Source organism: Ranitomeya variabilis, chromosome 1 (genome assembly GCF_051348905.1).
Source record: "Ranitomeya variabilis isolate aRanVar5 chromosome 1, aRanVar5.hap1, whole genome shotgun sequence".
Taxonomy (NCBI): Eukaryota; Metazoa; Chordata; class Amphibia; order Anura; family Dendrobatidae; genus Ranitomeya; species Ranitomeya variabilis.
Window position 1 is genome coordinate 677,896,803 of NC_135232.1, and position 288,358 is coordinate 678,185,160.

Sequence of the window (288,358 nt, forward strand, 5' to 3'; positions counted from 1 at the left end):
AACACCATTGGAGCTACTACAACCCTCGACCTACTGTCTCCTTCCCCACAATCCTGTAGAATGTAAGCCCGCAAGGGCAGGGTCCTCGCCCCTCTGTATCAGTCTGTCATTGTTAGTTTTGTTTACTGTAAGTGATATTTGTATTTTGATGTAACCCCTTCTCATGTAAAGCACCATGGAATTAATGGTGCTCTATATATAAATAATAATAATAATAATAAAATATTGTAGGTAAAAAAGCCACCACAAAACAGAAGAATAGGGTGTGTGCGTTATGCAGGGAAACCCTCCCTAAAACATATGAAAAAAGGATCTGTCGGCCGTGTATTGATAGAACAGTAGCCGAAGAGTCACCATCCCTGCTCCAAAGCATTAAAACCATCATTAGGGATGAGATGAAGACATCAGTAAAAGAGCAGTTAAAAGAACAAGCGATGCTCAACTCTGAAAAAAACACCCCTTCCTATACTTCTAAAAAAAAACAAAGCTCTGATATAGATTCAGAGGAAGAGCTGGGAGAATTAACCCCCTCGGAAATGTCAGAACTAGACTCATCAGATGAGGAGTGTGCCCACCCTTATTTTTTATCCGAGAATATTGGGGAATTGCTAAAATTGGTTAGGTCCACTATGGGAGTTGAAACGCCCAAAGAACAATGCGCAGTACAAGATTCCATGTTTAGCAATTTAGAGGGAAAAAACGTAAGGTTTTTCCTTTTCATGAACGCCTCCAAAATTTAATAAAAAGAGAATGGAAAAAAACTAACAAAAAGATGTCGGTACCGCAGACACTAAAACGTAAATACCCGTTTGGCCATCGCCAGCACCTCTAGAGGAACAGCCCTACCATTTGAAGATATGGGTGCCTTAAAGGACCCCCTTGACAAAAAGGCTGCTGCTTTCTTAAAATCCGCTTGGGAGGCGTCAGCATGGTCATTCAAGCCTGGGGTTGCCGCCACTTGCACAGCTCGTGCTATGGTTAAGTAGTTGGAAGAATTAACTAAGCAAATTAAAAACAAATGCCCGAGAGAAAGACTGTTAGAGGCAATACCCTCAATACAGAAAGAGGCAGGTGTCCTAGTGGACTTGTCGGTAGACTCCGTTCAATGTGCCGCCCGTTTGTGCGCCCTATCAAACTCAGGGCGTAGGGCGTTATGACTAAAAAACTGGAACGCAGATTTCCATTCAAAAGTAAAACTTTGTGCAGTTCCTTGTGAGGGTCAGTACCTTTTTGGGAAAGGCTCTGGAAAAATCAAATTACCGGTAAGTAATTATCATTTTTCTCTTAGGATTTCCTGATACTTGATAAAATCCATTAGGGCCACCATCAGTGCATTACTGCTCTGACTGGCGTATGGGGCACGGTAAGCAGAGAGGGCCCGCTTACCGGGCCCCAGCGGCAGGATTCTGCTGGTGCAGAGACGCAGGTTCAGTTAAAATCTATTGCTGTGCGGACCCGCACGGCAATAGTTAAAAGCCGCCAGCCAATTGGAGGCTGGCAGCTGATGTCAGCGTACACGTCATTGTCATTCGCCGACGAGTCCACGCTTGAAATGGATGGAGGCGACGTCGCCACTGGACCGCGGCCAGGTAAGGAGAAAGAAACTTTTTTTTATAATTTTTACTGAAAGCGGCAAGCCGCAGTATGTTTTGATGATAGGATGGAGACACATGGTCCAGGTGTCTCCATCCAGCCAAATGATCCTGCACCATGTGACATAGGGCAGGATGGAGACACATGGTGCAGGATCATGGGGCAGAATGGAGACAGGTGGGGGAAAGGATGGAGACACTTGGGGGAGAAAGATGGAGACACGTGGGGCGGGATGGAGACTAGAGGTGAGCAAATATTTCAATGTTCGGTTCGGATTACATTAGCTGAATTTGCAATGTTGGCCGATTAATTCGTCAAATATTCGACGAACATTACCAAACGCCATTCACGTCAATGGGAGGCAAAAACAAAAGCATGCACAACACCTTATAACGGCCCCAAATGCTGCCAAAACACATAAAATGAGGGACAGACACCAGGAAAGTGGCCTCAGTTCACCCACAGTACAGATTTTAGCATGGCACTGCAGCAATCAGCCAGGCATGAGTTATTGGGGTCTGGGACAGCATTTACAGCTTTCAATTGAACGTCACAGTAAGACGAGGTGGGTGAGGGATTCGTGTAGGGCCCCTTTGATGGGAGCCCTGATACCACATGCAACACCTCTACCTGCTTTCATGCTGAGCCACACTCAGGTGGCACAAATATCAGTTTTCTATACTACCATTGTCAGAAAAATGTAAGGATAGTAACACGGGTAGTTGAGTCTAAGGGAGTGGAGGCCTGTCAGTCTCGGAGGCTTACTGCAACAAGCAACCCGCATGAAGGAAACCCAACCAGTGTTCACGTTTTCAAAAATTATTGGCAGACACCACCAAAGAGGCATCAGTTTCACCACAGTAGAAATAGTATAAAAGGGACTGACAGTTCTTCCACTACACGCAATGCAGCAGATGGACACCCAAGAAGGAGTGTTCACAGTTTAAAAAATGAGGGCCTTACACCACAGAAGTGGCATCAATTTCACTACAGTATAAATAGTATAATAGGGACTGACAGTTCTTCCACTGCACCCAATCCAGCAGATGGACACCCAACCAGAAGTGTTCAAATTTAAAAAAAAAAATAAGGGCCTGACACCACCGAAATGGAATAGCTGTCCCGAGAATAGAAATAGTAAAATTAGGACCGAAATGTCTTCCACTACAGCTAACACAGCAGATGTAGACCAACCATGACTGTTCACATTTCCACAAATTTGTTTTAACATCAGAAGCAACAGCCACAGAAGCCACGCTAAAGATATCACAGAGTGCAGTTACGTGACATTAATGCATCACACTAAAAAATGCAGTATCACCTAGTCTGTACAGTCTGCGATTAGGGTGAAAAAGTCCTTGGTGATCCATGACTTGTGCATCTTGATGAAAGTTAGGCGGTCTACACTTTCAGGGGACAGCCAGCTGCGCTTATCCGTCAGGACACCACCAGCAGCGCTGAAGACATGTTCTGTCTTATAATTATGTGGGTGTTCAGACCGTTCATGGCCGTTTTGGCCTGTGGGCTAATAGTGCAAAGGAGGTCTATATGACATAGGGGTACTTATAGCTTATTCCCTAAGAGGTCACTCTGGGCAGTTAATATTTTTTACCTGGCAGTATGCAGAGGCCTATTATGTGAAGCCAGTGTGGTATATATATGGTCTAACGGCATTCTCTAGCATATTGAGTCCAGGTCATGATTCTATGTTATTAAGTGTACTTTACCCCTACATGAAGCACTTTCACTCGGTAGTTGTACTCCCCATACATACATCTGATATATTTGGGAGCTAGTTGTTCCTAGTCTGCATGTGTTTTTGCACAGTAGCAGCTTTGTGCGGGATCTTGCACCATTTTTTCCACCATATAACATTATTGTCTGGTCATTGTCATGATTTTAACATTCCTTTTATACTTCTAATAAAGATTACTTTTGTACTTTATGTATCCAGTTTTGGTCGTCTTTTGTGGTTTCCACATCCCCTTTGTATTAGTTTACAACGACTTGGCTTTGATATAGTCCGGTATATGCGCAATAAATCTAGTTTCCACCAACCGTATTTACGTGATGTTGCTATTTAATACCTGCATTGTTTTACTGTGTTGTGCTGGTGCACGAGTTGGTCTAAAAATGTGTCAAAGGACTCACAGAAAATGCTTCTTCCACTTACACCACTGCTGCTGCTACTGTTTTGGTGTTGACGAATTGACGTGCCGGAGGTTGAAAGTTTACAACTGTGATGCGAACTGTGCGCTTCACTACTGAAAGCTGTGGATAAGCCCCTAATGGCGGTGGCCGCATCTTATATGTGAAAAATTAGGTGACAGATTCCCTTTAATATTGTGTAAAAGCGTGTTTCGATACTCCAGCATTCGCGGGTCCCTTTCTAGGGCGGGAATCATCAGGCAAAATTTGATTTTATTACGTGGATCTAACAAAGTGGCAAATCAGTAGTCAGCATTATTCCTAATTATAACTATAAGGGGATTATGTTGCAGATAGTGCAGCCAGAAGGCACTCAAATGTCGGGCCCTACCATGAGGTCCAAGCCCATGCTGTGATCGTGGCTGGGTAACAAAGAGGCTCATTTCCTCTGTCCCCTCCCGCCAACCACGAACAAAGGGGAGGATTATCCTCTTCATCTAACAGTTGCTCGCCCATCACCTCTTCCTCCTCCATTTGTTCCTCGGATCTTGCACCTCCGATAACAGTTTGTCTGTTATCACCAGCCCCACTCGATCGTAGTAATCCACCCTCCCTTGGCACCTGCCTGTGTGATGACAGTCATGAATTTAGAGACAATGTTATCCCTTCCGCATCCTCCTCTGCTTCCTCCTTGTCTTCTGGGACCACCATCTCCTCCCACAGGCTATTCAAAGTCTGCTCCAGCATATACTGTAGATGACCAGAATAGTGATGCTGATGACGGCATTGTCAGCGCTAACCATCTTAGCAGCCATTTTGAAATTGTGCAGAAGGGTGCAGAGGTCCTTAATCTGTGCCCACTCTGTAAACGTGATGTGCGCCACGTCCGTACTGCGTTGGCCCAGGCTATACATGACATACTGCGTCAGAGCTCGTTGCTGCTGCCACAGTCGCTGCAACATGTGCAGAGTGGAATTCAACAGTGTCAGCACATCGCATATCAACCTGTTATCACTGTTTATTAGACATGGCCTTCCCTGGATGCAGGTTCAGCGGAGACAGCCATTGATCAAACTCAGCCTGGAGAGCTTTCCACAACTCTTCAACTGTATGACTGCGATCTCCAAGGCATATCAATTTTAAGACTGCCTGACTGCTGTGAGCCCTGGCTGCACAGTACGGAGGTGGTTGGGGTTCACTCTGCACTGTTGGAACACATGTCTCATTAAGGCAAAGGTTGAGGATGCAGGTGGAGGCCATAGAGGAGGCAGAAGCAGTGGAGGAAGTGCTAAATGTAGAGGTTTGTCCTGCAAGCCTTGGGGATTCCAAGACTTGTGGAGCAGCACCTGTCCCCACAGCCACCAGAGTCACCCTGTGCCCAGGGTAACGCCCTGAGCAATACTTACTCATCCAAGTGTCTGTGGTGAAATTCACCCTGGCAGACAGAGATTTGGTCAAGGGACAGGTGATGTTGCCTGTGACATTCTGGAGTAGCGCAGGCAGAGCTTTCTTAGAAAAGTAATGGCAACTGGGTAATTGGTACTGGGGGACTGCGACAGCTATCAGATTTTGGAAACCGTATGTATCTACTAGGCAGAAAGGCAGCAATTCCATGGCCAACAAATTGGAGATGGTGGAGTTCAACCTCTTAGTTTTGTCATGTATGGGAGGAAACAATCTTTTACGTAACCGTGGGCTGGCTGCAATGCTGAGAGAGGGCGGAGTACAGTGAACCGGACAAACTGCTGGACCGTGAGAGAGGTGCAGGCTGAGATGTTACTGTGGATTGCGAAACTTGTGGTGTGCTTGTTCTCTAAGATCAATCAAAAGCAGCAGGCATGTCTGCTTCCATTACAGCTGAAGGCGGCCTCTCTGTCAGCGTGACTGGAGCGGGTAAGGAACTCAAGGTTCTGCGGTCGAAGACCTGCATCTCAATAGTTGGCACGGTAACAGAGGAGGATGAAGAAGCAGCAGATGCGATTGATCGGGCGGCTGATGGTTGTTGAGGTCAGCTTTTTTGCGCAGTGGAATTTCCACAGTAAAGCATGTTGATTGCACATGCGAAGGTTTCCTACATGTAGTAGTCAAATTATTGCACTTTTTACCTCGACTCAGTTTTTTTTTTGCAAAGTTGGCAGATTAGGTGAGTTGGCTCATCCTTTGCAGTGTCAAAAAAGGCCCAGGCTAGGCAACTCTTGCCACCCCTGCAAGCTGCAGACCCGCCGACGCTGCTGGTCAGAGCACAGTTGTGGCTGAGGAAGCATCGCTTGTCGTGGCTGCATCACTACGAGTCTGCGACGTAAGGCGCAACATAACCTCGTCTTCCTCCTCAGATGACCTACTCAGCTGTGTGCCTCTATGTTCACGCCAACTGGGATCTAACACCTCGTCATCATCAATGGTGAGGATATGTGTTATGATCTGGTGGCCTAGGAGCAGCATGAGACGTACTCTGGAGAAGGTGGTACCTGTACTGACCACAGACCCTGAACTTAACACCGCAACTAGAAGTAGCCGTGGAATGTACCTAACACTCCCTAGAAATCTCGACACAGCCGGAGGACTAAATACCCCTAGAGATAGAAAAGGGAACACTATCTTGCCTCAGAGAAAATTCCCAAAGGATAGGCAGCCCCCCACAAATATTGACTGTGAGAGGAGGGAAATAACATACGCAGACTGAAATCAGGATTTAGCAAAGGAGGCCGCTTCTAGCTTAATAGAAAGGATAGGACAGAGTACTATGCGGTCAGTATTAAAACACTTGAAAATATCCACCACAGAAAATACAAAATCTCCACATCTAACTAAAGATATGGAGGGTATATCTGCATCTCCAGAGATACCAGCTTGGCTGAACAAATCCTTAAACAGACCAAGCTGGACAAGACAAAACATAGAAAAGAACTGAACAATAAGGCCCACAGCATGTGGGCTGCAAAAAACAAGCCAGAACTTATCTTTGTTGAAATGAACAGCAAGCAAGAGAGACCAGGAAGAGATGTGAATCCTCCAGGAACAATGGACAACTGCCACTGACTAAAGGGTCAAGCCAGACTAAATAGCCCAGTCAGAATTGCACTAAATGGAAACACCTGAAGAATGCTGCGATCCAAAGACAGCAGCGCTACCACTTATAACCACCGGAGGGAGCCCAAGAGCAGAATTCACAACAGTAACCCCCCCCCTTGAGGAGGGGTCACCGAACCCTCACCAGAGCCCCCAGGCCGATCAGGACGAGCCAAATGAAAGGCACGAACCAAATCGTCAGCATGAACATCGGAGGCAACAACCCAAGAATTATCCTCCTGGCCATAACCCTTCCATTTGACAAGATACTGAAGCTTCCGCCTCGAAAAACGAGAATCCAAAATCTTCTCAACCACATACTCCAACTCCCCATCAATCAACACCGGGGCAGGAGGATCAACAGAGGGAACAACGGGCACCACATATTTCCGCAACAAAGATCTATGAAAAACATTATGGATGGAAAAAGAGGCTGGAAGGGCCAAACAAAAAGACACTGGATTGATAATCTCAGAAATCCTATAAGGACCAATAAACCGAGGCTTGAACTTAGGGGAAGAAACCTTCATAGGAACATGACGGGAAGACAACCAGACCAAATCCCCAACCCGAAGCCGGGAACCCACACGCCGACGACGGTTAGCAAAACGCTGAGCCTCCTCCTGAGACAACACCAAATTGTCCACAACATGAGCCCAAATTTGCTGCAACCTGTCAACCACAGAGTCCACCCCAGGACAATCAGAAGGCTCAACCTGCCCTGAAGAAAAACGAGGATGAAACCCAGAATTACAAAAGAAGGGTGAAACCAAGGTAGCAGAACTAGCCCGATTATTAAGGGCAAACTCGGCCAATGGCAAGAAAGCCACCCAATCATCCTGATCAGCAGACACAAAGCATGTCAAATAAGTTTCCAAAGTCTGGTTAGTTCGCTCGGTTTGGCCATTTGTCTGAGGATGAAATGCGGAAGAAAAAGACAAATCAATGCCCAGCCTAGCACAAAAGGCCCGCCAAAACCTAGAAACAAACTGGGAACCTCTATCGGACACAATATTCTCCGGAATGCCATGCAAACGAACCACATGCTGAAAAAACAACGGAACCAAATCAGAAGAGGAAGGCAATTTAGGCAAAGGTACCAAATGAACCATCTTAGAAAACCGGTCACAAACCACCCAGATAACCGACATCCTCTGGAAAACGGAAGATCTGAAATAAAATCCATAGAAATATGCGTCCAAGGCCTCTCAGGGACCGGCAAAGGCAAAAGCAACCCACTAGCGCGGGAACAGCAAGGCTTGGCCCGCGCACAAGTCCCACAGGACTGCACAAAAGAAAGCACATCCAGCGACAAAGAAGGCCACCAAAAAGACCTACCAACCAAATCTCTGGTGTTGTGAATTCCGTTCTGGAGCTCCCTGCTGTGGTTGCTAATGGTATTTTTGTGAGTTCTGCCCTTGGGCTCCCTCTGGTGGTTTCGAGTGGAACTGCTTTTTTAGGTAGCTGCTTGAGCCTTCTGACTGTCCTGGTGTGGATTCTGTGGTGGACAGGTTGCAGCAAATTTGGACTCATGTGGTGGACAATTTGACGTTGTCTCAGGAAAAGGCTCAACGTTTTGCTAACCGTCGTCGGTGTGTTGGTCCCCGGCTTCGTGTTGGGGATTTGGTCTGGTTTTCTTCTCGTCATGTTCCTATGAAGGTTTCTTCCCCTAAGTTCAAGCCTCGCTTTATTGGGCCTTATAAGATTTCTGAAATTATCAATCCGGTGTCTTTTCGTTTGGCCCTTCCAGCTTCTTTTTCCATTCATAATGTGTTCCATAGATCCTTGTTGCGGAGATATGTGGTACCTATGGTTCCCTCCGTTGATCCTCCTGCTCCGGTGTTGGTTGAGGGGGAATTGGAATATGTGGTGGAGAAGATTTTGGATTCTCGTTTTTCGAGGCGGAAGCTTCAGTATCTGGTCAAGTGGAAGGGTTATGACCATGAGGATAATTCTTGGGTTGTTGCCTCTGATGTTCATGCTGCCGATTTGGTTCGTGCTTTCCATTTGGCTCGTCCTGATCGGCCTGGGAACTCTGGTGAGGGTTCGGTGTTGTGAAATTGGATTCTGGGCTCCCCCGGTGGCCACTTGTGGAATTGTACTTGTGTGCATCATCCCCTCTGTTCACCTGCTCCTATCAGGATGTGGGAGTCGCTATATAACCTTGCTCCTCTGTCAGTTTCATGCCGGTCATCAATGTAATCAGAAGCCTTTCTGTGCATGTTCCTGCTACTAGACAACTCCCAGCTAAGTTGGACTTTTGTCCTTGTGTGTTTTTGCATTTTGTTCCTGTTCACAGCTGCTGTTTCGTTACTGTGTCTGGAAAGCTCTTGTGAGCGGAAATTGCCACTCTGGTGTTATGAGTTAATGCTAGAGTCTTAAAGTAATTTCTGGATGGTGTTTTGATAGGGTTTTCTGCTGACCATGAAAGTGCCCTTTCTGTCTTCTTGCTATCTAGTAAGCGGACCTCGATTTTTGCTAAACCTATTTTCATACTATGTTTGTCATTTCATCTAAAATCGCCGCCAATATATGTGGGGGCCTCTGTCTGCCTTTTGGGAAAATTTCTCTAGAGGTGAGCCAGGACTGTCTTTTCCTCTGCTAGGATTAGGTAGTTCTCCGGCTGGCGCTGGGCATCTAGGGATAAAAAAACGTAGGCATGCTACCCGGCCACTTCTAGTTGTGCGGCAGGTTTAGTTCATGGTCAGTATAGTTTCCATCTTCCAAGAGCTAGTTCTCATATATGCTGGGCTATGTTCTCTCGCCATTGAGAATCATGACAGTTTGACCGGCCAAAAAAAAGGGTTAAATTACTGGCTGAGAAAGGAGAGAAAAAAGAAGTCTGCTACAATTTTTTTTTTTTTTTTTTTCCCTCTAGTTCTGAGTGTGCTCTTAATTGAATCACTTGCTAGTCTGCCTATACTGCAGCCTTCCTCTCTTTCTCTCCTTCTAATCCTTGAATGGCTCTGTGTTCACCTGTTTCAAATGGATCTTCAGAGTGTAGCTACAGGTTTGAATAATCTCGCCACAAAGGTACAAAATTTGCAAGATTTTGTTGTTCATGCACCTATGTCTGAGCCTAGAATTCCTTTGCCTGAATTCTTCTCGGGGAATAGATCTCACTTTCAAAATTTTAAAAATAATTGCAAATTGTTTTTGTCCCTGAAGTCTCGCTCTGCCGGAGACCCTGCACAGCAGGTCAGGATTGTAATTTCCTTGCTCCGGGGCGACCCTCAAGACTGGGCTTTTGCATTGGCACCAGGGGATCCTGCGTTGCTCAATGTGGATGCGTTTTTTCTGGCCTTGGGGTTGCTTTATGAGGAACCTCATTTAGAGCTTCAGGCGGAAAAGGCCTTGATGTCCTTGTCTCAGGGGCAAGATGAAGCTGAAATATACTGCCAAAAATTCCGCAAATGGTCTGTGCTTACTCAGTGGAATGAGTGCGCCCTGGCGGCGATTTTCAGAGAAGGTCTCTCTGATGCCATTAAGGATGTTATGGTGGGGTTCCCTGTGCCTGCGAGTCTGAATGAGTCCATGACGATGGCTATTCAGATCGATAGGCGTCTGCGGGAGCGCAAACCTGTGCACCATTTGGCGGTGTCTACTGAGAAAACGCCAGAAAATATGCAATGTGATAGAATTCTGTCCAGAAGCGAGCGGCAGAATTTTAGACGAAAAAATGGGTTGTGCTTCTATTGTGGTGATTCAACTCATGTTATATCAGCATGCTTTAAGCGTACTAAGAAGCCTGACAAGTCTGTTTCAATTAGCACTTTACAGTCTAAGTTTATTCTATCTGTGACCCTGATTTGTTCTTTGTCATCTATTACCGCGGACGCCTATGTCGACTCTGGCGCTGCTTTGAGTCTTATGGATTGGTCCTTTGCCAAACGCTGTGGGTATGATTTGGAGCCATTGGAGGCTCCGATACCTCTGAAAGGGATTGACTCCACCCCATTGGCTAGTAATAAACCACAATACTGGACACAAGTGACTATGCGTGTTAATCCGGATCACCAGGAGGTTATTCGCTTTCTGGTGCTGTATAATCTACATGATGTTTTGGTGCTGGGATTGCCATGGCTGCAATCTCATAACCCAGTCCTCGACTGGAGAGCTATGTCTGTGTTAAGCTGGGGATGTAAAGGAACTCATGGGGACGTACCTTTGGTTTCCATTTCATCATCTATTCCCTCTGAGATTCCTGAATTCTTGTCTGACTTTCGTGACGTTTTTGAAGAACCCAAGGTTGGTTCACTACCTCCGCACCGGGAGTGCGATTGTGCCATAGACTTGATCCCGGGTAGTAAATACCCTAAGGGTCGTTTATTTAATCTGTCTGTGCCTGAACACGCGGCTATGCGAGAATATATAAAGGAGTCCTTGGAAAAGGGACATATTCGTCCTTCGTCATCTCCCTTAGGAGCCGGTTTTTTCTTTGTGTCTAAGAAAGACGGCTCTTTGAGGCCGTGTATTGATTATCGACTTTTGAATAAAATCACGGTTAAATATCAATATCCGTTACCACTGCTTACTGATTTGTTTGCTCGTATAAAGGGGGCCAAGTGGTTCTCTAAGATTGATCTCCGTGGGGCGTATAATTTGGTGCGAATCAAGCAGGGGGATGAGTGGAAAACCGCATTTAATACGCCCGAGGGCCATTTTGAGTATTTGGTGATGCCTTTTGGTCTTTCTAATGCCCCTTCAGTCTTCCAGTCCTTTATGCATGACATTTTCCGCGATTATTTGGATAAATTTATGATTGTGTATCTGGATGATATTCTGATTTTTTCGGATGACTGGGACTCTCATGTCCAGCAGGTCAGGAGGGTTTTTCAGGTTTTGCGGTCTAATTCCTTGTGTGTGAAGGGTTCTAAGTGTGTTTTTGGGGTTCAAAAGATTTCCTTCTTGGGATATTTTTTCCCCCTCTTCCATCGAGATGGATCCTGTCAAGGTTCAGGCTATTGGTGATTGGACGCAACCCTCTTCTCTTAAGAGTCTTCAGAAATTTTTGGGCTTTGCTAACTTTTATCGTCGATTTATTGCTGGTTTTTCTGATGTTGTAAAACCATTGACTGATTTGACTAAGAAGGGTGCTGATGTTGCTGATTGGTCCCCTGATGCTGTGGAGGCCTTTCGGGAGCTCAAGCGCCGCTTTTCTTCCGCCCCAGTGTTGCGTCAGCCTGATGTTGCTCTTCCTTTTCAGGTTGAGGTCGACGCTTCTGAAATCGGAGCTGGGGCGGTGTTGTCGCAGAGAAGTTCCGACTGCTCCGTGATGAGACCTTGTGCTTTTTTTACCCGTAAATTTTCGCCCGCCGAGCGGAATTATGATATTGGGAATCGGGAGCTTTTGGCCATGAAGTGGGCTTTTGAGGAGTGGCGTCACTGGCTTGAGGGGGCCAGACATCAGGTGGTGGTATTGACTGACCACAAAAATTTAATTTACCTTGAGTCTGCCAGGCGCCTGAATCCTAGACAGGCGCGCTGGTCGTTGTTTTTCTCTCGGTTTAATTTTGTGGTGTCTTACCTACCGGGTTCTAAGAATGTTAAGGCGGATGCCCTTTCTAGGAGTTTTGAGCCTGACTCCCCTGGTAATTCTGAGCCCACAGGTATCCTTAAAGATGGAGTGATATTGTCTGCCGTTTCTCCAGACCTGCGGCGGGCCTTGCAGGAGTTTCAGGCGGATAGACCTGATCGTTGCCCACCTGGTAGACTGTTTGTTCCTGATGATTGGACCAGTAGAGTCATCTCTGAGGTTCATTCTTCTGCGTTGGCAGGTCATCCTGGAATCTTTGGTACCAGGGATTTGGTGGCAAGGTCCTTCTGGTGGCCTTCCCTGTCACGAGATGTGCGAGGCTTTGTGCAGTCTTGTGACGTTTGTGCTCGGGCCAAGCCTTGTTGTTCTCGGGCTAGTGGATTGTTGTTACCCTTGCCTATCCCGAAGAGGCCTTGGACGCACATCTCGATGGATTTTATTTCGGATCTGCCTGTTTCTCATAAGATTCTGTCATCTGGGTGGTGTGTGACCGTTTCTCTAAGATGGTCCATCTGGTTCCCTTGCCTAAGTTGCCTTCTTCTTCCGAGTTGGTTCCTCTGTTTTTTCAAAATGTTGTTCGTTTGCATGGTAATCCGGAGAATATCATTTCTGACAGAGGGACCCAATTCGTGTCTAGATTTTGGCGGGCATTCTGTGCTAGGATGGGCATAGATTTGTCTTTTTCGTCTGCTTTCCATCCTCAGACTAATGGCCAGACCGAGCGGACTAATCAGACCTTGGAGACATATTTGAGGTGTTTTGTGTCTGCGGATCAGGATGATTGGGTTGCTTTTTTGCCTTTGGCGGAGTTCGCCCTCAATAATCGGGCCAGCTCTGCCACCTTGGTGTCCCCGTTTTTCTGTAATTCGGGGTTTCATCCTCGATTTTCCTCCGGTCAAGTGGAATCTTCGGATTGTCCTGGAGTGGATGCTGTGGTGGAGAGGTTGCATCAGATTTGGGGGCAGGTGGTGGACAATTTGAAGTTGTCCCAGGAGAAGACTCAGCTTTTTGCCAACCGCCGTCGTCGTGTTGGTCCTCGGCTTTGTGTTGGGGACTTGGTGTGGTTGTCTTCTCGTTTTGTCCCTATGAGGGTTTCTTCTCCTAAGTTTAAGCCTCGGTTCATCGGCCCGTACAAGATATTGGAGATTCTTAACCCTGTGTCCTTCCGTTTGGACCTCCCTGCATCCTTTTCGATTCATAATGTTTTTCATCGGTCATTGTTGCGCAGGTATGAGGTACCGGCTGTGCCTTCCGTTGAGCCTCCTGCTCCGGTGTTGGTTGAGGGTGAGTTGGAGTACGTTGTGGAAAAGATCTTGGACTCTCGTGTTTCCAGACGGAAACTCCAGTATCTGGTCAAATGGAAGGGATACGGTCAGGAGGATAATTCTTGGGTCACTGCCTCTGATGTTCATGCCTCCGATCTTGTCCGTGCCTTTCATAGGGCTCATCCTGATCGCCCTGGTGGTTCTGGTGAGGGTTCGGTGCCCCCTCCTTGAGGGGGGGGTACTGTTGTGAAATTGGATTCTGGGCTCCCCCGGTGGCCACTTGTGGAATTGTACTTGTGTGCATCATCCCCTCTGTTCACCTGCTCCTATCAGGATGTGGGAGTCGCTATATAACCTTGCTCCTCTGTCAGTTTCATGCCGGTCATCAATGTAATCAGAAGCCTTTCTGTGCATGTTCCTGCTACTAGACAACTCCCAGCTAAGTTGGACTTTTGTCCTTGTGTGTTTTTGCATTTTGTTCCTGTTCACAGCTGCTGTTTCGTTACTGTGTCTGGAAAGCTCTTGTGAGCGGAAATTGCCACTCTGGTGTTATGAGTTAATGCTAGAGTCTTAAAGTAATTTCTGGATGGTGTTTTGATAGGGTTTTCTGCTGACCATGAAAGTGCCCTTTCTGTCTTCTTGCTATCTAGTAAGCGGACCTCGATTTTTGCTAAACCTATTTTCATACTACGTTTGTCATTTCATCTAAAATCGCCGCCAATATATGTGGGGGCCTCTGTCTGCCTTTTGGGAAAATTTCTCTAGAGGTGAGCCAGGACTGTCTTTTCCTCTGCTAGGATTAGGTAGTTCTCCGGCTGGCGCTGGGCATCTAGGGATAAAAAAACGTAGGCATGCTACCCGGCCACTTCTAGTTGTGCGGCAGGTTTAGTTCATGGTCAGTATAGTTTCCATCTTCCAAGAGCTAGTTCTCATATATGCTGGGCTATGTTCTCTCGCCATTGAGAATCATGACAGTTCGGTGGCCCCTCCTCAAGGGGGGGGTACTGTTGTGAATTCCGTTCTGGAGCTCCCTCCTGTGGTTGCTAATGGTATTTTTGTGAGTTCTGCCCTTGGGCTCCCTCTGGTGGTTTCGAGTGGAACTGCTGCTTTTTTAGGTAGCTGTAGCAGCTGCCTTCACTGATCGCCTTGCCTGGGTTTGTTATTTAAACCTGCTCTGGGCTTTAGTTCATGCCAGCTGCCAATGTTCTTGGTTGGATTTGGTTCTCTCCTTGGATTTCTCATATGGCCTGTCCTTGTCAGCAAAAGATAAGTTTTTGCTAGTTTTTGTTTGTCCATTTGCTTTGGACTCTATTGCTCTGCAAATATGTCTCTTTTTGTCCAGCTTGTCACTATGTCATATTCAGGCTAGCTGGAAGCTCTGGGGAAGCAGATTTGCCCCTCCACACCGTGAGTCGGTATGGAGTTTATTTTTGTAAACTCTGCGTGGATTTTGTAGTTTTTAATACTGACCGCACAGTATCCTTTTCTCTCTGTCTATCAAGTTTAGTATTGGCCTCCTTTGCTGAAATCTGATTTCATTTCTGTGTAAGTCATTTCCCTCTCCACTCACAGTCAATATTTGTGGGGGGCTATCTTTCCTTTTGGGGTTTTCTCTGAGGCCAGATAGCTTTCTATTTCCTACTTTAGGGGTAGTTAGTTCTTAGGCTGTGACGAGGTGACTAGGGAGAGTCAGGAACATCCCACGGCTATTACTAGTGTTGTTGTTAGGATTAGGAACTGCGGTCAGTAGAGATACCACCTCCTCAGAGCTTGTCCCATGTTGCGTTTTAGCCACCAGGTCATATCAGTGTGGCTTCTTAACCACCAGGTCATAACAGTACAGCTGGCCCACAATGTGTTAAATGCATCTCAAAAGAGGGAAAAGAAAGTTCTGAGTCATTTTTTTTTCCTTTGTAGCTTGTTTTGTCTTTTTTTTCCCCTTAATCTCTGGGTGGTTCAGGATTTTGGTGCTGATATGGAGGTTCAGGGTCTGTCCTTGCGTGTGGATCAACTCGCTGCAAGGGTACAGAGTATCCAAGATTATGTTGTCCAGACTCCGGTATTAGAGCCTAGAATTCCTATTCCTGATTTGTTTTCTGGGGATAGATTTAAATTTTTGAACTTTAAAAATAACTGCAGATTGTTTTTTGCTCTGAGACCCCGTTCCTCTGGTGACCCCATTCAGCAGGTGAAGATTGTTATTTCTTTGCTGCGTGGCGACCCGCAGGACTGGGCATTCTCCCTTGAGCCAGAAAATCCTGCATTGCTCAATATTGACGCATTTTTTCAAGCGCTCGGATTGCTGTATGACGAGCCTAATTCTGTGGATCAGGCAGAAAAAACTTTGCTGGCTCTGTGTCAGGGTCAGGAAGCAGCAGAAGTATACTGCCAGAAATTTAGAAAGTGGTCTGTGCTCACAAAATGGAATGAGTATGCCCTGGCAGCGATTTTCAGAAAGGGTCTTTCTGAAGCCCTTAAAGATGTCATGGTAGGGTTTCCCACGCCTGCTGGTCTGAATGAGTCAATGTCTTTGGCCATTCAGATTGATCGGCGCCTGCGCGAGCGCAAGGTGGTGCACCATATGGCAGTGTCCTCTGAGCAGAGTCCTGCGCCTATGCAATGTGATAGGATTTTGACTAGAGCAGAAAGGCAGAAATTCAGACGTCAGAATGGCCTGTGTTTTTACTGTGGTGATTCTGCTCATGCTATTTCTGATTGCCCTAAGCGTACTAAGAGGGTCCCTAGGTCTGTTACCATTAGTACTGTACAGCCTAAATTTCTCTTGTCTGTTACCCTGATTTGCTCATTGTCGTCCTTTTCTGTTATGGCATTTGTGGATTCTGGCGCTGCCCTGAACTTAATGGACTTAGAATTTGCCAGGCGCTGTGGTTTTTCCTTGGAGCCTTTGCAGAGCCCCATTCCCTTAAGGGGGATTGATGTTACGCCATTGGCCAAGAATAAACCTCAGTACTGGACACAGTTAACCATGTACATGGCTCCAGCACATCAGGAAAATATTCGCTTTTTGGTGTTGCATAATGTTGTTGTGCTGGGTTTTCCATGGTTACAGGTACATAATCCAGTGCTGTATTGGAGATCTATGTCTGTAACTGGTTGGGGTTGTCAGGGGATACATAGTGATATTCCTTTGATGTCAATTTCCTCGTCCCCTTCTTCTGAAGTTTCTGAGTTTTTGTCGGATTTCCAGGATATATTTGATGAGCCCAAGTCCAGTTCCCTGCCTCCTCATAGGGACTGCGATTGTGCCATTAATTTGATTCCTGGCTGTAAGTTCCCTAAGGGCCGACTTTTCAATCTGTCTGTGCCAGAGCATGCCGCTATGCGGAGTTATGTGTCATGATTCTCAATGGCGAGAGAACATAGCCCAGCATATATGAGAACTAGCTCTTGGAAGATGGAAACTATACTGACCATGAACTAAACCTGCCGCACAACTAGAAGTGGCCGGGTAGCATGCCTACGTTTTTTTATCCCTAGATGCCCAGCGCCAGCCGGAGAACTACCTAATCCTAGCAGAGGAAAAGACAGTCCTGGCTCACCTCTAGAGAAATTTTCCCAAAAGGCAGACAGAGGCCCCCACATATATTGGCGGTGATTTTAGATGAAATGACAAACGTAGTATGAAAATAGGTTTAGCAAAAATCGAGGTCCGCTTACTAGATAGAAAGAAGACAGAAAGGGCACTTTCATGGTCAGCAGAAAACCCTATCAAAACACCATCCAGAAATTACTTTAAGACTCTAGCATTAACTCATAACACCAGAGTGGCAATTTCCGCTCACAAGAGCTTTCCAGACACAGTAACGAAACAGCAGCTGTGAACAGGAACAAAATGCAAAAACACACAAGGACAAAAGTCCAACTTAGCTGGGAGTTGTCTAGTAGCAGGAACATGCACAGAAAGGCTTCTGATTACATTGTTGACCGGCATGAAACTGACAGAGGAGCAAGGTTATATAGCGACTCCCACATCCTGATAGGAGCAGGTGAACAGAGGGGATGATGCACACAAGTACAATTCCACAAGTGGCCACCGGGGGAGCCTAGAATCCAATTTCACAACAGTTATGTAAAGGAGTCCTTGGAGAAGGGGCATATTCGCCCGTCTTCGCCACCGTTGGGAGCGGGATTTTTTTTTGTTGCCAAGAAGGATGGCTCCTTGAGACCCTGTATAGATTATCGCCTCCTCAATAAGATCACGGTCAAATTCCAGTACCCTTTACCTTTACGTTCTGATTTGTTTGCTCGGATTAAGGGTGCCAGTTGGTTTACTAAAATCAACCTTCGAGGGGAATATAATCTCGTGCGTATTAAACAAGGTGATGAATGGAAAACAGCATTTAATACGCCCGAAGGCCATTTTGAATATCTTGTGATGCCATTCGGGCTCTCTAATGCTCCATCGGTATTTCAGTCCTTTATGTATGATATCTTCCGGAATTATCTGGATAAATTCATGATTGTGTATTTGGATGATATTTAGTTTTTTTCCGATGATTGGGAGTCTCATGTGAAGCAGGTTAGGATGGTATTTCAGGTCCTTCATGCTAATGCATTGTTTGTGAAGGGGTCTAAGTGCCTCTTTGGAGTTCAGAAGGTTTCTTTTTTGGGTTTCATTTTTTCTCCCTCGGCTATTGAAATGGACCCTGTTAAAAGTCCAGGCCATTCATGATTGGACTCAACCCACATCTGTAAAGAGCCTTCAGAAATTTTTGGGCTTTGCTAATTTTTATCGCCGCTTTATTGCTAATTTTTCTAGTGTGGTGAAGCCTCTGACTGATTTGACGAAGAAAGGCGCTGATGTGATGAATTGGTCCTCTGCGGCTGTTGAGGCCTTTCAGGAGCTTAAACGTCGTTTTACTTCTGCCCCTGTGTTGCGTCAGCCAGATGTTTCTCTCCCTTTTCAGGTTGAGGTTGATGCTTCTGAGATTGGGGCAGGGGCCGTTTTGTCTCAGAGAAATTCTGATGGCTCTTTGATGAAACCATGTGCTTTCTTCTCCAGAAAGTTTTCGCCTGCTGAGCGTAATTATGATGTCGGCAATCGGGAGTTGTTGGCTATGAAGTGGGCATTTGAGGAGTGGCGACATTGGCTTGAGGGAGCCAAGCATCGCGTGGTGGTCTTGACTGATCATAAGAATCTGATTTACCTCGAGTCTGCTAAGCGGTTGAATCCTAGACAAGCTCGGTGGTCTCTGTTTTTCTCCCGTTTTGATTTTGTGGTCTCGTATATTCCGGGATCTAAGAATGTGAAGGCTGATGCCCTTTCTAGGAGTTTTTTGCCTGATTCTCCGGGAGTTCTTGAGCCGGCTGGGATCCTCAAGGAGGGGGTGATTCTTTCTGCCATCTCCCCTGATTTGCGGCGGGTACTTCAGGAGTTTCAGGCTGATAAACCTGACCGCTGTCCAGTGGGGAAACTGTTTGTTCCTGATAGATGGACTAGCAGGGTAATTTCTGAGGTTCATTGTTCGGTGTTGGCTGGTCACCCTGGGATTTTCGGTACCAGAGATTTGGTGGCTAGGTCCTTTTGGTGGCCTTCCTTGTCGCGGGATGTGCATTCGTTTGTGCAGTCCTGTGGGACCTGTGCTTGGGCTAAGCCTTGCTGTTCCCGTGCCAGTGGGTTGCTTTTGCCTTTGCCTATTCCTGAGAGGCCCTGGACGCATATTTCCATGGATTTTATTTCTGATCTTCCTGTTTCTCAGAAGATGTCTGTCATCTGGGTGGTTTGTGACCGGTTTTCTAAGATGGTCCATTTGGTACCGTTGCCTAAGTTGCCTTCCTCCTCTGATTTGGTTCCATTATTTTTTCAGCATGTGGTTCGTTTGCATGGTATTCCGGAGAATATTGTGTCTGACAGAGGTTCCCAGTTCGTTTCTAGGTTTTGGCGGTTTCTTTTGTGCTAGAATGGGCATTGATTTGTCTTTTTCTTCAGCATTCCATCCTCAGACAAATGGCCAAACGGAGCGAACCAATCAGACCTTGGAAACCTATTTGAGATGCTTCATGTCTGCTGATCAGGATGATTGGGTGACCTTTTTGCCGTTGGCCGAGTTTGCCCTTAATAATCGGGCTAGTTCGGCTACCTTGGTTTCGCCTTTCTTTTGTAACTTTGGTTTTCATCCTCGTTTTTCTTCGGGGCAGCTTGAGCCTTCTGACTGTCCTGGTGTGGATTCTGTGGTGGACAGGTTGCAGCAAATTTGGACTCATGTGGTGGACAATTTGACGTTGTCTCAGGAAAAGGCTCAACGTTTTGCTAACCGTCGTCGGTGTGTTGGTCCCCGGCTTCGTGTTGGGGATTTGGTCTGGTTTTCTTCTCGTCATGTTCCTATGAAGGTTTCTTCCCCTAAGTTCAAGCCTCGCTTTATTGGGCCTTATAAGATTTCTGAAATTATCAATCCGGTGTCTTTTCGTTTGGCCCTTCCAGCTTCTTTTTCCATTCATAATGTGTTCCATAGATCCTTGTTGCGGAGATATGTGGTACCTATGGTTCCCTCCGTTGATCCTCCTGCTCCGGTGTTGGTTGAGGGGGAATTGGAATATGTGGTGGAGAAGATTTTGGATTCTCGTTTTTCGAGGCGGAAGCTTCAGTATCTGGTCAAGTGGAAGGGTTATGACCATGAGGATAATTCTTGGGTTGTTGCCTCCGATGTTCATGCTGCCGATTTGGTTCGTGCTTTCCATTTGGCTCGTCCTGATCGGCCTGGGAACTCTGGTGAGGGTTCGGTGGCCCCTCCTCAAGGGGGGGGTACTGTTGTGAATTCCGTTCTGGAGCTCCCTCCTGTGGTTGCTAATGGTATTTTTGTGAGTTCTGCCCTTGGGCTCCCTCTGGTGGTTTCGAGTGGAACTGCTGCTTTTTTAGGTAGCTGTAGCAGCTGCCTTCACTGATCGCCTTGCCTGGGTTTGTTATTTAAACCTGCTCTGGGCTTTAGTTCATGCCAGCTGCCAATGTTCTTGGTTGGATTTGGTTCTCTCCTTGGATTTCTCATATGGCCTGTCCTCGTCAGCAAAAGATAAGTTTTTGCTAGTTTTTGTTTGTCCATTTGCTTTGGACTCTATTGCTCTGCAAATATGTCTCTTTTTGTCCAGCTTGTCACTATGTCATATTCAGGCTAGCTGGAAGCTCTGGGGAAGCAGATTTGCCCCTCCACACCGTGAGTCGGTGTGGAGTTCATTTTTGTAAACTCTGCGTGGATTTTGTAGTTTTTAATACTGACCGCACAGTATCCTTTTCTCTCTGTCTATCAAGTTTAGTATTGGCCTCCTTTGCTGAAATCTGATTTCATTTCTGTGTACATCATTTCCCTCTCCACTCACAGTCAATATTTGTGGGGGGCTATCTTTCCTTTTGGGGTTTTCTCTGAGGCAAGATAGCTTTCTATTTCCTACTTTAGGGGTAGTTAGTTCTTAGGCTGTGATGAGGTGTCTAGGGAGAGTCAGGAACATCCCACGGCTATTACTAGTGTTGTTGTTAGGATTAGGAACTGCGGTCAGTAGAGATACCACCTCAGAGCTTGTCCCATGTTGTGTTTTAGCCACCAGGTCATATCAGTGTGGCTTCTTAACCACCAGGTCATAACAGTCTAGTACCAAAAATCCCAGGATGACCAGCCAACACAGAACAATGAACCTCAGAAATCACTTTACTAGTCCATCTGTCAGGAACAAACAGTTTCCCCACTGGACAGTGGTCAGGTTTATCAGCCTGAAATTCCTGAAGAACCCGTCGAAAATCAGGGGAGATGGCAGAAAGAATCACCCGTTCCTTCAGAATGCCGGCCGGCTCAAGGACCCCAGGGGAATCAGGCAAAAAACTCCTAGAGAGGGCATCAGCCTTAACATTCTTAGAACCCGGAAGATACGAGACCACAAAATCAAAACGGGAGAAAAACAGGGACCATCGGGCCTGTCTAGGATTCAACCGTTTGGCAGACTCGAGGTAAATCAGATTCTTATGATCGGTCAAGACCACAATACGGTGCTTGGCCCCCTCAAGCCAATGTCGCCACTCCTCAAATGCCCACTTCATAGCCAACAACTCCTGATTGCCGACACCATAATTGCGTTCCGCAGGCGAAAACTTTAGAGAAAAGAAGGCACACGGTTTCATCAAGGAACCATAAGAATTCCTCTGAGACAAAACGGCCCCTGCCCCAATCTCAGAAGCGTCAACCTCAACCTGAAAAGAGAAACATCTGGCTGACGCAACACAGGGGCAGAAGTAAATCAGCGTTTAAGCTCCTGAAAGGCAGAAACAGCCGCAGAGGACCAATTCGTCACATCAGCGCCTTTCTTCGTCAAATCGGTCAGCGGTTTAATCACACTGGAGAAGTTGGCAATGAAACGGCGATAAAAATTAGCAAAGCCCAAAAATTTCTGAAGGTTCTTCACGGATGTGGGCTGGATCCAATCATGAATGGCCTGAACCTTAACCGGATCCATTTCTATAGATGAGGGAGAAAAAATGAAGCCCAAAAAAGAAACCTTCTGTACTCCAAAGAGGCACTTAGACCCCTTCACAAACAAGGCATTATCACGAAGGATCTGAAATACCATCCTGACTAGTTTCACATGAGACTCCCAATCATCTGAAAAAAATCAAACTATCATCCAAATATACAATCATGAATTTATCAAGATAATTCCGAAATATATCATGCATGAAGGACTGAAACACAGATGGAGCATTAGAGAGTCCGAATGGCATCACAAGGTATTCAAAATGGCCTTCGGGCGTATTAAACGCAGTTTTCCATTCGTCACCCTGTTTAATACGAACAAGATTATATGCCCCTCGAAGGTCAATCTTAGTAAACCAACTAGCCCCCTTAATCCTGGCAAACAAATCAGAAAGCAAAGGCAAAGGGTATTGGAATTTGACCGGGATCTTATTCAAGAGGCGATAATCAATACAGGGTCTCAAGGAGCCATCCTTCTTGGCAACAAAAAAAAAAAACCTGCTCCCGATGGAGAAGAAGATGGCCGAATATGCCCTTTCTCCAAAGACTCCTTAACATAAGTCCGCATGGTGGCATGTTCTGGCACAGACAGGTTGAAAAGTCGGCCCTTAGGGAACTTACAGCCTGGAATCAAGTCAATAGCACAATCACAGTCCCTATGCGGTGGAAGGGAACTGGATTTGGGCTCATCGAATACATCCTGGAAATCTGACAAAAACTCAGGAATTTCAGAAGAGGGGGAGGAGGAAATTGACATCAAAGGAACGTCACCATGAACCCCCCCTGACAACCCCAACTAGTCACAGACATAGATTTCCAATCCAACACCGGATTATGCACCTGTAACCATGGAAAACCCAGCACAATAGCATCATGCAAATTATGCAACACCAGAAAACGACAATCTTCCTGATGGGCTGGCGCCATGCACATTGTCAGCTGTGTCCAAAACTGAGGTTTATTTTTAGCCAACGGTGTAGCATCAATGCCCCTCAAAGGAATAGGAATCTGCAAAGGCTGCAAGGGGAAACCACAACGTCTGGCAAATTCTAAGTCCATTAAGTTTAAAGTGGCGCCTGAATCCACAAATGCCATGACAGAAAATGACGATGAGCAGATCAGGGTCACAGATAACAGAAATTTAGGTTGTACAGTACTGATGGTAACAGAACTAGCGATTCTCTTGACACGCTTAGGGCAATCAGAAATAACATGAGCAGAATCGCCGCAGTAAAAACACAACCTATTCTGACGTCTGAATCCTTGTCGTTCAGCTCTAGACACAATCCCACCACACTGCATAGGCTCAGGACTCCGCTCGGCAGACAACGCCATAGTGTGCACAACTCTGCGCTCACGCAAGCGCCGATCAATCTGAATGGCCAGAGACATAGAATCACTATCTGGTGTGGTGGCTGCGCTCCCCCCCACAAGACCCCTCGGTCCCAGTGGTGGCGGCTTCAGAGCACCACACCAGCTGCAGCAGGGACCTCCTCACTGCCTGTACCGGACTGGCCAGACCTGGACCATCTTCATCCGGATCTTCATTCCAGGTACCGCCGAACTGAAGGTTTCCTGTCCCTGACTGGGAACCAACTAGTGAAAGGTGTCGCCTTTTTATCTGTAGGTTTCCTGTCCTTGAAGGGCGGATCCCCTCTCACCGTGGTGCTGTCATGGGGGAAGGAGAAATAAAGGTTATATAATTAAACATTAGTGATGAACAGAAAAGAGAAGTCTAGAAACTAATTTGAGTTTATATTGTAAATATTCCAGTTTGTAAATGAAGACACTTGATATTTTTTTTAGCTGCTTATTCCCTTTTTTCTCATTCTCAGTTTAAAAATGGATATTTTGTTCATGTTTCTTCTTGGATCTGAATGTGCAGCACTCAGCACCTTTGTGTATATGGTAATAAATTCTATTATGAGGACTGAGCTGTTTCGCAGTTGGTTTTAAACACACTGCTATTATCTTGTGCATAACTGCTAACTTGCTGATCAGTGGGAGACCCATAGATACCAATAACAAGGCTCTCATATGCTTGGCTAGCCCTGGCCGTCACACAGACAATGTAGTAGAGGTGTGCATATAGATGGATAACTTGCCAAGTTACAGATCTGGTATTACAACTCCTCCCAGTTGAAGGTAAACTAATCAAATTTGCAGATGTGTGAAAAAGACCTGGGTATACTAGTAGATCACAGACTATACGAGTCAACTGTGTGATGCAGCAGCAAAAAAGGCAAACAGTTCTAGAATGTATTAAGAGAAGCATAGAGTCTAGATCACGTAAAGTAATTATCCCCTTCTACTCCTCCTTGGTCAGGCCTCATCTGGAATACTGTGTCCAGTTCTGGGCATCATATTTTAAAAATTACATTGAAAAACTGGAGAGAGTTCAGAGAAGAGCTACCAGGATAGTGTGCAAACTGCAGAGTATGTCCTACAAGTAACGGTTAAAGGATCTGGGAATGCTTAGCTTGCATAAAAGAAGGCTAAGAGGAGACTTAATAGCTGTCTACAAATATCTGAAGGGCTGTCACAGTGTAGAGAAGTCATCCTTATTCTCTTTTGCACAAGAAAACACAAGAAGCAATGGAATGAAACAAAGGGAGAAGATACAGACTATACATTAGAAAAAACTTTTGACAGTGAGGGTGATCAATGAGTGGAACAGGCTGCCACGGCAGGTGGCGAGTTCTCCTTCAACAGAAGTCTTCAAACATAGGCTGGACAGACATCTGTGAGATGGTTTAGTGAATCCTGCATTGATCAGGGGGTTGGACACGATGACCCTGGAGGTCCCTTCCAACTGTAACATTCTATGATTCTAAGTAAATGGAGCTGCAATACTACACCCTACCAACAATCAGGGGTGGCGCTATGTCTAAAATCCTTATTTTGTTTATAAGTAGCAAAATACAAATACATTCAGCAATTCATCTCTACAATCAAGTTTATTTCACTGGACCATTACGGCTTCAGATTGTAGATTATGGAACATCGTCTTAAAGAAAAAGACTAACAAGTAATCTGTTTTTCCATCATCATAATGATAGCTGATTCTTATTAGAAAAGTGTTCAGAATATCTAAGGCTACGTTCACATTTGCGGTCAGCGCCGCAGCGTCGGGCGCCGCAGCGGCGCCGCATGCGTCATGCGCCCCTATATTTAACATGGGGGCGCATGGACATGCGTTGTGCTGCGTTTTGCGCCGCATGGCCGCAAGCGTTGGACGCAAGAAACGCATCAAGTTGCATTTTTTTTGCGTCCAACTTTCGGCCAAAAACGACGCATGCGGCGCAAAACGCAGCGTTTTAGCGTGCGTTTTGCCGCGTTTTTGTTTGCGTTGTGCGCTGCGGCGCCGACGCTGCGGCGCACAACGCAAATGTGAACGTAGCCTTATAGAGGACACAAGTTAGGAAGCACAATCCAGGATTGCCTCCCATGACTAGTCTTCTTCTGATGTTAGCCATTCTTCAGCAGATGGGGCTCTGCTAATAGACAGGAACAACCTGTCTTCAGAGCTTTCTTTTTTGGCCAGCACAGCATGTTGTTGGCTGGACTGATAGGACCTCTATGTGCGATCTCAACTCTTATCGTGGCTGACCAATGAGTCCTGCTTTTGCGGCCAAGGCCTCGTTCTGTTGTATGTGATACTCCTGAAATCTCATGGATATCCTCTGTGTCATTTTCAGATACTTCTGTAGACAGTGCTCTGAGCAAGTAACCTAACAGTAGAAAGAAGAGCGTAAGTTAGTAATGGCACAAGTTGTGAAGCGTCAATATTGGCGAAACTTAAGGGGTAAGGACTACTTTACTTTCCACAAGCATGTGGTATTCTTTTTATAATGAAGCAGCTGCGCAAACATGGACAAGTTGTGGGTAAAATGGTTGCAGTTTCAACAATTAAAAGTACCAGTAATTATAGGAAAATTTGTAGTATGTCACAATAACTCGCCGCCATATTCATTCTGCAGATGGCGTTTAACGGAGGAAACATCGTGACCTGAAGCTCTGGGCAGTGCAGGTTCTGTCCAGCCACTATGATTAGGGTGGTTGGGACCTGTAATGCTGTCCAGTCTGGTAAGTATGTAATAAACAGCTCCCTGCTTTGGCCAAATGGACAGCACCACACCCTACTAAAGCTACCAGCTTACTGCTGGGAGCTGCCAGGTATAGCCTTGTTCTCTGGTTTGCTGAAGGTTCTCAGCTACTCTTGACTATTGGCTTCCTGTTCTGACCTTGGCCTGTTTACGGACTACTCTTGCATCTTCTAATTTGATACCTTGTCTACCCGCAGGGTTTTGACCAAGCAACCCAACCCCTCCTGAAAACCTGAACCATCGAACAACTGACAGCGTGGCCCCCCCATGTAGGAGCAGATACCTGTACAGAGGTAAAAGGGTGAAGGCCAAGATAACTCTAGGGATCCGGCAAGCCTGTCCTTGGTAGCCATTCTTAGAGCTGCCAGATGACCACTGACAGAGCCTCATTACAATATCTATAGCAGACCCATGCAGCTTTCCTGTTTGTGTTCTATCTCATTCCAGTACTGAAAGCACAGCTACACTTCTTGCTGAATATGTGCTATGTACAGGTAAGAGGGCAGGAATTCCTCATGTCTGTGCACGCCGTGTATGGGATACATCACAGCAGCTAGTCTCCACCAGCTCAGGGGCAACTGAAGATTGAAAAAGTAAACTGCAGGATACAAGTCACTATAGATGCTCCAAAAGATCCCGTCTATTGCTTCTATGACATATATAAGTACTGAACAGCCTACATCATCTATGTGAAGGATGCAGACCTACCTCTTCAGGCTTAACCTCCCGTGTAGTAAAATCCTTCACACAGTCCAGGAAGCAGTTTTCTGTCAGTTTATTATAAGTCCCAAGAAATTCTTTAAACTGCGAAGAAAAAGAAAAAAGTGTCAAAGTTTGACTTCAACCAGTCATATGCACATAAAGTGAAATAAAGAACCCTTCCCAAATGTTCTTGAGGAGATAGTAACATCGGGGGCTTTCCTGAGGTCATTCCCATGTAGTACAGTGACAGAAGCGAGCAGGGTACAGCTCATCTGGGAGAACCCAGCTTGTAAATGAATTCCTATAGGCACCGTCTAATCCTCTATTTCCCCTTTGGCAGTGTAGCAAGGGAACTGCCCACAATGGGCGTAAATTTGTCAAGACTGGCGTTTTATATACCCGCCTTCATCAAAAGTCCACAGGAGTATGATACAGCTAACTTATGAAGGGGTGCACGTGTCTTAAGAAGTTTGGCGCATCTTTCAAGTTATCCAAACAACAGATCAGAACCGTACTAATCAGGAGAGCATTTCTGCCAGAATTGACACAACATGACCATAAATTATGAGATGAATGTTCCAGACTCCTCCGGTAAAATCTCATCCACGTTTGCAAAAGACTAAGGACTTTTGCAAACGTGGAGCTCTGGGTGCCAGCAGCTGCGATCCACATAATTTTTAGTTGACTTATACCAGTCTGGAATGGAGGCCATGTACAGACTTATACAACAATAAGGGGAGGCTAAATAAAAAGACAATCCTGTTTAAAGGGACGGTCGGTCTCCGATGCTCAATTCATCGATACCACCGGCTGGATATAAACTGTGTAAGGAGAACAGCACACCCCAGTACAGTGTTTAGTGGCTGCTGCGTATCAGCTACTATTCTCTCATCAGCTGTACCCAGCAATGGCCAATACACATTGTGAAGGAGTGGTGCTCGTCTAATCCTCACACTTCACATCCGGCCATAGCTTGTACCAGCTGATCCATGAAGGTGCCGGGTGTTAGGTCAGGAGTATGACTGGTGAGGGTCCATCTAAGTAGTGGACATCCCCTTTAATCAGATGGAAGGTGTTTAATGAGCAGATTTACCTGTTTGATTTGATCCGATTCTGAGATTTGAGCTGCCATGTCTCTTAGATTTTATAAATCAGTCGCCTGGAAATACAAGACAAGAAATCAGATATCCCCAGACTAAATGTTGCAAGCAACAAAAATGCATCTAAAGGTCCCGTCACATTTAGCGACGCTGCAGTGATCTAGACAACGATGCCGATTGCTGCAGCGTCGCTGTGTGGTCGCTGGAGAGCTGTCACACAGACAGCTCTCCAGCGACCAACGATGCCGAAGTCCCCGGATAACCAGGGTAAACATCGGGTTACTAAGCGCAGGGCCGCGCTTAGTAACCCGATGTTTACCCTGGTTACCAGTGTAAATGTAAAAAAAAAAAAAAAAACACTACATACTTACATTCCGGTGTCTGTCGGGTCCCCCGGCGTCCGCTTCCCTGCACTGTGTAAGCGCCGGCCGCAAAGCAGAGCGGTGACGTCACCGCCGTGCCCTGCTTTACGGCCGGCACTGACAGTGCAGGGAAGCGGACGTCGGGGGACCCGACAGACACCGGAATGTAAGTATGTAGTGTTTTTTTTTTTTTTTACATTTACACTGGTAACCAGGGTAAATATCGGGTTACTAAGTGCAGCCCTGCGCTTAGTAACCCGATGTTTACCCTGGTTACCAGTGAAGACATCGCTGAATCGGCGTCACACACGCCGACTCAGCGATGTCAGCGGGTGATCCAGCGACGAAATAAGGTGCTGGCCTTCTAGCTCCGACCAACGATGTCACAGCAGGATCCTGATCGCTGCTGCGTGTCAAACACAACGATATCGCTATCCGGGACGCTGCAACGTCACGGATCGCTAGCGATATCGTTGTTAAGTTGTTCAGTGTGAAGGTACCTTAAGGGTTAAATGCAAAATATGAGGGGGGTGAGAAAACCCTCCTGGATGGATAAATGTCACTGGTGTGTGGTTAAAGGGCTGGTCTCCCACGCCGGTCATTTACATGTGTGACCCTGAATGTGACACCAAGGTCATTCCTAGCTAAAGGTACCTTCACACGAAACGACAATGATCCGTGACGTTGCAGCGCCCTGGATAGCGATATCGTTGTGTTTGACAAGCAGCAGCGATCTGGATCCTGCTGTGATATCGCTGGTCGTTGATTAAAGTCCAGAACTTTATTTGGTCGTCAGGTCGGCGTGTATCATTGTGTTTGAAAGCAAAAGCAACGATGCCAGCGATGTTAAACATGGAGCGAACAACCAGCGAGAACAATAAGTGCGTCACCGCTACATCACAGGATCGCTCCTGCGTCGTTCTGGAGCTGCTGTGTTTGACATCTCTACAGCGATGTAAACAGCGACGCTGCAGCGATCGGATCGTTGTCGTTCTCGTTGTAAAGTCGTTTCGTGTGAAGGTACCTTTAGATGCTCATAGGCAAGATAACGAGCGACCCCTACCACCATGAAGGGACACTGTGACCCTTTGATAAGATTTGGAGGCGTGAATAGTGCCATAGAGTTATACAATGTTTGCATCTTACTACAAGTCAACACCTACATTAAAGGGGTGTTCCCATCACAAACATGTATGGGAACTCTGCAGGATATGTCCTAAATGTCTGACTGGAGTGGAGCTGCGCCTGCGGAGATAGAGCAGGAGCCCCTCCACTTCATTCAAGACTGCACTCAGCAGATCCCAGGATCCAGAGCCCCTTTTCTCAGTGACAACCCCTCAGCGATCAGTATGGAATAGCCCTTTAAAAAGGAACCTGCAGACAACTCCTTATGGTTAGGCTATTAATCATTAATCAGTGTGGTCCGACTCCTGCAGATCAGACAAGGTAGCCGCCATGATCCAGCAAGCACCACCTAACTACTGACCAGTACACAGCGCCACACACAGTGGTGGCCCTTACTGGTACTGCAGCTCATCAATTGATGGAGCCCACCGAGAAGAGGTCACACTGCCGGCTATGAATGGTCCTGCAGTGCACGGCACAGGCTGATAGAGCCAGGGACCACGTGACCTATAAGCCACATGCGACAAGGACACAGCACTCAGACTATGGGGGCATCACAGCGCGGCCCGCACCCCCCAATATTACCGAGCAGTGATATACCTCCCCGGCAATCACTGACCTCCTCCCTCCCTGAGTGCAGTGATCTCCTCTCCGCTTCTCAGCCTCACAGGAGGAGCACGTGGGCGGGGCGACAGTGATTTCTCCGCAGCTGATTCGTCACTTATAAAGACGTCGGCTCAGTATAACGCGAGATAAAACAGCAAGTCTCCATGTAACGTCACTCGTGCTATCGCTTCGATCCACTTTCCTTGTTACAATTCTTTAATCACTTTCATGTTCCCGTAGAATGTTCTACCATGAAACGTCACACACATTTACCACCGGTTCCCAGGACGCCTTAGTGCATCACCATTAACCTTCCGGCAGGAACAAACACGTTGATCTTTAAGTTCCTAGTGATCTATATTCTTCTCTTCCATGAGCTATCCTTAGAGGCTGCTGTACCAGGACTTGAGTTTTTGTGGTACCAGTTGTAGTGTTTATCGGTACAATTTTTGGGTCCATATGACGTTCTGATCTTTTTATTCAATTGTTTGAGAGGCAATATCAAATATGTTAGAATCTAAAACATTTTTTTAAAACTATGTGTCGAGAAAAGGGGACAGGCGGGGGTGATATGAACCTTTTTTATAATGTATACTTTTTTTTTTTTATTAATTGCCCTAAGGGACCTGTTACTGGTACAATACTATACTGGATGTATATTACCTGTCCAGTCACAAGCTAGACCAAACAGGTATAGGGGTCTTTAGGAGGTCCTTCGGCACCATGACAATGCCTTTGGCACCGCACTATGTTTGCAGAGGATCGGGAGAAGGTTGAGGCCGATGAGCATTGCAACGGACACCTTCCCCAATTCCCAACTGCGGTCATAAGGGACATTGACACCTAAGAGGTTAAACTGCTGCATTCAGAACTAGCTCTGATCACAGCAGCAAGACCACGGTCACGCTATCAGTGTTTTACATCAGTATGTGTAAGCCGAAACCAGGAGTGGGACAATCGGAGGAAAAGTATACGACACCTCCTGTGGCGGGAGCAACATTCACGGAAACTGGTTTCAAAATGATTATGTCAATGTAAAATGAAGTGTCTGTATCCATTCTTTTAGGGTCCGTTCAGTCCTGCCATGTATTACACGGTCACCCATTGTTTGCATTGCTATCTTTTCTACCAAAAAATGCTGGTGTCATAAGAAAATAAATAAAATGCGTACTTCTTTAGGGGGTTCAAGGTAGTTAGGGACTAACCGCTCTCTGACATCCGACATACTATCCCGTCCATGTGACCTGGACTTGTTTGACCATGGACGGGTTAGTACGTCATAACGATTGGCCGCACACATGGGGGGGGGGGGTGTACGGCCTATCGCGGCCAGGTGTCAGCTGATTCTCACAGCTGACACCCAGCACTAGGTGCCAGGAGTGGTCACTGACTGCTCCAGGCACTTTAACCCCCAGAATGCTGCGATCGAACACGATCGCAGCATTCCGCGAGCAGGCAGAGGGCTGACAGCCCCTCTGCCTTCGGATCGGCGTGGGGACCCCTCTATTCTTGATATCCAACCTTGCTGAAGCTGACAGCTGAGGGTTGCAGCCCCCAGTTGTGAGTCTTGTCTGGCTGGTTATCAAAAATAGGGAGGAAACCACAATCACCGGCAGAGCAGGGAAGAATGAGGAGAGTCATGTTCAGCACCCGGCGCCGGGGAACAGCGGGGAATCTCCCAGTTGGTCATGGCACCTGCAAACCATAACAGTAAAATCTGGCGCTCCTTCCCTTCCGAGCTCTGCCATGTGCCCAAACAGAGGTTTACCCCCACATATGGGGTATCGGCGTACTCAGGACAAATTGCACAACAACTTTTGGGGTCCAATTTCTCCTGTTACCCTTGGTAAAATATAAAAAAAATTGTGTGAATTAAATATTTTGGTGAAAAAAAGTTAAATGTTCATTTTTTTTTTAAACATTCCAAAAATTCCTGTGAAGCACCTGAAGGGTTAATAAACTTCTTGAATGTGGTTTTGAGCACCTTGAGGGGTGCAGTTTTTAGTATTGTGTCACTTTTGGGCATTTTCTATCATATAGACCCCTCAAAGTGACTTCAAATGTGAGGTGATCCCTAAAAACAAATGGTGTTGTAAAAATGAGAAATCGCTGTTTAACTTTTAACTCTTACAACTTCCTAACAAAAACATTTTTTGGTTCCAAAGTTGTGCTGATGTAAAGTAGACATGTGGGAAATGTTACATATTAAGTATTTTGTGTGACATATCTCTGTGATTTAAGGGCATGAAAATTTAAAGTTGGAAAATTGCGAAACGTTCAAAATTTTCGCCAAATTTCCGTTTTTTTCACAAATAATCACACGTCATATCAAAGAAATGTTACGACTAAGATGAAGCACAATATGTCACGAGAAAACAGTGTCAGAATCACTGGGATCTATGGAAGCGTTCCAGAGTTATTACCTCAGAAACGGACAGTGGTCAGAATTGTAAAAATTGGCCTGGTCATTAACATGCAAACCACCCTTGGGCGTAAAGGGGTTAAAGAGGTTTTTCAGTTTGAGACAATCCGGCTGCACTCACCTTCCCCGAGTCCAGTACTCATTTTCCACTGCTGCTCCCGTTGTCTGTTATTGTCTGCACTGCTGATTGGCTGCAGTGCTGTTGACAGGCTATCACTGAGTTCCGCCGCTCTCCATGGGTTCACGGTATGAGCCTCTCAGCTCATTGACTATCTGCAGACAATAACATACATCAGGATCTGTATTGGAGCTCTGCGCTGGACCTCAGGAAGGTGAGTTAGCCATTTTGTTTTTAAAACAAACTAGGGTGGGGAAGAGGGGTCTTCTGAAAATGGAAAATCCCTTAAAGGGCATGGAGAGATGTTACTGTAAAAAGGTGAGATGACTTGTGAAGCAACCATCCACTGCCCAGCTGGTCTTATCTACTTAATAAGTGGTCCCATTAGTAGGGCAAGGTTGTCAGATGAATGCCTCTGCAACTGTCCCACTCGCTCACAGCAACATCTTCCTACGACCAATATTGGATCAGGTGGTAGAGAGAGGCGTCAGAACACCCCTCTAGTAACTAACACTCTTGGGCAGTTTAACATGCTACGTTCTGCTCTCCTGTAAGTCAATATTGAAGAAAACAACCGCACTAAGAATATGAATTTGCGTCATAAGCATGAAATTTTTAATAGGGAACACCACAGCGATTTAATCAATTGTTGAGGTAACGTTTCGACCCCTTGATGGGCCTTTATCAAACCTCACTTTCAAGTGGAGGGCAATGGAAGGAGAGGAGAACAATGTCCAGGATGGACACAGCGGCTCCACTGGAGAAAAGAAGAAAATATGAGGATCCGGAATGGAACGGACTGGGAGTGAGATCCCTACAAGCACTGTGGGTCCAGAGGCAGGAAGGTTGGCGGTGGTGTAAGTCAATGGCACCGTTCTTGGCGATCTAGGACCCTTCAAGGGAACCTGTGAGCAGACTTTTACAAGTAGTGGTATGGCTGTATAGATGCTTGTCCCTCAAATCAAGTGTGGTAGATAGATGCTACACTTTCTGCTGTTACCCTGTTAAATTCCGCTGTCAATCACTGACAGCAGGATACCACGCCTGCCGGGAGCACCCCTGTCACATGATCACAAGGCGCTGATGGGTTGTCATAGCAGCCAGGGATCTGCAAAAGACCATCGTGCCTGTCATTGTAAATCTCCTGTGAATACCGGCTCCAGGCCGGCGTTCATAGATCATTATTTTTGCTATATGTAGCAGTGCTGATGAACAGGTGATTGGACTATCACAGCTTCAAGTCTCCTAAGGAGACAATTGAAGTCAATCAAAAGTGTGAAAAAAAAAAAAAACACGTTCAAATCGCCTCCCTTTTGCCGCATAGAAAATAAAACAATTCTAAAAAATACACATATTTGGTTTTGCCATGTTCAGAATCGCCCGATGTATCAATATAAAAAGAATTAATCTGATCAGCAAATGGCGTAACGAGAAAAAAATGAAAATGCCAGAGTAAATTTTTTTTGGCTGCAATATTGAAATAAAATGCAATAACAGTTGATCAAAACATGATATCTGCACCAAAATGGTATCAATAAAACGTCAGCTCGGAAAATGGCGACATAAGCAACATTTTTTTTTCTTACAAAATTTGGATTTCTTTTTACCACTTAAATATACAGAACCTAGGCATGTTTGGTGTCTGCAAACTCGTAATGACCTGGAGAATAATGGCTGGTCAGATTTACCATATATTGAACACAGTAAATAAAGAAAAATAATTGCAAAATTTCACTTTTTTTTGCGATTTCACCACACTTGGATTTTTTCCCCATTTTTCCAGTACAGTATATAGTAATATCAATCATGTCATTCAAAAGTAAATCTCGTCCCGCAAAAAACAAGCCATCATACAGCCATATTGACGAAAAAATACAAAAGTTATGGCTCTGGGAAGAAGGGGATCAAGAAACAATAGATCAAAAATGGAAAATCGCAAGGTCATGACGGGGTTAATACTTGGGTGACTGTAAGCAATCCAGCATATGGTGCTTCCATTCAGAAACCTTTTATGCTATAAAATCATTGCTCCGGAACTATAAGCAGAGTGCTCCTGTTTCCGCACGGGACACTGTATCGCGCGGACATTCCAACCGTTACTAGACATAGGAACCTAGCAACAGGCTAGAGGCCGCGCTGCAAAACCCTTTTGTCTCTTTTTGTGGAAGCCATTTTGTCAGAGATATTTTGCGCACTTCCAATTATAAGTCGGGCTTTGAAAAGATGGCCGCCGGCAATAGTGTTCTTTACAGCACCGGCGACACTTTCCGCGATAAAGCAGAATGCTCTGCCCGCTCTCATTTGATTCCTCCTGTTATGCTTTGTGCAGCCTAGTGACCGGGTAACGGCCTGAGAGGAATGGGGGAAGAAGCCTCGGATAATATCAGCCTGGATTCTGCAGCGAGCAGCACTGCCAGTGAGGTCCTCATTCGCTCCACCAGCCTCCATATGTCCTCCTCACAGAGGAAGGTGGGCAGCAGGCTGGCAGCAGGTGACATCAGTCCCCTGCACCCAGGCTCCCATTATTCAGGGGTGTCTATGATGGAGCACAGTCAGGTGGCATCTGGTAATGCCATTATATGCCAGGACAGCAATGGCAGGAGGGTGCAAGACGCCCCAGCTCTTATCCTCCCAGATTTTGCCTTTAAGAAGCGAGACCCTTCTCGTGTCCCCCCGGCTCTACCTGCTAACAAGTATCCCGCCGTCACCTTCACCCTGATGGATGGTAAGTTGGCGCCTGGCACAGGTAACGTTTCTGCACGGGTTATCACCTGCAGCCGCCATAGTACTACGGGTCCATGCAGAAATCGGGGTGACAAACCCAATGGCTCTTCCTAGAACTCCGCAGCTCGTGCTGTGTAGCGTAGCAGAGTTCAGTGATTGGCTGCAGCGGTGAGGATCGGGGAGAGTGAGTACTATCTAATTTAGTCATTTTTTTTGTTCACATTTCTTAAAGTGGAAAACTTTGTCAGATTCCCTCTAAAGGGATATCGTCAACATTTAACGCCATCGCCTATCTACTAGAATAAGCCGCGCCGTGCGGATCGGTGGAGGGTCCGACCTCCTGGGCTGCCGCCAGTCCCTCCTTTCCCATGGCCAACTGATGAGGTTGGAACCCCGACCGATCTAATATTTTGGGAATAACCCTAGAGCACATGTAGTCACTACACCCTGGTGTTTTCCATGCTGAGAAATGATGTACTAGATATATATATGCGTCTTTAGAAAGTACACCCCCACCCACCACAGCTACAGTCCGCGAGATCGGTCTTTAGGAATCTGATCTCTGCATTCATTTATATGATGTATAAAACTAAGACAACCATATGTAATAGCCACAAATGTGGGGGTCTCATCTCTTCAACTCCATCTTGGAAAAAGATGTCCCCATGGGCTCCTCACTAATAGACAACTCATTTGAGGAGCCCCCTGACTGCTGTGTTCAGCAGTTTTGTGATTATAGGGGTTGTTTCAGCCACAGAGTCTATAGCTGGTCTGTTTATGACAGAATAATGGTGCCACCTTGTGGCTAAATTGTGAATGACACGATTCTCGTTACTTATCTGTGTACTGTGTGTGCATGGAAATGGATCCACATAGAGAAAAGAAGATAAAGGCTTTCGTGCTTGATTTATCAAAAATAACAAATAAAAAGTGAATTTTTACTTTACCCCCCCCCAAGATTTCAAAATTGTTAGAGGGACCACCCAGCGCATTGGACTCGCAGTGCCTTCATGTCATCTTACATCACAGCGTTTTAGACGTTTTCTTTTTGTTCATTTTTTTTGGGGGGGGGCATTTTGGTTGAAATTTGGACCTTAGAAGAGCTTTCTTACACATGAAAGTTCAGAATATGCAGAGTTTATACACATAACTTATATCTGCATCTGAATGCAAATATTGCGGCAAAAAAAATCTAAATGTAACCCTCTCTGCTTCACATCTGTAAGGAGTTTGTATGTTCTCCCTGTGTTTCCGTGGGTTTCCTCCAGGTTCTCCGGTTTCCTCCCACACCCCAAAGACAAACTGATAGGGAGTGCAGATTGTGAGCCCCATCGGGCACAGCGATGATAATGTCTGTAAAGCGCTGTGGAATATGATGGTGCTATATAAGTAAACATGACAATAATAAATATATGCCGTGGATAGAATAGAGTTAAATATTCATTTGTTTCACTTTCTAGATACGATTAATGGTTCCGCAGTACAGAAAACTGATTGTACGGCACAAAAGGTAAGAAGGAACAGTCACTTGTATAGTTATGGATGAAAATGCATTTAGTTTTTCATGTTGTTTTTCATGCTGATTATATTTATTATTACTTTTGCAAACTGAGTTTTGTACGTAAATGATACATCTCTCGGGTACTAGATGTGGGCTGACAGCTCTTGTAGCGCTCAGTAACGTAGTCTTAGGGTATGTGCACATGTTGCATAAAATATCTGCATCTCTTAGCAAGAAAAACGCAGCTTAAAAAAGTGCCTTTTTTATTCACTTTTGGTGCATTTTTTTGACTGATTTGAGTGAGGTCAGTGGTGAAAAACGCAGGGCAAAAACACAGAGAAATGACGTCTTACAGATTATTTTGTGAACCAAGTCTGCAAGTCAAAAATACTTAAAGGGAACCTGTCTCACTAAAAGAGCCACCTTGTCAGAATGCAGCATTACTGCTGCACAAGCTGGCTCTTTTAGTTAAAAATGCCTGGGGGGGGTGGGGGGGGGGGACAGGTTCCCTTTAACGTGTGCATGATGCTTCAGGTTTCTCATTCACTTTGCTGGCATCAGGTTTTGCTTGAGGTTTATCTAGAAAATCTGCACCAAATCTGCGTTGTGTGCACACAGCCTTAGTGTGCATTTTTATTACTCGTTAAACCACTGGCTGCATGTCTGTTCATTAGTGGACGTTTCATAGCCTTACACTTATCCTGCGCTCGTAAAATAACATGTTATCAGCAGCACATCTCCTGTTTAAACCAAACAATGTTCTGCAAAAAATTATGAGATTATTGTTTTTTTGTTTTTTTTGTAACGCAACCTTCGAAATAACCTTACCCCAGTTTGCTTCTTCCCCTGGTGATCGGTTCTCCATTTCCCAATAATCGTCCTGTGTAAATGCAGCCTTAGGCCTTGTACAACGCTGACTTGATTTACTAAGATGCATTAAGAGAAGCGGCTGAACCTGCTGCAGCCTCGTGACAACTGTTAGAACCCGGAAAATCAAGCCCAATCTCAACCTTGCACAACAGAAGGATTTGGCAAGCTGCACAGCTTGCTGATTATTTCCTTAGGGGGTAGACAGTTCCTTTAAGGACCGATTTGGTCAATTTTATCCTTCTGAATCAATAAGAGAGAAACCATTTTAAAAATGATTCATTTTAGTAGCTAAGCCAAATGTCTCTCTCTATGCATCCGCCGTGACAGAGGAGGGGGCTGGCTTAGCTATTAAAGATAATCTGTAAGATCAACCTCCCCAAACTGCACATATGGATATACAGATCTCTGAAATATAAGTTCATCCACACATTTACGTCATCTAAGACCTACATGCCCATATATGCGGTTGGGGGGATTGGGCAGCACATGGCTTAGCTGTGGCGGCGATGGTGTGACAAAAGGATTGAACAAAGAGGTGAGACTGCTAGTTAGTGGCAGCATCAGTATTCCTGAGTCTGCAGATGGTTTGGTGCATGTGTTGTGTTCATTTTGTAACCTCGAGCCAGAGTATGGTGCTACGTTTCCATGCTAGGTATACATAGTACAGAACTCTGCAAAGACAGATGTGGAAAATTCTACAGAGTAAGAAGCTTTCCTAAAACGAAGTGTCACTGGTTTATTTTTAGCATTTAACAAAATACAAAGTAAATGAGCAATATTAGTGTGACGCCCCTTGCCTTCATCAGTTCTTCTAGGTACTCTCGCATACTTTTTGGAAGCTCTCGGCAGGCAGGGAGGTTGTTCCAAACATCTTGGAGAAGTAACCACAGGTCTTCTGTGGATGTCACTTGTGCAAATCGTTCATGTATTCCCAGATAGACTGGATGGAGATGATGAAACCAGGGCTGTGTGGGGGCCATGTCATCACTTCCAGGATTCCTTGTTCTTCTTTACACTGAAGATAGTTCTGAACGTTTGGGGTCGTTGTACTGCTGCAGAATAAATGTGGAGCCAATCAGACGTTTCCCTGATGTTATTGTATGATGGATAAATATCTGACTGTATTTTTCAGCATTGAGGACAGCATTAATCCTAAGTAAATTCCCAACTGCATTTGCTGAAAAGCAGCCCCAAACTTGCAGGACCCTCCATTATGGCTCACTGTTGCCTGCAGACCCTCATTATTGTGCCTCACTCCAGCCCTTTGGACAGCCAAATATTTCACATTTTTACTAATCAATCCACAGCACCAGCTGGCATTTTTCTGCACTCCATTTTTATGCTTTTGTACATAGTTGAGTACTTTTGTATAGACCTCCATCTCCTAAATATGGCCTTTTGGCCAGAATTTTTTCCATGAAGGCAACTTCTGGCCACACTTCTATGAATTGTAGATGGATGTAGCTGGGTGTTACTGTTCCTGTCAGTTATGAGATGATGGCACTGCTGGACATCTTCCTATTTAGAAGCAAAATAACATGATGTGTCTTTCCCTGGTGCACTAAGTTTCCTTGTCGACCACTACATCAGTGGTCCTCAGCATTGTCCATTTTTTTGCTGCTGCTTCTAAAGAGCCTGAACAGCGCATCTGCAAACCCCAGTCTTCTCTAAATGTTTGTCTGGGAGAGACCTTGCTGATGCAGTATAACTACCCTGTGTGCACTCCGTCTGTGACATAACTGTCTTCCACAGCCTGAAGTTTGAAGCGGAGTTTGGCTGTTCCACACCCAGTTCTAAGCCTCCTACACATCTGATTGTTTCTGTTAACGATCAGTCTTTCAATCTACGTATGAAAATGATGATCATTATAACCTGCTTGGTATAGTTACTCATACACCTGACAATCCTCCAAAATCCCAGATTTTGCACAAGTGTACCTTAAAAGAACTGATCGGTCATAGCAAATATTACAGTAATTTGATTTAGATTTCTCTTTCTTTCATTCGCTTTGCATTTTGTTAATACAAATTAACAATTACCCCTTCTATTTTGGAAATCCTTCTTACTTTGCAACATTTTTTTGGCCACACCTGCCTAATACTTTTGCACAGTACCATATATGATATAATACATTTCTTATTTATGGTACCGGCCCCGTGTGACGTTTTTGCTTTTATTGCTGAAAAGGTTCTGGTGACGAAACATTTTCAGGACCCTGCAGAGGAGAAGAACACAATGAGGAAGCCACTAGAGGGCAGCATACAGAAAAGTAAGTGGCCAGCTGCGACCACTGCTGGATGCCTGTATAACGCCTGCATATTTGTGATATCAGGTGATCGTTTCTATTGGTCTCCTGGGTGACCCTTCCTTTCTCAAGTTATTAATACATTTTCGGTCATCTGTCACTCACCTATGTAACCATTGTTCCTTTCTTTGAAATGCAGGTAAGGATGTGCAGATTTCACACTTCACTACAGGTCAAAAGGAGAATTTATTGGCAGCATTAAATAAAAGGTAGGTGCTCAGTGCAGTGTATGTGTGCAGAGCCCGGGCAGAGTACAGGTGACTACTTTTTCTGTAAGTTCTGTTACTCCTATTCTCCTGGGCAGCTCATCCTTTCTCCAGCATTGATTACTGAGATCTGGCTTCACAATTAGTATTCGGTGCCGTGATCAGCGCTCCATGGGCTTGCAGTGCTGACCCTCAGCGATCCCCAGAATGAGGCTTTAAAGGGCATCTGCCAGTGGGATCGACCCTCCTAACCCGTCTATATGGGCATGTATGTCATAGCAAGCTGAATAAAATGATACCTTGATATCTGTGATCCGATGTCTTCATCCCGAGAAGGTATAATTTTATTCAGCTTTCTAAATGTTTTATTTGGCTTCCACTGACCACAAAGTTGTCACCTATCCTGTGAATAGGTGAAACTTTTTAATGTTTAAAGGTATTGTCCTCACCATCTGACAAGTGGCTGACACCCCACAGATCCGCTGATGTGAACGTCCTCCAGATCACAAACCTCTCTTTACAGTCGCTGTCCTCTCTTTCTAATAGGACTAGGCCTAAAGAGCCTCAGACCCCTTTGCTTTATAAATCCTGATTGTCCATAAAGAAAGGGATAGTCTTGATAGGAAAGCCCCAATAAATAATATTGGACAGTTACTACATATTTAATCTCACTCGTACTTATTACTGCGTTGATAAGTGATATCGTGATATCGTGCCCATTAGTTAATGAAGCTTTTACATGGTGTTACCTCGGGGTGTAAGGCAGCTGTTCTGACTTCCGCAGAGCACAGAGCGGCCCAGTGACCAAACAAGTTCCGGTCCAGTTGCTTCATGATATTGCTGGCAAAAGTCAAAAGATTGAGACTAATCGGGAGACCAGTGACATCCAGACTGCATCCATTGCTGCTGCTACTGCTGCCGCCATCGCTGCCACTGCTCCTGTGCTAAAGGTGAGTGATTGTCACTATACAAATGTCTCATCTTTCATACAAGTGTGAGAAATGTTACCATATTGGGATTGACCAATAAAGGCCTCCATACACAATATGATAAAGTCATTTGAAACAGCTGATGGTCTAATGCAGGGGTGTCAAACTCACTTTTACCAAGGGCCACATCCATATTGGGGTTGCCTTCAATAGCTCGTTTGTAATTATAAAGGCTCATGGAGCCGTTCGTGTAACGTGGTACAAGCATGGACTGCAATGCCTGGACTGGCCAGGGGCTGTAAGACAGCTGTCCCTGTGTAATAGAGCTAGTAGAGAGCTTTCCCTAGGTAGTAGGGCTAAGAGAGCTGTCCTTGAATAGTAGGGATATAAGAGCGCTGTCCCCGGGTAGTATATTTAAGACGACTGTTCCCTGGTAGTATGGCTAACGGGCTGTCCCTGGGTAGTAGGGCTAAGACGGCTGTCCCGGGTACTATGGCTAAGGGTGTTGTCCCCGAGTACTATGGCTAAGGGGGCTGTCCCCAGGTAGTACGGTTAAGTTGTCTGTCCCTGGGTAGTAGGGCTAAGGGGAATGTCCCCGGGTAGTAGGGCTAAGGGGGATGTCCCCGGGTAGTAGGGCTAAGGGGGATGTCCCCGGGTAGTAGGGCTAAGGGGGATGTCCCCGGGTTGTACGGCTAAGGGGGATGTCCCCGGGTTGTACGGCTAAGGGGGATGTCCCCGGGTAGTACGGCTAAGGGGGATGTCCCCGGGTAGTACGGCTAAAGGGGGCTGTCCCTGGGTAGTAGGGCCGAGGGGGATGTCCCCGGGTAGTAGGGCCGAGGGGGCTGTCCCCTGGTAATAGGGCCGAGGGGGCTGTCCCCTGGTAATAGGGCCGAGGGGGCTGTCCCTGGGTGGTAGAGCCGAGGGGGCTGTTCTCAGGTGGTAGGGCCAAGGGGGCTGTCCCCGGGTGGTAGGACCAATGGGGCTGTCCCAGACCTTAGAGTCCAAGATGGACTGCTCGTTATGCTAAGTACTGGCTGCGTCAGCTCTGATTCAAAGATGGAGTCACTCAAAAGTGCTATCTGACTGTTTTCACTCGGTTTCAAACCTGTCTCCTGCTTATTAGGGTGGCTTCACCCCTTCTGCTAAGCACTGGTTGTGTCGTCGCAGAACGCTGCCAATACTTAGTAGAGGGGGTGGCGTGACCACATGGGATGGGTGCCATCTTAGATTTTCAACTCCGGCTAACGCTTCCACAATGCACGGACCAAAGAAAAAGTGAAACAGCGCTCCAAGTGTGTTACTATTAACATAAGACACAGTGAGCAAAGGTTTGTATGTGCTCACCTGCCTGTGTTGTGACCTGACACAACACCTTACTTGTAAAAATGAAAGGCTGCTGCTTCGACCACTGACCCACACACCAATAGGAAGAACGCAAAAAGGAAAAAGAGCGGTGATTCTTGGGCGTTTTGTTTTTCTACACTGTGTGCAAAATTATTAGGCAAGTTGTATTTTGATCACATGATACTTTGTATACATGTTGTCCTATTCCAAGCTGTTCAGGCTTGAGAGCCAACTACCAATTAAGTAAATCAGGTGATGTGCATTTCTGTAATGAGGAGGGGTGTTGTCTAATGACATCAAAACCCTGTATAAGGTGTGCTTAATTATAGGCAACTTCCTTTCCTTTGGCAAAATAGGTCAGAAGAGAGATTTGACGGGCTCTGAAATGTCCAAAATTGTGAGATGTCTTGCAAAGGGATGCAGCAGTCTTGAAATTGCCAAACTTTTGAAGCGTGATCACCGAACAATCAAGCATTTGATGGCAAATAGCCAACAGGGTCGAAGCGTGTTGGGCAAAAAAGGCGCAAAATAACTGCCCATGAATTGAGGAAAATCAAGCGTCAAGCTGCCAAGATGCCATTTGCCACCAGTTTTGCCATATTTCAGAGCTGCCAAGTTACTGGAGTAACAAAAAGCACAAGATGTGCGATACTCAGGGACATGGCCAAGGTAAGGAAGGCTGAAAAACGACCACCTTTCAACAAGAAACATAAGATAAAATGTCAAGACTGGGCCAAGAAATATCTTAAGACTGACTTTTAAAAGGTTTTATGGACTGATGAAATGAGAGTGACTTGATGGGCCAGATGGATGAGCCAGATGGATGGATCAGTAAAGGGCAGAGACCTCCACTCCGACTCAGACGCCAGCAAGGTGGAGGTGGGGGACTGGTATGGGCTGGTATCAGCAAAGATGAACCTGTGGGACCTTTTCGGGTTGAGGATGGAGTGAAGCTCAACTCCCAGACCTACTGCCAGTTTCTGGAAGACAACTTATTCAAGCAGTGGTACAGGAAGAAGTCGGTATCGTTCAAGAAAAACATGATTTTCATTCAGGACAATGCTCCATCACATGCCTCCAACTACTCCGCAGCGTGGATGGCCAGAAAAGGTCTCCAAGAAGAAAAAGTAATGACGCCCCCTTGTTCACCTGATCTGAACCCCATAGAGAACCTGTGGTCCCTCATAAAATGTGAGATCTACAGGGAGGGAAAACAGTCCACCTCTCGGAACAGTGTCTGGGAGGCTGTGGTGGCAGCTGCACCCAATGTTGATCGTAAACAGATCAAGCAACTGACAGAATCTATGGATGGAAGGCTGTTGAATGTCATCATAAAGAAAGGTGGCTATATTGGTCACTAATTTTTTGGGGGTTTGTTTTTGCATGTCAGAAATGTTTATTTCTAAATTTTGTGCAGTAATATTGGTTTACCTGGTGAAAATAAACAAGTGAGATGGGAATATATTAGGTTTTTATTAAGTTGCCTAATAATTCTGCACAGTAATAGTTACCTGCACAAACAGATATCCTCCTAAGATAGCCAAATCTAAAAAAAAAAAAAAAACCCACTCCAACTTCCAAAAATATTAAGCTTTGATATTTATGAGTCTTTTGGGGTGATTGAGAACATAGTTGTTGATCAATAATAAAAATAATCCTCTAAAATACAACTTGCGTAATAATTCTGCACACAGTGTATTTGGTTTGAATACACTGCTCTTATGGGCTCTCAGTCCGGGGGACAGGGGAGAGCTGATCCTTCTGTGTCCTGATTTCATGGGCCACGTAAAATGACATGGCGGGCCTTGAGTTTGACAGCTATGGTAATTTGTTGGGGCCCCTCTGAACTCTTCCCCTCGACAGATGATGATGTGAGAAAGAAGGGTCCGAAATGTTGAATTTCATCGGCCGATCCCTTGGTTCTCCCTAGATATAAGCCATTGCCAGATAAGTCTGGCAACAGCTCTCTCATAGAGTAAACATGAGTGCACGGCCGGGCATTCCTGTGAACCAGAGAATCAGTGTAGATCAGACACTTATCTAATGTGTATGGAGGCCTTAACGGGTTGTCTGATACCTATAATGTTTTTCAGAAATATCTCTGTAAGCCTTAACCGCTTTTGTAATTTGTTTTGTTATGAAACTCCCTACCATTCTCCGTATGCAGCTACTCCCTATCGCTGTCATTTTTTACAATTTTCTGTGATGTTTTGTTTGCGGGGAGTCTCAAATGGGACATCACAGGAGGATGGCCCTGTAGTCACTTCTCTGCAGCTTCAATCATCCCCCTGAAACAGGACGTCATCAGGAGGTGACTCTGCGTTCATTTATCACAGCTTCTGTCACTGCCATTCCTTGATGATGTCCTGGTGTAGGAGGGGTGATAAACAAGTGATGTCAACTACACTTTTTCCTCTGTGCCCGCTGCCTACATCTTCAGTGGTACCGCCACAGTCTCTGCTTTTGTACTCGCCCCTCAAATTTGTAGTCACCGCCACCACTGTCCCTTTTTTTTTCACCACGTCTCCTTTTTTGAAATGAGACATCATCAGGGAGTGGAGATAGAAGCAAGGTAAGTGGCTGTAATGCTGCCCCACAGCTTCTGTCATCATAATCAGTGGGTGTCACTCTGTTTCTGTCGCCGCCCCCTGGTGGCATCTTGTTTCAGGGAAATAGACGATGGGGACATTGGCGGTGGCCACTGAAGATGCGGGTTGTGAGCACAGAAGTGGGGTGTCTCTTGAAGCTGCAGTCACTTCTCCATGGTGATGTCAGGGTTGGGGTCATTTGTCCTCTATGTTCCCCTAGGTTCAGAGTAATCTTGAGGCCCAAGTGAACTCTGTGTCTCAGCTACTTAACAAACTCCAGGAGGCCGATAAGCAGCTGCAAATGCTCACCGAACAGCACAGCAAGATCCAAAGTCAGCCGGTGGAAAGATTATATCAGGGGAGAGTCAGTGAGCTGGAAAGGCAGCTCAACCTACTGACCGAGCAGAGGCTCCAGCATCTGGAAAAGCTCCAGCAGCAGCAACTTGAGATGCAGGTAGACTCACTTTCCATCAAGTAATGACTGTCCTGTGGCTTTCTGTATTCTGCACTCTACTAGGAAAGCTTTAATTTGTTTCCTAAAATTTGATCATTGATAATTATATGTAATTTGTAGCACAATTGCTCCTGAGTCTTCATGATTGCAGTTATTTTATACGTGGAGCATTATGGTGACACGTTGGTTATAAAATATTTTTATTGGAGAAGATACATTAGAGGTTTTTTTTTCTAAACGTTAATGTGTGGGAGCAGTCCGACAATCCCCTGATATCTTATGTAGGGAATGAAGGATTAAGGTGCATTTACACTGCACATTCCTTGTGACTGATTGAGCAGACGGCTGATCACTCGACAAAATAGCAAAACACTCATTCGCCTAGGGAAATACCGTAGTATTTTGGTTGGCTTAAAAGATGATCATTCTCGGCAGCACATCAACCTGTGTGAATCGGACCTGTGCTGCTGAGAACAATGGCGGCCTATGCACACGACTTACTACTAAGTGTTCTGGGTGGATCTGCAGTGCAGTCGACCTTTTGTGAACAGGCTAATTAATGACCGGTAAATGTAAACGGACCCTTAGGGTACACACATTGAAATTTTCATCGCTGCGACGGCACGATTCGTGACGTCGCAGCGTCGTATAATCATCGCTCCAGCGTCGTAGACTGCGGTCACACGTTGCAATCACGGCGCTGGAGCGATGCCGAAGTCCCCGGGTAACCAGGGTAAACATCGGGTAACTAAGCGCAGGGCCGCGCTTAGTAACCCGATGTTTACCCTGGTTACCAGCGTAAACGTAAAAAAACAAACCGTACATACTCACCCGTCGGTGTCCTTCAGGTCCCTTGCCGTCTGCTTCCTGCTCTGAGTGCAGCCGTACAGTGAGAGGAGATCGCAGCACCGCTGCGCTCTGCTCTCACTTTCCGGCCGGCACTCAGAGCAGGAAGCAGACGGCAAGGGACCTGAAGGACACCGACGGGTGAGTATGTACGGTTTGTTTTTTTACGTTTACGCTTGTAACCAGGGTAAACATCGGGTTACTAAGCGCGGCCCTGCGCTTAGTTACCCGATGTTTACCCTGGTTACAAGCGAAGACATCGCTGGATCGCTGTCACACACAACGATCCAGCGATGTCAGCGGGTGATCAAGCGACGAAAGAAAGTTCCAAACGATCTGCTACGACGTACGATTCTCAGCAGGGTGTCTGATCGCAGTAGCGTGTCAGACACAGCGATATCGTAACGATATCGCTAGAACGTCACGAATCGTAACGTCGTAGCGATGGAAATTTCAATGTGTGACGGTACCCTTAGTCATGTAACATTTTAATCTTTGGGATACTTATAGAGATAAGAGGCAGCAGATGTACAGTACCAGTCAAAACTTTGGACACACCTGTTTATACAATGGCTTTCTTTGTTCTTATTTGAACATGAGCAATGTAGATTTAGACTCAAGTCCGCAAAACTATGAAGGAACACCTATGGAGTCAAGGAGTAAAGAAACACACATGAATAAGTCCAGAATATGTGTTCATTCTTAGGTTCCTCAAAGTACCCATTTTTCTCCTTCACCTCATTGGGGGACACAGACCATGGGTGTTATGCTGCTGCCACTAGGAGGCTGACACTAAGTTAACACTTGCTTAGTTCTTGCTTAGTGTCCTTAGGAGGCACATGGGCGGGTCTGAATAGCAGAAAACTCTTTATTATTTTATTTTTACATTTTTACCTTTTACATTTTTGATTTTACTTTTTACAACGGACGAAGAGGCGACGGATACTTTCAAGGCTTCGATCTCCCCGAACAATCAACAGGCGAGCACGGGGAATGTCACCTCCACGTAGTCACTCCTGCGACGTGGGATGCCACGCCTGAGCTGATTCTTAGGGGCGACGGGTCCCTTCAAGGGCACCGATCTCCCCACACCTATGTGCTTAATTCTAAAACTCTGGGCAAAACCGTCAATGAAAAAGACCTGGGTGTATGGGTGGATGACAAACTCATATTCAGTGGCCAGTGTCAGGCAGCTGCTACAAAGGCAAATAAAATAATGGGATGCATTAAAAGAGGCATAGATGCTCATGAGGAGAACATAATTTTACCTCTATACAAGTCACTAGTGCGACCACACTTAGAATACTGTGCACAGTTCTGGTCTCCGGTGTATAAGAAAGACGTAGCTGAACTGGAGCGGGTGCAGAGAAGAGCAACCAAGGTTATTAGAGGACTGGGGGGTCTGCAATACCAAGATAGGTTATTACACTTGGGGCTATTTAGTTTGGAAAAACGAAGACTAAGGGGTGATCTTATGTTAATGTATAAATATATGAGGGGACAGTACAAAGACCTTTCTGCTGATCTTTTTAATCATAGACCGGTGACAGGGACAAGGGGGCATCCTCTACGTCTGGAGGAAAAAAGGTTTAAGCATAATAACAGATGCGGATTCTTTACTGTAAGAGCAGTGAGACTATGGAACTCTCTGCCGTATGATGTTGTAATGAGTGACTCATTGCTTCAATTTAAGAGGGGACTGGATGCCTTTCTGGAAAAGTATAATATTACAGGGTATATATATTAGATTCCTTGATAAGGCGTTGATCCAGGGAACTAGTCTGATTGCCGTATGTGGGGTCGGGAAGGAATTTTTTTCCCCATGATGGAGCTTACTCTTACCACATGGGTTTTTTTTGCCTTCCCCTAGATCAACATGTTAGGGCATGCTAGGCTATGGGTTGAACTAGATGGACTTAAAAGTCTTCCTTCAACCTTAATAACTATGTAACCTTTAACGGACGAGCACATGGAGTGTCGCCTCTACGTATCCTCTTCCGCAGCCATGGCCTATTGCCGGACATTTAGCCCTGTCCCATCCTAGGTGTTTAACCCTTTGGATGTACAGAGGCCCACCTCGTGGCGTGGGAGCAGCCCCCACTTCACCACCACTGTTAAAGCGGATGGTGCAAGGAGGCAGACGGTCCCTCTCCACCTCCCTTCTAAAGGGATAATGGATTGAGGGTTTTCCCCCTTATCGCTGCACCGTCCAAACCAGCAGCACAGGAGGACCTGCAGCAAGCTGCCTTACCTGCCACCCGGCAGCTTCTCCGGGTAAGTGTCGGGGCTTGAGGGCTCCTTTCAGACGGTTTGGGGAAGCGCTGGTTAAGGGGGACCCATTTTGACTGTGGGGACGCACATTCGGCCCCTTCCTGCATCGGCGCCGCAAATTTAGTCCCCGGCTTCGGCCCTGTACTAGGCTGCACCCCCTATCTCCGCCCATGCGATGATGCGATGTGGAGGCCCTGCCCACTAGTCCTGGCGCTTCTCGCACAGCACTAGAAGCGCCTCTGAGATCTCGGGGGCCATCTTTCTCCCCCCAGACCGCCTCTGGACACACTAGCTGACATCAGGACCGGTAGCAAGTGTTCTCCGTGCAGGGGCCACACAGTTGGAAGAAACGCAGGTGCGGGGACACAGACCTGGGTAAGGGAGCACTGCATTATACATCATCCTCCCTGCTATAACCCCTTTTCTCAGCAGTATCCTTTCTCTGCCATCCCTAATATTATAGGGCCACGCAGAAGGGTACATCATGTCCCAGCCTAAGGCATCCAAAAAGTCTAACAAGACTATGGCTATATTCTTTACTTCATGCTCCTCCTGCCAATCTGCGTTTCCTAAGGCTCAGAGTTCACCGCTCTGCAATGCCTGTGACTCGAACTGCACTCAGGAGCCCTCCACCGCCACCGAGCCCAGTGTACCTAGTCCCCCTGAGTGGGCTTCGTCACCGTTTCAATCCATGGCTTCGCTGGCCAAAGCAATTGAATCCCTCCGTGATCCTTTGGGGGACCGGAGCGTTTGCAGGACTGATGTAGTCGAACCCTCCTCAAGCCGGGAGCAGTTGGTTAGCAGGGGCCGAAAGCACTCTAGAAGCCGTCAGACACCTAGAAAATGGATCCATAGCACGTCTCCTGAGCAGACGCATGCCTTGTCGCCTCACGGCTCCGTTTCTCGCTCTCTCTCTTCAGAGTTCAGTAGCGAACACGAATCTGACTGCGAATCTGATGGCTCTTTAGATCCGGATTCTCCAGACTTTCAGAAGACAGTGGATTCGCTTATTGAGGCAGTCAACCAAGCTTAAAAGGTTGAGGAAGATTCCGGCTCTGCTCCAGATCAGACCTTGTCCTTTAAGAGAACTAAACGCTCTCATAAGGCATTTGCTATTCATCTGGAATTTAGTGCCATAGTTAATAGGCATAGAGAACGCCCGGATAAACTCTTCACAGGACAAAGTCCTCTTGAAGCCAAGTATCCTTTTTCAGCTGATCTGAAAAAGGATTGGGCGGAATCTCCAGTGGTAGACCCCCCAGTATCCCGCCTAGCATCCAAATCTCTCCTGTCCATGCAGGATGGCTCATCCATCAGAAATCCCACAGACCGTCAGATAGAAGGCTTGGCCCGCTCTGCTTTTGAGGCCTCAGGCTCGTCCCTCTATCCATACTTTGCCGCAGCATGGGTAGCTAAAGCAATGGTTTTCTGGTCAGAGACCTTAGCTAATTCTCTTCGGAACAGTAACCTTCCTCCAGAGGCGACGTACCTTGCCAACCAACTTTCCCGGGCAGGCGATTACCTGGTACACGCAACCTTAGATGCAGCCGGTTGTGCGGCTCAGTCAGCAGCCAATGCCATCTCTCTCAGAAGGTCATTATGGCTCAGAGTGGAAGGCAGACTCTGCATCAAAAAAGTCTCTCACCTCCCTTCCTTATCAAACCGGTCGCTTATTCGGAGAAAAGCTGGATCAGGCCATTTCTGATACTACGGAAGGAAAGAGTAAATTCTTTCCCCAACAGAGACTTAGGCGTCCCTTTCAGAGACAGCAACAAATCCGTTTCCGTTCCTTTCGCTCTACTCCAAGCTGGGCCAGTACCACTACTTCGTCCGGTTCAGGACGTTCTCCACGAAGAGATGGAGGAACTCAGGTCTTGTACAGGCCTAACCAGCATTGGAAGTCCCGACCCAAACAGTCGAGGCCTAAATGACTTTAGTCCCAGAGATTTTCCTCATGCTGACCATCAGCGCTATCCGGTCGACACCGGCAGGGTAGGCAGCCACCTACTTCTCTTTCGTCAGGTCTGTTTTTCCATCATCTCCGACGAGTGGGTCAGAGATCTGGTGTCGTCCAGATACAAAATCGACTTTGCTACGCGCCCCCCTTCACGTTTCTTTCCCTCCAGTCCTCCCTCTTCAGAGGCAAGGTTAAACGCGTTCTCCCGGGCCATAGACACATTGCGTCACGATGGCGTCCTTGTCCCTGTCCCAGAAAGTGAAAGGTTTCAGGGTTTCTATTCAAACCTTTTCGTCATCCCGAAGAAGGACGGAAAGGTGAGACCCATACTAGACCTCAAACTTCTAAACAAGTTTGTCAAGGTCTGTCATTTCCTCATGGAATTTGTGTTAAGTTATCACGTCCCTGGAAGAAGGGGAATTCTTGGCCTCAATCGATATCCGAGATGCTTACTTGCACATTCCAATCTTTCCCCCTCACCAGAGAATCCTGCACTTCGCCATTCGCGAACAGCACTTCCAATTCACGGCCCTGCCCTTCGGCCTTGCTACTGCCCCCAGAGTGTTCACAAAGGTCATGGCGGCCGTCATGTCCATCCTGCACTCTCGGGGCGTTATCGTTCTGCCCTATCTGGACGACCTGTTGATCAAAGGTCCGTCCTTCCACAACTGCGCGTAGTCCGTTCACATTACATGCAATACCCTTTCTCACCTGGGCTGGCTGATAAACTTAAGCAAATCCTCTCCGGTCCCATCCCAGCAGATCTCCTTTCTAGGAATGTACCTGGACTCATCTCGGGGGTTGGTAATTCTCTCTCCAGACAGTCTTAGCCCTTCAGCAAGGAGCCAAAGCGCTTCATCAGTCTACCCCTCACTCCATCCGGTTTGCAATGAGGGTACTAGGAAAGATGGTGGCCGCAATGGAAGCGGTCCCCTTTGCGTAACTGCACCTTCGTCCCCTTCAACATGCCCTTCCGGCAGCTTGGAACAGAAACCCTTTCTCCCTCGACCGAAGGTTCCGCTTATCCCTGCAGGTCAGACAGACACTCGGGTGGTGGACATTGAAGTCTTCCCTCAACGGGAGAAGTCCTTTCTACCCGTTCAATGGCTAGTGGTGACTACCGATGCCAGTCTTTCGGGCTGGGGAGCAGTCTTCCGCCACCACACTGCTCAGGGCCTCTGGTCAGTTCAGGAATCGAAGCTATCGATCAACGTTCGGGAGATCCATGCTATTCGTCTGGCCCTGCAGCACTTCCATCATCTTCTGGCGGGTCGCCCCATCCATATCCAATCAGACAATGCCACGGCTGTGGCATACATCAATCATCAGGGGGGTACCCGCAGCAGGACGGCAATGTTCGAGGTAATTCACATCCTTTGATGGGCAGAGAACAACCACTCTGGTGATCTCAGCGGTACACATTCCAGGAGTGGAAATCTGGAAGACGGACTTCCTCAGCCGTCAGGATCTCACTTCGGGGAAGTGGGAGCTCCATCTGGAAGTCTTCTCCCAGATCTGTTTTCGCTGGGGGATCCCAGACGTGGACCTCATGGCATCCAGACTGAATGCCAAGGTTCCCCAGTTTATAGCGAGGTCTCGAGATCCAAGAGCCATCAGTGTCGACCCTCTGGTTCTTTCATGGTGCCAATTCAGCCTTTCATACATGTTTCCTCCTCTACCCTGGAGACTGCCGGATCGGCCAGATCTGCTCTCCCAGGGCCCCGTCTACCACCAGAACTCAGGGGCCCTGTGTTTAACAGCGTGGCAATTGAATCCTGGGTCTTAACCCAGACAGGGTTTTCTCAACCGGTCATTTCCACCATGGTTATTGCCCGTAAACCCTCATCGGTACTCATTTACAATTGTACTTGGAAGACATTTTTTGCTTGGTGCAAGGATCGTGGTCTTTCTCCTCTCGTCTTCTCAGTTCCCACCATTTTAGAGTTTCTACAGGTCAGTCTGGACTCCCGGCTGGCATTCAGATCTCTCAGGGGCCAAATCTCCGCTCTATCTGTCTTATTTGAGAGACGCATCGCATCAAGACTCCAGGTTAAGACTTTTCTTCAGGGGGTGTAACATGTCGCTCCTCCCTATCGTATGCCTTTAGAGCCATGGGACCTCAACTTGGTTCTAAGTGCCCTTCAAGAATCGCCCTTTGAACCGCTTCAGGTCATTTTGCTAGTCTTTCTGTCCTGGAAGGTTGCCTTCCTTGTGGCGATCACATTGATCAGATGGGTTTCGGAATTAGCCGCCTTATCCTGCCGGGCGCCTTTCCTTAACTTCCATCAGGACAAGGTTGTCCTCAAGCCATCGCCATCCTTTTGCCAAAGGGCGTTTCGTCCTTCCATCTTAACGAGGACATTGTTCTTCCTTCCTTTTGTCCAGCTCCTAATCACAGAATTGAAAGAGCTCTCCACACTCTGGACCTAGTCAGAGCTCTGCGAAGGTACGTCTTAAGGACGGCATCTTTCAGAAGAACAGATGCCCTGTTCGTTCTCCTGGAAGGTCACAGGAAGGGTGTTGCCGCTTCTGAGGCCATGATAGCCAGGTGGACTCGTTCCACCATTTAGGAGTCATACAGAGTCAGAAGTAAGCCCATCCCATCGGGGATCAGAGCATACTCCACTCGAGCGGTGGGGTCTTCTTGGGCCATTCGGCATCAGGCGACGGCGGAGCAGGTCTGTAAAGCTGTGATTTGGTCCAGTTTACATACCTTCGCAAAGCACTATAATATTCACTCTCAGGCTTCAGCGGATGTGAGTCTGGGCAGAAGAATTCTGCAGGCAGCGGTGGCGCACATCTAGGACGTTGTTGCATTAAGCCTAATCCGTTCTGTTGTTTTCCCACCCAGGGACTGCTTTGGGACGTCCCATGGTCTGTGTCCCCCAATGAGGCGAAGGAGAAACAGGGATTTGTGTACTCACCATAAAATCCTTTTCTCCAAGCCATTCATTGGGGGACACAGCACCCACACTGTTAGCCTAATGGTTTATGTTGCTTTTGCCTGTTCTTTTAAGTTGACATGTTGTACTCTTCTATGTCGTTACTTTTGTTCCTACTGCTTTTGCACCTAACTGGTTCTCTGGGAGCCAGCATGAGGGTGTATACTGCGGAGGATCTTTCTCTTTTTGTGTTAACTTAGTGTCAGCCTCCTAGTGGCAAGCAGCATACAACCCATGGTCTGTATCCCCCAATGAGTGGCTCGTAGAAAAGGATTTTATGGTGAGTACACAAAAATCCCTGTGTTTCCCCTTTCCCTCCCAAAAAAGAATACTACTCCTAGGGAACAACGGGAATAAAATAAGAGCTAAACCTGCCCACTTTCGACTTGTCACAGGTCCTCTTTAACAAGAAAGACATGGAGGGAGTCAAAAGTTTTTCTGTTGCCCCATATTTACACCATAATGCCGGTGTCACAACCTCAGTGGTAAACGGCAGTTCTGTTTTGTTGTTAAAGAGGGTTAATAATCAATTCCTAATTAATTGTCATGTCTTGTACTTTTCAGTCACAGTTTATAACCTCTGCAATCAAGGCCAGTGTAAGTCACCGTGAAGCTGCAGATCCGGTCCGTTCTGATTTGCCAGCGACACTTCTTCTGCCCAAATCTACTGCACCTCCAAAGATCAGCGAGAAAGGTTAGATAGTCCGGTTGCACAATTGCTTGCTGGCTTAAAACATCATCATTCTCGGCAGCACTTTGCAATGTGTAAACAGGACATTTGCTGGTTAGAACAATGACCATATACACCCACAGAAAGATCCATTACTGATTGTTCTGTGCACATCGTGAGTGTGGTTGGCCGGTCTTAACAGACTTTTATAAGACATGTAGCTGATCAGCGATTGTTTAACGCCGCAGATCGTGAGAACTCCCATACTGCTAATATTAGGACATAGATTGATACAAGATGTAGTGATTCCTTACTCATTTATTTGTCTGTTCCTTTTCAGTACGTGTTGTATTAGAAAAAGCCAATGGTACCTTTGGGTTTCCATATTTAAAGTTCTCAAAAACTTTTCTCTTTATAATTTCTGCTCCAACCGTGTCAGAAAGTAAGAGTGATACAGGAAAATCTCCATTGGAAACTCCAGCTCCTCGCAGATTTGCCCCTGTACCAATATCTATGGATGTGCAAGAGCCATCAAAGTCATCCCTAGGAAAAGAAAACATGGAGGAACTCGGACCATCAACCTCTGGTGAGAAAGTTGAGCTCTCTTACCTCTTTCCAAAAATGCCAAACGCTAGAATTAAAAAGTGACCTTCAACTGTTTATGATTTTCCTTCCCATTGGTTGAATACATGTAATTTATTTTTGGTAGGGAGGTAAGATTTATTGACATAAGATTTAGTCGAAGCAAATTTGTCAAATCTGAATATTCTCTCCATTTTGCAGAATGCTATTGAGTTGTTAGTTTGGATCAGGAGCCCCCATGGTCAGTACTGGCATGGTGATCCATACACGGACAGTGAAACACTGCCTTATACTAACTATAGTCCCACAGCATTGGCTTTTTGGTAGTTACTAGTACCATCTTTTGGGGGACAGAGGACCATGGGCTATAGCTGCTGCCACAAGGAGGCATGAAGTGTTTGTGTTTCCCACCAGCTATACCCCACCATCCCCTGCAGGTACCGAGCTAATCAGTTTGTTGGCTAACAGAAAGGGAAGTAATAATTAAAGAAACGTGTGTTACATGCAATAAATAGTCATCATAACCGCTTGAGGATCAAGGAAACTTTCTTTAACACCTGCACGAATGTAGGAAAAATAGAATACCATTGAATGGGTGGTGTGCCCATAAATTGATGGCATGAACTAAGGCTTTTACAGTTAAGTAGTAGAAGGCTAGTTTTCTCATTCTTTTGCATTGGGGGACACAGGACCTCTTGATGTTGCAAAGCTGACCCTAGAGATGGTACAGCAATAGAGAAGGCAGCTGTGTCTGTTTTTAGGCTTTAAACATGATCTGGATGTCCAGTTTTGAGAACCTGTCACTCGTAATATCAATTCTTCAATAGTAATGGCGTTAAATGAAGCTAATTTCAGCTGGAAAAGAGGAACCTGAAAGAGTAGATCTTGTTGAAAATAGGGATTTTTGTGTACTCACCGTAAAATCCTTTTCTCCGAGCCATTCATTGGGGGACACAGACCGTGGGTGTATGCTGCTGCCACTAGGAGGCTGACATTAAATGATACAAAAAAAGTTAGCCCCTCCCCTGCAGTATACACTTTCCTGCTGGCTCTCAGCTAACCAGTTCGGTGCAAAAGCAGTAGGAGATCAATAACAACATATGGGCCTATAGCATGTCATATTATATATATGAGAGTATAGCATGTCAAATTATAAAAACAAGCACAAGCTAATAATAGGGTGGGAGCTGTGTCTCCCAATGAATGGCTCGGAGAAAAGGATTTTACGGTGAGTACACAGAAATCCCTATTTCTCCTTCGCCTCATTGGGGGACACAGACTGTGGGACATCCCAAAGCAGTCCCTGGGTGGGGACAACAATAGATCAGGCCCTGTGTAACCGCTACTTACAAGTGCGCCACCACGGCCTGCAGAGTCTGCCTGCCCAGACTCACATCTGTGGAAGTGTGGGAATTATAGTGCTTCAAGAATGCATGCGGACTGGATCAATCCGCAAGCTTGCAGCCGTGCTTGCCGACGTCTGGTGCCTAGAGCCCTCAGACAGGGAGATAGGCTGACATGTAGCACGGAAGGACTCCTGGATGGTGAAACAAATTCACCAGGCTATCATGGCTGATGAAACGGCTAAACCCTTCCTGTGGCCGTCAGGAAGCCGCCTTCTTACCGTCGGGAAGCCCGAATGAAGTGTCCAACCTTCGGAAGTACGCCATCCTCAATATGTACCTACTCGGAGCACTCACTTCATCCAGATTATGGAGAACCCATTCTGTTTTGTGGACTGGAGCCGAAAGAGATGAGGGAAGAACGATGCCCTCATAACTGTGGGAACACAATACCACATTGGTAACAAGGGAAGGGGATGGCCTGAGGACAACCTTGCCTTGATGGTAATAAGGAAAAAAGTCTGAAAGAACAGAGCGGCAAGCTCTGAAGACACATCAGGATGACAAGGACACAGAGAAAAAAGGGAGTGACCTTCCCAGATCAAAAAAGGAGTCTACTGTAAGACCCACAGGACCATTAAGGTCCCAAAGATCTAACGGTATGCGATAGGGAAGAACCACAGGTGAAGACTCCCCACAAGGGAGTCCATATTTGCAGTTTTGTTGCAATAAGACGGAAAAATACTTGTACCGCAAGTGAGAAATCCTGACATGGTCAGTGCGGGTCTCCCAGGATCACTGGGGCCCTTTCTGCTTCCAAAAAGATCTCGGAAGTAGTGGAAGAGGGGTTATGGAAATTGGTACCATGGAAGAACGGAGAATGTACTGTGATGCTCTTGGATCTCGAGGCCGAACGATGAATTTGAGTATATTGGCGTTCAGTTTGGACACCATCCGACCTACATCTGGAGTATCCAGTGAAGGCAGATCTGATGGAAGACTTCCGGGTGAAGTTCCCACTCACTTGAGGAGAAACCCTGACGGCTGGATATGTCTGCCGCCCAGTGTTCTACTCCAGGGATATGTACTGCCGAGATCACCGAATGATAGATCTCGGCCCATCAGAGAATGTGTGGTACCTCAGCCATGGCGCTTGACTGTGAGTACCTGCTAGATGATTGACGTATGGCACAGCCATGGCATTATCCAATTGAAGTCGGATGGGTTGACCCGCCTGAAGGCAGTGGACCTGCTGTAGGATTAGCCGTTTCTTTTGGATCCCAAGAGCAATGATCGGGAGAAGAAGACTGGCATTGGTATTGACCAATAACCATTGGACCAGGAGAAGGCCCTGGATGAGGAAGGAGCTCGGAGACTACCCTTTGAAAGCCTGATTGACTTGCTGAAAACAAGCGGAGCGAAGGAAACTGCTTCCATTGTCGTCACCATTTTTCCTCAGAACCCTCCTAGCGAATCGAATGAACTGAGGGGATGAGTGATCAAGTGCGCGAGCTTCCTGTTGAAGGGCCACGACCTTGACTCGAGAGAGAATTACCATCCTTCTTGTGCAGAATCATCCTCAAAAAGGATCTGCTGGGCTGGAAATGAGGAAAACTTGTCTAAGTTTAGGTGCCAGCCCAGGAGAGAGGGTATCGCAAGTGATATAGATGACTCAGCGTAGTCCTGGAAGAGCGGCTAGAAAGTCGACCAAATAGGGCAGAACAACTATGCTACTCGGATGCCAGAGGAACCTGACAACCGCCATGACCCTTGCGAACATTCTGGGTGCGGTAGCCAGGTCGAAGGGCAAGGTCGTGACTTGAAAATGCTGTTCGCGAATGGAAAGGCGAAGGGATTTTTGTAGAGGGGGAAAAATAGGAATGTGAGGGTAAGAAACCCGAATGTCGATGGATGCCAGAAACTCCACCTTTTTCTGTTGAAGTAACGGCTGAGCGGAGGAACTCCATCCGAAAAAGGAGGACCTTGTCAAAGGTTGTTAGAAGTTTGAGGTCCGGGATTGGTGTTACTTTTCCTTCCCCTTTTTTGGAACCAAGATCCCTTAGATCTAGACTGTCCTGGACAACCCTTCCACTGCTGGTTGGGTCTGTAGAAAAAATATGATCCCTTGTTAGTCTCCCGCTCAGAAGATTTGATTGGCCAGCTGTACTTTCTTCTGGGAAAGGTTACATGTGTGAATCGAAGTAGTTAAGGTCTCCGACCAGGAGACTATTGCTCAAGCAACCCATGTGGCGGCTAAGGAAGGGTAGAGCGCTGAACCCGAAGCCACAAGACGGAACGAACCAGATTTGCTATCCGACAGTCCGTGGTATTTTTAATTGATGATACATCGGGCAGGGATACTGGTAGGTATACCACAAGAAATTCTACCCGGTTAGTCTGCCAAGTGGCAGAATGCGGGGCTGCATCCAGCAGGTCAGGAAAAAAACGTCTCTTGCCATCGTCGCTCTCTTTTGACGGTGCAGAGTAGAAAATTAGGAATCCTGGATCCACCATCCTCTTAACAGGGAAGTGGAGAGGAATCGTCCGCCTTTTTGCATCATCCGCTAAATAGTGGTGATGCAAAGGGGAGTGCTCTGCCAAAAAGTGGTGCCTCTGTACATCCCCAGAGTTGAGGTCCCCGGGTGGACAGGGCAGGTTGTCTGGAGTTAGGCATGGATGCAGAAGAGAATACATGGAGGCAACACTCCATGTGCTCGTCTGTTGATGGTGTGGGGAGATCGGTGCCCTTTAAGGGACTCGTCGCCCTTTAAAAATCAGACCAGGTATGGCATCCCACGTAGAGGCTTCTGTCCAGTGAATCGCTCGTCAATTTGGTTGATGATATAAATAGGCGAGTCCATCCTTTTTCTGAAGCTCTGGCAACCCAAGGCAATATCCGATCCATATTCAGAGCCTTGTTCTCAGCAAATCATTGGGAAGAGAGCTCAGGAAATGAAAATTCCGCTTTCTAGATGCCTGTACGTTTCTAGACGGACGCCTCCTGAGCTCATTTAGGGTGACCGGCTTCGGATTGATCATGTGCCCTTAAGACCAGTGAATACTGGTTGTGCGCCATTAAGACCAGGGAATATTGGTCTTGTGCTTTTAAGAGGAGGGAATACTGTTCATGTGCCTTTTAAGAGCAGCGCATACTGGTCATGTGTCTTTAAAGGGACTCTGTCATCTGAATTTGGAGGAAACAATTTTCAGCCATAGGGGCGGGGTTTTCGGCTGTTTGATTCACCCTTTCCTTACCCACTGGCTGCATGCTGGCTGCAATATTGGATTGAAGTTCATTCTCTGTCCTCCGTAGTACATGCCTGCACAAGGCAATCTTGCCTTGCGCAGGTGTGTACTATGGAGGACAGAGAATGAACTTCAATCCAATATTGCAGCCAGCATGCAGCCAGCGGGTAAGGAAAGGGTGAATCAAACAGCCGAAAACCCCGCCTCTATGGCTGAAAATTGTTCCCTCCAAATTCAGGTGACAGAGTCCCTTTAAGAACCAGGGCATACTAATCATGTGCCTTTAAGACCAGGGCATGCTGGTCATGTTCCTTTTAGACCAGGGCATACCGGTCATGTGCCTTTAAGACCAGGGCATATTGGTCATGTGCCTTTAAGACCAGGGCATATTGGTCATGTGCCTTTAAGACCGGGGCATATTGGTCATGTGCCTTTAAGACCGGGGCATATTGGTCATGTGCCTTTAAGACTGGGGCATATTGGTCATGTGCCTTTAACCCCTTCCCGACCCATGACGCCACGTAGGCGTCATGAAAACCCGTGCCAATCCGACCCATGACGCCTATGTGGCGTCATGGAATGATCGCGTCCCTGCAGATCGGGTGAAAGGGTTAACTCCAATTTCACCCGATCTGCATGGACAGGGGGAGTGGTACTTCAGCCCAGGGGGGTGGCTTCACCCCCCCGTGGCTACGATCGCTCTGATTGGCTGTTGAAAGTGAAACAGCCAATCAGAGCGATTTGTAATATTTCACCTAAAAAACTGGTGAAATATTACAATCCAGCCATGGCCGATGCTGCAATATCATCAGCCATGGCTGGAAACCCTGATGTGAGCCCCCCCCACCCCACCGATCGCCCCCCACCCCACCGATCGCCCCCCCAAGCCACCGATCTGTCCTGTAGTCCCCTCCGTCCTGTGCTCCGCTCCCCCGTCCTCCTGTCTGCTCCCCCCGTGCTCCTATGCCACCCCCCTGTGCTCCCACGCCCCCCCCGTGCCCCGATCTCCCCCCCCTTATACTTACCGAGGCTCCCGGTGCCCGTCCGTCTTCTCCATGGGCGCCGCCATCTTCCAAGATGGCGGGCGCATGCGCAGTGCGCCCGCCGAATCTGCCGGCCGGCAGATTCATTACAAGTACATTTTGATCGCTGTGATAGGTTCCATCACAGCGATCAAAATAAAAAAATAATAAATATCTTTATCACCCCCATAGGTAGGGACAATAATAAAAAAAGAAAATATTTTTTTTTCTTTTTCCACTAGGGTTAGGGTTAGAACTAGGGGTAGGGGTAGGGATAGGGGTAGGGTTAGGGTTAGAGTTAGGGCATGTGCACACAGTGCGGATTTGGCTGCGGATCCGCAGCAGATTGGCCACGGATGCGCAGCGGATTGGCAGCGGATCCGCAGCGGATTGGCCGGTGCGAATTCGTAGCAGTTTTCCATGAGGTTTACAGTACCATGTAAACCTATGGAAAACCAAATCCGCTGTGCCCATGGTGCGGAAAATTCCGTGCGGAAACGCTGCGTTGTATTTTCCGCAGCATGTCAATTCTTTGAGCGAATTCCGCAGCGTTTTACACCTGTTCCTCAATAGGAATCCGCAGGTGAAATCCGCACAAAAAAACACTGGAAATCCGCTGTAAATCCGCAGGTAAAACGCAGTGCCTTTTACCTGCAGATTTTTCAAAAATCGTGCGGAAAAATCTCACACGAATCCGCAACGTGGGCACATAGCCTTAGGGTTAGGGTTGGAATTAGAGTTAGGGTTGGAATTAGGGCTAGGGTTGGAAATAGGGTTAAGATTAGGCTTGTGGTTAGGGTTACGGATAGGGTTAGGGGTGTGTTGGGGTTACAGTTGTGGTTAGGGTTGGGATTAGGGTTAGGGTTGGGATTAGGGTTACGGCTGTGTTGGGGTTATGGTTCTGGTTAGGGGTGTGTTGGGGTTAGGGTTGTGATTAGGGTTATGGCTACAGTTGGGATTAGGGTTAGGGGTGTGTTGGGGTTAGCGTTGAAGTTAGAATTGAGGGGTTTCCACTGTTTAGGCACATCAGGGGTCTACAAACGTAACATGGCGCCACCATTGATTCCAGCCAATCTTGTGTTCAAAAAGTCAAATGGTGCTCCCTCCCTTCCAAGCCCCGACGTGCGCCAAACAGTGGTTTACCCCCACATATGGGGTACCAGTGTACTCAGGACAAACTGGGCAACAACTATTGGGGTCCAATTTCTCCTGTTACCCTTGCAAAAATAAAAAATTACTTGCTAAAACATAATTTTTGAGGAAAGAACAATTATTTTTTATTTTCACGGCTCTGCGTTATAAACTTCTGTGAAACACTTGGGGGTTGAAAGTGCTCACCACACATCTAGATAAATTCCTTGGGGGGTCTAGTTTCCAAAATGGGGTCACTTTTGGGGTGTTTCTACTGTTTAGGCACATCAGGGGCTCTGCAAATGCAACATGACGCCCGCAGACCATTCCATCAAAGTCTGCATTTCAAATGTCACTACTTCCCTTGCGAGCCCTGACGTGCGCCCAAACAGTGGTTTACCCCCACATATGGGGTACCAGCGTACTCAGGAGAAACTGGACAACAACTTTTGGGGTCCAATTTCTCCTGTTACCCTTGGGAAAATAAAAAATTGTGGGCTAAAAAATCATTTTTGAGAAAAGAAAAATTATTTTTTATTTTCATGGCTCTGCGTGTTAAACTTCTGTGAAGCACTTGGGGGTTCAAAGTGCTCACCACACATCTAGATTAGTTTGTTGGGAGGTCTAGTTTCCAAAATGGGGTCACTTGTGCGGGAGCTCCAATGTTTAGGCACACAGGGGCTCTTCAAACGCGACATGGTGTCCGCTAATGATTGGAGCTAATTTTCCATTCAAAAAGCCAAATGGCATGCCTTCCCTTCCGAGCCCTGCCGTGCGCCCAAACAGTGGTTTACCCCCACATATGGGGTATCATCGTACTCAGGACAAACTGGACGACAACATTTGGGGTCCAATTTCTCCTATTACCCTTGGGGAAATAAAAAATTCTGGGCTAAAAATCATTTTTGAGGATTGAAAAATTATTTTTTACTTTCACAGCTCTGCGTTATAAACTTCTGTGAAGCACCTGGGGGTTATAAGTGCTCACTATGCTTCTAGATAAGTTCCTTGGGGGGTCTAGTTTCCAAAATGGGGTCACTTGTGGGGGAGCTCCAATGTTTAGGCACACAGGGGCTCTCCAAACGTGACATGGTGTCCGCTAGCGATGGAGATAATTTTTCATTCAAAAAGTCAAATGGCGCTCCTTCCCTTCCGAGCCTTACCATGTGCCCAAACAGTGGTTTACTCCCACATGTGAGGTATCGGTGTACTCAGGAGAAATTGTCCAACAAATTTTAGGATCCATTTTATCCTGTTGCCCATGTGAAAATTAAAAAATTGAGGCTAAAATAATTTTTTTGTGAAAAAAAAAAGTACTGTTTCATTTTTACGGATCAATTTGTGAAGCACCTGGGGGTTTAAAGTGCTCACTATGCTTCCTTGATAAGTTCCTTGGGGGGTCTAGTTTCCAAAATGGGGTCACTTGTGGGGGAGCTCCAATGTTTAGGCACAAGGGGGCTCTCCAAACGCGACATGGTGTCCGCTAAAGAGTGGAGCCAATTTTTCATTCAAAAAGTCAAATGGCGCTCCTTCCCTTCCGAGCCCTGCCGTGCGCCCAAACAGTGGTTTACCCCCACATATGAGGTATCAGCCTACTCAGGACAAATTGGACAACAACGTTCGTGGCCCAGTTTCTCCTTTTACCCTTGGGAAAATAAAAAAATTGTTGCTAAAAGATCATTTTTGTGACTAAAAAGTTAAATGTTCATTTTTTACTTCCATGTTGCTTCTGCTGCTGTGAAACACCTGAAGGGTCAATAAACTTCTTGAATGTGGTTTTGAGCACCTTGAGGGGTGCAGTTTTTAGAATGGTGTCACTTTTGGGTATTTTCAGCCATATAGAACCCTCAAACTGACTTCAAATGTGAGGTGGTCCCTAAAAAAAATGGTTTTGTAAATTTTGTTGTAAAAATGAGAAATCACTGGTCAAATTTTAACCCTTATAACTTCCTAGCAAAAAAAAAATTTGCTTCCAAAATTGTGCTGATGTAAAGTAGACATGTGTGAAATGTTATTTATTAACTATTTTGTGTCACATAACTCTCTGGTTTAACAGAATAAAAATTCAAAATGTGAAAATTGCAAAATTTTCAAAATTTTCGCCAAATTTCCATTTTTTTCACAAATAAACTCAGAAATTATCGATCTAAATTTACCACTAACATGAAGCCCAATATGTCACGAAAAAACAATCTCAGAATCGCTAGGATCCGTTGAAGCGTTCCTGAGTTATTACCTCATAAAGGGACACTGGTCAGAATTGCAAAAAACGGCAAGGTCATTAAGGCCAAAATAGGCTGGGTCATGAAGGGGTTAAGACCAGGGCATACTGGTCATGTGCCTTTTAGACCAGGGCATACTGGTCATGTGCCTTTTAGATCAGGGCATACTGGTCATGTGCCTTTTAGACCAGGGCATACTGGTCATGTGCCTTTTAGACCAGGGCATACTGGTCATGTGCCTTTTAGACCAGGGCATACTGGTCATGTGCCTTTAAGACCAGGGCATACTGGTCAGGTACTTCCTTACCCGGGTACTGATGTAGAGTCGTTGTGCCCTTTTAATGCAAAAACCATCGCCCCTGTGTGAGCTGGCCGGGTGGACCAAGATGGCCACCGGGAGCTGCAGAGGTGGTAAAATCTCGCAGAGAGCGAGAAGCGCCAATTCGGGGGGCGGGGCCACAGACACGATGTGGGTGGAGCCTCGAGACTTTCATGAATAGGCCCAAGCCAGGGCCTAAATTTCTGCAGCCGGCGGGGGCGATACCAGTGGTGGAAGTGAGGCGAGAAAATTGAGCGTTCCAGTGGCAGGCGAGAAGTGCCAGAGAAGCAGGCAGAGCCGCCTTAGCGTGCCATAGTGCGGGCGCGGCTTCCTGGAGAGATCGGTGCCCTTGAAGGAACCCGTCGCCCCTAAGAATCAGCCCAGGCCTGGCATCCCACGTCGCAGTAGAGGGTACGGAGTACACTCTCCGTGCTCGTCTGTTGATGGTTCGGGGAGATCGGAACCTTGAAAGGATCCGTCACCCCATTCGTCTGCGGCCTACACATCGGCCGAAGCCGGGGGCTAAATTTTTGCAGCTGGCCGGAGCGTTACCTCAGGGAGGTGGGCCACAGGGAAGCTGAGGCTGCCTTTCAGCATGTGAATATCCCACTGCATAGGCCCATCGCTGACTGGATCCACTCGTCATCGGTGTGCGTCCAGGCATGGAGCCGATCGCGGATGACTGGGTTACAGCGCTGAGGAAAGTGCATGCACTCTATTGTTCAGCTGCAGGTCAGGTTTTGCAGCATGGACGGTGCAGGGATAAAGGTGTAAACCGCAATCGACCATCCCTTTGTTAGGGAGGTGTAGAGGAACCGTCCGCCTCCTTGTGCCATCCGCTTTCACAGTGGTGGGACAGTGGGGGCTGCTCGGACGCCATAGAGAGGGGCCTCTGTACATCCACGGAGTTCCCGGGTGGACAGGGCCAGTTGTCCGGCATTAGGCCTGGCTCCAGGAGAGGACACATGGAGGCGACACTCCATGTGCTCGCCTGTTGCTGGTGTGGGGAGATCGGGACCATGAAGGAACCGTCGCCCCTGTATGGGGAGGTATACTCGGCGTGCTCGCCTGTTGATGATTCGGGGGAGATCGGAACCTTGAAAGGATCCGTCGCCCACTTCACTCCGTTGATTAAAAAATAAAAATATACAGAAAAGTAAAAAAATAAAATAAAAACGTTGGGGTCTGAACCAGACCCAAGTGCCTCCTACAGACACTAAGCAAGAACTGGTTAGCTGAGAGCCAGCAGGAGGGTGTATACTGCAGGGGAGGAGATCACTTTTTTGTATCACTTAGTGTCAGCCTCCTAGTGGCTGCAGCATACACCACGGTCTGTGTCCCCCAATGAGGCGAAGGAGAAGGAAGGCTGTAGTTGGCTTGTAACAACTGTCTGGGCCAGTTTGGAGCATTGAGGAGTATTGTGACGCCTTCTGCTTTCACCATCGTTAGGACTCGGGAAGTGGAGAATAGATGTAAAGTAGTTCAAACTGTTTCCAAGGGACGGCTAGAGCTTTCATATCCTGAGTTTGGGGTCTTGCAATCTGGACATGAACCATTGGAACAAAGGCCATTAGGTCAACAACTGAAGATCTCAATCAGAAGACAAACACCTCTGTGTATAGCAACTAATCTCCTTGGTAGAAACTTTGAGTAGTCAGCCTTCCAACAGTCCACTCCTTAAAGGGAACCTATCACCCCGTTTTTTTCGGTATGAGATAAAAATACTGTTAAATATGGCCTGAGCTGTGCATTACAATAGTGTAGTTTGTGGACCCCGATTCCCCACCTATGCTGCCGAAATACGTTACCAAAGTAGTCATTTTCGCCTGTCAATCAGGCTGGTCAGGTCGGATGGGCGTGGCTTCTTCCCCCAGATATTGCGTAGTTTTCCGTTGGTGGCGTAGTGGTGTGCGCATGTCCAAGGTCCCCAATCCTGCACGGGGGGGTGAAAATAGCAGCGATGTCCGTTATTCCATTGGTGGTCGGTGGGCGCGGCCATCTTCCTTTGGCCGCGCGTGCGCAGAAGCGGCGCTCTGCTGGCCGCGGCTTCAGGAAAATGGCCGCGGGATGCCGCGCGTGCGCAGATGGAGATCGCGGCGGCCATTTTCCTGAAGCCGCGAACAGCAGAGCGCCGCTTCTGCGCACGCGCGGCCAAAGGAAGATGGCCGCGCCCACCGACCACCAATGGAATAACGGACATCGCTGCTATTTTCACCCCCCCGTGCAGGATTGGGGACCTTGGACATGCGCACACCACTACGCCACCAACGGAAAACTACGCAATATCTGGGGGAAGAAGCCACGCCCATCCGACCTGACCAGCCTGATTGACAGGCGAAAATGACTACTTTGGTAACGTATTTCGGCAGCATAGGTGGGGAATCGGGGTCCACAAACTACACTATTGTAATGCACAGCTCAGGCCCTATTTAACAGTATTTTTATCTCATACCGAAAAAAACGGGGTGATAGGTTCCCTTTAAGTGTGGTCTGCTGAGAGGGCTGGAACATGTGCTCTGCTTACGGCAGGATTTTAACTGACTCTGATATAACTGCTGTGCTTCAGGACCCACCTTAGGACTGTGGTTGCGTTGTCCTTCTGGGCTCTCACTGGGTGTGAGTCTACTGCCTCAGAGAGAGGAGGATGGCATGGAGGTCCACAGAACGATGACAGACCGCACAGCCTCCTGAGGGAGGGGACCACACTCCCTGATCTGTCCTATCTTGTAGTACCCCTCCCCAGCCATGTAGACTGGCATCCGCGCCTATAAAAGAAGTTCCTGAAAAATGTGTCTTCATCTAACAAATTCTAAGCTAAAACTAATTAGCTCAGTGCCTGGTATGGATATGCCTGGTATGGATATACCTGGTGCAAGGAGCTAACACTTAACTACTCAGTGAGTGCCCTCCTCCTAGTGGTAGCAGCTGTATCCTAAGGTATCCCCCAATGGGGACGAGAGATGAAATATTATTCTGCACCGCTCCTCTTGCTCTATATCCTACAGATCGAATAGTATGACCATTATGGTAGTCTTGAGTGGGTGACTTTGCCTCCTTTAACGTCCTTGAGCTTTAATTGGTTTCCTAGACATAGTTTGTCTATTGGAATAGGCCCATTAAAGCAGTTTTGTTTCAAAGGCTGTCTGTCCGCACAACTGACAGCATACACTAAAGGTACCTTCACACGAAGCGACGCTGCAGCGATAGCGACAACGATGTCGATCGCTGCAGCGTCGCTGTTTGGTCGCTGGAGAGCTGTCACACAGACCGCTCTCCAGCGATCAACTATGCCGAGGTCCCCTGGTAACCAGGGTAAACATCGGGTAACTAAGCGCAGGGCCGCGCTTAGTAACCCGATGTTTACCCTGGTTACCAGCGTAAAATCTAAAAAAAACAAACAGCACATACTTACATTCACGTCCCCCTGCGTCCACTTCCTGACTGACTGAGCGCCGTACAGTGAGAGCAGAGCGGTGACGTCACCGCTGTGCTGCTTTCACTTTCACTTTGCGGCGCTGAGTCAGAGGAGGAAGCAGACTGCAGGGGACGCAATGTGAGTATGTGCTGTTTGTTTTTTTTACATTTTACGCTAGTAACCAGGGTAAACATCGGGTAACTAAGCGCGGCCCTGCGCTTAGTAACCCGATGTTTACCCTGGTTACCAGTGTAAAATATCGCTGGTATCGTTGCTTTTGCTTTCAAACACAACGATACACAGCGATCGGACGACCAAATAAAGTTCTGGACTTTATTCAGCGACCAGCGACATCACAGCAGGATCCTGATCGCTGCTGCGTGTCAAACGAAACGATATCGCTAGCGAGGACGCTGCAACGTCACGGATTGCTAGCGATATCGTTATAATGTCGTTTCGTGTGAAGGTACCTTAAGCATATAGCCGCTATACAAATTGCTCCTTGATGGCTTGTTCTCACAATACAGTTGCAATGCATTTTCCATAAAATGCTCTATAAACACAGCAGTTTTTCTACATTTTTGGCAAAAAACGTATTGTGTGAAGACCAGTTTCTGCCTAACAGAAAACCTTTAATCCATGATATGCAAGGTGCTTTGTGCACCCTGGATGTGGCCAAGAGGCTCCGTGCAACGTTCTATGGCTGGGGGCCACATGGCAGGAAAAAATGATGAAGGGGATACATTGCTACACCAACGCTGCATTTTTTTCATTCATAATAGTGGTGGGGGTCCCAGAATGATGTGTCATAAGTATGTTCGGTCTCTCTCTCTCTCTCTCTCTCTCTCTCTCTCTCTCTCTCTCTCTCTCTCTCTATATCTATATGTATATATATATATATATATATATATATATATATATATATATATATATATATATATATATATATATACTGAATGTCCATAGTGAAATAGATTGCCCAATAAAGACTCTATTTAAACTAATCAACAATATCCATCCAGGTGCAATTGCCCATGGATAATAAGTGGTGTAGGCAGGAAAGTATTTTAAAAACGTATGTTTAATTACAAAAAATCTATTAAAAAAGACCTATTCAATAAACAGGGCTAAAAATACCTCCATAGGGAGGGACAATTAATACAGACACAAAGAATATATATATATGTATACATATGTGAATAACAACCAATAATTACTCCTACTCCGCTGGAATGTAACAATTAATTGTAAGGAGAACAGGTAAATATATTTATCATATATATATTAAAGTATATTGCAGCTCTATAGACCAAATCCCCACTATATTAGGGGTAAATGCGTTTTACCAATGAAGGACCATCATTATACCGTATAAAAATCAATGTGCAAATACAAGGTGCCGGTAATGACAGTCTCCTATAGTAGAATGCTAGCCACAAAATAATATAAATAACAAGTGTTAATGCTAGTTGGCAGGCCTAATATGGTAGAGAGCTTACCAACAAATAGTATCCTGTGTCTGGTGTCCTTCCCTCCCGCCCAACGGGCGCCGTTTCGCTGCTCGCTTCTTCCGGGGCATGTACGGTGAGGGGTGCCGACGCTGCCTAAATAGGCCGTGCAAGAATGTGATAGGATGCGCCTCCATTTTTTTCATTCATAATAGTGGTGGGGGTCCCAGAATGATATGCCATAAGTATGTTCAGTCTTTCTGTATATATATGTATATAATAGGTTTTTTTTTTTGTTTTTTTTTTTATAGGTAAAGTGCCTTTTTTACATGAGATCCTTGGACATGACAATGCATCAGTCTCTAGAGCTACGTATAAAACCCACAGTCCTTTAAACCTGACCACCTCCGAGAGTCAGCCCTTCAGGGACAGGTAACCTAAGCTGCACAGCGTTTCACATTATCGCTTGTTGTAAATTACTTCCCCATAATTATCTGGTACTGAAGGGTCCCAGCGGCAGGGAAATCTTACTGTGCACTGCCAGCTTTGTGTGCCAGGTCCTTGTAGCTAAATATACTGTTACCATAACTGTTATAGCCTCCGATGAAACAGGAGCGTCCTCAGCTTATTCAGCATGCACAAGTCACAACTGATCTCATTCCCATCATTCCCTTGCTGATCACTGGAGGTCCGACGGCTGGGATCCCCAGTGTTCCGTGATCTGAGCTTTGCAGAACCCTGTGTTGAACAGATCAGAAGTTCACATGCTCAACTTTTGCTCCATTCATTGTCAATAAGACTGCCGAAAGTAGTCGAGCACAGTACTCTGCTTCTTCCAACAGTCCCTTAGGTAATGACAGAGGCGGAGGTCGAGCATGCGACCCTCTTCTCCATTTAAGGCTGGGCTCTGCTCTTGAGGTGCTAGCCATCGGACCCCAGTGATCAGCAACTTATCCTCTATTCTATTGATAAGGGATAACTTGCAGTTTTTAGTGCATTCAGCTAGAATAGAAACCACCCATATTTAGTGTCTCTCTAAGAGATCGGCCCCTTTAACAACGATCATCACATTTATGGGATCCTTACGACATTTAAAAAATTAAAGGTAAAATGGTTCTTTATTAAGGGGAAATGTAATGTTATCTATTTTTTCGAGAGCTATGAACAGTGTTGAAACATTTTTCATCTGTGCATTAGCATACACTCTACACATGTAAACCCATCCGATAATTATTTCTTGTAAATAGTGACATCCACCTACTCGCACAATATCAGGATCCTCCATGAACACACAGATTATGTCATGAATACATATCCGGACTAAATGATCATTCCGCAGCGTCGTGTTATCCCTGATTTCTGAGCTGGGCGCTGCTCCACCTGACTCTTATGAATCTCAAATAACTACACTTATCTCATTAAGAGAAAAAAGGGCCTGAAGAAGTCTGCGCTGCGTTATCTGTCAGTATAGCACCCATGATGACCCGTGGTGTTGTCGATTCATCTTGAGCGCGCTAATGGAGAAGCGAGCAGCCTCCCCGAGCATGCCGGTACAGGAAAAGCCATGGACTGCGCTGCGGGCACGTACTGGAAGTTGTCAGGACTTTGTAGTGGATATAGTCTTGTGCTGGATTCCAGCTAGAGCGTGGCCAAATTCTGGGATAGAGGAGATTGGCATAACGATGGAACCACAGTAGAGGCGATCCTACACGCCGTGTGTGACATAAAGCGTGCAAAACAAACAAGAGTTGCTAGGGATTCCTGCAGGTTGGAGGCAATTTGCTTTGCCCCTGTCTGGCATCCACCGGTCACCGATGTGGTTGCTGGGCCAGGATCCTGCAAATCTTTAATTGTAACATGTTCAGTAGTCCTGGCGCATTGTCATGCTTGGAGCTTGACTCATGCCGGGATTCCTACTGGTAGGAGAGGGTTCACAGGGCTTCCTTCTGACAGCCATGGACCACTGGGCCTGCAGATCAGTCTCTAGTCACAATGTCGCTTTGTGTTTGCTTTATTCCAGCTACCTCCAGAATAAGCAGGCCTGCTCCGCTCATTCATCGAGCACTGCTGTGCAGAAAGCCAATGACGTATTGCAGGATTTGGGCACTTTAAAACAGGAGATGCAAAGTATGATGAAGGTGAGAATCTTAGGCGCTTACTTGGTTTGGTCACACTCCTAGTTTTTATTCTCCATGTAGCTCCATACATTGGCAAATGCTGGTGTGACACTTTGCAGAGGGAAAACTAAACAGGCTTAGAGTGTCCTTCAGTCTCTGTTTTGGTTGAATCACAGAGGTCAAATCTTCATCAGTCAAATAATCATGACATAACCTAGTAATATGCCGTCACTTTATAAGTGGGAATATCCCTTTAATATTTGCATGCAGTGATTTAGAATTATGTGGAAAGTTTGAGATTGGATGAGTATGGAGTTGTTTCAGAAAGACAATATCTTTTCAGAGAGAAGCAGAGTCCTCAGGGTTTATGAATATCCCAATCTAGTGTTAGTGCCTGCTGCAAAATCACATGTTGGTCAGACATTTCCTCTGCTGCTAGCCTTACAGAGGAAACTTAGCATTACATTCTGACTATTTAGGGAAAGGCTACGTTCACCTTTTGAAATGAAAATAATGTTTGTTAGTGGTCACCTTTTTGTTAATAAAATGTTCTTAAGTTTCATGCTGCAATCTTCAGTCTTTCATTCATTTAAACATCCTCTGATATGCAGTTTACAACCTGTTTAAAGGGAACCTGTCACCACGTTTTTGGAAGATGGGATAAAAATAGCGTTAAATAGGGGCAGAGGTGGGCGTTACATTAGTGTGTGTGTTATGCGTTTATTACCCACCTAAGTTGCCGAAATAACTTTGCAAAGTCTCCGTTTTCGCCTGTCAATCAGGCTGGTCAGGTCGCATGGGCGTTGTCTTCCCCCAGATTTGGCGTAGTTTTCCGTTGGTGGCGTAGTGGTGTGCGCATGCCCAAAGTCCGGAATCCTCTTCCAGGGGATTTAAAATAGCGCGGTGTTCGTTATTGCATTGGTGATCGGTGGGCGCGGCCATCTTCCTTTGGCCGCGCGTGCGCAGAAGCGGCGCTCTGCTGGCCGCGGCTTCAGGAAAATGGCCGCGGGATGCCGCGCGTGCGCAGATGGATATCGCGGCGGCCATTTTCCTGAAGCCGCGGCCAGCAGAGCGCCGCTTCTGCGCACGCGCGGCTAAAGGAAGATGGCCGCGCCCACCGATCACCAATGCAATAACGAACACCGCGCTATTTTAAATCCCCTGGAAGAGGATTCCGGACTTTGGGCATGCGCACACCACTACGCCACCAACGGAAAACTACGCCAAATCTGGGTGAAGACACCACGCCCATGTGACCTGACCAGCCTGATTGACAGGCGAAAACGGAGACTTTGCAAAGTTATTTCGGCAACTTAGGTGGGTAATAAACGCATAACACACACACTAATGTAACGCCCACCTCTGCCCCTATTTAACGCTATTTTTATCCCATCTTCCAAAAACGTGGTGACAGGTTCCCTTTAAAGTTTCTGAGTTTTCACTTGTGGGAGCGTCCCTCTCAGTAATATAGGCTGGATATGAGGTCTGTGTGTGTATGCCCTAATTGGTGATGTCTTGACTAGCTGAATAAGGTCCTGAGGGTAATAACTGTTAACATTTTTTTAGCATGCAGTAAATTGCAAAATTGCTTGTACTCACAAGAACTATCCAACAGTATTCCTTTTATGACAATAATAACCTTTTAAATTCAAGAAGGCCAAGGTAAGCGTACAATCCATGAAAATGCTGATTGCGCAAGTCCGACATATTCACATATTATTTGTAAAGAGTTTTAAGGAAAACTGAACAATATTTGTTTTGCATTTTGTCATAGTAATATTTAGGACCTGGACTGGCTTCAGAGCTGAAATCTCTTAGCGCTGTCTGTTAAGTATTTGCACCGAGCTTCCTAAAGCGTAAAAAGTGATGGTTACACCAAAAAAATATTCAGTATTTGCATCAGATTTTTCTGCTGCAGAACCAGAATTTTGGCAGGAAAAACGCTGCTTAGAATGAGCGCATTTTTTTTATGTTTTTTTTTTTTTCCCATTCATTTGAACTGGTAAAAACACTGTAATATGTTGAAAGCATTGACATTCTGCAAATTTGAAGCTACTTCAAATTTAGTTTTTTTAAATTTGTTTATTAAGCAACAAAAAAGACATATTTTGCATATAACCAGATCAGCATATATGCACTCATCATAACAACTATGAAAAGAGAACATGTATACAATGAGTTTCCATTAATACAAATCTCAATACATAGACTTGGTCATATAAAACTTGAAATATTATAGTATGCCTAAAGTACCTACATTAAAACCCTAAAACTATCTTACTGCCAAAACAATCTCCATCTCATTAATAATTTAATGTTGAAGCGTAGTGGGAGCCAATGCATATTTTACCTCTAACTCTACCATATTGGAGCTAGGCTATCAACCACGTCTCTTAACTGTCAACAAAGCAGAAGTGCCGCCCACAGATAACATATATGTATATAATGCGGAGATAAGACCACGAGGTCCCTGTGATTTAAGGATCCCTATTAGTGGGAAGGATGATATTATTTGCGCTATATTTACGTTGCGTATATGTGATTGAATTGCTCATCTGAGCTGCAGATAGCGAAAGAACTGGGTTATCGGGATATTATACTTAATTTGTAGTTGTTCAAAAGACATTAGAATGCCCTGCTCATATAGATCATTAATCAAAAAGACATCATGTGAAGTCCAGAGCTGAGCGGATGGGTGATTCAGTAGCCCCGGGAAGTACATATTATTCCATAATGGCATTTCGGCTATAATGCCCTCAAAGTGGATTACTGTTTCCAAATCAGCCTTGCTAATCGGAGTAATGGTAGTAGTCTAGGGGTATTGGGTCTATCTACTTCTAAGAAACCCAACAGGCAAACAATCTTTGTGGCATGGGTCAGATGGCTCTCTAAATTTGGTAAATAACCTCCAGGCATCCATTTACCCAAAGCTCTGAGTTGTCCGGTCAAATAATACAGAAAAAAATCTGGTAGTGCCGCTCCTCCCATTTGTTTAGATCTATGTATGGTAATAATAATTATAATAATAATTTTTATTTATACAGCGCCAACATATTCCGCAGCACTTTACAATTAATCGGGGACATCATGTACAGACAATAAATTCACTGCAAGTTAAGACAATTTAAACAGTGACATTAGGAGTGAGGTCCCTGCTCGCACGCCTACAATCTACAAGGAAATGGGGGGACGCAATAGGTGAAAAGTGCTTGTTATTTCAGGTCTGGCAATTATAATAAATAGGGATTTTCATACAAAGCTGCATGATCCGGTCATCAGCCCATGTGTTTAAGTGCAATAGTCAAGTATCAAGTGCAGTTATTGTGTGCATGGAGGGTGTGGAGACAGATGGATAGTAGGGTGCAGATTCAGGGTAGATAATTTAAGTTTAGGTCTAGCTTTCCCCCATGTAAAGGACAAAGTTAGTGAGTTTAAACTCAAGAAAAAATGTCTAGGAACCGGTACTGCACTATGTTGAAGGGAGTAATTAAGCTTCGGAAGTAGTATCATTTTAATCAAATTTATACGTCCAGATACAGTCAATGGTAATTTACTCCACACAGTGAATTTGTGTTTGACTAAGTCCAGCAGTGGGAGAATATTAAATTGTAGATCAAGTCTACTGCATTTTGGTACAATTATTCCTAAGTATTTAAAATTGGATACGATCGGTAATGGGGATAACGTTTCAAGGTGATCTGTTGAGACATGCTAAAGAGGCATTAAAGCGGATTTATCCCAATTAATATAGAATCCCTAGTGCTTACTAAATCCATCTATAGTGGAAATCACATGCGGCAGTGTCTCCTGTACTTCATCCATAAATATTACCATATCATCCACATTTAAGCCAATAATGTTCGTGTGGTCTGCTATTTTAATCCCTTTAATGGCAGGAGTGGATCTCATGCGTATCGCTAATGTTTCAAGAGCAAAGAGGGACGGAGGCTGAGGGCATCCTTGACGTGTTCTCCTTTCCAAGGAGAGCGTCTCGGATATGGAATTATTAATAATTATCCAGACTTTTGGTCTCATATATATTGCACAAATCCAGTTTTGAAATTTAGGACCAAATCGATATCTCTGGAGACATTCAAGTAGGAAGGGCCATTCAAGAGAATCAAATGCCTTGGCCGCGTCTAGCGAGGCCATAGCCCACTTATCCTCCAGTGCCAATGAACTATATTGGGCTATTGACTGGACTCTCCTGATATTAATAGAAGTACTCTTACCCAGCATAAATCCAGTCTGGTCTGGGTATATTATTTCCAGTATTACCATATTTAATCTAGTGGCCAGAATTTTAGTAAAAATCTTATAGTCCACGTTTACTAATGAGATAGGACGATACGATCCACATTCTAGGGGGTCCTTCCCCTTTTTTTTTGTAATTATAATATTTGCTTTATAATAAGAGTCTGGAGGAGAGCCCCCTTTCCAAATCCCCTGAAATACTTTCAAAAGAATTGGCACCAGAATGTCCAGATATTTCCTATACATTTCTATGGGGAAATCATCCGGGCTGGGTGCCTTTCCAGAAGCCATATCCGCTATGGCCACATTTATCTCTTCAAGAGTGAAATCTGCGTCTAGAAAAGCTTGTTGTGTGGGAAACTCTGTCTGATAAACAGTCTAGGCAATCCAAAGTATCAAAATCCCCCTTGGAGCGATATAACCGTTTATAGTAATCATGGAAGCATTGAAGTATGTCTTCTGTCGAAGTCACTATTGAACCGTCTGATTTCCGAATTTTAAAGTATAGTGTTGGATGTATTATGTTGGTGTACCATAAATGCTAAACGCTTACTAGATTGGTTTCCTAATTCAAAATACACCTGCCGAGTGAAAAACAATTTATGCTTAGATTTGGTATCTGCATATTGATTATATAATCTATAAGAATGTAACCACTCAGCTCTGTTCTCACTTGTTTGACTAGCTATGTAAGCTGCTTCTGAGTCTCTCAGACGTCTCTCCATGTCACCATCTTCATGTGAAGTCACACGTTTAACCCCTTCAAGTCGCGGCCCTTTTGCGTTTTTGCGTTTTCGTTTTTCACTTCCCTCCTTCCCAGAGCCATAACTTTTTTTATTTTTCCATCAATATGGTCATGTGAGGGCTTATTTTTTGCGGGACGAGTTGTACTTTTGAATGACACCATTGGTTTTACCATGTCTTTTACTAGAAAACAGGAAAAAAATTCCAAGTGCGGTGAAATTGCAAAAAAAGTGCAATCCCACACTTGTTTTTTGTTTGGCTTTTTTGCTAGGTTCACTAAATGCTAAAACTAACTTGCCATTGTGATTCTCTAGGTCATTACGAGTTCATAGACACCTAACATGACTAGGTTATTTTTTATCCAAGTGGTGAAAAAAAATTCAAAACTTTGCTTAAAAAAAAAAAAAGTGCCATTTTCCGATACCCGAAGCGTCTCCATTTTTCGTGATCTGGGGTCGGTTGAGGGCTTATTTTTTGCGTGCCAAGCTGACGTTTTTAATAATATCACTTTTGTGCAGATACGTTCTTTTGATCGCCCGTTATTGCATTTTAATGCAATGTCGCGGCGACCAAAAAAACGTAATTCTGGCGTTTCGATTTTTTTTTTGCTACGCTGTTTAGCGATCAGGTTAATGCTTTTTTTTATTGATAGATCGGGCGATTCTGAACGCGGCGATACCAAATACGTGTAGGTTTGATTTTTTTTTTAATTGTTTTATTTAGGATGGGGCGAAAGGGGGGTGATTTAAACTTTTATATTTTTTATATTTTTTTCATATTTTTAAAAACATTTTTTTTTTACTTGTGCCATGCTTCAATAGCCTCCATGGGAGGCTAGAAGCTGGCACCACTCGATTGGCTCAGCTACATAGCAGCGATCATCAGATCGCTGCTATGTAGCTGAATTGCAGGTGTGCTGTGAGCACCGACCACAGGGGGGCGCTCACAGCAGGCCTGCATCAGTAACCATAGAGGTCTCAAGGACCTCTATGTTTACCATCCTGATGCATCGCCGACCCCCGATCATGTGACAGGGGTCAGCGATGACGTCAATTCCGGCCGCCCGGTCAGAAGCGCCGGTTAAATGCCGCTGTCTGCGTTTGACAGTGGCATTTAACAGGTTAATAGCGGCGGGTGAATAGCGATTTCACCCGCCGCTATTGCGCGCACATGTCAGCTGTACAAAACAGCTGACATGTCGCGACTTTGATGTGGGCTCACCGCCGGAGCCCACATCAAAGGGGGAGACACGACATGCGCAGTACATGTACGGCGCATGTCGTGAAAGGGTTAATATAAGCGATTGTAGAGGATAAACATCCTCTCAAATATGCCTTGAAAGCATCCCAAAAAACATTAATATTTTGCGGTTCTGCATGGGACGAGACACAACAGTCCAGTTGATCTATAGTCCTGTTATTGAGGCTTATCCACTTCAGCCAAAATGGATTTAGTTTCCAAACTACATTATGTCTTGCCTGACCGAACCTAAGTTTAAAGCGAACCTGTCACCCACAAAATCGATGGTGAGGTAAGCTCACCGTCATCAGGGACTTATCTACAGCATTCTGTAATGCTGTAGATAAGCCGCCGATGTTACCTGAAAGAGAAGAAAAAGACGTTAGATTATACTCACCCAGGGGCGGTCCCGCTCCGATGGGCGTCTCAGGTCCGGTATAGCGCCTCCCATCTTCATTCCATGACGTCCTCTTCTGGTCTTCGCGCCGCTGCTCCGGCGCAGGCGTACTTTGTCTGCCCTGTTGAGGGCAGAGCAAAGTACTGCAGTGCGCAGGCGCCGGTAAGGTCAGAGAGGCCCGGCGCCTGCGCACTGCAGTACTTTGCTCTGCCCTCAACAGGGCAGACAAAGTACGCCTGCGCCGAAGCCGCGACGCGGAGACCACAAGAGGACGTCATGGAATGAAGATGGGAGGCACCGGAGCGGACCTGAGACGCCCATTTGACCACGAACCAGCAGCGGGACCGCCCAGGTGAGTATATTATAACCTTTCTCCTCCTTCAGGTAACATCGGCGGCTTATCTACAGCATTACAGAATGCTGTAGATAAGCCCCTGATGACGGTGAGCTTACCTCACCATCGATTTTGGGGGTGACAGGTTCCCTTTAAGTATTACCAGACTATGATCCGAGATGCCCCTACTCCCATGCTTCACCTCCCCCACCCACACCGCCAAATTACTAGATCCAAATATGTAATCCAATCGGGACAAAGTGCTTCTAACGGATGAATGACAAGTGAATTCTCTTATATCCGGATGGTGCATTCCCCACAAATCTAACCAACCACTATCTTCCATAAATATTGATAATGGAGACATTATCCCCAAAGCCTCACCATCCAATCTGAGCCTATCAAGGCTATCATCCATGACTAAATTGAAATCTCCCATGCACATAATATGTGCATCTGGATAATTTAAAGCAAAGCTCACAGCGTTTTTTATAATTGACATATTAGCTGGGGGGGGGATTATATATACACATTATAACGTAGTCTTTCAAGTTCACCAATTCATCTACAAAGACAAAACGCCCCTCAGGATCCCTCCGTATCTCTCTAACCTCCCAGCTAACATCTTTGTGCATTAATAAAGAAACCCCTCTAGAGTAACTACCGTAGTTTGAAATGTATGTACAGACCATTTCACCCAAGGCTTCTGCACAATAACGTGCCGAGTCTCTGGTCAGGTGCGTTTCAACCAGAGCTTTAATATGAGGATGATAACGTCGTATTTGAGAAATTACTTTTAAACTCTTTCGGGGTGATCCGAGGCCTCTCACATTCCAGGTCATACATGTAATATCAGATGCCATGCCCTCTCATCCAAATATGATATACATTGTCACACCATTCACATTTCTTATATATAATGGAAAATATTGTGGCAGCAATTTCTATATAAACAACAATTAACAAAACTAAAACAAGAAAGAACAAAATATGCTTCAAAAGGGAGAAAAATGTCATGCTCCTATCACGGTCCAGAAAAGAGGGTACCATCTCTGAACACCGAGTCCGGTATGGTTGTCTTGGACGTCGGCGGAAAGAGCTCCTATTATTAAAAGAAAAAAAACCATAATAAGAGAGTTCTATTTCCTATGCACCTACATATAGAGACGACAAACAGTTTAGGATTTTTTCCCACTCGCTCCCACGTGGGACCGTATCCATTCCTCGGCTTCCGCTGGGGTCACAAAAAAAGCAGAAGAGCCCTCGTAAACAACTCAAAGTCGAGCAGGATAGACCATTGAATAAAGAATGTTCTTTTCTCTGAGCTGCTTCTTTATCTCCATGAATTGAACCCGTTACTTTTGAAGTTCCATAGAATAATCCGGGTATATTGAAATAGTAGCATTATTAAATTTGATGGGGCTCTTCTGCCTCGCCATACGAAGTATAGCATCCCTGGCTCTGCAGTTTAAGATGCGCGCCAAAAAAGGTCGCGGTGGGGCGCCCGGAGGGAGAGGCATTGTAGGAACCCTATGGGCCCTCTCCACAGAGAATGTTGAGAATTCATCCCCTAGAGTATCTTTGAGCCAGCTCTCCAAGAATTGTTCAGGTCTCTGACCTTCTGAGTGTTCTGGTAGCCCAATAATGCGGATATTATTCCAGCGTAGCCTGTTCTCTAGGTCATCCGCCTTCTGCTTCCAAGCATTTATGGATCCAGACACTTTTGTCAGTTTAGTCTCCATAGGTATAGCATTATCTTCCAAGCGAGACACCCGCAATTCCACTTCCATAATTCGACCACTCATGGATTGCATATCTTGACGGAGGCGCCCCACTTCAGAATGTACCTCCTCTATTTTCCCAGTCAAGGATGTCCCAGTTAGAGATATAGCTTGCATCAACTGTTCAGATGCCTGTTTCAAGGTTAGATCCTCCTGATCCTCAACCTCCTCACTATCAGAAGTATAGTTTTTCCTCTGGCCTGCGGTCTTGACCTCAGATGAGTTGTCTTTGTGTGGTCGTGAGTTATCAGGGGGGTCACATTGTACATATTTTTTTAACTTTTCGGCTGCACTCGAAGTTCTTGAGCGGTGCATAATTAATGTTTTAAGATTGTGACAGACAGCACTTTTGTAGCGTGCAGGTGTTACTTGCCTGATGCACCAATATGTAACAGTGCAAAAAAAAAAAAATTATATATTGCAGTGTCAGTAATTTGTTGCAACACTTATAATTATGGCCTCAGGGGAGGGGAAGGCCAGGGAAGCAAAATTTAAGAGCAAAGAGAGCTCAGCATATAATGTGGCATGCACAACTCCTTATTTATCTATGTCAATTACAGTCTCTTCCCTTAAGCAGTGTAATAAAAAGTTTACAGCAATCCCAGCGTGGTGGGCAATAAGCGGGACCCCCAGTTAATTCAGTCTTAGTCTGGGCAGTGGGATCAGAGAGAGAAGCATTAATGCTAGTGCAGATGCTGGGGCCGGCTGGCATTTTATGTTATTAATGAGGGGGGAGCACGGGGCCCATCTCTCAGGGCTCACACCGCGCAATCCCCCTCTCATACCTCTGGGAGATCCACACACTGTCCAGCCAGCTCCTCCTGAGCCGAATGTCCTCGCTCCGTGTCCTCCACTGCCGAAGCGTGCGGCAAAGAAAATGGCCGCCGTCTCCTGCAAACGCTGTCCTCCACCTGGGCCTCCCTGATCCTCATCTGACCGGAGCTGCAATTCGCACCTCCTCGGAAGCCGGACACCTCTAGGTTCCCAGGGGAACACAGCGATGCCCAGGGAAATCCTCTTGGGTAAAATAATAGCGAGTTTTAAATTAGGATTATGGGAGCTCCGGACAGACACGTCCTTCCTGCTCCACTACATCGCCATGCCCCCAAGCTACTTCAAATTTGCAAGAATAAAATAAGCAGCATGAGATTTCAGAAATCTCATCCAATTTTTTTTCTGATGTTAAAATGCGCAGGGGGAAAAAAAGAAAACATGGCAAAAACGCAACGTGTGAACATAGCCTTAGAGATATATTTGATAACAAATTTGTTGACTGTTTCAAATGAGAATTCAGTGTGAATGCAGCTCTGGGCTATAACACAGGTGGTAACAGGGACCTGTACGGGATAATTAATCCATTGCATTCAAAGCTAATCGCTCCATCGGCACCCTAAATTTGTAATGATTTTATTACGATTTCATTGTACATTCACAATTTTACAAAATGTTTCATCTGTCCTCTTTTTCTTCAAGGATGCAAAGCAGTGGAAAACTGAAGACATGGATCTGCAGGTGCATACTTCTTTTTTTCGTGCTGTATATTTCATATGGGGCAACTATTCAGAGATTTTTGGCTGTACAGGAGGACTCAACCTACAGCAATCTCTCCTGACTTCCATCCTGGCCCGTACACATGAAAGTTCTGCCTGACTTACCCTGTGTTCTCTGGAAGATAAGCCGCCACCAGAAAAGTCTGGCATCGAGAGATTTCTGTTAAAAACTGGATTTTCCTGTTAAAAACTGGATCCGGTTGCCAGATTCGGCCATTTCTACCTGCTTTTCATACGTTTTTTGCCGGATCAGTCATGCGGTTTTCCGCCGGACAGAAAAAAACGTTGCTCTGGACGTTTTCTCCGTCCGCCAGAAAACTAATTTTTGACGGATACGGCAAAAAAACGGATGAAATGTTGAGACATGAGGCGCAATCCGGCGCTAATACAACTCTATGAGAGAAAAACAGATCCGGCAGAAAAAAAAAACAGATCCGTTTTTTTTTTCATTTGCCGGATTGTGCCTGATGCAAAAAACATGATGTGTGAAAGTAGCCTTACATAAAAAAAATTACATGCAGCAAGCAGGCGGCGCCTGTGCTGCAGCATGATCGCATGTGTACTGTGCAGTTCATTCTTTTATATAATGCTATAAATTCATTAGAAAAAAAAAATGTGTCTGAAAATGGCATCTGCAGTCCGAATAGCTGCTACTGCACAGGCATCGGCGGTGCCATTGTAACACAGGTGCTAGGATGCAGTGACACAGAGCAAAGGGGTAACGGGAAAACAATTACTGGTTTAATAGGTACAGTGATAACCTCCTCGCAGGGAGCAATAGGGGATAAATGAGGTGAAGGCAAAGGGGTACAAATGAAGAATCACTCAAGACGGCAGTTTATAATGTCAAGTTCACTTAGCATAACTCAGATGTCCTTCTTTATTCCTGGGTCGGATGGCTGGCTGCCGGCTGAGGCCGGTGCAGAGTTCTTCCGGCTTCCCCGCCTAATAAGTTGGTCCCTATTCTAGCGGCAGCGGCAGTCACCGGTCTGACCCGCTGAGCCCCTAGTCTGTTATTCTGCAGCGCAGCAAAGAGTAACCTGCTGTGATCCTCTACTCAGCCTACATTCCTCAGCACACCCGATGAGGTTTGAGAGTCTTTGCTGCACCCGACCGTAATCGCTGCTGTGCGGCCTATCTCTGCCCGTGGCCTAGCGCCGGTCCTCCCTGACTTTTCTCTCTTGCGGGAACCCCCTCTCTTTTCCCATGCAAACCCTCTTAAACTTCTCTGGCTTCCCACTCTCCCTCTACACAGGTCAAGGGTCTGCTCCGTCCTCAATCTCCTTCCCCCCCCTGCAACAGTAGGCCCGGCCCCAGCAGTTCCGGACCCGGTGCCCTGTCAGCACCCACAGCCCGGCCCTTTCCTCTACACCATCTTAGAAGAGGAAATTTTTTTTTTCTGTAGCAAGATGGCACCACCTGCGCAGTAGCAGCTATCGAATCGCCGATAGCTGCTACTGTGCAGACGCCTTTGGCACCATTTTCAGACACTTTTTTTCTGATGAATTTATAGCATATAAAAGCTTGAACTGCACATTTCACATGCAATCATGATGCAACAGAAAATGTGAGGCAGGTCAGTGAGGGATCAGTGACTTGTCAGAAGCCATACACATGAATACCTAATCAGAGCACCACATGAAGACCCCCCCCCCCCCCCACAGGCCGCCCCGAAGCATGATCATATCATAAACTCAGAACTGAAAATAAAGATTAAACAACAACCACAAGACGGATTTAATCACCAGGTATCATTGTAATCAGTGTAATGGCGCCAACCTGACAGTGTCTGTAGGTTAGTATATGCCTCTATTTACACCCAGCTATTTTTCATTCATTGACAGAACCTGTTCATCATGCAAAAAAATGTCGCAAACCAGGATTATGTACTAGGCATTTATCTGCACTGATAATATTGTGATTTATCAACATGAGAAGGGGTTACATACAGAGTTAGATATCGTTTACAGTAATTGAATTTACAATGACAGACTGGTACAGAGGGGAGAGGACCCTGTCTTTGTGGACTTACATTCTACAGGATAATGGGAAAGAGACTGAAGGTCAGGGTACAGCAGCTCAGGTGGTGGTGATGCGGCAGCTCGGGGGGTGGTGGTGGTGAGGCGGCAGAATGGTTATTGCAGGCTGTAGGCTTTCCTGAAGATATGGGTTTTCTGGTTCCGGCTGAAGGATCCGAGGGTGGTGGATAATCGGACGTGATGAAGCGTGGAATTCCAGAGGATGAGGGATATTCGGGAGAAATCTTGGAGGCGGTTGTGTGAGGAACGAATATGTGTGGAGGAGAGTAGGAGGTCTTGGGAGGATCGAAGATTACGTGAGGGAAGATACTGGGAGATTAGTTCAGAGATAAAGGGAGGGGACAGGTTGTGGATGGCTTTGTAGATCAGTGTTAGTAGTAGTTTGAACTGGATTCGTTGGGGAATTGGATGCCAGTGGAGGGATTTGCGGAGGGGAGAAACGGGAGGAGAGAGGTGGATTAGCCGGGCAGCAGAGTTGATGACAGACTGGAGTGGTGCAAGAGAGTTCGTGGGGAGGCGACAGAGAAGGGTGTTGCAGTAATCAAGGTGGGAGATAATGAGGGCATGCACAAGAGTCTTAGTAGATTGAGGGCTGAGGAAGGGACAGATTCTGGCAATAATTTTGAGTTGGAGGTGGCAAGAGTTTGGATGTGTGGTTTGAAGGACAGGGCAGAGTCGAGAGTTACTCCAAGGCAGTGGATTTCAGGTGCAGGAGAGAGCGTGATGCCGTTTACCATAATAGATAGATCAGGTAGGGGGGATACACAAGATGGGGAAAGATGATGAGTTCAGTTTTGTCTACATTGAGTTTTAGGAAGCGAAAGTTGTAGAAGTAGGATATGGCTGATAGACACTCTGGGATTCTGGACAGCAGAGAGGTGACATCTGGGCCAGAGAGGTAGATCTGAGTGTCGTCCACATACAGGTGGTACTGGAATCCATGAGACTATGACTTGTCCTAGGCCAAGGGTATAGATGGAAAAAGGGGGGGGGGCCTAGAACAGAGTCTTGAGATACACCAACAGAGAGAGGGCGGGATGAGGAGGTAATGTGGGAAAAGCTAAATGTGCGGTCGGAAAGGTATGAGGCAATCCAGGACAGGGCAAGGTTTTTGATGCCAAGGGAAGAAAGAATCTGTAGCAGTAGGCAGTGGTCGACTGTGTCGAAGGCAGAGGACAGGTCGAGAAGGAGGAGGTTGGAGAACTGTATGTTAGCTTTGTCTGTGAGTATATCTGGATTATTTCAAATTATGCTCCAGAGATGAACAACACTCTTGAAATAAGAGATCCTGTTGCTATATACATATTGCAGGCTGGCTTTTTTAACCAGCTGGGGTATGGGTATGGGGAATTGTGTGAGAGGCGCCCTAACATGCCCCTGATGACGCGGAGTGTGTCATCTCGCATACGATGGTTGCTATTGGCTGGGAATGGTACTCCTCTCCATCCCAGCACTGAAGCGCTGACATCACACGCCGACCTTTAAAACTAGACAATGTGCCTGAGACTGCGTGACACGCAGATCAGAGGTCATCGGTCATTTTTTTTGCCCATACCTCTACCTACCCCAAGCATTACATACTGATGAGGCCACGGAAATAGGGCTGAAATGTGTAGGGAGAAGATTGTGGGAGTTGACACGAGCAAGGTGTCACTTGGGTACTGCCCTTGTCAGAGTGGGAGTCTTGTATAATATGTAATATGTATTGTCTGTTGGTTTTTATCTTTATCTGATACCCATTTTTTTTTCTGTATGTATATATATATATATATATATATATAGATAGATAGATAGATAGATAGATAGATAGATAGATAGATAGATAGATAGATAGATAGAGATATATATATATATATATATATAGATAGATAGATAGATAGATAGATAGATATAGATATATCCAGTACAGACCAAAGGTTTCAATACACATTCTCATTTAAAGATTTTACTGTATTTTCATGACTATGAAAATTGTAAATTCACACTGAAGGCATCAAAACTATGAATTAACACGTGGAATTATATACTTAACAAAAAAGTGTGAAACAACTGAAAATATGTCTTATATTCTAGGTTCTTCAATGTAGCCACCTTTTGCTTTGATGACTGCTTTGCACACTCTTGGCATTCTGTTGATGAGCTTCAAGAGGTAGTCACCGGAAATAGTCTTCCAACAATCTTGAAGGAGTTCCCAGAGATGCTTAGCACTTGTTGGCCCTTTTGCCTTGACGCTGCGGTCCAGCTCACCCCAAACCATCTCGATTGGGTTCAGGTCTGGTGACTGTGGAGGCCAGGTCATCTGGCGTAGCACCCCATCACTCTCCTTCTTGGTCAAATAGCCCTTACACAGCCTGGAGGTGTGTTTGGGTTCATTGTTGAAAAATAAATGATGGTCCAACTAAACTCAAACCGGATGGAATAGCATGCCGCTGCAAGATGCTGTGGTAGCCATGATGGTTCAGTATGCCTCCAATTTTGAATAAGTCCCCAACAGTGTCACCAGCAAAGCACCGCAAAACCATCACTCCTCCTACTCCATGCTTCACAGTTGGAACCAGAGTCCATCCGTTCATCTTTTCTGCGTCGCACAAAGACAGGGTGGTTGGAATCAAAGATCTCAAATTTGGACTCATCAGACCAAAGCACAGATTTCCACTGGTCGAATGTCCATTGCTTGTGTTCTTTAGCCCAAACAAGTCTCTTCTGGTTGTTGCCTGTCCTTAGAAGTGGTTTCCTAGCAGCTATTTTACCATGAAGGCCTGCTGCACAAAGTCTCCTCTTAACAGTTATTATAGAGATGTGTCTGCTGCTAGAACTCTGTGTGGCATTGACCTGGTCTCTAATCTGAGCTGCTGTTAACCTGCGATTTCTGAGGCTGGTGACTCGGATAAACTTATCCTCAGAAGCAGAGGTGACTCTTGGTCTTCCTTTCCTGGGGCGGTCCGCATGTGAGCCAGTTTCTTTGTAGCACTTGATGGTTTTTGCAACTGCACTTGGGGACACTTTCAAAGTTTTCCCAATTTTTCGGACTGACTGACCTTCATTTCTTAAAGTAATGATGGCCACTCGTTTTTCTTTACTTTCCTGCTTTTTTCTTGCCATAATACAAATTCTAACAGTCTATTCAGTAGGACTATCAGCTGTGTATCCACAAGACTTCTGCACAACACAACTGATGGTCCCAACCCCATTTATAAGGCAAGAAATCCCACTTATTAAACCTGACAGGGCACACCTGTGAAGTGAAAACCATTTCCGGTGACTACCTCTTGAAGCTCATCAAGAGAATGCCAAGAGTGTGCAAAGCAGTCATCAAAGCAAAAGGTGGCTACTTTGAAGAACCTAGAATATAAGACATATTTTCAGTTGTTTCACACTTTTTTGTTAATTATATAATTCCACATGTGTTAATTCATAGTTTTGATGCCTTCAGTGTGAATTTACAATTTTCATAGACCTAAAAATACAGAAAAATCTTTAAATGAGAAGGTGTGTCCAAACTTTTGGTCTGTACTGTGTATATATATATCTAATCTGTAAAGCTGAATGTGTGTGTATATGTGTGTATGTCCGGGATTGGCATCTGCACCGTCGCAGCTACAGCCACAAAATTTTGCACAGTCACACGTCTGGACCCCGAGAGCGTCATAGGCTATGTTGTGAGGCGAAATTTTAACCCCGCGTGTTCCAATTCACCAAAAATTTTGCCCCTATCTACATAATGGGGAAAAAGTGAAAGGAAAGGTGTTGGAGGCAAATTGACAGCTGCCAGATGTGAACAAGGGGGACTTAAAGAATGAGAGCGATGGCGCCAAAGAGTATATACCATACAGTTGCTAAGGTTGGGCCCCGACATGGGATACTCACCACACACGGGAATATGAACACACACACAAAATGCGCCACACACTACCACGTGCTTGAACACATATACCACCCTCAGCATACATTTCACCACAAATACACCAACCTCGCCACATAAAAGTCGGAACACAAAAGTCACCGCTCAAAACTCGCTATGTGCAAAATTCGCCACATGCAAAACTAGGCTCACGCAAAACTCGCCACATGTGCAAAACTCACCTCATGGAAAGCTTGCCACATGCAAAACTTGCACATGCGGAAAAATAGCCACATGCACAAAAGTTGCCTTGCACAAAAGTTGCCTCACACAAAACTTGAACATACTCAAAAAGTACCACACATAAAACTCGCCACGCGCAAAACTCGCCATGCGCAAAACTTGCTGCACACAACTTGCTACACTAACCTGTCACATGCAACTCGACACACAAACAGTTGCAACCAATCACAGCTCAGCTTCTATTTTGCTACAGTTAATTAATCTGAGCTCTGATTGGTTAATATAGGCAACAAAGGACATTCTCAGTATAACAAAGCTTGTGTGAGGTAATAGCATGTCTGTTAGGGTGTGTTGGTGGAAAGGCTGATGTCAATCACATTACCTCTATGTGAGAGGATATAGAAACTGCCGGTTGCAGACTGTTTTTACCACAATAATGCCTCATAAGAAAATGAATTCCATGGCACGAATGTCAGCTGATGCGAAAAGAAAAGCTGCATTACGGGCCAATGAAAAATGTGAAGACCGAGAAACAAGGCTGACACACATGAGAACAGCAGCTGCTTCCTCAAGGGCCAATTAACTTTCTGTGGAGAGGGAAGCAAGGCTTGCAGACATGAAAACAAGAGCTGCTTCCACAAGAGCCAATGAACTTTCTGAGGAGAAGAAAGCGAGGCTTGCAGACATGAAAACAAGAGCTGCTTCCTTAAGAGCCAATGAACTTTCTGAGGAGAGGAAAGCGAGGCTTGCAGACATGAAAACAAGAGCTGCTTCCTCAAGGGCCAATGAACTTTCTGAGGAGAGGGAAGTGAGGCTTGCAGATAAGAGAAGAAGAGCTGTGTCCTGAAGGGCCAATGAGTCATCTGCTTCTATTAGCTTAGTTGTTGCCTTTTAATAATTACATTTTTATTTGTTTTGTGGCTTTTGTGTGCAGAATAAATTTTTGTTGACACATTCTATTTTGCTAACAGCAGTTATTAACCCGGGCCGGGTAGCACAGTATATATATATATATCAGCACAAAAAAAAATGAAAGAAAGTGGACTTTATTGCCCAAACGGCGTGGCAACGTTTCGGATGTGAAATCCTTTCTCCAGCAGTGAATACATAGGAGTGTCTTACTTTTATACAAAACACATACATATCTCATTAACCAAATCATTAAAAAGAATATTACATAATACTCAACAGTGTATCTGTGACAAGTGATACATAAAGTGCACAAGTGCAACATCTGAAAAATCCTTTTACATTTTTGTTTAAATATATAAATCATTATAAACAATGTGTAAAAAATATAAAAATCCACTAAATACTTAATCAGATTAATTCCTTTAACCAGGTGTCCTCTTTCATGAAACATCATTAGATCACACTCACAGATATATTTCTTATATGCGCCATGTCCTCGGCGTTCTCGTGTATCTACTGCGCATGTCCGTGACGATTATGTCCAGGATCCATAGCGCTTACATCCGTAACTGCGCAGAACCCTTTCAGAATACAAGACGCCATCTTGGTTATGGTATTCCAGTATATTCCAACTATTACTGCGCATGTCCGTGACAATAGTGTCCAGGACACAAATTGCATATATCCGTAGTTGCGCAGAGCACTTACAGAGCACATAGTGCCATCTTAGTAACGCAAAACCGTTTGGGCAATAAAGTCCACTTTTTTTCTTTTTTTTTCGTGCTGTTTTCCTTTTTTTATCTTTATATTTAAGAGCCATTCGAACAGTGGTTGGGGAAGCTTTGCACGTTTTCAAGGTAGTATTTGATGCTGTTTCAAATTTTTTCACTATATATATATATATATATATATATATATATATATATATATATATATATATATATATATATATATATATATATATATATATATATATATATATATATATATGAGAGAGAGTGTATATATATATATGTGTATATATATATATATGTATATATATAATATATATATATATATATATATATATATATATATATATATATATATATATATATATATATATACACAAGTTCAATTAAAGGTTAAGATTTAGGGTACTCTTTGCATTATACACAGAGTGATTACCAAGAGTCTATTGGGTGACTACCACTACTGTTGTAAGCCTATGCTGATATACGAGTGTTGGGTCCAGGCAAAATTGACGACCTTGGCCAAATTAAATCTCATATGTATGGCCGTCTGTAGCCTACTCTTTTGCAAAATAATAGTAATAATCCACCTCTAGAATAACAAAATTTTGCCTGTAGCCTAGGAAGAAGCCTACATATTCAGCATCACTATCTAAATCGCCCGTCATCTGGAGAAAAGCCATTAATCCCCCCAAATCAATGTGTGAAGATGCAGAGTGCATCCTAAGAGAAGTGCAGAATAAAAGGAAAGTGCTTGAAGACAATTTAGAGGCAGTTGCCCGCGCCAATGATTGGGCACGCAGATACACCCTGATCAGCACTTTGGCAACAGACAGGTAACATCCCGATTGTAATTGTACTGATTCTGTCTTTCAGCAGTTGTAATATTGAGTCTTAGCTCTATTGACCTAATCAGTGCTATTCTATACTGACACCTCATTTTTATTTTCCACATAAAAGGTGTATATCAATGAGTAATATATTTCTATATAGTGGGGAAAATACCGTAAGTATTGGATACACTGCCGATTTTGCAAGTTTTCCCACCTACAAAGAATGGAGAGATCTGTAATTTTTATCCTAGGTACACTTCAACTGTGCGATAGAATCTAAAAATAAAAAACAGAAAATCCCATTGTATGATTTTTACATAATTTATTTGCTTTTTATTGCATGAAATAAGTATTTGATCACCAACCAACCAGCAAGAATTTTGGCTCTCACAGACCTGTTAGTTTGTCTTTATGAAACCCTCCTACTCTCCACTCATTACCTGTATTAATTGCACTCGTTTGAACTCATTACCTGTATTAACGACAGCTGTCCACACACTCAATTCAATCACACTCCAACCTCTCCACCATGGCCAAGACCAAAGAGCTGGCTAAGGACACCAGGGACAAATTGTAGACCTGTACAAGGCTGGGAAGGGCTACAGGACAATAGGCAAGCAGCTTCGTAAGAAGGCAACAGGTGTTGGCAAAATTATTCGAAAATGGAAGAAGCACAAGATGACTGCCGATCTTCCTCAATCTGAGGCTCCATGCAAGGTCTCACCATCTGGGTGAAGCGTGATTCTGAGAAAGGTCTGGAGTCAGCCCAGAACTACATTTGAGGACCTGGTCAATGACTTGAAGAGAGCTGGGATCACAATCTCAAACATTACCGTTAGTAACAAACTGTGCCGTCATGGATTAAAATCCTGCATGGCACGCAAGGTCACACTGCTCACTTCAGCACATGTTCAGACCTGTTTGAAGTTCTCCAATGACCATCTTTATGATCCAGAGGAGGCATAGGAGAAGGTCATGTGGTCAGATGAGACCAAAATAGAACTTTTTGGTATCAGTATTTGGAGTAAGAAGAAGGATGAGTACAACCCCAAGAACACCGCACCAATCATGAAGCATGGTAAGGAAAACATCATTCTTTGGGGGGTGCTTTTCTGCAAAGGGAACAGCGTCCTTGCCTGCACCATATTGAAGTGAGGATGGATGGGGTCATTGCAGGATTTTGGCCAACAACCTCCTTCCCTCAAGAAGAGCATTGAAGATGGGTTGTGGCTGGGTTTTCCAGGATGACAGTGACCCGAAATGGGATTTGGATGTTTCGCCCCCAGCAGTTCGCCCCCGGGTATATTTCACCCTTGTACCCTGTTTTGCCCCCAGAATTTTGTTTGGATGTTTTGCCAGTTTGTCCTTGTGGTTCATGAATTCCCATCCGTCATCAATCCACATGTCACAAAAGTACTGTACAGAGTGCTGCACTTTTGTGACATGATAAATCAACTGTTTCTATCTGACGTCACGGGGAAACCAAACCGCTAGACTGCAGTCCGTGACCCAAGGAGTCCTTGAAAAAGCCACGGTGGCGAAACGTACGTTGGAGCTGGAGTCCTTGGGAACTACAGATCATCTCTACACTGGTACCAGTATTTTCTTAGAGACTTTCCATGCACTTTATTTATTCTTTTTAGATCGTTCCTGATACACTTTTGCACTTATAGGTCTGTCCCTTTGGAGATTAGTCTCCAGCATGTATATTTGATCTGTACCCTACATGATGCATTTTTGCACTATGATATTTATTGTGAATTACTCTGTCAGTTTCTCCATTTTTAAATCATATGTAATAAACTATTTGAACAATGTTTCTTGATATTTCGGTTTAAAGTTCACTTTTGGGAGGTTTTGAGATTGTTTAGTGGACATTATGTATTAGGGTGAGTTTTTCTCACTGAGTTGTGTATTTGTATGAATACTTATTTAATGCAATAAAATGCTAATTATGTAAAAATCATACAATGTGATTTTCTGATTATTTTTTTAATAATCTCTCTCACAGGTGAAGTGTACCGATGATAAAAATTACAGATCTCTCCATTCTTTGTAGGTGGGAAAACTTGCAAAATCGGCCGTGTATCCAATACTTATTCTCCCCACTATAGTTTGGATTTCTTTAATTTTACTTATTCGTTTTTTTTTTCTCAGAGATGTAACTGAGAAAATTCGACTTCAGAAACTTGTGGACTCAATGATTACTGAAATCACTGCTGAAGTTCAGGTTAGTCATACGCCGGCATATCCGAGACATTTTTATTGGTTGGTAACTCACAGTTGGTTTATTTGGTTGAAGACCATTCCCTTCTTTTCTGTAAGCCACTAAGTTTGTGGAGACTCCTGACAAATAAGTATCTTTCAGCATTGAATTGCTTTAGTCAACTAACTGTGTGCAGTGGATGAGTGACGGTCATACTAGAGGGACGCAGAGATCTGGGAAGAATCTAAATCTGGCATCATAGTTAGATAGATGCTGGTGAACTCCCAGCCTATCCGTGTCATAACTCATTAAGAAGTCTGTGTACCGTTCAGTGATGGTGACTGTATAAACCATAGACTTACTATTGAGCCCGTACACCGCCCTATGATGGGGGATGTACAGACCATAGGCTTACTATTGAGCCCGTACACCGCCCTGTAATGGGGGATGTACGGACCATAGACTTACTATTGAGCCTGTACACCACTCTGTGATGGGGGATGTACAGATCATAGACTTACTATTCAGCTCGTACACTGCCCTGTCATGGGGGATGTACTGATCATATACTTACTATTGAGCCCGTACACTGCCTTGTCATGGGGGATGTACTGACCATATACTTACTGTTGAGCCCGTACACTGCCCTGTGATGTGAGCCTGACCTCCCAAGAGACTGTATATCTCTATATGAGTCATTTCCCTGATATTTTAGTATGTGATTGTATTATTTCCAGGATGAAATGGCGAAAGAAGACTCAAGGAAAAAGAAGGCAGATGAGCGCTGTAAAGAGTCTGCTGTGAGGAAAAATGCGGGAAGCGCCAAAGACATAAAAGATAATAGATATCGGGACATCAAAGCTGCAGCGAGCAGCGTGATGAAGAGTACAAAGCCTTCATCTGGGGCCCCTACCAAACCTCACTGTAAGAAGAGTGGAGAGAAGCTTCCAGGGCCAAGCGGAAGAGTCTTGTCAAAGAAAGATGGAAGTTCAAAGGTGAGATCCAGCGAGACCTAACCATGCAAAGGTTCTTCTACACACGTGTTCTCCTCGCCTCTTTTCTTGGTTGTTTCTCACAATGCTTCTTAGAGTGCAAACACATTACATGTACATTTTTTTTCCTCCATGAGACAAGCTGCTGCCCAAGGCATTAAGCTACAATGTACTTCCTGTTCATACTTCGATCATGTGCGTGTTCACTTATAGAAGTTAGAAGTTTTCCAGTTTTGGAAAACCCCTCTTTTTAAAAAAAACAAACAAACAAACATATTCTTTACTCACCCCACCCTCCTCAGGTCCATCTCTGAGTCGACACCAATGTTCCCAGTGTCCATTATTGTCTGCAGTGCTGACGGGACATCAACCGCGCTGCAGCCAGTCAGTGTGCTCTGCAGCTAGTGTCATCAACTAGGTCAGATCCGCTGAGCTTCAATTAATGGCTGCCGCGCCAATAGCTTAATGTCAATAGCAGAGATGAGAGCAGCAGTGAAAACTCTGCACTGGACCTGGGGAGGATGAATCAAGCTCTACAAAAAAAAATACATACAAACTTAGGCCGTGTGTGAGGGATTATCCGGTAGTGGCGGCCATTACACAGTTAGCCACCGGTATGCTTTTTCCATACTCTGGTTATGTCCAGTCGGGGGTTGGAGGATGTTGGCCGCCCACAGATCTTATGTTGATGACTGATCCTTAGGAGCAATCAATGTCTTTTCTTTATAATGTTTATTTCTCGGCTTCCTGTATGTGAAGGTTTCTGCAGAACTACTATATTACATAGAAAAAATATAACAGGCATTTAAGGATTGAGCGAGAGAGGTCGCCAGTAGAAGATGATTTTGGAAAATGGTTTCAACTTTTGTTTAGATTTGTCTCCTCCACTTAGGGATTCTGTCTTGACCGGGAAATACATTAGATATTCATAAATGTTTCCCCAGTGTGACATAGAAGTAATCCATCATCATTAATCCATCCAACACTTCCATACAGATGACCCCCCCTCCGTGCTGAAAATGTTTACATAGCCCCAGCGTGTGGGAGAACTACAGCAGGTAGCCACTAAATCAATGTCAGGCGTCTTATGCTGGCGAATGTTCAGGGGCCCCCGGACCTCTGTGTCACAATCGGAGACTTCGAACCACATTTTATCAGACAATTTGCTCCAGTTTTTGGCTTAAACTAAACCCTAAAAAGCAACGACTCCCAAAAAGACACAATTTTTTTTATTTAACCAATAGTTGAAAAATTGTACATGAAGTTCCAGAAGGGAGTATGGGCAGTCACATTCGGGCGGATTTATTTAGGCTTCATTCCAGAAAATGTGGCACGTTTTTGCTGAACTCCGTATCTGCTTATTTGTCGTGTAGATATAGTTTTCTGAGTTAAAGTCAGTCTCAAACTGTGCAACATCTATTAAGTGGTTTTCCCCTCATTAATAACTTTGGCGTCATTTACTCAAATGATTTTATGAGCCTATAAAATGCAAATGGAGAAAAATTTGCAGACAGGTAAAAAAAAGTTACAAATTCACTGACGGATTCTCAGATAACTCATTCTACAGCGAGCAATAGACCGTGAATGAGAGCGGCTAGAGGAAGCAAACATTTAAGGAAGAAAACAATGTGTCCCCCAAAGGTGGACAACCCCTGAGGTGGTCAATACATCATTGACTATTGCATGCCTCTCTGAAGACTTTCTAGGACCTTTGTAGCATCGTTTGCTATATTGCTACTAGAGTTCTCCCTCTTATCCAGGGGCCTGAGAAGGTCGACTTGTCCTCTGTGATGGATGAAGAAATGCTGAACCGAGTGTACGGGACACCTGTCTATCAAGGACACCGCGGCACTCTGAAAAAGGGTCCGTATCTCCGCTTTGGCTCTCCACCTGCTAAGATCAAACCGCAGAGGCCTAAAATTGTGGAGACTGTGAGGGGTAAGTGATTTTAAGCCTTTAAATGGAAACTGAAGACAATCTTTAGAGATGAATAATTCTCAGATATTGACCCCCAAAATCGCAAAATGTTAAAATATTTAACGAATGCACTGATGTCCCAAAGATGGGGCGTGTTCATGGGGCGTTTTTTCACAGGTTTTGGTGTGAAAAACTCTAGCAAAACTAGCACCTTTATTCAATAAGGAAACGACATTGCCCTTCACACGGCTGCAGACTCAGTCTGAAAATAGTGCAAATGTGCGCCATTAAATGGGCCTTGAGGTTTTCTCATCTTCATTCTTCAGGAGCGTATCGCTCCCCTGCCTCACAGTTTACTTCTTCATGGTGGTGGGGCTCTCCTGACTGGTTGAGACAGTTGTACTACCCAAAATGTGTGTTCCCTGATATTGCCATCAGGGGTAGCTATGTCTCTGCAGCATCGGAGAGTGTATGGGTATGGGAAGCTAGTTGGATCCCAGTGATCTGGCCAGCTTCTGAGTGCAAGCTGAATAGCAAAGAGCTACACTCCTTGCTTAGGAGACCAGCCTCCTCTGGACGACTGCAGGGGTAACCAAGATAATGAGCTGTAAACAACTCACTTAAAGATCACACTGTTCTTGAGAACAGAGAAGATTTGTAATAACAAGTAAAATGCAACGTTACTTGTTTTTACAAGAACTTTTCAATTTTACTAATATAATGAGAATAATAACTTTTCAGTTACTCTGTGAACCCACAGCAGTTTAAACTGCATATCCGTGTCATCAAATATTATTTGCTTTTTCAATGCATATTTGTTACATGTGAGCATTCCCTTCGACCAGAGATTGGCAATTATTAATTTTCCCGCGGGCCACATGAGACACCATGACTGTTGTGTTTATAAAAAAAGCAAACCAGTTAATCATACAGCTCCTGTAATCCAGCCCTTGTACCTTGATAAACAGCTCCCAACACAATATCATGTCCCCGTAGTATGATCGTTCCACACAGTATGATGTCCCCACACAGTATGATATCCACATACAGCTCCCCACACAGTATGATGTCCCCACACAGTATGATGTCCACATACAGCTCCCCACACAGTATGATGTCCACATACAGCTCCCCACACAGTATGTTTCCACATAGTATGAAGTCCCAACAGTCCCTCAACACAGCTCCCCACTCAGTATGATGTCATCACAGTCCCTCAACACAGCTACAGACAGTCCCTCCACACAATATGATGTCCCCACACAGTATGAAATCCCACACACTTCTCACACAGTGTGATGCCTTCACAGTCCCTCCACACAGAATATGCCTACACACACCATATGATGTCCCCACAGTTCCTCCACACATAACATCACCACACAACCCCTCCCATGAAGTATGATATTTCCAAAAAGCCCCTCATGCAGTATGATCTCTGTTCCATCATTGTATTCACCTATATCTGCATCCCAAGGTGACTGCAGACGTGAGCCCCAAGGCTGGACAACCCCTTTAATGTCCTCTAAGCTTGCATACAGACCTTTCAGTAGCACAGTTCCAGCCTGTGTCTGCTGGTAACTTGCATGGAGTCTCCTGTCTGCAGTACATTGTAAAAACACATGACTTTTGGATTTTGCAGGTGTCAAGCTCAAATCAGCTAAAATACAGACCGCTTCCCCTGATATGGAGAGAGTCATTGTAAAATCCCGATCACCTGAGTCTTCTGTATCAAAGCGTTACGAGCCGCAGTATGCATTTGTTCCGTCAGGCGAAACGCAGGCATCCGACACCCCAATGCGGGGGCACCTCATCGAAATGGCTATTCCACTGGGTAAGAGCTGTGCAGGATGGTTTATTACAGGGGACGTCCACAGGACTTTCCTCATAGGTCTGATAGATGATCGCGTGCCCGGCTGTATTTGGCGCTCCCATAGCCGGAGCGTGTGATGCTAGGTCTCATGTCACTGTGAATGGGGGATCATATACTCCATTCTGATCATCTATTAGACATGTGGATGTGCCATAAATGTCTGTCGTGAGACAAACCCTTTACATTTCATACTGTTCTCTGACAGCTGATTGATTGCTATGGCCAGCTTCCAGATTTTCTTAAGGATATGTATAATTTATCCTGAAATAGTTATTCCTTATTGCCTTAGTGTAGATATTTCAGGCTAAAACCTCTGACTATGAAGCAAGATGGAGAATGAGTCCCTGTGAGGTTATGGAGGCGGCGTATTGTACACGAGAACTGTAGATGCTTTCATATAGCTCTGAACTTGGGTGACCCTTTCAAGTTTTCACTTATTTTTTTTCCCATATGGATTTTGACAGCCCTTTAATCTTCAAACGATAGAATATTTCCATCTTCAAAGAGCGACTTGTTTTGAAAATGGCCGTGCTCCTTGGTACGAGCCCTCCTCATGGGTCCGGAGTACTGACATCAGACAAAAGACAGAGTCCTGGGATCTCCGAGATCCACCCCACCCTCGCTGATTTATCCACAAATCCCTCACTGTTTGTATAGCTGCTCTCCTCCATGTGCAGTCATCCTACAGGGATTACCGCTCAGTATTGGCTGCATTTAATATCATTTCAGCTGGGGTTATTTATGGAGTGTGTTAGCCAAGCTTAAAGGGATTGTCCAGGACGATGGATTCTATGAACCCTGTAGGTCATCAATATGTTAGTCCTGGACAACGCCTTTAATCCTTGGAGATACTGTACATCCACAACTAAGGGGGTTATCTTCCTAAAATAACTGTTCATTAGTAGCTTGCTATATATTAATGATGAGCGAAAGTGCTGGGATAAGGTGTTATCTGACCATACTTGGGGGCTAACCGAGTGTCTTCGGCATGCTCTAAAAATGTGTTCCAAGTCCCTGCGCCTGCATGTCTCGCTGCTGTTCGATATCCGCAACACATACAGGGATTTCCTGTTTGGTAGGCAATCCCTGCATGTGTTATGACTAGCGAACAGCTGCAGGGCATGCAACCGTGAGGACTCGAACATATTATTCGAGCATGCCGAAGACACTCAGTTAGGACCTGAGCATGCTCAGATAACACCTTATCCCAGCACGTTCACTCATCACTACTGTATATATCAGTGGTAGAAGTCTGCAGTCTCCCTTTAAAGTGAATGTCCCCCTTTGAATACTTATAAATAGGAGAACTTTTGCGCGGTGTAATACATTTTTACATCAGTCAGAACTTATTTTTTTTAATCAAAGCTCCAAATCTCCTCTTGGATATATAATTAAACACTATGTGTACCTCTTTGGAAGCTATTTTTTGGTTCATTAAAATGCATTCGTTTTGTCAAAAAAATATTTTTTGTAGTAGGGTTCCATTAAAAATGTACAACCGTTTGGCTTCTACATCCTCTATGTATAACTGTACAAAACAGAGGAGTTACCAGTGTTCTAAAGATTTAATTTTGATCTTTATTTTTCAAAACTTCTCCTTATCTAAGTGGATTTACGACAACCTCATTTTTCAGCTCATCTTTGATGTGGTCATATATATCGGCTTAGAGTTTATTAGGATCAGAAAACAAACATTAGAAACCCTGCAGTCAGATAGAGTTCTGGGACGGATTCACTGTTAACTCTTTCTGCAGTTTATGTTCAGTGAATCACAGAGGCTGTAGCAGGCAAATGGACAAAAGGAAGGAGGGGTCTTATTTTCTTTCTTCAGCAGGGCACCCCTCTTCTGCTTCCGGGAAGGAGGGGGGTGGGGGGATAAAAGGGTGTACTCTTAAAGATTGACAGTCTGGACTAGCGTCATGGTTGTGTCGTTCGTCCGAACTGTGTGCTCTCTGATGCTGCCATCATCGACGGCTTTGCACCTCAACCTTCAGAGGAGCGCAGGAACAGGCAACCAGCTGCAGAGGTGCACTCATTATTTATATTGCTTTACTGCAGGGAGACCGCGGTTTGGGACAGCTGCTCCATTACCATCTGCTGTCATCCTTGCCCATCCGCAGCCTGTAGTGAACATTTCCATTCCACCAATGCGACCGAAGCCTGGGGTGGAGGTTGTGAAACCCAACATCGCTGTGGTTGAGATAAAGTCTGAGAAGAAGGATCCCCCACAGCTTAGTGTGCAGGTACGGGTCACATACCACATGGTTTTGTAGCATGCGTGTTTTTTTTTTTTATATCTCCGATGATGACTACATGTGATGATTGTGAGCAGCGGTCAAATGAACACTGTGCTGGTAATGGCAGCCATGATTCAGAGGTCCTGTAGTGGTGTCCGTCATCTGGATGACGTTAATTACAATCTATCCGCTTGGGAGTAATGGTCCATATAACATAAATGACGCTTCTCATAGCACTTTTTTTTTCTTCCAGGTGTTACCTTGCGTTGATATAGACAGCATTTCCAGTGACAGCCCGGTGACGTCCCATAGGACCCCAAGTCCGGATCCACCACCTTGTACACCCAGTCCTGTCACAACTGATATACAGGTACAGCTGTCTGAAACATACAGCCCTTATCCCTTCAGCAATGTTACACACATCCAACATTCATGGTCCGGATACTGACCACAAAATTTGGACTGGCGGCAGGTCTCCTGACCCGAGTTCAACATCATTATGAGGCTGTAGCGTTCGGATCACAAGGGTTGTTATATAATTATAGAACAAAGGGTTGTTCTATGATTTTCTTTTTCGGATCTCACCGCTCCGCTACCTTCCAGCTTTCCTCTTTGGCAAGTGGAGATTGACCGTTCAGACCAATGACCTGAGCGCACTCCCATTCTGCAAACAGTGGCAACTTAGTCTCTTCAGGATGGGGGCCCAAGGCAGGTTGGGTTCAGTAATCTGGCTGGCTGAAGAGCGTCACCAGCAGGTTATAAAGCATGAAGCCTGCAAGCGGCATGTGCTCCTTTCCTCCAAAACCAGCCATTCTGAGACTGCAAGGTGGCCACAACCTTCACAACAAGCTGTAAAGTACAGAATTAAAAATCTCCTGTTTTCTCTTCACCCATGACAGCACACCTGAGAGAGGGATCCACCCAGCCAGTGCAGGAAACCTACTGAAATAAATGGCGGTACCTCTCCCTTGCTTCATTTGGGTTTCCTGTCCTGACGGGGACCCTCGTGCTGAAACCCGGGGCGGGTTGAAGGATTATCCAGTTACTCACCCACGCCTGTCCTGGCACTGGAAGAACAGGCAGAGCGCCTGAATCCCGGCCTTCAGGTGCTGAAAGCGATGTCCGCGGGTCCTGTGGGGCCTCGACGTACGTGCGGCGTGGGGCGGCGCTGTCATGGGCCAAGCGACTCTTCTGTGGCCGCAGCACCGCTCTCCCTGCTCTGCCTCCTGACCGCCGCTCCATAATAGGAACGCTGGGAATGGTGCCTGCCCGGGTGACATCAGGTGGTGTGCGCCGGGGGCCAAGATGGCGGCGCCCATGGCGAAGAAAGCCATGGATACTTGGCGTGTTCCGGTGGGGCGGCCGGAGGGTCATTGATTGGGCACTGGAGGAGGCTGGAAGCGTAGTGGATCCCTCTTATAAGGAGGGATGACCACAGAAGAGGTTCTCGTGTCCGAAGCTCCCCATCATGGAGGATCACAGTGGACAGCAGCAGCCCAATCAGCAGGAGCATTCACCGGCTGTGCCTGGTCACCAGCTTGGGTGCACTAAGAGGTGCAGCCGCTCCAGTGGCAGCCGTCCCGACCAGAGATCACGGGACTCCTCGGGATCCAGGAGGGACGTGGTTCATACCCCTGATCCGCCTCCGAATCCGGTACCCTTGGTTTGACCGCGGGTGGTGAGTGATCTGCGATAATGTCACCTTTGTTGTTAATAGGGGCTATTTTCTGTTTAATCACTAGGGGCCTAGGAAGGCTAGCGCTAAGCCAAAGAATAAAGAGTGTGCCCTTTGTAAAACTCCGCTGGCAGTTCAGTGGCAGAAGGATCTCTGCGCTGACTGCATACAGAAAACAATACGGGAAGAGACTCCCAGCTTCGCCACAAGCCTTGGGGCCATAATCAGGGCGGAGGTGAAAGGTTCTCTAAAATCAGCATTAAAGAAGGGAAGCAAGAGTGCTTGGGGGCTTGTCGAGGATTCAGAGGCCTCGCAATCCGGTGGGGAATATCATGTGGAATCCCTGTCCCCCTCCTCCTCAAACTCCCACCACCCGTCCTCCTCCTCCTTGGACAGTGATGTAGGCGGCCGACCCTGCTTTCCGGCCGAGGATATCGATAGACTGGTTAGGGCAGTCAAGTCAACAATGGGCCTAAAGGAGGAAAGAGCACCAAAATCCTTAGAGGATGTTATGTTTGGTGGTCTGGAGGAAAAAAGGAAGCGCACCTGTCCAGTTAACACTAGGATAAAGGCGCTCATAGATAAGGAGTGGAAGAAGCCGGAGATGTCTGGTAGCCTGCCCTCATCTTCTAAAAGGAGGTACCCCTTTGAGGAGAAGGACTCGGAGGGTTGGGATAAAATCCCTAAGATCGGCAGGGCAGTGACAAAGTTCTCTAAAAGATCGTCTCTGCCCTTGGAGGACTCCGGCACGCTTAGAGACCCATTAGATAAGACAGCAGATGGTTTCCTGAGGCACACCTGGGAGGCATCCGCAGGGAGTATGAAGCCGGCAATAGTTGGCACGTGTACTGCCCGCTCCCTCATAGTCTGGCTGCAACAGATGGAGGAACAACTGAAGACTAAGGTTCCAAGAGATGAAATCTTAGCCAATATGACTCTGTTGCGAGGAGCAGCTGCCTTTCTAGCAGACTCTGTGAGGTTGGCGGCTAGGGTGGCATGCCTATCCAACGTGGCTAGAAGGGCCTTGTGGCTAAAAGGGTCTCCAGGAGACCTGCCTTCGAAAAATAGACTCTGATCCATCCCATGTGACAGTTACTTTCTCTTTGGTCAAAAACTAGAGGACAAGGAAAGTGAGGAACTTCTGCTCATTAAACCCAAGGAGAATCCATTCGCGGTAGATGCCCTTCAGATACCTTGGCAGTTCTGTATGGCCTACGGTTTTCCCCCGATAGCGATGATTCCAGCGGTCGTCAGATCAGAGAGCTTCAGACGAGAGTGATTCTCATTGCTCCATTTTGGCTGAGGAGACCATGGTTCTCCCTTTTAAGGTGGATGTCTGTTACCGATCCATGGATTCTACCAGAGATCCCGGACATGCTTACCCAGGGACCAGTGTACCACTCTCAGTGAAGGGCTTTAATCTGGCAGCATGGAATTTGAGAGGGCATTACTGAGTCAACAGGGATTCTCACCAGGGCTTGTCTCCACCCTGTTAAAAAGTAGAAAGCCAATTACATCAAGGATCATCATCATAGAACATGGAAGAAATTCCATGAGTTTAGGACAGTCCTTGGGGGATGAAGCTTCCTGTAGGGGCTATTCTACAATTTCTACAGTCGGCATTGCAACTAGGGTTAGCAACTAATACTGTCAAGGTACAGGTGTCGGCCTATGGTGCCATGTATAATTGCAACCTAGCATCCAATAGATGGGTGTCCCGATTTATTAAATCCTGTAGTAGATCTATTAAATCCTGTAGTTATAATTCCGAAAATTCCTCCATGTGACCTGAACTTAGTTTTAGAGATGCTAACTAGCGAACCATTTGAGCCCTTACAGGAGTTATCTGTGAAATTCCTCACGCTTAAAATGGTGTTGCTAGTGGCCTTAACAACAGCCCGTAGGTTAAGTGACATACAAGCCCTGTCTATATCCCCCCCCTACACCCAAGTGTATGGGGACAGGGTTGCTCTAAGACCGGATCCGGCTTATCTCCCCAAAGGAAGTTCTTAAATTTCATAGGAGCCAGAAAATCACCTTATCCTCCTTCTGTGATAACCCTAAAAATCCAGGAGAGGAAAAATTCCATACTTTAGACGTGAGGAGGTCCATGTTCGAATACATGTCTATGACTAGTCTGTGGAGGAAAGATCAGTTCCTATTCATAGCCTTCCAGGGTAACAGAAAAGGTTATGGGGTATCTAAAGGTACCATTGCCAGATGAATCAGGGAGGCCATTAGTTTATCCTACTCTGTGAGTGGCGCTCCGGTTCTTGAAGGCATCAAGGCTCCCTTCACCAGAGCCGTGGCTACGTCCTGGGCAGAAAAGGCGGAGGTATGGATTGATCAGATCTGTAAGGCTGCTACCTGGTCCTCACCATCTACCTTCTTTAAGCACTACAGACTGAATCTATCCTCCTCTGCTGACTTAACCTTTGGTAGAAGGGTGCTGCAAGCGGTTGTACCTCCCTAAAGTGTTTTTATTTCACCGAAAATCTCTCAGGTGTGCTGTCATGGGTGACGGGAAAACATCAAGTTTACTTACCGGTAGCCGGTTTTTCCAGAACCCATGACAGCGCCCGTATATTTCCCCCCCCCCCCCCCCTTTCTCACCTCTTGGGTGAGCTCTTCTATAGTTTAGGTGTCTTTTTTTATATAATGTGGTATTGGTTATCCGTGTAAATTAACCGGAGGTCCTCTCATGCTCTGTAACCCAACTGAAGCAGGGGAGAGGTACCGCCTTTTTATTTCAGTAGGTTTCCTGTCCTAGCTGGGCAGATCCCTCTCTCAGGTGTGCTGTCATGGGTTCCGGAAAAAACGGCTACCGGTAAGTAACCTTAGAGTTTTCAGTGCTTCAGACATAAGCCCCAATGAAGCCACTGACAAGTAAAGATGGGCGAACCTGAACAGTAAAGCTCGGTATCCGTACCGAACACCTACAGTTCGAGCATGGTCACCAAACACAGACTAAGAAGTCTGTGTTGCTGTTTGGGTTCGGCCCCCAACACCAGATGTTTTTCTTACTGTCATGTGCATGACCGTGTGGCAAACACTGCTTATAATTGGCGTTAAAATCATCACCGCCAATCAGCCGCGGTTCCCACGCTGTCAAATAACAGCGTGAGCGTGCAGCTGTGATTGTAAATATGAAGTTTACCTCTGGTCATTGGCGTCAGGTGATGGGACTACTGCTCCCATCAGCCGACACCTGCTGCCGCTAATAACAGTGAGTGCAGGTGCGGCTGATGGGAGTATTCATCAAACGGCGCCTGCGCTGTAAATAAAAATAATTAAAAAAAAAAAACGGCATGAGTTCCCCTGTAATTTTGGAGCATTGTACGGCAAATAAGCCTCCTTACCTTGACAAGCCAGAGATGGTATGTCACTCTCCATAAGGAGAAACGATACCCCTTAGACCCCATGTCCAGAGCCTCTCACCTAGCCAAATCAGTTCTCATGCTTCGCGCTGATGAGGGCCAACAGCCCGAAACACCGTGTCTGCGAATTGAGATACTGATTTGGCTTTTATCCTAAGTCATATTGCACGACTCGTTAAAGGGTTGATTGTGACTTGTAGGATCACTACTTCCAACAGGTGGCGCTGTAGAGTTAAGTCCTCTTTTTCTCAGAAGAGGCAATTTGCATATTTAAATTCCCAGAGGAGCATCGTACGGCAAATAAGCCTCCTTACCTTGACAAGCCAGAGATGGTATGTCACTCTCCATAAGGAGAAACGATACCCCTTAGACCCCCTGTCATTTTGATAATTTTTTAATTATTTAAATAAAAAAATTGTCATGGGGTCCCCCCCATTTTTGACATTACCGCCAGCCTTGAGCTCACTGTAATTAGCGACAGCAGGTGTCGGCTGATGGGAGCAGTTGCCAAGTGTCTGGTCTGCGAAAAACGGAATGCACGTGTAAGTGGCCCCATTGAATATAATGCATCTGTGCTGTTTGTCATCTGTGCACTGTAAGTGTAGCCAACGAACACAGATGTCTAAACACGGCCGTGTATCAAGTGACATATAACAAATCTGCTGACTGTAACGTGTGCAGTTCTGGAAAACTAATGGGTTAATACCCATGCAATTCATTCGGGCTCCCATTACAAGCCGCAATGATGAATTATTCATACATTAATTACTCATAGTACATGACAGTCGCCTGTCTGCGAGCACTCCCTGATTTAAGAGGTAATTTATTCATTCTTCATTTGGTTCTGGCAACTTTTCAATAATGTCACCAAACCATATATGCATCCGTAATGGAAAACATCTGTGCGGATTGTGATGAAACACGCTGTTTCCATAACATTAGACCACACATTCAACTACAGAGCGAGGTTGTCGCTGATTAAACCCCTGGCAGGCGAGAGACACATCTACATTCCTGTCTTCCTAGTTGCCGCACCTCGTCCTAACATTCGCTTTACACGGACGCTGTTTTTGTGCCTTTTTTTAACGTTTTAAGAGCCCAAGAGATCGGGAATATACATGGTCTAACGTGTTCTCTGCAAAACCAGTAGTTAACTTGGAGTTTACAGATGTTTTTGCCTTCAGTGTCATATTTCCGCCTTTGTCTTAGGCCGGCCGGCAGCAATCTGACTCGTTAACATTCATGTCTTGCTCAGCCAAAAAAAAGTGATTTGAACACAAGGGGGATAAGCAGCTGCCAGATTCTTCTGATTCCACTGATCTCCGGGGAAAACAAAGGCTCAAGCAAGGAGGAAGAAAGAATAAATCCAGCCTTGTTGGAACTTTTTTTTTTTTTTACTTCCATCCATGATTAGATTGATCTAGAAGATCTAGTCTGTGCCCACAATTATCTATGGGCGTAAAGGCTACATACACATTAGGGAAAATGTTTTTCAGCAGGACAGGCCGACTAGATAAAGTATTGGGGCCTCCCGACTCTTCCCAACAGGTGGAAATGGAAGGGACAGGTTTAACTTTGACCGCAATATCCCTTTAAATTATCACTTCTCTATAACTGGTAACTTATAGATTGGGGGTTTGACTTCTGGGAACCCTACATTCAGCAGAATGGGACACTTTAATCCCCATGTAACTGAAGCCGCAGTGTGCTTACTCTATCCCCACTCCATTCCCTATGGGAGTACCGAGCGCACTGCTCGATCGTTCCCATAGAGAATGAATAACATGGTGTCCCCCCAGCAGTCAGACCCTCATCGATCTATAAGTCATCACCTCTCATGTGGTTAGAGGTGATAACTTTCACCGTGCAACCCCTTTAAGGAAGACCTTTAAGTGGACTTTAATTTAATCCTCCAATTTGTTTGGCTCCACTAATCCTGGAACAGTTTTTCTTTCTCTTCTCCGCCCTTCCAAACTGCATCCCTAGTGATAAACATGCAAATTTTCCCTTCGGCCAATTGGGCTTTTACCACAGATCTTTTCTATGGGTGTGGCCATATTTTAATTGGCCAGCAGTGTCAGAGGAGAAAAAGGAAATGCCCACAGAGACGTTCTCTGCTACTCGCCCAGTTGTTTGAAGGCAAATTTCGCCGTTCATTACCTGGGGGGGGGGGGGGGGGGGGTCATAACTTTAGAGCAGAGGGGCACACATTAATTTTTTTGATTGCAGTAATGTTGGACTCAGTACACAGCACCAGTGCAGACTGGATAATTGCCTGGGTACTGGGATTTGTAGTTGGGATGAATGGGGAGAGGGAGTGTATGGTATATTACTACGACAAGCATGATGAGCGGCCGTGGCAACTATCCTCCAGAGGAATTATAGGATTCAATGAAAAAATGGTTAATAAATTCCTATAGAATTTACACCGCTTACATCATAGTTACCAATTATTACAATAAATGTAATTTTCCCCTTCGCCTCATTGGGGGACACAGACCGTGGGTGTATGCTGCTGCCACTAGGAGGCTGACACTAAGGGTACCGTCACACAGTGCCATTTTCATCGCTACGACGGCACGATCCGTGACGTCGCAGCGTCGTATGATTATCGCTCCAGCGTCGTAGACTGCGGTCACACTTTGCAATCACGGCGCTGGAGCGATGCCGAAGTCCCCGGGTAACCAGGGTAAACATCGGGTTACTAAGCGCAGGGCCGCGCTTAGTAACCCGATGTTTACCCTGGTTACCAGCGTAAACGTAAAAAAAACAAACAGTACATACTTACATTCCGGTGTCTGTCCCCCGGCGTTCTGCTTCTCTGCACTGTGTAAGCACCATAGCCGGAAAGCAGAGCGGTGACGTCACCGCTGTGCTCGCTTTCCGGCCAGCAGGCGCTCACAGTGCAGAGAAGCTGAGACGCCGGGGGACAGACACCGGAATGTGAGTATGTACTGTTTGTTTTTTTTACGTTTACGCTGGTAACCAGGGTAAACATCGGGTTACTAAGCGCGGCCCTGCGCTTAGTTACCCGATGTTTACCCTGGTTACAAGCGAACACATCGCTGGATCGGTGTCACACACAACGATCCAGCGATGTCAGCGGGTGATCAAGCGACGAAAGAAAGTTCCAAACGATCTGCTACGACGTACGATTCTCAGCAGGATCCCTGATCGCTGCTGCGTGTCAGACACAGCGATATCGTAACGATATCACTAGAACGTCACAAATCGTGCCGTCGTAGCGATGAAAATTTCACTGTGTGACGGTACCCTAAGTGATACAAAAAAAGTTAGCTGCTCCCCAGCAGTATACACCCTCCTGCTGGCTCTCAGCTAACCAGTTCTTGCTTAGTGTCCGTAGGAGGCACACGGACGGGTCTGCTATTCAGACCCAAAACTCTTATTATTTTACTTTTTACATTTCACATTTTTGATTTTACTTTCTACAACGAAGGGGCGACGGATCCTTTCAAGGCTCCGATCTCCCCGGACCATCAACAGGTGAGCACAGAGAGTGTCGCCTCTCCATATCCTCTCCTGCGACGTGCCATGCCTGAGCTGATTCCTAGGGGCGACAGGTCCCTTCAAGGGCACCGATCTCCCCACACCCTGAACGGACGAGCACATGGAGTGTCGCCTCCACGTACCCTCTTCTGCAGCCAGGCCTAATGCCGGACAACTGGCCCTGTCCACCCGGGGGCTGAACTCCGTGGATGTACAGAGGGCCCCTCTCTATGGCGTCCGTGCAGCCCCCACTGTCCCACCACTGTGAAAGCGGATGGCACAAGGAGGCGGACGGTTCCTCTCCACCTCCCTAACAAAGGGATGGTGGATTGAGGTTTATCTCTGCACCGTCAACGCTGCAATACCCGACCTGCAGTCATCGGTGGCGGCTCCATGCCAGGACGCGCACCGATGGTGAGTGGATCCAGTCAGCGATGGGCCTCTGCAGCGGGATATTCACATGCTGACAGGCAGCCTCCGCTTCCCTGTTGCCCACCTCCCTGAGGTAATGCTCCGGCCGGCTGCAAAAATTTAGCCCCCGGCTTCGGCCGATGTGTAGGCCGCATCCCGGAAGCCGCGCCCGCACTATGGCGCGGTAAGGCGGCTACGCCCTCCTTTTCTGGCGCTTCTCACCTAGCACGGGAATGCTCACTTCTCAGCAACGCCCCTCTATTCTACCCCTGGTATTGCTCCCGCCGCCTGCAGAAATCTAGGCCCCGGCTTGGGCCTATTCATGGAAGTCACTAGGCTCCGCCCACATAACGTTTGTGGCTCCGCCCCCAAATTGCCACCTCTCACTCTCTGGGAGACTTTACCACCTCTGCAACTACAGGTGGCCATCTTGGTCCACCCTGCCAACACACACACACACACACACACACACACGCTATGGTTTTGCATTAAAGGGGCACAACGACTCTGCAACCGGGTAAGGAAGTACTGCTTTCTTCCCGTGCATCTTCCCCCTGTGCTTAAACACACATGTCCAGTATCTCCTGCCTGGTCTTAAAAGTACACGACCAATATTCCCTAGTCTTAAAGGTACATGACCAGTATTCCCTGGTCTTAAAGGCACATGACCCATATTCCCTCATCTGGTCTTAAAGGCACATGACCAGTATTCCTTCGTCTTAAAGGCACATGACCAGTATTCCCTGGTCTTAAGGGCACATGACCAGCATTCCCTGGTCTTAAGGGCACAGAACCAGTATTCCCTGGTCTTAAAGGCTCATGACCAGTCCAAAGCCGGTCACTCTAAATGAGCTCAAGAGCCCTCCGCCGCCGATCTCAGCTTATCCCAGAGTACCTAGTTCCCTGAGTGGGCTTCGTCACTGCCGCAACCCATGCATTCTCTGACCAAGAGATTGAATCCCACCGTGAACCCTCTGTGGCTCGGAGTGCTCACAGGACCAATATAGATGGTCCCTTTCCTTCATGTGAGCCGTTGGCTAGCAGGAGTTTTCTAGAAACGTACAGGCGTCTAGAAACGTACACGCGCCTAGAAAATGGAAGTTTCATTTCCTGATTCCTCGCCAATGATTTGCTGAGAACAAGCCTCTGAATATGGATCGGATATTGCCTTGGTTCTGGACTCCAGAACTTAAGAAAAGGATGGATTTGCCTATTGATATCGTCAACCAATCTCTGTAGATTGACGAGGACTTCGGTTCTACTCTAGATCACGCAGTGTCCCTCATAAGGAGACTAAACTCCCAGCAGAGCATTTGCCATTCACCCGGACAGGGAGCTTCCGGATAAGCGATCCACTGGACAGAAACCTCTGCAAGCGCGGAATCCTTTTTCAGCCAATATGCAAACACGTGGGGTGTCCCTCCACGTATACCCACCTAAGACGTGATATGCCATGCCTGGTCTGATTCTTAGGGGTGACGGGTCCTTTTAAAGGGCACCGGTCTCCCCACACCATCAATAGACGAGCACATGGAGTGTCGCCTCCATGTATCCTCTTCTACAGCCAGGCCTAATGCCGGACAACCAGCCCTGTCCACCCGGGGACCTTAACTCTATGGATGTACAGAGGCTCCCTTTTTGGCATCCGAACACCCACTCTGCATCTCCACTATTTAGCAGATGATGCAAGAAGGCGGACGATCCCTCTCCACTTCCCTGTTAAGAGGATGGTGGATTGAGGGTTCATCATTTTAACTCCGCACCATCAAAAGAGAGCGGCGATAGCAAGAGACAGCTTTTCCTGACCTTCTGCATGCAGCCGTGCATTCTGTCACTTGGCATATTAACCGGGTAGAATCTCCTGTGGTATACCTACCAGTATCCCTGCCTGATGGGTCATCAATTAAAAATACAAGGACTGTCAGATAGCAAATTTGGTTTGTTCCGTCTTGCGACCTCCAGTTCAGCGCTCTACCCTTAGCCGCCGCATGTGTTGCTAGAGCAATGGTCTCCTGGTCAGAGACCTTAACTACTTTGATTTCCAACCGTAACCTTCTCCTGAAGACGGTACAGCTGGTCAATCAAATTTCTTGAGCAAGGAGACTAGCTGCTTCACGCCTCTCGGATGCGTCTACTTCCGCGGCGCTGTCAGCAGCAAATGCCATTACACTCAGAAGGACATTATGGCTCAGAGAATGGAAGCGTACTCTGCTTTCAAAAGGCCTCTGACATCACTCCCTTACTAGAGTGATCGGTTATTCGGTGAGAAGTTGGGAGTGTTCCCTGTTATGATCCTGGTGGTAGGATCTCAAACTGACCTGACACATATACCCTGAATATATAGGACAAGTTCTGGGGATGTGGAAGCTATACTGACCGCAATCCTGATCCTATCCAAACACACTAAAGGCAGCTGTGGAACGTTACCTGAAAACCTAGACGAATCGTCACAGCCTGAGAAACTGACTACCCCTAGAGAGAAAACAAAGACCTCACTTGCCTCAGAGAAATATCCCCAAAGTTTTAGATAGCCCCCCACAAATAATAACGGTGAGTTAAGGGGAAAACGTAGAGATGAAACAGGTTTAGCAAATGAGGCCCGCTAATACTAGATAGGCAGAAAATAGATAGGTGTCTGTGCGGTCAGTACAAAAATTATCAAAAGTAAACCACGCAGAGAATACAAGAACCCCCACACCGACTCACGATGTGAGGGGTGCACTCTGCACCCCAGAACTAACCAGCAAGCAAAAAATCACATAAAAGCAAGCTGGGCTGAACTCATAATACAATGAGAAACGTTTTCAAGGAAATAATGAGAAACTGAACAAGCAAACTTAGCTTCTCATAGCAGGAGACTGGTCACAAGGAATATTCAGGAGAGCACAGGATCAGGACTGAACACACCGACAGCAGGCGACATCTAAAGGTCCAGGTGAGTTAAATAGGCCCAGCCTAGCAGGAGATGAAACAGCTGAGCCCAGCCAAGACCAGTCATATCGCTAAAGGCCACCAGAGGGAGCCCAAGAACAAACTCACACAATACCACTCATGACCACAGGAGGGAGCCCGAGAACGGAATTCACAACAGTTCCCCACGCAGGAATAAAGGATCGCATGTTTCCTATAGACCCAACCAGCAGTGGATCAGTGACCGAAAAGTAAGACCGACCCTGAATCTCAAACTTCTACCAAGCTTGACTAGGTCCCCCTTCTGGAAAAAATAAAACAAGAAAAAAGGTATTCACACTATTGGGATCAACCTTAAATATTGAATTTTATTAACATAACTATACAAAAAGGCAAGGCAAGTCACACAATTTAAAACATTTAAAAGCCAACATGGCTAAGTAGCCCATACATGGTCACCCCAAACGGACAAGAAAGCAAACTGACAGTGCACAAATATAAGATACACGGAATTATCTGGTCAGATGCAGAAAAATACTTATACATCCTGTTAGCTAAATATTAAACACACTATACAATATGCTGCCAGCTGACCCAATACATACCATAAACCAATATAGATTATGATATCCCACAGTTTTGATGCAAGGACACGAGGAGTACAACAATAAATATCCTATTCAGGTATAGTATAGCATTCATGCACCCTGCCAACCATAAGTTGTGTCGAATTCCAATGCGCTACCAAGTAAACCACCTGGTGCCTGATCACACAAGTCCTATTAACCCCAGCCACCATACAAATAGTATCCAAACAAGGAAAGATATAGTGGATAATACCACTAGATGTTTACAAGCGGCCGGCGCCCATTATCCATGAGGGTGGTCAGATTGCAAATGCAATAGCGTGTTACCAGGTGCTGTCCATGGGGGAATTAGAGTGATCGGTTATTCGGTGAGAAGTTGGGAGTGTTCCCCACGCAGGAACAAAGGATCGCATGTTTCCTATAGACCCAACCAGCAGTGGATCAGTGACCGTAAAGTAAGACCGACCCTGAACCTCAAACTTCTACCAAGTGACAAGGTCCCCCTTCTTCAGATGGAGTTCCTCCGCTCAGCCATTACTTCAATGGAAAAAGGTGGAGTTTCTGGCATCCACCGACATTTGGGATGCTTACCTTCACATTCCTATGTTTTCCCCTCTTCAAAAATTCCTTTGCTTTCCCTTCGCGAACAGCATTTTCAAATCACGACCTTGTCCTTCGGCCTTGCTACCGCACCCAGAGTGTTAGCAAGGGTTATGGCAGCTGTCATGTTCCTCTTGCACCCTAGAGGCGTGATCGTCCTGCCCTATCTGCTCGACTTTCTAGCCGCTCTTCCAGCCCTCCGCTGAATCATCTATATCTCTTGTGATACCCTCTCTCTCCTGGGCTGGCAGCTAAACTTAGACAAGTTTTTCCTCATCTCCAGCCCAGCAGATATCCTTTTTGAGGATGATCCTGGAATCTTCCAGAAGGTTGGTGATTCTCCCTTGAGACAAGGCCGTGTCCCTACATCAGGGAGCTTGCGCACTTGTTCACTCATCCCCTCATTCCATTCGATTTGGTAGGAGGGTTCTGAGGAAAAATGATGACGACAATGGAAGCGGTTTCCTTTGCTCCTCTCGTTTTCTGCGGGTCAAACAGTCTTTCTGGAGATCTAGTTCTACAGCAGGTCCACTGCCTTCTGGCGGGTCACCCCATCCGATTCAGTCGGACAATCCCACGTCTGTGCCATACGTCAATCATCTAGCAGGTACCCACGATCAGGCGTCATGGCAGAGGTACCTCACATTCTCTGTTGGACCACGATCTATCATTCGGTGATCTCTGCACTACACATCTCAGGAGTAGAACTCTGGGCGGCAGACGCCGTCAGGGTCCCGCCTCATGTGAGTGGGAACTTCACCCGGAAGTCTTCCATCAGATCTGTCTTCTCTGGAGCACTCCAGATGTAGGTCGGATGGTGTCCAGACTGAACGCCAATGTACTCTAGTTCATGGTTCGGCCTCCAGATCCAAAAGCCATCGCAGTGCATGCTCTGGTTCTTCCAAGGTACCAGTTTCCATAACCCCTCTTCCAATACTTCCAAGATCTTTTCGGAAGCAGGAAGGGCCCCAGTGATCCTGGGAGATCCGCACTAACCATGTCAGGTTTTCTTGTTTGCGGAACTAGTATTTTTCCGTCTTATTGCAACAAAACTGCAAATATGGACTTCCTCGAAGTGAGTCTTGACATGTGGTTCTTCCCTATCGCATACCGTTAGATCTTTGGGACCTTAATGGTCCTGGGAGTCTTACAGTAGACTCCTTTTGATCCGGACAGACTTTACTATCAGGGAAGGTCGCTTTATTTTCTCTGCGATCTCCTCATCCTGACGAGTTTTTGGAGCTAGCCGCTCCGTTCTTTCAAAAAAAAATTTTTCTTATTACCATCAAGGCAAGGTTGTCCTCAGGCCATCCCCGTCCCTTGTTACCAAGGTGGTATTGTATTCCCACAGTTATGAGGGCATCATTCTTCCCTCATCTCTTTCAGCACCAGTCCACAAAACGGAATGGGTTCCCTATATTCTGGACGAAGTGAGTGCTCTGAGTAGGTACGTCTCGAGGACGGCGTCCTTCCGAATGTTGGACACTTTATTTGGACTACTTCACGGTAAGAGGACGGCTTCCTGACGGTTACAGGAAGGGTTTAGTCGTTTCATCGGCCAAGTTAGCCTGGTGGATTCGTTACACCATCCTGGAGTCCTTCCGTGTTAGATGTCATCCTATCTCCCTGTCTATCAAGGTTTCTTGGGTTCTAGGCACCAGGCGTCCGCAAAGCACGCCTGCAAGCTTGCGTGTTCGTCCAGTCCGCATGCATTCTTGAAGCGCTATAATTCCCAGACTTCCACAGATGTGAGTCTGGGCAGGCGGACTCTGCAGGCCGCAGTGGTGCACTTGTAAGTAGTGGATACACAGGGCATGATCTGATCTTGTCCCCACCCAGGGACTGCTTTGGGACGTCCCACGGTCTGTGTCCCCCAATGAGGCGAAGGAGAAATAGGGATTTTTGAGTACTCACTGTAAAATCCTTTTCTCCGAGCCATTCATTGGGGGCACAGCTCCCACCCTATTATTAGATTGTGCTTGTTTTATAATTTGACATGCTATACTGTCATATATAATGTGACATGCTATACGCTCATATATTATTGATCTCCTACTGCTTTTGCACCGAACTGGTTAGCTGAGAGCCAGCAGGAGGGTGAATACTGCAGAGGAGGAGCTAACTTTCTTTATATCACTTAGTGTCAGCCTCCTAGTGGCAGCAGCATACACCCACGGTCTGTGTCCCCCAATGAATGGCTCGGAGAAAAGGATTTTACGGTGAGTACACAAAAATCCCTATATTATTATTTTTTTTAAGATGCCAGAATATGTTGAAACAGAAGAAGAAATCCTCGCCCTTCCGGGTAGCTCTATACAAGAAGCGGACGTCACTCCGGTAAAAGTTCACTTATGTGTTGTACTGATCCCTGAGCATGTAATGGCAGCACTCTGAATAATGTGCTTTACTGGAGCTATATTATAGCTTTTTGCAGTGTAGCTTTACATTAAAGACAATCATGTCCTTCATCGTGCTCTTATTCCTATCAAGCTGAAGATGGGGTAGCTAGAGAACCCGTAGTGACCGTATAGATTAGCGTCCCTGTGTATGTCACCTTAGCTGATTACACCCCGCACTCCAGAAATACCCCAAAATCTACCGTACTCTTCTCACTTGCTGAGCACTAGGGATCATTGTATTAAAATGATGGATTTTTTGTCTAGGACGATCAGGTCGAGAACGTCCCAGAGCCTTTATTGGAGCTTGATGGCTTCGGGGATACAAATCCACCGCAGTATGGTGGAATTCCCTTTCCTCCTCCAGCTCCTGCTCTACAGACAGACTCTGATGTTCTGGATGGGATCACTCTAAGGAGAGAGACAATGGTCAACAGATTGGCCAGCAGGTAAGAGCTACATTACATCAATTCTTTCACTTTTTTCTATCATGTCTGAATGCGTTGGGAAACGTGGACAGGAAATTAACTCATTTCATCAAGGTTTTTCGCCACTTTCGTAAACTAGTTTCTACTTGGAGTTGTTTAAGAAGACTCATGAGACTAGCGCACTTGATGGACATCGTCCTACTAATATAAAACCTCCTCTAGTGTTTTGCTTTCTCCCTTAATGAAACATTACCTGTCCCAAAGGGGCTTATGTATGGACTTGGTGCCAAAACGTCACGTTTTCATCTCTTGTGATACTGGAAGAGTAGAAGTTACAGGAATTTTTTTTCATATCTTTCAGGTTGGAGCAGGAAATCTTTGACCGAGTCATCAGTGAAATGCATTCAAAGCGACAGGACATAATTCCTCACGTCGCCCCGTCCAGCAGCGACAGCAGTGAATCCATGTCTTCTGATATCTGTAAGTTGATTGTTGTGTCATTGATTCTTGCGGCTTTTGGACTGCACAGTTTTGACACTTTTATGTTGTGGAGCATATTAGTGTCAAAAAACCACCGCAGCCACTGTAAGTGCCAAGATATATGTTTGAAGCATAAATTACATTACTACCATATAGAATATACTTATACAATGGAGGTACTTGGCGAATAACTTTGCCATATTGTGCGCCCAATAGCCACGGCAGAGTACCTTTCTTTGATGGGACCCTCGTGATTTTTTTTTTTTTTTTCATAATCAGACTTTTGTCTTCCAAGCCAAAAATGTAAAGAGGACCTTTCACCAGTCTGTGGCTGCCTTTTTTATTTAATAAAATAATGCGCACCCCTCAGACTGGTGATTATTTCTAAATGTAAGTTATTGTAAGACGTGACCCCCTTATCTTCTAAAAGGGCTTGACTTTTGCTAGGACATCCGTGTTGTGGGATCCTGGTATGCAGTACGGGATCCCATAACCCTAGTAGCTGTTTTCACAGTGGAAAAAAAGATCTTGCAATTTGGACTAATCCAGTGTTCCTGCGTACCTTTCTAAATGTTCGGTAACCGCTTAGTAAAGGACACAGCAGTGGTGAATTCGTGTACAGAGTGAGATCTCTTTCACTGCGTGAAGGTTTCTGCGATCCGCTCTCCATGCTGGGATCCCACAACCCGGAAGTTCATGTTCCCGAGAGCCTAGGGGCTACCATATCTATTAGTTGGCCATCCAGTCCCATAAAAATGGTAGACTCATCTGATCACACCTAATGTATATGGTCAGCATTAGGCTCAGTGTCACAGTACATCTACACGGAGGGCTGTCCCTGAGACTACACCAGGCTATATTCTACTCTGAGACCCCTTAATTTCTGTGATCAGATTTGTCGACTTTATAATTGCTTGGCACAATTGCTCATCATTGATTACAGTACAATAATATCTAGATGCACAAACAATAATTAGTTATCCTCGTAGATACCCCTGGTGTTCCTATAGAGTCCGGCCTGATCCGGCAATATGTCGAAGAGTTCATGGCAGAGAAAGTTGCCATGATACTGGCTGAAAGAAAGACTCAACATGCTCCTTCTCCACCAGAGCAGACCATTGTCCAGGTATATAAAATGTGGCTGGAAAGGAAGCGCTTTTTTTTGCCATCATTTGTTCGCCCCTCACTGATGCCCCATCCATATTTCATGATCGGGGAGGTGGCGGTTGTGTGGGTTATCAGATTCATCAACTACGAGGGCAGAGTTCTTGGCATTTTTGGTGTGATGGTCAGGGAAGATGTGTTTGTTAATCTCCTGTTGGCAGTGATGTAATATTTTCCTCTCTGCAGCCTGTCGAGATTACTGCAGTTCCCACTCCTCAGTGCACGCCACCATCATCTCCTGTTCCTCCTCCAAGAGAGATGATAGTGAGAACACCTGAACTCTCTCCACAGACATCACTGGATGGACCTGAACTTCAGCAAGAACCAGGTTAGCTTTAGGTTAGGTTCAGACCAGCACTCATGTTATCGGACCAGTTACTAATGCATCCTGTACTGGTCCATGTGCAAAATTGCTCATATAGTAGTCATTGTGCAGTCTGTCGTGTGACTTTTGCCTTAGGGAACTAACCATTAAATCTAATTTAAAGGACAGATGTATTGGACTTCCCAGAAACTGGTATACTTAAAGAAGTTGTCTCAGGAGAGCGCTAAGTAAACACAAAAAGATTAGTTCCTCCTCTGCAGTATACACCTGCCTTTGGCTCCAGCCGAACGAGTTCAAGCTTAGTGTCAGTAGGAGGCACGTGTCCTTCAGAACACATCTATTTTTATTTTTTTTCATTTTTTTCAAGGATTACAGGGGCGACTGATCCCTTAAGGGCTCCGCTCTCCCCAAACCTACAACAGACCGGAACGTGGAGTGTCACCTCCACGTACCCCCTCATGCATTGTTTACCACGGTATGCCTGAGATGTCTTTTTTAGGGGCGATGGGTCCCTTCAGGGCACCGCTCTCCCCACACCAACAACAGATGGGAAGTGGAGTGGAGTCCATGGAGTGTCGTCTCTATGTAACCCCCTCTGCATCCAGGCTTATTACAGCCGGTCCAATGACCTTGTCCCATCCTGAGGAAGTTAACCCCTAGGATGTCCAGAGGCACTTATGGAGTCGGTGCGGCCCCCACTGCATCGCCACTGATAAGCATCGGAGCTGGAAGGAGGCGGACGGTCCCTCTCCACCTCTCTGACAAAGGGATGATGGATGGATGGTTCCTGCACCGTTCGTTCACAGCAGCTGACCTGTCAGAGCAGCCCGGGTCCTGCACGTCATTCATCGTCTCCTGCTGCGGTTCCATACCGGGACGCACGCCACAGGTAAGTGTGGGCCCAGGACATTCAGGCTCCGGAAAGGCTCAGCAACCCCGGCAGAGGGCTCCTGTATGCGCACTTTAGGCGCCATCCCCCACGCTCCCTGGCACGGTCCATCCGGCGTCGGAAATTTAGGCCCCGGTTTCGGCCTATGCTCGGCTGCAACCCGGAAGCTCCGCCCACTTTACGATGGCACGGCGAAATTCTCTCTGGCAATTCCCGGCGGCCATCTTTTTTCTACTGGCCACCTCTCTACATGTGCAGCTGGCTTCCACTGCACACGGTGAGCTTCTCTCGCATCCCAGCTCCATTGGAAGAGAGTGGTCACTTCTTCTCAAGCGCAGCCTGGTCAGAGGAGCGCAGTACACCGGGAGGACTAATCTCACAGGGCCACAGGACCTGGGTAAGTTCTCTGAGCTGCGACACTCATTAGCCCCTCTCTGCAGTAGTCTCTGGAGCTTACTAGCCACGATCCTATTGGAGCTTATCAGCAGAATTAGGGACATTTTGGGGTACATCATGTCACTCTCTAAGACATCCAAGAAGGCTAACAAAACACATAGTGTTTTTCACCTCATATCCCACCTGCCCGACTTCATTGTCATGGGGACAGACTACGCCTCTCTGCAAAGCCTGTGATCCCAAATGCGTTCAGGAGCTCTCTGCCACTACCAAACCCAGTGTACCTAGTTCCCCCCGAGTGGGCTTTGTCACTGTCGCAGTCCATGGCTTCACTAGCTAAAGCAATTGAGTCCCTCCAAGATCCCTCCACGGGTTGGGGCATTCGTCTGCCTGTCTTAGAGAGTTCCTCTACCTCTCGGGAACCGTCAGCCAGCAGGGCCCGTTCTCAGTTAAAAACTCCACAGACATCTAGGAAACAGATCCATAGCACGTCTCCCGGGCCCTCTCGCACCTCGGCATCTGTGAGCTCCGTTTCCCGCTCCCCCTCACCCGGGGTTCGCAGTGACCAGGACTCTGAGTCCAATTCTGACATGCCCCTCACCCTGACTCACCGGATTATCAGGCGATGGTGGATAGTCTCATTGTCATCCAAACTTTGAAGGCTGACGAGGACTCTATCTCTGCCCCGTATCACTCTGTGTCCTTCAAGAGGACCAAACGCCTGCACAGGGTTTTCTCCAACCATCCCGAGTTTCAGGACATAGTTCTGCGGCATAGGGAGCGACCGGACAAACGCTTCATAGGTCAGAAGCCTCTGGAGGCGAGATACCCTTTTTCTTTGGCTCTGCGGAAGGAATCGGCTGAATCCCCTCCAGTTGATCCACCTGTATTTCGCCTGGCTACCAAGACCCTCTTATGCTTACCAGATGGATCCTCTGTTAAAGACCCCATGGACCGTCAGAAAATCTTGCCCGCTCAGTTTTTGAAGAATCTGGCTTGGCACTCTTTCCCTCCTTTGCCACTGTGTGGGCAGCTAAAGCAATGGTCTCTTGGGCAGATACCCTGACCAGATCCATTCAGGATAGTAGCCTTCCCCCGGAAGCAGTAGATCTGGCCAATCAGATCTCCCTGGCTGGGGAATACTTGGTACACGCTTCCCTGGACCCGGCTAACTGTGCTTCACTTGCAGCCTCTACCGCCATCACCATCAGGCGAGCACTGTGGCTCAGGGAATGGCGAGCGAACTCTGCGTCCAAAAAGTCCCTAACGTTTCTGCCTTACCAGAGTGGTCTATTTGGAGAGAAGCTGGATCAGCTTATCTCTGATGCCACATGAGGAAAAAGTAAATTCCTGCTCCAGCAGAAGACTAGGTGACCCTTCCGCCGTCAGCAACAGGTGCATTTCCAGTCCTTTCGCAGCAATCCCGGCTGGTCCAATGCGACCACCTCTTCCTTATCGGGGCTTTCCCCTCGTGGGGACAAGGGTCCCCGGGTCTCGTATAAGACCAACCCTTCATGGAAGGGCTGACCCTAGCAATATACACCTAAAGTAACCAGGTTCCATAGATTCTCGGCTCAATGACTCCCGGCATTATCCGGTCTACACCAGCAGAGTAGGCGGTCGTTTTCTCCTGTTTCGTCATACCTGGCTATCTGTCGTTCACGACGAATGAGTCAGGAACCTGGTGTCCTCCACATACAAGATAGAATTTTCCTCCCGCCCTCCGGCACGGTTCTTCCCTTCTCGTCCCCGCAAAACAGAGGCGAGGGCACGGCCTTTCTACTGAGCCATCGATACGCTACGCCAAATTGAGGTCATTATTCCAGTCCCAGAAAACGAGAAATTTGAAGGGTTCTACTCTTACTTATTCGTGGTTCCAAAGAAGGACGGAACGGTGCGGCCCATTCTGGACCTCAAACTCCTAAACAAGTTTGTCAGGGTCCGGCGCTTCAGGATGGAGTCCCTCCGTTCCGTCATCACTTCAATAGAGAAGGGGGAGTTCTTAGCATCCATCGACATCCGGGATGCTTTCCTTCCCATTCCTAATTTTTCCCCCTCACCAGAAGTTCCTACGCTTCGCCATGCTCAAGGAACATTTCCAGTTCACAGCCTTGCCCTTCAGCCTCGCCACCGCTCCCAGAGTATTCACAACGGTCATGGTGGTCATCATGTCCATTCTGCTCTCTCGGGGCGTGGTAGTTCTGCCATACCTAGACGACCTTCTGATCAAAGGCCGTCTTTCCAATCCTACGCTGAGTGCGTCTGTATCATCTTGGATGCACTTTCTCGCCTGGGCTGGCTATTAAATCTAAACAAATCTTTCCCCATCCCAGCTCAGCAGATATCCTTTTTAGGAATGATCCTGGACACCACCCAAGGGTTGGTGATTCTACCTTCAGACAAGGTCTTAGCCCTTCAACAGGGAGCCCGGGCGCTTTTTTCGCCCATATCCTCACTCCATCCGATTCAGCATGGGGGTCCTTGGCAAGTTGGTGGCAGGGATGGAAGCTGTTCCCTTCACCCAGTTACACCTCCATCCTCTGCAGCATGCCCTTCTAGCAGCCTGGAACAGGAACCCTTTCTCCCTTCACCGGCTGTGTCGCTTGTCCCCGCGGGTGAAGCAGGCCGTCAGGTGGTGGACTTTGTTTTTTTGCTCACCCATCACCCAAATCTTTCTCCTGGTTCAATGGCTGGTGGTTACCACCGACGCCAGTCTTCTTCGCTGGTGGGCCGTCTTTCGTCATCACACTGCTTAAGGGCGCTGGTCACCTCAGGAGTCGCTTCAGACGATCAACGTCCTGGAAATCTGGGCAATTCGGTTGACCCTGCGGTGGTTCCATCACCTCCTGGCACGTTGTTCCATCTGGATACAATCGGACATTGTCACGGCTGTGGAATATATCAACCATCAAGGGGGCCTCCACAGCAGGGCGGCAATGCGCGAGGTGGAACACATTCTCAGCTGGGCTGAGTTGAACCACTCAGTCATCTCAGCAGTTCACATCCCGGGCGTGAAAAACTGGGCGGCAGACGTTCTCAGCCGTCAGGGTCTCGCCTTGGGAGAGTGGTCACTTCGTCCGGAGGTTTCCAACAGATCTGTTATCGCTGGGTGACTCCGGACGTAGATTAGATTGCATCAAGACTAAACACCAAGAACATAAGGGTGAATGACCTTTCCTAATGGGAAATGGGATGGGGGCAGTGTTCTGGATCACTGCGTTGAGAAACACGTGATGGTGTCTCCGCGGCTTTTCTACATGCATTTGCATATTTCCCATTAGGGATGGGGGCAGTGTTCTGGATCACTGCGTTGAGAAACACGTGATGGTGTCGCCGCGGTGTTGGATGTTTTGATCTCCCCGAGGTCATTCACCCTTATGTTCATAGTCTTTTCACTAGGCACTGCTCCTAATAGCCAGTTTCCTACTCCACACTGATGAGGGGCAAATACCCCGAAACAGCTGTCTGTGGATGGATACCATGTTTTGGCATAGGTGGTTTTCCTTTATTGGATGCTGCCCTTCCCGTGGTTGTTCCTTCCCGGTGAAAGACCTGGCTATTCATTGCTTGCGTTGAGAAACACATGATGGTGTCTCCGCGGCTTTTCTACAAGACTAAACACCAAGGCGCCCGAGTTCATAGCTCGGTCCAGGGATCCAGAGGCCATTGGGTCGGATGCGCACTGGTCCTTCCGTGGCTTCGGTTTCATCTTCCGTATTTGTTTCCCCCTCTTCCATTACTTCCAACAGTCATCAGGAAGATCAAGGCGGAAGTGGTTCCAGTGATCCTAGTCTCTCCGGACTGGCCGCGCCGGGCGTGGTGTGCTGAGTTGGTGAAGCTTGTCGTCGACGTTCCGATCAACCAGATTTGCTCTCCCAGGGCCCGATTTGCCACCAGAACTCGGGGGCCCTGTGTTTAACAGCCCGGCCGTTGAATCCTTGGTTCTAACCCAAGCGGGGTTCTCCCAAGAGGTGGTTTCCACAATGATTAGCGCTCGGAAACCAGTATTGGGGCGCATTTATCACCACACCTGGAAAACATTTTTAGCATTGTGCAGGGACTGTGGTTGAGCTGCTCTCCTTTTCTCCATCCCCACCATTTTGGAGTTCCTTCAAACTGGTCTGGATTCGGGCCTAGTGCTTAGTTCCCTCAAAGGTCAGATCTCTGCCTTATCCATTTTGTTCCAGTGCAGGATCGCTTCCAAGTTGCAAGTGAAGACTTTCATTCAGGGGGTCTCATGTGGTTCCCCCTATAGAACGCCCTTGGATGTCTGGGACCTTAACTTGGTCCTGAGTGCTCTACAAGAATCTCCCTTCAAATCGCTGCAGGACATCTCTCTGACCTTCCTTTCATGGAAAGTTGCTTTTCTTGTCGCGAGGCTGTCAGTCAGGTGGGTATCGGAGCTAGCCGCCCTGTCATGTCGAGCTCCTTTCCTAATTTTTCACCAGGGCAAGGTTGTTCTCAGACCGTCCCCCATCCTTCTTGCCAGAGTTGGTCTCTTCTTTTCACCTTATCGAGGTCCTTGTCCTGCCCTCGTTTTGTCCGGCACCAGTACACCGTTTTGAGAGGGCTTTTCACACTCTCTGGATCTGGTGAGGGCTCTCAGAAGGTACGTCTCACAGACTGTGTCCTTGCTTTAGATGGACTCCCTATTCGTTCTTCTTGAGGGCCACAGGAGAGGATTCCCCACTTCAAAGTCCCCAATAGCCAGGTGGACACTCTCTGTTATTCAGGAGTCTTACTGTGTCAGAGACGAGCCTATCCCGGTGGGGATTAAGGCACACTCCACTTGGTCAGTGGGTGCCTCTTGTGCCATTCGGCACCAGGCGTCGGCGCAACAGGTTTACAAGGCTGCAACTTGGTCCAGTCTGCATACGTTCTCGAAGCACTACAACATTCACACTCAGGCTTCCGCAGATGCGGGCCTGGGCGGAGGGATCTTGCAGGTGGCTGTAGTGCATCTCTAGACAGTTGGTGCGTGGGGTCTGATCTGTTATGTTGGTTACCCACCCAGGGACTGCTTTAGGACGTCCCATGAGCCTTTGTCCCCTAATGAGGCGAAGGAGAACAGGGATTTTTGTGTACTCACTGTAAAATCCTTTTCTCCGAGCCACTCACTGGGGGACACAGCACCCTCCCTGTTTGCCTGAAGGCTTGAGTATGTTCTGTGGTGTGATGTTTGTATACTCTCATGTAATGTTTCTTGATTTCCTACTGCTTTGTCACAGAACTGGTTCCGGCTGGAGCCAGTGTCTGGGTGTATACTGCAGAGGAGGAGATAATCTTTTTTGTGTTTACCTAGTGTCATGCTCCTAGTGGCAGCAGCATAACACCCATGGTCCTGTGTCCCTAATGAGTGGCTCGGGGAAACGGATTTTATGGTGAGTTTTATTTATTTATTTATTTATTTATTTTTTAGGAAAAATTGTTCCTCTAACCTCGGTGGTTACACCTACAATGACACCAGTGGATTCTCCTGTCAGAGCAAATACTCCCATATCTCTTATATCAGAAGATCATGAAGAACAGTCTTCCATAAAGAGTCCTCATCCCAATGCTTGGAGCAATACTGAGCTGCCGTTAGAAGAAGAAAACCCACACTCCCTAAAAGAGGCCGTGCTATACAAAGATGCCGTGTAAGTAGTATATTAATTGTCCCCTTTCTGAAATTCTTGGGGCAATAGGTTCACCGTTGAGTCTCCGCCGCTGCTCCTGATGTCTGTCATTGTCTGCTTTTATTTTTTTTATTTTCAATTTAATAAAATTTATGTTTTATTTATTTTGGCCATTTTCTTGGCCCTGCACGGAATTTAGTTTTGGATTTTGATTTGCGCTTTAGGGCCTCTAACTTTGTTTCTGATCACAGTCGTAGGTTCATCGTCATTCTCATGTTCTATTGAAATGGGAGTTTTCAATTTTAATACATTTTCAAGAGGAATAACATTGCAGGATTTGAAGGCTTGTGCTACAACTTTATTTCCTGGTGACAAACTGTGTACTAAAACAGACATGGGAATAGTGCTGATGAGTCCTCTTTAACTACTTCTGAACTGCCCACAGACTCTGGACAGTCTGCATTTTAATCTCCAGTGATGTTCTAAAATGTCACTGCATAGTATGGTAGTTGCAAGAGTGAGGATCCTTCTGTCAGACACAGACAGACTCCCCAAAGAGAAGTCAGAGATGGTTTAGCACCATCTCTGCCTTCCTGGTTGTTGTATACTAAATACTGAACAAGTGCTTGTTTATACAGTATAGAAGGCGCTGACCGCACTTCCTTCTCCAGCCACAGTTGTCGTGTGATCACCGGGTGCTGTGAGAGCAGGAGCTGCTTGGTCCTAGGAGAACAAGTCAGGCCTGCTATGCAGCCAGGAGACGGAATATTGTATGTTATAGAGGCGACATTGTACTCATCTTATGTAGTAGTGTATTAGGGAAGGCTAATATAGTGTGATATTCTCAGGATGATAGTGAACATAACAAATATGCAGCACACAAATACACACATTCTCTCTTTTATTCATGTTTTCTTTACATATGCTCCTTAGTGTAATGACGGTGGCTGAGGAAGAAGAACCAAAGAGCCTAATCTCCGTTACTTCTCCTGAAACACAGAAGCCAATTGTTCCTTCTAAACGAGAATTGACACCTCCTCATTCTTCATCCAGCTCCTCAACATCCACCGAGGAGAGCAGCACTGTCACAGAGTCCGACACCCCGGACAAACCGCTGTCAGAAGGAGAGGTCCTGTACAGCGATGGACAGATAATTGTCCCGAGAGGTAAAGGCTGCAAGAGACAAAATGATTGAAATGCACAGTGGTTATTAAATGCTTTTTGCACGTGATCACTCCCATCATATCTTAGATCGATAAATGGTTCTTTTTTTGTGACCGCAGTATATACTGCTCAAGAGCGATCTGTATATTCCATCGTCACATACAGTGGGTACGGAAAGTATTCAGACCCCTTTTACATTTTTCACTCTTTGTTTCATTGCAGCCATTTGGTAAATTCAAAAAAGTTCATTTTTTCTCCTTCGCCTCATTGGGGGACACAGGACTGTGGGTGTATGCTTCTGCCGCCAGGAGGCTGACACTAAGTAAACGTGAAAAAAAGTTAGCTCCTCCTCCGTAGTATACACCCTGACACTGGCTACCGAGGAATCCAGTTTATGCTTAGTGTCTCAAGGAGGCACATCTCTGGGTCCTGATCTTTTGGACTCTGTTTTCAACGTCTATGGATTGAAGGGGCGACGGATCCTTTTGAGGGTCCGATCTCCCCAAACCGGCAACGGGCGAGCACGTGGGATCTCCCCATGTATCCTTCCCCGCTATGTGGGATCTTTCACCGGACTTGGCCCTGACCACCCTAAGGTATTTAGACCCTAGGCTGTATAGGCGCCCGTATGATGTCCGTGTGACCCCCTGATTTCTACACCCTGCTGCTGCTGCGGTGATAGATGGGGTGGTGGACGGTCCCTCTCCTTATCCTCGTAGATAACGGAGCTAGGGTTCCTGCACCGTCTTTTGCCTCCCCCTCGCTGTATTTTCTCTGGGAGAGGGGAGCGCCGGACAAGGCGCACTATGCATTTACCTGGAGGTGCTCTGTGGTGTGTTTCATGTGTCGGACGGAGGTCGTGCTGCGGTGCGGTACCTCCGGCGCCGTTTTTTCTATTTTTTGGCCGCGGCTGTGGTTATACTGCGGCACTGCAGTGAGGCGAGGGCTATACCGCCAGCACCGTTTTTCGGCGGGCAGCTTTGCATTGTACGGCGGCACCACTCTCCTTCCCAGGCTCTGCCTGGTCTCCAGCAGGCGTGGGATAGGCCCCGGCTTCATTTCCGGGTAGCTCTAGGCCTGGACTTCCTCCCAGCAGACCGCGCTGTTAGGCTCCACCCCCTCTGGCACGTTCACTTCCGGTCCTTCAGAGAGGGCAGAAATTGAGGCCCCGGCTTCAGGCCTGCTACAAGCCGCATCGCAGCATGGCGGTTCCGCCCCCTGAAGTCGTCTGGGGATAAAAGCTGCATCATGTCACTCCGCATCGTGCTCGGGTCCATCGCTGTAATCGTGGGGACACAGGACTGGGGTAAGTGCTTCTCCCTCCTGCTGACAGAAGCACTATTTTTTTCCCAGTCTCAGGCCCTGGATATAGCCTTACGGATCACTATGTCTAGAAGGGTTAAAGCTCACACGGTGCTATATACCGCTTGTGCAGCCTGTCGTGTCCCTTTCCCGCGTGCCCAGAGTAACCCTCTTTGCGAGGCCTGCGATTCTGAACGCACCTAGGAGCCTCCCCCTGCCAGCTCCCCAGCAATCCCTGAGGCTGGGGCGGTTCCGCCGGAATGGGGTATGTCTTTGACGCAATCGATGGCGTCCCTTACTGAAGCGATCAAATCCCTTCAGACCCCGGCTGTTAGGGCCAGCAGTCCATCCGCCTCAGAGAGGGCCTCGGGATCTCAGGAGCCTTCGGCCTGCAGGGGCCGCGCTCGCACTAGGCAGACTCATAGAAAGCGGATTCGCACAGCGTCGCCCAGGCCCTCAGGTGCTTCTGCATCCTGGAGCTCTGTGTCACGTTCTCCTTCCCCAGCTGAGAGTGGGGAAGTTGAGACAGATTATGAGTCAGAGGGGTCCCTCAATTTTGAAAATCCTGGTTTTCAAGAGTCGGTAGATAGTCTGAATGAGGCTGTCAATCAGTCCCTGGGGATAGAGGACGAGCTCGCCTCTTCCTCAGATCATAAGGTCTCATTTAAGCGGGCCAAACGGGCCCATATGGTGTTTTCTTCTCACCCTGAATTTGAGGACATGATCCAACGTAACCGGGAGCACCCGGATAAGCGTTTTTCGGGGCAAAGGGCTCTGAAGGCGAGGTATCCCTTTGCTACTGAGCTTTGTGGGCCGAAAATCCTGCTGTGGATCCTCCGGTGTCCCGTTTAGCCTCTAACACGTTGCTATCTCTCCCTAATGGATCGGCTATTAAAGATCCTACGGATCGTCTTATAGAGAGTTTAGCGCGTTCAGTTTTTGAGGCTTCAAGTTCGGCACTTTTCCCTTCTTTCGCAGCAACTTGGGTTGCTAAGGCTATGATATCTTGGTCAGAGTCCTTAACAAAGGCTCTTCAAGAAAGGGATTTGTCAGCGGAATTGGCGGAAATGTCTTCTCAGATTGCACTCGCTGGTAGTTTTCTGATTAATGCATCCTTAGATGCTGCAGATTGTGCCTCTTCGGCTGCTGCTAACGCTGTTGCTATTAGAAGGGCTCTCTGGTTAAGAACATGGCGGGATGACTCTACCTCTAAAAAGTCGCTTACAACCCTACCGTATCTGGGAGGTCGTTTGTTCGGGGAAAAACTGGACCAGCTGATTTCGGACTCCACTGGAGGGAAAAGTAGGTTTCTTCCTCAGCAGAGGATCAAACAGCCTTTTCGCTGCCAATTTCTGGCCCGTTTCAGACCCTTTCGCAATGCTAGATGGGCTCCAACATCGGGCTCTGCTGTGCAGGGTCGACCCAATCAAGACCGAGACGTTCGGTTCTCTTATACGGCCAACCAGAGAGGTAGAATGCATTCCCAGTCTACTAGATCCAGAGGATCTAGGACTCAAAGGTTCTCGGCTAAGTGACTGGAGGCCTCCACGGAGTGCCTCCAACAGAGTAGGCAGACGTTTACTTTTGTTTCACCAAGTCTGGCTTCAGGCGGTCCACGACCGGTGGGTGCGAGAGCTCGTATCTTTAGGTTACAAGATAGAGCTTGTCCGTCTGCCTCCTCCCCGGTTCTTCCCATCCCGTCTTCCCAGGTCCGAGTCCCTCCGACTAGACCTGTACAATTCCATAGAGTCCCTTCGTATCAGCGGAGTCATTTCTCCTGTCCCAAGGGAGGAAAGGTTTCAGGGCTTTTTTTCCAATCTTTTTGTAGTCCCCAAAAAGGACGGAACAGTCAGACCTATCCTAGATCTAAAACTCTAAAATAGGTTTGTCCGCGTTCGTCACTTTCGGATGGAATCGCTCCGGTCAGTCATCGCCTCACTGGAAAGGGGAGAGTTCTTGGCCTCAATAGACATTCAGGATGCCTACCTGCATATTCCCATTTTTCCTCCTCATCAAAAATTTCTCCGGTGTGCCCTGAACAATCTGCACTTCCAGTTCACGGCTTTACCCTTCGGGCTAGCCTCCGCTCCCAGGGTGTTCACAAAGGTCATGTCTACGGTGGTATCCATTCTACACTCCCGAGGCATAGTTGTCTTGCCTTACCTAGACGATCTTTTGATCAAAGGGCCGACTTTTCAATCCTGCAGGGAAAATGTCGGCATCACTCTAGACACCCTTGCTCATCTAGTTTGGCTAGTAAATTTAAGGAAGACATCCCTTCAACCATCTCGGAGGATCTCATTTCTTGGAATGATCTTCGACACTTCTCAAGCCCTATCAATTCTTCCTCAGGACAAGGTCCTTGCCCTTCAGCAGGAAGTGAAGTTTCTTCAGCAACCATGCTCTCATACGATCCGGTACTGTATGAGGGTGTTAGGAAAGATGGTTGCAACTATAGAGGCAGTACCATTTGCACAGCTCCATCTTCGGCCTCTCCAACAGGCGATCCTAGCAGTGTGGAACAGAAATCCACTCTCCCTCATCCGCCGTGTTCAGTTGTCTCTCCAGGTCAGGCAGAGCCTCTCTTGGTGGTTGAACAGCTCATCCCTACTCAGGGGGAAGCCCTTTCCCCCAACCAATTGGCTAGTGGTTACAACAGATGCCAGTGTCCTGGGTTGGGGAGCGGTGTTCTTTCACCACACAGCTCAGGGGCGCTGGTCTCCTCAGGAATCAGATCTCCCCATCAATCTCTTAGAGATTCAGGCAGTTCGGCTTGCCTTGCAACATTTCCACCATCTTCTGGCGGGTCGCCCTGTCCGAATTCAATCGGACCACGCCACAGCTGTGGTCTACATAAATCACCAGGGGGGCACCCGCAGCAGGGCAGCCATGCAGGAAGTAAGACAGATTCTGTTCTGGACAGAGAGAAATCACTCTGTGATTTCGGCGGTCCACATTCCGGGCGAAGAAAACTGGGCAGCAGATTTCCTAAGCCGTCAGGGTCTAGCGTCCGGGGAATGGTCCCTCCATCCCGAGGTTTTCCTGCAGATCTGCCACCTTTGGGGGACTCCGGACGTGGATCTAATGGCGTCCAAGGGCAATGCCAAGGTACCCAGGTTTGTCTCTCGGTACCGGGATCCACAGGCTATAGGCGTGGATGCGCTCGTACTGTCTTGGAACCAATTTCATCTCCCTTATCTGTTCCCTCCTCTGGCTCTACTCCCGAGGGTAATCAAGAAAATCAAACCGGAGAGAGTACCTGCTATTCTGATCGCCCTGGATTGGCCACGACGGACCTGGTATGCAGATCTAGTACAGCTTCTCGCCGGAGTGCCATGGCAGCTCCCCGATCGTCCAGACCTCCTATCTCAGGGGCCGATTTACCACCAGAACTCAGGGGTCCTATGTTTGACGGCCTGGCCGTTGAATCTTGGGTGTTGACTCAGGCAGGGTTCTCCCAAGAGGTGGCAAATACCATGATTAGTGCACGTAAAACTGTTTCAGCCAGGATCTACCATCACACTTGGAAAGTTTTCCTTTCTTGGTGTAGAGAACGCGACCTGCCTCCTCTGCGTTTTTCCGTTCCAAACATTCTGGCTTTTCTTCAAGCAGGCCTGGATTCAGGGCTTGCTCCAAGTACTCTTAAAGGGAAGGTGCCATCCAAAAAAATTTTTTTGCAGCAATTGTAAAAATGTAAAGAATTAATGTTTACATTTTCTTAAAAAATATTATCATTTGTTTATAATTTAGTAAAATATGAAAAATAATTTGAAAAGTTTTGGAATTTCCACTTTTAAACACTAGGGGGAGCAGCTGCTGAAATTTCAGAAAAACCTAGTGTACAACTAGCTCACATTACAGCACTGCAGTAATTATGGGCGGAGTCTGCTGACGTGTGTGATGTCTCCTCTCCTTCCCTTCTGGGTGTCTGCTAAGGGATAAGGGAGGATGATATTCAGGAACCCAGTGAGCAGCCATTTTGTTGGTGACTGCAGAGTAAGGCTGCCGTCACACTAGCAGTATTTGGTCAGTATTTTACCTCAGTATTTGTAAGCTAAAACCAGTAGTGGAACAATTAGAGGAAAAGTATAACAGAAACATATGCACCACTTCTGTATTTATCACCCACTCCTGGTTTTGGCTTACAAATACTGAGGTAAAATACTGACCAAATACTGCTAGTGTGACCGCAGCCTTAGGCTACTTTCACACTAGCGTTGTTTGCAATACGTCGCAATGCGTCATTCAGGAGAAAAAAACCGCATTCTGCAAAGACGGTTGCGTCGTGTTTTGGCGGACCGCCGCCACAAAAAAATGTTACATGTAACTTTTTTTGTGCGTCGAGTCCAACATTTTCGACCGCGCATGTGTGGCCGAAACTCCGCCCCCTCCTCCCCGGACCTTACAATGGGGCAGCGGAAGCGTCGTTAGACTGCTTCCACTGCCCACGTCGGGCATTTCTTTCACAGCATGGGTCGGTACGTCGGGCCGACGCACTGCGACGGGCCTGTACCGACGCTAGTGTGAAAGCAGCCTTATACTGACAAGTAGACAGTCACCGAGGATGGCAGGCAGCAAGGATTCTGGGAGATATGTGGTGGAGGGAGCAGGGTGACAGCAGCACAGAGTATTTCAGGAGAGCAGTGTGCTGGTCTATGGGGGGCACCCTGTTTAGTGCGCGGAGCAGCCAGGGATTGTACACAGAGCACTGTCTTTTATACACGTGGATGGACCGTCTCCTCAGAAATCCAGGAAACATTTCTGTGGATTGATGGCCTGTTCTGATCCAGACTTTGCATGCAGACCCCATTCCCCTCCTCAGATCCTGACTTCTCCATCCTGTCCTGGCGATGTGTGAAAGCGAGGCGACAGGCGCAGTCTGGGGTGACGCTGGGAAGGAAATGTAGCCATATAGTAACGATAAAAATGAGACTCCTCTTCAGCTGCCTCACCAGCCTTCCCCTGACTGCACCTAACTGGAGGTCATGCTGCCCCCTCTATTACCCCAGACCTGCGTGCAGGTGCTCAGCCAGAACCACCCTATAATGGGTCCGCTTTCTGAAGATAATACTGCCATAGTGTTCTCACATAATACCGCCATATAGATCACACATAATACCGCCATATAGATCACACATAATGCTGTCCTATAGTTCTCACATAATACCATCATATAGATCGCAAATAACGACGCCATAGTGTTCTCACATAATACCGCCATATAGATCACACATAATACCGCCATATAGATCACACACAATACCATCAAATAGATCACACAATACTGTCATACAGTTCTCACATAATACCACCATATAGATCACACATAATACCGCCAGTGTTCTCACATACCGCCATATAGATCACACATAATACCTCCATAGTGTTCTCACATAATACCGCCATATAGATCACACAATACCGCCACATACTTGTCACAATGCCGCCATATAGATCTCACATAATACCGCCATATAGATCACACACAATACCACCATATAATTCTCACAATACTGATAAAGCATATTACCACCATACAGATCACATAATACCGTCATATAGATCTCACATAATGCCATAATACAGCATGACCCCTGCAGCTCCTGTTATCGCACGCATTGAGTTGTGTGTGCAATGGGGAAAGACATGCAGGGGGGAGAGGAGTGCATAGGAGAGGATTAGATACACTGTTCACCAGACAGTATCACACAGGATAGGATTAGATACATGGCTCAGCAGACAGTATCACACAGGAGCGGATTAGATACACGGCTCAGGCTACTTTCACACTTTCGTCTTTAGGGATACGTCACAATGCTTCGTTTTGGAGAAAAAACGCATCCTGCAAAGTTGCCTGCAGGATGTGCTTTTTCCCCATAGACTTACATTAGCGACACATTGCGACGTATGGCCACACGTCGCATCCATCGTGCGACGGATGCGTTGTGTTTCGGCGGCCGCGACGCGCAAAAAAAAGTTCCATGTAACTTTTTTTTGTCCGTCGGTTCCGCTTTTTCTGCCCGCTCATGCGCGGCCGGAACTCCGCACCCTCCTCCCCGCTCATCACACTGGGTAGCGGATGCGTCGTAAGACTGCATCCGCTGCCCACGTTGTGCTAAATTTAGCACAACATCCGTCGGTACGTCGGGCCAACGGTTTGCGACGGCCCCGTACTGACGGAAGTGTGAAAGTAGCCTCAGCAGACAGTATCACACAGGAGCAGATTAGATACACAGGTCAGCACAGTATAGGATTAGATACACAGGTCAGCATACAGTATCACACAGTATAGGTTTAGATACACGGTTCAGCATAGTATCACACAGTATAGGATTAGATACACGGCGCAGCAGACAGTATCACACAGGATAGGATTAGATACACGGCTTAGCAGACAGTATCATACAGGATAGGATTAGATACACGGCTCAGCATAGTATCACACAGGATAGGATTAGATACACGGCTTAGCAGACAGTATCATACAGGATAGGATTAGATACACGGCTCAGCATAGTATCACACAGGATAGGATTAGATACACGGCGCAGCAGACAGTATCATACAGGATAGGATTAGATACACGGCTCAGCATAGTATCACACAGGATAGGATTAGATACACGGCGCAGCAGACAGTATCATACAGGATAGGATTAGATACACGGCTCAGCAGACAGTATGACACAGGAGAGGATTAGATACACGGCTCAACATAGTATCACACAGGAGAGGATTAGATACACGCGCAGCAGAAAGTATCACACAGGATAGGATTAGATACTCGCGCAGCAGAAAGTATCACACAGGATAGGATTAGATACACGGCTCAGCATAGTATCACACAGTATAGGATTAGATGCATGGCTCAGCACACAGTATCACACAGGATAGGATTAGGTACACGGCTCAGCAGACAGTATCACACAGGATAGGATTAGGTACACGGCTCAGCAGACAGTATCACACAGGATAGGATTAGATACACGGCGCAGCAGACAGTATCATACAGGATAGGATTAGATACACGGCTCAGCAGACAGTATGACACAGGAGAGGATTAGATACACGGCTCAACATAGTATCACACAGGAGAGGATTAGATACACGGCTCAGCATAGTATCACACAGTATAGGATTAGATGCATGGCTCAGCACACAGTATCACACAGGATAGGATTAGGTACACGGCTCAGCAGACAGTATCACACAGGATAGGATTAGGTACACTGCTCAGCAGACAGTATCACACAGGATAGGATTAGATACACGGCGCAGCAGACAGTATCATACAGGATAGGATTAGATACATGGCTCAGCAGATAGTATGACACAGGAGAGGATTAGATACACGGCTCAACATAGTATCACACAGGAGAGGATTAGATACACGGCTCAGCATAGTATCACACAGTATAGGATTAGATGCATGGCTCAGCACACAGTATCACACAGGAGAGGATTAGATACACAGCTCAGTTAGTATGACACAGGAGAGGATTAGATACATGGCTCAGCACACAGTATCACACAGGAGAGGATTAGATACACAGCTGAGTTAGTATCACACAGGAGATGATTAGATGCATGGCTAAGCAAACAGTATCACACAGGAGAGGAGTAGATACACAGCACAGTAACACACATGGGAGGAGATAACTGCTCAGTCAGCACCACAAAGGAGAGGATTAGATTCCCTCTCCCCCCTCCCCACTGATACTTACTTCACGGCTCCCGGCTGAGTCCTTCTCCCTCCCGTCCTTGGTCTCCTCCTCCTCCTATGACTGCAGGGCTCCTGTGATTATCCTGGTAAGCTGGAGCTCACAGCTGCAGTGTGAGCTCCAGGAAGATGGCGCTGGTCTCCTGCCTCTGCCGTGCTGTGGACGGCTCAGGGGGCGTGGCCAGACACAGAAGAAAGCAGCTTATAATGGTAGGTATAGAGTCGGCTCCCGACCGCAGCCTCCTATGCCCTGGGCTGCCGTAAATGCAGAGTGTAAGTGACGTGCAGCTTCACTTACACTCCTGCAAAGCAAAATGGCGGCGCCCAGTGGCTGAAAAAAAAATTAATAATAAAAAAAATGTTAAAGTTAAAAAATGTAAATTTGTATTAAAAATAATTGTTTATATAAACAATCATTTTTAATACAAAAAATAAAATGCGGCACCTTTCCTTTAAGAGGCAGATTTCGGCCTTATCGGTCCTTTTTCAGCGCAGGATTGCTACTAACCGTCAGGTCAAGAACTTTTTTCAGGGAGTCGCTCATAAGGTCCCTCCTTATAGGATTCCTTTGGAAGCTTGGGACCTTAATTTGGTCTTAAGGGCATTGCAGGAAGCCCCTTTTGAGCCTCTTCAGGATATTTCCTTAACTTTCCTTTCTTGGAATGTCGTATTTTTAGTGGCCATAACTTCCATAAGGCGAGTGTCAGAGCTGGCAGCCCTCTCCTGTCGTTCCCCCTTTCTACGTTTTCATCAGGACAAAGTAGTGCTCAGACCAGCACCCTCTTTTTTGCCGAAGGGTGTTCCCTCTTTTCACATTAATGAGGATATTGTTCTTCCTTCTTTTTGCCCGGCGCCTACGCACCGTGTAGAAAAAGCTCTCCATATGTTGGACCTGGTGAGAGCGCTGAGAAGATACATTTCCCGAATGGCTCCTTTTCGCCAGACGGATGCTCTGTTTGTCCTTCCAAAAGGCCGCAGGAAGGGTTGCGCGGCCTCGAAATCCACCCTGGCCAGGTGGATACGAGCAACTATTCAGGAGGCCTATAGCGCCAAGGGCGTGATGGTTCCTGCCGGAATCAAAGCTCATTCCACTAGAGCAGTGGGGGCTTCCTGGGCGATTCGGCACCAGGCCTCAGCAGAACAGGTTTGCAAAGCTGCGACCTGGTCTAGTCTGCATACTTTTGTCAAACATTATAATGTCCACTCTCAGATCTCTGCACATGCAAGTCTGGGAAGAAGGATTCTTCAAGCGGCAGTGGCTCACATATATAAAAAAAAAAAAAAAAAATCGTTATCTGGATGAATTATTACTGGTGAGTTAATTTCCCACCCAGGGACTGCTTTAGGACATCCCACAGTCCTGTGTCCCCCCAATTCTCCCGAAGGAGAAATAGGGATTTTTGTGTTACTCACCGTAAAATCCTTTTCTCCGAGACGCTCATTGGGGGACACAGGACCGTGGGTGTATGCTTCTGCCGCCAGGAGGCTGACACTAAGTAAACGTGAAAAAAAGTTAGCTCCTCCTCCATAGTATACACCCTGACACTGGCTACCGAGGAATCCAGTTTGGTGCAAAAAGCAGTAGGAGAACAAAACACAAGAAATAATGCAACAGCATAAATACAGAAAACTTATGTCTAGAAAAGGTCCTACTGACTAAATAGAATCCGAAATAACCAAAGCGGCTAAAAAGGCTACCAGGGAGGGAGCTGTGTCCCCCAAAGAGCGTCTCGGAGAAAAGGATTTTACGGTGAGTAACACAAAAATCCCTATTTTTCTCATTAATGTACACTCTGCATCCCATCTTGACTGAAAAAAAAGAAATGTAGAAATTTTTGCAAATTTATTAAAAAAGAAAAACTGAAATATCACATGGTCATAAGTATTCAGACCCTTTGCTCAGACGCTCATATTTAAGTCACATGCAGTCCATTTCCATGTGATCCTCCTTGAGATGGTTCTACTCCTTCATTGAAGTCCAGCTGTGTTTAATTAAACTGATAGGACTTGATTTGGAAAGGCACACACCTGTCTATATAAGACCTCACAGTGCATGTCAGACCAAATGAGAATCATGAGGTCAAAGGAACTGGCCAAGGAGCTCAGAGACAGATCTAGCCAAGGTTACAAAAGAATTTCTGCAGTACTCAAGGTTCCTAAGAGCACAGTGGCCTCCATAAACCTTAATGGAAGAAGTTTGGGACCACCAGAAGTCTTCCTGGACCTGGTCGTTCAGCCAAACTGAGCAATCGTGGGAGAAGAGCCTTGGTGAGAGAGGTAAATGAGAACCCCAAAATCACTGTGGCTGAGCTCCAGAGATGCAGTAGGGAGATGGGAGAAGGTTCCACAAAGTCAACTATCACTGCAGCCCTCCACCAGTTGGGCCTTTATGGCAGAGTGGCCCGGCGGAAGCCTCTCCTCAGTGCAAGACATATGAAAGCCCACATAGAGTTTGCTAAAAAACACACAAAGGACTCCCAGACTATGAGAAATAAGATTCTCTGGTCTGATGAGACGAAGATCGACTTTTTTGGTGATAATTCTAAGCGGTATGTGTGGAGAAAACCAGGCACTGCTCATCACATGCCCAATACAATCCCAATAGTGAAACGTGGTGGCAGCATCATGATATGGGGTGTTTTTCAGCTGCAGGGACAGGACGATTGGTTGCCACTGAAGGAAACATGAAAGCAGCCAAGTACAGAGATATCCTGGAAGAAAACCTCTACCAGAAAGCTGTGGACCTCAGACTTGGCTGAAGGTTCACCTTCCAACAAGACAATGACCCTAAGCACACAGCTAAAATAACAAAGCAGTGGCTTCAGAACAACTCTGTGACCATTCTTGACTGGCCCAGCCAGAGCCCAATTGAGCATCTCTGGAGAGACCTGAAAATGGCTGTCTACCAACGTTCACCATCCAACCTGACGGAACTGGAGAGGATCTTCAAGGAAGAATGGCAGAGGATCCCCAGATCCAGGTGTGAAAAACTTGTTGCATCATTCCCAAGAAGACTCATGGCTGTACTAGCTCAGAAGGGTGCTTTTACTCAACACTGAGCAAAGGGTCTGAATACTTATGACCACGTGATATTTCAGTTTTTCTTTTTTAATAAATTTGCAAAAATGTCTACATTTCTTTTTTTTTTTTTCAGTCAAGATGGGGTGCAGAGCGTACATTAATGAGAAAAAATGAACTTTTTTGAATTTACCAAATAGCTGTAATGAAACAGAGTGAAAAATTTAAAGGGGTCTGAATACTTTCCGTACCCACTGTATGTCTGAGTGTCTCACAGTTTGCAATAATTTGCCGTTAGTGAAGGAGGACACCATTTCCTTGCAGGGACCTCAGATGTATACGTATATATCATCACAATGCTCTGACTGTTTGCTGCAATGTACCAGGCTTGAGTCCAGGCTCTTTAGCTTGGGGAGGATTGACTAGACTCGGATATGAGTGTAGCCGCTCTCGTGTAGTTACCGTTCAGTAATCGCATAATAATGGATTCAGCAGTGCTGGGTTAGTGCGAAGAGCGGGATCTTACTTCTTCACTACGAGGCTTGTTGGGTTCTGCTCTCCATGCCGGGATCCCACAACCCAAAATTTTCTAGAAAAAACTGACACTTCTGGGGGGCATTAGGGACCCCTCTGATTGCATTTGTTAATACATAATATATAGAAATATCACAAGTCTGAGATTGCCCACACCATTATTTAAAGGGGTATTCACATTTCCAAGATCCTATCCCGATATGTAGTAAATGTAATTATAATATTAGCAAGTACCCCCAATTAGAAATGTAGTATAGTTTTTCTGATTCGCTATGTCTCTTTCTTCATGTGCAGGTACTTGCAGGACCTTAGGTATCTATGGTTGCATCCACTAGAAACTAGTTAACTCACTATATCAATGGTGGTAACCATGGATATCTAAGGTCCTGCTATGCCTGCACATGAGGAAAGAGACATAGCTAATCAGAAAAACTATACTACATTTCTAATAGGAGGAATTTGATAATATTATACTACATATTGAGATAGGATCTTGAAGGTGGAAATACCCCTTTAAAAAAACATGCAGCCCCAGTGTGATGATCAGTGTTTTTATGGATATATTAACACGTGACAGATTTATTGCAGAAATTACCGTGACAAAATGCATAGATTGTAATAGGATTATTTCTGAAGCATGTGCGTGGATTTTTGCATGCCGCATTCAGATAAAAGTAAATATACATGTAAATCTTATCCAAGGGTCTTCTTACCACTATTTTTTTTCCTCTCTAGCTGAAGGTAAACCAACTGGTCTCTCTAGGGCAGGCCCATATGTAGGAACTAGTCTTGTAGATGATGGCAATGTAGAATGAACTCTTCAGCATTGCCGCACTCCTAGTCCCCTACATCTGGGTTTATGCCAGTGAGACCAGTCAGTTTCCATTTGACAATACAGGAATGAATGTCTGCATGTTGACTACATTCTGCAATATTCATGCAGTTTGTTTCTCAGTTTCATAGTTTTAAACAGAACCTGCCAGATCTGATACCGAGAGTAACCGGCAGATATGGGGTTAATCTGCAGGCTAACAGCGATGGGAAGGTGCCCGGCCAGTAAGTGCATCACCCAGGAGAAAATTAACTTTTATTTCTCCTGGGAGCCACTGGCTTTCAGTAACGCAGGCATGCCCGGAGCAATTACAGCACTGAGAGCACTGGATGTAGGCACGCCCGGCACTGACTGACACCTCGCCCAGCAATGCATCAGTCCAGATCCAGCTGTTTGCACTGGATGCAAATACAACCCGGAGGTGACTATCAGTTTTGTGAGCGGTGACTGTAATTGCTCTGGCACACCTGCGTGACTGAAAGCTGGCGGCTTCCGGAAGAAATAAAGTTCATTTTCTTCCAGGTGCTGCACATTCAGTACTATAGACAATCACTAGTGATGAGTGAACGTGCTGGGATGAGGTGTTATCTGAGCATGCTTGTGAGCTAACAGAGTGTCTTCGGCGTGCTCGATATCTATATTTCAGTCCCCGTGGCTGCATGTCTCCTGGATGTTTGACAGCTCTAGCACATGTAGGAATTACCTGTTCGTTCGGCAAATTGCCGTTGTCTAACAGCCACGAGACATGCAGCCCGGAAGACTAACATATTTTTAGAGCATGCCAAAGTCACTCGTGTTATCCAAGCATGCTCAGGTGCTAACTAACTGGGACCTTCTTATTGCTATTAACCTGCAGATTAACCCAATATCTGCAGGTTAATAGCGTTATTGTGGCAATACACATTCGGCAGACTAGTATCTCCCTGCTCACCCATACACATAAATTCTCAGCTCGGCCAGGCATTCATGCATTTTGAACAGGGAGCAAAAAGCCGCTGCCAGAGGTATGTTTGCCTGATAACAAAAATTGGGGCGATGTAATTCTAAAGGTACCTTCACACGAAGCGACGCTGCAGCGATAGCGACAACGATGCCGATCGCTGCAGCGTCGCTGTTTGATCGTTGGGGAGCTGTCACACAGACCGCTCTCCAGCGACCAACGATGCCGAGGTCCCCGGGTAACCAGGGTAAACATCGGGTTGCTAAGCGCAGGGCCGCGCTTAGTAACCCGATGTTTACCCTGGTTACCAGCGTAAAAGTAAAAAAAACAAACAGTACATACTCACCTGCGCGTCCCCCAGCGTCTGCTTCCTGACACTGACTGAGCTCCGGCCCTAACAGCACAGCGGTGACGTCACCGCTGTGCTTTGACTTTCTCTTTAGGGCCGGCGCTCAGTAAGTGTCAGGAAGCAGACGCTGGGGGACGCGCAGGTGAGCATGTACTGTTTGTTTTTTTTACTTTTATGCTGGTAACCAGGGTAAACATCGGGTTACTAAGCACGGCCCTGCGCTTGGTAACCCGATGTTTACCCTGGTTACTAGTGTAAAACATCGCTGGTATCGTTGCTTTTGCTGTCAAACACAACGATACACGGCGATCGGACGACCAAATAAAGTTCTGGACTTTATTCAGCGACATCACAGCAGGATCCTGATCGCTGCTGCGTGTCAAACTAAACGATATCGCTAGCGAGGACGCTGCAACGTCACGGATCGCTAGCGATATCGTTACAAAGTCGTTTCGTGTGAAGGTACCTTAACTGACCAAACCTTCTCTCTGCGAACATTATCTGTCAGGGTAGAGTCTGGAGCCCCCCATACACATCAGATGGTTGTATATGGGATCGATGCTGCTGGCTGACAGCTGTCTTGATTCTTCTAGAGAAGAAGAGCCATCCTACGTAGTGGTTTGTACCGAGTCACACTTTTCATTAATCATTCATTATTGTGCAGTTATACTTAGTTGCTGTAATGTTTTCCAGAACTGCCTATGATTTTAATTAAATGATCTTTATTTTAAACTTTTAGCTTGAAACATTATGCTAGATTTTTCTTTTTCATTCCAGACTTGGCTGCAGGTGGATTGGTCTTTCCAAACTTGATGGAAAGTTTTACCAGCACTCTTAAGGACGCTAATGATATGGTAATAAGTCATGCGATTACATCATTCAGTGATAGCTAAACAACTGATACAAAGAATGACAACAATCAGAAATGTCTCCTGTTTGGAGCTTATAAATATAAATGTTCCCTTATAATGACCGGCGGACTATACTGGGGGATGCTACATGTGCGGAAATGTTCTTCCCCTATTCTCCTGCAGAGAAAATTAATAGAAATGTGCTTTACTACATGTTACTGCTTTTCTTAAAAAAAACAAACATTGGGGTTGATTTAAGAAGGGAAGGTAAAGTAGTGGCTCATAATAACCAACTATGTTCCAAATTGCCCAAATCCAATTTTCTTTATCGCTTCATTGGGGGACACAGGTAACCATGGGTGTATGCTGCTGTCACTAGTAGGCTGACACTATGCACAAAAAAAGTTTGCTCCTCCTCAGTAGAGTGTGCCCACCGACTGGCACAAAGCTTGTCTGTTTTTAGTTTAGTGTCAGCAGGAGGCAGACCTGGATCTTATCCCAGATCTGTCTTTTTGTCCTTATGTCACTTTGTTGTGTTATTAACCTTTTCCCTTTCTTTTTCAGATTCTTCTCTTTAGGGTAACAGAGTAACGTCTCACCCTGTTTTCCCAAATTTGCGATCGAGAGAACAGTGTGGTGCCTCTCTGGTCTGTGGGACAGGACCTTATCCCCTGACATTTCAAGTGTGTCTCAGGGTGGTTCGTGGTGGCCGGTCCTTTGCCTTTTCCCCACCCCTGCCCTCTCCTTTGAGTGGGATATAAGGAAGATGGTGGTCACTCCTCCATCCACTGGGTCAAGACCGTCTTCTGTACCGTCTGGGACCACGACAGTGCGGGAAGGAGGACGCCTGTTCCCAGTAACCTCCCCCTCACCTGGGGGCTACTAATGCTGCCCTCTGGATAGAGAAGAGAAGGAGGAGTCAGGACCCCTTGAACGTTTACCTAACCTTTTAGCCACCTTCAGTTCTCCAATCGTTTCTCAGAACGAATCACAGGCACCCACCCCTCAGCATGGCAGTCCAAGAAGGGGGCACACTGCAGTTCCTTGCCTGATTCCCTTTCTCCTTCCACTTCCTCGAGGATGCCTTCAGTATCCCACTGCTGCTCCCGTGAGGTGGCCCTGGGGTTTGATCTAGATTCCTAATCAGAATCTGGTTCCGACACGGACCAAACTCCAGGATATGGTAGACAGCCTTATATAGGCTGTTAATCAGACCCTCAATATTAAAGGGAATCTGTCACCCCAAAAATCGTACATGAGATAAGGCCACCGGCATCAGGGGCTTATCTACAGCATTCTGTAATGCTGTAGATAAGCCCCCGATGTAACCTGAAAGGTAAGAAAAACTGGTTATATTATACTCACCCAGGGGCGGTCCCGTTGCGGTACGGTCCAAAGGGCGTCGCAGTCCGGGTCTGGCGCTTCTTCATACGATGACGTCCTCTTCTTGTCTTCCTGCCGTGGCTCCGGCGCAGGCGTACTTTGTCTGCCTTGTTGAGGGCAGAGCAAAGTACTGCAGTGCGCAGGCGCCGGGCCTCTCTGACCTTTCCCAGCGCCTACCCACTGCAGTACTTTGCTCTGCCCTCAACAAGGCAGAAAAAGTACGCCTGCGCCAGAGCCGCAGCGTGAAGACAAGAAGAGGACGTCATCGTGTGAAGATAGGAGGCGCCGGACCCGGACTGCGACGCCCATCGGACCCGGACCGCAGTGGGACCGCCCCTGGGTGAGTATAATATAACCTGTTTTTCTTACCTTTCAGGTTACATCGGGGGCTTATCTCATATACGGTTTTTGGTGTGACAGATTCCCTTTAAGGAAGAGGAGTGTCCTACCCTGGATCACTCTGTCTCATTCAAAAAGGCAAAACGTCCTCCTCGGGTATTTTCCAAGGAATTTGAGGGAATCTTTGCCAAACAGTGAGAACACCTGGAAAAGCGCTTCCCAGGTAGAAGGCAATTGGATATCTTATATCCTTTTGGCCCTGATCTCCTCAGCAAATTTGCAGAATCCCCAGCTGTGGGCCCGCCAGTCTCTCACCTATCTTCTAAAACTGTCCTACCACTTCCTAATGGTTCCTCCCTCAAGGACTCTGACAAATTGAAGGCATAGCCAAGTCCGCCTTTGAGCCTGCTTGTGCTTCTCTGTCCCACCTTTAATTCCTGATGGGTAGCCAAGTCTGTTTCCGCCTGAGCGCATCTTATTAGTGGCCTCACTGGATGAACTGACGGTCTTGCAGATCAGATTGCCTATGCAGGTAAAAATGTGGTCGTCGTGTCTCTGAAGGCCGCCAGCTCTTCCGCCAGCTTTATTTGCAATATTGTTAAAAATACGCAGAATTCTTTGTCTCAAAGCCTGGATTACTGCTCTGGCCTCCAAAAAGTCTCTTACCAATCTCTCTTTTCAAGGATCACAGCTCTTTGGGTCTAAGCTAGGTCAGCTAAACTCTGACGCCACTGGCGATAAGAGTATATCTCTTCCCTAGTCTAAGCCAAAATATTAATTCACCAGGAGACGTTCTCCTCAGTTTCGCCCCTTTCATCATTTCTCATCCACTGGGACCTCTGCTCAGCGAGAGAGAAGAAAGCCGTCCTACAAATCCACCCCAGCATGGTGCCCAGATAGTCACCCTTCCAATTCCTCAGGGTCTCTATCCAATAGATTCTCTTCTGCATGATGGGTCCCCCCCAGCTAGGAATCCTCTCAAGGTGGGTGGCTGCCTTCTTTACCATGATGCATGGCTCTCCGTAGTAGACAACGCCTGGGTCAGGGAGATTGTTACCACAGGATAAAAATAGAATTTTCTTCTCTTCCATGCAGACGTTTCTTCATGTCCCGCCCTCCAAAGGTTCCAACCCAAGTTCCAAGTTTCTTTCAAGCCATCGACTCTCTGCTCCAGGCAGGAGTCAACATATCCGTTCCCTCTCATCAACGCTTCTCGGTTTTTATTCCAATCTCTTCGTGGTTCCAAAGAACGACGGCTTACTCCATCCGATCCTGGATCCCAAGCCACTAAACCAGCGGCGGGTGCAAATCCGTCATTTCAGAATGAAATCTCTCTGCTCCGTGATTGCCTTTATGGAGCCTGAGGAGTTCCTGTGCTCGGTGAACATCCAGGATGTCTATCTCCACATTCCGATTTGTGTGGTGCATCAGAGGTTTCTCTGCTTTGTTGTCCAAGGTGTCCACTACCAGTTCACAGCTCTCCCCTTCTGACTGGCCTCTGCCCCCAGGGTGTTTACAAAAGTAGCAGCCATCATGGCCATTTTTTGTTCCAAGGGCATAGTAATCATCCCTTATCTGGGCAACCTCCTGATCAAGGAGACTGTTGCAAAAGTCTTCAGATCACGCTGGACACTCTTAAGGTACCTTCAAACTCAGCAACTTTACAACGAGAACGACTACGATCCGTGACGTTGCAGCGTTCTGGATAGCGATCTCGCTGTGTTTGACACGCAGCAGCGATCTGGATCCCGCTGTGATATCGCTGGTCGGAGCTAGAAGTCCAGAACTTTATTTGGTCGTCAAGTCGGCGTGTATCGTCATGTTTGACAGCAAAAGCAACGATGTCTGCAATGTTTTACATGGAGCTAACGACCTGTGAGAACGATAAGTGAGTCGCCGTTACGTCACAGGATCGCTCCTGCATCGTTGTGGAGCTGCTGTGTTTGACGTCTCTACAGCGACCTAAACAGCGACGCTGCAGCGATCGGCTCGTTGTCTATATCGCTGCAGCGTCGCTGAGTGTGACGGTACCTTTACCCATCTAGGCTGGATCGTTAACATGGCAAAATAGTCTCTGATCTCGGGCCAATGCCTAGTTTTCTTAGGCATGCTATTCTATACCACTCACGCAAGAGTTCTTCCAGAGGAAAAGATTTCCACTCTCCGCCTGGCGATTTTTTTTTCCCCTTATACACCCTTCTCCGCGCTCTCTTCGACTCTGCATTTGAGTTCTAGGGAAGATGATTCCCGTGATGGAAGATGTCCCTTTCACACAGTTCTATGCCCGTCCCCTCCATCTAGCCTTCCTGTCAGCCTGAGACAAGAGGATCTCATCTCTATTTCGCCCCCCATACTGCAGCCTCTCCGAGTGAAGCAGTCATTAGCATGGTGGCGTCTCCCCTCCATTAGGCATGGGAGGTCATTACTCCCTTTCCACTGGCAAGTTGTCACAACAGATGCCAGTCTCCTCGGATGGGGGTAGTCTTCCTTCGAGATACAGTCCAGGGTCACTGGAACTTTAGGGAACCTTTTCTTCAATCAACCTTTTGGAAATCGGAGCCATCTACCTCTCTCTCTTCCACTGGCAGAACCTTCTAGTGGGCCATCCAGTTCACTTTCAATCAAAGTCATGGCATACATAAATCACCAGGGCGGGACACGCAGCGAGTCCGTCGTGTTAGAGATTTCACGGATTCTGGCTTGGGCCAAACGGCACGTGCCTGCATTATCAGTGGTGCACATTCCAGGCGTGGACAACTGGGCCGCCCGACTTCTAAAGAAAAAGTTGGGAAGATCAAGGCGGAAGGAGTTCCAGTCATCCTAGTGACCCCAGACTGGCCCAAGAGAGCCTGGTATGCAGTGTTAGTCAACCTGCTCAGAGATATACCCTGGAAACTCCCAAGCTGTCCAAACATATGTTCTCATGGTCCCCCTCTTCCACGAGAATTCTCGGTCTTTTAATTTAATGACATGGCTGTTGAAGACGCGGTCCTGAGGGAAGCAGGCTTCTTGTCCCTCTTGTCCCATGATCAAGGCAAGGAAACACTTTTTCTCACGTATTTATCATCTGACTTGGAAGACCTGATTTTCCCTTCCTTCCATTCTGGCGATCTTACAATTGGGGCTAGAGTCCGGTTTGTCTCTTATTACCCTCAAAGGTCAGGTGTCAGTGCTTTCAATTCTGTTACAATAGAACTTGGCTTCCTGTCCCCAGGTCAAGAACTTCCTTCAAGGAGTTGCTCGCCTAACACCACAATATCGTCGTCCTGTGGATCAATGGGACCTTATTCTATTTTTAAGAGTTCTTCAAGGACCCCCCTTCTAACCCGTTCAGGATATTGCACCTTCTCTTCTCTCCTGGAAGGTGGCCTTTTTAGTTGTGATCACTTCCATCAGACCGGTCTCTGATTTGGCAGCTCTCTTGCCACTCTCCTTTCCTCGTCATCCACCAGGCCAAAGTGGTATTACGACCAGTTCCTTAATTCCTTCCTAAGGTATTCTCCCCATTCCATATCAATGAGGATAGTGTCCTTCCTTTTCCCCGTTTCCAGTCCATCCCTTGGAAAAGTCTCTCCACAAGTCTCGTGTTAGAGACGTCCATCTCTATTTTTTCAAGGACAGCTTCCTTCAGACGTTCGGATGCCTTGTTTGTCATCCCTGAGGGTCGTCGTAAGGGACTCCCTGCCTCCAATTCTACTATCACCCTCTGGATTTGCTTGACTATACTGGAGGCATACCGAGTTAATAATAGACCACCACCTTCGGGAGTGAGGGCTCATTCCACCCATGCAGTGGGGTTGCCATCAGGCCTCTGCAACTCAGATTTGCAAGGCCACTACATGGTCATCTTTTCATACATTCGCAATATTCTACAGGGTACATACCTAATCCTCGGCTGATACTGGACTAGGTAGAAAGGTGCTGCAAGCGGCGGTCGGCCGTCACAAGACATGATTTGAGCACGATGATCTGTTCCCTCCCTTGGGACTGCTTTAGGACTTCCCATGGTTACCTGCGTCTCCCAATGAAGTGATAAAGAAAGAAGCATTTTTGGTACTTGTCGTAAAATCTCTTTCTTGGAACCTTCATTGGGGGACACAGCACCGTCCCAGATTTGTTACCGAATGCCTTATTGAGCTTGTACATAGTTCGTTTTTGTCACTTCTCCTACTGCTTTTTTACTAACTGGCGAGCTTTGTGGCAGTCGGTGGGTATACCCTGATGAGGAGGATAGGACTTTTTTTTTTTTTTTTGCCTAGTGGCAGCAACATACACCCATGGTTAGCTGTGTCCCCCAATGAAGGCTCCAAGAAAGATTTTACGGTAAGTGACAAAAATCCTTCTGTTTGACATGGGCATTGCTCCAGTTTTCACTTCCACTAGTTTTGGAAAATCTCTCCCAAAGTTTTTACTATATGTACAAAACATGTAGGTGAAAGATGCTCATTAAAGGATATGTGCTGTCAGAAAATGACTTGTTTTTTTAAATCGGGTTCTGTGTTACATGGATTTTTAATACATTTTTTGCATAAGGTTTTTTTTTTTTCATATTAGATCCCTAATATGAAATCAATTGATGAAGTTGTCCACTACTTCAACAACACCTTCTCATACCTCTCGCTTGGCCCTAATAAAATAAAAAAGCCTATACTTCCCTCCCATGCCGGCACCGTTCCATCGGTGTTGGCACTTGCTCTCCCTTGGGCTTCTGTGTGGTTGTTGTGACACGTGACGCCAGCGCCCAATTAGCGCCGGTGTTACTGTCCCCGCCTTCTGTCAAATTGAACATGAAGAGGAAGCCAGGGATCAGCTGCAGCTCGGAATTCATCTTCAAGTTTAATTTGTCCAAAGGCGGGGAAAGTGGCGATAGCGCTGATTGGGCGCTGGGGTCACGTGTCACAACAACCACACAAGAGCCCCGGGTAGAGCGAGTGCCGACACCTCTGGAATGTTGCCGGCATGGAATGTGAGTATAGGTTTTTATTTTACCGGGGCCAATAGTGGGGTATGAGAAGGGGTTGTCCAAGTAGTGGACAACCCCTTTAGCTATATAAACGTTTCAACTCGAATCTCTAGGTATTGCTGTAACATGCCAAGAATTGCCCATTGTGGCCAAATACTACCGTTCTTATGTAATTTTCAATGACTATCACTTCTGCTAGTAACAGCGAGATTCTTCCTCCAGGAATTCGATCCTCCTAGTGAAGGACAAATAATGGACAGAGGAGCACGTCATGACCCCGTCCGGTTGCTCTTGGCCAAATTGAGTCAGGATTCCGTTGCACGGCAAGAAGTATTTTACCATCCCGAGGTAACGTGCCCTCTTCACTGCGGCATGCAGCACATTACTAGGGTTGTGCAAGTCTCTCTGTGCAGAGATTGGAGTCCTCGTGTAGCTCTCTTTACCATGGTCACGTTATTGCTAGTGTTGAGCGATACCGTCCGATACTTGAAAGTATCGGTATCGGAAAGTATCGGCCGATACCGGCAAAGTATCGGATCCAATCCGATACCCGATACCAATACAAGTCAATGGGACTCAAGTATCGGACGGTATTCCTGATGGTTCCCAGGGTCTGAAGGAGAGGAAACTCTCCTTCAGGCCCTGGGATCCATATAAATGTGTAAAAGAAAGAATTAAAATAAAAAATATCGCTATACTCACCTGTCCGACGCAGCCTGGACCTCAGCGAGGGAACCGGCAGCGTTGTTTGTTTAAAATTCGCGCTTTTACTTGGTTACGTGAAGTCCCGGCTTGTGATTGGTCAGGGCGGCCATGTTGCCGGGACGCGGACCAATCACAGCAAGCCGTGACGAAATTACGTCACGGCTTGCTGTGATTGGTCCGCGTCCCGGCAACATGGCCGCCATTAACCAATCACAAGCCGTGACGTCACGGGAGGCTGGACACGCGCGCTTTTTAAAATGGGCGCGTGTCCAGCCTCCCGTGACATCCCGGCTTGTGATTGGTTGCGCCGCGGTCAACCAATCACAAGCCGGGAGGCTGGACACGCGCCCATTTTAAAATTTTAAAATGCGCGCGTGTCCAGCCTCCCGTGACGTCACGGCTTGTGATTGGTTAATGGCGGCCATGTTGCCGGGACGCGGACCAATCACAAAGCCGGGACGTAATTTTAAAATCCTTAAGGACCTGAAATTACGTCACGGCTTGCTGTGATTGGTTGCGTCTCCCATGTGACTGCGACGCAACCAATCACAACGCCGGAACGTAATTTTAAAATCCTGAAGGACCTGAAATTACGTCACGGCTTGCTGTGATTGGTTGCGTCCCGGTCACATGGGCGGCACGCAACCAATCACAAGCCGGGACTCACGTAAAGGAAAGAAAAGCGCGAATTTTAAACAAAGAACGCTGCCGCTTCCCTCGGTAAGGTGCAGGCTGCGTCGGAGAGGTGAGTATAGCAATATTTTTTATTTTAATTCTCTCTTTTACACATTTTTACATTAATGTTGTTTCGATACCGATACCCGATATCACAAAAATATCGGATCTCGGTATCGGAATTCCGATACAGCAAGTATCGGCCGATACCCGATACTTGCAGTATCGGAATGCTCCAACACTAGTTATTGCCCGTTTTAAGTCTATTTCATTATCCTTTATAATAGCGGCTTGTTATATCTGCACATATACGGCCTCATTACATCATTCTGACATTTACAGATCGTTTTTCTTGTCCTTCTTGACGCGTTTATTTACTTAGCTATTTATTGTCTTTGCTCTAGAGCTCTGGGGATGAGAACAGCATGGGGGAAATCAGCGAGGGTCAGAGGCCATGTCTGACACCAGCAGCCGAGCAGATCCTAGTGGGACATTCTGCTTTTATGGACCGAGGTGGCACTACAGGTCAAACTGCAGGACATCTAAGGAGGCATCAATCACCCCATGGACCACAAATGAATATACCAGGTTATATACATTAGATTTTTTGTTTTGTTTTTTCTTTTTTTTTGCAGCTGCTTCAGTACAGCCATCATGTTCTGTAAAGAGACAGATTAGATTTGGGACAGGAACTGGTGCAAATTGAGTCAATGTATGGCTAGGCTACAGAGTTTTCTGTGACTTTATTATTCCTGGCCTAGCCTTAGGTCATCAATATCAGATTGGTAGGGGTCTGTCCTCCATCACTCCCACCGATTAGCTGGTTGAAGTTCAGCAGCATTCTGGCTTCTTCATAGTTTTTCATGGTAAAATTGACCTTGCAATATGATTCTGTTCATCAGTATGATTACGAAAATAACAAACATATCTAGGTTTTTTTTTTAATTATTTAGTGGTGGAATCCAAGAAGTATCGTTTCTCCTTGCGGAGATCGACATGCCAATTATGCAAATTATCTCTTCAGAGAGGAAGAGAGCTAGAACTCTAGTGCCACCTACTGGAAGGTAGCAATCCTACAAGTCAATGTTGACCCTTTAACGAGCCTTGTCACATGACTTAGGATAATAGCCAAACCAGAATCTCAGTTTGCAAACACTGTGTTTCGGGGTACTGCCCCTCGTCAGTGCAAAGTGTGAAATCTGGTTTGGCTGTGTGAGAGGCGTCAGACCGTTATCCAAGAGAAACGATACTTCTTGGATCCCGGTAAGACGCCTCTCACACAGCCAAACCAGATTTCACACTTTGCACTGACGAGGGGCAGTACCCTGAAACACAGTGTCTGCAAAGTGTCAACATTGACTTGTAGGATTGCTACCTTCCAGTAGGTGGCACTAGAGTTCTAGCTCTCTTCCTCTCTGAAGAGACAATTTGCATAATTAGTGGTGGAAATTTTTTTTTGCCAAAAATACAAAAAATAATAATTTTATTTCTGTAGCGCTAACATTCTGCAGCACTTTACAATTAAGAGGGGACATGTATAGACAATAAAGGCATCACAAAGTAACACAGTTGAACAGTTACAGGAGGAGTTGAGGGTCCTGCTCACAAGCTTATAATCTTTAAAAAAAAAAAAAAATGTTGGAGTTGTCGCCATTTTCCGAGACCCTTAACTTTTATTTTCCTGTCGATGGGGCTGTGACAGCTCAGTTTTTGTGGTCGAAGACGACTTTTTTTTATAGACACCATTTTGGGATAGATATGATGTTTTGATCGCTTGTTACAGCATTTTTTTGTGGAATTACAGCCATCAAAAAATAATTTTGACATTCTTGATTTTTTTTTTTTCCGTTTACGGTATTTGCCATTTGGGTTAATTATTTTTATATTTTATTCAGACTTTTTTGAACACGGCGAAAAAACATTTTTTTTTTTTTATTTTAATAACTTTATTTTTAATGAAAAAGGGGGGTGATGTAAACTTTTTTTTATTTATTTTTTTTACTTTTCACTGTAATGTGTTCAACACCTTAGGGGACTTGAAGCTGCAATCATCTGATCGCTTGTGCTATATACAGTGATAGAACAGCATTTCTGCATATAGTTAAAGTCAGTTTCCTTTGGAGCCCGGCCACTTGCACGGTTTCAAAGGAGCTCCGTAATGACAAATCCCCGGCTGTCATAGCAACCCATCGGAGATGCGTGATCACGTTAGGTTTGCGCTATTGGGCACAAGGAATGACGTGACCCTGTGCCAGCTCGTGTGAAATGCCTCCAGCAGAGTTTGACAGCGACATTTAGCAGGTTAACAGTCATGGGCGGCATACTGATCTACCAGCGATTGTTAGCAACAGGTTCTGAGTGTAAAACACAGCCATGATTTGTTGGGTATATGCAGCGGTCTCACCCTGAGAGACTGCTCCATACACCTGCTTCCACCTTGTGCAGTACATGTACGGCGGATGGGTTTAAAAGAGTATTCCAATAATATAAAAACAAAGGGGGTTTTCTTCTTAAAGGAAATGCTCTTATATGTTGAAAATAACAAGCAGTTCAGGTATCCAGCACTAGACCTGGGGAGGGTGAGTACCTGATCTGTTTGTTATTTTAGGTGTAGAAGAGCATTTTGAGTCCACTTTCCCTAAAGCCCTTTATCACCATTACACTAGATAGGTGATAGGTAGCCGAGACCCCCCTCTGTTGCTAGACCACCTCTAAAGACTGTCGAAGATGGCTGAAAGCAGCAAAAGTCAAATTTCTATTTCAGCTCTATACAGGTGGCGTAAGAGCAAGCAGCCACCACTATTGCCCCATTCAAAGAGGACATGGGACTCCCAGACTGGTAATTAGTCCTGAACCAATTAATCATCTATTACCTATCCACCTTTCATTTCTGCCCATCATTTGGCCTGTAAACTTTGGACAAGGCACTCTCCGCTCTGTCTCCTTGCTCTGCCATAGATGCTGGAGATTTTGCGGACTGTATCTGCACATCTGAATGCATCTTTGTCTACTACACAGGAGGGTGGTCACATATTAAAAGCCCCTCACTGCCATCTTGATTCTTGCTGACGAGGCGAGGGCCGCGTCCGGTGTTTAAAGTCCTATTCTTTCACAAGTAGGAAAGCTTGAAGTGAAGACCTGGGGTAACTTTAGAGCTTCCTGGAACAAAACGATCGTGTTTATGGCATATTAGAAATGTAACTGTAAAGGGGCCAATCCCTTTAAAGATATAACGAAGAAACGGCTAAATTACATTGGGCAATAACTTGCTAGAAGAGGCCGAGTCGGGAGCTTACATTTTATCTTTGCTGGTAATTATTATTTCTTTTTCTATTAAACATGTATTCGTACACTAAAAGTAAACGTTCCCTCCCCAGGAGAGAGTCCGGGAGACGCCGATAATATTAGTTCTGGGCCAATGAGTCTCGGTGATCTGGAATCCCAGCTTTTGCCTGCTTATTATCCACATGCCGAAGATTTGCACCAAATTCCAGCTGCGGCCAGAAACACCTCACAGGTGAAGACATGAATGCTTTGTTCTGTACTGACATTTTTTTCTTTCCCCACATGTGTTTTATATTTTGGTCTATTTCAACTCCTGGAACAAACAAGGGCCCCTCAGTACCTCACGTTTTATAGCCTCAGCCAGAAAAGAAACCCCAATTATTTGACTTCAGTGGGGGAATATGAAAGGGAATGTCTGTTTTCTGGAGTATTCGTCGGGAAAGATTTCAATTCCATCTTATATTTAATGTTGGGTTACATGTAACGGCCAATATAGTAAACCTATACATTAGGCTTCTACATGAAAGGCAGGCATGCGGCATATCAGGGGCTGGATTGCTGCCGCTCTGCGAGCCACGGTCCCAATTACAGCAGAGGGTCCTGCTGAGTGTCTTCAGCTTATAGCAGCACAGATATTTCCATATGTCTTATTCTTAATGACATGTTAAAGATGGCTAAAAGTGGAGGTAGTCTCTAAGGTGCAACTTTGCTTTGAACTTGACTTTGTTTTATGGTCCAAAATGTAACACTGATTAGTGTCCAGTCCTCTGGTTCTTGTCACATAACAGAAAAATTAAAGGGGTTTTCCAGCATTAAAATTTTATAAATATAAAATATTGATAATTTATCGTTAGGAAAGGTCGTTAGCATCAGATCGGTGGGGTTTGGCTTCCAGGACATCGGGTTGTTGGAGCTTTCTAGCAATAGCACATCAGTCCTTTCCCGGCTTGTTAGTAAGTGATATACTACTTGTATCTAATCCCAGAGTGTGATACTGTCTGCGTATCTAATCCCACCACATGTGATACACTACGCTGAACCCTGTATCTAATGCCAGCATGTGATACTGTCTGCGTATCTAATCCCACCACGTGTGATACACTATGCTGAACCCTGTATCTAATGCCAGCATGTGATACAGTTTGCGTATCTAACCCCAGCTTATGGTACGGTAAGCAGCAGCAACTAACAGAACGGGCGCTGTCAGCTGTCCTCGGTGACACGGACTACTGGTCAGTGTCACATTGCAGTCATCAACAAAATGGCTCTGCACCGTGATCCTAAACGTAACCCTCCCATTTTGCAACTGACCAGAAGGGGAGGAGAGTTGTGACATTACACACGTGAGCAGATCTCGCCCACTTTTACTGCAGTTGTAAAGCGAGCTAGCTGTACACTAGGTTTTCATGTCAAATTTCAGCAGTTGCTCCCCCTTGTGTTTAAAAGTGGAAAATATCAAACCTTTTTTTAATTATTTATCAGATTTTATACCATATTAAAAAAAAAGATTAAAACAATACTTTTACTTTTTTACATGGCACATTCCCTTAGCTTTTATGCCTATTGAGAAGATAAATAAGAAAATACGCAGAGTTATTGATGACTCCCTGGTTGGAATCAAGCATATTGCCCCAATTTGGAGCCTTAGTGATCCCCCCTTCTTGGTGCTTTCTCAGTTTTGCCTATTTGTTCAATGAACCAAAAATCTTAATGTTATAGATTTTAGTTTAAAGGTTTTGTCCCAGTGTTCTGTCTTGAGGAGCAAACCACTCCCCTGCTTCCCAACCTCCTACCCTCTGGGGATGTTCAGGACAGTGGCCCAAATTGTGGCTCTCCCATGCTGCTGGCAGAAGCTTTGCCTCTGCGGCATCAGAGGAAGCACTGAAGCCGGACGGATCCAGTACTGACAAGCTCTATAGCAAAGAGCTTGCCAGTGCTGCGCACCATGCCTAAGACACTGGCCTCTGCTGAGAGCCTGCCGTGGTGGCCGGTAACCTACACAACAAGTAGTAAACTACAGCATGAAAAATCTTTCCAATCTTGAGAACAGAGAGGAATTGTCATTAGTGGGAAATTGCAAAGTTGCTTGTTTTTTATTAGAACCTTGCAATTTCAACAAGTTGAACAAGATGAGACAACCCCTTAAAAGATAAAAGTGAACTAAATAGGGAAATCTATTGTTTCGTTTATCTTGTGGCCCTGATGAATCACAGCCTGTATTACACTCCAGAGCTGCAATCGCTAGCCTGCCGGGTTTCAGCACACAACATCTTTTTCATGTAGATTCTACCTGGAATCCTCCAGAAAAAACGCCCCCAAAAAATGAACATAGTGGACGGCAATGTAAAAACAACATCGCTGTGCACATGTTACATCCCGTGTCATTTCTTTTAACTGCTTCATTGTTTGGAAACACTGAAGCAGTTATTAAAAGAAGGGACATATCCATTCTTAATAGTCAAACGCGTAGGGAAAAGTTGCTCTATCCACCTAGAAACACCTCAGCGGGTCATCGTCAGAATTAAGACATATTGTGCACATATTATTACTAGCAAAAGTAGATTTCTACGGATACAAATCACCAGAGCAGGGGATGCTCCAAACTTGCAGAATTGCGAATGCTGCTCTGCGTGGGCTGCAACGCTGGATCGATACGAGATAATGTAATTTCCACAGTTACTCCATTTTCCATGTATCTTAATTCTACTACGAGCGTACGACGTTGTTCATGGCTGACCGCACACTTTATACTTGACTCGCTTCTCACCTTGTTGGATTTAGGGCTAAACTCGATAGTGAACCTCCATGTATCACTATACGGACAGCTCTTAGCCATACGTCGGTATTTACGTGCCATGTTAGTCAGCACACACTGGCTGGCAGCCGTACTAATTAGGAGCCCTGTGTGACCTTCCCAGTTATGTTTAGATAGTCACAGACACCAAAGGTGTAAATTTCCCAACAGGACATTGTCTCTGTGAGCCGCCATGCACTAACAAGAATTGGACTCTCGAAAATCAACGACTGTGCTCGTAGGGGCGGCATGTTACAGCTCCAGGTCCACACTGCTCAGAGACTAAATGGCACAAATGAATATTGTTCCTTTTGTCTAATAGGATCTGAATGGCGTCAAATGGAAAGTGGTAATTACATGGTGGTCATCCTGTCAATCACCGTCCTGAGGGGCAGGGGTAGCGCTCCTCTCACTAATACTCCTCTCTGTTAAGGTACCGTCACATTAAGCGACGCTGCAGCGATTTCGACAACGATGCCGATCGCTGCAGCGTCGCTGTGTGGTCGCTGGAGAGCTGTCACACAGACCGCTCTCCAGCGACCAACGATGCCGAAGTCCCCAGGTAACCAGGGTAAACATCGGGTTACTAAGCGCAGGGCCGCGCTTAGTAACCCGATGTTTACCCTGGTTACCATTGTAAATGTAAAAAAAAAACAGTACATACTCACCTTCTGATGTCCGTCAGGTCCCTGGCCGTCTGCTTCCCGCACTGACTGTGAGCTCCGGCCGGCCGTAAAGTAAAAGCAGAGCACAGCGGTGACGTCACCGCTGTGCTGTGCTTTACGGCCGGCCGGCGCTCACAGTCAGTGCGGGAAGCAGACGGCCAGGGACCTGACGGACATCAGAAGGTGAGTATGTACTGGGTTTTTTTTACATTTACAATGGTAACCAGGGTAAATATCGGGTTACTAAGCGCGGCCCTGCGCTTAGTAACCCGATATTTACCCTGGTTACCATTGTAAAACATTGCTGGCATCGTTGCTTTTGCTGTCAAACACGGCGATACACGCCTATCTGACGACCAAATAAAGTTCTGGACTTTCAGCAACGATCAGCGATATCACAGCAGGATCCAGATCGCTGCTGCGTGTCAAACACAACGATATCGCTATCCAGGACGCTGCAACGTCACGGATCGCTATCGTTATCGTTGCGAAGTCGTTTAGTGTGAAGGTACCTTGAGTCTGCTGGATAGTAGATGGGGATCCCACTAATGGGGCCTGAAACAGACAACCCCGCTACGAGACTTTACGTTTTATGATTTCTGCCTACAGCAATGAATGGAGCTCTTTAGGGTCCATTCCCACATCGTTCAAGCATCACGGCCGCCATTCTGTAGGCTCATGCTTTCTGTATGCTAAGAGATCCTGCAGAACTGTGGGGTGGGAAAAAAAGGAAAATGCATTAATAAAATTGTACAGCTGGCTCGTGTATTTAATGCAAATACCTGCAGGTAAAGAAACCCAGCAGTTTCAATGCATGGAAATGTACTTCATTAGGGTTAGTCCAGCTCCGTTCACCTCCACATAAGGGGGAGATGGTGCACCTACTGATACCTGCCAGGTCATGCATAGTAAAAGAAACGCCGGTGCATGATATCCGGCAGGTAGACAAGACCTCAATGATGATGCTCAGGAACAATATAAAAGCTTTACTGATATATACCGGCCCTGGAGGACGTCGAAAGGACACAATTGTGGGACGTCTGGTGTATGGGGGCCCAGGTTCGGTATTTCCCATCATTTACAAGGAATTACCATAACCATGGTAGCCATTTTTGAATGAATGTAATGGGTAAAATTTAGTTAAAAAAATGTCAATAATCCAGGAATTGTGGTTGCGTTTCTTGCTTGCACACTGTATGATGGCACATCGCTGCTGGCCTTGCAGTATGTGAGTTGACCACTCGTAGCTGGGGGTGCTATTGTCAGGATGTGATTCCCAGACTAGGATTAGTCACAGCAGGTAACTGCTCAGCACACGCGGACCCCAATTGCTTTATCTAGAAGGAAAACTGTGACCCCGGGTTGGAGCAACAGCAGGGCTTGGCCTGCCTACATGGTCCTGGGTGTTTATAAGGAGGCACATTTACGCCTGTTTTTAACCAATTTGCTGCCAGGTACTTGATCCATGATCATTTCTGGAAAGGAAGGCGTTCCCAGTTGTCAGTTTGCAGGAGTGCAGCATGGGGTCTCTTTTCTTTCTTTTTTAGTATCCCATTCACAGTTGCTTTTTAACACGTTTTATAATTATCACAGGGTCCTGGAGAACCTCAAAGAGAGCACCAGCCTGCGCCTACCCGCCTCATACAAGTTGGCGTGAAGTCAAGCGATGATCCACAGCAAGGTAAATGTTTGTCTGAGTTTTAACAGCCAGCGGTTTGGCAGAGGATGTTTTTCTATGCACATGCTAAGTATTCTGGTGCTGGTGTGAAAGCGAATTCTGCTGGGAGGTGTCAGACTCCCCTATGGAAGGAACATGGACGGCAATTCCACAGAGCGCCACAAGATGGCAGCACTGTTGTTCCTGCACACAGAGGCCATACAATATGGTTGGTGGATACTGTGAGTGGTTTTTAAGAATTTTTGTTTTTATTTCCTAAATCATGAAGTTTGGAGTATCATTAAAACACTTTTTTTTTTTTTTTTTAACATCGTTCAAGTTTTACATGTAAAATGCTTCTGATGGTGCATGAGACGAGTATCCTATCATTGAACCCCAGTGTCACACACTTCTCCAATGTTCTGCACCAGACATGAGATTTTCCCGTAGTGCACTGTAAGGTCAATTTATCTGGGCCATACCGTGCCCAATTGTTTGTCTTAATTCACTGTCTAAAAGGATTATTAGAGCATATAGGCACCGTAGCGAGGGGTCCAATGTCGGCCCGAGCAAAACGCAAAGAGTGGCCTGCTCTAGGCGTTGGCACCATTACGTACAATAATGCTTTGTGATATTATTCTGTAAGTTACCAGTGCACATACAAAAGTAGATTTTATTGCTATTCAATGAACCTAAATATTTTCCGTGACCCTGTGAGGTCTGCATTCACAATGGCTGGATGTCTTCTATAGGTAACCGAATCAGTCTTGGACCATGAAACACGGGGATGTTACTGCAGCCTGTGTGCAGTATGGAGCGGGTGCGGGTCTCCTCACCCAAATTATACAGACTCCTATTTCCCTACGAGACTGTTGATTTGGGCTCTGGAGACTCGTGGTCGGTCCATAAATCAGGGTCCATACACAGACCATGAGACAGGGATGGATGAGTGTAAAGGTACCGTCACACTAAACGATATCGCTAGCGATCCGTGACGTTGCAGCGTCCTCGCTAGCGATATCGTTTAGTTTGACACACAGCAGCGATCAGGATCCTGCTGTGATGTCGCTGGTCGCTGAATAAAGTCCAGAACTTTATTTGGTCGTCCGATCGCCGTGTATCGTTGTGTTTGACACCAAAAGCAACGATACCAGCGATGTTTTACACTGGTAACCAGGGTAAACATCGGGTTACTAAGCGCAGGGCCGCGCTTAGTAACCCAATGTTTACCCTGGTTACCAGCGTAAAAGTAAAAAAAACAAACAGTACATGCTCACCTGCGCGTCCCCCAGCGTCTGCTTCCTGCTCTGACTGAGATCCGGCCCTAAAGTGAAAGTGAAAGCACAGCGGTGACGTCACCGCTGTGCTGTTAGGGCCGGAGCTCAGTCAGTGTCAGGAAGCGGACGGCAGGGGACGCGCAGGTGAGTATGTACTGTTTTTTTTTTTTTACTTTTACGCTGGTAACCAGGGTAAACATCGGGTTACTAAGCGCGGCCCTGCGCTTAGCAACCCGATGTTTACCCTGGTTACCCGGGGACCTCGGCATCCTTGGTCGCTGGAGAGCGGTCTGTGTGACAGCTCTCCAGCGATCAAACAGCGACGCTGCAGCGATCGGCATCGTTGTCGCTATCGCTGCAGCGTCGCTTAATGTGACGGTACCTTAACCTAAATAGCACCTTTCTGTTACTAAAGCTGGCTTATACAAACGATGGCGGGTGTCCGACTTATCGTTTGGCTGCCATCTACAGTATCTCTCCCGACTTCTCCATACACGAGTGCTTGGCATGGCTGAACATTCGGAAAGGAGAGAGGAGAAAGGCGCTGCCAGACAGCTGGGGCTTTATCTCCTGAGAAAGGAAAGGGTCTGGTGTGAAAATTTCAGTTGGCCAACTGTTATCCCCCCCCCCCAACATCAGGAGTCGGGAGGCCCTCATACACATTAGACCTTCAGCTGATCCCTCCGTTTGAGGGGGGGTTTGTTTGATGTATATGGAGCAACACAAGGAGGATCGGCGTTCCTGGAGCTGCATCACTTAGTTTTGCTAATAACAATTTTGCAATGGTCAGAACAATTTGTCTATAAGGAATTTCCCACTTCCAAACTATAAGCTGATCACCCTCTCCAACCTATGACCACTTTTTGGAAAGAAATGTTTGTGGTAACTCCTATAAAATCCATGAAGAGGAATGAAATGTGCCAGTTACGGCTGCAGAAGAGAATCTGGCATCATCGTGCTAGGAGGGAGGAGAAGGGAGGTTCTCTCAGTAATGTCCTGCTGCACTGGTGGCCTGACTGGGGTCTAAGTGAGAGAGGAGAGCGTGCCATTCTGTTATATAATACTAAGAGGAGATCCATGCTTGGGGCCAAAGAACAAGAGGGGAGCGATACCGGGGAAGCGAGGAAATAGGGGAAGCTCTGCTGAAGGACCAAGGAAATAGGGGAAACCCTTTCAAGAGACCCAGAAAATGAGGGCAGCCCTGCTGAGGCACCCAGAAAATAGGTGTTAGGCTTGCTTAAGGATATAGGGGGCATCCCGTGTCTAGGGATCCAGGAAAAAGGGGGCAGCCCTGCCAGGGAACCCAGGAAGTAGAGTGGAGTGCTGCCAGGGAGCGAAAAATAATGGGAAAGGAAGTGACAACCTATGGCTTGGTGTGACTTGTGTATAGCACTTTAGTCCTAGCCCGGTTCGGTGGGATATGCGGATGTAATGCCAGGCATTGCTTGTGTCAGTGGAGAGGCTATCCAAAATCCCATACAAATAAATGGGAATTGTAACCACCTCACACACTTGTACGTCAGGGCCACATTCTTGAGCTACATGCAAGTCCCATTGGTGGTACCTGCATCGGGATATGCCAGACATGTATGAAGTGGCAATACTTAGAGGTTTCCTGATACAGATCTGTTGACAATCTTCACAATATGGGCCCCACAGCAGCCCCATGTATCCGGCTCAAAAAACTGTCTCAAAACCTTGAATGGTTTCATACACACCTGTGAAACGTATCCATTGTGTGTCCTTAAACTATCAAGAGAAACATGTGCTCTGCTAATCTCTATGGAACATCTTATTTAATAGGGATTTTTAGAATATGATACCGTCCCTTTAAGGAAAATGCTACTGAAATCCACACAGTCGTCACTTGCAGCCGCCATAGAAAGTGCACGTGGATATCATTATGATTTATTAATGTATATTATTCCTTAAATGACGTTTGTAAATCTACTTTATAATTAATAAAAAAATATTCTCATGTTTTGTAGACAAGCTGGAGACTTTGGGACAATTTATGTCTAATTTTGGGCTTTGTGGCACCCGGGAATCCTTTCTGCAGTTTCTGCAGCTGTTTTTGCTGATTTAATGCCCTATTATTTATGTGGTGGTGAAACCACAGAGACTGTCTCTATAATAAGAGTTTTTCCATTTTTTTTCTATATCTGACCAGTTCTCATTCTTGTGGGGCTCTATAGGGGGACAGATTTCCGGTGATGGACGATGTGGAGAAGGACATAATGAATTGTTTTTTCCTATCATCGTCCACCAAGAAAATTGTACATACTAATTATGGGAATATACAACTGTAACCCATTTATAACAAACCCTATAAACATTTAGCACAGAACTTCAGTCTTCAGAACTGGAGGCAATTTTGTTTTCCTTTTTTGCTTATATGCACTTTTTTGCAATTGGGTTTCTCTAAAAATGTTTCACCATTTAGTTTCTATAGTCATGGTACATTGCTGGCTGTAGAAAGAATTAACTGAGAGTCTGTCAGTGAGCCCGTTCAGAATGTCGTGTCTATAACCTCTTACCTTTCTTCTTCTGAGCTCCTCTAAGCCGACTTAGGGCCACATAAAAGTTGAGCTACACTTTGTTCTTATAAATCCGCTCAGAAGTAGGAAAATAGATAGAGGGGACCAGGATCCACAAGGATAACAATGTTTTGAATTACTAAAGGAACGTACCGAAAGGTTCGCCATAATTTCTTGAGCACGTGGCCTGGTGACACCTCACTTCCTGCCCATATTGGTGTGTCATGGCTCGTGTATGGAGCCTTGGATGCACAGATCGGCAGTGGGTCTCCTCACCCAAACTTGACAACCTCATTCATATACGTCTAAGAGGCCGTAAAGTTCAGCTCAGGAGTCCCGCAGCTGATCCTTGCATTACGATCCGTCCTCCGATATGTGAATGCGGAATGAGGGCACATTTAAATCAGCCAATAACCATTGAAAGCGGGGACATAAGAATGCTTGTTCCCAATTACCAACCCATGGAAAAATGCCAGCGATTTCCCTGAAGTATTTGCAGTAAATATCACAAACCTATTGATCAAAATCATTGTTAGCGGCAACCTATTGCTCGGCAGCACATCGCCCCTGTATAAATGGACAATGTGCTGCCAACAGAATGATGCTGGAGACAGAATTATTGTGTAATGCCAATGCCGGCGTCCCTGCATGGTCACTCTCCCTTCTCTCAGCAGAAACCCCGAAATACTCGCCACCACAGCTGCATCTCCCTGTATTCCCTCGGCTTCCTGCTCCCTTATTGCTCGTTCCCCGCTTCTTAAAAGAGCAATGCGCGCACTCTGAATTTACCCCCAGCCAATAGCTGTGGGACATATAGTACAAAAGGCATACTCCCTGGAGTGAGGTGTCTGTACAACGCCCTCTCTAGTATTTAGTTTGAGTTTGTACCTGCTAGTTTGTTGTCAGGTCCCTAATCCTGAACATGAACCTATTCCTGAACCTGTCCTAGTCTGAACCTGAAACTGTCCCAGTCTCAATCTGAACCTACAGCTGAATCTGTTCTGCATGCACCCGATTTTGAACTGAGAACCCCTCCTGTCTGACTCGGAACCTATTGCTGAACCTGACCGGTCTGAATCATAACTTATTTCTGAGTCCATTGTGTCCGAACATGCATTTCCGTCCTAGTGCAATTCTGTTCCGTCTGAACAGGCTTCGACATCCAGGCTACCCATGATTACGACTCCTGTCCTGCCAGTGAATCAGAGTACAAATGTCCATCCTTGGGTTCCAGAATCTGCACGGGCTGAACCAGCACCAGTGTCCATCCTATCTTTTGTTCTAGAATCCACACTGTCAGAACCAATACCAGTGGCCGACCTGTCAAGGACTCGGAGTCTGTGATCCTGACCCTTGGGGTCAGCTGCCGCAGTACCTGGAACTATCCTTGGAGTGGTACCTGGCGGCAACCTGCAGCTCAAGCCTAACTCCACCATCGAGATCTAGTGGAAATCAGGCAAGAAGAATCAACACCTTCGAAATGTGGTGCTGGACAAGGATGTTATCAATATGATGGATGTTAAGAAAAACAAACAAATCAATTTAGGAACAAATCAAACCAGACATGTCACTTGAAGCAAAGATCACCAAACTATGACTTGCCTACTTTAGTCTCTGCATATGATGTGTCCAATCACTAAAAGGAGGACATCATGGTCAGAAGAATAGAAGGCACAAGACAAAGAGGAAGACCAGCAATCCGATGGTTTGATACTATCAAGATAATGGTGAAGTCCCTGGTGGACCAAGCCTAGATATGTCTAGCACTTATTTTTGTTTATTGTATGTGTTAAGTTTGATAGCCAAGGTTGAGCTTTCAAGAGATCATCCAGCAAGTCGCTATGACTTGAGATTGAGCCAAAGGCCGTTAAAATAAGAAAAAAACATATTTACCTGGCCACATGGAACCGAAATGGCTGTGTCTTTTATTTGTGCCCAGTGGCAATTACTGTAATGCCCACCTCGCTGTATGGAGTTGGATCTGTATTCGTCTTCTTCCTGGCAGTTCATTCCAGTGGCTTATTGTCTGAATGCAGCTAGAAGAGTTTTTCCCAATTATTAAAACATAACCTTTACTAGTTAGATTAAAATGGACAAACTTAACACATACAATAAACAAAAATAAGTGCTCGTGCCGAAAACTGTGCTCTAGTAAAAAAAATTTGGCTTGATCTCACCAATTATGGACAAATGGGTACCCACACTGGTTATACGGGGTCCACAGAGGGTCCAAGAAGGCAGGGTCTGTTAGAGGATACGGGAACCTTTCCCTACACCCCTGTTGTGCCCCAGCAGTAGCTCCTGTCCTGACAAGGTATTGTCTGAATGCTATGATTTCCACTGATTGTTACTGGAATGAAGTCCACTGTGCTCTGTTGGGACTTGTTAAGTGTCTAGTGGAAGACATTTGGAAGTGGGACCTTGAAGAGCCAGGCTGGAGTTTAGGCCACAGCACAGGTGGAATGTGCAGGTCAGTGGGCCACAACCATCCCTCCTCAATTAATCCTTCATCTGAAGTCTCTGACCAGTGGAAATCATTACTTGTGCTGCACAAAGCCACAAAAGCTGATGAAGCCAAAGTTTCCTGCAGCAGTCAAGAAAAGAAGAGTTGCACAATAAACAAAGCTGCTTATGTAGCATCTACCAGAGATGTAAGAAATGATGTTTTTTAACTTCTGTTTAACTCTTTTTGGAACTTTTTTCACACTGCACAAGCACGTGCACAGTGCTCAGCTATTCAGCAGCCCCATAGACAATGAATGGAGCACCTCTGTAGAGCCTTGTTCTCGGGATCGTTGGAGGGTCCTAGTGGTTGTAACCTGCGATCTTGGGAATAACCTTGTAAGTGTGTACCTCCATAATACGCACATGATGGAACACGATTTCTGGGCGGCATAGTTTTTCGGCAGCACAGATTTTGGCACCAACATGTCCTTTGTCTCCAATGTGAGCGCAGCCACATTTACATAGATGTGATAATGGGGTCTCTCAGGTATGTAGGATTATTAACAGACGTGGACTGAGCTGGATACAAGTCAATAGCTGACCATTAATAACTTTGCCTTGGCCTTTTCTGCATATCCCGTGTGCACTTTTTGTAGGCTGCCTGCACAGCTTGTACGTTATACTGACTAATCTGTTCCATGCATTCTGTGTTTTTTGGAAAGAGACAGAGTGTGGGTTCTGCTGGCTGGGCTCCCGCACCATATCCCTGAATGGGAGCAGATGGCAGCGAAGAGCCGGTGACCAATTTCCGCAATCGTTTTGCGTACATTCTCACTTAATGAAGGAAAATAACATGTTGTCGGCCTGCTCCACACATCTCTACCTACAGTCCAATTTTTTTTTTTTTTATGTTTTTAGTTCACATTTAAGCTTTCAAGTGGGCTTAAAATATTCTTAGCTGCAAAAGGTGAAGCTACAGATATATATATATATACTGTATATATATGCATATGCGTACATATATACTGCATATATGTGTGTATATATGTGTGTGTATATATATATATATATATATATATATATATATATATATATATATATATATATATATATATATATATATATATATATATATATATATATACACACATACACATACACACACACACACTTCCTTCTCACCCCCCAATGGGGGTCGTCTTTCTTTTCCTTTCTCATTCTCGGGTCCTCTACCGGAGGCCTGGGAGTTTGAGGGTTCTGTGCTGGATCTTATTTGTTCCCAGCATTGCGCTTTTCTGGGCAGAGATCTCAGATGTTGCTCCTGTGATCTGTTGTACAGTTGTGGCCAGAAGTATTGACACCCCTGCAATTCTGTCAGATAATACTCAGTTTCTTCCTGAAAATGATTGCAAACACAAATTCTTTAGTATTATTATCTTCATTTAATTTGTCTTAAATGAAAAAACACAACAAGAATTGTCCTAAAGCCAAATTCGATATAATTCCACACCAAACATAAAAAAGGGGGTGGACAAAAGTATTGGCACTGTTCGAAAAATCATGTGATGCTTCTCTAATTTGTGTAATTAACAGCACCTGTAACTTACCTGTGGCGCCTAACAGGTGTTGGCAATAACTAAATCACACTTGCAGCCAGTTGACATGGATTAAAGTTGACTCAACCTCTGTCCTGTGTCCTTGTATGTACCACATTGAGCATGGAGAACCAAAGAACTGTCTGAGGACTTGAGAAACCAAATTGTGAGGAAGCATGAGCAATCTCAAGGCTACAAGTCCATCTCCAAAGACCTGAATGTTCCTGTGTCTACCGTGCGCAGTGTCATCAAGAAGTTTAAAGCCCATGGCACTGTGGCTAACCTCCCTAGATGTGGACGGAAAATAAAAATTGACAAGAGATTTCAACGCAAGATTGTGCGGATGTTGGATAAAGAACCTCGACTAACATCCAAACAAGTTCAAGCTGCCCTGCAGTCCGAGGGTACAACAGTGTCAACCCGTACTATCCGTCGGCATCTGAATGAAAAGGGACTGTATGGTATGAGACCCAGGAAGACCCCACTTCTTACCCCGAGACATAAAAAAAGCCAGGCTGGAGTTTGCCAAAACTTACCTGAAAAAGCCTAAAACGTTTTGGAAGAATGTTCTCTGGTCAGATGAGACAAAAGTAGAGCTTTTTGGGCAAAGGCATCAACATAGAGTTTACAGGAGAAAAAAAGAGGCATTCAAAGAAAAGAACACGGTCCCTACAGTCAAACATGGCGGAGGTTCCCTGATGTTTTGGGGTTGCTTTGCTGCCTCTGGCACTGGACTGCTTGACCGTGTGCATGGCATTATGAAGTCAGAAGACTACCAACAAATTTTGCAGCATAATGTAGGGCCCAGTGTGAAAAAGCTGGGTCTCTCTCAGAGGTCATAGGTCTTCCAGCAGGACAATGACCCAAAACACACTTCAAAAAGCACTAGAAAATGGTTTGAGAGAAAGTACTGGAAACTTCTAAGGTGGCCAGCAATGAGTCCAGACCTGAATCCCATAGAACACCTGTGGAGAGATCTAAAAATGGCAGTTTGGAGAAGGCACCATTCAAATATCAGGGACCTGGAGCAGTTTCCCAAAGAAGAATGGTCTAAAATTCCAGCAGAGCATTGTAAGAAACTCATTGATGGTTACCGGAAGCGGTTGGTCGCAGTTATTTTGGCTAAAGGTTGTGCAACCAAGTATTAGGCTGAGGGTGCCAATACTTTTGTCTGGCCCATTTTATTATTATTATTATTATTATTCATTTTTATAGCGCCATTTATTCCATGGCGCTTTACATGTGAAATACGGGGCAAATATAGACAAATACATTAAACATGAGCAAAAACAAGGCACACGGGTACATAAGGAGGGAGGACCCTGCCCACGAGGGCTCACAGTCTGCAGGGGATGGGTGATGATACACTAGGAGAGGGCAGAGCTGGTTGTGCGGCGGTTCAGTAGGTTCAGGATCACTGCAGGCTGTAGGCTTGTCGGAAGAGGTGAGTCTTCAGGTTCTTTTTGAAAGTTTCTATGGTAGGCGAGAGTCTGATGTGCTGGGGTAGAGAGTTCCAGAGTATGGGGGAAGCACGGGAGAAGTCTTGGATGCGGTTGTGGGAAGAAGAGATGAGAGGGGAGTAGAGAAGGAGGTCTTGAGAGGATCGGAGGTTGCGTGTTGGTAGGTACCGGGAGATCATGTCACAGATGTATGGAGGAGATAGGTTGTGGATGGCTTTGTAGGTCATTGTGAGGGTTTTGAACTGGAGTCTCTGGGCGATAGGAAGCCAGTGAAGGGCTTGGCATAGGGGAGAGGCTGGGGAATAGCGGGGAGACAGGTAGATTAGTCGAGCAGCAGAGTGTAGGATGGATTGGAGTGGTGCCAGAGTGCTAGAGGGGAGTCCAGAGAGTAGGAGGTTGCAGTAGTCGAGGCGGGAGATGATAAAGGCATGCACTAGTGTTTTTGTGGTGTCACGGTCAAGGAATGCGCGGATCCAGGAAATGTTTTTGAGTTTGAGGCGGCAGGAGGAGGCAAGGGCTTGGATATGTGGCTTGAAAGAGAGGGCAGAGTCGAGGATCACCCCGAGGCTCCGGGCGTGTGGGACTGGGGAAAGTGAGGAGCCATTGACATTGATGGATAGGTCTGGTGGAGGGGTAGAGTAAGATGGGGGAAAGATGATGAATTCTGTTTTGTCCATGTTCAGTTGTAGAAAGCGAGCAGAAAAGAAGGCTGAAATAGCAGACAGACAGTGCGGGATTTTGGTAAGTAAGGAGGTGAGGTCAGGTCCGGATAGGTAGATCTGCGTGTCATCAGCATAGAGATGGTACTGCATACCGTGGGATTCTATGAGCTGTCCCAGACCGAAGGTGTAGATGGAGAAGAGTAGGGGTCCTAGAACAGAGCCTTGAGGAACACCGACTGACAAGGGGCGAGGTGAGGAGGTGGTGTGGCGGAGGGAGACACTGAATGTCCGATCTGTCAGATATGATGAGATCCAGGAAAGGGCCAAGTCTGTGATGCCAAGAGATGAGAGGATTTGTAGCAGAAGGGAGTGGTCCACAGTGTCAAAGGCAGAAGACAGGTCCAGGAGAAGGAGGACAGAGTAGTGTCGCTTGTTCCTGGCAGTTAGTAGGTAATTGGTGACTTTAGTTAGGGCAGTTTCAGTTGAGTGATGGGAACGGAAGCCAGATTGTAATCGATCAAAGAGGGAGCAGGAGGAGAGGTGAGAGGACAGTTCAAGATGGATGTGTTGCTCCAGCAATTTGGAGGCATAAGGAAGAAGAGATATCGGGCGATAGCTAGACACAAAGGATGGGTCGAGGGAGGGCTTTTTGAGGATGGGTGTGATCTTGGCATGTTTGAAGGATGAGGGGAAGACACCTGTTGTGAGTGAGAGGTTGAAGAGGTGCGTTAGGGTTGGGATGAAGACCGTGGAAAGGTTAGGGATGAGGTGGGATGGGAGCGGGTCGAGCGTGCAGGTGGTGAGGTGTGATCTTGACAGGAGGGTGGAGAGCTGATCTTCTGTCATGGGGGAGAAGCTGGTTTTGGAGGAGCAGGGGTGAGCAGCTAAGAGGGGCAGTGGGCGCTGTGGGCCAAAGCTTTCTCTGATCGTATCGATCTTCTGTTTAAAGAAAGAGGCAAAGTCTTCAGCAGAAATGAGAGGGGAGGGAGGGGGTGCAGGGGGACGGAGTAGAAAATTGAAAGTGTTGAAAAGCTGTTTAGGGTTGTGAGACAGGGAGGATATGAGAGATGAGAAGTATGTTTGTTTTGCGGCAGTGAGTGCGGACTTGAAGCTGGCGAGGGACTGCTTGTATGCGGTGAAGTGGTCAGCAGAGCGGGATCGCTTCCATCTTCGCTCAGCGATCCTGGAAGCCCGTCTCAGTTCTTTAGTCAGGCTGGTCAGCCAGGGCTGCCTGTTGACTGTACGAGTTTTGCTATTCATGAGCGGGGCGGCCGAATTGAGTGTTGCTGTTATTGTGGCATTATGAAAAGCAGCAGCAGCATCTGTGTCATGAAGGGAGGCTATGTCGGTAAGAGGGAGAAGGGACTCAGAGAGTGATTGTAAGTTGAGATGTTTGAGATTTCTGCGAGGGATTTCGTGGAGTGGGGGTTGCACACTAGGAGAGGAGAGTTTTGTGTGAAATGATCAATATTTTGCTTTTTGCTTCATTCTCTTTTGTGTTTTTTCATTTAAGACAAATTAAATGAAGATAATAATACTAAAGAATTTGTGATTGCAATCATTTTCAGGAAGAAACTGAGTATTATCTGACAGAATTGCAGGGGTGTCAATACTTTTGGCCACAACTGTAGCTATTCTTCCAACTTACAGGTCACTGCTACAGGTGCTCCTATCACCACTGGAATCACTGTTGCCTTCACCTCCCACATCTTCGCTAGTTCTCCTTTGATGCCCTGGTCTTTCTCCAGCTTCTCATATTCCTTCTTTCGAATGTTGCTGTCCCTTGGCACTGTCACATCTTTTATCATTGCTGTCTTCTGATCCTTGTCTACTATCACAATGTCTGGTTGGTTAGCCAACACCTGCTTATCCGTCTGTATCTTGAAGTCCCACAGAATTTTAACCCTTTCATTCTCCACCACTTTCTCTGGGGTCTCCCACTTGGACTTAGGGGGACTTAGCCCATATGCTGTGCAGATGTTCCTGTATACAATCCCCGCTACTTGGTTGTGGCGTTTGGTATACGCTGTTCTTGCTTGCATTTTGCATCTTGCCACTATGGGTTGGATGGTTTGTGAGGTTTCTTTGCATAGTCTGCACCTTGGGTCTTGTCTTGTGTGGTAGATTCCTGCTTCTATGGATCTGGTACTCAGTGCTTGCTCTTGTGCCGCTATGATTAGTGCCTCTGTGCTCTCTGAGTCCCGCTTTCTCCAGCCATTGGTAGGATTTCTCCATGTCAGCCACCTCCATTATCTGTCGATGCTACATCCAATGCAGCGGCTTGTCTTGCCATGGAGCTGTTCTTCCTTCCAGATCTGTTATTGCTGCCTTAGGCTTTCTCTCAGCATCTCATCTTTTGGTGCCATTTTTCTGATGTATTCCTGGATACTTCTTGTTTCATCCGTGATGGTGGCTTGGATGCTTATCAAACCTCGCCCACCCTCCGGTCTGTTGGTATACAATCTTTGGGTGTTAGACTTAGGGTGGAGGCCTCCATGCATTGTGAGGAGCTTTCGTGTCTTCATATCTGAAGCTTCCATCTCTTCTTTTGGCCAGCACACTATGCCAGCAGGGTATCTGATAACTGGCTGGGCATATGTATTGATAACGCAGATTTTATTCTTCCCATTGAGCTGACTCTTCAGGACCTGTCTTACCCTTTTATGGAATTTGGATGTTGCTGCTTTCCTTGCCTACTCATCATGGTAACCATATCCCTGTGGGATGCCGAGGTACTTGTAGTTTGTCTGTACATCTGCTATGTGCCCTGCTCATAATTCCACTTCATCAGTCTTGACTACCTTGCCTCTCTTTATTACCAACCGGCCGTACTTCTCCAATCCGAAGGACATCCTGATGTCTTCACTGTAGATCCTTGTCAGGTTGATCAGTGAATTGAGGTCTCGTTTGTTTATCGCATACAGCTTGATGTCATCCATGTACAGGAGGTGGCTGATGGTGCTTTCACTCTTGAACTTGTATGCATAGCCAGACTCTGTAATTATCTGATTTGAGGGGATTCAAGCCTATGCAGAACAGCAATGGGACAGTGCATCACCTTGGTATATTACGCATTTGATGGTCACTTGTGCTAGTTGTCTTGAGTTGACTTCCAATGTTGTTTTCCATTAGCCCATTGAGTTTCTGAGGAAGGTTCTTAATTTCCTGTTGACATTGTAGAGAGCCAAGCATTCGCAGATCCATGTGTGTGGCATTGAGTCATAGGCTTTCCTGTAGTCAATCCAGGCTGTGCTGAGATTGGTCTGTCTGGATCTTGAGTCTTGAGCGACTGCTCTATCTACTAGGAGCTGGTGCTTAGAGCCTCTGGTGTCGGTCCCAAGGCCTTTCTGAGCTGGATTCATGTACTGGTTCATATGGTTCTGTAGCTTGGTGGCTATGATGCCTGACAGGAGTTTCCATGTTTTTGTAAGGCAGGTTATTGGGCGGTAGTTGGATAGAACTGTTCCTTTGTGAGGATCCTTTATGATCAGCACTGCTCTTCCTTGTGTTAGCCAGTCTGGGTGGTGGCCTGCTTCTAGCAGTTGGTTCATCTGCTTTGCCATGCGTTCATGTAGCGCTGTTAATTTCTTTAGCCAGTAGGTATGGATCATGTCTGGGCCAGGTACTGTCCAGCTCTTCAAGTTCTTGATTCGCTGTTGGATGTCTGCTTCTGTAATGGTGAGTGGTTCTTGCGCTAGGTGGTTGCTGTGTTTCATTCTCAGATCTTGCTGCCGCATTGCACTGGTGTTGTGTGTTTTTTCCTTCTCCCATATGTTCCTCCAGTATTGGTCAGTCTCTGCCATTGGAGGAATTGCTGCCTTTGTGCTGTTGCTCTGTGTTTGTGAGTACACCTTGGATGGTTCTTTGGAGAACAGGACATTTATCTTCTTTACTTCAGCTTCTCTAGTGTATCTCCCTAGTCTTGCAGCGAGTGCTGTGAGCCTTTGTTTAGCAGTCTCTAGGGCTTCAGTTGGGGTCAGACCTTTGTACTTGTCTAAGGGTACCGTTACACTAAACGACTTACCAACGATCACGACCAGCGATGCGATCGTTGGTAAGTCGTTGTGTGGTCGCTGGGGAGCTGTCACACAGACAGCTCTCTCCAGCGACCAACGATCAGGGGAACGACTTCGGCATCGTTGAAACTGACCTCAACGATGCCGAAGTCCCCCTGCAGCACCCGGGTAACCAGGGTAAACATCGGGTTACTAAGCGCAGGGCCGCGCTTAGTAACCCGATATTTACCCTGGTTACCATTGTAAAAGTAAAAAAAAAAAAAAAACACTACATACTCACCTTCTGATGTCTGTCACGTCCCCCGCCGGCAGCTTCCCTGCACTGAATGTGTCAGCGCCGGCCGGCCGTAAAGCAGAGCACAGCGGTGACGTCACCGCTTGAACACATATACCACCCTCAGCACACATTTCACCACACATACACCAACCTCGCCACATAAAAGTCGAAACACAAAAGTCACCACTCAAAACTCCCCACGCACAAAATTCGCCACATGCAAAAACTAGGCTCACGAAAAACTCGCCACACGTGCAAAACTCACCTCATGGAAAATTCGCCACACGCAAAACTTGCACACTCGGAAAAATTGCCACATGCACAAAAGTTGCAACACATGCAAAAGTTGCCTCACACAAAACTTGCACATACTCAAAACGCACCAGACATAAAACTCGCCACGTGCAAAACTCGCCATGTGCAAAACTTGCTGCACACAACTTGCTACACTAACCTGTCACATGCAACTCGACTCACAAAATGTTGCTACACGCATGTCGCCACACAAAACTCAACACACACAACTTGACACATGAAACTCGCCCTAAAACACACACAAGTCTGGTATTATCCTTCAAAAATAAAAATCTGATTTTTAAATCATGTATTTTTTATTAAAGCATATGACACGCCATTAACACAGTCCGATACAATTTCCAGACAAATACCGTACATTAGATACATGACCTGATAATATATTTTCATTTTACTAAACAACACCTTTACCACCTAACCAACCCCCTCCCCCCAATCTCTTGCCCATTATCCAATACAACCATCTGACAGCATCACCTCTTGAGAAAAGATAACAAGCTTTACAAAAACACGCCTGTACATGTAGGAGTCCCCCAGAATCAACTACACAACACCCATTCTACTTTGCAGTAACTCAGCAGACGCCACACCTGGGTAATCCATCCATCCACCCCACACATTTTCACATTTTGTATTCTGACCTCTCTTAGGGTACTGTCACACAGTGGCACTTTGGTCGCTACGACGGCACGATCCGTGACGTTCCAGCGATATCCATACGATATCGCAGTGTCTGACACGCTACTGCGATCCGGATCCCCGCTGAGAATCGTACGTCGTAGCCGATCGTTTGAAACTTTCTTTCGTCGTCTAGTGTCCCGCTGTGGCGGCATGATTGCATCGTGTGAGAAAGGTTGTATACGATGTGCGCACAGTAACCAATGGCTTCTACATCGCAAATACGTCATGAAATTATCGCTCCAGCACCGTGTATTGCAACGTGTGACCGCAGTATACGACGCTGGAGCGATATTCAAGTGACGCTGCAACGTCACAGATCGTGCCGTCGTAGCGACCAAAGTGCCACTGTGTGACAGTACCCTTACTGTATATATTTCTTTCCATAAGGACAATGAAATGTATCTTGTTGATAAATTCCTTTTTCCCTGGTGGTTTTTCATCCAACCAGTGCATTGCGATAAGCTTTCTCGCAGCATACAACAATCTTGCGATAGTCAGCCTTCCACATTCATCCGTAAAATAAAAGTCTGATTAATAAGCAGACAAACTACAAGCGCAACAAATGTACCATATAGGAAATACGGCAGCTGTCAATCACATGACCTGTCTATTATGTGTATGTGTGATTTAATATATACTGCCAGGGGGGAGGGCTTCCTATTGGCTGGGGATTTATCAGGCTGCCAATTTAGCTTACAAATACAGAGGTAAAAATACTGACCAAATAACGTGTGAACTAGGTCTAATACAGGAGGAGATGACACACAGATATATACTATATACCGGGGAGATGACACACAGGTATATACTATATACAGGAGCAGATGACACACAGGTATATACTATATACAGGAGGAGATGACTTACAGGTACAGTCATGGCCAAAAGTATTCACACCCCTACAATTCTGTAAGATAATACTCAGTTTCTTCCTGAAAATGATTGCAAACACAAATTCTTTGGTATTATTATCTTCATTTAATTTGTCTTAAATGAAAAAACACAAAAGAGAATGAAGCAAAAAGCAAAACATTGATCATTTCACACAAAACTCCAAAAATGGGCCAGACAAAAGTATTGGCACCCTCAGCCTATTACTTGGTTGCACAACCTTTAGCCAAAATAACTGCGACCAACCGCTTCCGGTAACCGTCAATGCGTTTCTTACAATGCTCTGCTGGAATTTTAGACCATTCTTCTTTGGCAAACTGCTCCAGGTCCCTGATATTTGAAGGGTGCCTTCTCCAAACTGCCATTTTTAGATCTCTCCACAGGTGTTCTATGGGATTCAGGTCTGGACTCATTGCTGGCCACCTTAGAAGTCTCCAGTGCTTTCTCTCAAACCATTTTCTAGTGCTTTTTGAAGTGTGTTTTGGGTCATTGTCCTGCTGGAAGACCCATGACCTCTGAGGGATACCCAGCTTTCTCACACTGGGCCCTACATTATGCTGCAAAATTTGTTGGTAGTCTTCAGACTTCATAATGCCATGCACATGGGCAAGCAGTCCAGTGCCAGAGGCAGCAAAGCAACCCCAAAACCAACCTCCGCCATGTTTGACTGTAGGGACCGTGTTCTTTTCTTTGAATGCCTCTTTTTTTCTCCTGTAAACTCTATGTTGATGCCTTTGCCCAAAAAGCTCTACTTTTGTCTCATCTGTCCAGAGAACATTCTTTCAAAACGTTTTCGGCTTTTTCAGGTAAGTTTTGGCAAACTCCAGCCTGGCTTTTTTATGTCTCGGGGTAAGAAGTGGGGTCTTCCTGGGTTTCCTACCATACAGTCCCTTTTCATTCAGACGCCGACGGATAGTACGGGTTGACACTGTTGTACTCTCGGACTGCAGGGCAGCTTAAACGTGTTTGGATGTTAGTCGAGGTTCTCTATCCAACATCCGCACAATCTTGCGTTGAAATCTCTTGTCAATTTTTATTTTCCGTCCACATCTAGGGAGGTTAGCCACAGTGCCATGGGCTTTAAACTTCTTGATGACACTGCGCACGGTAGACACAGGAACATTCAGGTCTTTGGAGATGGACTTATTGCCTTGAGATTGCTCATGCTTTCTCACAATTTGGTTTCTCAGGTCCTCAGACAGTTCTTTGGTCTTCTTTCTTTTCTCCATGCTCAATGTGGTACACACAAGGACACAGGACAGAGGTTGAGTCAACTTTAATCCATGTCAACTGGCTGCAAGTGTGATTTAGTTATTGCCAACACCTGTTAGGTGCCACAAGTAAGTTACAGGTGGTGTTAATTACACAAATTAGAGAAGCATCACATGATTTTTCGAACAGTGCCAATACTTTTGTCCACCCCTTTTTTTATGTTTGGTGTGGAATTATATCCAATTTGGCTTTAGAACAATTCTTTTTGTGTTTTTTTTCATTTAAGACAAATTAGGTGAAGCTAATAATACCAAAGACTTTGTGTTTGCAATCATTTTCAGGAAGAAACTGAGTATTATCTGACAGAATTGCAGGGGTGTGAATACTTTTGGCCATGACTGTATATACTATATACAGAAGGAGATGACATACAGTTATATACTATATATAGGAGGAGATGACATACAGGTATATACTATATATAGGAGGAGATGACATACAGGTATATACTATATACAGGAGGAGATGACACACGTATATACTATATACAGGAGTAGAAGACATACAGGTATATGCTATATAAAAGAGATGACACATGGGTATATAGAGGAGGAGATGACATACAGCAGGTATATACTATATACAGGAGATGACATACAGGTATATAGTATATATAGGAGGAGATGATATACAGGTATATACTATATACAGAAGAGATGACATACAGATATATACTATATACAGCAGGAGATGACACATAGGTATATGCAATATACAGGAGGAGATGACATACAGCAGGTATATACTATTTACAGGGGAGATGACATACAGGTATATACTATATACAGGGGAGATGACATACAGGTATATACTATATAAAAGAAATGACATACAGGTGTATACAATATATAAGGGAGATGACAAATATACTGAGGGAAAAATGAGAGGTGTGAGTGCAAAATGAGAGGAGTGAGGGGAAAATAGTGGAGTGATCGGAAAATGACAGATGTGAGGTCGAAATGACAAGTGTTAGGGGGGAGTGAGAGGAGTGAGGGGGAAAATGAGGTGTGAGGGGGAAAATGATGAGAGGCGTGATGGGGAAAATAAGAGAAGTGAGGTGCTATAACTAACCACAGATATTTACTAGGCCCAGGCAACGCCGGGCTCTTCAGCTAGTATATATATAATAGAATATAACTCCAAGTAAATCAAACTTCTGTGAAATCAAACTGTCCACTTTGATTGTCAAACAGTGTTGCTTCCTATTTCACATGCTGTTGTGCAAATGGAATAGACAACAGATGGAAATTATTGGCAATTATGAAGACACACTCAATGAAGGAGTGGTTCTGCAGGTAGGGTCCACAGACCGCATCTCAGTACCAATGCTTTCTGGCTGATGTTTTGGTCACTTTTGCATGTTGGTTGTGCTTCCACACTAGTGGTAGCATGAGACGGACTCTACAACCAACACAATTGTCTCAGGTAGTGCAGCTCATCCAGGATAGCACATCAATGCGAGCTGTGGTAAGAAGGTTTGCTGTGTCTGTCAGCGTAGTGTCCAGAGGTTGGAGGCGCTACCAGGAAACAGGCCAGTACACCAGGAGATGTGGAGGGGGCCGTAGGAGGGCAACAACCCAGCAGCAGGACCGCTACCTCCGCCTTTGTGCAAGGAGGAACAGGAGGAGCACTGCCAGAGCTCTGCGAAATGACCTCCAGCAGGCCACAAATGTGCATGTGTCTGCACAAATAGTTAGAAACCGACTCCATGAGGATAGTCTGAGTGCCCGACGTCCACAGATGGGGGTTGTGCTCACAGCCCAACACCGTGCAGGATGCTTGGCATTTGCCACAGAACACCAGGATTGGCAAATTCGCCACTGGCGCCCTGTGCCCCCATGTGACAGTCTGGAGACACCGTGGAGAGCGATCTGCCTGCAACATCCTTCAACATGACCAGTTTGGCAGTGGGTCAGTAATGGTGTGGGGTGGCATTTCTTTGGAGGGCCGCACAGCCCTCCATGTGCACGCCAGAGGTAGCCTGACTGCCGTTAGGTACCGAGAAGAGATCCTCAGACCCCTTGTGAGACCATATGCTGGTACGGTTGGCCCTGGGTTCCTCCTAATGCAGGACAATGCCAGACCTTATGTGGCTGGAGTGTGTCAGCAGTTCCTGCAAGATGAAGGCATTGAAGCTATTGACTGGCCCGCCCGTTCCCCAGACCTGAATCCGATTGAACACATCTGGGACATCAAGTCTTGCACCATCCATGCTTTAGTCCAGGTCTGAGAGGAGTTCCATCAGGAGACCATCCGCCGCCTCATCAGGAGCGTGCCCAGGCGTTGTAGGGAGGTCATACAGGCACGTGGAGGCCACACACACTACTGAGCATCGTTTCCTTGTCTTGCGGCATTTCCACTGAAGTTGGATCAGCCTGTACCTTCATCTTCCACTTTGATTTTGAGCATCATTCCAACTCCAGACCTCTTGGGGATATTAATTGTGATTTACGTTGATCATTTTTAGGTTTTATTTTTCTCAACACATTCCACTATGTAATGAATAAAGATTTATAACTGGAATATTTCATTCAGTGATATCTAGAATGTGGAATTTTAGTGTTTCCTTTATTTTTTTGAGCAGTGTATATACTGTGTCTGTGTATATGTGTATATACCGTCTGTGTGTATATATATATATATATATATATATATATATATATATATATATATATATATATATATATATATATATATATATATATATATATATATATATATACATACACACTCACCGGCCACTTTATTAGGTACACCATGCTAGTAACGGGTTGGACCCCCTTTTGCCTTCAGAACTGCCTCAATTCTTCGTGGCATAGATTCAACAAGGTGCTGGAAGCATTCCTCAGAGATTTTGGTCCATATTGACATGATGGCATCACACAGTTGCCGCAGATTTGTCGGCTGCACATCCCAAAGATGCTCCATACAAGGCAGGATGGAGCCATGCTTTCATGTTGTTTACGCCAAATTCTGACCCTACCATCCGAATGTCGCAGCAGAAATCGAGACTCATCAGACCAAGCAACGTTTTTCCAATCTTCTACTGTCCAATTTCGATGAGCTTGTACAAATTGTAGCCTCAGTTTCCTGTTCTTAGCTGAAAGGAGTGGTACCCGGTGTGGTCTTCTGCTGCTGTAGCCCATCTGCCTCAAAGTTCGACGCACTGTGCGTTCAGAGATGCTCTTAGGCCTACCTTGGTTGTAACGGGTGGCGATTTGAGTCACTGTTGCCTTTCTATCAGCTCGAACCAGTCTGCCCATTCTCCTCTGACCTCTGGCATCAACAAGGCATTTCCGCCCACAGAACTGCCGCTCACTGGATTTTTTTTCTTTTTCGGACCATTCTCTGTAAACCCTAGAGATGGTTGTGCGTGAAAATCCCAGTAGATCAGCAGTTTCTGAAATACTCAGACCAGCCCTTCTGGCACCAACAACCATGCCACGTTCAAAGGCACTCAAATCACCTTTCTTCCCCATACTGATGCTCGGTTTGAACTGCAGGAGATTGTCTTGACCATGTCTACATGCCTAAATGCACTGAGTTGCCGCCATGTGATTGGCTGATTAGAAATTAAGTGTTAACAAGAAGTTGGACAGGTGTACCTAATAAAGTGGCCGGTGAGTGTCAATATATATATATATATATATATATATATATATATATACTTTTTAATATTCTCTCTGGGGAAAGTGTGGACAGAATTTACACAATGATAAATCTAGGGGTTAGAGAAGCCGCAGGGTTTGTTTCAGCAGCATGCAGTCATCCAAGTTTACAGGGGGGGCAGTATTTGACTTTGAAGTTCTAAACATTAGTCTGTTGTACTAAATTTTCTGACTTGCAAGACGTATGCGACCACAGAAAAGCTCAAGCGTAGTCCAAAGTTACATGTTTTGGATAACTGAAGTCTATTGCTCCATTGGGGGCACCTTCGAATCCATTTTTGGGGGATTTATGCAGAACCTGCAACACAGTCATGAACGTGTAACTTAAGCGTGAAGTAAAACATACACTTAGAGATTATTAGGAAAATAGACACAAGTAACATTCTGGGTGCACTTTTATCACCCCACATGGCAAAATATGGAGATGTGTCCCTGTGCTCCACAGTGAGTGTACTGTAGATTCAGGGACTTAATGGGGTTGTATCATCGGAACAATCTCTTCTATAAATGAGGGCACCAAATGGGCAATCATGGAATACAGAGTCACACTGTTACTTCATAGCAGGAGTCACTTTCTCTATTCTGGCTAATAATGGGGTCCCCCTCCCTATATAATGTCTATTTCATAAATTGGCATTCTGCTGGTTTTTATCCTGATCTTCAGAGCTTCCTCTTTTATTACCTCCATATTCCCAAATAAGGAGGGTAAGTATAGGTTCTCTTTAAACCAGGGAGGTCAAACTCAAATTCACAGAGGGCCAAAATTAAAAACTTGGACAAAGTCGCCGGCCAACCTCGTCTACAATTGAGGACGTTTTTCCTTATCAAATATAACTATGAACCTTTTCATATGGAAACAAGCTTAAAGGGCTTGTCCCACAAACAGAGAACATTTTAATTAATAGATCTTAGAATACAATCAAACACCTAATCACAAATTGGACATATTGGAATAATATTATATAAGAGCAGTAAAAAACATATGGCCTAATTTACATATGTAACAACAAAGCTTAAAAACCTTGAATAATACAGATAATAAAGTATGATGCCAATAAAAGTGCTCACCAAACACAGTAAGATACCTCCACAATTAATTCCTCCACATGCATGGTATGGTGACACTACTGTACTCCCCCTTCGGCAAAATATGGTGATTCCCCAAGATTCCTCAACACTCATCCCTCTACGCAGTGTAATGGGCCCCACATTGTCCTCCATACAGTAAAATGGACCTAAACATAGTCCTTTGTACAGAAAAAGGGACCTTGCATTGCCCTCCATACTGTAGAATAGTCCCACATAGTGTTCCATACAGTATAATGGCCCTGCATTCCCTTCCATACAGCATAATGGCCACATGTAATCCTCCATACAGTAAAATGAGCTCTGGGTCATTCCATGTCAAGTGAACCAATGATTTTTACCACTATATTTTTAATTCTTTTGAGATTTTGTTATTTGGTAATAGTGTGTCAGAGAATGCAAAATGTGAAGAAAAAAAAAATTCTAGATTTTATTTTTTTATTTTTTATTGATTTTCAAAGTTCGGAAAAAGTGCGAATTTCGGTGTTGCCTGCCTTTACATTTCTCCCCATAACTCAGGCTAGAAAAGAGATAGAGAAACAAAATAAACACCATTCTACTCAGAACTGTACAGGCTTTCACCAGATATGTCACAAGAGTATCTTTGATAATATTTTACCTATGCGAACGCAAGCGCAAAACTTTAAAACGCATTTCCGAAAAAAACGTTTAATTTAAAAATTTCAAAAACTGCACATGTGCCTGCTATGCTCCTATTCACATCTGTACTTAAATACAAGATGGGATCATGATGGGATCATATTTAAAAAAAAAAAACTATTACAGTGTCAGTTCAAAAATCTAACAGTGTGAGGTCTATATTTACCAAATAATCCATGATTGCTAGATATTACGGTATTATTTATTATGTTACAGAGTATTAGAAGCAGGAGAGGACAGAGGAGAAGCTTTGTTAGGGCTGAGAATGACCAGGGGTAGACGGTGACTGCAGAGCAGATGACCGGCCGGCAGCTCGCGCCTGCACAGACCGTATTCACACCAAATCTTATCACCCAGGCAACTCCTCAAATGGAGGGAGAAAAATACTCTTAACATCCAGTTCATGTATTGTACGAACCAGGACTACGGGGAGGAGGAGAGTTTGTTATAACATCGGTTACAGGAAGCAGAACCCATCACAGGGACTCCGAAATACCGGACTGTCATCCCATGTAGTGGAAATAAAGACAGTGACGTCCATGACGTGGTAGAAGGCGGCACAAGATCGGCAATGGATGACACAACTGGCTATGTGACCTGTGAATATGATCGGCGCTGGCGGCTACTGGACTCTCCAAAGATTGTGAAAATTTAGACATAGAAGTGACTTTTCTGCACCTTCTGGTCCAGCGCCGTCCTTTGTGTATCCAAGAAAATCAGACATTGTAAAAGTGAACAAAAATCAGATATTAACTCAGGTGGAGCCGAGCACCATGACAGCCGCACATACTCACACAGAAGGAAACGGCCATTGCTAGTGAGCGCTTATGGGCAAGATGACATTTCATCCTCTAGAAGGGACACATGATAGAAGGCCAGTGTAAAAACCTACTAATTGTTTGATTAGTTCATATTTTATAGAACGAGGATTTAACTACTGGACTATTCTTCTTAAACACTTCAGAAATGACATGTTTAGTGATATAGTAGAAAAAAAATCGTTCCATGTATAAATAGGTGGTAGAAATATTGGTTCTTTTAATCTTGTTTTTAACATATAATTAGGATCAGACTGTATTTAGAAAACCACACTTGAGGATGTGATCACCTTTTATCTTTTGGTTTGTTCAATGAATTCAGGTTGAAAATGCTGAGCAAGTTGTGTTATGATGATTAAGATGTATTTATTCTGGCACTTCAGTAGTTTGTGTTTCTTTATTGATACATATAAATGCTGAATGCAATAAGTTGTAATTTGAAAAGAAAAAAGGAAGAAACTCACACAAACATAAAATCAGATGATTCAAGGCTTAAAAAAAAAATACAAATGTGATAGATCCCAAGTTGAATTCCAGTACAAATATAAACAAGGACACAAGTAACACACATGCACGTTTTCACAATTTTAAAACATACGTTTTTTTCAGAATGGCGCCTCAAAATTTTTAATTTGATTTCTCCAAAACAAAATATAAAGAAACATAGTCTTGTGACATATCAAATGAAAGCCGGTACCGTTCTGAGAAAAATGATGCCTCTCCCACCTCTATATCTTAATTCTAGCCCGAGATATGATAAAAAATGTAAAGCCATACCAGGCCAAAATCCATGCTTTTTCAAAACTTTAAAAATCTGTAAAAAATTAACTGATGAAGAAAAAAATTCTAAACTTTTAATTTGTAATTAACTAAAGTTGTACTTCATAAAAACAAAAAATAAAAAAAATCTAAAGACGTAAGGTAAAAAAAATATTCATATTTGGATCACTTGATATGGAATGACCCCTCTGTATTGTCTTACATGCAATATAATGGGTGCTGCATTACCAGTGTAATGGGCCCACATAGTCCTCCATACAGTTTAATGGGCCCCACATAGTCCTTCATACATTTTAATGGGCCCCACATAGGCCTCCATACAGTATAATGGGTCCTGCATTGCCTTCTATGCAGCATAATAGCCCACACAGTAATATATATACAGTATAATGGTCCCATATCTCCATAGTTTGACATGTGTGCTTTATACCCTTTCAAATCAAAGGATGTCCTTTTGCAGGAGATGTATGAAATGGAAATGAAAATGAGTCAAAACGTTTTATGGACCTAAAACAGGGTACCACTAAAAACTACATTGCACCTGGGAGCTCCATTGACACAAAAAGAAAAGTTAGCGATGTCCGATTGTGCAGACCCAAAAAGTTGAACAAAAAGCTATAAAAACGCCATATGTACACCAAACTAGTATCAATGAAAACGTCCGCTCATCGTGGAAACCATAAACCCTCACATCGGTTCGTCAACAGAAAAATAAAAAGCTACGAGTCTCAGAAAATCGCTACACAAGCCACATTTTTATCTACTTTTTAAGAAGTTCAGATTTTGGGTTTTTTTAACTACTAAAATATAATATTTGCCCCAGCACATCCGACTATCAACCACATTGGGATCCTTCAGACGGAACCTGAAAACCCACCTCTTCAGGAAAGCCTACAGCCTGCACTGACCCCCCTGCCTCCTCATAGCTACCGCCTCACCAACACCGGAGCTCCTGCAACCCTCAACCTTCTGTCTCCTTCCCCACCATCCTGTAGAATGTAAGCCCGCAAAGGCAGTCCTCTCCCCTCTGTATCAGTCTGTCATTGTTAGTTTACTGTAAGTGATATCTGTAATTTGTGTGTAACTCCTTCTCATGTACAGCACCATGGATTCAATGGTGCTATATAAATAAATAATAATAATACAGAACCTTAGAGGTTTGTTGCCGCCGTAATCATACTACGCTGAAAAATCATGGTTTTACCACACAATGAGGCCGTATAAACAAAGAACAAAAAAGAACACCGCAATTGGATTTTTATTTTTCTCGTTATTCAGTAAATTATATAGAAACGCAAACCGTATCATTCAAAACTACAACTCCTTGTGCAAAAATATATATAAAAAGAAAAATAAAGTTGTGGCTTTGGGAAGTAAAAGAGGAAAAAAATGAAAATTTCCTCTTATGAAAAGGTTAATTTCTGATTCTGGATTGATCAGAAATCGGAAGGTAAATAATTTCTGTAGAATTTTATTATCATGTTTGCTGCAAATAATATGAAATATTTCCACCAAGCCCCTATATCACACAGCCGCCCCCAGTGCCGCTGAAGATGTTATCAATACTTCCATTGTGCCTGTGTGACTTGTATGTGACGGGATCTGATCGCTTGAGATCACCCAGGTCTGAGTGAGCTGTTCTTCATTTCCTGCCTTAAAATTGGCATTGGAGCTTTCTGGCCATAACACGTCGCACATTCGCCCACTGATTAGATTATCAGGGTGTTTTTGGGGATTTTTTTTTTTTGCACAATTAAATTCCAGAGACTAAACAATAACATGTAAAGCGGTGACAGGAATTCAATTCACAGCTCCATCCATTAACATTGCCTCTGTTGTACCCAGTCAGATATGCCTTCAGAATTCAATTATGTCACTGCTTCTGTGAAAACCGATCTGTACAGCCGGCAGCCATTGTTATACACACGAAGCATCAGATTCAGATTTTCGCCTGTGACTTTAGCTGTCTCACCTGGCGGAGTAGTATATTATATTTCTCTAAGGGTGAATTCACACATCAGGTATTCACGGACTGCACCGGGGGGCTCCTGACCCAAACTCAATAGCGCGTGTCATAGTCCATATAAGAGAACCTCGGCTGACCCGTACTCTGGCCACAATACTATTACCAGTGACAGTTGTTATGTGCTCCGGGTTATAGATGTGGACCGACCTCCTATGATGTCCATATTCCTCAAGCACCAGAGTCGGGGGCTGTTGTGTGAACGTTTTTGGACACCGGCACTATAAAGAAACTGCCCATGAGTATTGTGATTGTTGTTTGCTTTAGGATCCTACTGGAAAGCTTGCAAAGCAGCATCATCTCTCCCACGCCGAGCCCTGAATTATTTACTACGTGGTGTCGTGCAGCAGATACACCCAGCTTTGTTCTTGACGAACACATTGTAGCACAGCGCCGCGGGTCAGCACGGACGCTAGGATGTTCTGTCCTCCTGTAGCATCGGGAACATTTCGGCCTTGCTGTTCTCTGGGTTTAGGGTCCTGTGTCACCGTATAATTACATCATCTCTATACTGGGATCAGGCCTGGATCTGTCCTAAGCCCTTAGCTGTCTGCAGTGTTCTGTCAGAAGGGGAATAAAGGCAGACGTAAAGGGGTTGTCCAGGCTTGTGACAAAAGTTTACATTTTCTTTGTGACCGCAGATTGCTGAATTGTGACAGGACTGCGCTGTCACATAACTCCACGTGTGCAATTTGCGGTCAGTTGCTGACTAGACTTGTTCGGCGTTTCTAACAGATCTATGCCAATTGCATACATGCAGTTACGTGACCTGCCGCTTGCACCAGCAATACTGAGGAATCGTGGCCACCGTGCGGCGTTATATAATGAGTGCAGACTTTTTTTCTCAAGCCAGGAAAGCCCCTTAAAGGGGCAAGGGATATTTTATCCTTAAAGCATTATGTGTCAGGCCTACTTCTGAATATTTATGTTTTCGTTTAAAGGGGTTGAAAAACATGGCTGCCTTTTTTTCTTTTTTTTTTTTTTTTTTATAAACTCAGCCCTTAACCACATTCATGTCATTTGACAAACAGTAAGGTTTTAACCCCTTAAGCCCCGAGGGTGGTTTGCACGTTAATGACCGGGCTAATTTTTACAATTCTGACTACTGTCCCTTTATGAGGTTATAACTCTGGAACGCTTCAACGGATCTTGGCGATTCTGACATTGTTTTCTCATGACATATTGTACTTCATGATAGTGGTAAAATTTCTTCGATATAACTTGCGTTTATTTGTGAAAAAAACGGAAATTTGGCGAAAATTTTGAAAATTTCGCAATTTTCCAACTTTGAATTTTTATGCCCTTAAATCACAGAGATATGTCACACAAAATACTTAATAGGTAACATTTCCCACATGTCTACTTTACAACAGCACAATTTTGGAACCAACATTTTTTTTTTGTTAGGGAGTTATAAGGGTTAAAAGTTCACCAGCAATTTCTCATTTTTACAACACCATTTTTTTTTTAGGGACCACATCTCATTTGAAGTAATTTTGAGGGGTCTATATGATAAAAAATACCCAGGTGTGACACCATTCTAAAAACTGCACCCCTCACGGTGCTCAAAACCACATTCAAGAAGTTTATTAACCCTTCAGGTGTTTCACAGGAATTTTTGGAATGTGTAAATAAAAATGAACATTTAACTTTTTTTCACACTAAATTTATTTAAAGGGAACCTGTCACCTGAATTTGGCGGGACCAGTTTTGGGTCATATGGGCGGGGTTTTCTGGTGTTTGATTCACCCTTTCCTTACCCGCTGGCTGCATGCTGGCCGCAATATTGGATTGAAGTTCATTCTCTGTCCTCCGGAGTACACGCCTGCGCAAGGCAATATTGCCTTGCGCTGGCGTGTACTCCGGAGGACAGAGAATGAACTTCAATCCAATATTGCGGCCAGCATGCAGCCAGCGGGTAAGGAAAGGGTGAATCAAACACCAGAAAACCCCGCCCATATGACCCAAAACTGGTCCCGCCAAATTCAGGTGACGGGTTCCCTTTAAGCTCCAATTTGTTTTATTTTACCAAGGGTAACAGGAGAAAATGGACCCCAAAAGTTGTTGTACAATTTGGCCTGAGTACGCTGATACCCCATATGTGGGGGTAAACCACTGTTTGGGCGCATGGCAGAGCTCGGAAGGGAAGGAGCGCCATTTGACTTTTCAATGCAAAATTGACTGGAATTGAGATGGGACACCTTATCGCGTTTGGAGAGCCCCTGATGTGCCTAAACATTAAAACCCCCCCACGAATGACACCATTTTGGAAAGTAGACCCCCTAAGGAACTTATCTAGATGTGTCTTGAGAGCTTTCACTACAGTTTATAACGCAGAGCCGTGAAAATAAAAATTCCTTTTTTTTCCACAAAAATGATTTTTTAGCCCCCAGTTTTGTATTTTTACAAGGGTAACAGGATAAATTGGACCACAAAAGTTGTTGTCCAATTTGTCCTGAGTACGCTGATACCCGAAATGTGGGGGGGGGACCACCGTTTGGGCGCATGACAGAGCTCGGAAGGGAAGGAGCGCCGTTTGGAATGCAGACTTAGATGGATTGGTCTGCAGGCGTCACGTTGCTTTTGCAGAGCCCCTGATATACCCAAACAGTAGAAACCCCCCACAAGTGACCCCATATTGGAAACTAGACCTCCCAAGGAACTTATCTAGATGTGTTGTGAGAACTTTGAACCCCCAAGTGTTTCACTACAGTTTACAACGCAGAGCCGTGAAAATAAAAATCTTTTTTTTCCCACAAAAATGATTTTTAGCCCCCCAAATTTTTATTTTCCCAAGAGTACAAGAGAACTTGGACCCCAAAAGTTGTTGTCCAATTTGTCCCGCGTACACTGATACTCCATATGTTGAGGTAAACCCCTGTTTGGGCGCACGGGAGAGCTCGGAAGGGTAGGAGCACTGTTTTACTTTTTCAACGCAGAATTGGCTGGAATTGAGATCGGACGCCATGTCGCGTTTGGAGAGCCCCTGATGTGCCTAAACAGTGGAAACCCCCCAATTCTAACTGAAACCCTAATCCTAACACGCCCCTAACCCTAATCCCAATGGTAACATTAACCACACCCCTAACCCTGACACACCCCTAACTCTAATCCCAACCCTAATCCCAACCGTAAATGTAATCCAAACCCTAACCCTATATTTAGCCCTCAACCCTAACCCTAACTTTAGCCCCAACCCTAACTTTAGCCCTAAAATGGAAATAAATACATTTTTTTAATTTTATTATTTTTCCCTAACTAAGGGGGTGATGAAGGGGGGTTTGATTTACTTTTATAGCGTTTTTTATAGCGGATTTTTATGATTGGCAGCTGTCACACACTAAAAGACGCTTTTTATGGCAAAAAAGTTCTTGCGTCTCCACATTTTGAGACCTATAATTTTTCCATATTATGGTCCACAGAGTCATGTAAGGTCTTGTTTTTTGCGGGACGAGTTGACGTGTTTATTGGTAACATTTTCGGGCACGTGACATTTTTTGATCGCTTTTTATTCCGATTTTTGTGAGGCAGAATGACCAAAAACCAGCTATTCATGAATTTCTTTTTTTTTTGGGGGGGAGGGGGGGCGTTTATACCGTTCCATGTTTGGTAAAATTGATAAAGCAGTTTTATTCTTTGGGTCAGTATGATTACAGCGATACCTCATTTATATTATTTTTTATGTTTTGGCACTTTTATACGATAAAAACTATTTTATAGAAAAAATAATTATTTTGGCATCGCTTTATTCTGAGGACTATAACTTTTTTATTTTTTCGCTGATGATTCTGTTTGGTGGCTCGTTTTTTGCGGGACAAGATGACGTTTTCAGCTGTACCATGGTTATTTATATCCGTCTTTTTGATCGCGTGTTATTCCACTTTTTCGGCAGTATGATAATAAAGCGTTGTTGTTTGCCTCGTTTTTTTGTTTGTTTTTTTTTTACGGTGTTCACTGAAGGGGTTAAACTAGTGGGACAGTTTTATAGGTCGGGTCATTATGGACGCGGCGATATTAAATACTTTTATTGTTTTTTTTTATTATTTAGATAAAGAAATGTATTTATGGGAATAATATTTTTTTTTTCTTTATTTAGGATTTTTTTATTATTATTTTTACACGTGGAAAAAAATTTTTTAAACTTTTTACTTTGTCCCGGGGGGGACATCACAGCGATCTGACTTACAGCGCTGCAGGCTTACCAGCGCCTGCTCTGAGCAGGCGCTTGGTAAGCCACCTCCCTGCAGGACCCGGGTGCAGCCCCGTGGCCATTTTGGATCCGGGGCCTGCAGGGAGAGGAGGTAAGAGACGCTCGGAACAACGCGATCACATTGCGTTGTTCTGAGGGTCTCAGGGATGCTTCCCTATACTGCCGGAACACTGCGATCATGTTTGATCGCAGTGTGCCGGGGGTAATGTGCTGCGGGCTGTCCGTGACCGCTCCTGGCACATAGTGCCGGATGTCAGCTGCGATAGTCAGCTGACACCCGTCCGCGATCGCATATGACGTACTATCCCGTCACTGGGAATTAAGTCCAAGGTCACCTTGACGGGATAGTACGTCATATGGGATTAAGGGGTTAATATTTGAGGTTAGGACCGTCCTGATTAGGGTCACCATGACGTGGTGGGATGGCTTTTTCATTTTTTTTAATCAAAATTATTTTTAACTAAGTACCCTATATTATTTTCATGCACTATCGCTGTTTATTTACTGCAGGATATTTGCTTATTATGTTTTCATCTTGGGTTTTACCTGTTTAGTGGCCAGTGTGAACATGCACTTACATTCTGCATGCACACCAACTTATATCCCAGTTCATTTAGTCCATGAGCCAAGAACCAAATTTGACGATATCGGTACCAAGCGGAGTGACTAATTCTCTTTGGTATTTTTAGGTAGATGCATGTCTGTAGTTTATTTTTTGATATGATAGCCCTTACATATACGTAGCTTATTAACCCCTTCAGCCCTAGGCCTATTTGTACCCAAGTGCCTAAGCCAATCTGACCTGTGCCACTTCATGGGCTAATAACTTTGGAACGCTTTCACCTATCCAAGCCATTCTGAGATTGTTTTCTCGTGACATATTGTACTTCACGTCAGTGCTAAATGGGAGTCAATATATTTTACCTTTCTATATAAAAAAATGCTAAATATTCGGAAATTTTGGAAAAATCGGCAATTTTTTAACTTTGAAATTCTCTGCTTTTTACAAAAATACTGATACCCCCCATAATAGTTATTAATTTACACTCCCCACATGTTTACTTCATATTGGCATCATTTTGAAAATGAAACCTTATTGTTTTACGACGTAATAGGGCTTATAGTTTTATGCGCAATTTTTCACATTTACAGCAAAACCCACTTTTCAAAGGACCAAGTCACTTCTGAAGTCACTTTAAGGGGCTTACATAACAGAAACCACCCATAAATTACCCCATTTTGCAAACTACACCCCTCAAGCTGTTCAAAACTCATTTTTAAAAACTGTTAACCCTTTAGGTGTTCCACAGGAATTTTAGCATGAGCCAAGAACCAAATATGACGATATCGGTACCACCCGGAGTGACTAGATGTAGTATTTGTAACAAAATTTAATCCAAGTTATGTAAATACACACTGAACATGTCATGTGCATATATATATATATATATATATATATATATATATATATATATATATATATATATATATATATATATATATATATGTTACTCCATAATATCTTCAACATCGGACTCTGAATCTGACTGTTGTTCTACTGGCTCGTCTTCAGTACCCTTGTTCTGGCATGTCTGTAATCTGCACATGTCTGTGCACTTCAGGCCATTGCTGAGGCAAGTACACTGAGGAAGTTCACATGACCGCACACACTTGCAGGACAGTAGCTGTATAATAGCTTCTGGTGCTGGTGCCCCTTGCATCCACTTGACAACAAGCTTTCCGTCGTTATCTATCATCCAACCGCAGTCTGTTGGGTTTGCAACCCATGGCTGGCTCTGCAGACTTCTCCTCCAGATCGCAGCCTGGTAGTTTGCACGCAGTGCATGCATGAAAAGGCAGTCCTGGCAAGGAGGGAGTTGACTTGACTCTACCACTCCACGTCTGGCACAGAACAGCTGATAACGGAGCCTGTTTACCTCAGTTGTTTGGGTAGTTGGCAGGTACATGTGGCAGGTGATTTCCTGTAACTTCTCAAAAAGTTCGGTAGACACTTCCCATGAACGACCAACTTCCTGAAAGGCATCCTGGTATGTCTTGTTCATCTTCAACTGCTTGAGTGTCGTCATCTTCCCACGGCCAGCGAATGCACTGACGGTGTCACAGCCTGTAAATGCATGCATACCAATCAATGAATCACATACGCTGCCTCCCAATGTTCGGCTCAGAGTGGTGATATCCAGGAATCTTGTCCGGTTCTGTGTACCGCATTTCTGGAACAGGTGGGATGGGATTTTGTGGCACATGCCCAGACACAGGACCATGACATCAGTATCCTCCGAAGTGATGATGACCGACTTGTAACCAGATTCTGCTGCATGAAGAGCATGGAGAAGGAGGCGTGTGTCTGCTTCTTCTTGATTTGACTTAAGGTCAGCAGCCTCTTCCCACTGTTCTTTGGTGATCTTAAAGCAGAGCTGCTCACATGTGACATACAGCTCCTTCTCCTCAAGCTTCTCCCTGTGGTGTTTCGCCTTCCATTCTTCTACCAGAAACTTTATGAGACTTGCCTTGTTGGAGGAACTACTTAGAAGCTTTTTCCACTGCTGGATGTTGTGCCCATGTTGAATGTTCTTGAAATGGATCCCTGTGCCTTCATATCTGTTGACTCTTTCTGTATCTTTGATGGATGTCTCCTTGTAGACGTCAAAGACAATATCAATGCGCTTGCTCTTAGCACCCTCATGGATAGCGCGACTCATTGCTGTGCCTGCTAGCTGGCCAAATGTTGCATTGTTTCCCTTCAGTTTCTGAACCAGGCTCATCCCATCAATGATGGTTGCAGAGGGCTCGGGGATCACTTCTGCAGGACGAGCATTCCTCTCCAACTCCCTTGCGAGGGCAGCCTTGTTGGTCTTGCGGATAGACCCATCACCATTGGCAAGTGCCCATGGCAATGGACCCAGGGGATGAGTCAAGACATCACTCATTTGTAGCTTTCTGTTCTCAGCTACAAGTATCATCTGGCCAAATAGGTTTCTGTCAGCCTTCAAAATTACCTCCTTGCCAAGACCTTGTCTGCGTGTCTTCATTTGGATGTTAGAGAACGTTTTAAGTTTGTTCTTCGTCATCTTGTCATGAAACAATGTAGTTGGCTTATCGGTACCCAAACGCTCATCCTTGAATGTTTGATATGCATCCTCTCCTATACTGTATGCCCCTTGAAGGTCTTTGGCTACATCTGGTGGTGCTACAGTCGCTGTTGACAAACTGATAAGTTCACCATTATGCTCTTTGTTGAAGGGGTTCACCCAACCTGTCTCCAGCAGTTGAACGAAAGATTGGACATCGGCTTCATCTCTTCTAATCCTAGACACCTGTAGGTCTGAATGGCTGAAGTCAGTATATTGTTGGCCTACCAGGGCCCTCAGCTGCCTCAAGTACATACTGCGGTACTCTGATGTCAGGTAGAACCTGGAAACAGCTCCAACTTTGAGGCTGAAGCCTTTTGTGCCCCCTGGTGTCTGGGTGTCTTTGTTGATTGTCTCTTCAATGGTCTGGTCCACAGGAATTCGTCCAAAAGGATTCTTGCTACCGATCTGGACCGAAAAGCCACCTTGCATGAAGTATTCATGGACCTCTGGGTGTTCTATGGGCAGCCGAGACATTGTGGCATAGTAATAGGTTAGGTATCGGGCATAGTTGACCTTGTCATAGGCAAAACACCATGGTATCATCTGTCGGATTGCTCCTAGGTGAAGCATCCAGTTGCCTTCTCTTGAAGCTCGAACCAGGGCCAGCATGGTCTCGACCATGTCCAAGTATGACATCCAGAATGCTGAGAGTTGTTCATTTCTGAGGGTCTCAAGATAAACTTTTTCCATTTTCTCAACCAAGTGTTTCCAACTACTGTGAAACACTGGTTGGGTCAAAGTGGTCACTATACCCCCTAAAAGATTCCTTGGGGGTGTAGTTTCCAAAATAGGGTCACTTTTTGGGGTTTCCACTGTGGGGGTACCTCAGGCAGCCTTCAAATGTGACATGGCCCCCTAGATTTCTTCCAGTGAATCCGCCACCCAAAAACCACATAGCGCTCCTTCCGTGTTGAGCTGTGCTGTGTGCCCATACTTTAGTTTACGAGTACATGTGGGGTGTTTCTATAAACTGCAGAATTAGGGTAACCAAGTTTGGGTTTGCCGTTAACCCTTGCTAGGTTGCAGGTAAAATTGGATTACAATGTAATATCTGGAAAAAAAATGAAATTTTGAAATTTCGCCTTCATTCTGCTAAAATTCCTGTGGAACACCTAAAGGGTTAACAGTTTTTAAAAATGAGTTTTGAACAGCTTGAGGGGTGTAGTTTGCAAAATGGGGTAATTTATGGGTGGTTTCTGTTATGTAAGCCCCTTAAAGTGACTTCAGAAGTGACTTGGTCCTTTGAAAAGTGGGTTTTGCTGTAAATGTGAAAAATTGCGCATAAAACTATAAGCCCTATTACGTCGTAAAACAATAAGGTTTCATTTTCAAAATGATGCCAATATGAAGTAAACATGTGGGGAGTGTAAATTAATAACTATTATGGGGGGTATCAGTATTTTTGTAAAAAGCAGAGAATTTCAAAGTTAAAAAATTGCCGATTTTTCCAAAATTTCCGAATATTTAGCATTTTTTTATATAGAAAGGTAAAATATATTGACTCCCATTTAGCACTGACGTGAAGTACAATATGTCACGAGAAAACAATCTCAGAATGGCTTGGATAGGTGAAAGCGTTCCAAAGTTATTAGCCCATGAAGTGGCACAGGTCAGATTGGCTTAGGCACTTGGGTACAAATAGGCCTAGGGCTGAAGGGGTTAATAAGCTACGTATATGTAAGGGCTATCATATCAAAAAATAAACTACAGACATGCATCTACCTAAAAATACCAAAGAAAATTAGTCACTCCGGGTGGTACCGATATCTGGCCCGGCTCATGGACTAATTTCTTTAGGGCTTTTTGCATCGGTATTGTGCTTTCAGACAGAGCCTGCATCAGTTTTACAGCTGGCGCAGAGCTCCCGAGCTGCCTATTCTAAACAACGGATGCCATGGAAGGGGAGTATGCCACTGGATTTTATATTAAGCCCATCTATGCCTTACTTGTTTTCCTGTATTGGACAGCACAAAAAGTTGTATGTTACTGCAGCCTTGGCGTTAGCTTCGGCATACTTGGCGTGGAGTAATTGGCACCATTATTAGAAATTCTCCTATTGTAATTATTTTCCAGACGGCACAGTAATTAAACATTGACTGAGTTATGATTTTCATTAGTGTAGCTGGTATGCGCGTACAAACTTTATTCTTTATTAATTTGAGCACATTGTATAAGTGAAAACAGAAATAAAAAATTTGTCAGAAAGCGCGTCCTGGATACATTGGGGGAGATTTACTATTCTACATGTGCCACAACTTTTGCACATAAACCTGTATTACTTATCCTGATCACATCACATGTATTGTGTGTTCTAAATATTCTTTTTGACGATGGGGTAGATTATGAAGTTACCAAAATTGGGGAAAAATTGCAAAAAAAAAAAAGTAAGCCATCTATTGGCTATGTGCACACAGAGTTTTTCAAGGACATTTTGGAGTAGAAAATGAACGGAAAGTCCATGTTTTTGAGGAGTTTTGAATTAGGAGGATTCAGAGTTTCCTCTCAGTCTCCGCTCCAAAGGCTTCTGCTTGTACATAGTCATTATGTGTTGCGAGATTGGACTGTTTAAAGAGAAGTGAAGAAAAGACATATCTCCGGGTCTGCACCTTTACCAAAGAGGAAGATCTTGGATGTTTGCCATGTAGTAACAGCTTTATGACAGGCTATTAGGATACATGTGTTTCAAAGACCAACCATCCCTTTAGTCAGGTAAAAACCATCATGAGACCAGTTCGTTTTACCCCACTGATTATGTGTTGTCTCAGTAACAATCATGCTCCGTACCAGAGGAACCGCAGGTTCAGACACTTGGTGTGTGAGCTTCCATCTGTGGCATTATGGCTAAACACTTCCAAGTCAGAATCCCCCCCAAACGACACAATACCGCAATACTGAGTATCCCAATCTGGACCAGGATAGCCGGGAGCTGCTACGCCCCTGGCGAGTGGCACCACGCACCCTGTGTACTGAAAGCGGCTGGAAGCCCCCCAACCTTTCGTCCAGAGCACACCACCTCTTCAGCCAGCCTGCTTCTGTCTCAGGCTTCGTTCGTGGCAGAGCAGCTTCGATCATGCTGTGCAATCTATTGAAAATCAACCCTGAAGACCAGACAGATGAATTATTTTATCTGATGAAGAGGTAGTTTGTCTTCTAACCACTTGCAGTAAAGCATGCACTTCATCACAAACACCTAAGCTCTTCATCTTTGGGAAATTGCTCCGGCCATTCTATACCTCTTTTTTTTATTTATCCATTGTGCAATTTCCAAACCGGTCCCGGAAGGGCAATCAGAGAGTGGAGGTCTGGCAGCCATCCACCATCTGGTTTAGGACAGACATTCATGGCTAAGTACAACCCAGAAAGGTGAGAAACTTATCATACACCCAATAAGTCTCATTTCCTTCATTTCATTGCTGCCCTAAGAAGTGCCTTCTTGTCTTTCTTTCTATATGTGCAGACTGCTTGAAAAAGCGCCAAATTTATTTCATTATTTAAGAAATTTGATGCATCTTCACGCTATCTAGGGTAAATTTGCACAACTTGGCCATTAATAGTAAATCTGCCTTGGTTGCTTCTCCAAGATATCACTATCCAGTGGTCCAAAGGCTGAATGTGCCTGCTCTATGGTACCAGCACCAGGTGGGCAGATGTACAGAGCTACACATGGATATGTATTTTCAGATTTGTATACCCAGCGCTTCTTTGAATATACCATATCCACTGGACCAATCTTAAGCATACAGATGCCATTAAGTTTTGAGTGCAACAAGGCTTCTCACATCATCATTTATAGCTGGGACGAGAGCAGAATTGCACTTTTCTCCAGCCGTACCACATAGCCGTTCCTTGTTTGCCTCGGTCCTGCCTGACTTATTGTCTTGTGTTAATTCTCTGGGGCAGGGGTCTGACTTTGGTGAATGAGCCAATTGTTTTCCTTTGTGTTGCCCATCCAGTCTGCCTTCCATCTGGTTTGTATCAGACTGTTTTCACAGCCAACAACTGCTGCCTTTTCTATATCCTGACACTCAAGGGCCCCCTGCTATCAAAGCATTACTGTGATAGCGTGTGTGTGTCTGGCCCATACAGCTGTGCACCGCAGCTTGTAACCATTACACCAGAAATGCTCACTGAGAACTTGACCTGTCTCCTTCATTTCTAACAAATAATCTATACGTCCCAGCTATGATGAGAGCGGTCACACCTCGAGCAGGATGTATGTGACCGTCACCTCACCAAATTATTAATCTTACAGAATGCGTCTCTCCATAAATATACATGTCAGATAGATGCCCATTATGTCCTGGCTGTACATTACTGCTCGGAATAATAGGTTTATTACTACACCATCTTATATCAGATTACATTTTAGTATTATCTGGTGAACTTGTGCTTCATTACATTCACAGTCGGCAAGGATGACTATAATTTTACATTATTGGTTTATCTTTAGCGGAGTATTCCAACCTATCACCTGTCCATTGTATAAGTGGTACCTGTTAGATCCGTGTGACCCGCCACCGATTGCCAGACTGGTGGTTCTTTTAGCTCTGGTTCTCCTCAGGATGCAAGGCCACAGCGAGGAGGAATTGCATGCCAAATAACTCTACTCACCATGGTCTTGCTGCCAGAGTTGAACGAGGACACAAGTTCCCTATTCCTGCAATCCATGGGGATCACAGCGGTGGGACCCATGCCACTCTAATTAAAAAATAAATTATACCTTATTTAGGCTACAATACACCTTAAAAGAAGACCTGTCACTTACGCAAAACATTCAATTAAATACCTTGAAAAAAAAATCCATGAGCTTCCCTGATTCTGCCGTGCATTTTCGTTTTGCTCTGGGTCACTCCATTGCAGAGATATTCACATTTGTTGCTTCTGGAGCGCAGTACGAGAAACCTCTTCCTGCAGTCTAACTGGTGGTTTCATCACAGTCTTCTGGGGTCATGCGCTTTCACCCCTCTCTCAGATGCGGCTTATCACAGCTTGGTAGCCTCTGTGATAAACTGCTAGATCAGATTCTGAGCTGTGATTGGCAGCAAATAGGAAGGTGGGGTGAAGGTGCACGCCCACAGAGAAGACTCTGAAGAAATACCTAGTTGCACTACAAGCAGAGATTTCACATACTGTGCTCCAAAAGCAACAAATGTGAATATATCTGCAATGCAACGACACAGCGCAAAATGGAAAAGAGCAAAAGAATAAGGGGAGCTCAGGGATTTTCACAAGGTATATAAAGGGTACCGATCATATAATATAACGATATTAATCTGCAGGTCCGTTTTTTTCTCATAGACTTGTATTAGCGACGGAATGTGACGGATGGCCTTCCTTTTCATCCGTCACAATCCGTTTGACGGATCCGGCGTAAACGGAGACAACGGATATAGTAACGTTTTTTGTGTACGTCGAAAAATCGGACAGTGACGGATCCGTAGCTGTCCGTCAAAAGACGGAATCCACTGACTGATTCCGTTTCTTGTAACGGAGCATGCCTGGAAGAATTTCTAATTTTCCATTCAGGGAAAAAATCTCTCTCTCTCTCCCTCTCCAGAATTTTGTTCCTTTACATTCCGGCAGTGGCTGCCTCGACGGATCCGTAAAATAAATAACGGGTCCAGTGCATCAGTTTTTTACAATCTGCACAGGATCGGTCTTTTCAACACTTTGACGCATTGTGACTGATGTGTGAAAGAGGCCTTTGTGAATACGGTCCAGTGTCCCACTTCACCATATGAAAGGCATAGGAACCAATCTGCCAGATACAGCACTTGCCATATGCCCAACAAGTGACTGGTTTAAAATCAAAGGGTTTTTTTTGCTACATTCGGTGAAATCTTTTTGGTCAGTTTCCACAATTCTTGGCCAGTTTGGCTAAATTCCATTTTCTCTGATGCTTGCAAAAAGTCTATAGGATTACCCATCCCCAATAAAAAGACTTATGAGCTGCTACACACAGGCTCTGAAGACATCACTTTTCTGGTCCAGCGCTTAGGAGCTGAGAGTCCTGGCTTCTGCTACAGGTGTTAAATCCTCTTTGCTGTCATAAACCAGATAAAACGCAGCTCAATCCAAATTGGGCAGCAGTCATTTGCAGATAGCTGCTGCTTTTAGAAAGGAGCGCATTATCCTCATATCGCACAGACATGGAGGTGTTTGCCTGATGATTTCAGCCTGATGTCCTGGGAGAAAGCTACCCTGGCAGCACTCTCTCTCACACATAAGTGGCAACCTATTTACGGTACACTCCAACTGATTTTGATAGCCTGTCTACTAATGTACTGTAGTTAAAAATGTGCTCACTAAAGCTGGTCATGCACAGTGACATTTTACTTTCTGCAAACCATGTGTACATGTCAGGCCATATAGGCATTGTAAGTATCTGCTATATGTAGCAAAATCGTGTTGTGTACAGATTCTACTCTTAAAAGGGGACTTATCACTTGCTTATAAATATGTAATTTTGCTTCTTGGTGTAAATGCCCCTGTTTTCCTTAATCCGGTATGGTTTTTCTTTTGTTCGTGCGCCTCTTGGTTATGGAGATACGGCCCCCTCTCCTCTGTATGTAAATCTAGTCTTTGTGCATAAGGGGCGTGGTCACCAACTCTTCTTCATGGGCGTCATCTTGTGGACCACACCATGTTGGCTAAAGAGACTAAATTTATACTTTGGGAAGTGAAGGCCATATCTCGGGAACAGAGAGGCGCAGGAACAAAAGAAAAGTAACCCCAGATTCAGGAGAACAGTGACATTTACACCAGTAAATAAGAAAAGTGACAGGTCCTCTTCAAACTGTAATTTGTCATGTTTCTTTTTTTCCAGATAGTTTCACAATTTTTTTTTATGGTCATTGCAGGAATTCAGGAGGACTCAGAGAGAACTGTGGTAGAACCCAGTGTGTACCTCAACAATTCAGGTAAGACTAGGTGAAATCGCTATGCAAGAAATAGTCAGAACGGACGCAAACTGCACCCAAAGGACCCCATTAACTATATTGGTGGGGGTCCGACTTCCAGCCCCCTGCTAGTTAGTTGACTGGAGGGCCACAGTGCACTGATGAGCACCATGTCTGCTGTTGCCCCAGTGCCATACATTCGGAAGTAGTTGTAGCTGGTATGGCAGCTCCGTCCCAGTTTTCTTGGCAGGAGTCCGATACTGAAGGCCTATCCTAAGGATAAGCAATCGATTTATAAGGCCAGATACCCCCTTTGAATGTATAAAAGGACAGCGCAGCTGCTCTTTGTCTGGATGGATGCTTATACAAGCGTATGTAAATCCAGAATCTGTTACTTTCCTGCTCGTTACGAGTTTCCTACGTATATAATTGTCTTTTCTTATTGGATCACATTCTGATTGATGCTTAATGGCTTCTTAAAAGTTTTGTTTTGTGTGCCAGACGCTAAAGATGATTTCATTTAATGCTGCGGTTTTTCTCAGAACATAATCTCTATCCCCGTAAGAGGTGTGGCAATGGGGAGATTAGGACGGGAGACGTTTCTGGGGCTGACGAGTGACGTACTAATTATCACACATCATTACGAGCATTGTACAAGAGTCCGGATCACTACCACCAATTATGTTATAAATGGCGAGCTTGTTATTTCTTTACTGGGATTATTCTTTTGTACTGGTTTTCACCTATAAGCAATTTCTTTGTTGCATCCTGTGTTTGGGATTCCAGTGTAAAAGGCCTCGGGCAGGATTCTTCTTATACTATAAAATGATCTGTCGTGCAGATTTATAGCAAGCTGTATGTACTCAGGATACGGATTTCTGCTCACTGGTTTATACTGGTAATAGCATACATAGCAGTACTGTCTACCACTGGTTTGCATTCTTCGTAGTCCATGAAATACTCTGCCTTGGCCAAAATCCTTTTTTTAATTTTTAAGTAGAATTAGAATTCCTAATATTTATTGTCCCTTTTGCGGATTTACTCTTTTTTTCATTCATTCTGTTCTTTATCTGATCACTACTTCATCATTTAAAACTGAGAAATTGATATACCAGTATTAGTCTGTGATAATCGTCTTTGAGAAAATGGGGAAGCTGAAGGTGCATTCACATGTCACCCGAAGAATGAGCAAAACGATTTTTAAACTTTCTTAAAAATTATCGTTCTCGGCAGCACATGCGCTGCAGAGAGCAATGATATTCCACACATACAGAACTATACGTACAAAGACTAGAATTACATCCAAGAACGTCAAATTAAGGAGAACAACGACATTTAGAGTAGATAAAATAACGTTTATGGCAAGCGTCAGGTCTTTTGTAATAATCTTTGTATACATAAGGTAAATGTTGGTCAAAATGGCAGATTTCAACTATATTTTTCGTCTCGAATGTTAGTTTTAACCGATGCCCGACAAAAGAACGATGATTATTGATCACCACACAAGTTGCATTTTTTCTGCCGGTGATGTATCCTTCTAGTTTGAGATCTTTGTTTTCTACCAACGAACAAGCTTTTGTCCAATCGATGTTTGATCATTGATCAGTCTGTTTTTGTGTTCTGTGTACGGAACCCTTCAGGGTCCCAAACATCTAACAGCCGCAGGGGCTGAGCATTTTTTTCGAGCATGCCGAAGACATTGTTTGGACACAAGCATGCTCAGATAACACCTTATCTGAGCATGCTCGTTCATCACTAGTCACTACCCCATCAATGCCATCAGGAAGGGAGATGACGCTATGCAGAGTTTTATCTATGGAAAATCTGCACTGAAAGTTCTATTAAAGGCATGGTATTCATGCATATTTTAAGTCGCTCTCTTTAAAGAAACGTGCAGCGACAACTTGAAGCAAAATTCATTTTGCTGATGGCGCTAGAATAGCTGTGTCTGTACCGCTGGGAGCCTCGTTATTTTGCCCGGTTAAGGTGTAATTTAGTCTAACACCTGCGTTCTTCGTTACATTTCCTGCCTCATTTCAGTCCTGTGTCTTTCTGCCAATAGCAAGCGCTTGATGTTTTTCTCACTTTGTAAATGGTGATAAATCATAACCCTCCAGCCCGCGGTGCGATGATTGCTTTGTGATTTACATACATGGGCGGAAAACGGTGCAGGTGCAGGAATGTCGACGAAAATTCTCCAGCCGTTTGTTATGTGAGCGTGCAACAAACAAATCTATCCTCTTCCAGACAGCCCGAGTTCATGGTACCTGTACTGGAAAGTACAGCGAAATACACGTTTTATAAATTTGGGCACATAAATGCAGAGGCTGCACACATCGCAGTGCCACATTGCATGCAATAATCTTGTAGAGTGTTGCGTTGCGAACTGCAACAATATCGCATCTGTTTCCAAATGTGTTGTATTTTCTGTCTCTGGTTGCAAGTTGAACGTGACGGCCATAGACTTCAATACAAAGTTGCATGCATCGTGGCCATTATTTACAGCAAAATCAGAGCTTTAAATAGTCGCGCTACAACAAGTTGCAAAAATGTTTTTGTCACACAAATTTTTAGAGAATTGCGGTCTCGCAAGATCTCAAAAGTAGCCCCTTGCTTAAGAAATTCCTCTTTTAGGCACTGTTCACCTGTGTTGGAGGCATCAAATAGCAAATTCCCATCAGAATTGAAACTTCAAAATAAAAGGCCACCACTGTTGGAATGAATGTCAGTCAGGCACTGCTAATACTTGCCATAAAATCCGGGACGTACGTGACAATTATGGTCTTGAGGACCCCCCACATGACCATGCATTACTATGTCACCCATTCATTTAAATGTAAATCATGTAATTTCACATGTGACATTTATGTTCTGAGTATGCACATCAATGTTCGTACCGTCCACAGCTGTACTCAATAGCTTCATAGGTATAAATGAGGATGTTGAAGTCTGGTTAGGAGACGTGGCCATTTTGGATATCACAGACCCTGACCATAAATGTATGAAACCAGTTTTAAGGCCTCCATACATTTTAGCTGAACTTGGTCTGACACACACTCGTTTGAGGATGGTACAAAATACATCACAAAAGACATTCTACCTATGATAATCAGCCAGAGCAGATTATCACCTGAAGAAATCCAACTTTCTTGACCATCCAACAATCATTAGTTAGGGTCAAAATTGTCCATTTTACAAAGTACTGCCGATCAGTGATGGTCCAGGTCCTGAGATCCTCACCGATCACTCAAACCACCACCCCTGCATGAGCACAACTACATGTTGTCAATAGTAATAGTCTATGCTGATTTCCCGGGACCTTCACTAATGGGCTGCACTTTGCAGTGTCTTTAAATGTAAAGCATCTTTAGAAATGATGTTAACCTTTAATCTGATGTGTATGAGCTCCATTACTCTGCAGCAGCCTTTCGAGGTTTCACACAATGATCACGCATCATTTTTGGACATGTCAATTTTTTTATTCGATCAGTGGAGTTTAGCAGCAATTATCAGTCTGTCTTTACTGATGAAGTAATTAATTCCAAGCTGCTCAGAAACTACTGTTGGTCTCTCGTTATTGTGGCTATAATTTAACGACCAGTAGGCAATCCAAAGTACAAAATTTGGATGTAAACTCAATGGAAATGTTGTGGGATCAGGGCAGTTCTCCAGTAAAGAAAACTGTTCCTTATATTGCTAGTTTTTGCAACTGTCAATCCAATGACATGACCATGAGCAGTGTCCGACTATGGTCCATGCTCTACAATTTTAGCAAATTGGGAAACTGCTTTCAGGATGAGAGGAGGAAATCCTAAGTCCATCTAGCAGCTCAGTTTGGCCTGAACTTTCCTTTCTTATGGGAGACTAAGGGATAAAATTAGGGATGAGATGACCAGCTGTTTAGTCTTCTGCAAGAAGTCCAGTCCTGTCCAGGGTTGGGTGGTGATGCCTACTGATGCTAGTTAGGAATATCCAGCCAGCACCTAAGCATGCCAGTGAGAGAGGTAATAAATGTAAGAATATGACCCTCCAACCTATTGCTACAATCATGGTTTTGGCATTTAGGATACATAGAGATTGGTCAGATTTTTCTATGCATAGCTGTTATCCAGAAAAATTGCCCCATCGTAAGAACATATACATGTTATTAGAGCAGGAGTCACACATCCAGTTTAAGATGCATCTTTTTGAGCCAGAAATGAATTCAGATTGAGTGGGAAATATAGAAAAAGGAAATTACAGGAACAGGGAGAGACCTTTCGCTCAATCTGAGCTGGGTGGGGAGAAGCTTGCAGAGAACCACCCAGCAGACTCTTCCCTCACCCAGCAGACTCTTCCCTCACCCAGCAGACTCTTCCCTCACCCAGCAGACTCTTCCCTCACCCAGCAGACTCTTCCCTCACCCAGCAGACTCTTCCCTCACCCAGCAGACTCTTCCCTCACCCAGCAGACTCTTCCCTCACCCACCACACTCTTCCCTCACCCACCACACTCTTCCCTCACCCACCACACTCTTCCCTCACCCACCACACTCTTCCCTCACCCACCACACTCTTCCCTCACCCACCACACTCTTCCCTCACCCACCACACTCTTCCTTCACCCACCACACTCTTCCCTTCACCCACCACACTCTTCCCTCACCCACCACACTCTTCCCTCACCCACCACACTCTTCCCTCACCCACCACACTCTTCCCTCACCCACCACACTCTTCCCTCACCCACCACACTCTTCCCTCACCCACCACACTCTTCCCTCACCCACCACACTCTTCCCTCACCCACCACACTCTTCCCTCACCCACCACACTCTTCCCTCACCCACCACACTCTTCCCTCACCCACCACACTCTTCCCTCACCCACCACACTCTTCCCTCACCCACCACACTCTTCCCTCACCCACCACACTCTTCCCTCACCCACCACACTCTTCCCTCACCCACCACACTCTTCCCTCACCCACCACACTCTTCCCTCACCCACCACACTCTTCCCTCACCCACCACACTCTTCCCTCACCCACCACACTCTTCCCTCACCCACCACACTCTTCCCTCACCCACCACACTCTTCCCTCACCCACCACACTCTTCCCTCACCCACCACACTCTTCCCTCACCCACCACACTCTTCCCTCACCCACCACACTCTTCCCTCACCCACCACACTCTTCCATCATGAACCAGACTCTTTGCCCCGTTCCTGGCTTGTTTTTAAACTACATCTGCAATGCTGCAGAGTGTGAGCGGCTTGTAATGATGGACCTCTCCCCATTTCAAGTGTAGGGCTGCAAGATTCTCCTGATGGGTTCCCTTTAAGGCAATTTGTCGTTTCCATTTAATGTCCTTTTAATTCTTTGTAGCGGAAACTAAAAATTGAAATTTTTCCATCAGATTCATTTGGGCGTTGTACTTTCACCTCTGTCTGACCTGAAATTTTTCTAAAGCTGAAGAAAACAGAATCTTCCCCAATCCTTTGAGGACATTTAATATATAAAATATTTGAAAAGGTTAAAAATTCAGGATGGAGGCGTGGATGCCGTGGGTAGAGAAAGGTCCAGTGTAATAAACCATTACAATTCCCTATGAAGGAAGTAGCGACGTGATTGAACGATTATTGTTCCTAAAAAGGAAAATCTGTTTTTTAAGCTATCGAGCAGAGAGATCATGGCTCTGATTCTCCGTGAAGGCTTATAGTACCCATGATTTTTGGCCAAACCTGCCAATATTGGCATCGAATGGTTTTAAAGAAGGGAAGCCACCGTTGTGCCCTTTTATGAACATATGGACACTCTGCCAAGCCAAGTGTGCACGTGCCATATCACAGATGCTGGATATGAACCCATGTGCACAAACCAGTAATAAAAAGAGCCAGCCGTCCTTGCGACTCTAGTTCCTTTGTTTCCTATTGGTCTGTGTTGGTTCTTTCTTTTCCTAGTTAAACACATGATCCTGACTTGACTCCGACACGTATCATAAAGGTGACATAATGGGAGAAGTTGTCCCAAAAATCACTTATGTGAGTGCTGTAATTCCCCTATCATTTTATTTTTGGGTCTTCTGCAAAGGAGATCACCAAGAGTACAGACTCTGTGTGACGAGATATGGAGTCACTACAGGTCTATATTACAGACACATAGGCGCTGTGCAAGGTTTCATTCTAGGCCCATAGTGTTCGCTCGTTCCACAGGTGAAATGATAAATCATCTTCTGTGCAGTAGAAATTATCTCAACAGCGCACCTTCCTGTGTAAACAGAACTGTGCTGCTGAGAACAATGGCAACCTCTGCACAGGATCTACAGTAGTACAGATCGGTCAGTGCACTTCGGAAGTGCTGCCTGCCTGTGTAAACAGAAGGCAAACAAACAGCCGACCGCCCAGTGCTGCACATCGACTGGTGTAAACAGACCCTTATTCATACACCACACTGTGTTTCTAAACATTTTCAGCATGAGGATAGGATACTGTGAAAGCTCATCTACAATACTAAGGTTTCCCTCTGATATTTCAGTGTAAAATGTCCATCTGATAAGAATGGTGGAGAGACGAGTGCCTTGACGTCAAGATTTTTGCCTGGAGAGAGATCCCATGGGATCAGACCATATTTGTAATCCCTATAGACTATTCTTAGCTAGACGTAAGGCAACAGTGTGTCCTTTTGGTTTGTTTTGGTTTACCATAGCCCCAACTTTGGAGACAGCATGGAACTTCTCTATTCAAGTGTATGCAAACCAGAGGTTTCTATGCATGTTTTTTTCTTTCCAATGGCACGGGTATATCACCGAATGTACGTAAAGCAGCCTGCCACTGGGCACACGTCCATCCCCAAATATACGTAAAGCAGCCTGCCACTGGGCATCCGTCCATCCCCAAATATACGTAAAGCAGCCTGCCACTGGGCATCCGTCCATCCCCAAATATACGTAAAGCAGTCTGCCACTGGGCACACATCCATCCCCAAATATACGTAAAGCAGCCTGCCACTGGGCACACATTCATTACCGAATGAATATAAAGCAGCCTGCCACTGGGCACACGTCCATCCCCAAATAATAGGTAATGCAGCCTGCCACTGGGCACACGTCCATCCCCGAATGAATATAAAGCAGCCTGCCACTGGGCACACGTCCATCCCCAAATAATAGGTAAAGCAGCCTGCCACTGGGCACAAGTTCATTACCGAATGTATGTAAAGCAGCCTACCACTGGGCACACGTCCATCCCCGAATGTATGTAAAGCAGCTTGCCACTGGGCACACGTCCATTACCGAATGTATGTAAAGCTGCCTGCCACTGGGCACACGTCCATCCCCAAATGTATATAAAGCAGCCTGCCACTGGGCACACGTCCATCCCCAAATATAGGTAAAGCAGCCTGCCACTGGGCACAAGTTCATTACCGAATATATGTAAAGCAGCCTGCCGCTGGGCACACGTCCATTACCGAATGTATGTAAAGCAGCCTGCCTCTGGGCACACGTCCATTACCGAATGTATGTAAAGTAGCCTGCCACTGGGCACACGTCCATCCCCAAATGTATATAAAGCAGCCTGCCACTGGGCACACATCCATTACCGAATGTATATAAAGCAGCCTGCCACTGGGCACACGTCCATCCCCAAATATAGGTAAAGCAGCCTGCCACTGGGCACAAGTTCATTACCGAATGTATGTAAAGCAGCCTGCCGCTGGGCACACGTCCATTACCGAATGTATGTAAAGCAGCCTGCTTCTGGGCACACGTCCATTACCGAATGTATGTAAAGTAGCCTGCCACTGGGCACACGTCCATCCCCAAATGTATATAAAGCAGCCTGCCACTGGGCACACATCCATTGCCGAATGTATATAAAGCAGCCTGCCACTGGGCACACGTCCATCCCCGAATGTATATAAAGCAGCCTGCCACTGGGCACACGTCCATCCCCAAATGTATAGAAAGCAGCCTGCCACTGGGCACACATCCATTACCGAATGTATATAAAGCAGCCTGCCACTGGGCACACGTCCATCCCCAAATAATACGTAAAGCAGCCTGCCACTGGGCACACGTTCATTACCGAATGTATGTAAAGCAGCCTGCCACTGGGCACATGACTATCACTGATCACGTATACTACGGCATACCACTGGGCACATGACTATCACTGATCACTTATACTACGGCATACCACTGGGCACATGACTATCTCTGATCACTTATACTACGGCATACCACTGGGCACATGACTATCACTGATCACGTATACTACGGCATACCACTGGGCACATGACTATCACTGATCACTTATACTACGGCATACCACTGGGCACATGACTATCTCTGATCACTTATACTACGGCATACCACTGGGCACATGACTATCACTGATCACTTATACTACGGCATACCACTGGGCACATGACTATCACTGATCACGTATACTGCGGCATACCACTGGGCACATGACTATCACTGATCACTTATACTACGGCATACCACTGGGCACATGACTATCACTGATCACTTATACTACGGCATACCACTGGGCCCATGACTATCACTGATCACTTATACTACGGCATACCACTGGGCACATGACTATCACTGATCACTTATACTACGGCATACCACTTTGCACTTGTTGGGCGGACTGTTTCACTTGATCCTGCTGCATGTATTGCCTGTACATGGGGTTAATCTGTTCTCGCTCGTGTCACTTTGATACATGGCGTTGCGTGTTTGTATGGACAGTATCTGTGCTCTATTCATCTTCCACATTGACATTAATGTAAGGCTGAATGGATTCACCTAATACAAACCCGGCTGCTGAAACTAGTAATCTGTGGTGTAGTCTGAGGATATTACTGCTGACAAGCCCTACTGAAACCCCCCCAACACTTTGCGTCCACCCCCTCGTCATGTACGAGATAATACCGTCTGCGGAACATATTACCAGCGATGTTTGGGGAGTTCATCATGAATAGTCTTTCAGCGCCCCGACTTCAATCACTTGGCACCGACAAGCCAGAAAGCCCACAGGACTCGGATGTTCTTTATTCCAGAAACCTTGAAGCAGCTGTTGAAACAGTGACATCACAGTCCGGTGGCTCCGGCTTATGGGGAAAATCACTTCTAGAAAGCAGCAAATTGTGTTTTATGAGGACAGAACCGTCCTTGGCTCTGCACAGCTCCAGGACCCTTCATGTATGGAGCATGGATGCTCCCTGAGAAATGTATCTACGGTCCTTACTGGGAGAAACATGGAACATTTATATCTTTGTAACAGCTTCCTAACAAATCCTCTAACTTCAGAAATACATTGTGTAGCTGCTGTGTGAGGAATTGGCAGAGCGCTCAATCTTAAGAAAACAGCGAGTCAGATGCTCAGATTTCCCCTTCTACTTTTCTGGTCACAAGAGCTTTAAAGAGAACGATGACAGGTCTTTAAGAAAGTAACTACAGAACTGATTTAAAGGAAACGTGTCAAACTGTTTAAATTAGGTTTATGTGTTTAAATGCTTCTTTCTTTTTAAATTGCCACATTTTTTTTTAATCACAATCTTTAAAAGATATAAATAAACTTGCAATTTTCACACTGGATTTTAGACTTCCTGTTCTTTACAGAAGATTTTTCAGCAGTCTCTTACCATCAGAGGCAGGATTACAATGGCAGATCACACCTCTATACACAACTGATAACACAGGGTCCACCAATCACAATAGGTGATATCACAGCTCCCCTCCTCCTCCTGTACAGTGACCTTTGCACATGCTCATTAGATGCTTCAATACAAAAGATGGGGTCGGAAGTCCGTCTGTTGCTGCTAATGAACATGTGTTGTTTCCTGAAACTGGATGGATGAGGATACAATAGTTCCAGTGGCCATTGTGAAAATGGCAAGATTTCTTATTTCTTTAATACAGATCATGGAATGAAAAATAAAATAATAAAATTACCAAAATAGTTTAAAAATAAATTTAACATAATAATCTGAATTAGACAGTAGGTCATTTTCTGAAGACATATTATTTTGAAATCCTTCTAAAGCTAGACAATTCCTAGGTCACTGATCCTTAACCCCTTCACGAAATGCGCCGTACTATTACTGCGCATGTCATGTCGCCCTCTTTGATGTGTGCGCGCAATAGCAGCGGGTGAAATCGCAATTCACCCGCCATTATTAACCCGCCGTTATTAGCCTGTTAAATGCCGCTGTCAAACGCAGACAGCGGCATTTAACCGGCGCTGCCGGCCGGCCGGAAATGACCTCATCGCCGACCCCCGTCACATGATCGGGGGTCGGCGATGCATCAGGATGGTAACCATAGAGGTCCTTGAGACCTCTATGGTTACTAATGCCGGCCTGCTGTGAGCACCCACCTGTGGTCGGCGCTCACAGCACACCTGCATTTCTGCTACATAGCAGCGAACATCAGATCGCTGCTATGTAGCAGAGCCGATCAAGTGGTGCCTGCTTCTAGCCTCCCATGGAGGCTATTGAAGCATGGCAAAAGTTAAAAAAAAATGTTTTTAAAAATATGAAAAAAATAAAAAAAAATATGAAAGTTTAAATCACCCCCATTTCGCCCCATCCAAAATAAAACAATTTAAAAAAAATAAAATCTACACATATTTGGTATCGCCGCGTTCAGAATCGCCCAATCTATCAATAAAAAAAAGCATTAACTTGATCGCTAAACGGCGTAGCGAGAAAAAAATTAGAAACCCCAGAATTACGTTTTTTTGGTCGCCGTGACATTGCATTAAAATGCAATAACGGGCGATCAAAAGAATGTATCTGCACAAATGTGGTATCATTAAAAACGTCAGCTTGGCACGCAAAAAATAAGCCCTCACTCAACCCCAGATCACGAAAAATAGAGACGCTACAGGTATCAGAAAATGGCGCTTTTTTTTTTTTTTTTTAGCAAAGTTTGGAATTTTTTTTCACCACTTAGATAAACAATTACCTAGACATGTTTGGTGCCTATGAACTCGTAATGACCTGGAGAATCATATATCAGGTCAGTTTTAGCATTTAGTGAACCTAGCAAAAAAGCCAAACAAAAAACAAGTGTGGGACTGCACTTTTTTTGCAATTTCACCACACTTGGAATTTTTTTCCCATTTTCTAGTACAAGACATAGTAAAACCAATGATGACTTTCAAAAGTACAACTCGTCCCGCAAAAAACAAGCCCTCACATGGCCATATTGACGGAAAAATAAAAAAGTTATGGCTCTGGGAAGGAGGGGAGTGAAAAACGAAAACACAAAAACGAAAAAGGGCCGCGGCATGAAGGGGTTAAAAGACCTTGGTGATTAACAGTTGACCCCCTTTCTGATGTTGCCCATATACATTAGAGAAAAGTCAATTTGTGTGGGGGCCTACCGACTCTTCCGCTGACAATTGCCGCAGGACCACCTTCCAGTTGTTGTCTAATGATGTTGCTGGGGTAAGGTTCAGGCAGACAGACTTTTCACCTGCACCAGCCACTATAAGGGAGGGCTACCATGACCTGGTAACCATTGCGATCAATGGCTGCCATGTAGTACATGGCCACTTCAGGCTGACAGAATGGCTCTTTGCTCTGAATAGACTTTTTTCATACAAAGGGTTTGTACCAAGTTTGGAAGTTACTTCCAATCCATATAGAATAGGAGAGAACTTCCTGATCTCTCAGGGTTTGACTGCTGGTACCCCGACCAACCTGAGAGCCCCTGGGTAAATGTTGCCGAGGTTGGTCACTGCTGGCTGTTCATTCTTAATGGGATCAACATTCGGCTGATCTTCTGCACTCCAATTAAGAACGAATGGAGCTGCAGTGATCCACTTTTGCTTCATTCACACAGGGCAGTTCAGAGCCCCAATTCTCAGGATCTATGGAGATCTCGGCAATAGGGAAATTATCACTTAGAACTTCCAAGTTGCTAGAACCTCTTAAAGGTTTTTGTCAAAAACAGTCATAACAGGAATTTTGGCTCCATTTTTGACAACCAACCAATCCTGATGGTCCCAGTGACTTATAATGGAGTCCACGTTCCACCTACATCTGCAGAATTTTTACATTAACTCTGTGGGGGCTGGAGCTATTTTTTTAGGGGTTTTTTTGTAACCCAAATCCCCATTGATATACTGTATTAATAGTCTGTTCAGCACAGGGTTGGCTTTTTTTCAGCCAGTCTATAGCCTGACTGGCTAATGTTATATGTTGGTGAGCCAACTCCTCAATGCCGTTATAGCACAATTATCCGTTTTCATGTAGATTACTAGCCCCAATGCTTTCACTTCCAGAATACAGTTTGCCAATACACTGGTGTTAGGACCCCCAATTAGCACGTCTCTTCACATCACCATGTCGGGGGTCTTTGTACTTTCTTGGACCTGTTTACTTAATTTCTAAGTAATTGTGGAAGTCATGGTGTTATATCCAGCACATGCTGTATGTTTGAGGTTACCAGTATTTTTACAAGTGTGAGGTTAGTAGACACGGCAGCCTCTTACACCAAGCTCCAGAATGCAATTATTGCAGCAATCCATTACGGATGTCCTCAGAGTGACCTGCGCTCTTTATTGATCCAATTGATTCATAAAGACGTGGAAATGGTAATCTCTTAAGATGGAAGTGATCGAGAAACCTGGTAAGAAAAGTCTAAAGCTGGCCATAGATATATCCAATGTTCGAAAGTTATCTCCCCGACTTATCCACATTCACCCTACACCTGCAAGGAATATTGCAGGGTGCTACAGCTGTGGGAGCAGCACCAAGGTGGGCTCTACATGACACATGGATGTGTGAATGCAGCCTGGATCTGGGACTGTGTGTCTATCTAATTGAATCAGCCATTATTTGACAGCAAGGTGTTGGCTTTATCTTTCTAGATCTGTAACTTGCAAGTCATTCATAGAGTAGTGAGAGCGAGTAAAGCATGGTGGGGGTAAAGGTACCTTCACACTAAGCGACGCTGCAGCGATATCGACAACGATGACGATCGCTGCAGCGTCGCTGTGTGGTCGCTGGAGAGCTGTCACACAGACAGCTCTCCAGCGACCAACTATGCCGAAGTCCCCTGGTAACCAGGGTAAACATCGGGTTACTAAGCGCAGGGCCGCGCTTAGTAACCCGATGTTTACCCTGGTTACCAGTGTAAAAGTAAAAAAAACAAACAGTACATACTCACCTTCTGCTGTCTGTCACACGTCCCTCGCCGTCTGCTTCTCGCACTGACTGTGAGTGCCGGCCGTAAAGCACAGCACAGCGGTGACGTCACCGCTGTGCTCTGCTTTTACTTTACGGCCGGCACTCACAGTCAGTGCGGGAAGCCGCCGGCGAGGGACGTGTGACAGACAGCAGAAGGTGAGTATGTACTGTTTGTTTTTTTAACTTTTACACTGGTAACCAGGGTAAACATCGGGTTACTAAGCGCGGCTCTGCGCTTAGTAACCCGATATTTACCCTGGTTACCTTTGTAAAACATCGCTGGTATCGTTGCTTTTGGTGTCAAACACGACGATACACGCCGATCTGACGACCAAATAAAGTTCTGAACTTTCAGCAATGACCAGCGATATCACAGCAGGATCCAGATCGCTGCTGCGTGTCAAACACAACGAGATCGCTATCCAGGACGCTGCAACGTCACGGATCGCTATCGTTATCGTTGTAAAGTCGCTTAAGGTACCGTCACATTAAGCGACACTGCAGCGATAGCGATAGCGACAGCGATGTCGATCGCTGCAGCGTCGCTGTTTGATCGCTGGAGAGCTGTCACACAGACCGCTCTCCAGCGACCAACGATGCCGAGGCCCCCGGGTAACCAGGGTAAACATCGGGTTGCTAAGCGCAGGGCCGCGCTTAGTAACCCGATGTTTACCCTGGTTACCAGCGTAAAAGTAAAAAAAACAAACAGTACATACTCACCTGCGCGTCTCCCAGCGTCTGCTTCCTGACACTGACAGCTCCGGCCCTAACAGCACAGCGGTGACGTCACCGCTGTGCTTTCACTTTCACTTTAGGGCCGGATCTCAGTCAGAGCAGGAAGCAGACGCTGGGAGACGCGCAGGTGAGCATGTACTGTTTGTTTTTTTTACTTTTACGCTGGTAACTAGGGTAAACATCGGGTTACTAAGCGCGGCCCTGCGCTTAGTAACCCGATGTTTACCCTGGTTACCAGTGTAAAACATCGCTGGTATCGTTGCTTTTGGTGTCAAACACAACGATACACGGCGATCGGACGACCAAATAAAGTTCTGGACTTTATTCAGCGACCAGCGACATCACAGCAGGATCCTGATCGCTGCTGCGTGTCAAACTAAACGATATCGCTAGCGAGGACGCTGCAACGTCACGGATCGCTAGCGATATCGTTTAGTGTGACGGTACCTTTAGACTACTGGCTTTGATCTGCCAATTATTGATCTTTGGTAATCACATTACACAAAGGGATCTTAGATTACACAGCCTGGATTACAGGGACATATCCGGACCACAGCCCCTAAACCAACATTTCTAATCCTCCCCCTTTTAATGAACAGGTCTCCGAATAATTACAGACTACTAATATTGGGCGAGGGGTGCATAAAGTCCTCTACTGATGCCAACCAGTCCTGCCATCCTATACCTTCCCACACTGGAAGGAAATCTCCATCCAAAATAGAAAATCCTGTTTTAGTTACAATTTTTATCAACTATTTTAGTTTTTTTTTTTACTTGAAGAACTTCCTTAATTCTTGGTTCTCCGACCTGCATGCAAAGAGCATTGTGCAACAAGAGTTATTTAGGGTAAATCTGCAGCTGAAAAATCAAATGTTTTGTAAGTATATGAATGTCACAGTCACATAATCTTCTGCAATAAATCTCCCCCATGTTAATTTACCCTTAGCACAGAAAAAACTGTGCAGGATACACCAATGTCCATATGACACCGGCCCCTGTACATCATCTTACACGGTAGAAGCTCCTTCTGCACAAATCTTCATGATGCACTATGGAAATTATGGCCGTAAGGCAGGTGACCAGAAGTTTTGAGGACATGAAGTTTACATTTTTTTTCAAAGAAAAATAAAAAAAAATATAACTTTTTTTTTTTACAAACAAAACAAGTCTTGGGTCTGGATTAGATGTGTGCATTTTTAGTCACAGACCCATTCACTTGTATAGTTTGTTATAAAATTAAAATACATTAAAATTATTGTCCGCTTTGTATAATCTATTTTCCTTAAAGGGGTAATTTGGCCCAACTCGGTTCCTCATCAGGTGGTGAGCGGAGCCAGTAATATCACATCCGTAGCTATTGGCTTGTTCACACACGTGACCGACAGCTACCTCACTCCTGTCCTTTCTCGAATAGGATAGGTGTACAATACCTTCCACGGAGCCTGCGGATATTTGAAGATGTGATATTACTGGCCCCGTTGTCCATCCGATAAAGCAACTGGGCCAGATTACCACTTTAAAGGCAACCTGTCAGGACCCTTAGATGTTTATTCATGTATTCCGGTAATATGTTTGTGTTTTGGGGCTGCACATATTTGAGTAAAATGAACTTCTATTTAGCACCTTGCCGTATTCTAGGACCAGGACTAGTCCACAGAAGGCGTTTACTCTTGGACACTAGTCTGGCATCCGTAGCTGCAGTCATGGTGATGGACGGTCCCCACACTGCCCAGGTCGTCACATTCTTTTCCTATGTCACATCTGTCCTAATAACCCTCTGCAGGGCAGAACTGTGATGGGGGAACTATGGTGCCAGAAGGCGAGGGGACTGTCAATCAGGGGACGTGACTGCACCTACAGAACCCTTACTCAGTGAGTAAATGCTTCCCTGGACTAGTACTGTTTCATTAGCATACGGTGAGGTGCCGTATTCAAGTTTACCATATTTTACTGAAATATGTGAAATCCCAAAACAGGACTGTCATATTACTGGAACACATGAATAAAGGGCCAAAAGGTCATGGGAGCAGTTTAGCGTCAGGGTGTGAGAGGAGCCAGGGCTGTAGTCATGGCCCACAATGATAGCTGCTGGAGCGCACCCTGGCTGCCTGACTCATACATACTGCCTCATTTACAGCGTACCTGCTGTAACGTCTTCTGCACCATCAGGGTCCCATCTGGTCTGCTTTGGGTTCACTCCTGCTGGTTCCACACAAAAAGACAGTCCAGTTTCAACTTATAACACACAACTTTACTTGAATCCTTTCGCAGTACGTCCAGCTCAGTTACTTCACAGGGAACATCCTTGTCTAATGTTTTTCCTTTACTTCTTCTAGAATGCTCCTGGGTCTTACCGCTTTGTCCGGTACCACAGCGTTCCTCCCGTCCACCTTTACTATCTTTAGGTGTTCCCCTGTCCGTTTAGAACCAGACATAAGGGCATCTGCCCATGTAGTAAACTGCCACTTCTTGGTGCTGCCCTGCATTCCACTGTTGCTGCTTCTTTCAGTTCTCATGCCCTGGATGTCTGGGCTCCCAGCTTCAAACATTACAGGGCCCACTGCGTTGCCCGGGCTCTAAGGCCCTACTAGACTGTCTGGGCTCCCTGGTCCCACTGACTGCATTCAAGAAATGCTCCTTTCTTGCCCACAGTAGACCCTTCCTATATTAACTAGTTGCTATCCTTCTACTATTTAGTCCTAATGTGCCCCCTCTAGTGAGCTAACTTGGTACTCCTCTCTCTCTATATACAATAGCAGCATTACAATATATAACCATATATACAGGGTGGTACATTTACATTTACCAAACGTTTAACCGGGATATGTGTGAGGTTTAGAGCAGTCTTTGTAACCCCTTACAAGGGGACTCGACAGCTTCCCTTTAAACTGATTCCCTGTCAATAAGCTAATTACAGGCTGTCATACTTCTGGGATTCATATTGAGTCACTGTAAACAGCAGAGGGGCAGGTATTGCTAAAAGAGGACCTATCACTTGATCAAAATAGTTTACTTAAATGCCTTTATAAAATTCCCTGTTCTTCCCCGATGCTGCTGATCTTTTCCGTTTTGCACTGCGTTGCTCCATTACAGAGATAATCACATTTGTTATTTCTGGAGCAGAGTATGTGAAATCTCTGCTTGCAGTCCAACTTGGCGTTTCTGCATAGTCTTCTCTGGGGGTGTGCACTCCCAGATGTTGCCAATCATAGTTCCACACTGTCTGAGACTGATAGATTGCTACATCAGCTGCTGAGCTGTGATTGGCATCACTTGGAGAGGGAGGCTAAAAGCACACGCCCCTAGAGAAGACTGAAAAAACGCTCCGTTGGTCTGCAAGCAAAGATTTCCCATCATGAGCTCCAGAAGAAACAAATGTGAATATCTCTGCAATGGAGCAACACATCGCAAAACGGAAAAGAGCATTAGAATTGTGGAGCACAGGGATATTTACAGGTTATTTCACACTATTTCTTAGAGCACATGATAGGTCCCCTTTCAAACATTAAATTCCCCTGCAACACCACCACAAGAAAGTGAAGCATTACACAATTTTAGCCTGTGTTCACAAAGCATTTGCAGTGTATATTTACCATATACACCTAGACAGCTTTCGGTATGTATGTCAAATGTAGCTATACGTGCCCCCCCAAAAAACGCATACCCCATGCATATGTTTTCTTTAGCATGGCAACTTATGGGTGAAGGATAACGCTGTATTAATATTCCTACATTGGCAGTATAAGGAAATTCAAAAAGATGTCTCCATCACCTATACACACACCCTTTTCATTGACATCAATGTCTTCTTAATGCACAGCTAGAGAGGGAGAGGAGCAGGACCCCTATAGATATGAAGGCCAGGAGAACTTGGTTAAACCTTTATATAACTGTTCAGAAACTCTTAATAACAGTCTGCAGAAGGTGAAGTTCAGTGAATGTCATCACCCGCCACAGCGATATATAACCGCAGCGCGGCCATTTGTGCCCCCCCCCCGTGGCGAGCCGCCCGCCCATTACACATCTCTTCTCTTCCTTCCAGAACACAACTACGGAAAGATTTTCAGAAATTACAGTTATTGTGAAGTTAAGTGTTTTATGTGACGCCAATCGCTATTTTCAGCTAAATTAATCTTTCTGCCTCCAGTGGGAGCGAATAACCTGTGCTTACTGGATAGAAATGAGGAAATTACACGGAGGCAAAGCTGTAAATGTCAGCAATTTGTGCCAAACAAAAATGTAAGAAGCTTTCAGGTTGTCAGCTTCCGGTCTGCAGGTGTATTATACAGGATGAGGCTGCTGAATTATATATAAAGACATCTGGCGGCATTATAGCATGCGGTTATGGATGCCTACTCCTCTGTGCTCGGCGGCCGGGGATGGATTGCTTCTCTGTTTTGTGGAAAATATTCCAATTGTCATGCCAAAAATCAAAAACTGGAAGGCTTGTAGTGTATGGAGAAACGAGCGTCGTCCTGTATTACAATCATAGATATATGGTGAGGTGGGATGCTGCATAACATGTGTTTCCCTGGTGCTGGGTGGGATTGTGGGCGCCATTCAGTATCCGTGAGACAGGCGGTCCTGCAGGTAAGACCATGCCAAGCTTCTGCCACATTACTGTATATTAGGGCCTGTATCTTGGGGAGGTAGAATTATTGGTCACTTAATTTGGACAATCCCTGATGAAGAGAATTGAAAAGTTGCAACAAACATTTCTTTTAGTGGATCAGCTCATCCATGGGGACCTTATCTAACATGGACAACCCCTTTAAAACACTGTCTATGCCCTCTACTGATTTATCATGGGGTGTAAGAGGCTTTGAAGACTTATTTTCTTTAATATCAATAGGCTTGCTTTTGGTAAAAATAAGAAAATCAGCATTGCTCACACTTCGTTTCCAGTAATGAGGCTCTGCCAGTGCTCTAGGCCTTTGTAGACCGGCTGCGGCAAAGGACTGCAGCAGCCAATCACTGGGCTTAGTAATGATGCCGATGTAGAGTAGTTGGCAAGAGGCCATTGAGTGGCTGCATCGGTCAGGCTGCAGTGGCGATATGACTACAGAGCACGTGACCACTGCAGCCAGTCACTGGGCTCAATGGTCTCTTGCCAGCTACATCAGCATCATTGCTAAGCCTAGTGATTGGCTGCAGCATTCGTTTGCTGTAGTTGTGACATCCTCTCCTCTGCCGATCACCATGGCACGTGAATTTATGCAGCAGACTCCCTATGGGTGTAATCCAATAACAAGGGAGAAATCTAAATTTGCGTTGTTTCTGCCATGACATTTTTAGTGCAAATTTTCAGGAATTTTCACGGTGAACCAGTCCCTTGTGGACGCAAAATTAAACTCTGCCTGGGGCCGGGCTTGAAGAGGAGCAAATTCGGCCGCCTCTAAGGGCGAGTGCACACGCTGCGGATTTGCTGCAGATTTTCCATGCAGATTTACAATCCTCACCAGAATACTTACCAACTAAGTGGGCGACATTTAAAGATCTCCTTTCCTTTTCAAGTTGCTTAGTATAAATTGACCCAAGGCTTTTAAAAGCCTTTACTTATTAATTAGAATGTTTCAATCCACTGACAACAATCAGTGATTTTGAAAAAAAAAAAGGGTAAGAATTTAAATTATAGTATGTAAGAAAGTTTATATAACTTCAACATGGAATTGTACGGAATTGGAAAAACATGGCTGATTTCTTCGCGGCCAACACCACACTTGTGGTCTCAGTGGCTCGGTAATGGAGCCCTTTAAGCCTGTGACCTACACTGTGCAGAAGACATAAGAGCGGCCCAGGAGACGGTAATCCCCTGTATACCAGGTATGATTAGGACATAGTCTGCCATCTATTAACGTCTCGGTTCTTCCTTACATGGAGCTGAAGATTTCCATGCTGTTAACGCTGCGCTGGATACTTCACGCGGAGAAACACTTTTCCTTTCACAAGAAAACAAAGCTTTCAAAGCGGCCATAAAACGCTGATTTTTTTCCCCCCCTTTATTAGACCCTCTGCGCTGCGCACCAGCTGTAATTATAAACACAATGCAGGAAATCGGCCGCAACTCAGAATCCTCTCATGTTACTTGGCAGAAGCCAGCGATTCCGTACATGGCTGGAGCCTGCGGCGCTGCTCCTGCCTCCTCCTTACATTTCTTCTAAAATGCAGTGGGTGAGAAGCAGCAGCAGACGGGAGTCTGGCACTGGAGCCATTGTTCATGATCCTAGCCAGACACAAGATACAATGCTCTGCAAAGTGTCATTATCGCCTCCAAAGCCAAGGACTGCAGGGCAGTGTGGAGAGGACACGAAGCGCAGTGGGCACGTGTACCTCCGACTGTATCCGAGAACCGCTACGGCGGCTTCAGACAAAGTGGGTAAAGGGAACCTGTCAGAACAAACCATTTATATTAGTGTCGGACCCCTTTAAGACACCAAAAAACTACTCCATGAGAAATTGCGGTTTGAACTTGTCTGAAAGTGCATTGGGGTGTGACAATGCACTTCCAGCTTCTCTGCCTCATGTTGTATTTCCTAACTAGCAGCATCTCCCACGGCTGATTGCTCTGGTACACGGCCACTAACCTGTCTAAGGACGTGTCAATCAGCCAGGGGGTGCTGATAGGTAGGAAATGCACCATGAGGCTGAGAAAGCTGTAAGTGCATCATTAAGCCCCAGTGCACTTCCAGACACAACTCTAAAACGTGATTTCTTGCTGCTGGAGCAGTGCTTTTGGGACATCTTTTAAAGGGATACACAATTATATTAATGGTTTGTAGAAGGGTAAAAGTTTGACAGGTTCAGATTAAGGGTTCATGCAGACGGTTCGAGTGCGATCCATCAAAACATTGAGTTGCACTCGTACCCATGTTATTCAATGAGGCCGTGCAAATATCTGATTTTTTTTTTTCCTCGAGTGGTGAGAGGAAGAAAAAAAAATTTGCATCGGATCAATCGGACATTCAAGTCTGTGGAAAACATCAGACCGCACTCGGATGATATCTGAGTGTGGTCAGGGGAATTTTTTTTTTTTTAATTTTCCACATCCGAGAAACAGATCACAGTGATCAGTATCTGATTAGCATAATCGGACCATTTTAACTACGACCATTTTAACTACGGTCATGTGTCGCTAGCCATAGGAGGACCTGTGCGCTTACTTGGGGTCTGCTTTGGCAGATATTTTTCTTTACAAAACAACATTGGTGCATTTTTCTTGCAACACCACATTTTGCCTGTCTTCTGTTATTCCTTCTGTAAATGTATGAATAAAATTGACAAGTAGGTATCACAGTTTAGTGTGTCCCCTTGAGTCCAAAACTGACCATGTTAGGGTAACCATATACATTTACCGTATTTTTTTGGACTATAAGACGCACGTAGGTTTTAGAGAAGGAAAATAGAAAAGAAAATTAAGCAAAAAATGTGGTCATGACGCACTGCTATGGGGGGTGTGCTGTTGACACTGTTATAGGGGTAATGTCCCCATCCAGGTATATATGTCCCAATCCAGGTATATATTGCTCCCCCATCCTGGCATACATGGTTCCCCCATTTTCATCCTGGTATACCTTGTTCCCATCATTATCCTGGTATACATGACCCCCATCCTGATATACATGGCTACTATCCTGGTATGCATGGGCCCCCCATCACGCCGCACACACCCACCCACACACACACACAAAAACAATTCTACTCACCTTCCTTCCGCTCCCTCGCAGCACGACACCCTGATGCAAGCAGCTAATTTCAACATGTAAGCAGCGCATGATATCACTGCCATGTGCCCCTACACTCCAAGGTCAGCTGCCGGAATACTGAATGCTCCCCATGGCCGGGACTATGGGCGCATGGTGCAGTGATTATTCATTCTCTTTAATAGCTGGTACACTGTTAGCCGAGGTCGCCAGCTCGTGAAGTGACTGGACGATCATGTGTGCCCGTTATTAAAGATAATGAACATTCACTGCTCCCCACGCCCCTAGTCCCTCCCACGTCTCAGCGCCAGCTTCAGTGCATAGAGGTGGGAGGGACTATGGGCAAGGGGAGCAATGAATATTCTTTAATAGCAGGCTCCAGTGTTAACCGCAGCAGCCGGCTCCTGCCTCCTGTAACCCGCTCCTCTGCCCTGCCGCTCCTCAGCCCTCCACAGCCACACTATAAGGTACATTTGGACTATAAGGCCGGGGTCCGACTAGCGTATGGCATCCGATGCAATATGCTAATGACCCTCAGCTCCTGCTCTGCTGCGAGCGGGAGCCGAGTGTCATGCCTCGACGCATCTGCATACAGATTAAAGGGAACCTGTCACCCCGTTTTTTTAGTATGAGATAAAAATACCATTAAATAGGGCCTGAACTGTGCTGGACAATAGTGTATTTTGTGTACCCTGATTCCCCACCTATGCTGCCGAAATACCTTACCAAAGTCGCCGTTTTCGCCTGTCAATCAAGGTGGTCAGGTCAAATGGGCGTGGTGAAATCGCTTCTTCTCCCCCAGATCTTGCTCATCTTTCCGTTGGTGGCGTAGTGGTTTCACATGCCCAACAGGGGAATGCACTGCGCAGCTGAAGAAAAAGAGCGCGATCTGCGCTATTCTCCGCTTTTTCGCTGGCGGCGGCCATCTTCCTGAGGCCGCGCATGCGCAGATGGAGCACTCTGCTGCCCGGGGCTTCAGGAAAATGGCCGCAGGATGCCGCGCGTGCGCAGATGGGGATCGCGGCGGCCATTTTCCTGAAGCCGAGTTCGCAGCTCAGGCCCTATTTAATGGTATTTTTATCTCATACTGAAAAAACGGGGTGACAGGTTCCCTTTAAGAAGTTGGTACACGATCTGTGTATACATTTGGAGGAGGACTAAGAGAGGAACGTTGCACAAAGTAGCCGCAGGATAGGAGATAAATGACCGATCGATGGGGGTTTCATTGCCCATGAGAATTCCATCCTCTTCTTCCCTTTGATTGGGATTGAATGGAGCAGTTACATTCAGGTCTATGGTACTGAGGGAGATGGCCGAGCTTTGTAGCCAGCTTTATCAGCCAGTCCCATTGATGCCGAGTGGGCATGCTGGAGTAAGGAAGAAAGGAAGACTCCGTTGGCACAACCCCCAGCAATCAGGCATTTAACGTGTAACTAGCGGCCCACCAATATCACACCCAATGAAAGCGAGATGTAACGCATTTCCTGCTTTTCTTTTTTTAGACATGCACCAGTTATACGTCTTCAATATGAATGGGAGGATGTAGCTTGAGATGGAGGATCGCACATTTACACCATGACGCAACATGTGTGACAACATCTGCAACAACTATCACAGGCTGATATGTACAATGAACGTCAAGTTTAGCATAAACTAATACCAGAAATGCCCTACAATGGTCTACTTAGACCTTACGACTGCCAGCACTGATGACATCGATTTCATTGAATATCCTGTTTACACAGACAAAACCGGTTTCAGATGTGCACGATCTGTTATATATCATTCAGTGCACATAGGCTGCCATTGCCCTCGGCAGCACAAGCGATGTGTTGCCAAGAACGATGATTTTTTGGGGATAAACCAACATAACATATGTCGCCCAACTTAGCTTGTTCCAGTCGGCAACCTGCTTAGACTGCACAATTATCGTGAAATGAGCACTCCTAAGTACACTGGTTCACAATAATCTCACAAAGTAAATGACTCTTAAATCCTGTAGTGAACACTATGCGCCTTTAATTTGTGTCGATCTTCTGAGATTACATCTAAGAGGCCTGACGACCTTGAGTGGCTTTGATCTGTAACTAGTTTTTGTCGATCCGGGCAATAGCCGCCTGACGAGATGTAGTATGACTGCTCCATTGTACCGCACAGAATACAATCTTCCTGTTGATGCATTTTAATCCCGGAGATTATCAGATCTCCACATGTGGGACTTGGGTTTAATAACGCAAAGCCTCCTTCCTATTATTCCTTATCTTATCCTCTCTCACCTACCAGTAACCTGTTCTCCAAACTTTCTGTCAATCATTTGCTTGGGTTTCCTGATCAGACCTCATAGCTGGTGGGATTATTGACACGCCTCAAGCTTTATCTTTATTGCTGGTCTATCCCTTGTGCAACATTAGTGTAACTACCAAGGACACCACTCAATGGATCACCTCCTCCACCCCTGGACTGCAAACATCAGGGGCTTCTCATAAAGATTAGATTCTCATTTTAACCATTTTTTGCAGAAAATAGTTTGTAAATTCATTTCTTTGCATTGTGAATGTTGGGTGGAAACCAATATGGCTGCCATTACATTATCACCTGTAGGGGGCATCACTCAGCTTCCGAGAGTCCTACAAGGCAATTTGGTATGAGTTTTAAAGTGATATAAGAGCAGAAATTATATTTCCACATCTGAAAATGCTGCTCATGCCATTGGCTAGACTGTAATGTCTGATAGTTATGACTACCACCTCTGGGATTAGGGTGGGAGACAGAGGACTCACTGTTTTTGTTCTCACTGATGTGGCCAGACATGTGCAGCTTTCTTCATAGGAGTTCGGAAAATAGTGCACCAAGTGTGCTGGTCCCTTAAACTGCCCATACTCCTCAGATGGCACTGCCAAAATCTGTGGGTTCACTTGAGTTTAATCCAATGTGTGTATTATATATTTATTATTCACACCCACTTGAGTCTGTACAGGTCCTTCTCAAAAAATTAGCATATAGTGTTAAATTTCATTATTTACCATAATGTAATGATTACAATTAAACTTTCATATACTATAGATTCATTATCCACCAACTGAAATTTGTCAGGTCTTTTATTGTTTTAATACTGATGATTTTGGCATACAACTCCTGATAACCCAAAAAACCTGTCTCAATAAATTAGCATATCAAGAAAAGGTTCTCTAAATGACCTATTACCCTAATCTTCTGAATCAACTAATTAACTCTAAACACATGCAAAAGATACCTGAGGCTTTTAAAAACTCCCTGCCTGGTTCATTAAGGCCCCGTCTCACATAGCGAGATCGCTAGCGAGATCGCTGCTGAGTCACAAGTTTTGTGACGCAACAGCGACCTCCATAGCGATCTCGCTATGTGTGACACGTACCAGCGATCAGGCCCCTGCTGCGAGATCGCTGGTCGTGTCAGAATGGCCTGGACCTTTTTTTGGTCGTTGAGGCCCCGCTGACATCGCTGAATCGGTGTGTGTGACACCGATCCAGCGATGTCTTCACTGGTAACCAGGGTAAACATCGGGTTACTAAGCGCAGGGCCGCGCTTAGTAACCCGATGTTTACCCTGGTTACCAAAAAAAAACAAACAGTACATACTCGCCTTCTGATGTCCGTCAGGTCCCTTGCCGTCTGCTTCCTGCTCTCACTGACTCCCGGCCGTACAGTGAGAAGTGAGAGCACAGCAGTGACGTCACCGCTGCGCTCTGCTCTCACTGTATGGCGGCTCAGTCAGAGCAGGAAGCAGACGGCAAGGGACCTGGACACCGAAAGGCGAGTATGTACTGTTTGTTTTTTTTGGTAACCAGGGTAAACATCGGGTTACTAAGCGCGGCCCTGCGCTTAGTAACCCGATGTTTACCCTGGTTACCCGGGTGCTGCAGGGGGACTTCGGCATCGTTGAAGACAGTTTCAACGATGCCGAAGTCGTTCCCCTGATCGTTGGTCGCTGGGGAGAGCTGTCTGTGTGACAGCTCCCCAGCGACCACACAGCGACTTACCAACGATCACGGCCAGGTCGTATCGCTGGTCGTGATCGTTGGTAAATCGCTTAGTGAGACGGGGCCTTTACTCAAAACCCCCATCATGGGTAAGACTAGCGACCTGACAGATGTCAAGAAGGCCATCATTGACACCCTCAAGCAAGAGGGTAAGACCCAGAAAGAAATTTCTCAACAAATAGGCTGTTCCCAGAGTGCTGTATCAAGGCACCTCAATGGTAAGTCTGTTGGAAGGAAACAATGTGGCAGAAAACGCTGTACAACGACAAGAGGTGACCGGAACCTGAGGAAGCAGTGGACTGAGTCTGGTGTGGAAACATCCAGAGCCACCGTGCACAGGCGTGTGCAGGAAATGGGCTACAGGTGCCGCATTCCCCAGGTAAAGCCACTTTTGAACCATAAACAGCGGCAGAAGCGCCTGACCTGGGCTACAGAGAAGCAGCACTGGACTGTTGCTAAGTGGTCCCAAGTACTTTTTTCTGATGAAAGCAAATTTTGCATGTCATTCGGAAATCAAGGTGCCAGAGTCTGGAGGAAGACTGGGGAGAAGGAAATGCCAAAATGCCTGAAGTCCAGTGTCAAGTACCCACAGTCAGTGATGGTGTGGGGTGCCATGTCAGCTGCTGGTGTTGGTCCACTGTGTTTCATCAAGGGCAGGGTCAATGCAGCTAGCTATCAGGAGATTTTGGAGCACTTCATGCTTCCATCGGCTGAAATGCTTTATGGAGATGAAGATTTCATTTTTCAGCACGACCTGGCACCTGCTCACAGTGCCAAAACCACTGGTAAATGGTTTACTGACCATGGTATTACTGTGCTCAATTGGCCTGCCAACTCTCCTGACCTGAACCCCATAGAGAATCTGTGGGATATTGTGAAGAGAAAGTTGAGAGATGCAAGACCCAACACTCTGGATGAGCTTAAGGCCGCTATTGAAGCATCCTGGGCCTCCATAACATCTCAGCAGTGTCACAGGCTGATTGCCTCCATGCCACGCCTCATTGAAGCAGTCATTTCTGCCAAAGGATTCCCGACCAAGTATTGAGTGCATAACTGAACATTATTATTTGATGTTTTTTTTGTTTGGTATTAAAAAACACTTTTATTTGATTGGTCGGGTGAAATATGCTAATTTATTGAGACAGGTTTTTTGGGTTATCAGGAGTTGTAGGCCAAAATCATCAGTATTAAAACAATAAAAGACCTGACAAATTTCAGTTGGTGGATAATGAATCTATAGTATATGAAAGTTTAATTGTAATCATTACATTATGGTAAATAATGAAATTTAACACTATATGCTAATTTTTTGAGAAGGACCTGTATGTATGTATGTAAAAAAAAATGGTATTTGTTCTTCCCCATTAACCTGATACATAGTGTTTCTTCCCATGCAGGAGAAGCATCCGAGTCTCCGAAAAAAATGTCTGTGACCCTCCCATCTATGGTCGAAGATGACGAAGATGTTAAAACAACCTTTTTAGAGTCCGATTCTTCGGGAGCTGATCCTTTTTAAAGATGAACCGCAACGAGGCGAGACCCGATGCCAGATGAGGCCCCCTAAATGAAGTAGATGTGCATGGACCAATCGTGGGGACAGTGACATCGCTGCTGCCATCACCTGACTGCACCTACAGATCATTGTGATTGTGTGGATGAAGTTTAGATGGTCACATGATTGCAGAGTGATGAATGAGGTGTACATGCGTAGATGTTTTATATTTTATGATTTTGTAACATTGGTTGTGATTTATATATTAAAACCTTACCATTTTTATTAGTGTTTTTTTACAGCCACCAAATTTAATCCAGAAAACGTTATAATGGTCATAAATGTAGTGGTGCTTTACAGCTCCATTCAGTGTTTACATCTGGCCATGGCTGCGCCGATCTTTTTAGGTGGCTGGGTGTGGGACCATCACTAATGCGATACTGATAACCTATCCTAAGGATCAATCATATGCCTGGAGAACCCGTTAATGTTGCCATGTAGCTCAAGGCTTAGGCTGGGGCTCCACTGCACCATATGTTGCACATCAGCAAAAAAGCAGCCAAGTTGCAGATATGTAGCAGGCGAGTAGCAGTTGCTCACCGATTATACTGAAGTCAATGAGGGTTGTATTGACGGCTATTAGATGCGGTGTTGCAATGCTCTAAAAAGATTATTTACTCCATGTAACACGTGCCATTGTGTAGCCCTAGGCTTATAGTCCAGTATCTCTTTTACTATTCTTGTGGCCACTAAAATGAGTTGCCAGCTTGTTAATAGAGATCTCTAACAACTTCAGGCCAAATATCGCTACACAAGCATTCATAAGACCACACGTTCTCAATTGTCTGCCTTTGAAAACAAGGGCAGATAAACATTTTGCCAATCACCCGACAAATGAGCAAAATGCTCATTTTGTTTCTAGGAGTCCTCATTATCAGATATAAACAGACCAATAAATGAGCACTGATCGACTTTTATATAGTTAATTTGAAGAAGGAGCAATCAGCTCACCTCATCGGGTGCTTTATTTATCCAGTAGTATAAAAGGCACAAAAAGTAGTTTAGCAACGCAAAAATTATAAAGGCAGAAAAGAAATCTCTGCTGCGCTCCCAGGCAACGTGTTTCAGACCTGCATGGACCTTGATCAAGCTTTCCTAAACACAGACGAGTAGTAGAGAATATGCACAACTGACTTGATTAAAACCATGTTCAGCTGAATACAAGAATAGCACGACACTAAGTAAATACTGAGACAGAAGAAAACATTTTTTAAATACACATGAATAAAACATAATTAATAGTGAAGAATCAATGTATAATGTATGTGTATTTAACACATTTTTTTCTATCATTATTTACGTAGCTTCATGCTATTCTTGTATTCACCTGAACATGGTTTTAATCAAGTCGACCGTGCATATCCTCTGCTGCTCCTCTGTGTTTAGTCAGGTTTTACAAAAGGTCCATGCCGGTCTGAAACATGTTACCTGGGACTGCAGCAAATATTTCTTTTCTGTCTTTTTAATTTTTGTGCTGTTGTGTTCAACAATTTTTTGTGCCTTTTATACTACTGGATCAATAAATCACTTGTTTATGAAGATGTGAGTGCCGGCTATTTTTGTACTGATGCTATATAGTCAATTTGTTTTTTAACTGGCCAAGATCGGCCTTTCTCAATGCACCTTTACCTGAGCCTCTATGAAGCCATGTTCTCTACTGGGCTGTATCCTAGAAACGTCATTATTTCATAGCCCCCCACAGTACAGAGTCTATTCCTAGAAAGCAGCTTTTTCACAGTGATCACTAATAAGGCTCCTTTCACACTTCAGTTGTTTGGCGTCAGTCTGCTCCGACATAGTGACGGATCCGTCACAATTGTTGAGAAAACGGATCTAACGGATCCGGTTTTTTGACGGACCCGTTACTTGGGGGTTGTCTGGGAAAAGTATCTACTTTTTGGAGCATGCGCAATTGAAAAAGCGGATTGGGGCGACGGATCCGCCGAAATGACGGTCGCAACTCATCCGTCGCCCATAGGCGGCCATTCTATGGAATGGCGGACGCGACGGATCCGTCGCGAACCGCCATTTCGGCGCAGACAAAAAACATTATAATGTCCGTCTATGTCTAGATGACGTCCGCCAAATTTCGACGGATCCATCACATGGCGGATGGAACGGACGACCATCCGTCACAATCCGTCGCTAATGCAAGTCTATGGGAAAATAGCGGATCCGCCCAAAAAAAATGGCGGATCCGCTATTTGATGAAAACGGCGGATTCAAACTGACGCCAAACAACAAGACTGAGATCGGCATCAGCCTGCAGAATTGTACAGTACACCTGGTGCAGAGTACACCTGTGAAGGAGTATGGTTTGTAATACAAGCTGTATCTAAACATTAGTACATTCCAATACTGAAATTACAAACACCAAGAAGGAAAAGCCATGGAATGATACCAATCACAGGATGGACAGACGTTAAAAGGAACCAGTGACCAGGTCTTTCCCAAAGAAAGTACGGCCACACATTTGGGCGTTTTTTAGTTTAAAGCATGCTGAAATGCTGTAAAAAAGTCCCCAATCCAGTCTGCAAAAAAGATTGCTTGCTATATTTACAGACTGGGTGGTTGGGTCCAATGGACGTCTATGGTCTTGGTCAGACGCCTCCGCTGTTCTTGCGATCACCATCCTCCTCCCCTTCTTCATATGGATGACGTGTCCTACATCATCCACACAGTATCCTCCATTGCGCGCAGGCGCACTTCTATATGTCCTGCAGAGGGCAAAGCAAAGTGCTCTAGTGCCCTTGCGCCAGCTTTACTTCCGAGTTGTCCGCGCTCTTTGGCCTTTCCTGTGCATGCACTCTAGAGTACATGGTACTGCCCTCAAAAGAGGAAAAAAAGTGCACCAGCGCAATGGAGAACACTGTGTGGATCACGTAGGACACATCATCCACACAAAGCAGGGAAGGAGGACAACCGAGTATGAGAGGAAGCGCTGGATCAAATCCAGAGACCCCCATCTGACCAGACTGTGCCATCTGGAAGTATAAAAATAGCTAGTTTTTGAGACCTACAGATTGGATTGGGGACTTTTTTTTACATCATTCCAGTAGGATGTTAAAAAGGCCCGAATGGTGGTAGCTGTACCTTGTGTGGGGAAAAAAACGGATTCCCAATAATGATCTCGAAATTCTGAAAAATGGAAACAAAATTTTCAAAACGTCTTGATTTATTCAGTATGGAGTATGTATGAGCTCCAAGTGCTGAAATCCCCACACTTATAGGATGTCATATGCGATCACTGAAGTCATTAATGGTCGTCTGAGGATGGTTCTGCCGAGATGAATGCACTTGGCTAGATCATCAAGATCTGCTGCTGGCAGCTCCTGGGCAATTGATGCACCACAAAAAAAATTTCAGCTTGCAAGATACAGAAAAAAACCCAATATGTTTCCAACGCAACAGTGTTTCTTCATCACAGACCTCAGATATGTCATGGATTACTTTTAAGGGAATTAGTTAAATAGGTTTCACCTATCATGGAAATCATAACGTATACAGCTCTGGCAAAAATTAAGAGACCACCACATCCAAACCCTATCATAGGCAGCCCAATCTCCAGACCTGATCCCCATTGAAAACCTCTGGAATGTAATCAAGAGGATGATGGATAGTCACAAGCCATCAAACAAAGAAGAACTGCTTACATTTTTGTGCCAGAAGCAGTGTGAAAGACTGGTGGAAAACATGCCAAGACGCATGAAAGCTGTTATTAAAGATCATGGTTATTCCACAAAATATTGATTTCTGAACTCTTCCTGAGTTAAAACATTAGTATTGTTGTTTCTAAATGATTATGAACTTGTTTTCTTTTGCATTGTTTGAGGTCTGAAAGCACTGGTTATTTTTTTAATTTTGACCATTTCTCCTTTTTGAAAAAAAAAATACAAAATTTATTACTTGGAAATTCGGAGACATGTTGTCAGAAGTTTATAATATACCATATATACTCGAGTATAAGCCGACCCGAGTATAAGCCGACCCCCCTTATTTTGCAACAAAAAACTGGGAAAACTTATTGACTCGAGTATAAGCCTAGGGTGGAAAATGCTTGAAGAACAAGACGAGCACTCTCGCTAATGGTGGTGCAGACTGTACATGGAGGGATACTCCAGACTGTAGTTATATAACAACAGTCGCACTCAAAAAAAGATTTTCAAAGATTTGTTTTGACTGAAAAAACGTAGTTTTCTTTATTACAAACACCAAAATAAAGTATCACCGCAGTGTTTCAAGGTAGGTAACGTTTCGACCCGCAGGGTCTTTTTCAAACCTATGGCAGCGGAGGTACTGGTGTCCGCGGACACCACTGCGGACACCAACCAGTACCTCCGCTGCCATAGGTTTGAAAAAGACCCTGCGGGTCGAAACGTTACCTACCTTGAAACACTGCGGTGATACTTTATTTTGGTGTTTGTAATAAAGAAAACTACTTTTTTTTCAGTCAAAACAAATCTTTGAAAATCTTTTTTTGAGTGCGACTGTTATATAACTAGGGTGGAAAATGCAGCAGCTACCGGTAAATGTCAAAAATAAAAATAGATGCCAATAAAAGTAAAATTAATTGAGACATCAGTAGGTTAAGTGTTTTTGAATATCCATATTGAATCAGGAGCCCCACATAATTCTCCATACAGTTCATTATGGCCCCACAAGATGCTCCATATACAAATATGCCCCATATAATGTTCCATGCAGTTCTTTATGGCCCCATAGATGCTCCATATAATGCTCCAAGCAGTTCTTTATGGCCCCATAGATGCCCCATATAATGCTCCATGCAGTTATGGCCCCATAGATGCTCCATATAATGCTCCATGCAGTTATGGCCCCATAGATGCCCCATATAATGCTCCATGCAGTTATGGCCCCATATAATGCTCCATGCAATTATGGCCCCATAGATGCCCCATATAATGCTCCATGCAGTTATGGCCCCATATAATGCTCCATGCAGTTATGGCCCCATAGATGCTCCATGCAGTTATGGCCCCATAGACGCTCCATATAGCATTGTGTCACATGTAATGCTGCTGCACTAAAAAAAAAAAATGACATACTCACCTCGCGTCGCTGCCCGCTGCTCCTCAGAGTCCCGTCTCCCCGCACTGACTGTTCAGGGCAGAGGGCGGTGCACACACTAATACGTCATCGCTCCCTCTGACCTGAACAGTCACAGCAAGAGGACGGGAAGACGGAGCTTCGGTGGAACGAGGGAAGGTAAATATACTCACCCACTCCCGGGGCGGTCCCTGCATGTCCCACGGTGTACGGCGCGGCAGCTTCTTCCTGTAGTGAGCGGTCACATGGTACCGCTCATTACAGTAATGCATATGCGGCTCCACCCCTATGGGCGTGGAGTCCATATTCATAACTTTAATGAGCGGTACCACGTGACCGCTGAAGAGAGGAAGAACTTGAAGCTGCTGCGCCGAACACTGTGGGACATGTGGGGACCGCGTCAGGAGCGCCGGGAGTAGGTGAGTATTTGACAGGCGTCGCTCCCCCTCACCCGCCGCTCCCCATCACCCGCCGACCCCGACTCGAGTATAAGCCGAGAGGGGCACTTTCAGCCCATTTTTTGGGGCTGAAAATCTCGGCTTATACTCGAGTATATACGGTAAATGAACAATTTACGTTTTACTCAAAAATATACCTATAAAGAGAAAAAATCAGACAAACTGAACATTTTGCAGTGGTCTCTTAATTTTTACCAGAGCTGTATATCAGAGTCTAAAGTATCACCTGCATTGCACTGGATATCTGCAAAAAAATACATTACGTGCAGGGCCAGACTGGCAATTCTGACAAACTCATACATGCTCATATATGATTTTGAGTTGATTCCGGAGAATTTGTATATTTTATCTCTTTTATTTATTTATATTTTGTCTCTTTTTTTGACTCTTCCAAGCTGATTTATGACCATAGACAGGCTCTATGTGCAAGAAAACAAAGCACCTGTGCAAAAATTTTAATAAAATTAAATTGCAAAAATTATTTTAGCCCCAAATACACTCATTTAGGTTAAAAAAAAAAAAAAACATCCCCAGTGGTGGACAACCACTTTTAGGGTATGTTTCCACGGTCAGTAAACGCTGCGGATTGGATGCTGCGTACAGCCAATCTGCAGCGTCCAGATGTTACAGCATTGTGGATGGGATTTTATGAAATCCATCTCCACTATGCGGGCAGGGACGCCTTCGGCATCCCTGCGTAAACGGACATGTGGCGCATCTTTCTAGACCGCAGCATGTCAATTTATCTTGCAGAGACGCTCCGTCTCCGCAAGATAAATATCACAGTCCTATGTATAGGATGCGGTGATGTCGCATGGTTCAATGAACACATGCGGAGTCACCGCGCATACAAAAGCTGCCAGTGCTTTGGATGGAGCGGACATGTGCTGCGTCCAAATTGCTGCTAATACTGACCGTGGAAACATACACTAATACATTCCTACATCCTCATGAATTCTCGCCGCTTAGCCAATTAATGCTTTGGGCTTAAGGGCCTTTACAATGACAGTAACAGACAGATCTGTGGTTCATGAGTGCGGCTGGATGTGTCTGTATTCCACTGGTAACCGAAAGCATCCCACACTGGAGTTAAGCAGATCCAGATATTGGGAACTGTCAGATGGGAGTCCCTGCGGCTTTTAGAAAGTGCCTCTTTAGCAACCGCTCTCCTAAATTAGATCTTTAATTAGCAAGAGCCGAAAACTGCAAAAATATTGGAAAAAAAACATCTGTAACCCAGTCGTATAAATCTTCATCCTAATATGTCTGGAATCGCGATAATAAAAAATTAACAAGGTTTTCAAAAATCTACAGAACAGGTTTTTCAAGTCTTGAGGTTTGCACAGAACTTCCTGTCCTGCACAGTACAAGAGGCGGATTTAATGACTCTTGTTTTTAGGACAAATATTGAAGGATCCACTTTTGGAAAAAAACACAAGGTCATGCATGAGTTTGTCTTTATTCACTTCAGTAACTGAAGATAACAAAGTAAACCCTGAGCTGATATTATGTATGAGGGGGACAAATTTTCGTTGTAGCTTATTTTTGCGATTAATGGTGGTCAAACGCGGCTCAGATATTAAGGCCTCTTTTTTGCTTGGGCTAAGAAAAACTTAAAACCGGAGAAGCTGCCTGAGGTTGTGTGTTTAGTAGAAAGCCCACAACCTGCAAGTCATTTACGTGTAACAGGATAGATGGTGGGGGATGCTATTTTGCATTATGAAAGCAGACCATGCTGACATTTGGCCAGAGCAATCCATAAATGTTCTAAGCATTTGTATATGTAATGAGTAGATCAGAAAACCGTGTTAGATGTCATTTTGTCTATGAGATGGAGACACCGAGATCAAAACTATTCCGTGCCAGCCACATAGACGGCAATAATTGCAGCCAAATCATAAGTGGCACAATGATAGGAGTGTTCACCAAGCATAAAACACAATGTAGTATTTGTCAAAGTCATGTGCAACCTCGCCCATCTTGGTGTCCCGTGATGCAGAGATCTCTGGTTATTAGTAGCTTTCCCCTGGATCGTGAAATGCTCATTACCTGAATGGAATTGACAATATCGAGTCTATCATGATAGACATCCACTAAGTGTTATAAAAGTTATACTATGGTCAGGACAAATTAGAAAATCTATAACCCTCCAAAAAATTCATCAGACCAAATAGAATATTATAGAACAAAATATTAATTTTATTTAAATAAAATCACAATAATATCACCAAAACAATTCATATACAGAAATCATTATTGATATTGACAAAATAAAAACAATTAAAAGGGGAATTAAAAATATATATATAAAAATGCATAAGTATATATATATATATATATATATATATATATATATATATATATATACAAAAAAACACAGCAGCACATGTACATGAATCTAGGCCATGTGAAAACACAGACAAATATTCAATATGAATTATACTTCAAAAATATATATATATTTTTTTTTTTACAAATTTTTTTCAAAAAAATTTTTTTTTTAATAAAACTTACAGTAATGAAGATTCTTAGCGCATAAATTGGCCAATTCATGTGTGCCCATCAACCACGGCAAGATGATCTCCCTCTGATGGGTCCTACTCTACCGTACATGCCACTCTTGGGCCACCAGCCTACAACTATGGACAAAACATGTCACTGGTTTATGGAGATCAAAGTTTATTAAAACATATGTATGTGCAGGACAGGGCAAACCCAAACTGATTGGTATAAATAAATAAATATATGAATATATATAATACTAAAATGAAAATTAATTGGCAGCAAAATAATTTTTCCATTACGTCCCTTAGGACAGCACCATGGAGGACGTCCTTCCTTGACCTATAGTGGGACAGAATCATAGAGAGGTTAAAAGGACCCTCCCACCTCCACCCTCCAGTGTTTTTTCCTGTCCCTACAGGGACGGTTGTATGAGAGGTTGCTCCTAGAGCGAAGATATCCTGTGGATTCTCTTCCCCCTGTCAAGTGGTCCGTGGCCGACACCTCACTGGGTAGAGGTCCCTCAGCTATCAATGCTGTACCAGATGGACTCAGAGTTCGGGATCGCAGCCTTCCCTTTTCCCGGTCAGACGGGCCATGTCCGACTCCTCTTTGAGAGGTTTCTCAGCCATCAGCCTGTATAATGGGCTTAGGGGGATCGGGCGGCAGGTCCAATCCCTTCCCCCCTGTCAAGTAGCCCAGGGTGGAAACTCCCCGGTGGGGAGTACCTCAGCCCCAGAGACCAGTCGAGCGGACGGGCTCCTGGGTAGAGCCGCTTCCTCCCAGTGGGGGGCTCTAGGCTCGGACGCTAACCGGCAAAACACCGCTTCTTCCGAAAGTCGTGTGGTGGAGAAGGCCGTTGCGCTCCCAGTGACCTCAGAGAGGAGCGCTGGCACATTTGATCGGCGTGCGTTCCACAATGGAACACGGAAGGGGGCACAGGCAGTAATGCAGCATTTCTGAATGGACGCCGCTTCCTTCCACGGTAGGCTCTCGGCGTTACCAGCTCCCCCTGTCTTCAAGCAGGTATGGAGCCAGCACAGGTGAGTGCTTGGTTTAATGTTGCATCGATGGCGGGTGCCTCTGGGCTGACTCTAGTCTCAGGCCTTTGTGCCAAAGCTGTACCTGGAACCCATTTGCAGCTAGGCCTTGGACCTCTAGGCTATGGTGGGGCCATATGTCCAGGCTACATCTCATGACTGGACTTTAGTTAGTTGCAGGTCTTGTCTGCACAGAGCCTTATGATCGGGCTTCAGAGTGACTTTGGAAGCATGCTTTCCATTTTTTGGTTCAAGAAGCAAGTGTTTCACTTTTCTTTGCAACTTAACTACTCCATCCATAGGAGGACACAAGGTGTTAATTCAGCACATTGTCTCCATGAAGACTGCCCTCCAGCTGCGGCTCATTAATTAGCTCCTTCGGGTGGAGTCAGTCTGACAAATGAGATGTATTGTTCAGAGTGGAGATTTAACTGGAACTCTGATAGATTGCTCTTTTGCTTAAAAGTGTAAGGGTACCGTCACACAGTCACACTTTGATCGCTACGACCGTACGATCCGTGACGTTCCAGCGATATCCATACGATATCGCTGTGTCTGACACGCAGCAGCGATCAGGGATCCTGCTGAGAATCGTACGTCGTAGCAGATCGTATGGAACTTTCTTTCGTCGCTTGATCACCCGCTGACATCGCTGGATCGTTGTGTGTGACAGCGATCCAGCGATGTGTTCGCTTGTAACCAGAGTAAACATCAGGTAACTAAGCGCAGGGCCGCGCTTAGTAACCCGATGTTTACCGTGGTTACCAGCGTAAAAGTAAAAAAAAAAAAACAGTACATACTTACATTCCGGTGTCTGTCCTCCGGCGTCTCAGCTTCTCTGCACTGTGAGCGCCGGCCAGCCAGAAAGCGAGCACAGCGGTGACGTCTGACGTCACCGCTGTGCTTTCCGGCTCTGCTGCTTACACAGTGGAGAGAAGCAGAATGCCGGGGGACAGACACCGGAATGTAAGTATGTACTGTTTGGGTTTTTTTACGTTTACGCTGGTAACCAGGGTAAACATCGGGTTACTAAGCGCGGCCCTGCGCTTAGTTACCCGATGTTTACCCTGGTTACCCGGGGACTTCTGCATCGCTCCAGCGCCGTGATTGCAACGTGTGACCGCAGTCTACGACGCTGGAGCGATACTCATACGATCGCTGCGACGTCACGATCGTGCCGTCGTAGCGATTAAAATGGTACTGTGTGACGGTACCCTAAGTCTGGTCTCTTGTTTGGCACCTTCAGGCATGGCCTAGTCATACTGCCTCTATGTAATATATTGAGTGCCTCCGTGCATAATACTGCCTCTATGCATCACATTGAGTACCTCCGTGCATAATACTGCATAATAGTGCCTCTATGCATCACATTGAGTGCCTCCGTGCATAATACTGCCTCTATGCATCATATTGAGTGCCTCCGTACATAATACTGCATAATAGTGCCTCTATGCATCATATTGAGTGCCTCCGTGCATAATACTGCATAATAGTGCCTCTATGCATCATATTGAGTGCCTCCGTGCATAATACCACATAATAGTGCCTCTATGCATCATATTGAGTGCCTCTGTGCATGATACTGCATCATAGCACATCTATGCATCATATTGAGTGCCTCTGTGGCATCATACTGTTTCATAGTTACTTCGTGTATCATATTGCATCATATTGCTTCATAGTTCCTATATGCATCAGGGTGCTTCATTGTTCCTATATGCATCATAGCGCTTCATAGTAACTTCATGCATCATATTGCATCATATTGCTTTATGGTTCCTATATGCATCAAGGTGCTTCATTGTTCCGATATGCATCATAGCGCTTCATATTGCCCTTCTGCATCATATTGCATCATATTGCTTCATGGTTCCTATGTGCATCATAGCGCTTCATAGTGACTCTGTGCATCATATTGCATCACTGTTCCTATATGCATCATAGTGCTCGTATTGCCTTTGTGCATCATATTGCTTCAGGTTTCCTATGTGCATCATAGCGCTTCATATTGCCTTTGTGCATTATATTACAGCATATTGCTTCATGGTTCCTATACGCATCAGCGCTTCATATTGCCTTTGAGCATTATATTACAGCATATTGCTTCATGGTTCCTATACGCATCAGCGCTTCATATTGCCTTTGAGCATTATATTATAGCATATTGTTCCATGGTTCCTATACGCATCAGCGCTTCATATTGCCTTTGTGCATTATATTACAGCATATTGCTTCATGGTTCCTATATGCATCATAACGCTTCATAGTGACTTTGCGAATTATATTACAGCATATTGCTTCATAGTCCTTATATTCATCATATTGCTTCATTGTTCCTATATGCACCATAGCGCTTCATAGTTACTTCATGCATCATATTGCATCATACTGCTTCATTATTTACATCATATTGTTTCATTGTTCCTATATGCATCATAGTGCTTCAAATTGCCTTTGTGCACCATATTTCTTCATAGTTGCTATATGCATCATAGCGCTTCATAGTAACTTTGTACATCATATTGCATTATATTGCTTCATAGTTCCTATAGGCTTCATAGGTCCTATATGCATCATTTTGCATTATAAGGTTTCGGTGCCCTTTTGCAAGGCAGGGAGTATCAGAGTGTCGGGCTTGGTGCCTTTTTCACCTCTGGCTGTGAGCCACTGGATCAGACCTTCTGTCTGGTGCCTTGTTGTGTGGCCGCACATTGTATCATCGGCCTACCACTTCACATTTTTGTCTTGGGCCTCAACTCTGGATATGGAGTCCTTGTGTTTTGGACCCAGATCCAGCTTCTGTTACTTCATTCTTTACAACAGGGCTTAGTCAAGCAAACAGATATGCTTGAATTGGCTTAGGGTGGTTTCACACTTGCGTTTTTGTCTGCAGCGTTTTTTGCACAAAAAACGCATGCGTTTTTTTCCCCTATATTTAACATTGAAAACGCATGCGTTTTTGGGTGTACGCGTTTGCATGCGTTTCTGAACGCATGCGTTTTTACTGCATGCGTTCATTTTCAAAAATGCAACTTGTAGTATTTTTGAGGGGCGTTTTTTGGACCAAAAAAAGCGCATGCGTTTTCATGCGTTTTTTTGGGGACCAAAAATGCATTGGCGTCAATGGGGACGCATGCGTTTTTTTGTACATGCGTTTGCATGCGTTTTTTTGACGCATGCGTTTTTTTAACAAAGATTGAATAGACTGTAGATAAGGTTGTCTAGACACTGATAAGCCTCCCCCATAGCAGCAGGGTTATAAAAGGAAGGTTGGGGGAAGTTTCTGGTCACTTCTCATCAGACTCCAAAGAATACAAGACCCTGCCCGGACGCATTGGTGGACAAGACCCAGAGCAATGTGAGTATATCCTAGCCAATGCATTTATTTTAAATTTTTTGTATCTACATGTCCTAATTTCTTCTTTTTTTGTTCTTTCAACATGCATCAGAATGTCTTCTACGGAGTGTTCATCTGATGAGGAGTTCCAGCCACGTCAGTCAGAAGTGGATCAGGGCAGTGAGGTTAGTTTTTTGTCCTTCAGCTTGGTAAGTATTGACTGTCACATCGACACATGAGACAATTTGATTATTTTTTTTTATAGAGCACTTCAACTGAGGGACAGAGAGGGACGGAGCAGCGGAGTCGAGGTCCGGGGAGAAGACGGCAGCGGGTATGTATACAAGGCAGACTGTCCTCATTGTAATATTCTTGAATCTTCCTTTCTGTACCCTTGATTTTCTTTTAATTTTTCTTGTATGATCCTTTTCTGAAAGTTGACTTTCATATTCCTGCCCTTTCTCATCTTCTGGTATTTTTTTTCCCCAATGTGATTGAGCAAACTTAAATGATTTCCTTTTACTTTTAGGTTTCACAACGGGACGACGACCGGATCGATAATGACCTCCTGATCACCCTGGTCCAGGAGCGAGTCCCGTTGTGGGACAGCCGGAATCCACAGTACGCAGTCAATAGTACGCTACGTCGGTTGTGGAGTGAGGTGGCCCAAGCGTTGTGGGATGGCTGGGAGAATGCCCCGCCACGGGTCCGTAATGCATTTGGTAAGTATTGCACTGCAGTGTGAAGCAGCAGAGACCTTGGCCGGGCTCTCTTGACTGTGTGTGATGAAAGAAACTTTTCGGAGTTTCTGTCATCACATATAGTCAAGAGAGCACGTTCAAAACTACTTTTTCTGACCATTATATGTTTTTGTTATTTCACAGTGGACAAAATAAGAACACGTTGGCGTTCCATGAAGGACCGCTTCAACAAGGACCTTCGTGCAGAGAATCGTGTAGCAAGTGGTTCCGGAGCAAGGCACCGACTGTACAAATATCACCGTGTGCTGGCCTTTCTAAGACCGGTCCTTCTCATGAGAACGTAAGTATTTCTCACATGCTTCCGGTTGTATTGCATTGACATAATCTGTAATTTTAAATTCCACAGGATGTACCGTCTTGTTATATTTTGGTATTAATTTTCTGTTTTCTTTTTTCACAGCACACGCTGCACGACTGTCGCAACAGGTTCTGGAGCGGTCCTTCAGCCGGCAGCCACTGACCCGTCCCAGCCATGCAGCAGCGCAGCACCAGGTGGGTCTTCCACACTCACTGGAGACCAGGGGGCTGGCCCATCAGGTCTTCCCCTTTCGCAGTCCTCTTTCACTGCACCCATTTTTGCGGGCTCATCCCGGCAGCGACAGAGGGCTTCGGATAGGTCCCTCATGCCCGAGTTTTTGCACTTGAGCTCGGTTTTACACGAAGCAATCAAGGCTTTAGGTGACAGAATGGATGTGTCCCATAACCTCTTAGATTGCCGCATCCAGGATGTCGCCAAAAGCGTTGATCAAGTGAAAGCCGACCTCCAGAAGCCAGCTCATCATTTTTTTAATCAAATACAACAGGGCATGTCGGAACACCTTAGCCCTGATCTCCAGCTGAGTGTGATGCAGGCCTGCAATGTTGCTTTTGTGCAGGCTATGCAGCAGAGTCAGTCGCAATTTACAGCAGACAGTGGCGGCCTATCCAACTGTGCCGTCACTGTCACGATTAACCACCATTCCTACCTCTGCTGCATACCACTGCACGGCCACCTCTATTCCATCCACAGGTGTACTCCACTACAGCGCCAACACGATGACGAGTGCTGTTGGACATCCCACCGCCACCACCGTGACAACCGCTGCTCCGGCTTGGACCTCCTCCGCTGACACCACGATGACGCAGGACCCTGGCGTGGCTTATCGGCCCGGCCCCCTACCGATGCAGCAGGACCCAGGCATGGCATATCGGACCGGCCCCCCCCCCCCCATGCAGCAGGACCGAGGCATTGCTTTCCGGGCAGGACACCCCACGATGCAGCAGGACCGAGGCATTGCTTTCCGGGCAGGACACCCCCCGATGCAGCAGGACCCAGGCATTGCTTTCCGGGCAGGACACCCCCCGATGCAGCAGGACCCAGGCCAGGCGTATAGGATGGCCCCCCCCCATGCAGCAGGACCCAGGCATGGCGTATAGCACCGGCCCCCCCATGATGCAGCAGGGCCAAGCCATAACTTTCCGGGCAGGACCCACCCCGATGCAGCAGGACCCTGCCACGGCTTTATGTTCCCCCCCACCAGCAATGCAGCAGGACCCTGGTATGGGCTTATGTTCCCCCCCCCCCAACGATGCACCAGGACACTGGGAGGGTTTTATGTTCCCCCCCCCAACAATGCACCAGGACCCTGGGAGGGTTTTATGTTCCCCCACCCCAACGATGCACCAGGACCCAGGCAGGGCTTTATCTTTCCCCCCCCACTACGATGCTGTTGGACTCTGACGTTGCCGAGCGCTCCACAATGGAGACGGACTGTGTTATTGTGGAGCCGGATCCTGACGTGTCTCCCGCCAACACTCAACATCCTATTAGCACAAGAAGACATCCCCCTACCAGGAAAACCCAAATGAAAACCGCCAAAACACATAAAAAACAAAAAACTCTGAGTATTCCTCCCCCATCACCTACCGATGTGTCTCTATTGTCTGTTGTGTCTCACCCTTCCAGTGTGTCTCAAGCCCCTCATGTTTTAAGCCCCATCCCCGAACTTCCAGACCCTTCCAGTTTTATTGCCCCGTCTCCTGCCACCTCTGCCTCCTCCACGGTGAGCCAGGCTTCAGTTCTGAACACCCCCCAGTTACGTCACTCTACCCCAAGCCGGCGCGGTACAACCCGTCGCGGTAAAAATAAATACATTTGTTTGTTTTTACTCAATAAAAAAAAAAGGTTATTTGCAACAATTATGCTTGGTTTATTGTGTCTTTCACCGCTCTCAATACACACCAATAAACTTCGCCACACACTTATTCTTTTGGCCAAAACATATCTCCAGTAGTATAAAATACAAGACTACATCTATATGTGTTTCTTTAGTATACAGATATGAGTTGGCCAAAAAAATAGTATTTATTTCCATACTCTTATTTTTGTACCTAGTGTAGTGTCACTGTACAAAGATAAAATGGTGGAAATCAAGTTCAGAACTCAACTGAACCGGTCAGATGTCAAAATAGACACCTGACCTATTTAGTTGATTACTGACTTGTATATTCACCATATTCTATATAGCACATTATGTGACAATTAGTGTTGAGCGATACCGTCCGATACTTGAAAGTATCGGTATCGGAAAGTATCGGCCGATACCGGCAAAGTATCGGATCCAATCCGATACCGATACCCGATACCAATACAAGTCAATGGGACTCAAGTATCGGACGGTATCCCTGATGGTTCCCAGGGTCTGAAGGAGAGGAAACTCTCGGCCATACACCCGACGGCCCATATCTGAGTTCTTGAAGGTCTGGGAATCATTGCCACGGCCAAAAGCTCCAATATCCACGGCGATGAAGCGACACTCCGCATCCGCTATTGCCATGAGCACTACCGAAAAATATTTTTTATAATTATAAAACTCAGATCCAGTTCTGGCAGGTTTGACAATGCGGATGTGCTTTCCATCCACCGACCCTAAACAGTTGGGGAAATCACACACGTTCAAAAATGTATTTGAAATTTCCCGCCACATGTCCACGGTGGGTACGGGTATAAACTCCTCACGGAGTACATTCCATAACGCACGACAGGTGTCCACAACAATTCCGGACAGGGTTGATATTCTAAGGCGGTATTGGAAGTGCAGGGAAGATAAACTCTCTCCTGTGGCAAGAAATCTAGAAGAAAAAGAAACAAAAAAAAACATTTAAAATCGGCTCTTTTAATGGTGTGTTTAAAAATAAGAAAAAGAAAAAAACATAAAATACATGTCATAACAAAAAATTTGGACTGTCATTGGTTTAGTTTTGGAACGTACCGTAATGTCACTAACAGACGTTCCTCGGGTGGAATTGCTCTACGGAGACGTGTGTCCTGTCACCATATGGATCCTTCGACACGAGACAGTAAATCCCGGAAAGATTCTTGAGACATTCTCGTGTAATCCTGGAATTTCTCCGGGTTGGCATTCAGCTCCGCATAGAGCGTGTGATATGCTCCACGAGTCTCACGCACTTCAATGATGGGGTGCCTCCAAAAACGCCGACGCTGTCTCCTTCTCCATCTTTGGCGGTTTCGGTCTTGCTCCCAAGCAAAAACACAGGCAAGGAAAATCTTGAAGCTGAACTCCAGTTTGAAATAAAAGCTCTCCATTGAAAGATCCATCATGACACCGGAAACAGTAGCAAGCTGTGAAAATTTCTGTACCCCTAGGGTCAATATATTGAGAGACAATCATATACGCCCTCTCTATTCCCATTGGTTGTGTCTGGTGACTTTTTTTGTATTTTTTTTTTGGGGGGAAATGCTTAAAAAAACGCAAATGCATGCAAAAACGCATGTAAACGCGTGTAAACGCTGCGTTTTTTTGACGCACGCGTTTAACGCATGCGTCAAAAAAACGCAGCGTTTACACGCGTTTACATGCGTTTTTGCACCATGCGTTTTTTTAAAAAAACGCATGCGTTCAAAAACGCAAGTGTGAAACCAGCCTTAGTAAAATCTGCATTTCTTCTGTTTGGAACAGGTCTCTCACGTAGGTTCTACCTTGAGTGCTAAAGGCAAGTCTATTTCATAATTAGCTTTAAAAGATGACATACGTCATTTTGATACATTCTATAATCCTATAGAAGGACATACTACTGTCCCGGGAGCGGAAAATCCCACGAGTTGAAAGGAAGGATTCCTTCCGCCTCGGAATGCTTTGCCCTAAGATAGGACCATCTACAATTTGCATAGTTTTGGGCGCTCCCTTAAGGCACATTTGTTCAGAGCGGCTGAGATGGTTGTGCCATCATTGTAAATAAAATATTGTTGATACACACCTGTCCTTTGTATCTTCCCCGCCTCATTGTAGATTGTAAGCTTTCAAGAGCAGGGTCGTCTTATTTTGCTTTAATTATTATATGGTTGTTACTTATGACCGTTGTGTTTGAAACTGTCAAACTGTAAAGCGCTGCGGAATATATTGACGCTATATAAATAAAGTTTATTATTGTTGTTATTATTATTAATCCATCCCAAACTCTACATTCGTCAATCAGACAGATTCTTGTCCCATAAGTCTGTTGCATTATGTTTACCAGGGACATCAGCACTGCCTTCTGTACCTTGTGGTGAAGCAGCAGCACTGTGTCGTGTGGCAGAGGATCCCATACTCGCGGCTTTTACAGCAGTCTCGGCTCCTAAGATAAATGAAACTGTATCCAGGGCTCTCACTGTTAAGACCCCATAGTCTCACTGCCTCACAGTAGATAATCTCCCTCTGTTACCAGGAAGAAATCTACTTTTCTCTAGCCATGGAATATGGTTACTCTCACAATGGCAGTCTGAGTGTATAAAGATCCCGAGAAGATTGCCTCTTGGGATATGTATGAGCGTAATATGCATATATGGATAAGTTGACATACTTATAATGTCTGGACTAATGATTCGTATAATTGCAGTTCCGAATAATTTCAAGTGTCGGAAGATTTTTTCTAGCACTACCACCACCACCTTCATCGATTCAGAGTCCAGACTCCCTGTGTCTAAAATCAGTAAAACAGGAGTGATGACCCACGTTTCTCTTTCAGAGCTTCTAATGAGAAGCCCGACGTTGGTAGTGGCAGGAGATATTACCTGCCGGATTGTGTATTCCTTAGTTTCAATAATATATAACCCTTCTCGGGGTTAGACATCTAAGGATTTGGAATAGACGTGATCTCCTGGATGAGTACTGTGCGTACACCCAATGCTCTGCCATTATCCACGTACTAACTGTTATTGGTTTGATATTCCTGCAGTCCAGGACCTCTGTCCTGCAGGTCTCCTTGTAGTACGGTAAGCTGGTCTGTAACCAAGGCTTAACCTGAGCCCAGAAGGTCCGATGAAGGAACAGTCCTGTTATAAGCACATGCAGGTTATTATTGGTCGGTAGAGTCCTCATTGTGTGGTGGCTGTGACTCTCACCATATTTTGCTGGGCAATAAGGTTCTCTAACCCTATTCTGGGGCTGCGATGTCTATAAGTATCTATCACAATAAATAACTTGCTGTGGTTCATTATTGGTATTGGAGTACAATGGGTGAATTTCACTCTCTGCTCCTGATGCTTATTTCATTTACCACATTCATACTGAAATTGGCCATTATAGATATATATCAGACACTCACTACGGTGATTTTCTTTGCGGATCTCTTTAGATATCTGTGGTTTTTCTGATCGTTCAGATCCTCTATATATTTAGTCTGGTTTTTGCCTGGGACTTTGATTCCTGGGCTTCTGTACCCACCCTGGGAGAGTTACTTTGGTATTCTCCATGGTGCTGTCTTGAGGGACGTAATGGAAAAAGGGAAATTAGACTTACTGGTAATTCCATTTCCAGGTAGGCCCTCAGGACAGCACCCGTAGTTCCCTCCCTTATGTTTCTGTTTTTTAGGATTGTTCGGGATTAATCTACCGGCAGATCGTTTATCCTCGGGTCACCATGGCTCGAAATTAAGATGAAGCAGTTTAATGGTTATTACAGACATGTTTGTAAGGGCACATTTAGACCATTTATTTCCATCCTCGGTGGTACTTTGAAACAACACTGGGGGGTGGAGGTGGGAGGGTCCTTTTAACCTCTCTATGATCCTGTCCCGCTATAGGTCAAGGAAGGACGTCCTCCATGGTGCTGTCCTGAGGGCCTACCTGGAAATGGAATTACCAGTAAGTCTAATTTCCCTTTTTTATATATACAAAAATATATATGAAATAAATATATATGGAAAAAAAAAAAAAAAAAAATATATATATATATATATATATATATATATATATATATATATATATATATGATACTATATTAAAAAAAATTAGAAATAAATAAATCCAGTGGCAAAAGATGTGTATGTAAAGCTCGATATTTTAATTTAATTAATATAGTGCCCGAGTGCAGATTAATAAAAATTTTCAAAGTAAATACAAGACACAAAATGTGACAAACCCCAATAAACAAGTGTATAAAAGAAGATGTCACCAAAATATAGTTATACTCTAGACCACAATTGCTGCCAAAGGTGCCATTAGAAATTAGTGCAATATACCGACCAGTATAAGGATGCCTCTGCCCCGCACACACCACTCCAACGCACGTTTCGCTTGCCGCTTCGTCAGGGAGTGATGTGAGTGGGGCAGGAGGACTCATATATAACAGGAAAAACAGCTGCAATTCATCTATTATCAGGGGGCGCCATAGTTACATGGCACCGAGAGTCTGCACACGGCCGTCGCCAACACCGGGACCGGCACCCGGAAGTGTGTCACCGAGGGCGTCATGTGACACAGTCGGCAACACACATTCCAGGCATCCAGTCACAGGACAAAGGCAGCGCACAAGGCAGAAATCCTCATTATTCATGGGAGATAATATCAAATTAATATTGTTACAATTTATAACACCTGTATAAAAAAAAGAAATACGAGAATTAAATATAACAAATACAATGATGATAAAAATATAAAATATATATAATATAGCAATCACTAATATTTAAAGGCATAATATAACCTGAATAATTAATTAAGACAATAAATGTGAGAAATTATATATATGACAATATTAATTAAATAAGAATTATGATCAAAAATGGGAAAAAGATGAATATGTAAACAATATTAATAAATAATCATAATAATATATAATATATCATTAATGAAAATAATAACAACAATAATAATACTATTATATTAAATGATAAACACACACACACACGCACACACACATGCAGGCTACCACACACATATAACCACAACCATACACACAAGCATCCATATACACATACACGAACCCACCCTAAACACATACACACAATTGAACACATAAAACACACATACTCCCATATATATATATATATATATATATATATATATATATATATATACACACACACACACACACAAACACACAAACTTTACACATATACCCACATGCACATACACATATCTACATACATACCACACATACAACCCATATACCCAACTCATATACACACTAATACAACATACACACATATGCATACTAAACATACCTTACATATACATACAAGCAAACACACACCAAACTATAACATACACACATTATAATACATGCCCATTCTAATACCCCAAACAGGTGTAATTACTAATACACTATTTGCATTGGTCAGATATATTATATACTAGCTGAAGAGCCCGGCGTTGCCTGGGCATAGTAAATATCTGTGGTTAGTTATAGCACCTCACTTCTCTATTTTCCCATCACGCCTCTCATTTTCCCCATCACATCTTTCATTTTCCCCCTCACATCTCTCATTTTCTCCCTCACACCTCTCATTTTCCCCCTCACTCCTCTTATTTTCCTCCTCACTCCTCTCATTCCCCCCTAACACTTGTCATTTCGACCTCACATCTGTCATTTTCCGATCACTCCACTATTTTCCCTCACTCCTCTCATTTTGCACTCACACCTTTTCATTTTCACCTCACACCTCTCATTTTCACCTCAGTATATACATGTTAGTCATCTCCCTTATATATAGTATACACCTGTATGTCATCTCCTGTATATAGTATATACCTGTATGTCATCTCCCCTGTATATAGTATATACCTGCTGTGTGTCATCTCCTCTGTATATACTATATACCTGTATGTCATCTCCTCCTATATATAGTATATACCTGTATGTAATCTCCTCCTGTATATAGTATATACCTGTGTGTCATCTCGCCTATATAGTATATATCTGTGTGTCATCTCCTCCTGTATATAGTATATACCTGTATGTCATCTCCTCCTATACATAGCATATACCTGTATGTCATCTCCTCCTGTATATACTATATACCTGTAGGTAATCTGCTCCTGTATATAGTATATACCTGTGTGTCATCTCCTCCTGTATATAGTATATACCTGTATGTCATCTCCTCCTGTATGTAGTATGTACCTGTATGTCATCTCATCTATATAGTATATACCTGTGTGTCATCTCCTCCTGTATATAGTATATACCTGTGTGTCATCTCCCCTGTAAATAGTATATACCTGTGTGTCATCTCCTCCTGTATATAGTATATATGTGTATGCCATCTCCTCCTGTATTAGACCTCGTTCACACGTTATTTAGTCAGTATTTTGACCTCAGTATTTGTAAGCTAAATTGGCAGCCTGATAAATCCCCAGCCAACAGTAAGCCCACCCCCTGGCAGTATACACTCACTGGCCACTTTATTAGGTACACCTGTCCAACTTCTTGTTAACACTTAATTTCTAATCAGCCAATCACATGGCGGCAACTCAGTGCATTTAGGCATGTAGACATGGTCAAGACAATCTCCTGCAGTTCAAACCGAGCATCAGTATGGGGAAGAAAGGTGATCTGAGTGCCTTTGAATGTGGCATGGTTGTTGGTGCCAGAAGGGCTGGTCTGAGTATTTCAGAAACTGCTGATCTACTGGGATTTTCACGCACAACCATCTCTAGGGTTTAAAGAGAATGGTCCGAAAAAGAAAAAAAATCCAGTGAGCGGCAGTTCTGTGGGCGGAAATGCCTTGTTGATGCCAGAGGTCAGAGGAGAATGGGCAGACTGGTTCGAGCTGATAGAAAGGCAACAGTGACTCAAATCGCCACCCGTTACAACCAAGGTAGGCCTAAGAGCATCTCTGAACGCACAGTGCGTCGAACTTTGAGGCAGATGGGCTACAGCAGCAGAAGACCACACCGGGTACCACTCCTTTCAGCTAAGAACAGGAAACTGAGGCTACAATTTGTACAAGCTCATCGAAATTGGACAGTAGAAGATTGGAAAAACGTTGCTTGGTCTGATGAGTCTCGATTTCTGCTGCGACATTCGGATGGTAGGGTCAGAATTTGGCGTAAACAACATGAAAGCATGGATCCATCCTGCCTTGTATGGAGCATCTTTGGGATGTGCAGCCGACAAATCTGCGGCAACTGTGTGATGCCATCATGTCAACATGGACCAAAATCTCTGAGGAATGCTTCCAGCACCTTGTTGAATCTATGCCACGAAGAATTGAGGCAGTTCTGAAGGCAAAAGGGGGTCCAACCCGTTACTAGCATGGTGTACCTAATAAAGTGGCCGGTGAGTGTATATTAGCTCACACATACACATAATAGACTGGTCATGTGACTGACAGCTGCCGGATTCCTATATGGTACATTTGTTGCTCTTGTAGTTTGTCTGCTTATTAATCAGATTTTTATTTTTGAAGGATAATACCAGACTTGTGTGTGTTTTAGGGCGAGTTTCGTGTGTCAAGTTGTGTGTGTTGAGTTGCGTGTGGCGACATGCATGTAGCGACTTTTGTGAGGTGTGGTGTTATGTGTGGTGCCTTTTGAGTATGTGCAAGTTTTGTGTGAGGCAACTTTTGCATGTGTTGCAACTTTTGTGCATGTGGCAATTTTTCCGCGTGTGCAAGTTTTGCGTGTGGCGAGTTTTCCATGAGGTGAGTTTTGCACGTGTGGCGAGTTTTGCATGTGGAGAGTTTTGCGCGTGGCGAGTTTTGAGCGGCGACTTTTGTGTTTCGACTTTTATGTGGCGAGGTTGGTGTATGTGTGGTGAAATGTGCGCTGAGGGTGGTATATGTGTTCGAGCACGTGGTAGTGTGTGGCGCATTTTGTGTGTGTGTTCATATCCCTGTGGTGGTGTGGTGATTATCCCATGTCGGGGCCCCACTTTAGCAACTGTACAGTATATACTCTTTGGCGCCATTGCTCTCATTCTTTAAGTCCCCCTTGTTCACATCTGGCAGCTGTTAATTTGCCTCCAACACTTTTCCTTTCATTTTTTCCCCATTATGTAGATAGGGGCAAAATTGTTTGGTGAATTGGAAAGTGCGGGGTTAAAATTTCACCTCACAACATAGCTTTGACGCTCTCGGGGTCCAGACGTGTGACTGTGCAAAATTTTGTGGCTGTAGCTGCGATGGTTCAGATGCCAATCCCGGACATACACACACACATACACACATACACACATTCAGCTTTATATATTAGATGAATATTAGTGAGCCTAACTACAAAGTTCTACACTACCCTAAATACAAAATGTATAACCACAAATTTTATTATTACCTGTATCCTGTTAATCTGCTCCTCAACCCCACCGATAAAACTACAATTTTTAAAGAGAAAAAGATATTCTATAAATAACAAGTATATAAAAGATATTATATATATATATATATATATATATATATATATATATATATATATATATATATATATATATGTATATATACAATCAGTAAAAAAGAGAAACGAATAACCTACAAAAAGCTAGAAAACTCCCACTGTTCATTCAGGCCCCTGGGATTTATACATTGTAAAAGTGTGATCCACTAGCATTCTTTCTGTGCCAGAATTCGACTAAAGTCCCCTTTTCTATTACCCAAGTGTACCCGATCAATGCCCCTAACCTTCAATAAATAGGATTGTTGAGGATGAAACCGACGAAAATGTCTAGCCAAGGGTTTAAGTTTACTGAACTTCTCATTATCCTCAATTTCAATTTTGTCAGCAGCTTTAATGTCCTTAATATGTTCTAATATTCTGACACATAATTCACGGGTAGTCATCCCCACATACATAAGATTACATGGACATGTAGCCTAATAAATGACCATTGCTGTACGACAATTTCTGAAATGTAAAATTTTGTACTCTGTTGAATTAGCAGTATCACAGAATATATTTGTTTTTACCACATATTGACAGGCTTTACATGTACCACAACTGTAGGATCCCCATTTCGGACCCTTAGAATCAAAAATAAAATGAGAAGCAGGAGGTACATAGTGGCTATGAACCAATGATTCTCGCAAAGTTTTGCTACGCTTTGCAACAATCATTGTTTTTTCTGGCAGTATTTTAGATAGACCTGGATCCTGTAAAAGAATAGGCCAAAATTTGGAAATGATATCTGTCCCCTACCAGGAGCCCATCCATTCTAGCCTGGGTCCCCTACCAGGAGCCCATCCATTCTAGCCTGGGTCCCCTACCAGGAGCCCATCCATTCTAGCCTGGGTCCCCTACCAGGAGCCCATCCACTCTACACTGGGTCCCCTACCAGGAGCCCATCCACTCTAGCCTGGGTCCCCTACCAGGAGCCCATCCACTCTAGCCTGGGTCCCGTACCAGGAGCCCATCCACTCTAGTCTGGGTCCCCTACCAGGAGCCCATCCACTCTAGCCTGGGTCCCCTACCAGGAGCCCATCCATTCTAGCCTGGGTCCCCTACCAGGAGCCCATTCATTCTAGCCTGGGTCCCCTACCAGGAGCCCATCCACTTTAGACTGGGTCCCCTACCAGGAGTCCATCCACTCTAGCCTGGGTCCCATACCAGGAGCCCATCCACTCTATCCTGGGTCCCCTACCAGGAGCCCTTCCACTCCAGCCTGGGTCCACTACCAGGAGCCAATCCACTCTAGCCTGGGTCCCCTACCAGGAGCCCATCCATTCTAGCCTGGGTCCCCTACCAGGAGCCCATCCATTCTAGCCTGGGTCCCATACCAGGAGCCCATCCATTCTAGCCTAGGTCCCCTACCAGGAGCCCATCCATTCTAACTTGGGTCCCCTACCAGGAGCCCATCCATTCTACCCTGGGTCCTGTACCAGGAGCCCATCCATTCTAGCCTGGGTCCCGTACCAGGAGCCCATCCAATCTAGCCTGGGTCCCGTACCAGGAGCCCATCCACTCTAGCCTGGGTCCCCTACCAGGAGCCCATCCATTCTAGCATGGGTCCCCTACCAGGAGCCCATCCACTCTAGCCTGGGTCCCCTACTAGGAGCCCATCCATTCTAACCTGGGTCCCGTACCAGGAGCCCATCCATTCTAGCCTGGGTCCAAAACCAGGAGCCCATCCATTCTAGCCTCGGTCCTGTACCAGGAGCCCATCCATTCTAGCCTGGGTCCCGTACCAGGAGACCATCCATTCTAGCCTGGGTTCCCTAACAAGAACCCATCCACTCTAGCCTGGGTCCCCTACCAGGAGCCCATCCATTCTAGCCTGGGTCCCCTACCAGGAGCCCATCCACTCTAGCCTGGGTCCCCTACCAGGAGCCCATCCTCTCTAGCCTGGGTCTCCTACCAGGAGCCCATCCACTCTAGCCTGGGTCCCCTACCAGGAGCCCATCCACTCTAGCCTGGGTCCCCTACCAGGAACCCATCCACTCTATCCTGGGTCCCCTACCAGGAGCCCATCCACTCTAGCCTGGGTCCCCTACCAGGAGCCCATCCTCTCTAGCCTGGGTCTCCTACCAGGAGCCCATCCACTCTAGCCTGGGTCTCGTACCAGGAGCCCATCCACTCTAGCCTGGGTCCCCTACCAGGAGCCCATCCACTCTAGCCTGGGTCCCCTACCAGGAGCCCATCCACTCTAGCCTGGGTCCCCTACCAGGAGCCCATCCACTCTAGCCTGGGTCCCCTACAAGGAGCCCATCCACTCTAGCCTGGGTCCCCTACCAGGAGCCCATCCACTCTAGCCTGGTTCTCCTACCAGGAGCCCTTCCACTCTAGCCTGGGTCTCCTACCAGGAGCCCATCCACTCTAGCCTGGGTCTCGTACCAGGAGCCCATCCACTCTAGCCTGGGTCCCCTACCAGGAGCCCATCCACTCTAGCCTGGGTCCCCTACCAGGAGCCCATCCATTCTAGCCTGGGTCCCCTACCAGGAGCCCATCCACTCTAGCCTGGGTCCCCTACCAGGAACCCATCCACTCTATCCTGGGTCCCCTACCAGGAGCCCATCCACTCTAGCCTGGGTCCCCTACCAGGAGCCCATCCTCTCTAGCCTGGGTCTCCTACCAGGAGCCCATCCACTCTAGCCTGGGTCTCGTACCAGGAGCCCATCCACTCTAGCCTGGGTCCCCTACCAGGAGCCCATCCACTCTAGCCTGGGTCCCCTACCAGGAGCCCATCCACTCTAGCCTAGGTCTCCTACCAGGAGCCCACCCACTCTAGCCTGGGTCCCCTACCAGGAGCCCATCCATTCTAGCCTGGGTCCCCTACCAGGAGCCCATCCACAAAACACAAGTAGAAATTACAATCACCAAACCAGTATTGACAGACAGGTCCAGAGGGGAGAGGATCCCACCCTTACGGCCTTACATGCTACATTATTATATTATGGAATTAATTAGCGCTATTCTTTACTTATTTCCTTAAAGGCAACCTCTGCAGCAGATTTATGCTGCCCAAAGCAGAGCCTGGCTTTGCTATTAACCCCTTGATGACCTTGGGATTTTCCGTTTTTCCGTGTTCGTTTTTCGCTCCCCTCCTTCCCAGAGCCGTAACTTTTTAATTTTTCCGTCAATTTGGCCATGTGAGAGCTTATTTTTTGCGGGACGAGTTGTACTTTTGAACGACATCATTGATTTTACCATGTCGTGTACTAGAAAACGGGAAAAAAATTCCAAGTGCGGTGAAATTGCAAAAAAAGTTGCAATCCCACACTTGTTTTTTGCTTGGCTTTTTTGCTAGGTTCACTAAATGCTAAAACTGACCTGCCATTATGATTTTTCAGGTGAGTACGAGTTCATAGACACCTAACATGACTAGGGTATTTTTTATCTAAGTGGTGAAAAAAAATTCCAAACTTTGCTAAAAAAAAAAAAAAATTGCGCCATTTTCCGATACTCGTAGAGTCTCCATTTTTCATGATCTGGGGTCGGTTGAGGGCTTATTTTTTGCGTGCCAAGCTGTCCTTTTTAATGATAGCATTTTGGTGCAGATACGTTCTTTTGATCGCCCGTTATTGCATTTTAATGCAATGTTGCGGTGACAAAAAATAAGGAATTCTGGCATTTCAAATTTTTTTCTCGCTACGCCGTTTAGCGATCAGGTTAATCCTTTTTTTTTATTGATAGATCAGGCAATTCTGAACGCGGCTGTACTAAATATGTGTAGGTTTGATTTTTTTTTTATTGATTTATTTTGATTGGGGCAAAAGGGGGGTGATTTAAACTTTTATATTTTTTTCACATTTTTTTTAAACTTTTTTTTTTTACTTTTGCCATGCTTCAATAGCCTCCATGGGAGGCTAGAAGCAGGCACAATGCGATCGCCTCTGCTACATAGCAGCGATCTGATTTTTGCTGCTATGTAGCAAAAAGGCAGGTGTGCTGTGAGCGCCGACCACAGGGGTGGCGCTCACAGCTGCCGGGGATCAGTAACCATAGAGGTCTCAAGGACCTCTATGGTTACCATTCAGAAGCATCGCCGACCTTCGATCATGTGACGGGGGTCGGCGATGCGATCATTTCCGGCCGCCCGGCTGGAAGCAGTAGTTAAATGCCGCGGTCTGCTTTTGACAGCGGCATTTAACTAGTTAATGGGCGCGGGCAGATCGCGATTCTGCTCGCGCCTATTACGGGCACATGTGTCAGCTGTTCAAAACAGCTGACATGTCCCGGCTTTGATGCGGGCTCACCGCCGGAGCCCGCATCAAAGCGGGGCTTCTGACCTCGGATGTACTATCCCGTCCAAGGTCAGAAAGGGGTTAAACGTGCTTTACAGATCTCGCTGGCTCCTCTCAGCACTGCTGTAGGCCATTGCATATTGGGAAGCCTGTCTCCTGCAGGGGCACCAGACTTGCCTCCTCTCTGGATATGGTCCCCCGCCGGATCTTTAAAGTATATAAGCTCTGAAATGCTGACGTGTTTCAGAGAGAAATATTCCTGGCTGCAATTGTGCCGCGAGGTTCTGATTCATTCTGCCCGGTATTGACTGACAGATTATCATTTTTAGAAAATAAATTTATATTTAACACTTTTTTTTATATTGTGGCTATATTTTGTGGTGTTTCACAGTCATACAGGGTTTCATTTCTTTTACAGTTCAGGGTATATGGACACCTTGGATTTAATTATAAATCTGCCACAAGACTTGATGTACTGGAAATGAATTCTCGTCAAATTGTCAACTATTTTGAGAAGTTCTGGATAAAGCCAGAATCACAAGTCTGTGACAATTTATTGGTAGCGCATGATGCTGTATTCCATCACAGTCTGACAATGAGGAATCGCTCTCTGCGCCTCACTGATCGTGCAATGGTATCATCAAAGTCACAGCATCTGTGCTGGATTTGAAGCTACATTGTATCTACGTGTTTGATGCCGTGGCATACGTGGAGAATCGCAGAAACCTCTATGGTCAATATATTAAACTGTGAGCTGTAAGAATGTCAGAAAGGATAATGAAGGAAAAGCGAGAAGCTGCACCTGCATCCATCCCATACACTGAAAAATCCAAATACGTGCAATGAAAATGTATGTCTGCAACCCTCAAAATTAGTGTAAATGATGGTTTGGGGCAAACAGTATCTATAGGACGTTGTACAACTATGTTGATGGAGTCTGCCTGGGAGAGATTACAAGACTTCTCATTTTAGTTTTTTGCCCCCATACACATTAGACTAATGATGGCTGCACCCACTGATAGTGGTGGGGCCCAGTCAACCGATCATCGGGGGAGATGTTGAACAAGCATGCCCGATTTTACACTGCTGGATGATTTTTGTTCTCCCAGAGATAAGCTACCGGCAGAGGAGTCTGCCAGCGGCTTTCCCATAGAGAACACAGGCGTGCGCGATCACCCAAACAAGCCGTCCTGTGTATGGGGGAGACAGGCAAAATGGCTGCTGGCTAAATGATTGGCCAACAGGTATCTAATGAGTACTGCCATACAAAGCCAAGTTCACTCTTACACAAAGTTGACATAATACTACAATTCAGTACCAAAATAATGCCACCATAAAATACTTAACATACTACAAGACATAGTATATAAAGTACTGTCATACACGGTGCACATCATTGCTTCATATAATGGAACATGATTAGCGGCCTTCGGCTTGATCCCGAGCCATAGTGACTTAATGGATGAATGCTCTGTAGAAAGATCGATCTTGTGCAAGCCTAGATAGATCCACCAGGGTCTTCTCTGCCTTATCTTGATAATATCAATTCATCAGGTTGTTGGTCTTCCTCTTCGTCTTGTTCCTTCTGTCCTCTGACCATGATGTCCTTCTCCAGTGATTGCTCTCGTCGTATGATGTGTTCAAAGTAGGCAAGTCATATGTTGGTGATCATTGCTTCGAGTGACATGTTTGGCTTCATTTGTACCAAAATTGATTTGTTCCATTTGTTCTTCTTGCCATCCATGGTATTGATAACATTCTTCCCCAACACATTTCAAAGGCGTTGATTCTTTAATCTTATTTCTTTATCGTCCAGGTTGCGCATCCGTATGTTACCACAGAAAAGACCAAACTATATATAAGCTATGGCTTCGTCGCCAGTGAAATTGTTCCTCAATTTGAAGACCTTTTTACAGTGATTTCATTGTTGATTTGCCCAGAGCTATTCTCCTGTTGACTTCGGGTGTCGTCACTGCATCTTGAGTTATCATCCATCCGAGTAGGTTGAAGTCTTTCACCAATTCTAGTTCGTTGTCACCCATCTCAAATTTGTTCCAGTTATACTTGGCAGTAATCAATATCTTTGTCTTCTTTGTGTTGAGTGGCATATTAATTGTTCATCCTAATATGATATACTGTACAGGATCTAAATATTACCAAATAATATGGTAGTATCCACGTAATACTGACATTCAATTATCAACCTCCAACCACTGCTACATTATGACCTTTTAAGTAATTGTCACAACCAATTTGTCACGAATCCACACCGCTGCCACCAATTTGTCACGATTCACATCGTGACCGTCACCCCTACGTCACGGATCGGGGTGACTTTAGGCCAACAGACGGCTATCACATGTGCAGGGGGGCTTATCTTACTTATCCCTCCACTGCTACAATGTGATGAAAAAAAACACGCATTAACCTAACTATCCCTGTGTGTCCCATTAAAAAAAAACAAAAAAAAAAACATAATCAGGTTCCTCGCATCATGTTCTCATACACTTCATGCAGTTAATAGCCTCTGTGTCTGTACTGCTACATACTTAGGCAGTGTTCATGCAGCTTTACATGAACACCCGAGCCTTACACTATGGCTGGTCCAAATAACTAAAGCAATTGTTACCATCCACCTCTCGTGTCTCCCCTTTTCCTTATAGTTTGTAAGCTTGCGAGCAGGTCCCTCATTCCTCTTGGTATCTATTTTGAACTGTGATTTATGTTATGCTGTAATGTCTATTGTCTGTACAAGTCCCCTCTATAATTTGTAAAGCGCTGCGAAATATGTTGGCGCTATATAAATAAAATTATTATTATTGAATAAATCATATTGGAGGGAATTGAGATGATCACTACATGGGAAAATCCTTGCTGTTTCCCAGGGATGTCAGAAATGGGTTCAGCTGCAATCAAATAATCATCATAAGGGCGGCATTTTGAAAGCATGTCCACTTTTGTAATCATGGCATTAAAGTTAAGAAAAAATAAATAAATGAAGCAACTTTGCCATTAGTGCCGATTGAAAATCTGTCACTGTTTTGTGTATAAAGCTGATATGCAAACTTGAGTATCTCCATGGCAACAGACTACAAAACAATTCTGCGTAGTCTGACTCTACCTGTGAAGATTAGGATCATAAATGTGTCCATTTGGAATGGTGTCTGTTATAATAAACACCAAGGACTCGGATTCATCAAGCAGTTTTGCTAGAATTCTGGTGTGAAACCTCTTGAAATGACTTGGAATGTTAGAACCTTTGGTGTTTTTATGAACTTTTTGAACAGTGGGTAGAGAGTGACCAAATATGTCCAACAAAATCATCACAACAGAAGTGTTAGCCAGACGCTGGTTGGCGTCCATTTCTGGTGGTGGTGGACGGCAGTTGAAAGATGCAAGAAATTCATTAAAGAGTGCATCTCAATGAATATGGCTCATCTTACTCCATCGCTGCCATCAATAAGACTGGTGCACAGGATGCCGAAGGAAATGAATTGGGGCCTATAAACGGTAAGTGATCTCTTGGCCACTAGATGAAGACTCTGTGTGGTTTCCATTCTGCAGCCAGTAGCGGTCATCAGCTGATGCAGGATATGAAGCCGTTCCTTGTTATTCCTGGGCACATTCCTTTCCTCTCTACAAACACATTACTAGATTAGACTAAACAATTTGCAGGCAGAGCTGTTTGGGCTGCACTGACCTCTACTGTTTTGTTCACCCCTGTATCACATTTTTTAAGTTCCTCTGGTCTCCATCAAATACATTTGCTTCCACTCAAGAGAATCTTTGTGAAATGCACCAAATGGCAGGCACTTAGCCCCAATTTTGCCTTGTTCAGTAACGTGTCTGCTGTGCTGCTTACCGTAAACGACAGTGTCTTCTGCAAATAAGCAGATCTGACAGATGCTGCCAGGCAGACGCGGCCGCTTTCATCTACATCTTGTACGCTTCGCATTGCTTATAATGTAAACGGCCGATCATTTGTTCCTGTTTTAGATGTGAAACGTAAATAGCGCATCAGAAATGTCTGTCAAACATAGAAACGCATGGGAGATCATGCACAAAGTAAGTAAATGTTTCACTTATTTTTTAATCTATGAAGGTCCAAAATTGTGTGCGGATTTATTGATTTATTCTTTATTGTGACCACTCCTTTTTCAAAAACAGAGTTTCAAATCCTCTGCACAGCATAGAGTTTAGTGATCAAAAACTAATTACTTGCAACCACCACTAGAGGGAGCTTAGGAGTACATGGTAAGTTTATGGGCTCCCTCTAGTGGTGGCTGCAGACTCACAATACTATTTAACTCAACTAGATCTGTGTAAGGTTTCATTTCTTCTGGGATGGCGCTGTAGGAAAAAAAAATTAACACCTGTCTCCGGTACTCTTATGGATATTGGGGCTCAAACAGCTTAATGTCAAGAAAATTTTTTAAAAATCTATTGGTGCATCTATGTGTGCTAATTAGTATCTGCTTACCCCTTTCACACTCCATGACAATATATAGACTATAGAGTTGGTCAGGAGGAAGTGTGGAGCAGACACAGGAGTTAACTCCGATCACTGCTGCCAACCTTTCTCTGACAGTGGCATTTAACCAGCATGAACCTGCTAGGCCTCTTTTCAGCGCCCATAGAATCCATGTGACATTATCACAGAGTGCTGATGGGCTGACATGACCAGGCATTAGCATCCTTATAATGTTGGTACTTCCGTGAAACTTCCGAGACAGTGATTTGTCCTGTATACTGCAGTACTGAAATTACAGGTTCAAGTCACCATAGGAAAGCTAAAAAAAGGTCGAAAGTCGAAAAATAATAAACCACGATACAGGTTTGTCATAGCTGTACTGACCTAGAGAGTCATATTCCCTGAACGGGAGAAGATACAGATTAGATATTAGAAAAACTTTTTGACAGTGAGGGTGATCAATGAGTGGAGCAGGCTGCCACGAGAGGTGGTGAGTTCTCCTTCAATGGAAGTCTTCAGAGGCTGGACAGACATGTGTCTGAGATGGTTTAGTGAATCCTGTGCTGCATTGAGCAGGGGACACGATGACCCTGGAGGTCCCTTCTATGATTCTATGATTTAGTTTTACAGCACAATTAATGATGGGAACTGAAACTTAACACAATGATGGAATTGCATTTTTGTCACCATTTTAATGCACTTGAATTTTTTTTCTCCATTATTCAGAACATTACATTGTAATATGATTGGTGTCTTTTAAAACTACAAGTAGTTCTGCAAAAAAAGAAAAATAGACCGCATACGACTGGCAATGAAAAAATAAAAAAAAACTCTGGCTCTTGGAAGAAGGGGAAAAATGGAAACACAAAAATGTTAAATGGTCTGCTTCCTTTATTTGATATGACACAACACTTGTTTTCCACCACGTACATGCACAGCTCTTCAATTGTGGTAAGGTAACCTACAGTATTTTTATTCCTCTATATCAGGGTGGGCAATTAATTTTCCTGAGGGGCCACATGAGAGACCATGACTGTTGTAGGGGGCCGAACCAATAGGCTGAAATTAATTACGCTCAATATTAATATCAACATATTAATTACAATTATTATATTAATAATTATATTAATATTAATTAGATCACTTAATATTGAACAGAATTAATTATGCTGACATCCCCTATATATCATTTGAACCCGAACACAGCCCCTTTAATATATCGAATGAGGCCCACACAGCCTCCCCATGTCCAGCACCTGAGGCTCACACAGCATCCTCATGTCCAGGCACCTGAGGCCCACACAGCGTCCCCATGTCAAGCACCTGAGGCCCACACAGTGTCTCCATGTCCAGCATCTGAGACCCACACAGCGTCCCCATGTCGAGCACCTGAGGCCCACACAGTGTCTCCATGTCCAGCATCTGAGGCCCACACAGCGTCCCCATGTCCAGCACCTGAGGCTCACACAGCGTCTCCATGTCCAGCACCTGAGGCCCACACAGCGTCCCCATGTCCAGCACCTGAGGCCCACACAGCATCCCCATGTCCAGCACCTGAGGCCCACACAGCGTCCCCATGTCAAGCACCTGAAGCCCACACAGCATCCCCATGTCTAGCACCTGAGGCCCACACAGCCTCCCAATGGCCACCATATGAGCCACACACAGCCTCCCCATGTCCAGCACCTGAGGCCCACACAGCGTCTCCATGTCCAGCATCTGAGGCCCACACAGCGTCCCCATGTCCAGCACCTGAGGCTCACACAGCGTCTCCATGTCCAGCACCTGAGGCCCACACAGCGTCCCCATGTCCAGCATCTGAGGCCCACACAGCGTCCCCATGTCCAGCACCTGAGGCTCACACAGCGTCTCCATGTCCAGCACCTGAGGCCCACACAGCGTCCCCATGTCCAGCACCTGACGCCCACACAGCATCCCCTTGTCCAGCACCTGAGGCCCACACAGCATCCCCATGTCCAGCACCTGAAGCCCACACAGCATCCCCATGTCCAGCACCTGAGGCCCACACAGCCTCCCAATGGCCACCATATGAGCCACACACAGCCTCCCCATGTCCAGCATATGAGGCCCACACAGCCTCTTCATGTCCAACATATGAGCCCCACACAGCCTCCCCATGTCCACCATATGAGAACCACACAGCTTCCCCATGGTCACCATATGAGCCCCACACGGCCTCCCCATGTCCACCATATGAGCACCACACAGCTTCTCCATGGCCACTATATGAGCCCCACACAGCCTCCCCATGGCCACCATATGAGGCCCACACAGCCTCCCCATGGCCACCATATGAGCACAACACAGCCTCCAGATGACCATCATTTGAGCCCCACACAGCCTCCCCATGGCCACCATATGAACCCCACACAGCCTCCCCGTGGCCACCATATGAACCCCACACAGCCTCCCCATGGCCACCATATGAGCCCCACCCACCTCCCCATGGCCACCATATGAGCCCCAAACAGTCTCTCCATGTACATGTTAAGACCCCCATAGCCTCCGCTTTTTAAGACCAACATAGCCTCCCCATATCCATGTTAAGACCTCCATAGCCTCCACTTTTTAAGACCAGCATAGCATCCCCATGTCAAGACCTCCTAGCCTACCAATGTGCAGTCAAACATCCCATATACATAAATAAATTAAGAAGCACCGCATACTCACCTTTCTCCCGTTCCCACGGTGTTCTGCTCTGCTTCTGTCTCCAGTTCGCTGACTCTCCGCAGTACACAGCTGACATGATGGCATGACGTCATCGCGTCAGCTGTTTCATATGCTGATTGGTGGAAGAAGGATCCGGAGGCCCCTCTTTAAGTACAGTCAGTGTGGATGGAGAGTGACTGCAGAGACAGCGGGCTGACGCAGACAGTGGCCTGTGGGCCACTGTTTTCAGCCCCTCGTTTGTCTTGGTCCGCGGGCCAGACTGGATCAGCCAGAGGGCCGGATGTGGCCCATGGGCCACACTTTACCCAGGTCTGCTCTATATGATAAATTTACTAGACCTGAAAAAAAAATTGTAACCAAAATAATGCAAATTAGCTCTACCCTAGTGATGGCCAACTGTCGAACGAATCTTGCTGACTTTGGCAGGTCATATTTATATGACATTTTTCTTTTCACCCATGAGAGCCAATTTGATTTTTTTTTATCCACATGAAGCATTGCCAATACGATGCCATATTTAACTGGTCTCCTCATTGGAAGGCAGTCTCCCCTCCCAAAGCTGCACCTTAGACACACAAATTATTGCTCCGATTACTCTTAGGGTATGTGCGTCTTTTTCAGATGGCTCCACTACTAAAAAAATGCACAGAAAATATTCCGAAGGAAGCAGTCAGATTACCTGTTGAAAGATCACATCAAAATCCTCGGACTGGCCGGCAGCTCTCCTGACCTGAGCATGACAGCCTGTATTTCTATGCTGCTGTCACTCTCAGGTCCTGAGAGCCGACGGCCAGTCCAAGGATTACGATGTGATCCTCCCGTGCGTAATATGGCCGTGTTTGCAGTTCTGTGTTAAAACGACTCGCTGTTCATATGTTCAGGATTTTGAGCGACTTTTAACCACTTCAGGTCACTTTTAATCGCTTGCCTTCTTTCAAACCCTAGCCATTCTCCAGGCGACTTCTGCTGTGAAGATGCTCCATACGTTAGAATACAAGTTAATGGGAAAGCTCAGAACGTCTGGTCATGTTTTTGAGTATTTTATCAGTTTTCTTTTACTTGCAAATACTGCTAAGCGAGTTATTTATTGATGAAAAGAGTTTAAAAAAAAGTCTAGAAAATGCCAGTGAAAAAGACACTGAAAAAAAAAAATGCTCAACAAACAAATGCTAAACAAGTCACTATCTTCTTACAAACTATAATAACCAACAAGGGACTTACAGAAAAAAAACCCCGTAAAATAGAATACATTTTATTAGTAACAAAATGAAAAACACACAATATACGGTATATAAAAACCCCACGGTAGGATTGCCACCGTATGAAAAATGGGCTACACACCACTAACAGGGAAAACACTTCCCCAGTATAGCTAGAGTGGTATGTTCCAAGCCAGTAACGACCTTTAATTTAAAAAAATATAGAGATAGAGGTGAGCCCATCCTAGTATCTCATAGTGATCAGTAGTACCATATTCAGGTGACAATATCTCGCTGACACATTTACACTCAGTCGATGTGCAGAAATGAGTGATCTTGCCATAGACACCCACCTATCTTGATGCCTACCTAGATGCGGAGGTTGGCACCCTAAGAATCACAAGAATGGCGCCCCCGCTCGTCCGATGGCTATCCCTGATCTCCTAATTCCACCCTATAAGGTTTCAGTCAGAAACAGAGGGCCAGCCGGCCTGTATTAGTCATGTAGTTTATAAGCCGCAAAAGACACAATGTGGGAGACAAAGAGACCATATATGTAAATCACCACCTGTCTAGATCAGATGGTATATCACAGTGATGTTGTATTAGGTCATCTAAGAATTGACAGAACCGCACATGGTATAATGTGAGAGAACAGGGGACAGTCTATACCATTCATCGCCCATACACATATACGATATCCGGTACATAAAGGTACTACAGCAGTACATTGAAAAATCTATATCACTAATCCCATCCAGATAATGGGGATCCACTGGTACTCACATAGAACAACAAACTCAGAAAATAGCGGATAGAAACAAAGTTCAGATGTAATAAAGCGCCAACAATATCACTTAAGAGATTAATCAACAGGTACAGGATTTGCCCCAGTGATATAACCATTTTGATAATACAGCTATATTTATCTGTTGATATGTGGTATTGTGCACAGGCGACTGAGGATTCACGATGAAATGACTCCTCTCATGTAGAAAATAGACTCTCAACGTGTTTCCCCCACAACGGGTTCATCAGGAGAGATTCAGAATTTCATGGCAGTAGAGAATTGTCCAAAAGATAAGGCAGCCTTATGGTTATATCACTGGGGCAAATCCTGTACCCGTTGATTAATCTCTTAAAGTGATATTGTTGGCGCATTATTACATCTGAACTTTGTTTCTAGCCGCTATTTTCTGAGTTTGTTGTTCTATGTGAGTACCAGTGGATCCCCATTATCTGGATGGGATTAGTGATATAGATTTTTCAATGTACTGCTGTAGTACCTTTATGTACCGGATATCGTATATGTGTATGGGCGATGAATGGTATAGACTGTCCCCTGTTCTCTCACATTATACCATGTGCGGTTCTGTCAATTCTTAGATGACCTAATACAACATCACTGTGATATACCATCTGATCTAGACAGGTGGTGATTTACATATATGGTCTCTTTGTCTCCCACATTGTGTCATTTGCGGCTTATAAACTACATGACTAATACAGGCCGGCTGGCCCTCTGTTTCTGACTGAAACCTTATAGGGTGGAATTAGGAGATCAGGGATAGCCATCGGACGAGCGGGGGCGCCATTCTTGTGATTCTTAGGGTGCCAACCTCCGCATCTAGGTAGGCATCAAGATAGGTGGGTGTCTAGGGCAAGATCACTCATTTCTGCACATCTACTGAGTGTAAACGTGTCAGCGAGATATTGTCACCTGAATATGGTACTACTGATCACTATGAGATACTAGGATGGGCTCACCTCTGTCTATATATTTTTTTAAATTAAAGGTCGTTACTGGCTTGGAACATACCACTCTAGCTATACTGGGGAAGTGTTTTCACTGTTAGTGGTGTGTAGCCCATTTTTCATACGGTGGCAATCCTACCGAGGGGTTTTTATATATATTGTGTGTTTTTCATTTTGTTACTAATAAAGTTTATACAATTTTATGGGTTTTTTTTCTGTAAACAAGTCACTATAAGAAAAAAAGTAGTAATGAATACCAGAAGTGTCTACCAGCACACAAAAAAAATTACAAAAAATGGCATTTCTTGAAGCTTCTTTATTTAAAATTTTTTGGATGGATCGTCTGCCTGAACAAATGTCTTGAGCACATACCCTTAGTGTACCTGGTCTATTAAACCTAAATCAAGCAGATGGACTCTAAATAGAAATGGCATTGGGTTAATTGAAGATACAAACATGGCCGAAAGTGTTGAAATTGTTCCAGAAAATAAAATATTTCTCCCAGAAGATTATTGCAGTTACACGTTTTATTATACACGTTTATTTCCTTTGTGTGTATTAGAACACCACAAAAAAGAAACAAACATAGAAAAAAAGGCAATTGGACATCATTTCACACAAAACCCCAAAAATGGGCCAGACAAAATTGTCCAATTTTCATATTGTCCTTTGCTTTTTTGTGTTGTTCCAATACACACAAAACGTGTGTATAACAAAACATGTGTAATTGCAATAATTTTCTGGGAGAAGTACTTAAATTTCTGAAACAATTTCAAGGGTGCCAACACTTTCGGCCATGAATGTATATTAAAAAAAAATAAATAAATATTTCCCTGGAAATATGTGTAACAATGAACATCTTCACATAGTAAAATACTGTGAAGATTGCGGTTTCAGGGGCCATGCCTCATAGGTTAACCTTCCACCTCCAACGTCCTTCTTCAGGCTGCACCTTTCTGATTACACCAATTTCCTGCATCAAAAAACCAAAATATATCAAGAAAACAAGGTTTGTGTAAGGAATTCCCGAGCATCCATCTATTTGTTTATTTACGCCTTGAGCTACCAGCCGGTTCCCCTGGGCATGGTCCTAGCTCACAGAGAAGAGCTCAGTCCGATTCTGTGGCCATCGGAGGAATGCCACAAATTACTTGCAGGATAGAGGTTCACAGACTCATAAGAAAGCAGTTAATCTCTGGTCTGGAAGGTGAAAGGCTAATTCACAGTAGTAATGAATACCAGAGGTGTCCACCCTGCCGCACCAGCACCCCATTCAGTTCACAAATTTTCTTTTAAGTGGCATGTGTATGTCTTGGGCAGACCATTTCAGACCATTCAAAAATAACCAAAGGGATTGGTTTTAAACAGCCATGAAGTTCAGTCTCCTCCATACTCAGACATTGTGGGAGTTGTAGTTTTGTATCACTTAGGGAACTACTATTTGGCATTTCTAAACCTATCATACCTGGCAACACAATCATGTTCAATGATGTTGGTGTAACTTTGAGAACACTGCTGATCTCTAATGTCAGTATGGTGGAAGCAGTTTTCCAGGACACAGTTCACACCTGTCACTAGACGTCAAACTTAAAAGAGAAGCTGTCATCTTGAGAATTGTATCTGATCTCCAGGCCAGATGTAATCGATCAGGAGAAGCTGATCACATTAATATACATTTTTGTGGGAAAAGTTTCATTAAAAATTATATTTTACTAATAGAAATAATAATCTTTATTTTTTATATAGCGCTAACATATTCCGCAGTGCTTTACGCTTTTGCACACATTATCATCGCTGTCCCCGACGGGGCTCACAATCTAAATTCCCTATCAGTATGTTTTGGAATGTGGGAGGAAACCGGAGTACCCGGAGGAAACCCACGCAAACACAGAGAGAACATACAAACTCTTTGCAGATGTTGTCCTTGGTGGGGTTTGAACCCAGGACCCCAACGCTGCAAGGCTGCAGTGCTAACCACTGCGCCACCGTGCTGCCTAATCCATGGTGTTTGTAGATAATGAGGCCAGTGGAAGGTGCTGTTCTGTGATTGACAGTCTTCTCTGTATGACTGCATGCAGAAATAGCTGTCAATCACTTGTAGGACTTATATACCACAAGTACCAGGGATTTCAATGAATATTTGATTAATGTTTTCCATCAATCCTATATATCATTCTTCTCAGCTTCTCAGTGTCTGAACAATGGTGTCCATAGATTGGACTGCAGGTACCACTTGACAAGTTTCCCTTATGTGAATTGACCAAGTGGGCAACGTTTGAGACATCATTTACTCCATTTGAATCCAACCTTAAGCCAAGCAGCTGAGATTTAAGACAGTCTGCTTCACATCTTATAGGCCTGAGGTTTGGAGGCTTGGTAGTACTCAGTCCACAGCGGCTTACTCCACTCATGCACTTTGCATAAGTATTCAACCAAACGCTGTGTAAGATGCATGAGTACCATAAAGAGCGGTCTCTCCGGCAGTCATTGTTTATAGGGATGTGGAGGTGAGGTCCCATCTACAACATATTGTAGATGTGAATGCGCAACTGCACCCCTGTAAATAAGCACTGTCGGGGAGGTGCGGAGAAGTCACACAGGAGCAATAGGGGCTTCAATAGGCAAATCATGCTTATTCTGTTATTTTACAGCATTACTTGCCTTTGCTCCAATTTTGTCTCAGAATAGACAATTCTCATTCACATGAATATATTTTACTTGCTTTCACCTGTTCATTTTCTGGATGTAACAACTGGAACCCTCTGTGGTTCAACTGAAAGAAACGTTTGGCACTATAGATCCAACCTGTCAGGCTGTGACTGTTTGTGATTAGGGAAAGGGGCCCTGAACCATCCCTGGGACTGGGGCCCTAACTATCCCTGTTCCCAAAAGGTTTCTCTAAAGGTGAGGAGGTCTGGGCCACCAGCCTTACTGTTCTCCTGTTATTCCCTAAGCTGTCCCTTCTCCCTCTCTCAGGAGGCCCTGAACAGAAATGCAAACAGAAATCAACATGTAAGATAGACAGGGATAACAGAAAGCAAACACGCACCAAACACGCACCAAAGGTAGAGAGGTATATAGGAAAAGGAAGGAATGTGCCAACCAAATGGGAATAGGACAATGAAGAACGCATACATCCAAAGCCAGCATGCAACAATCTCAGTAGCAATAACGATCTCCAATTCAGCACAGCATCTTCAAGAAGCTAGGAAGCAAAGCCTTCACTGGCAATGAAGAGAAGGTCTGGGTAGTTTTTACAGGGAAAGGTAATGACCAGATCAGAATCAGCTTAAAAGGAACTGCATGTTTCTGACCAGCATAGGGTTGTTAACCTATTCAGCACCAAAGGAAACCAAATCCATTTAATATGGGATACAAACACACAGGCTAAATGGAAGATCTGGGATTCACAATATGTAGTGATCTTCTAACCCCAGATCTCCCAAGAGGATGTGACACAGTTCGACCTAGTAGAAGAACAGGGGGGATGAGTTTTTTTGCATAATAATAATAATAATAATCTTTATTTATATAGCGCCAACATATTCCGCAGCGCTTTACAGTTTAACAGTTTCAAACACAACAGTCATAGGTAACAATGTTAACAATACAGTAATAAAGCAAAATAAGACAAAATAAGACGACCCTGCTCGTGAGAGCTTACAATCTACAATGAGGTGGGGGAGATACAAAGCACAGGTGTGTATTTACAATGATGTATTTACAATGATGGTCCAGCCATCTTCAGGGGGTGGGGGGTAGATGGAGATAGTGAATGGGCTACACAAACACAAACCTAAAATGACTGATTAGGGAACGTGATAGGCCGCTCTGAACAAATGAGTTTTGAGCGAGCGCCTAAAACTATGCAAGTTGTGGATGGTCCTAATATCTTGGGGTAGAGCATTCCAGAGGATTGGCGCAGCACGGGAGAAGTCTTGGAGTCGGGAGTGGGAGGTACGGATTAGTGCAGAGGTTAGTCGAAAGTCGTTTGCAGAGCGCAGCGGTCGGCTAGGCCGATAGACAGAAATGAGGGAGGAGATGTAAGGGGGTGCCGCACTGTGGAGCGCTTTGTGGGTGAGAACAAGTAGTTTGAATTGTATCCTGTAATGAATGGGCAGCCAGTGTAACGACTGGCGAAGAGCGGACACGTCCGAGTAACGATTAGCCAGATGGACGACCCTAGCTGCTGCATTAAGGATAGACTGGAGAGGGGAAAGTCGCGTGAGGGGGAGGCCAATTAATAGAGAGTTGCAGTAGTCCAGACGGGAGTGGATTAGGGCGACAGTGAGAGTTTTTGTTGTCTCCATGGTGAGAAAAGGGCGTATTCTAGAGATGTTCTTTAGGTGTAAGCGGCACGAGCGGGCAAGAGATTGTATGTGGTAGGTGAAGGAGAGATCGGAGTCAAACATAACACCCAGACAGCGTGCCTGCTGCCTAGGCGTTATTATGGTGCCACCCACAGAGAGGGAGATGTCAGATTTAGGGAGGCTAGTAGAAGGCGGGAGCAGAAGTAGTTCAGTTTTGGAGAGGTTGAGTTTCAGATAGAGAGCGGACATGATGTTAGAGACTGCAGACAGACAGTCAGTGGCGTTCTGTAGTACAGCGGGGGTAAGGTCATGGGCTGACGTGTATAGTTGTGTGTCATCAGCATAAAGATGGTACTGAAAGCCAAATCTGCTGATGGTCTGTCCAATTGGGGCCGTGTAGAGGGAGAAGAGAAGGGGGCCAAGGACTGAGCCCTGAGGTACCCCGACAGTGAGAGGAAGAGGAGATGAAGGGGAGCCGGAGAACAGAACACTGAAGGAGCGTTCAGAAAGATAGGAAGAGAACCAGGAGAGAGCAGTGTCCTTAATGCCTAGTGACTGGAGCCTAGAGAGTAGGAGAGGGTGGTCAACAGTGTCGAAAGCTGCAGAAACATCGAGGAGAATGAGCAGAGAGTGGTCACCGTTACATTTTGCTGTCAGAAGGTCATTGGTGACCTTGATGAGTGCAGTTTCTGTTGAATGTAGGGGGCGGAACCCGGACTGTGAAGGGTCTAGGAGGGAATGAGTGGAGAGGTAACGGGTAAGGCGGGAGTAGACTAGGCGGTCCAGGAGTTTTGAGATGAAGGGGAGATTGGAGACCGGTCTGTAGTTGTTTGCGCATGATGGGTCAAGGGTGGGTTTTTTTAGTAATGGGGTAATGATAGAGTGTTTGAAGGAGGAGGGGAAAATGCCAGAGGAGAGGGAGAGATTAAAGATTGTAGTTAGGTGAGTTGTGACAACTGGAGAGAGAGACTGGAGGAGGTGTGAGGGAATGGGGTCGGTGGTGCATGTAGTCGGACGAGAAGAGGAGAGGAGCTTGGAGACTTCTTCTTCTGTGATGGGATCGAATGTGGAGAGTGAGCCAGGGGAGATGCAGGGAGGAATGGGAGTCATTGCACTTGGTGTCTGGGAGCGGATTTCCTGACGGATATTGTCTATTTTCTCTATAAAGTGGGAGGCCAGGTCATCAGCACAATTGTCTGTGATAGGGTCTTGTGCTTTTGGCCTGAGGAGGGAGTGAAAGGTGTCAAAAAGTTTCTTGGGGTTGTTGGATAGTGATGAGATCAGAGTGGTGAAGTAGGTCTGTTTGGCAAGGTGAAGGGCAGAGTTATAGGTCCTTAACATAAATTTGAAGTGTATGAAGTCTTCTGGGGTGCGAGTTTTCCTCCATAAGCGTTCAGCACACCTGGAGCATCTCTGGAGAAATCTGGTTTGCGATGTGAGCCAGGGCTGTTTCACTCTGTGTTTGGAGGTTCTGAGGGTGAGGGGAGCTACTTGGTCTAGGGTGCTTCTAAGAGTGTTGTTGTAGTGATGTACAGCCAGATCAGGACAGGAAAAAGAAGAGATTGGGGACAGTGATGAGTGTAAGGAGTCTGAAAGTGTATGAGGGTTAATGGTATGTAGATTTCTGAATGTGTGGTAGGTAGGAGGGTGCTGGGGTGGGCGAGGAGTTGTGAGTGTGAAGGAGAGAATGTTGTGGTCAGAGAGGGGAAGTGGTGAGTTATCTAGGTAAGAGATTGAACAGAGCCGGGCAAAGACCAGGTCCAGGGTGTTCCCGTCTTTGTGTGTTTCAGAGGTTGAGAGCTGTGAGAGGCCTAGGGAAGTGGTTAGTGATAGAAGCTGGGATGCAGATGTGGAAGTGGGGCTGTTAATGGGAATGTTGAAGTCTCCCAGGATAAGGGTTGGTAGTTCTGAGGACATGAAGTGCGGTAGCCAGGCTGAGAAGTGGTCCAGGAAGTGGGTGGGTGAGCCTGGGGGCCGGTATATGACCGCTACTCTGAGGGACAGGGGACGGAAGAGCCTGATGGTGTGGACCTCAAAAGAAGGGAATGAAAGTGAAGGAACTGGGGGTATAACCTGGAACGTGCATTGGGGGGACAAGAGTATGCCGACTCCACCACCAGGTCTGTTAGTGGGTCTTGGGGAATGGGAGAATTGTAAGCCACCATGGGAAATGGCAGCAGGGGAGACAGTGTCAGAGTCTTGGATCCAGGTTTCAGTGAGGGCCAACAGATTGAGAGAGTTGTTCAGAAAGTAGTTGTGCAGGAAAAAGAGCTTGTTACATACAGACCGTGGATTCCAAAGGGCACAATTGAAAGGGAGAGGTGAGGGAGTGCAAGTAATATTAATAAGGTTAGTATGGTTTTGATATGAGGTAGGGTAGCGGTTGAGGTTGGGGGATGGGGGACCGGGGTTGGGGGATATGTCCCCCGAAATCAGTAGGAGTAACAAGATAAAAAGCAAGTAATGTTTTGAAATGTTTGAAGTTTTTTTGTGCAGTGTGTTTGGGTAAGATGGGCTGAGGTTTTTCAGGAAGGTGAGAAGTGCATGGGAGCTGTACATGGGAGATGGAAGCAGTGAGGAGCTGATGTGTATGAGTCGAGGTGGAGGGGGGATTGGGCGGTGAATGTGCATTGCAAGGGAGCATAGGAGGATGGGAATAAAGCACCTTGATAGAAGGGTGAGCAGAGTGTGGGTTACCTGACTCCTGCCCCGACTAACTGCCATGAAATAACTGCGGTATCACGACGCTTATCTTCCGTGACGCTTTGCTTCTGTGACGCGTGCACCCCCACTAGCGTGCCCCCCTAAGGATGGTTCTACATTTATAGTTCAGTGATGGGTCAGAAGAGATGGATTATGGGACCAGGGTGGGGATAATTTGGCAGCTGGGGCCAGCACACCAGGGGGTGGTTAAATGATCAAAGGCATTGTGGCTGGCAACATGCTATCACACCTTCACCTGATTGTATCTAGAGTGGCCACAGTAAGGGTACCGTCACACAGTGACAATACAACCATCTAAATGAGGCCCAACTCCACTATCTATACACATAGGCCTATTGTAGGACTAAGGACTAGAGAATTCAAAGGTTTGAAATGCATGATAACTCGACCGTGTCTCTTGCCTAATCTTTTTATGGAATATACACTGATAAATATGTTTTTAACAATTCTGGAATGAACATTGATTTTGTCAACTCATGAGTGTCGGTTCCCGTACCACAGACCTACTGTATCTACTGACATTTCCCATCCTAAAAGTTCTCCATACACAAACTCGACCACTATGGCATGGTCGTCTGTCTAACAGTCTAATGTGTATGTGGCCTGCCCGACTCTCCCTCAACAAATTATGTCAGGGAAGAGAAGGATCAGGCATGTTGAATTTCAGCAGCTGATCCTTTTGTTCTCCAAGGGGATAAGCTACTGCTAGTGGAGTCCATCTCTCATAGAGAAACTCTTGGCCAAGTGGAATGCTTCGGTGTATGGGGAAGTCGATAGAGAGCTGTTGACTGAATCGTTTGGCCTATACCCATCTAATGAGTATGGGGGTCCTTAAGTTAGGGTCATCCAGGAGAAGATGTTCTTCTTAAAGTCCTAATTATGAATTCAGCTCTAAAGGTACCTTCACACTAAGCGACTTTGCAGCGACAACGACGACGATCCGTGACGTTGCAGCGTCCTGGATAGCGATCTCGTTGAGTTTGACACGCAGCAGCGATCTGGATCCCGCTGTGATATCACTGGTCGGAGCTAGAAGTCCAGAACTTTATTTAGTCGCTGATCACCCGCTGTCATCGCTGTATCGGCGTGTGTGACGCCGATCCAGCAATGTGTTCACTTGTAACCAGGGTAAATATCGGGTGCTGCAGGGGGACTTCGGCATCGTTGAAGACAGTTTCAATGATGCCGAAGTCGTTCCCCTGATCGTTGGTCACTGGAGAGAGCTGTCTGTGTGACAGCTCCCCAGCGACCACACAACGACTTACCAACGATCACGGCCAGGTCGTATCGCTGGTCGTGATCGTTGGTAAGTCGTTTAGTGTAACGGTACCTTTAGAGTGGCCACACACTTTAGATAGCTCACCTTAGAGCCTTATCTCTCTTACGAACTAAAAGATCAGGCATGTTAAAAGTTAAACATGCCCAACTCCTCTTTTCCTGATATCTGCTGGTATATGCCACATGAGAAATGAAATGTACATGTCTGATAAGTTCCTCTGGGAAAAGGGAATAGTTTTTTTTACATAATTTAATATATCTGATGGCAGAAGAGATACCGGAGAGGAAAGAGATTGATGGATTTTGAAATGAATTGATTAATTAGTGACAAACACATCCTGTATTTTGTGGTAATGTCACCTGTAATTGGGCTTTTACAAATATAAGCTCAGATTTCTTATCAGGAAAGCAACATGGCCCCACTGCCATTTTCATTATATTTATTGTTTGGGACGACCTTTCCCTAAATTAGGGTGAATTTAAAGGGAACCTATCACCTGAATTTGGCGGGACCAGTTTTGGGTCATATGGGTGGGGTTTTCGGGAGTTTGATTCACCCTTTCCTTACCCGCTGGCTGCATGCTGGCCACAATATTGGATTGAAGTTCATTCTCTGTCCTCCGGAGTACACGCCTGCGCAAGGCAATATTGCCTTACACAGGCGTGCATTATGGAGGACAGAGAATGAACTTCAATCCAATATTGCGGCCAGCATGCAGCCAGCGGGTAAGGAAAGGGTGAATCAAACTCCCGAAAACCCCACCCATATGACCCAAAACTGGTCCCGCCAAATTCAGGTGATAGGTTCCCTTTAATTATGGTGGAGAATTGGAAGAGTGGGACATGATTCTTTCGAAAACCTAATGTACATATGCAGGACAGAGCTCTATAGAAAAAAAGAGAGCCCCCCATTTTTTTTTTAAATGCAAAATTGCTGTAGTCACATCAACGATTTCATCCTGTGCAGTGCTGAAATCGACAGAATAATCAGCCGAGGACAAGCATCTGCATCCATGATGGAAGAATGTCTGCTACCTGTGGACCTAATAGAGGTTAACAGTATAATGTGGTGAGGAAGCATGCGGCTGTAAAACTTATGCCTTCTCCACAGTCCAGTCAAAGACATGGCGTCTTTTTCCCATCAGCTGGGTTCCATACTATACCACTGAAAGAGTAAATATATTTTGTATTTCATTATTTTCCAGTCATTGCAAAATTATATATTTGTAATAGACTTAATTAATTTTTTTTCCTCCTTTTCTCCCAAATACCATACTGCAGTGTTGCTTCAATGCTAAGTTCATGTTCCTTTGGAACAAGGATGTCAAACTCAAATACACAGAGTAATAAACAACAAATATAATGTAATACACAAAGGGCCAAAGTTAAAAGCTTGGACAAAGTTGCTGACCAACCAGGATATTTATTTAAAAAAAGTCTACATTTCAGGAAGTTTTTCCTTATCATCAAATATAACGATGAACTTTTGCATATGGAAATAAACTTAAAGGGGTTGTCCCACGAGCAAAGTACATTTTAATTAATAGATCTAAGAATATAATATTGAAATAATGTAATATGTTATGTAAGAGAAGTAAAAAGCATATGGCCCAATAGCCTAATTTAAATATGTAATAAAGGATAAAAAATGATTAATATAGATAATAAAGGATGATGCAAACAAAAGTGTCCGCAAACACAGTATGCTACAACCACAGTGAATTCTTCCACAGTATCCTCCACACACATGACATGATGACCCTACTGTACCCCCACTCCCTCAATTTAAAGAGACCAGAGTAGATGAACACAGAACTTAATCACTTGTTAAAAAGGAAAAAATAAATGTATATCAAATGAAAGGATGGGGGCATATCAAAAGAAGAATATAATGCTGTTTCCACGGAATGCAGAGCAATAGTTAGAAGAGCTAAAGCCAGTAATGTAGTGAGGCTTGCAAGAGAGACCAAAAGCAGTAAAAAAGGGATTAGGGGGGTATGTCAAAACCAAAAGAAAAGTCAAAGATGCTATAGGATTTTTACAGGATGAAAATTTTGAAGTTGCCAAAAATAATGTTGAGAAGGCTGAACTTTTCAATTCCTATTTTGCATCTGTGTTCTCTAAGAAAGCAATTGTAACATCAACTGATCTTTACAGTGCCATAGAAGGAATAAAAGAATCCACTCTATCTATAAACAGAGAGATGGTGAAGGAACACTTAGCTAATTTACATGAATTTAAATCTCCTGGTCCAGATGAATAACGTCCTACATTTCTGAAAAAGTTAGCAAAGGGAATTGCAGAACAACTAGCCAGAATCTTTGACAAATCATGGAGAACAGGAGAAGTCCCAGAACATTGGAGAAGAGCAAATGTTGTCCTTATCTTCAAAAAGGAAAGAAGATGGAGCCAGGAAATTACAGACCAGTGAGCCTTACTTCTATACAGCATTGAACTGGAGCACCTTGGGCCCACCAGAGAAAATAATTCTTGGAACCCACTATGTAGCTACATAGAAATAAATACAAGACCACCAATTGTGCGGTAAAACATGCTAATATCAGGGTATCATTGAAGGTAGTACACATCTTAATGATATAGTAGGGGTTGGGGTAGCTCCTCCTCATAGAATATAATGTTGTCCCCCCTCATAGAATATAATGTTGCCTCTTCATAGAATATAATGTAGCCCCCCTCATAGAATATAATGCAGCCTCCCTCACAGAATATAATCTAGCCTCCCTCATAGAATATAATGTAGCCACCTCATAGGGTGTGATGCAGCCCCCCCTCATATAGTATAATGCAGCCTTCCAGAATATAATGTAGCCCCCTCATAGGGTATAATGCAGCCCCCCGTAGAATATAATGCAGCTCCCTCATAGGGTATAATGCAGCCCCCCACAGAATATAATGTAGCCCCCTCAAAGGTTATGATGCAGCCCCCATAGAATATAATTCAGCTCCCTCATACGGTATAATGCAGCCCCCTCCATAAAATATAATGTAGCCCCCACATAGGGTATAATGCAGTCCCCTCCATAGAATATAATTTAGCCCCTCATATGGTATTATGCAGCCCACCATAGAATATAATGAGACTCTCAGAGTATAATGCAGCCACCCCTCCATAGGATATAATGTAGCCCCTCCACAGTATTATGGCCATCAGTACTCACTGATTATATATATATACAGTGCCTACAAGTAGTATTCAACCCCCTGCAGATTTAGCAAGTTTACACATTTGGAATTAACTTGGCATTGTGACATTTGGACTGTAGATCAGCCTGGAAGTGTGAAATGCACTGCAGCCAAAAAGAATGTTATTTCTTTGTTTATTTTTTTTTTAAATTGGGAAAAGTTTTTTCAGAGGGTCATTTATTATTCAACCCCTCAACCCACCAGAATTCTGTTTGGTTCCCCTAAAGTATTAAGAAGTAGTTCAGGCACAAAGAACAATGAGCTTCACATGTTTGGATTAATTATCTCTTTTTCCTGCCTTTTCTGACTATTTAAGACCCTCCCCAAACTTGTGAACAGCACTCAAACATGGTCAACATGGGAAAGACAAAGGAGCATTCCAAGGCCATCAGAGACAAGATCGTGGAGGGTCACAAGGCTGGCAAGGGGTACAAAACCCTTTCCAAGGAGTTGGGCCTACCTGTCTCCACTGTTGGGAGCATCATCCGGAAGTGGAAGGCTTATGGAACTACTGTTATCCTTCCACGGCCTGGACAGCCTTTGAAAGTTTCCTCCCGTGCCGAGGCCAGGCTTGTCCGAAGAGTCAAGGCTAACCCAAGGACAACAAGGAAGGAGCTCCGGGAAGATCTCATGGCAGTGGGGACATTGGTTTCAGTCAATACCATAAGTAACGTACTCCACCGCAATGGTCTCCATTCCAGACGAGCCCGTAAGGTACCTTTACTTTCAAAGCGTCATGTCAAGGCTCATCTACAGTTTGCTCATGATCACTTGGAGGACTCTGAGACTGACTGGTTCAAGGTTCTCTGGTCTGATGAGACCAAGATCGAGATCTTTGGTGCCAACCACACACGTGACGTTTGGAGACTGGATGGCACTGCATACGACCCCAAGAATACCATCCCTACAGTCAAGCATGGTGGTGGCAGCATCATGCTGTGGGGCTGTTTCTCAGCCAAGGGGCCTGGCCATCTGGTCCGCATCCATGGGAAGATGGATAGCACGGCCTACCTGGAGATTTTGGCCAAGAACCTCCGCTCCTCCATCAAGGATCTTAGGATGGGTCGTCATTTCATCTTCCAACAAGACAACGACCCAAAGCACACAGCCAAGAAAACCAAGGCCTGGTTCAAGAGGCAAAAAATCAAGGTGTTGCAGGGCCTAGTCAGTCTCCTGACCTTAACCCAATTGAAAACTTGTGGAAGGAGCTCAAGATTAAAGTCCACATGAGACACCCAAAGAACCTAGATAACTTGGAGAAGATCTGCATGGAGGAGTGGGCCAAGATAACTCCAGAGACCTGTGCCGGCCTGATCAGGTCTTATAAAAGACGATTATTAGCTGTAATTGCAAACAAAGGTTATTCCACAAAATATTAAACCTAGGGGTTGAATAATAATTGACCCACACTTTTATGTTTAAAATTTATAAAAATTTAACTGAGCAACAAAACTTTTTGGTTTGTAAGATTTATGCATCTGTTAATAAATCCTGCTCTTGTTTGAAGTTTGAAGGCTCTAACTTATTTGCATCTTATTAAACCTGCTAAATGTGCAGGGGGTTGAATACTACTTGTAGGCACTGTATATATATATATAATACTCACCTCTCCTCGCCTCGTTCCCCCACTGATCCTGGCTCTGCTCTGGTCTCGGCAGCTGCACTGTTGTCTGCCTGGCACACACAGCATGGTGCGCACACTGTCCGTGTCAGAAGCAGAGGGGAATGATGGGGGAGGGAGCATCATCTGATGCCCTCTCATCCATTATTGCTTTTAACTGTAATGGCATCTATTATGCCGATACAGTTAATACCGCTGCTGCAACTAAAGCCTGTGCCCACTGCTAAAGAGAAATGAATATTCACTGCTCTCCACGCCCATGCGCATAAGGAGCAGTAAATATTCATCTCTCTTTAGCAGCAGGCATAGGCTTTAGCAGCAGCAGCCAGCTTCTGCCTCCTGTCACCCGCTGCTGCTCCGCTGGCACCGGGCGGGCCCCCTTGACTCACAGGCCCCATAGCAGCTGTGTAATGTGCCGCTATTAGCAACATGCCACTGGCTGGGGGCAGTAGGGGCCCTAGGCAGCTGCCAGCCCTGAATGCCAGCAGATGTCAGTGCCTGGGCCCACCGGAGAATCCTCCAGTTCTCCAGTGGGTCAGTCCGACCCTGATTCTATACCAGGAAAGATATTTGAGCAAATTATTAAACAGCATGTATGTAGGTACTTGAATAAGAATACAGTAATTAACCAGGCCAGCATGCGTTTGAAGCAAACAAGTCATGCCAGACTAATCTAATTTCCTTCTATGATGGAAACATTGACTGGGTGGGTCAGGGAAATGCAGTAGATATAGTTGAATGATTTACAGCTACTAAAACCCGAGCAACAAGTACACTCGCTCATCACTAGTAGCGACTAATAGATGAATTCATCAAGATTCTACATCTGGGCAAGAAAAACAAAAATTACATCTATAGAATGGGAGGAATAGAACTGAGCAGCATCATGTGTGAAAAAGACTTAGGTATACTAATAGATCACAGACTGCACGAGTCAACAGTGTGATGCAAAAAAGGCAAACAGTTCTAGTATGTATTAAGAGAAGCATAGAGTCTAGATCACATGATTTAATTATCCTCCTCTACTCCTCCTTGGTCAGGCCTTATCTGGAATATTGTGTCCAGTTATGGGCACCACATTTTATGAACCCCATCACGACATGAGCCATACTAGTCCTGCCATGTCATGTCTCCCCCTTTGATGTGGGCTCCAGCGGTGAGCCCACATCTTTTCCAGCACATGTCAGCTGTTTTGAACTGCTGTCATGTCCCCGGAACAGCCGTGGGTGGAATCGTGACCCACCTGCCCCGTGTGTCTTCTATGGTTGTTACTGCCGCCTTGCCATCGGGTGGCGCTTACAGCAAGTGAGGTATTCTGCTACATGTCATCGCCTGTATGTAGCAGAGCCGATCGGGTTATTATGACAGCTTCTAGTCTCCCATGCAGACTGTTAAAGCATGCCAAAAGTTTAAAAAAAAATGTTTTTAAAAATATTTAAAAAAATAGGGTCTAAGGGCTAACATTTCTCCTTATGGAGAGTGACATACCAGCTGGCTTGTCAAGGTAAGGAGGCTTATTCACCGTGCAATGCCCCTCTGGGAAATTAAATATGGAAATTGCCTCTTCTGAGGAAAAGAGGACTTAAACTCTATAGCGCCACCTGTTGGAAGTAGTGATCCTACAAGTCACAATCAACCCTTTAACGAGTCGTGCAATATGACTTAGGATAAAAGCCAAATCAGTATCTTTGATGATTTGAACAGATAAGCAGGAGAATCCAGGAGGAGATGTGAATCCACCAAGGAACAATGGACAACTGGCACTAACCAAAGAATCTGGCCAGACTAAATAGCCCAGTCAGAATTGGTAATAAGTGGAAGCACCTGATGACTGCTGAAATCCAAAGGAGCAGCAGTACCACTTATAACCACCGGAGGGAGCCCAAGAGCAGAACTCACAACATTACCACTTATAACCACCGGAGGGAGCCCAAGAGCAGAATTCACAACAGTACCGAGGGGTCACCGAACCCTCACCAGAGCCCCCAGGCCGATCAAGATGAGCCACATGAAAAGCACGAACCAAATCAGCCGCATGAACATCGGAGGCAACAACCCAAGAATTATCCTCCTGGCCATAACCCTTCCACTTGACAAGATACTGAAGCCTCCGCCTCAAAAAACGAGAATCCAAAATTTTCTCAACCACATACTCCAACTCCCCATCAATCAACACCGGGGCAGGAGGATCAACAGAGGGAACAACGGGCACCACATATCTCCGCAATAAAGATCTATGGAAAACATTATGGATGGCAAAAGAGGCCGGAAGTGCCAAATGAAAAGACACAGGATTGATAATCTCAGAAATCTTATAAGGACCAATAAACCGAGGCTTGAACTTAGGGGAAGAAACCTTCATAGGAACATGACGGGAAGACAACCAGACCAAATCCCCAACCCGAAGCCGGGGACCAACACACCGAAGACGGTTAGCAAAACGTTGAGCCTTCTCCTGAGACAACGTCAAATTGTCTACCACATGAGTCCAAATCTGCTGCAACCTGTCCACCACAGAATCCACACCAGGACAATCAGAAGGCTCAACCTGCCCTGAAGAAAAACGAGGATGGAAACCAAAATTACAAAAGAAGGGCGAAACCAAAGTAGCTGAACTAGCCCGATTATTAAGGGCAAACTCGGCCAATGGCAAGAAAGCAACCCAATCATCCCGATCAGCAGACACAAAGCATCTCAAATAAGTTTCCAAAGTCTGATTAGTTCGCTCGGTTTGGCCATTTGTCTGAGGATGAAATGCGGAAGAAAAAGACAAATCAATGCCCATCCTAGCACAAAAGGACCGCCAAAACCTAGAAACAAACTGGGAACCTCTGTCAGACACAATATTCTCAGGAATGCCATGTAAACGAACCACATGCTGAAAAAACAACGGAACCAAATCAGAAGAGGAAGGCAACTTAGGCAAAGGTACCAAATGAACCATCTTAGAAAACCGATTACAAACCACCCAGATAACAGACATCTTCTGGGAAACAGGGAGATCTGAAATAAAATCCATAGAAATATGCGTCCAAGGCCTCTCAGGGACCGGCAAAGGCAAAAGCAAGCCACTAGCGCGGGAACAGCAGAGCTTGGCCCGCGCACAAGTCCCACAGGACTGCACAAAAGAACGCACATCCCGTGACAAAGAAGGCCACCAAAAGGACCTACCAACCAAATCTCTGGTACCAAAAATCCCAGGATGGCCAGCCAACACAGAACAATGAACCTCAGAAATCACCTTACTAGTCCATCTATCAGGAACAAACAGTTTCCCCGCTGGACAGCGATCAGGTTTATCAGCCTGAAATTCCTGAAGCACCCGTCGTAAATCAGGGGAGATGGCAGAAAGAATCACCCCTTCCTTGAGAATACCAACCGGCTCAAGGAGTCCAGGAGAATCAGGCAAAAAGCTCCTAGAGAGGGCATCAGCCTTAACATTCTTAGAACCCGGAAGATACGAGACCACAAAATCAAAACGGGAGAAAAACAGGGACCATCGAGCCTGTCTAGGATTCAACCGCTTGGCAGACTCGAGGTGAATCAGATTCTTATAATCGGTCAAGACCACAACACGATGCTTGGCCCCCTCAAGCCAATGTCGCCACTCCTCAAATGCCCACTTCATAGCCAACAACTCCCGATTGCCGACATCATAATTGCGTTCCGCAGGCAAAAACTTTCGGGAAAAGAAGGCACACGGTTTCATCAAGGAACCATCAGAATTCCTCTGAGATAAAACGGCCCCGGCCCCAATCTCAGAAGCGTCAACCTCTACCTGAAAAGGAAGAGAAACATCCGGCTGACGCAACACAGGGGCAGAAGTAAATCTGCGTTTAAGCTCCTGAAAGGCAGAAACAGCCGCAGAGGACCAATTCGTAACATCAGCGCCTTTCTTCGTCAAATCGGTCAGGGGTTTAACCACACTGGAGAAGTTGGCAATGAAACGGCGATAAAAATTAACAAAGCCCAAAAATTTCTGAAGGCTCTTCACAGAAGTGGGCTGAACCCAATCATGAATAGCCTGAACCTTAACGGGATCCATTTCAATAGACGAAGGAGAAAAAATGAAACCCAAAAAAGAAACCTTCTGAACTCCAAAGAGGCACTTAGACCCTTTCACAAATAAATCATTATCATGAAGGATCTGAAATACCATTCTGACCTGTTTCACATGATACTCCCAATCATCGGAAAAAATCAAAATATCATCCAAATATACAATCATGAATTTATCAAGATAATTCCGAAATATATCATGCATGAAGGACTGAAACACAGATGGAGCATTAGAGAGCCCGAAAGGCATCACAAGGTATTCAAAATGGCCTTCGGGCGTATTAAACGCAGTTTTCCATTCGTCACCCTGTTTAATACGAACAAGATTATACGCCCCTCGAAGGTCAATCTTAGTAAACCAAGTAGCCCCCTTAATCCTAGCAAACAAATCAGAAAGCAAAGGTAAAGGGTATTGAAATTTGACCGTGATCTTATTCAAGAGGCGATAATCAATACAGGGTCTCAAGGAGCCATCCTTCTTGGCAACAAAAAAGAATCCCGCTCCCAATGGTGACAAAGATGGCCGAATATGCCCTTTCTCCTTAACATAACTCCGCATGGCGGTATGTTCTGGCACAGACAAGTTGAAAAGTCGGCCCTTAGGGAACTTACAGCCTGGAACCAAGTCAATAGCACAATCACAGTCCCTATGCGGAGGAAGGGAACTGGACTTGGGCTCATCAAACACATCCTGGAAATCTGACAAAAACTCAGGAATTTCAGAAGAGGGGGAAGAGGAAATTGACATCAAAGGAATGTCATTATGAATCCCCTGACAACCCCAACTAGTCACAGACATAGATTTCCAATCCAGCACCGGATTATGTACCTGTAACCATGGAAAACCCAGTACAATAACATCATGCAAATTATGCAACACCAGAAAACGACAATCTTCCTGATGTGCAGGCGCCATGCACATGGTTAGCTGTGTCCAAAACTGAGGTTTATTTTTAGCCAAAGGTGTAGCATCAATGCGCCTCAAAGGAATAGGGGTCTGCAAAGGCTGCAAGGGGAAACCACAACGCTTGGTGAATTCTAAGTCCATCAAGTTCAAAGCGGCGCCTGAATCCACAAACGCCATGACAGAAAATGACGACAATGAGCAGATCAAGGTCACAGATAAGAGAAATTTGACCTGTACAGTACTGATGGTAACAGAACTAGCGACTCTCTTAGTACGCTTAGGACAATCAGAAATTACATGAGCAGAATCGCCGCAGTAAAAACACAACCCATTCTGACGTCTGAATCCTTGCTGTTCAGCTCTAGTCAAAATCCTATCACACTGCATAGGCTCAGGACTCCGCTCAGAGGATAATGCCATCATGTGCACATCTCTGCACTCGCGCAAGCGCCGATCAATCTGAATGGCCAGAGACATAGAATCATTCAGACCAGCAGGCGTGGGGAACCCCACCATAACGTCCTTAACAGATTCAGAAAGACCCTTTCTGAAAATTGCCGCTAAAGCATTCTCATTCCATTTAGTGAGCACAGACCATTTTCTAAATTTCTGGCAGTATGATTCTGCCGCTTCCTTGCCCTGACACAGGGTCAACAAGGTTTTTTCTGCATGATCCACTGAATTAGGTTCATCATACAATAACCCTAGCGCCTGAAAAAAGGTGTCTACATTAAGCAAGGCCGGATTCCCTGATTCAAGGGAAAATGCCCAGTCCTGAGGGTCACCACGCAGCAGAGAAATGACAATTTTAACTTGCTGAATGGGATCACCAGAGAAACGGGGTTTCAGAGCAAAAAACAGTTTGCAGTTATTTTTAAAGCTCAAAAACTTGGACCTGTCCCCAAAAAACAAATCAGGAGTTGGAATTCTAGACTCTAGAACCGGAGTCTGGACAACATAATCAAAAATACCCTGTACTCTTGCAGCAAGTTGATCCACACACGAAGCCAAAGCCTGAACATCCATGTCAGCGCCAAACTCCTGAACCACCCAGAGATTAAGAGGGAAGAGAAGACAAAGTAGACTGCAGAAAAAAAATGGCTCAGCACTTTTCTTCCCTTCTTTGCATTTAACTCATTCTTGGCCAGTTGTGTTGTGAACTCTATTTTTGGGCTCCCTCTAGTGGTCACAAGCGGTACTGTGTAGTGTTGTCTTTCTGCAGGTTGGCTGCATCAGCTGGTTCGTTATCCTTGGTTGGTTTCCTATTTAGCTCACCTGGATACTCAGTTCCTTGCCTGCTCTCAATGTATTCAGTGCTCTTCAGATTCCTTGTGACTACCTTGCTCCCAGTCTCTCCAAGACAAGCTAAGTTTTTGTTTGTTTATTTTTTGATTATCAGCATTCATCATGTTTCTTGTCCAGCTTGCTAAAATTTGATTTCCTCGCTTGCTGGTTGCTCTAGGGGACTGAGTTTCTCCCCCCACACCGTTAGCTGGTGCGGGGGTTCTTGAAATCTCAGTGTGGATATTTTGTAAGGGTTTTTTACTGACCGCACAGACCCCTTTTCTATTTTCTGCTATCTAGTATTAGTGGGCCTCATTTGCTGAATCTGCTTTCACCCCTGTGTATGTGCCTTCCTCTTACCTCACCGTTATTATTTGTTGGGGGCTTCTATATCTTTGGGGATTATTTCTCTGGAGGCAAGTGAGGTCTTTCTTTCTCTCTAGGGGTAGTTAGTTCCTCAGGCTGGCTCGAGACGTCTAGGATTTTAGACACGTTCACCGGCTACCTTTAGTGTGTTGGATAGGTTCAGATTTGCGGTCAGTCCAGTTTGCCACCTCTCTAGAGCTTGTCCTGTGTTTTGTTACTGAGCTGGAGTATTTTGTGATCCTCAACCACTAAGGATCATAACAGTAGAGCAGGCCAAAAAGTGTTTAATGCATCGCAGAAGTGGGATAAAAAGAAGACCTGAGTACATTTTTTTTTTTTTCCTCCCGCTTTTCCTTTGCTGCAGTCTGTTTAGCTTCTTTCATCCCCTTGAACTCTGGGTGGTTTTGAGCTCAGCTGCAGACATGAATGTTTAGACTCTGGCTTCTAGTGTGGATCATCTTGCTGCACGGGTGCAAAGTATTCAGGATTTTGTTATTCATAGCCCTATGTCTGAACCAAAAATACCCATCCCTGAGTTGTTTTCTGGAGATAGATCTAGGTTTCTAAATTTTAAGAATAATTTTAAGTTATTTCTATCTCTGAGACCTCGTTCCTCTGGTGATTCCGCTCAGCAAGTTAAAATTGTTATCTCCTTGTTACGTTGCGACCCTCAAGATTGGGCTTTCTCTCTGGCGCCAGAAGATCCTGCATTGCTTAATGTAGATGCATTTTTTCTGGCTCTTGGACTGCTTTATGAGGAGCCTAATCTTGAGAATCAGGCAGAAAAAGCGTTGCTGGCTATCTCTCAAGGTCAGGATGAAGCAGAGGTGTATTGTCAAAAATTTCGGAAATGGTCGGTGCTTACTCAATGGAATGAGTGTGCCCTGGCTGCAAATTTCAGAGAAGGTCTTTCTGAGGCCGTTAAGAATGTTATGGTGGGGTTTCCCACCCCTACAAGTCTGAGTGATTCTATGGCTTTAGCCATTCAGGTTGATCGGCGTTTGCGGGAGCGCAAATCTGCTCATCCTTTGGCGGTATTTTCTGAACAGAGACCTGAGTCTATGCAATGTGACCGAACTCTGACCAGAATTGAGCGACAAAGTAATAGACGTCAAAATGGGTTGTGCTTTTACTGTGGTGATTCTACTCATGTTATCTCAGCATGCTCTAAACGCTTAAAAAAAATCGCTAAACCTGTCACCATTGGTACTATGCAGCCTAAATTTATTTTGTCTGTTACTTTGATTTGTTCTTTGTCGTCCTACCCGGTTATGGCTTTTGTGGATTCGGGTGCTGCCCTGAATCTGATGGATTTGTCGTTTGCCAGGCGCTGTGGTTTTGTCCTGGAGCCTTTGGAATTTCCCATTCCTCTGAGGGGAATTGATGCTACGCCTTTGGCTGAGAATAAGCCTCAGTATTGGACGCAAATGACCATGTGCATGACTCCCGTACATCAGGAGGTGATTCGCTTTCTTGTTCTGCATAATTTGCATGATGTTGTCGTTTTGGGTCTGCCATGGCTGCAGGCTCATAATCCAGTTTTAGATTGGAAAGCTATGTCTGTGTCAAGTTGGGGTTGTCAGGGAATTCATGGCGATGCTCCGTTGGTGTCTATTGCTTCTTCCACTCCTTCTGAGGTCCCTGAGTTTTTGTCTGACTACCAGGATGTATTTGATGAGCCCAGGTCCAGTGCCCTGCCCCCTCATTGGGATTGTGACTGTGCTATAAATTTAATTCCTGGTAGTAAATTCCCTAAGGGACGACTTTTTAATCTCTCTATACCAGAGCATGCCGCGATGCGGAGTTATATAAAGGAGTCTTTGGAGAAGGGACATATTCGCCCATCCTCTTCCCCTCTTGGTGCAGGATTTTTTTTTGTGGCCAAGAAGGACGGTTCTTTGAGACCTTGTATAGATTATCGTCTTCTGAATAAAATCACAGTCAAATTTCAGTATCCTTTACCACTATTGTCTGATTTGTTTGCTCGGATTAAGGGTGCCAGTTGGTTCACCAAGATAGATCTCCATGGTGCGTATAACCTTGTGCGCATTAAGCAGGGAGATGAATGGAAAACAGCATTTAATATGCCTGAAGGCCATTTTGAGTACTTGGTGATGCCTTTTGGACTCTCTAATGCTCCTTCTGTGTTTCAGTCCTTCATGCATGACATCTTCCGAGAATATCTGGATAAATTTATGATTGTTTATCTGGATGACATTTTGGTCTTTTCTGATGATTGGGAGTCCCATTTGAAGCAGGTCAGGATGGTGTTTCAGGTCCTGCGTGCTAATGCTTTATTTGTGAAGGGCTCAAAATGCCTCTTCGGAGTAGAGAAGGTCTCCTTTTTGGGTTTTATTTTTTCTCCTTCTACTGTGGAGATGGACCCAGTCAAGGTCCAGGCTATTCATGACTGGACTCAGCCCACGTCTGTTAAGAGTCTTCAGAAGTTCTTGGGTTTTGCTAATTTTTACCGTCGTTTCATCGCTAATTTTTCTAGCGTGGTTAAACCTTTGACGGATTTGACCAAGAAGGGTTCTGATGTTACTAATTGGTCTCCTGCGGCCGTGGAGGCCTTTCGGGAGCTGAAGCACTGGTTTTCTTCAGCTCCAGTCTTATGTCAGCCAGATGTCTCTCTCCCCTTCCAGGTCGAGGTTGATGCTTCTGAGATTGGAGCAGGGGCTGTTTTGTCGCAGAGAAGCTCTGATGGCTCTGTGATGAAGCCATGTGCTTTCTTTTCAAGAAAGTTTTCACCTGCCGAGCGGAATTATGATGTTGGTAATCGGGAGTTGTTGGCAGGGGTGGGATTCAGCCGGTACGACCCGGTACGGGGCAGCCGTTTACTAAAATTTCTATCTGCCAGCGTTCCGGTAATTGAAAATGGTTGCCACGCCCCCGGGGCCATAGCAACTGACAGCAGGCACGTGACGGGCTGCCGCTCCGGGGTCGCATGGCTACAGCAGGCAGCGCACGGCTCTGTCCCCTCCCGCTGCCAACTGTTCCAACCAATGCGCCAGAGCCCGCGCCGGGTGATGACGTAACAGACGTCAGTGCTTGGACCCACAACAGCTGCGCAGCGGAGCCTGCAAGGGCCGGGGTCCGGACCCTGCCGAGGATGCAGCCGCTGACTGTACGAGCGGCGAGGCCTTAATCTACCGCAAGGAACGGGGGCTTCACACCTTTCGGGCCGCAGCTGTCACCGGGCGGAGAAGACCCTGAGCGGAGCGTCCCCTGGTAATGATGGTGATGGCAGCAGATCTGTCACTAGTTACCTCTCCTGTCCTGCAGCTGTGCTGTGCCGATCACTGTCCGCATCATGTAAAGGTGCCGTTACACTAAGCAACTTACCAGCGATCGCGACCAGCGACGTGATCGCTGGTTAGTTGCTGTGTGGTCGCTGGGGAGCTGTCACACAGACAGCTCTCTCCAGCGACCAAGCGACTTCGGCATCGCTGAAACTGTCTTCAGCGATGCCGAAGTCCCCATGTAAAAAAAAAAAAAACACTACATACGCACCTTCTGTCGTCCTTCATGTCCCTCGGCGCTTGCCGCACTGACTGTGTCTCAGCGCCGGCCGGCCGTAACAGCGGTGCCCAGCGGTGAACCGCTGTTACTGCAGGTTCACCGCTGGGCTCTGCTTTACGGCCGGACGGCGCTGAGACAGTCAGTACGGCAAGCTCCAGGGGACGTGACGGACAACAGACGGTGAGTATGTAGTGTTTTTTTTTAACTTTTACCATGGTATCCATGGTAAATATCGGGTTACTAAGCGCGGCCCTGCGCTTAGTAACCCGATGTTTACCATGGATACCAGTGAAGACATCGCTGGATCGGCGTCACACACGGCGATCCAGCGATGTCAGCGTGAGAGTTGCGACGAAAGAAAGTTCGTCCACTCTCCCTGCAACCAGCGATATCCCAGCAGGATCCAGATCGCTGCTGCGTGCCAAACATAGCGATATCGCTATGCAGGACGCTGCAACGTCACGGATCGCTGGCAATATCGCCTAGTGTGACGGTACCTTAAGATGGCTGCCTGTGCTCCTCTCCACACTGTGTGCAGGATCTGGCCTTCATGCTCTACTGTTCTCTGGTAGCAGCCATTCCATTCTAGGGAGAAACTGATGGTAGTTTTCTTCATTGGGGTTAGTGACAGGAAGTGGAGAAATGTCAGTGCCCCCAGTTACAGACCTCCGTATGTGCAGGTGTCTAGCGGACCTGTATATTGATGTTGTGTAGATAGACTGACGAGTGTACGGTATCTGGTTATACCGGTGGTTGCAGTTGTTGTTCTCCGCCCTATGGATGATGCTTTTGCCTCGCTGCAGGCTAATGATGGTTGTGCTTGGTGATATGGTGTATACAATGCATCCATGATAATCATCTGTCGTTCGGGTAATATGTGATGTGCAGCTACACTGCCCGCACTCCGCAAGCTGCAATGCACGGGGGCGTCTGCCATCTTCCTATAATAAGGCTCTGATCACATGGTGCGCCGACATTCCCGGTGTCTGTTCTGTCTTAGGGACCAATAAATGGAATACGTGATCTGCTGCATCCTTCGTGCTCATTGTTGACAGAGTGGCCCCAGTGATCATGATTGGGTCTGGTTTTTTTAGAACAGAAAAAAGTCCTTAAGAAACCAAATCCAAACAAACCCCATAACTATCAATGAGGCCTCTCGTCTCCACTGGCATACCTGATACAGCGGATCACTTATTCTGTTTGTTCCTTAAACAGAACAGTCAGATGGAGTGTCCGAACATCAATGTGAACAGAACTTTAAAGGGTTAAACTCAACAATCCAAGTTATTAGCCAGTCCTCAGGAGAACAGCATTCAGCTTTCTGCATCAGTCCCATAGCCAATGTGTGGAGGGGTGGCATGCATGGGTCGCCACCACGCCATTCTGTCGGGGCATGTCACAGCCACCTTCTCAGGTTCAGTGAGAGTCCCAGGGGCCGGACCCCCCCCGGTCAGCAAGTTATCACCTATTCTGTGGGTGTAATAGATGTATGGAAATTATTAGCAGCTTTTACATTGTGGCATGCCCATCCTAACAGCATGAATTCCCACTCTATCCATGGTCGTGTTCACTGCAGGTTGTATTTCACTTTTGTAACGTCCCTTTGCTTAGGTTGGAATTGAGAAGAAATCCATAACTTATTGCAGATTTTTACATCATGTTCAATAAGTCCTAAAATCTATGCAAATTATTTCCTCCAATAAAATTGAGATTTCAAACAGACATTAAAGGGATTTTCCACTTCCTTAATTTACCTCTCATACTATGGCCAGGTTTTTGCCAATCACCCTGAGAGGTTTTTTTTTACTCTCCAGACTCCCAGAGTCTGGAGAATCGTGCCACTGGGCGTGGCTTATTAGTATGGGCGGGGTT

The 288,358-nt window shown here is 45.4% G+C and overlaps 2 protein-coding genes across 6 annotated transcripts; one reads left to right on the forward strand and one right to left on the reverse strand.

The window, feature by feature from the left end:
• Nucleotides 1-25,486: 25,486 nt before the first annotated feature.
• On the reverse strand, nucleotides 25,487-37,762 carry TIMM9 (translocase of inner mitochondrial membrane 9). 4 transcript variants are annotated; one of them, XM_077265079.1, is made up of 4 exons: nucleotides 30,100-30,234; nucleotides 27,987-28,052; nucleotides 26,900-26,995; nucleotides 25,487-25,816 (listed from the first exon to the last, which is right to left on the reverse strand). In XM_077265079.1, exons 2-4 carry the CDS (start codon nucleotides 28,023-28,025, stop codon nucleotides 25,682-25,684), a joined length of 270 nt encoding a protein of 89 aa, XP_077121194.1. In that variant the 5' UTR covers nucleotides 28,026-28,052; nucleotides 30,100-30,234; the 3' UTR covers nucleotides 25,487-25,681. The 4 variants fall into 4 exon arrangements, with proteins under 4 accessions (XP_077121194.1, XP_077121201.1, XP_077121212.1 ...); XM_077265086.1 differs by lacking the exon at nucleotides 30,100-30,234 and adding an exon at nucleotides 37,680-37,762 and having other exon boundaries at nucleotides 25,542-25,816; XM_077265097.1 differs by having other exon boundaries at nucleotides 25,542-25,816; nucleotides 30,081-30,109.
• KIAA0586 (KIAA0586 ortholog) lies at nucleotides 34,918-225,303 on the forward strand. 2 transcript variants are annotated; one of them, XM_077265055.1, is made up of 32 exons: nucleotides 34,918-35,351; nucleotides 36,811-36,860; nucleotides 39,909-39,990; nucleotides 40,166-40,235; nucleotides 41,017-41,182; nucleotides 45,314-45,547; nucleotides 54,128-54,257; nucleotides 54,673-54,819; nucleotides 69,273-69,393; nucleotides 70,982-71,099; nucleotides 81,301-81,339; nucleotides 89,762-89,979; nucleotides 92,134-92,206; nucleotides 92,920-93,177; nucleotides 94,935-95,112; nucleotides 96,734-96,925; nucleotides 99,023-99,207; nucleotides 99,455-99,571; nucleotides 114,528-114,605; nucleotides 114,932-115,113; nucleotides 115,454-115,572; nucleotides 116,562-116,698; nucleotides 116,923-117,064; nucleotides 123,766-123,982; nucleotides 124,895-125,127; nucleotides 140,597-140,673; nucleotides 147,578-147,703; nucleotides 149,140-149,323; nucleotides 152,113-152,252; nucleotides 157,073-157,160; nucleotides 197,822-197,881; nucleotides 224,902-225,303. In XM_077265055.1, exons 1-32 carry the CDS (start codon nucleotides 34,985-34,987, stop codon nucleotides 225,018-225,020), a joined length of 4,647 nt encoding a protein of 1,548 aa, XP_077121170.1. In that variant the 5' UTR covers nucleotides 34,918-34,984; the 3' UTR covers nucleotides 225,021-225,303. The 2 variants fall into 2 exon arrangements, with proteins under 2 accessions (XP_077121170.1, XP_077121180.1); XM_077265065.1 differs by lacking the exon at nucleotides 114,528-114,605.
• The last annotated feature ends 63,055 nt before the right edge of the window (nucleotides 225,304-288,358 follow it).

What these genes read in the sequence shown, in the direction of transcription:
- TIMM9 (XM_077265079.1), bottom strand. Translation starts at nt 28,025, where the DNA reads ATGGCAGCTCAAATCTCAGAATCGGATCAAATCAAACAG. An exon ending in AATCGGATCAAATCAAACAG is followed by an intron (nt 26,996 to 27,986) that starts GTAAATCTGCTC and finishes TTTTCTTCGCAG; the next exon opens with TTTAAAGAATTTCTTGGGAC. An exon ending in GGGAGGTTAAGCCTGAAGAG is followed by an intron (nt 25,817 to 26,899) that starts GTAGGTCTGCAT and finishes TTCTACTGTTAG; the next exon opens with GTTACTTGCTCAGAGCACTG.
- KIAA0586 (XM_077265055.1), top strand. Translation starts at nt 34,985, where the DNA reads ATGGGGGAAGAAGCCTCGGATAATATCAGCCTGGATTCTGCAGCGAGC. An exon ending in CACCTTCACCCTGATGGATG is followed by an intron (nt 35,352 to 36,810) that starts GTAAGTTGGCGC and finishes TTCACTTTCTAG; the next exon opens with ATACGATTAATGGTTCCGCA. An exon ending in AAGAAGCGGACGTCACTCCG is followed by an intron (nt 114,606 to 114,931) that starts GTAAAAGTTCAC and finishes TTTTTTGTCTAG; the next exon opens with GACGATCAGGTCGAGAACGT.